Raw genomic sequence first — 286,806 nt, forward strand, 5'->3', positions numbered from 1 at the left:
GAGTTTATAAAATTACTTGGTATCATTAATATATATATATATATATATATATATATATATATTAATGGTTACCAAGTAATTTTATCACCAAATAAGCAAACAGAGTAAAATAACCAAGTGTATAAAATTACTTGGTAATCCTAATATACATTATTGCCAAAATAAAAAACTATTTTCATATACATATATATAAAAAACATCTAACACCTTTTTGTTCCCTTATAGGGAGTAGGCAAGGCTGTTTTAGCCCTATTTAACTTTTGGAGACTGATTGGGCAGTTCAGTTTTCACTGGTAGCCAATCAGAGATAGCTGGCCTAAGGCAATGGTGTAGCTAGAGCTTTTGCCACCTGGGGCGGTCTCTGAGTTTGCCGCCCCTCTCAATACATACCAAAAATACTACAAAAAGTCAAAACGACATATAGGGAAATAAACTAAAACACTATTACTGAAAAAAAAGAGCCAACAGGCTTCGCTTCAGTAAAGTAATCTTATTCAAAATTAAGTGGATATTGAATACCACATTATTTCTTAGCCGAATAAGAAACTCATAATATGGTATTCAATATCCACTTCATTTTCAATAAATTAAAACACTATGTTTATTTTTGAAGTAAAACTTTTATTTCAACATTCTAAAATGTTATTTTTCTTTCTTTTCTGTTAGCAAAATCGTCGATGACGTTGCGAAGTCTATTTCATAATAATGTAGGTAATTCTTAATCTATTTTATTTAGAAAAACTCCTCTCACAACTAGCAAGTCTTACAACAATTGTGAGGAAAATTCGCAGTAGTATTACAATACAGTATTTGAAAATGAGTTCTCGAGACTGCATTTTAGAATTAACTGCGAAAGTTCAAAAAGGTTCAAAGTGCACCCCAGGGCAGACCGCCCCCTCCACCCCTCCCTAGCTATGTCTCTGGCCCAAGGCTATCACTAATTAATCGGTACGCAGTGAAGAAGGCTGCTGCAAATGCCTCCATCTCGTGGTTCTGAATCCCAACACAATATTTTTAATATGAGAAAATAGTGTTCACAGCCGATTTTCTTGAGTTTATGGAACGAAAAACCCGAGATTCCCGGAGAAAAAACCAGCTTGCTCGTGCCAGAGATCGAATAACTCGGGGACCGGTCGAAGATAGGCTTAGAAAAAGTTTCTCCAGTTGGCGAATAGACTTGAACTTAAATCTACCTTCAGACTGCCAAACGCAGAGGATGTAAGCATCACTTCCACTAAGCTATCCCATGAAGATTGTTTCAGAACTCATTTTCAGCCCACTTGCATACTGTTGTTGCTATTAATGGAAAAAAAAGAAAGAAAATTGAATAGAGAAAGAAGTTTTGTTTCAGTCCCATGTATTAGCTCAGTTTCTACCAAGTTATCAAAATATAGTAGTCATTCCTCTAACCAAACGACCTCCCTTGCTGCATTCCATTAAAATAAAAACATTTCTGCTTAAAGTAATCTGTTGTGGCTGTAATTTCTTTCATTATGGAGACAAAACCAAAAAATTGATAGGACTTCGTATGGAAGACCATGTTATCAATATGACTTATTGCAGATCAATGGCTTCAGCTCTGTCCAATCATATTCTAAAGTCTGCTGATCACAACGACAACCAATTCCCCCACTCATCTAGTAAACTGGGAGAGACAGATCGGGGATCCTACATTAGAGTCTATGGAAATTATTCTTAATCCAAACTGTTACTCCACTGCTGTTTAAGTATGACGAACACGAGACCACGACAATGCTTAAGGGTTCATCAATACAGTTAAATTCGGATTACTCCAAATGAAACGATCCGTTTAAATATAGTGAGACAGTATATTCTTGTAACTTTCAGCGTGTATCTCTGTTCCCCTTTCTATGTTATAGATATTATGCATCGGATGGTCCTCTGGAAGGATGAAATCTTTCTAATTAGTCTCTAATTAGACTTTCTATTTAGATAATAAATGCATTATTATATTCTACTTATTATTCTTCTTCCTCAACTTTTATAGTCATAATAAATGGATTCTAACGTCTAATAGGCAAAAATGTCTTTATTATCAAATACAGTTTATAATTGTGTGGCTCAGTGGATGTGGCGTTTGCATACCACGGCGCTTGACCGCACGAAGGAAGACGTCTTGGTTTCGAATCTAGTCGACGACTAGAAGAAATTTTTCTAACCCTTTTTTCGATCGGTTCCCGAATTAGTCGATCTCTGGCACGGGCAAGCTGGTTTTTCGTCCCGTAAACTCAAGAAAATCGACCGTAGAACCCACATTATTTCAGACATTAAATACGAGTTTTAGGGTTAGGGACCACGAGATGGCGGCACTTGTTGAGCTGTCTCTCTTCACTGCGTACCCCTTAATTAGTGATAGCCTTCAGCCAGCTATTTCTGATTGGGTACCAGTGGAGATTGAACTACCCACTCAGTCTCCAAATGCTAGATGGGGCTAAATGGCCTCGCCTACTCCCTATATACGAGAATAAAAAAAAGGCGTTAGCTTATTTTTTTATTATTATTTTCTTTTTGTTTTTTTCAAAATCTGTATTTTAGCGTTTTTTTTTACCGTTTTCTGGGGAGAACACTCTTTGTAGCACAAAAAATAGGTTAAGCTCCGAGTCTACGGCAAATATCATGAAATATATATCTGCTGTCTTCTACCTTCCTAACATGGATTTTAGGCCAGGTGGCAGTTCCGGTCTCATGCCATCGTTGTTAATAAATTAAATATAATGTTGCAAATATCTAATCACACCTGTTTTGAAATAATTTTTATTATTACAATCACTGTGTTAATTCATTGTATTTTTTTTAATTCATTAAAAAAAAAAAGAAAGAAAATAACATTTTACTACATCCTTGAGTACTGTCTTTCAAATACCGTATACCCGTAACATGTCGTTAGGTTACAACATTTGATATTTTGCCAAACGTTGAAATCTGTTGGTCTAAAGTTTGTTAAATGCAATGTTTCGGCTAAATTAAATACGTTGGCTTTCCTCTCAGTATCAGTTAAATTACATATGTATATATATATATATGTACAGAATATTTTCTCGTCCGTGCGTCTTTCGATTGGATATATAAATTTTTTAATACTACTCGATTGTTTTACCGCATACATATCTTAGAATTAGTAATAGTAAAATCAGTGCTATCGATTATGTAGCAGTGCAATTACAGAGAACTGTTTCTTTCCTTTTCTTGCTAAAGATCGTAATCTTAAAAATTGCCCTGAATTTTACTGTTAAATTAATATGTCTCTCCGGGTGTTACCAGTTGTATTCATTAATTTAAGTGGTGAAATGATGTATATTCTTGATCAGAGGTTAAAAGCTCAAAACATTACAGCAGATAAAGCTGAAAAGGGTAATTATTACTGATATTACTAATGATGTGATACTGTGCCATCATCCTTCTTAAAAGGTATTTGTATTATGTTGCTAACAAACGAGTAACAACTTTGGCCTTTTGGTGTAACTCGGTTGTAATACGTTTTGACTGTGGGAGTTATATTTTGTGTGTGTGTTTGATATGGCACATCATTAAAGCTTTAGCGTGTTTCTTATAAGATAATCTGTTTAAAATGCTGACTGTTTCCAAATTAAATAATATATTATAATATAATATTTAATTAATATATTATAATAATAATATATTATTAGACACAAAATATTGAAAACAATGTGACTTCACAAGCACGAAAAATTACAGAACAAAATCAAAAACTAAACATTCATTACTGAAGTTATCTAAATTATTATTTAGACAAATTATCTTAGTAAAGATAGCAAGCTTGTATTATCTTACATATATATTCTTCAGACATTGTCTTAAATTATCTTAAATTTTTACACCTAAAAACTGAATATTAAAACCATCCATGCAGTATCATTGAAGTAGTGATTATTATTAATCGAATTTAGATTGAACAGTTTTATTAAATGAATGAAAACTGATGCATTTACAGCAGTAGTTAGCATTGGTAGAGCCTCTGCTACTAATGGCTCATGCAAAACGTTAAGCAAGTTCGAGTGCAGTTAGTAGTTGGAAGGAGCTCAATCGTTCGATGCTGTTAGCACACTCTCCCTCAATGAGTCTTTGGACTCCCTGGAGGTGTCACATAATAATAATGAGAGCTGTTCAGATATAGGTTGAGTGGGTCAGTTTTGAGGGAGAATGGGTGATGGAAAACTAGTGGTGACATGATAGTGTATTACACTGTCATAGTAATGTATGACTTGAGTTGGGAGGGGGGGCATCAGAGAGTGGCAATGATATCTGATGGAAATGATGAATATAGACCCACTGTAGAGGTTATATAGTATGTGCCCTATCTACCAATAATTGTCCAGACATCCCTGTTATTTGAAGTTGTGGAACATTCCAGGTTTGTTAATAATGTAACAACTGGTGTACAGATAGCTAGTAGGAAGCAGTATTTCATTGTAGCAGTTGAATACAGATGGTATGACAACACAATGTGAACTCAGTGACTTCGAGAGGGGTGTCATCGTGGGCTGTCACATTGGTGGCAAATCCATGCGTGCTATTGCCACTCAACTGGAGCATCCAAAATTAATGGTTGGCAATGCAATCAACGAATGGAGATGTTCTGGCATCACTAATGCAGGAAAACACCTAGGGCTGCTGCCATAAATGACTGACTGACTGGGACAGGAGGCTGTTAAAATGGGTGGCATGCAAAAATTGGCACAGTCCATCTGTGATGAGTGCCAGAGCACCAGTAACACCATGATGAAAGCTAATACTGTATGGAAAGAACGTCACATACTGGGTTTCCATGGTAGATCAGCGGCACACAAGCCGAACATCACAACAACGAACAAGATGGCTCTCCTGGCCATCTTGCCAGGTGGTGCAAAGAATGTGTGAACTGGCCAATTGACTAGTGGAAAACATTCTTGAGCAATGAATCAAGGTTCACCTGTTTCCAGTCTGATGGCAGGATGTGGAGGCAGCCTGGTGAATACTTGTTACCACAGTGTGTGTTGTACCCACAGTAGAATTTGGCGGTGGAGGAATAATGGTGTGGGGTGCATTTAGCTGGTTTGGAGTGTGATCACTGGTCGTTGTCTGAAGGCAGCTCAGTACTTTGATATTCTGGGAACAGAATATCAAAGCTGCAGCTGTTGTGGATTGGTATGAAGAGATGGATGTTAAATGACTTGCCTAGTCTGTACAGAGACCCCCAACCCCCTATCGAACACCTGGGAATGAATTGGATAGTGATTGTGGTCCAGAGCAGCACGTCCTCAATTTGTCACTGAACTCAGTGCTGCTTTGATGGAGGAATTGAGACCAATTCCACCTGTCTGCTGCACATTGATGGAAAGCCTGCCTCAAAAGGTGCAGGAGGTGATCTAAGCCAAAGGTGAACATACGATATTAGGGTTCACCTGTGGCATCAACTGTAAATTACTAAAGTATCTGGACAGTCATTGGTAGATGGTGTATATACATACTCATCTCTATCTCCCTCTCGCAATTTTTGATCTTCAAATAACTAGATCCTTAGTAAACTAATGCTTAAATGGCTTCAGCTGACTTCTGGTACAATACCAAAGTAATTGTACTTTCAATTTACCAGCAGGCAAACCCTAATACAATGAACATTTCATTACTGTTTTTCAAGCTGCTGAATGTAATTTTGCACACATCTTGAGTAATGATAAATTGCTGGATAAAGAGCTATAAATGAGCAGGAGATCTTTGAGGTAATGGAATGGAGGATGTTAAAATTTATTATCATTATTATTATCCCTAGACCCCATGGAGTCAAAGACTCATCTAGGAGGTCCTTTTGTCATATATACAGCTCATTATACCATGCTTGAAACACACTCAAATTCTCTACAGACACCACACTCTCAGGTAAGGTATTCCAATCATTCACAACTCTGCATGCAAAAAAACCTGCTTCTCACTCCCCTGCTCACACCCTTCGTATACAGCTTCCAGGGATGTCCTCTGGTTCTCCCCCTGATCTCCCACCATTTGCTGTAAAAACCTTTCCAACATTAATCCTATAACAACTCCTTACTAACTTGTAGGTTTCTATCATATCATTCCTCTTCCTCCTACACTAGACTCTGTAAATTGCACCTTCTCAACCTTTCCTCATATTCAACATTCCAAACATCTGAAACTACCTTAGTAAATTGTCTCTATACCCTTTCCAAAATCTCTTCATCCTTTTGAAAACCATGTGACCAAATCTGTGCACAGAAGTCCATGTGTGGCCTAATCAAAGCCTTATACAATGGAACAAGAATTTCATTACTTCTACAAGTCAGTGTCCTCTGCATCATTCCCAGAATTCTTTGTGTTCTCCTCACAATTTTGGAAATGTTTCCCCTAAATTTTAGATCTTTATCCACCATCAATCCCCAAGGTCTCTTATTTCCTCCACCTCCAACAATATATCCTCAGCAAGCATAAATCTACATCCCACCTTTGTTTCCCAAATTTTAAAACCTTACATTTTACAACATTGAACTTGTGCCCCATTTCCATGCCCATTCAAGAAAACTTGAATGGGCACGGAAATGGGGATGAAAGATGATGCAATAAATTGCATGGTTCAGTTTATTCAAGTTTTCTTGTAAGGCCACAACATCTTCTCTACTCTTCATAGTTTATCCCAACTTTGCATCATCTGCAAACAACTGAATATCCCCATCCAAATCTTTGTCAATATCATTAACATACAGGCTAAACAGCGATGGCTCTAAAACAGACCCTTGAGACTCACCACTAGTGACTTGCCTCTTCCTAGATATTGCTCCCCCCCTCCACACACACAAACAACTTGCTGACTCCTATTAGATAGCCAGTCTATGATCTAGTGCACTAAGCTAATATCCAGCCCAATTCACTCTAGTTTGACTATCAACTTATCATGCAGTAATCTATCAAAAGCCTTTGCGAAAATCTAAGTATACTACTGCGTATCCCTCTCCTCTGTCACCTTATTGTAATAAGTAAGTAGAGTACTAAAACATGACCTCCCTTTAGCAAATCCATACTGTCCATCAGAGATAATTCCATTGTTGTCAATCCACTTTTGGATCCTAGTTCTCACTAGCTTCTCCAACAACTTAACTACAACACCTGATGCACAGATGGGCCTATAATTTGATGCTTGATTTGTATCACCTCCTTTATAGGCAGTTCAATCTTGCCCTCCTTCCACTCCTTTGGAACTTGACTCAGTACAGGACTCATATTAAAAAAAAATGTCAAGGCAGATGTCAACTCCCTGTCACGTTCCTTCAAATACATGGTGATATTTACTTAAGTATAAAGAGCTAATAAGCTTCATTTCAGCAATGAAAACATTATTTAAATTAAGGGGATATTAAATCCCACATAGTTTTAAAACCGAATAAGAAACTCAAAGATTGGAATCAGAGAGTTTCTTGCCGAATATAGTAAACTATAAAGTATCAGCGACCACTGCTGTGAGCAAATGCAAGTGACCCTAGCACGTAGTGCAATACCGGAAGACTCGCAGCAAAGTCGGTAAATTCTGATCGCTATTCTTAGGTATTTTCCATAATGTAAAAACACATTTCCTAGGAAATGTATGCTGTTATTACATTATGGTAGGGAGGTCACTACCTAGACCGGTTTCAGCCTTTTTTGAGGCTTCATCAGTGAGTAGTTAATATCCCCTTAATTTAAATAATGTTTTCATTGCCGAAATGAAGCTTATTAGCTCTTTATACTTAAGTAACTTAATGGTTGCACCTGTTTGGAAATTCGTATCGCAGAGTATATAAGTTCTTTTCTCTATACACTTTGGTATTAGGTCTAGCTACCTACTCACTGATGAAGCCTCAAAAAAGGCTGAAACTGGTCTGGGTAGTGACCTCCCTATCATAATGTAGTAACAGCATATATTTCCTAGGAAATGTGTTTTTACATTATGGAAAATACCTAAGAATAGCGATCAGAATTTACCGACTTTGCTGCGAGTCTTCCGGTATTGCACTATGTGCTAGGGTCACTTGCATTTGCTCACGCCAGTGGTTGCTGATACTTTATAGTTTACTATATTCGGCAAGAAACTCTCTGATTCCAATCTTTGAGTTTCTTATTCGGTTTTAAAACTATGTGGGATTTAATATCCCCTTAATTTAAATACATGGTGATATATTATCAAGTCCCATAGCTTTATTAACATCAAGTTTGGTCAATTCCTCATACATCTCTTGCTCACTTGAAGTATTCAGATGGAGAATTAAATATTGGAGATAGTAGGTTATGTAGAGTACAGTGAGCCCTTAGAGTCATCATGTAATAATAATAAAACTCATTCATTAGGCAGTGAGGGCTTGATAACACATGACTGCATCTTTTAAGGACATACTGAAGGGAGTTGAAGGTGCCTATTTTAAGAAGAGCTTCTTTGTTAAAGGGTACATTCTTTTTGAATCTTCCCTGTTAAAAAGAGGGATAAAATTGCTTCATGGTAAAAAGGTGGATGATAAAACTGAATCTTCAAATTACAGGCTAGTCTTTGTATCTGGAGTGATAATTATGGTATTAGAGAGGTTGGTGAGGGATGAAGGAGTGGGTTGATAACAGTAAGTTTCTTTATGAGGTCAGAAGGTTTCTTTAAGGGAAGTTGCAATAAGCTTTATATTATGACAGGTTGATACTGGTGGATAGGTATGGTAACAGAGTAACCACAGCAAATGATATAGTGGAATTATTTAATAAACACTTCATCAGTGTATATCATAAGGTTGTGAATGATGTTGTGCAACATGTAGAAGGGAAGCAAGAATTAGGAGAATTAAAGGTGAAATAATCAGAGGTGTATCAAGTGTTGCTTGAGTTAGATGTTAATAAGACTGTGGGAACAGTTGGCATATCACCATATGTATTTTTAAAGAATGTGCAAAAGAGTTAGCGACACCCTTGTCCTGATTATGTAATGAAAGTCTTGCAGTGGGGAAGATTCCCAATGGTGCAAAGAAGGCAAAATAATATACCTCTCCACAAGCATGGTTTGAGAACAGAAGTTTCCAATTATAGACCAATTTGTATATCTGCAGTTTTGATCAAAGTATTGGAAAACTTGATTAGAAATAGAATACAGGATTGGATTAATCGACATAAGATTCTCTGTGATGGTCAGCATGATTTTGTGAAGAGCAGGTCTTGTTTTAGCAATCTGCTTATATTTTATGATAAGGTGATGAATGTGTTGAATAAGGGAGAATCATATACAGTGATATTCTTGGACTTTGCCAAAGCATTTGATAGATTACCACATGATAATCTATCAAAGATTGCAAATACAACTCAAAAGATAATTGCAATGCTCAAACGAATGTTCACATGTAAAGATAAGGATGTTATTTTGCCTCTTTACAAGGCATTGATAAGACCTCACTTGGACTATTGCGTGCAGGTCTGGTCTCCTGGTTTCCGATATGATTCTGATATATTGGAGAGAGAGTACAAAAGCGAGTGTTAAAAATGATATCAGGATTGTGGAATGCTGATTATGAAGACAGGTTGAGAATTTGTAGAAAGTGGGGAAACAGGAGAAAGAGGGGTGATATGATTGGGACTTATAAACTGCTGAAAGGGTCACACAGGATTTCAATTGATGGGATTATTCAATTTATGGAGGGTGGGGAAAGAACGAGAGGGCATCCTTGGAAGCTGAGAATGAAGGGTGCCAAAAAGTGTGTAAGGGCTAGATTTTTCTCTCAGAGGGTGGTGTGTGATTGGAATGGATTGCCATTGGATGTTGTGAGCGCAAGCAGTGTGAATGAATTCAAGAATAAGTATGATAGCTGGCGTGTGTAGTATGTGCCCTCCCCTCGATGAGTCTCTGACTCCCTGGAGGTCTCTCGTAATAATAATAATAATAATAAGTTGATGTACAAGTCCAGAAACTAGGAATAAATAGTATAATGGTTAGATAGATTGGAGATTGGCTTTCTGAATGATACCAGCAAGTTGTATGCGATGGAGCCATGTCTCAGAAAAGCATCGTGACCAGTGGCAAGACTCAGGGCTCTGTTTTTGGGCCCCTACTGTTTAACTTATTTGTTAATAATATTTCATTGTGAATTGATGGAGAGCTTCAAATATTTGCCGATGATGCAAAGTTAGGTAGAGGGTGTGAGAAGTAGATTTTTTACATAGAGAGTTGTTAGTGAGTGGAATGCATTGTCTGAGTATGTTGGGAGTGCAGATAGCATAAATAACTTCATAGCTCATTATGATATATATGTTGCTGGTTGAGTGGGCCTCCCAAGATGAGTCTGTTGACTCCATAGAGGTTATCAAATAATAATAATAATATTGCAGTTGGCAACTGTACTCTATTATAGTCATATATATTGCATGATTGCAATATATTGTAGTGTATATCTAGATTTGCAAATATCCACATGTAATGCAACAATCTTTTTTATACAGGCAGTCCCTGGGTTACGACCAAGATACGTTCCTGAGAACGTCTTTAAGTCGGATTTGTACGTAACTTGGATCCCTGATGAACAGCGCATATGCAGCAATAATAATAATAATAATAATACTATAATGGCTCATATGTGGCAATAATAATACAGTGTAATACTGTAATAATAATATTACCCCTGTACTGTAATAATAAGTTACAGAAACTATTGTGCCCTTTCTTTTAATTCAAACAAACAGAACATTAAAACAAACTCACAAAAAGTTTTGATAGGAGATAGGGGAAATTTCAAAAAAGAATATTAAAGGTTGCATCAATGTCTTGCTTACTGGAAGGGACATTTCTGAGGCAAGAAGATAGGCTAACATTAATCGGAAGATGATGCTGGAGAATCAGGATTTGATTCTGTTTCTGGAAAGAGGGGAGCTTACCACTGAAGTTGGTTTCTTGAAAAAAAAAAAAAAGGTATCTAGGGTTGTTTGTACAGCTTCTTTCTATCTTTCATCATAAATGGCCTTTCAGCAACTGATGTTCTCACTGATTGCATGGTAAACTTTTGTAAACTGCTGAATATTAGGATATTGCTCCTCAAGTTTAGCAGTGAGACAAAAGGCTTCAGCTAATTCTTTTCTCGTAAACTTTCTTGGCTCTGTATCTTCTGATTCTTCATATTCTTGTGTGTCTATCAGCTGCTTCTCTTTCTCCATAAGGTCTTCATTGGTTAATTCTTGTGAATGGGTCTCTAGTAGGATAGTGACATCATTTTCATTGATATCCAATTGCAGGGCATTGGCACTGTCCACTACAGCTTTTCTGGCTTCGGCAATGTCTTCTGTTTACATGTAAAGACACACAGAAATCATCACAGAATTGAGGGCAGCTTGTTCCACACTCCTTTAATTGTTGATTGCGTAACTTCCTCCCAAGAATCAGCAATGTTTTTGATGGCATCATGAACGTTATAATTCTTTCAGAACTCTCTCAAGGCCATCATATCATCTTCCATAGCCCTGACTGCTTGCGGGAATGTACGCCACAAGTAATAAGCTTTAAATGCAGAAATGACTCCCTGGTCCATTGGCTGTAGTAACGATGTAGTGTTGGGTAGTAAAAATACGATCTTTACATTAGGATGAAGGTCATCGAAAGATGTTGGATTTCCAGGAGCATTGTCCAGCACAAGCAGAATTTTAAAGGGAATTTTCTTTTATGAACAATAACATTCCACAGCAGGAATAAAACAGTTCAAGAACCAATCTTCAAGCATGGCAAATGTGACCCAGGCCCTTAAATTTGACTTCCAAATAACAGAAAGAGCTGCTTTTATAATGTGGTGAAGTGCGGGTTTGTTTACATGCATGAAAGAAACTAGTTCCTGAATTATTAATTTAATTATTAATTATTCTTATGGGGAGGCTTGGGAGCCTGTTCATAAGTATGGAACACCGTAAGTTGTCGTCCGTAACCCGGAGACTGCCTGTATTGTCATATAACAAGTGGCTGTTATATGACAGCCACTTGTTATACAATCGGGCTAATGTGGTATAATAAGGGCCTTATGCAATGGAGCCACACATCCTTATAGAAGACTGCTGCAATACTGCAACTTAAAAGATTGTTGCACTACGATCACTGAATTTCATATTTCTATTCAGCATCATACAAAATCCCCTGCATTCCCTGCTTCATCCAGTATCCTTCCACTAATAGAGTATGTAATCTTCCATTCCCAGCTCCTAAAGTTCAGAACCATATGCTCAGTTGCTTTAATGTGACATTTCCATTCATTCATTCACTCTCCTTTTCATCTTATTCAAATTCTCCTGAAGAACCAAACATCATGAGGCTATAGAAGAGATATAAGAAGACAGGTGAAGAGAAGATGCATGAAGAATATCAGACACAGGCCAGAAGAGTGACTAGTGTGGTAAGGAAAGCAAAACTGGAATATGAGAGGAGATTGGCCCTAAGATCCAAAGAAAATCCTAGGGAATTTTTTAGCTATGTGGCCAGTAGGAGAGAAATGACTGTGGAAGAATGATATTGTGGGATAAAAATGGGAATAGAGTGACTGATGCAGAGGACATAGTGGAATTGTTCAATGAACACTTTATTCGAGTATTTCATCCTAGAGGAGTCAGTTTTAATGCTAGAGGGATAGGGCAGGTTCGAGGTTTAGAGGTACAGGAGGAAAGTGTGTTTCAGATACTGAGTACTCTGGATGTCAGTAAAGCTGTGGGACTGGATGGTATTTCACCATGAGTTTTGAGAGAATGTGCTAGGGAACTGACAGTGCCTTTAACCTGGCTTTTCAATGAAAGTCTGGCTTCGGCAAAGGTGCCCAGGGAATGGAAGGAAGGTATGATAGTGCCATTGCATGAGTGGTAACAGACTGGAAGTGTCTAATTATAGGCCAGTGTGTGTGTCATCAGTAGTTGTTAAGATCTTGGAGAAAGTAGTGAGGGACTGTATACAGCATTGGGCAGATGAGGGTAATGTTATCTGTGAGAGTCAACATGGATTTGTGAAAGGGCGCTCTTGTTTTAGCAATATGCTAGCCTTTTATAATAAAGTTACAAGAACATTAGATGAGGGAAAGGCATATACTGCAATTTTCTTAGACTTAGCGAAGGCATTTGACAGGGTGCCACATGATAAGCTGATATTTAAGTTGCAGCACATGGGTCTGGATGTCAGATTGGTCAACTGGATTCAGGATTGGCTGTCTGATAGGTATCAGAGAGTTGTGTATGGTGGAGCAGTTTCAAGGAGGCAGAGGGTTACAAGTGGGCTCAGTACTAGGACCTATATTGTTTAACCTTTATATCAATGACATTGCCAGTGGATTGCAAGGGGATATTCTGTTGTTTGCGGATGATGCGAAGCTGGGAAGGGTTATCAGTAATGGTTCAGACGTGGAAACCCTGCAAGAGGATTTAAATAAGCTAGATAGATGGGCAAATGAATGGGGGTGTCAGTTTAATGCAGCAAAATGTAGGGTCTTGAGGTTTGGGAAACATCGATGGGATGCTGCATACTGTATGGGAGTAGTTATACTGGAGGAAGTAGGGGAGACAAGAGATCTGGGGTTGATGTTTGATAGAAACCTGAAGTTTAGGGGACATATTGCAAAGGTGGTGAAGGTAACACAGAGGATTGCTGCAGTTATGAGAAGGACACTGATCTGCAGAGATAAGAGGGTTATCATTCCGTTGTATAAGTCTCTGATCAGACCACACTTGGACTATTGTTCTCAGATTTGGTCCTCAGGATTTGAAGGGGATAAGTTAACTGTGGAAGGGATACAAAGACGGATGACAAAGATGGTTTTAGGACTGTACAAGCATAGTTATGAGGATCGGCTTAGGGAATATGGACTGCAGAGTTTGGTGGATAGAAGAAGGAGGGGGGGTGATATGATTGAGACTTTTAAACTGTTGAGAGGTGGTTACAGGGTTGACACCGGGGTGTTCTTTCGCTTGGTTGAACAGTGGGAAGGAGTGATGACAAGAGGCCATCCCTGGAAGTTACGAAAGGAAACTGTGAGCAAGAAGGTAAGGAGTGGTTTTTTTTTATGTGGAGGGTGGTTGAACCGTGGAATGCATTACCTGATGTCGTGGTGGGAGTGAGAACGGTCAATGAGTTTAAGGAGTGGTATGATAGACTTTGTTTTTCTTAGGAAGTACTTCCCACGATTAGTCTTTTGACTCCATGGAGGCCTGAATAATAATAATAATAAGGTGAGACAGCTGTTGGACAAGGAAGACAAGGGACACACAAGATATACTTTCATTTTGCAAAGGCTTTTGATAGATTACTACATGATAAGTTGATAATCAAACTAGAGCAGATGGAGTTGGATATTAAACTAGTACATTGGATTGGAGATTGGCTATCAATCATATATCAGCAAGTTGTGTATGGGGGGGGGGGCAATATCCAGGAAGAGGAAAGTTATTAGTGCTGTGTGCTTTGAGGGGGGGGGTCTGTTTTAAGGCCATTGCTGTTTAACCTGTATGTTAATAATATTGGGAAAGATTTGAATGGGGATATTTAGTTGTTTGCAGATGATACAAAATTGTGAAGAACTAGGAATCGAGTAGATGTTGTTTTGCCTTATAAGAAGACTTGAATAGACTAAGTGAATGGGTATGGGAGATTGGGGGGGGATGCCAGTTCAATGTTGTTGAAATGTAAGGTGTTAAAATTTGGACAACAAAGATGTGATGTAGAATTTGCTCTTGGTGGTGATATATTGTTGGAGTTGGAGGAAATAAGAGATCTTTGGGTGATGTTGGATGAGGATCTAAATTTAGAGGACACATTACCAAAATTGTGATTACAACAATGAATTATGGCAATGATGAAAAGGACACTGATTTGTAGAAGTAAGGAGATTTTAGTTCCATTGAATAAGGCCTTGATTATGCCACATATGGATTACTTTGCACAGATTTGGTCAACTGGGAAAACACTGATCATTTGGTCAAACACTCTTGGACATGAACAACAGCAACATCTATGGAAATTTAAACATGGATTTAAATTATGCTTGCTTAGAAATTATATTCTTGTTTAATTCTTTACCCAAATATAAACAAACAAAGTTTGCTTACTAAGTGTATGCATTATGAGTATAGTTGACTTGAAGGCAACAGCCTCTACATATGAGTAACCTTGCCATGAAAACACTTCATGTGCAAACTTTGTTTGCTTACACTTAGATAAAGAATTAAACACTTAGACAAAGAATATAATTTAATTGACAAAAGCATACTCCGTTTTTTCTTTTCATCCAGCAAATCTTCTATTGCTCCAATGAATATCAATCATACATTAAGATCTTCCAGTTTGATGTATTAAACAAGGATTTCCATGATGTTCTCCAGTGGAGTGAAGCTAATCTGGTGAACTACAGTTCCATGAAAACACAATCTGCTTTTTTTTTTCTTTTAAGAATAAGCTCATCTCACTCCCCACACTTTTGATTATATTCACATCCCCTAATCAAGACATCAAATTTTATTATTATTATTATTCAGGCCTCCATGGAGTCAAGAGACTCATCGTGGGAGGTCTTTCTTAGGAAACACAGTCTGTCATACCACTCCTTGAACTCATTGACCGTTCTTGCTCTCACCACTCTCTCTCAGGCAATGCATCCCACGGTTCAACCACCCTCCATGCAAAGAAACCACTCCTCACCCTCTTGCCCACAGCTTACTTTCGTAACTTCCAGGGATGGGCCCCCTTGTCATTGCTAATTCCCACTGTTCCACCAAGCGAAAGAACTCCCCCAATGTCCACCCTATAACTGCCTCTTAACAGTTTAAAAGTCTCTATCATATCACCTCTCCTTTTATTCACCAAATTCTGCAGTCCACATTCCCTCAGCCAATCCTCATAACTAACATTGTACAGTCCTGAAACCATCTTTGTTATCTGCCTCTGTACCCTTTCCATAGGGTACAGAATTTATCCCCCTTCAAATCCTGGAGACCAAATTTGAGAACAATAGTCTAAGTGTGGTCTGATCAGGGTCTTATTCAAGAGAATGATAACTCTTTTATCTCTGCAGGTCAGCGTTCTTCTCAGTATTGCAGCAGTCCTCTGGGTTTCCTTTACCAACTTTGCAATATACTCCCCGAATTTCAGTTTTTCTATCAATCATCACTCCCAAATCTCTTGTCTCCCTTACTTCCTCCAGTACAGCTCCTCCAATCGAGTATGCAGCCTCCCATCGATGGATCCCAAACTTAAAGACTTGACATTTTGCTACAGTAAATTGATATCCCCATTCATTTGCTTCATTTGTCCATCTATCAGTTTATTCAAATCCTCTTGCAGGGTTTCCACATCTGAACCATTACTGATAACCCTTCTCAGCTTCACATCATCTGCAAACAACTGAATATCCCCTTGCAATCCATTGACAATATCATTAATATAAAGGTTGAACAATACAGGTCCCAGTACTGAGCCCTGTGGAACCCCACTTGTAACCTTCTGCCTCCTTGATATTGCTCTACCATACACAACTCTCTGATACCTATCAGACAGCCAATCCTGAATCCAGTTGACTAACCCAACATTTAAACCCATGTGCTGTAACTTAAATATCGGCTTATCATGTGGCACCCTGTCAAATCTTCTTCTTCTTCTTCTGCAGTTGAAAGTTTATTTTTCACTTGGTTAGACTATAATAAATTTAGTTTAATCCTTTATCCAAGTGTGAGCAAACAAAGTTTGCGCCTGAAAGTATCTTCAGGACTGAGGTAAGGTAGTACAACACCAGGCAACTCGTTGCAAAGGTGGAGCAAGCTAACATCATTCCTATCTCAGTATCTCCCATAATGCAAAACACATCTCCTTGCAGATATGTATAATGTTATGCATTAAGGGAAGGGCCGCTACCCAGACTAGTTTCGACCTTTATTGAGGTCTCTTCAGTGGGAGCCAGGCCCAAGTGGAGATACCAGGCAGAAGCATTAGCAAGGTCATCTCCACTTATAGGAGTTGTACTACCTTACCCCAGTCCTGAAGATACTTTCAGGTGGAAACTTTGTTTGCACACACACTTGGATAAAGAATTAAACTAAATTTATTATGGTCTAACCAAGTGAAAAATAAACTTTCAACATCTTTATCTAAATTTTTATTTAAATTTTTATTAAATTATTAAAGTAATTTAATAAAAAGGTGCCACGCTGTTTGGCAACTCCTATAGGTGGAGATGACCTTGCTAATGCTTCTGCCTGGTATCTCCACTTGGGCCTGGCTCCCACTGAAGAGACCTCAATAAAGGTCGAAACTAGTCTGGGTAGCGGCCCTTCCCTTAATGCATAACATTATACATATCCGCAAGGAGATGTGTTTTGCATTATGGGAGATACTGAGATAGGAGTGATGTTAGCTTGTTCCACCTTTGCAACGAGTTGCCTGGTGTTGTACTACCTTACCCTAGTCATGAAGATACTTTCAGGTGCAAACTTTGTTTGCTCACATTTGGATAAAGGATTAAACTAAATTTATTATTATCTTCTTCTGCAGCTTGTCCCACTTAAGTGGGGTCGCTGTTAATGATGAGTCTCCTCCACATCCTCCTATCTTGGGCTGTCACCACATCCAAGTTCTTCATCCTCAAGTGCTCTTCTACCAGCTCCTTCCATCTCTTCTTCAGCCACCCATGCTTTCTCCTTCCTTGCATATCCATCTGCATGACCTTTCTTCCCACATATTCGTCCTCCCTCCTCATCACATGACCAAACCATCTCAACCTTGCCTCCTTGTATCTTCGCTCCTAAGTTCATAACTTTCACTGTTCCCCTCACATAGTCATTCCTCGGGCAATCCTTTCTGGTCACACCGCACAACCAGCTAAGCATTCTCATCTCTGCTACCTCCATCCTCTCGATGTTATTTTTCCTCAGGGCCACAGTTTTCATAGCACATGCCATAGCAGGCCTCACTACTATCCTATAAATTTGGCCTTTTGTCTTCAAATTTCTGTACATCTCCTGCACCAACCTGACATATTTCTCAGGTACCTTCTTCTCTCTCAGACACCTGTAGACTTCTTGCCTTGGCACTCTATCGTATGCTTTTTCCAGATCAATAAACACCAGATATAGCTTTCGTTGTTTCTCTCGAAACTTTTCCATCATCTGCCATAACCCAAAGATAGCATTTGTTGTTGATCTACCAGGCATGAAGCCAAATTGTTCCTTTGCAATCTCCACCTCCTTCCTCAATCTTCCATCAAGAACCCTTTCTAGGTTTTTCATTGTGTGGGACATCAACTCTATTCCTCTGTAATTATTACAGTCTTGTGCGTCCCCTTTACCCTTGTAGATTACAAGAGTACTTTCCCTCCATTCCTCGGGGTATATTTTCCTGTTGGCAAACTTTCATAAACAGGTCCCACAGCAGATCAATTCCCTCTTTCCACTAGTGTCTTCCATGCCTCCACTGGAATCCTGCCTGGGCCCACTGATTTTGCATTCCTCATCCTCTTCATGGCCTCCTTCACTTCCACTCTACTGATGTTCTGCACCATCCCCTCAGAAGGCTGCTCATCTTCTCTGTGAGTCCTTGCATTTTCCTCATTCAAAAGTCCCTCAAAGTCTATTCTCCATCTGTTTCTTATGTCCACATCCCTCCATGATACTCTTCCTTCAGTGTCTTTACCAATTTTAAAAATTTACCAACTAGCAAAACGTAGAAATAAAGCAGCAAAGGACATCTTAGATCTACGTTTTGCTAGTTGGTAAATTTTTCTCTGTCCTTCCTTTGTTTCTAATTGATCATACAAATCATACAAATGCCCTTGCAAAATCAAAAAAAATGGCAGTAAATGCCTTTCCCTCATCAATTGCTCTTGCCATTTTATTATAAAAGGCAGTCATATTACTAAAGCAAGAGCACCCCTAACAAATCCATGTTGATTCTCACAGATAACATTACCCTTATCTGCCCAATGCTGTATATAGTCCCTCACTAATTTCTCCAAGACCTTAACAACTATTGATGACACACAAACTGGCCTATAATTAGATTTTCCAGTCTGCTACTGCCCTTATGCAACAGCACTATCTTACTTTCCTTTCATTCCTTGGGTACCTTTCCTGCACCTAGACTTTTATTGAAAAGCCAGGTCACTCTTCAATATGGTATTCAATACAGTAATTCAATAGATGTTTGCACATCTCTCAAAAGCAATGATGAAATACCATCCAGTCCCACAGCTTTACCAACAGCCAGAGTACTCAGTATTTGGAACACACTCCCCTCTTGCACCTCTAAACTCTGAACCTGCCCTATCCCTCTAGTATTAAAACCTTCTTCTCCAGGATGAAATACTCCAATAAAGTGCTCATTAAACAACTCCACTATGTCCTTTGATCAGTCACTGTATTCCCATTTTTATCCTTCAGTGTCATTCTTCCACAATCATTTCTCCTCCTACTGGCCACATAACTAAGAAATTCTCAGGATTTTCTTTGGATCTTAGTGTCAATCTCTTCTCATATTCCAGTTTTGCCTTCCTCACCATACTAGTCACCTTCCTGGCCTGCGTCTTATATTCTTCATGAATCTGCTCTCTACCCCTGTCCTTATATCTCTTTCATAATCTCTTTTTCAACTGCAGTTCCTGTTTGATATTGTTTGTCATCCATTTTACACCAAATTGTGTTTCCCTTCTTCAGTCATGGAATACAGCTTACTATTGCTGCTAACAAATATTCGTTCACAATTTCCCAAGCACTAATGATATCCTGGCCATCCAATTCCGCCTTCCATGGAACTGCCCCAAGTTGATATCTAAGACTATTATAATCATCTGCCTTATAATTCCACATACGTTCCCTTTTCTTTGATTATTCCTGCATGTCTATTCATCTTACAAGTCAAAAACCACATGGTTTCTCTCTCTCTCCAACTGGTGGGAGAGAGATGTCATCTCAGTTATTATCAGCTCTTCTGATGCTATGACCAAATCCAAAACTCTTGGACCTCTTGTTCCTTCTGTTCCTCAAGAATTCAAGGAATTTCACTCCCTTATTACTACATGCATTTTCCTCTTCCCAGCTTATACTGCTGTAGTTAAAATCTCCCATAACAATTATTCATTTTGCACTTGCCAAGCTCAACTGCCTAAACATCTCCTGTTCGCCATCCTCTGTACTCCTTGGTTTGTAGCAACACCCTATTAAATATCCTGTCTTGGCCACTTTTACCTCTCACCATATGCTTTCAAAACCATTAGTGTCAATGCCTTCCAAAGCCTCTACTATTAGAGGACATAAGTCATCACTTATCATAAGTAGTACTCCGCCACTACGTTTTCCTTTCCTATCCTGCCAAAAAATGCTGAAATATGCTATTTCAATTCCTATTTTTAGTGATGCAAATACATCACATCTATAGCCCTCCAAAAAACTTAGTTTCCTCTTCCATTCAAAATTCTACTTCTCACCTGCACAACTTCTCAATTCCAACTGTATAAATCCCATATCCACCAAGTCTTAGAATATATTCACATATTTTAGGTGGTGCACCTAAAACCTCCTCCAGAATGCTTGATGCTATCCAGAAGAGAAAAATCTGCAAGTCCTTTTAACAGATGATGCCTCTCCCTCTTTCTCACTCACAGTCTCCCTCCTGTCACCTTTTCACACACACACATATATATACAGTGGTGAGCTATGGAAATTTTAACAAAGGGCTCGCATCATCGAGCAAAAAAAAAAAGAGGTATTTCACACAAAAACTTTTATTAATATAGTTTGTATACAAATTCCAATAAAAAATTATGAAAGGACAATCAATCTCTAAAGGCTATCATTTTTAAACAAATATTTCATGATCTAAACATGAAATATTTGCACACAATCAACTGTGTTAATTTATGTTACATAAGAAAAACATTTTTTTGCTCTCAAAGTATAATAAGAATGAAATATTTTATAATCTTTTATAAAACATTTGATTGGCTACCAGAAGGTAGAGGGGTAAAGATAGTGCATGCGCTTATTTTATTTTCAAACTTGGACGCATTCGTTATGGAGGAGTTGAAACAATAATTCCAAATAATCTATACACTGGCAAATAGACCAATTTTTGTTAAGTTACTGTATAAGTTTGTCGCTTAATATGTTTAAAAAAAATTTTTTTTTTTGAAAAAATAAAAAAATAAATAAGAAGAACAAGGGACTCAGGAATTTGAGAAAAAATTAACAAAGGGCTCGTGCAAACCCCTTATAGCTCACCATTGTGTATATATATATATATATATATATAGTTTTATGAAAAAAATTGAATGACTAGAACCGAGATTTAATTAAAAAGGTTTTAATATAAACGCACTACTAGTTTCGGCCTGTAACAGCCTTCTTCAGGTGACATTCTTTTATTATTGATAATAGAAGCCTCGTCATGAAGGTTATAGATGACAGAATGATCATTGACTCGGTTAACATACATAGTTTTATGGGGGGGAAAAAAAAAAAAACCTTTATTAAAACCTTATATTAAAACCTTTTTAATTAAATCTCGGTTCTAGTCATTCAATTTTTTTCATAAAACTATGTATGTTAACCGAGTCAATGATCATTCTGTCATATATATATATATATATATATATATGTTAAAAATACCGAGCAATTTTAAACTTGGTTTTACTCCATTTCCCAAGTAAGCAAACAGACAAACAAGTCAAGTTTGCACTTGCAAGTGATGCAAGTCTAGCTGATCCTACAGGTAGTGCAAGACCAAGGCAACTCGTGGTAAAGGTGGCATAAGCTCCGATCACTAATCTTAATATTTACCCTTAATGCCAAAACACATCTCCAACGAGGAGATGTATGATGTTTTGTATTAAAGGCAAGGGGCCACTACCCAGACCGGTTTCGACCTTTATTGAGGTCTCATCAGTGGGAGCCAGGCTAGAAATACCAAGATTTAGTAATACGGAGCTTATAAGTATTTTACCGGAACAAGTTACCATAAGGTGTTTTAACCTTATTAAATAAAAATCTCTGGAGGAGATATAAAATTAATATAAAATTAAAATTGCTTGGTATTTTTAACATTTATTATACCCAAGGTAAAATACTTTCTACATTTATATCTCCTCCAGAGATTTTTATTTAATAAAAATCTCTGGAGGAGAGGGCACAGATGACTTCAGTGAGTGGGATGCAACACGTTTTCCCGATCATCTTAGTGCCCTGCATGACAGGCCGATAACTGCAGAAGAAATAAAGGCTACATGCAAAACGATGAAAACAAAGACGACCCCAGGGCCAGACGGACTGGGGATAGAATTCTATAGATCTATTTGGGAATTTGCAGTGGCAGCATTAATAAACATCTTTAACGAATTCCTCACTTCGGGAAACATCCCCGAGGAATTCGTTAAGAGCTATACCATATTTATCCCCAAGAAAGACCGAGATCGGACTTTGTCGAATAACTGGCATTCAATCTCCTTAACCAATTTAGACTATAAGATCTTTACAAAAATTATCTGCACACGCCTCAAGGGCGGTATCGAGAATATAATAACAAGCTCACAGGTCTACGGGATCTATGGAACTCAATCTCTTCTTGTTAAGAGACTTGATCAGACTGGCTAAGGAAAAAAAAATACCCCCTGGCACTTCTCTCCACCGACTTGGAGAAAGCGTTTCACAGCGTCAACCACAGGTACTTGCAGAACATCCTCCAAAAAACAGACGTGGGCCCGAGACTTCGGCGTACAATTAAAAACATGTACGCGGAAGCCACGACCCAACTATCTATTAATGGGTTTCTGACAGAACCAATCCGCATAAAGAGAGGGGTTAGGCAAGGCTGCCCGCTAAGCCCCCTCCTCTTCTCCCTAGTATTAGAACCCCTAATCAAAAGAATTGATAACACCCCCGCAATTAATGGTATTCCACTGCTCCAAGTCTCCAGACAATGCAAAATAGTAGCATATGCGGACAATGTAGTTGCCACACTCAGAGATTCTGAGTCCATCTATATCTATCTGCACATGCTGCAAAAGTTCAGCATAGTCAATGGTCTTCGCGTTAACACACAAAAAACTAAAATCAAAAGTTTTGGAAATTTCCATAGCACTGGACTTCCCTACGGTTTAACGCTACAGACACAGCCCCTAACAATACTAGGCGTGCCTTTTTCATACACCCTAGCATTACCAATCCAAAAATTGCAGGAGACAAGCAGGGACAGGATAAGGCTGTTCAAACCAACCTTTTTCTCCTTTTATGGCAGAGCGACAGTAATAAGAACAATCGTCACCCCAATGCTGATGCACACTGTCAACATCACAGGCATCACACTATCACAAGAAAATAAATTATCAAAAGAACTCATTGATTTCTTCTGGAATGGGAGAAAACACGAAGTAAAGAATACCTACAACTCAAACAGGAAGAAGGGGGTTACGCTCTGCCCGATCACAAAAGCTTGCTACAAGCAAACACGTTCAAAACCTTACGGAAGGCCTTAAACTCCAACCACATTTCTGGCCTGCTAATTAGATACTTTATAGGACTTTTCCTCCCCCTCTTTGGGATCATGGACTATGCTGGACCCCGCTCAAGGGGGGGGGGGTGCCCAAGTGGTACCGTTCATTAGTTAAATCGATCACAACACTCAGAGACAGAGGAATAGCAATCCTCACACACAAACCCAAAGCAGTATACTGGGATTTCTTCCAACTTTCCAGGCGTGATACACCCAATCGCAGGACAAATAATGAAATTCTCTTCAGAAATATCAAAAACAGCTGGGGACAGCCTTTTCATCGAGATCTAGCCTGGAGAATAGCCTACGGGCAGCTCCCGGTGAAACAGGTGAAATCCCTGTATGTACCTAGCCCGTGTGACCCCTTCTGCGATGTCTGCCGGGACGTGGAAACGGTGGACCATTTCTTTTATTTTTGCCCACCAGCCCAAAGCATCTGGCGGAGACTCAGCACAGCATTGGGAATCCCCATGCTGACAGTAGAAGAGGTCGTACGGCTACAATTCCCCCCACCAGTCCAAAACACCCAAAAGTTCGCTATCTTCCTAATCAATGTGTTAAAATATCACATTTGGAAGGTACAGAAAAAATCCCAGATACGAGACGGAAATTTAATGTATGCAAGAATAAGGAAAGGTTTCTTTTTCTACCTACCCAAATTTCTTGCACAAGAAAGGCACTTACTAGGAGATTTTAAATTTGTGAATCAATACTGCAAACCACCGACAATATGCTTTCTTATACAGGGAAGCATCAAGCCCTGTATATCTCTTTAGAACCCACAACCCCCCCCCCCCCCCTAGGAAAAAGAATAACCACTCTGTCTTCCCTAGCCACAAAGCTTTCGCTGGCATGGTTTCTTTTACTCCAAATAAGGGGGGGGTAGAGCTGAGAATCCCTGGGCTGCAAAGGCTTACAGCGAGGCGGTGCTGCTCCTCGCGAGCGGCATCTCCCGGGCCAGTCTCTACCCCATTCTAAGTCCCAATGGTACCAGGTCTATAAGTCCCTATTCATTTCAACTCACCGGACCTTAAGTCCTGTTATTTTATTATTTGAATTTTTTTAAATTTAAATAATAAAATTTATATTTTAAATGTATTCAAAAAAAAAAAAAAATCCTAAAAAAAAAAAATCCTTTTTTTTTTTTTTCTCTCCGGACCTTAAGTTCGACCTCTATGATCAATTCATATATTTAGCCCGGACCATAAGTCCTCAGTTTCTCAATAACAGCAGTAAAATTTAATTACCCGGAATACAAATAAGGATATTATATTTAGTAACACAAAAAGATCCTCTAAGCAAATTATTAATTTGGATAAAATCATATGCGAACCCTAGACAAAAGTCTATGTTTAACCTTTTTTTTTTTTTTTTTCTGAACAGATAAATGGAGATTATGTGTTACAGACCAATTAGCCTAATACGGCTAAACAGGTTGATTGAGGCCTCTTTTACCTCCTACTATCATACTCTATCTTACATCATACTCCTCTCTTACTGTCTGCTGACCCTCAGCATGCTTTATTCTCCAAAGGCCAATGATGAGACAATAAAGGTCGAAACCGGTCTGGGTAGTGGCCCCTTGCCTTTAATACAAAACATCATACATCCCCTCCTTGGAGATGTGTTTTGGCATTAAGGGTAAATATTAAGATTAGTGATTGGAGCTTATGCCACCTTTACCGAGTTGCCTTGGTCTTGCACTACCTGTAGGATCAGCTAGACTTGCATCACTTGCAAGTGCAAACTTGACTTGTTTGTCTGTTTGCTTACTTGGGAAATGGAGTAAAACCAGGTTTAAAATTGCTTGGTATTTTTAACATTTATTATACCCAAGGTAAAATACTTTCTACACATATATATATATATATTTTTTTTTCCCGTATAGATATAGATATTTTTATTGGAAGAAAAAGTCAACAAATCTTTTCTTTTTAACAGATTAATTTAGAATTATAATTCTAAATTAATAATATATCTAGATTAATATAGATGTCTCTGTTGAATAAATTTAAGGGAAGGTATTGCATAATGAAAACTAGATATGACTCTCTCAGTAAGTTTTAAAAGCTCTGCGGAGATCAGGTTATAACACTAATAAGAGCACAAGAACAGAAGGTGACTAAAACTGTATATAGCAATTAACAACTGTAGATTTATATGGTAGTCAAGTAAATTTATATTATGGTAATAAAGCAGAATAGTTTATACAGGAAATTAGGAGCACGGTGGAGTAATGAAATATATGTAAACGTGTACTACAGATAATTATGTATTATTATTATTATTATTATTATTATTATTATTATTATTAAACAAGACCTCATGGAGTCAAAGACTCATCTAGGAGGTCCTTTTATCTCACACACATCTCATCATACCGGGTCTTAAACACATTCAAACTCCTTGCAGACACCACACTCTCAGGCAAGGCATTCCAATCATTCACAACTCTGCACGAAAAAAACCTGCCTCTCACTCCCCTACTCACACCCTCTTTATACAGTTTCCAGGGATGACCTCTGGTTCTCCCCTGATCTCCCACTATTCGCTGTAGAACTTCTCCACCATTGATCTTATAGCAACCCCTTACCAACTTGTAGGTCTCTATCATATCTCCCCTCTTCCTTCTCTCCACTAGTCTCTGCAAATTACATCTTTTCAATCTTTCCTCATACTCGACATTCCAGAGGTCAGAAACTACCTTAGTCAGTCGCCTTTGGACCCTTTCCAACATCTCTTCATCCTTCTGAAAACCAGGTGACCAAATCTGGGCACAATAGTCCATGTGTGGCCTAATCAAAGCCTTATACAATGGAACAAGAATCTCCCTACTTCTACACGTCAGTGTCCTCCTCATCATTCCCAGAAGTCTTTGTGTTGTCTTCACAATTTTGGTGATGTGACCCCTAAATTTTAGATCCTTATCCACTATCACTCCCAGATCTCTTATTTCCTCTACTTCCAACAATATATTCTCACCAAGCATAAATTCTGCATCCCATCTTTGTTTTCCAAATTTTAAAACCTTACATTTTGCAACATTGAACTCACACCCCCATTTGCTTGCCCAATCACTCAATTTATTCAAGTCTTCTTGCAAGGCCACAACATCTTCACTACTCTTTATGGTTCGTCCCAACTTTGCATCATCTGCAAACAACTGAATATCTCCATCCAAATCTTCGCCAATATCATTAATATACAAGTTAAATAGTAATGGCCCTAAAACAGATCCCTGAGGCACTCCAGTAGTGACTTTCCTTTTCCTGGATATTGCACCCCCATACACAACTTGTTGATACCTATCAGATAGCCAGTCTCCAATCCAATGCACTAATCTAATATCCAACCCCATCTGCTCTAGTTTGACTGTCAACTTATCATGAGGTACTCTATCAAAAGCTTTTGCGAAATCCAAGTATATTACTGTGTATCCTTCTCCTCTGTCCAAGGAAGCAGTCACTTTATTGTAATAAGTAAGTAGATTACTAAAACACGACCTCCCTTTAGCAAATCCATGCTGTCAATCAAAGATTATACCATTGTTGTCAACCCAACTCTGGATCCTAGTTCTCACAAGCTTCTCCAACAACTTAACCACAACACATGACACACAGATAGGCCTATAGTTTGATGCTTGAGTTCGATCACCTCCTTTATGAAGTGGCACAATCTTGCCCTCCTTCCACTCTTTAGGGACTTGACCAAGTGCAAGACTCGTATTAAAAAAATATGTCAAGGCAGGTGTCAACTCTCTGGCACATTCCTTCAGAATACGCGGTGATATATTATCAAGTCCCACAGCCTTATTTACATCTAGTTTACTCAACTCCCCAAACACCTCTTGCTCACTTACAGTCAGTCTCTCCTCCCCATCATCAACTGCTCTTAATCTCTCCATGAAGTCACATTCACAAGATTGAAAGATCTTTATGAACTGCTCATTAAGTATCTCCACCACACATTCTGCAACAGCTGTCTTTATACCATTTCCTCCAATCAATGTCATCCTTCCATAATCATTCTTTCTTTTGCTGGCTACATATCGAAAGAACTCCCTAGGATTCTTTTTAGCTTCATTAGCTAACTGCTGTTCATACCTCTCTTTAGCTACTCTCACCAACCAAGTCACTCTCCTTGCCTGGTCTTTGTAGAACTCATGAAATTGGTTACTTCCACTTCTCTTATGCTGCCTCCACAATGCCCTTTTTCTCTGTATTGCATGCTTAATCTCTTTATTCATCCATCTCACACCTAACTTATTTAACCTTCTCACCCATGGTATACATTTAGACATTGCATCCACTAAATATTTTTTGAAAATCCCCCAAGCTGCATTGATCTCTTTTCCAGCTAACTCCTCATTCCATGCTACACCTGCAAGCTGTCTCCTGAGCTCTTCATAATCACCCCCCTTGTAGTTCCACATATACCCTTTTTTCACAGGGGTCCTTGCACTGCTGGCAACCACCCAAGTAATCACCTCATGGTCACTTTCACCAATTGGTGGATGATTTGATACCTCATTGATAATTACATCCTCCGATGAGATGACCAAATCCAAGACCCTTAATCCTCTTGTGCCCTCTGTTACATACTGTCTGAGGTAGTTATCCCTCAAAAACTCAAGAAACTCATTTTCTTTACTTCCAGTTGCTATCTCTTCATTCCAGTCTATATTGCCATAATTAAAATCACCCATAATGATCACCCTTTTCTTATTTGCTTGGCTTATTTGACCATACATTTCACTATCACCACCATCCACATTACCAGGTCTATAACAACATCCCACCAAGTATTTGATTCTATTCACCTCTATCTCACACCATACTGCCTCAAAACCACTGGCCCCATTTCCCCCTTGCATCTCTACCTTGTATGGACATAACTCTTTCTCTATCATCAATAGCACTCCCCCTCCCTTTTTACCCCTTCTATCCTCACGAAACACATCATACCTTTCCATCTCTATTCCTGTCAGGATGTCATCCTCATCTAACCATGTCTCACTTATTCCGACAATCTCTGGGTGCACAGACGCAATTAGTGCAACCATTTCATCCGCCTTGTTTCTTATACTTCTAGCATTGGTATACAAACACAACAACTCATTTCTGGATCTACAGCTAGTTCCACTGATACCACTCACTCGATGTGATCTCTCCATGCTGGACTGGGGCCATTTCCCTTTCTGCTTCTTCATTTTAGAACCCTTTGCAATTCCATCTGTTTCCTAATACCCAACTTCTAGGGATGACTGCTGGGAGTTGAGTGAGAGTACAGAAAGCAAGGATGTCAGGAGTAGACTTTTTGCATTTAGAGTGGTGAACAACTGAAATGGTTTAGCCAGTATTATCTGTAAGTGCATTGTCAATGAATGAGTTTAAGGACAGGCATTGTGTAAATAATGGTTAATATAGGTCTCTCCTGCAATGAGACTTCAGACTCCATCAGATGCTATGATGATGATGATGGTAATTATAAAACAATAAGGGAAAGAAAGTCATCATCAAATTCCTGATATGTACCCTCATTAAGGGGGGGGGCATATAAGATAATTACAATAGTACTACATGAAAAAATTACACCATTACTAACTTCCGATTAACAATTTTCCTGCAAATTAATCTGTTATCTGTCAAGACTCCAACATTATTAGATCTTATATTTCTGTCTTTTAAGGCAGTTTTTACTATACCAATCCATCCACATCTTGGTCTATCTATGGGTCTTATTCTTGCCAACCTGGCAAAGAACACTTGTTTTGCTAATCTTTCCTTTTTCATTCTATTTAAGATACCGCCTACTATACCACCTAAGATTAGCTCTATTAGCACATTCCTAATATCCTCATTTTTAATATGATGCTGCCATTGATGTTACCTGTTCATTCCATTAATCTTTCTCAGGACTCATATCTGTGGTCTCCAGGATGCAGGATATATGGCACAGAGGGTGAAGCTTGACACTTTTTATATTCCCTGTTATGAGGTGAGGTTGTTGTCCCATTGTTGAGGGCTGTTTTGTCCTGGGTCGTGTGTTGTGGTATCTTTTTCTTTGTCTGTTTTTTTCCCTTATTAAGTCCATGATTTCTTCCGGGAGACGGTTTTGCTTGTGGGTAATCATGGATACTGTGGCTGCTATTATGGCTTTATTGATTTGATTGGTGAGGTTCTTTATTGCCGTGTCTATTTCTTCCTTGGCTTTTATATGGGGAACCGGACCAATGTGTTCTGGTAGCACTTTCCTAAGTTTCTCCCAGATAATGGAAGTTTGGGAGGGAGGTGACTGGTCTTTGTTCCCTAAGTGAAGTAGGATTGGGTTGTAGTCTGATGATAATTCTTCAGTGCTTGAATGCTGTACTGGTGTTTGATGTTGTGTAGGATGGCAATGTCTAGGATGTCGGCTGTGCCAGTTGGGTTGTGGTGTGTTGGTTCGATGGGTCCTGTTACGACAGCATTGTTTAATCCTGTGTAGCTGAAGAGGATACGGCCATTTTTATTTGTGGTTCTGCTGTTCCAGGAGGGATGTTTGGAGTTTTAGTCCCCAGCGACGATGATGGATTCATTTATGCTCAGTACAGCATCCAAGTCAGAAAATAGCAGGGTCTTAGTGTGGGAGATGTGGGCAGCATAGATTTTAAGTCTTCCAGTTGAGTTTGTGTGGACTTCGACACCGGTGAGTTCTAGGTTGGGGGTTGGGGGGGGGTTTAGTATTCCATTGTGCCTGATGCAGTTCCTAATAAATATGGCTGTACCACCACCACCTCTGTAGTCCAGTCGGTCATTTCTATACAGTGTGTAGCCTCTCAGTTTTGGATTGTCTGCAGGTCTTAGATGAGTTTCATTAATTAGGATGATGTCAGGGTTGTATCTGTGAGAGAATTCTTGAAGCTCCAGTGTCTTGTTTTTTAGGCCATTGGCGTTTCAAGCGGCGATCTGTAGCGAGTCTGGGAGTAATCTAGTTTTGTTCAATAACCAGCATTGATAAGATGGTTTGAGTTTCTTTTAGAAATCTTTTTGTGGAGTTTGGTGAAGGGTTTGATTTACTGAAGTCTAGAAGCATGTTTGCCAATGAGGCTGCCATGATTCTTGTCATGTTTGGAAGAATTTGGTCCTGCTGGATATCTTTGGATGGGCAGGCTACTTCGGCGTATGTCCTGCTTCGACGGTGGCTTTCCAGACTTTTGGTATTTCCCATTTGTGAGAGCTGGTGTTTTGTTGTCTTTTGTTGGGTGTCAGGCAACTGGGGAGCCATCGGGTTGAGAGATCTGTTTCCTTTTGTTGTTTGTTCTTAGGGTAGTGACTGCAGCCTCTGTAGTTTGCTGGGTGGGGGCCCCCCTGCAGTTCGCGCATTTGGCTGATGAGGTCCTGGATTTTGAGCAGGTTGCTGTGGGGTAGTTTTGCCTACTTTTGAGGCATATTCTGCTCTGCAGAATACAAATGCCTCAAAAGTAGGCAAAACTACTTCTGTGCATGTCCGTACTTCTGACATCTGTGGCACTGGCCTGACGAGGCTCTTTTCCTTAGTAGTTCAGTTGTGATTTTCAGACCACAGATCGTTGTTATGTTGTATATGTTCTTGTGTGTGTGTTAGGTATCTCTACGAGTACTAGGGGCATTGGACTATCGGAATGTCATGGGCCAACATCGGACTCTTGTCGGCCCATAACATTCTGCTGACCTTGACAGGTTGGAGATCGTGGAGGCAGAAGTCTTTAGTTATTTCATCTGTGCAGATGTTTTCTGTTACTCCCCTGAGTACAACTTTTAGGTTTTTCTCTGATTTCAGAGAGTAAGTATGATATTTAATATCTAACTCATCCATGGTTTTTGTGAAGTGTCTGTAGTCGCCTACTGTGGCAGGCTGGATTTTAACTCCGTCGTCTATGTTTTTTGCCCATGAATAGGCAATTTGGTGGTTTTTGCATAATAGGCCTGAGGGCCGTCCATCGTTCTTTTTCCCGTAGTACAATTGGGAGGACTTTTTCATTGATGGGCGTGGGGAGGTCAGTGTTGGGGCATCTTCTTTTATCCCCTCATTTACCCGAGTCTCCGCTGTTTTACGCTTTTTTCGAACATGGGTTTCTGTATGGTCTGTGGGAGCAGAGATTATCAGGGTCATCTTCCCTTCTTCCCTTGGTGTTGAGTTGTCCCCTTCTGTGGAGTCATCTGTCGCTGAATATAGGTTTAGAAACCCTGGCCACTCTACCTCAAATTTCTTCAACAGTTTTTTTGAGGAAGTTGAGTGCCAGCTTCTTATCCAGAGTTTGGACAAAGTCACCGGAACTTAAACTGTTCATGTTTAAAAGTATTCAAATATGCTTACCTGAGAAATATATATAATGGCGAAGGGAACGGGCAAGGGCCGGAAAATTGCATCAAAAGTCAAAGTCTTACCTTGTACTCCACTATCGAAGAAGATTCACAAAATCTAAAACTCACTAATCATCACTGAAATCAAAAACATTCTTTGCAACAACAACCATCATGCCGGTCCATTCTATCACACTCGTCCTCTCATTATTCAACTCTGTGGTCTCCAGTATTTGATCAAGTATTTTATTTCTAACCCAGCTCTCAGATCCATAAGTTAAAGTAGGTTTGAACACTGTCTTGTATATAGCTTATTTAATACTTAGACTAATTTCTTTCTTAATCCATATAAATTTATTCAGCTACTATTAATTCTGTTGTCTATTTCTATATTTAATTCTGTCTTCACTAAAAATTGTGGCTAACTAGCTGAAATGTTTTACTTGTTCTATAGTTGATGTGTTCAATGTTTTTGCCTATTTTCATTGTCTTTATCTTTTTATTGCTGATTTTCATACCAAATTTATTATAACAGTTATTCAATTTAGTCAGGGAATCTTCCAGACTTGTACTGGATTAATTCCGAAATATAACATTGTCTGCATAAAGTATTAGAGCTAAGATTTACATCACCAGATTTGATATCAGATTTAATACACTTTCCTTCATAATGTGATCCATATAGATAATGAATAGCAGTGGAGATAATGTACACCCTTTTCTCACATCTGATTTAGCATCAAACCATCTTCCTTACCTTTTTTAATTCTAACTCTGACTTCCAGGTTAGTTAGAGACCGTATTGCTTATAAATATCTCATTTATACCATATAACTGTAGCGTTTTGAAGAGCTTTCCCATTGGCACCTTATTGTGTGCCTTTTCCAGATCAACAAAATTTAAATACAAATCCTTGTTATAATCCCAAGATTTCTCAAATGTTATCTCAAATCTTCAAGTGAAAATTTGATCCTTACAACCTCTATTTGGCCTGAATCCAGCTTGTTCTTCACCAAGCTTTTATTCCACAATTTTTCTTGGTTTCTCAAGTATACGTGCATAAATCTTACCAGGAACACTTAGCAACGAAATGCCTCTGTAATTCTCACATTCAGTTTTATTTCCCTTTTTATAAATGGGTATATTATGAGAGCTCTGCTCCTTCATCCCTCTGACCAGCACTTCTGAATTAGGGAAAGTGTACTTCATAACTGGACCGGAAATAAATACATTTTCAGGACACATGAATTTATTAGATAATTAATTACTATTATTAACACCAGACCTCTGAGGAGTCAAAAGACTCATTGCTTGAAGTACACACTGTTGCACATAAAGCCAATCAAACCATTCTTTAAAGTCATTCAATGTATCCACATTTACCACACTGTCAGGCAATACATTACACTTACAACCATTCTTCACACAAAGGACCTGCTCCTTACATCCTTGCTCACACCTTCCTTATACAATTCCCAAGGATGACACCTTGTTTCATTATTCACTCATATTCTATGAAAAATTTCTTCACATTAAACCATAACAGCCCCTTACTAATTTAAATATCCACATCAGGACTGATTGAGGTCTCAGAACCTTACACTTTGCAACATTGAACTGATAGTTTCCCATACTTGTTTAATCATATAGTCTATTCAAATACTCCTGTAAGAACTCATCTGCCTGATTCCTTATCACTTTCCATATTTTGCATCATCTACAAACAGTTGTATATTCCCCAGTTAAGCCTATCCTAATATCATTATTATACAAGTTAAATAATAATTTATCCAAAATAGACCCTGTGGTACATCAATTATGACTTTCCTTTGGGATACCACATCCCCATACTCAACTTGCTGATACCTATCAGACAGCCAGTCACCTTTTCAACATCCAACTCACATCCAACTTACTAATATAGCATCCAGTTCCATCTGCTCCAATTTAATTATCAACTTGTGGTGTGGTAATCTATCAAAAGTTTATGCAAAATCTAAGTATACCACCGTGTATATATATATATATATAGTGACCAGATTATCCAAGGACCAATGCTGGACACGTTCCACCGGTTGCATAACTTTTGTTTCCTGCTTTGCGGGTTTGCCTTCCCTCCAGGCGTATATTCTAAAATTGCTTTATTTCTTTTTATCCCAACAGAAACATAATCATACCTTTTCAATAAAATATTCTGCTTTTATTCTTGTTATTATTACTAATTAATAATATTGTTACTGCTAAACTATCAAGAAATTTTTATTTAAATTCTCAATAATTGATGCAAAAGTAAATATCCCAAAAAAACTTATATTTATTTTATTTATATTTATATTTATTTTATTTATACAATGAATAGATATTTATTAAAAAGTAACTTTTATTTAAATTCTTAATAATATATGCAAAAATAAATATCACACAAAACTTATTTATCTTATACAATGAATACCTATTAAAACTCTCCAAATGAACAATTTAAACATATTTTTCGGAAGAATGAATTCTTTTCAATAATTCATCATCCTCTGATATTTCACTCATAAAATCTTCACAGGAATCAACCATATTATATTTCACAATAAGAATGGCCTTTATTATTTCAAGTTTTAATTGTGTTTTCTCTGCAGTCCATAATTTATTCACAACTGAAAATACTCTTTAAAAGTTTGGCATATAATCAAAAAATAATTTTACATGAAAAAGTTCCTCAGAATAAACAACTAATGTATGTTCGTATTTTACTCTTTCTGTTAAGGTGAATAAAATATTTCAAATGCTGTACGTTTTGCTGTACACATACTAATGCTGTACAGGACCGGTAAATGCTGTACATCTGGTCACATAATATATATATATATATATATATATATCTTGTCTAATACATTCATCCCCTTGTATATCCTAGCTCTTACCAACCTTTCCAACAACTTAGCTGTTACTCCTATATACAGATCAGCCTATGATTTGTAGCCTTGGTCTTATTACCATCTTTGTGAAGTGAAACAATTTTACCTTCATTTCACTGCTTTGAGAGTTGTGCTGTTAAAAGACGCTTGTTAAACAGGTAAGCCAAGGCTGGTTCTAACTCCCTGGAACATTCCCTTAAGACATATGGTAATGTGTCATCTGGTACTGTTGCCTTATTAACATTGAGTTTATTTAACTACCTGTATTTCTCTTGCTTACTCACCAGACTTTAAGACTACAGTTGAATATTCACACTCCATCTTCATATCTATTTAAATAATGAATTGCTCACTGAATACCTCAATTATGCCCCTTCAGCAATTACCAATCTACTACTTTCATCAATTAACATTATCTTGCCACAATCATTCTTCTTTTTACTTGCCAAAAATTTAAAAACTCCTTAGGATTTTTCTTGGCCTAAATTGCTTATTTCTATTCATACTGCACTTTTTCTCTCCCTACCAACTGAGTTACCTTCCTGGTTAAAAATGTATACTCTTTGTGCAATTGATTATTACCTGCCAATTTATTAGTGACCATCAATATGGATTCTGTCATTTTTGATTCTCAGTGGATCCATCTGACTTTATCCACCTGAAGACTAACCATGGCAAGATTTGGGGAAAAAAATGAAGTTGCTTTTGACATTTTCAGGACATACGAAGGGGGAGGGGTCTGGAAAGTTTTGATAAATGCCTAAAAAATTATATTAAAGAGCAACATCATATAATCACAAGAAAGAACATACGAGGATATAAGAATATAAGAACATAAAGTTACCTTAATAACTCTGCTACTTGTGGTTATATCAGTTGCTTTAATATCATTTTGATCTTTTCCGATACCCCCTCCCTCATATCACCAGATTTATCATAGAGGCATGCTTACCAAACTAATCTTATAGTCTATCCTCCACTATTTGTATTTGGATCACAATTTTCTCTCTGGTGTTTCACTGCATATCATAGGAGGTGAAACACCAGAGAGAAAAACCACTAGTCAGTTGGCCTAGTAGAGAGGTGGATATGCTAACCACTAGGCCAACTGACTAGTGATTAACCACTATGCTAACCACTAGTCAGTTGGCCTAGTGGTTAGCATATCGAGTCTCCAGCCAAAAGGCTGTGGATTCGAATCCCACCGGGGGCATGGATGTTTGTGATTGTCTGTGAAAACCTCCTATGATATGTGTTTCACTGCATATCATAGGAGGTGATTTCTGTTCTTCACATTTTCCTACTAATGCTAGAGTATCCCATAGCCCTATACTTTTTTTCTTACACTCTTCCTCTTACATAAGTAATCTCTCTCTCCCCCCCCCCCCCCCCACTCCCAAACTTTAAATGCTGTTCATGTTTTGCCATGAGTCACAATACACCTCAATTCCTCTTCTTCATTTGGCAAATTTTTAGTGTTCAAACATTACAAACTACAAGTCTTTCCACACCTAATACCCTAAACACTGATTTCCTTGTCATTCTCCAGTAGGGTGGAGACCACCTAGTGAAGTTCATTTCTGCCAAATCACAGTCTTATTTCTTCTTCTTATGAGAAAAGTAGGTCCCACTTCACTTCCCCTGGCCTTTCTTGTAATAGATGCATCATATTATTTATAGCCTAAATCCCCCCCCCCCCCCCCAAATCTGCTTAACATTAGAATTCTTCTCTCACATGAGTGGTGCACTGAAAATCTCCCTAAAGATGTTTAATACTTTCCAGAAAATATCAGTATGTTAATAAATGACTCATCTCTTACAGACTGTTACCCCAACCATCACATTGTGTTTCTGCCTTGAATATATATTTTCATGGATACTGTTCTGCTGAACTAGCTATCAATCATTCCTGCACCCTCTTCAAAACTGCAGTTGAATATTCACAATCCATCTTAATATCTATTTAACTAACTTCTGATCCACCTTCTCGTTTTTCATTTAATCTATCTCTGTTCTTTGGAACAGCTTTCACATTATTTTCTCTGAAACCTCTAACCTTCAATTGTTCAAGAAATATATCAACAGGTTTCATCTAAACTATGTTTCACAATCTCTTGTTTGTGTGTGTGTGTGGGGGGGGAGAATTGATTTAAAAAAACCTTGGTTAAATAAAAGATCCTGTTTCAGATTTTTTTAAGGATTTAATTAACTTGTTTAATCCTTAAGTAAAATTATTGTATATATCCCATTTAAAAGTTGCTTAGCATTAAAAAATTTTTTTATATAAACCACTACCATTTTCCAGAGAAAAGCATGAGTATGTTAAGGAGAGATCTTACTTCAGTAACATAGTAACTTTTTATAATTTGGATAAGAAGAACATTGAACAGGGGAGATGCTTATATGGTGATTTTTCTAGATTTTAGAAAACCATTTAATAGAACATGATAGTTGGCTGATAAGAGTCAGCAAGTTGCATACAAGAGTGCAATGTCTTGAAAGAAGAATATGACAAGTGGGATACTAGAAGGTTCTGTTCTGGTGCTGCTGTTGTTTATATTATGTGTATGTATTGATAATATTGTTCAAGTATGAGAGGTGATATTCATTTCAGTTGATAATATTAAATTGTGGTGAGCAATGTTAGGAATTTCTGATGTGATGGTGTTACATGAGGATTTGAATAGTCTGATGTTTTGTGCAGATAATGGTGATGTTGGTTTAGTATTACTAAGTGTAAAATCATGCACTTTGTCCAGAGTGGGGGGTAGGGAGGGAGGAGAGTTATATTGTATTCTAGAAACTTTGCTCTGGGAGGCAGAAGAGTGTGTTAGTGGTTAAGGAACTGAATTTACAAAGTTTTCAATGTTACACAGAAAATTGCTGTAATGCCATGGACACTGACAAATAACAATAAGGAGGTGATAGTTCTACTATAATAAGACAAATCAGACCACATCAGGATTTCTTTGCACAGATCTAATCACCTGGATATCTTAAGTGATAAGCAAATATTACAGAGAGTACAGAGGTGGGTAACTAAGACTTTTTTCAGGACTCTGGAATGTTGAGTATGAAACTGATTAAGAAAATGTTCTCTGCAAAAGCTAAGAAGAGAATAGGTGATATGATTGAGACATAAGTTGGTGAGAGAAATCTGTCCATAGATAGGGGATAGTATATAGGTGGTTAGAGAACAGGAGTCTCTGGAAACTGTAATATGAGTCTTGGGAGTAAGGATGTGCAAAGTACTTTTTTTTTTTTTGCATTGCAAGTGATCAATGAGCAGACTTATATTGCTGGAGGAGGTTGTGAATGCTCCAGTGCTGAATATTTTCAGTAAGGTACTATGTGTATTGTGGTCTGTAGAGATTTTGGAACTCATGCATTGATTATTCTGACTTTCAGAGGTCAGAGGCCTGTAATTAATACTAATGCAAATATTAATCACTAATCTCACAATTAGCAGTCTTGACATACACCAAAGAATCTAACTACACAAAGTCTGAAGTTGGTGCCAAAATTAGCAATAAAATCAGTTGAAAAATTTTATCTAATACTTCTGTTTAAAAGCGGTGATTTTATTTATTTTGTGTGCTAACTACAGAAAATGTAAGCGCATACATGTAAGTGATTGAACGCATACATTTAAAGAAATAGACCTTAAAAGAATTGGGATCAAAAGCATACATTAAAAGAAAAAAAATGACATTTGCATGAAATATTAAGCAAAAACATTAAGCAAACATATCAAGCAAAAGCAAAAATATTAAATTGTCAAATTTCACTCATCCAGTGACTAATATACTTTAAAGCTGTTTCATTACACTGCATTAAATCTTCTCAGGTACATATAATATTAATGTCTATTAAGCAGCATTGCAGAAGATGATCCATGGTTTGTGTTTCACCACATGAGCAGCTGTCATTGTCTGTGTAGCCCCATCTGGCCATATTCTGCTTTGATCTGCCCATTCTGGAATGAAGTCTATTCAATGTCTTCCATCTTTGCCAGTCAAGATGTAAGCCGGAAGGAAGAGATTCATTTAAGTTCAGTGCCTCTAGAGATTGTTCTTGCCACATTGTTGACCTTGTAGCTTTTATGGAATCAACCAATGGTTCCACTGCGTGAATAAAACTTTTCCTTGATCTTAGCCTCTTATGTACTGCAACATGTCCATACAAAGGATGCCGTTCATCATTTAGTTGTTGTTTCTGCTCATATCTACTCTGTGTAGTCCTTCTGATGTGAGGAGGTGCAATACCAGACACTGAGTATAGATGGTCAATTTTTGTAGGCTTAAGGCAGCTGGTAACGTGCCGACATGTTTCATTAAGAACCTTATCAACAATTTTGACATGTGATGATCTTTCCCAAACAGGGCTAGTATACTCGGCTGTCAAAAAGCAGAGTACCAATGCAGAGGTGCGCAGTACTTGTAGATTTGCACCCCACCGAGATGATGTTAATCAGTACCGAATATTATTACATGTTTGAGTTTTAGCTGCTGGCTTCTTTTTGTGTCGCTTATAATTTAGGGTCCTATCTAGTGTAACACCTAGGTAAGTTGGATTTGGATAACTGACTAGTTTCACACCATTCCATTCTATATTCAAATCTCTCCTCGCCTCCTTATTTTATGAGATGGAAAAGATACATTTGGGTTATTTAAATTAAGGGGATATTAAATCCCACATTGTTTTAAAACCAAATAAGAAACTCAAAGATTGAGTTTCTTATTCGAGTTTCTTTATTTGCTACGAGTTGTCCGGTATTGTACTGCGTACTAGGGTCACTTGCATTGGCTAACGCTAGTGTCGCCGATACTTTATAGTTTTCTATATCGGCATGAAACTCTCTGATTCCAATCTTTGAGTTTCTTATTCGGTTTTAAAACAATGTGGGATTTAATATCCCCTTAATTTAAATAATGTTTATATTGCCAAAATGAAGCTTATTAGCTCTTTATATTTAAGATACATTTGGGTTTTACTGGGATTTGGTTTCAGTTGGTTTTCCTTATGGTAAACTGTAAGGGTTTCTAGCTCTTGAGTGAGCTGCTTCTCAATGTCATCAAAGGATTTTGCTTGATAAGCTATTGCCCGGTCATCTGCATATAAGAAGGTTCTTGACCATAGGTTTATAGGCTGGTCATTACTATATATATATTGAAGAGGAGGGGAGATAGCACAACACTATTGAATAGCATCACTGCTATAGAAAAGCTATGATGTGAGCTATGCTATAATGTATTTTGTTTTTGCTAATAGAACTTTATAAGCAGCAAATAAAAAAAAAATTCACATAATGGGGATTTTTAAGTGTTAGATGAAATTGTCTAATCTAGAACAAAATTGAATTTGGTTGATAAATTTTAGTAAGGATTCCATGTGTTCTATTCATCAAAGTTTGTTTTAGAGAAATTTTCTGTAAATTACTAGGACAAACTTCCGTGTCAGATGTCCTGATTATTACTTCATTGGCAAAGAATGCCTAAAACATCATAGCTATCAGTTGCAATGTCAAGAATATGTATACATATATTTGTATTTACATCTGGATATTTTATTAACTGTAAACTTTACTTTCAGTGATATATGATATTGTTTCAACAATGTTTGATCAGCAGTTTGTGGATGAGCTTTTTAAACCACAAGAATTATATTCAAAAAGAGCCCTGCGGTCACTTTTTGAGAAATTGGCCCATGCCTCAATTATGCGATTAAATGCAGCTAGTATGGATAAGGTAAGTATATTGTTTCCATAATAGTATGAACTGTTTTAAGTGTTTTTTAATTAACACTTAATTTAAATGTTTTAATTTACAAAAGGAAGCTGTGAGCAAGAGGGGTGAGGAGCGGTTTCTTTGCGTGGAGGGTGGTAGAACCGTGGAATGCATTGCCTGATAGAGTGGTGAGAGCAAGAACAGTCAATGAGTTCAAGCAGTGGTATGATAGACTTTGTATTTCTTAGGAAGGAGCTCCTGTGGTGAGTCTCTTGACTCCATGGAGGCCTGAATAATAATAATAATAATAATTTACTGTCTTAATAGTAAAAATAGTCATATCGTTTTCCTTGATTTTTAATACCAGCACCTCTTTCAGTTAGTAATGTTACTACAATTCATTGCTAAGAGAAATCATCAATAAATTATAAAAAAGTATTATATATACAGGGTGTTCGGGATAAATTTGACAGTTTCGTAAGGAAAAAGAAAATCTTCTTTGTATCTATTAAATTTAATGAATTGACAAAAAAACATTACAGGCAGAGTTAATTACAATACTATCAACAAGATTTACTCAAAATAACCACCATTAGCATCGATCAGAGCTTCAATTCTGCTTCGGAACCTCGAACAAGCTGATGCTACAGTCTCCCTGGGAAGGGCCGCAAAAACTGTTTTAATTTTATCCATTAACTGGGCTTTTGTATTACTGGAAGTGCGATTGGTGTCTTTTTCAACTGCGCCCCATACAAAATAATCCATGGGGTTAAGGTCTGGGGAGTTTGGAGGCCAAACATTTGGACTGGTGAAGTCGTAGAAATTTTCAGACAACCATTTTTGACTTTTCCCAGAGGTGTGGCAAGGGGCCGAATCCTGCTGCCATACATACGGCCTACCATTGGCTACCCTTGTTATCCAGGGCTTGACTACAGTTAGCAACTCCACGAACAAAGCCCGAATTCCAATGCCAGGGTTCTTCAACACCTGTTCCTGCAGATTTGCGAGGAATTCTGCTGTACGAACGCAGTCAGATCGTCTGCTAGGGATCTTTCTTCTTGCTACATCCTCGTAGTCACCATTGCAAGTCTCTAGTTCATGCCTGATTGTTTTTACTGTATTCAGGGAGCATTGGGCAGCAGTCGTAATATCCTTATTTTGATGGCGGGCACGAATCATCATGATACAAGTTATTCTCTTCCATGATTCAGGTGGGTTCCAGCTATCCATCCTTTCTGACATCTTGTATATGAATGAAGAAGGGTCCAAACTTTTAAATGAAGAGAAGTGTGTGTTAATACATGTAACTTACGGAAAAATATAATTAATTATAAATATGTCAAATTTATCCCGAACACCCTGTATATATATATATCTACCCTATACATATATAAAATGATAAGCCTTTTTTATGTCACGTTTGTATTGCCACGTTTTTTGAAACGATTTGAAACTCAGGGGCTACCCTGAGTGTCGAGTCATCAGAATTCAAGGAGACCCAGCCCTACCAGTTCAGAACTCTGGGGAGTTGGGTGGCATAGGCACTGGGGGGGGGGGACCCTCTTTCGAGTCATCAGAATTCAAGGAACACCGGCCTACCAGTCTGAAACTCGGGGGGGAGGGAGGAACCCCCCTTTCGAGTCTTTAAAATTTGAGTCATCAGAATTCAAGGAGAACCGGTCTACCAGTCCGGAACTCGGGGGGGGGGGCACGTAGGCACTGGGGGCTGTAGTTTTTGGGGATGCACTTTTGAAATCGAGTCATCAAAATTCAACGAGAACCGGCCTACCAGTCCGGAACACAGGGGGTTGGGCACCGTAGGTGCCGGGGGGGGAGCGCACCCCCCAGTGTGTGTGTGTGTGTGTGTGTGTGTGTGTGTGTGTGTGTGTGTGTGTGTGTGTGTATAAATCATGAATTCTATAAATTTAAGAGTGACTATTGATTTAGAATTGCTCTGAGAGTTCATACATTGCAAAATCCTATTATACTGACATTTTCTAGCTATGCTAAAATCATACAAACTAAGGGAATCATTTCTGTTTTGTATGCCAAATTTAGAGAAGGGGGGGGAAATACACACACATACACACCTTCTTTCTCTTACTCAGACATAGAGCCTCAGTACCTCAGTCAGTATCCACGATGGCCTTTGGTTGGAAAGGCTTAGGTTCAAATTCTGTCTAGAATGTGAAAACCTTTATCCTGGCTTTTCAAGTGCGTTAGTTTTCATATGGAGGTGGCAGGGTTTTCCTCCTGAAAACTTTTGAGTTTTTTAATCCTGCAAAACAAAGTGAGCCAAGCGCTGTGGATGTGTCTAAGAAGAGCTCCTGATTGAGATTTCTAGGAATAATTAAGTATATATGTGTAATTGTTTGAGTAAGAGCGGCTGTAAACATTATGCGCCACTGGTATTATTAGTGTGGGGGATTTTTCTTGCCTAAACTGAATTACGAAATCATTATTATTAAACCTAGTAACCTGCAGGGAGAAAAATAAAAATGGCGGCGGCATTGTCATTCCATGATTTTAATTTAGATTTCAGTCGTTTCATTAAGTGTGAGGTCTGTTATATGTATTCTTCGATTACATAAATGATTTGTGGATGTTTAGCATGGATGGAGAAGGGTGTGTGTGTGTGTGTGCGAAGTGTGACCTGAATGAGGAACTGTTGAATGCAAATATGAAATTGATGACAGAAAGTGTTAGTAGTGAGAATGTCGTGGGGAAAATGTGCGCACATTTGAAAGAGAAGGATGGTGAGAAAGAGAGGCGAAAAAATGTTAAAAAATCAGTAAAAAAGAAAAAGAACAATTTGAAAACCATAACGGATGTTAAAAGGGACAAAAGTGAGGCGAGAGTGGCGGAAGGAAACGAAATTGAGAGAACGAATGAAACTAGAAATGGCGTGACGCAGAAATCGAAAGTGAAAAAAATCGAAAGAATGAATGATAGCGAAAAAAGAATGAATGATGGCGAAAGTTGGACGCATGTTGGACTGAAAGTACGGAAACAAAGAAAGATGAATGAGAGTGAAAGTGAGAAGAATGATAGCGAAAGTGAGAAGAATGATAGCGAAAGTTGGATGTATGTTGGACCGAAAGTATGGAAACAAAGAAGGATGAATGAGAGTGAAAGTGAGAAGAGGGGGGTTGAGAGTTAGGAAGTTAGAAAGATTGAATGATAGAGAGAATGTGTTGTGAGATTAAGAAGTTGAATTGGATTGGATGAGGCAAGAAATGAAATAGATGCGGAATGAAATTAAGAGAATTCAGGTCAAAACTGTTAAAATAAATCATGATGGCATGAAAGAGTTAACAAAAGATGAGCAAGTGGCATTGTATGGCGACTCCATTATTAAAGGTGTGCTAGAGGATAGAATGCACAAGGTATGTTTTCCAGGTGGTAAAATGAGTAGAGTGATTGAGGCATTAGGCAGGAGCGAGCAAAAGAGTTAATAGTATTAATTGGTACAAATGATTTGAGAGAGGACAAAGAGCATGTCGGAATGGATATCAGGAGGCTGCTTGGAAGGATAAAAGAGAATAGTGTGACAGGAAGGGTAGTCAGTGTGTTGCCTAGGTATGACTGTGGTGAAATGAGGCAGAGAGCAAGGATTATGAATGATATCCTGGCTGAAATGTGTGAGGAGATGGGAGTACAGTTTGTTAATGCGTGGAATGAGTTTGAGGGATGAACTGAGCTGTATGGGAGCGATGGACTGCATTTGATTGGTTATGGTGTGAGTTGCTTGGAGAGACTGCTGCTGGAAGGTAGAGAAGTGAATAGAGAGAATGAATCGGATCAAGAGGGGAGTGATGTGGAAGAGCAGGAGAGTAAGACAGGAGAGATTGAAGAAGTGGATATGAATGGGGAAGTGAGTGGTATGAGTATAGAAAATGAGAGAATGGGTGTGCAAGAGGAGCAGGGAAACGGGGAGGCTCAGGGTGGACAGGGGTACACAGCGTGAGAAAGATGGATACTCCAAGAGGAGGTGAGAGCATGTGTAGGCAGGAAAGGAATGGGATGAACAGGGATCAAGAGGAAACAGTTGGAATTGAAAAGGTTCTAAAATGAAGAAGCAGAAAAGGAAATGGGCCCCAGTCGAGCATGGGGAGACCACATCGAGTGAGTGGTATCAGTGGAACTAGCTGTAGATCCAGAAATGAGCTGTTGTGTTTGTATACCAATGCTAGAAGTATAAGAAACAAGGCAGATGAAATGGTTACACTAATTGCATCTGTTCACCCAGAGATTGTCAGAATAAGTGAGACATGGTTGGAAGAGGATGACATCCTGACAGGAATAGAGATGGAAGGGTATGATGTGTTTCGTGATGATAGAAGGGGTAAAAAGGGAGGGGATGTGCAATTGATGATAGAGAAAAAGTTATGTCCATACAAAGTAGAGATGCAAGACGGAAATAGTGCCAGTGGTTTTGAGGCAGTATGGTGTGAGATAGAGGTGAATGGAATCAAATACTTGGTGTGGTGATGTGTTGTTATAGACCAGGTAATGTGGATGGTGGTGATAGTGAAATGTATAGTCATATTAGCCAAGCAAATAAGAAAAGGATGATCATTATGGGTGATTTTAATTATGGCAATATAGACTTGAATGATGAGATAGCAACTGGAAGTAAAGAAAATGAGTTTCTTGAGTTTTTGAGAGATAACTACCTCAGACAGTATGTAACAGAGGGCACACAAGGATTAAGGGTCTTGAATTTGGTCATCTCATCAGAGGATGTAATTATAAATGAAGTGTCAAATCATCCATCAATTGGTGAGAGTGACCATGAGGTGATTACCTGGGTGGTTGCCAGCAGTGCGAGGACCCCTGTGAGAAAAGGGTATATGTGGAACTACAGGGGGGGGGAGTGATTATGAAGAACTCAGGAGACAGCTTGCGGGTGTAGCGTGGAATGAGGAGTTAGCTGGGAAAGAGATCAATGCAGCTTGGGGGATTTTCAAAAACTATCTAGTAGATGCAATGTCTAAATGTATTCCAAGGGTGAGAAGGTTAAATAAGGTAAGTTTGAGATGGATGAATAAAGAGATTAAGCATGTGATACAGAGAAAGAGGGCATTGTAGAGGCAGCATAAGAGAAGTGGAAATAACCAATTTCATGAGGTCTACAAAGACCAGGCAAGGAGGGTGACTTGGTTGGTGAGAGTAGCTAAAGAGAGGTATGAACAGCAGTTAGCTAATGAAGCCAAAAAGAATCTTAGGGAGTTCTTTAGATATGTAGCCAGCAAAAGAAAGAATGATTATGAAAGGATGGCATTGATTGGAGAAAATGGTATAAAGACATCTGTTGCAGAATGTGTGGTGGAGATACTTAATGAGCAGTTCATAAAGATCTTTCAATCTTGTGCATGTGACTTCTTGGGGAGATTGAGAGCAGTTGATGATGGGAGGAGAGACTGACTGTAAGTGAGCAAGAGGTGTTTGGGGAGTTGAGTAAACCAGATGTAAATAAGGCTGTGGGACTTGATAATATATCACCGCATATTCTGAAGGAATGTGCCAGATAGTTGAAACCTGCCTTGACATATTTTTTTAATATGAGTCTTGCACTAGGTCAAGTTCCCAAGGAGTGGAAGGAGGGCAAGATTGTGCCACTTTATAAAGGAATATAAAGTATAGGCCTATCTGTGTGTCAAGTGTTGTGGTTAATGTGGTTAAGTTGTTGAAGCTTGTGAGAACTAGGATCCAGAGTTGGGTTGACAACAATGGTATTATCTTTGATGGACAGCATGGATTTGCTAAAGGGAGGTCGTGTTTTAGTAATCTACTTACTTATTACAATAAAGTGACTGCTTCCTTGAACAGAGGAGAAGGATACACAGTAATATACTTGGATTTCGCAAAGGCTTTTGATAGAGTACCTCATGATAAGTTGATAGTCAAACTAGAGCAGATGGGGTTGGATATTAGATTAGTGCATTGGATTGGAGACTGGCTATCTGATAGGTATCAACAAGCTGTGTATGGGGGGGCGAAATATCCAGGAAAAGGAAAGTCACTGGTGGAGTGCCTCAGGGGTCTGTTTTAGGGCCATTACTGTTTAACTTGTATATTAATGATATTGGCGAAGATTTGGATAGAGATATTCAGTTGTTTGCAGATGATGCAAAGTTGGGACAAACCATAAAGAGTAGTGAAGATGTTGTGGCCTTGCAAGAAGACTTGAATAAATTGAGTGATTGGGCACAGAAATGGGGATGTGAGTGCAATGTTGCAAAATGTAAGGTTTTAAAATTTGGAAAACAAAAATGGGATGCAGAATTTATGCTTGGTGGGAATATATTGTTGGAGGTAGAGGAAATAAATGATCTGGGGATGATAGTGGATAAGGATCTAAAATTTAGGGGATACATCGCCAAAATTGTGAAGACAACACAAAGGCTTCTGGGAATGATGCAGAGGACACTGACGTGTAGAAGTAGGGAGATTCTTGTTCTGTTGTATAAGGCTTTGATTAGGCCACACGTGGACTATTGTGCCCAGATTGGGTCACCAGGTTTTCAGAAGGATGAAGAGATGTTGGAAAGGGTCCAAAGGCAACTGACTAAGGTAGTTTCTGACCTCTGGAATGTCGAGTATGAGGAAAGATTGAGATTATGTAATTTGCAGAGTCTGGTGGACAGGAGGAAGAGGTGAGATATGATAGAGACCTCCAAGTTGGTAAGGGATTGTTATAGGCTCAATGGGGGAGAAGTTCTACAGAGAATAGTGGGATATCAGGGGAGAACCAGAGGTCATCCCTGGAAACTGTATAAAGAGGGTGTGTAGGAGGGGCGAGAGGCAGGTTTTTTTTGTGCAGAGTTGTGAATGATTGGAATGCCTTGCCTGAGCGTGTGGTGTCTGCAAGGAGTTTGAGTGTGTGTAAAACATGGTATGATGAGATGTGTGTGTGTGATAAAAGGACCTTCCAGATGAGTCTTTGACTCCATGAGGTCTTGGGGCAGTAGTAATAATAATAATAATAATAGAAGAACAAATGCATTTGAATAGACCTAGCAGACAATGCAGTTAGATTAATCTGTTCTGTGTAAGCAGTGACAGGTTTCTAAGAAGCCAACTTACTTGGATGTGACAGGCCACTAAAGCAAAACACAAAAGGGAAGATAGTAGATAGGATATATATATATATTAGCTGCTGAGATAAATCATATTTGTTTGATGTTTGTATGTTTAATGTGTACATGTGTGTGTGTGTGTGTGTGTGTGATCAGTTTAGATGTTTCTTTATATACAAATGTTCTTTTATCTGAAAGCACTGAATTACTTCTTCTTCTGCAGCTTTTCCCACTTAATTAGGGTCGCTGTTTGTGGTGAATCTCCTCCACAACTTCCTGTCTTGGACTGTAGCCACATGCGAGTTTTTCATCCTCAAGTCCTCCTCCACCATCTCCCTCCATCTCTTTTTTGGCCATCTGCGCTTCCTCTTCCCCTGCACATCCATCTGCATGACCTTTCTTCCCACATACTCTTCCTCCCTCCTCATCACATGACCAAACGATCTCCACCTTGCCTCCTGTATCTTTGCTCCCAAGTTCATAACTTTCACTGTTCTCCTTGTATAGTCATTTCTCAGATGATCCTTTCTGATCACTCTGCGCATCCACCTAAGCATTCTCATCTTCACCACCTCCATCCTGCTGATGTTATTTTTCCTCAGGGCCACAGTTTCCAAAGCATATGTCATAGCTGGTCTCACTACTGTCCTGTAGATTTTGCCTTTTAGTTTGATCGGCACCCTCTTATCACATAGCACTCCAGCCATCTCTCTCCAGTTCATCCATCCTGCTTGTATCCTGCATCCCACTTCCTTCTCAGCCTCACCATCCTCTTTCATTGTTGAACTTAAGTATCTAAAGTCACTGACCTTCCTGATGGCATTTCCTTCCAGCTCCAGATCTGTCTCCTGGTGCCATCCACTTTGCAACACATATACTCTGTCTTACTTCTTCTCAGTCTCATACCTCTCTCTTCCAGTACTTTCCTCCAACTGTCCAGTTTGGCTGCCACTTCTTCTCTTGATTCTGCACACAGCACGATGTCATCTGCATATAACATAGTCCAAGGCGCGTTTTTTCTCACCTCTTCCGTCACCACCTCCATCACAATATTAAACAGGAACGGACTTAATGCTAACCCTTGATGCAAGCAACTGTCACTGGAAAACTTTCTGTCTGTCCCAGACAGGTCTGAACTCTTGTCTTCACATTTCTGTACATCTCCTGCACCAACCTGACATATTTCTCTGGTACCTTCTTCTCCCTCAGACACCTCCAGACTTCTTGCCTTGGCACTCTATCGTATGCTTTTTCCAGATCAATAAATACCAGATATAGCTTTCATTGTTTCTCTCGAAACTTTTCCATCATCTGCCATAACCCAAAGATAGCATCTGTTGTTGATCTACTAGGCATGAAGCCAAATTGCTCTTTTGCAATCTCTACCTCCTTCCTCATTCTTTCATCAAGAATCCTCTCTAAGATTTTCATTGTGTGGGACATCAACTTTATTCCTCTGTAATTCTTACAGTCTTGTGCATCCCCTTTACCCTTGTAGATGGGGACAAGAGTACTTTCCCTCCATTTCTCAGGTATATTTTCCTGTTGACAAACTTTTATGAACAGGTCCCACAGCATGTCAGTTTCTTCTTCTTCCCCCTTCCATGCATCCAATGGGATCCTCTCAGGGCCCACCGATTTTCCATTCTTCATGCTCTTTATAGCTTCCTTCACTTCCACTCTACTAATGTTCTGCACCATCCCCTCATAAGGCTCCCCATCTTCTCTGTGATTCCTTGTATTTTCTTCATTCAAAAGCCCTTCAAAATATATTCTCCATCTGTTTCTTATATCCACATCCCTGCTTAATACCTTCCTCCAGAGTCTTTGATCTGCCTCACATGTACGATGTCCTTTGATGCCTTATTTCTGCACTTTGCCAATTGATAAATCTTTCTCTGTCGTTCCTTTGTTTCTAATTTATCATAAAGGTCTTGATATACCATGGCTTTCGCCTGTGCAACAACTCTCTTGACTTCTCGCTTTTTCTCTTTGTATTCCTCTCAGTCCTCTTCCACTCTTGACTCATCCCACTTCTGCTTTGCCTTCCTCTTAGCTGTCACTGCTTCTTGTACATCATTATTCCACCACCAACCCTTCTTCTGCTCTCTAATCTTTCCGGATGTTTCACCAAGCACCTCAATTGCACAGCTTAGATTACTTTTGAATTATGTCTCCACCAGTCTTGTACACTTTCTAATCCATCCGAAATCCTCTCTAACACTTTCTCCCTAAAATGGTTCCTCACAATTACTGCAACAGGAATTTCTTTCAGACATTGTAAAATTATTTGATTTTGTAATACATTCTGGTTATTTTTCCTTTAAAAATAAGTTGTATCAACAAATTGAAGGAACAGCAATGGTCAATCCACTTTCTTCTGCTATCTCCAACTTCTTTATGGAACATTTTGAACAACGTATCTTTGACAACATTTCTCCCAGACCTACTCATTGGTTCAGATATGTTGATGACATTTTTGCTGTATGGAATGGCTCTTCTGATGAACTTCAACAGTTTCTCACTATAAATGCACTTCATCCAAGGATCCAGTTTACTCTAGAAGTAGAATCAAATAAGCAGTTAGCCTTTTTAGATCTTTTAATTCTTCACCAACCAGATGATAACCTACATTTCTCAGTCTATAGAAAGAAGACTCATACAGGCCATTATATCCATGCTGAATCTCATCACATCCCAGTCAAAAGGCAGGAACTATTAAAACATTGGTTCATCAGGCCCACGCCTTTTGTTCTTCAGACGATCTATTACAGAAAGAACTGCAATATATTACTTCTTCCTTTCTATCTAATGGATATAAGAATTCCTTCATCAAAAGAGCTTTGAGTTGTTTTAATATGTCTTCCTCTTCAAATACAGAAGAAATAATGCGCATTCCTATACCTTATGTACAAGGCATTAGTGAACGTATAGCAAAAGTTTTAAAACCACTGAATATTTTTGTTGCCTTTCGACCGTTCAGAAAAATCTCTACCTTTCTCACTTCTCCTAAGGACAAGCTTCCACATTTTAATTATCCAGGTGTCTACCAGATTCCTTGCTCTTGTGGATTATGTTATTTCGGACAAACAGGAAGATCTGCTTCTATTCAGCTAGAAGAACACCAGTCTTATATTCAATAACTTGAACCTCAACAGTCTGGACTTGCAGAACATGCCATCATCACTAGACATAGAGTTCATTGGAAAAAGACAACAATTCTTCACAAAAGTCGGTTCCTTATGGAACGTCTTTATAAAGAAACATGTGAAACTTTACTTCACTCTCCTATATATCCCATAATCGCAAATGACATTATGCGCAGGTGCTTCAGACAGTGTGGTGTGGAATTCGTGGACGTGTGGAATGAGTTTGAAGGGCGAAAGGACTTATACAAGATGGATGGCCTGCATTTGAATGGACTTGGGGTGTGGAGACTGGAAAGAGTGTTGCTGAATGAAGTGAAAATGGATGTGCAAAACCAGGGAAACTAGAACTACCAAGGAGGGGGGGGATGGATATGCAGACATCAGTGAGACAGATGAGTGTAAGAATGTATATAATGTACCCGAGCCATTATATACTGCTGGACCTGGCAAAGGCGTTTGACAGGATACCACATGGAATACTAATCCGTAAACTACAACATATGGGAATGGATATAGGGTTGGTGAGATGGATAGGTGGTTGGTTGATGGAGAGATATCAAAGAGTAGTTTATTCAGGAGTAGAGTCCAAAAGACGGCCTGTGACTAGTGGTGTGCCGCAGGGTTCTGTTCTTGGACCACTGCTGTTTAATCTGTTCATTAACGATATAGGGAAGGATCTAAGTGGAACAATTCATTTGTTCGCTGATGATGCAAAGTTCGGTAGGGCAATAGTGAATGCAGAAGATGTCAGAGTCTTGCAGGATGACTTAGATAGATTGGAGTTCTGGGCTAAGGAGAATGGATGTCAATTTAATGTGACAAAATGTAAGGTTATGCATTTTGGGGTGAAAAGATTAGCAGCAGTATACCACATTGGTGGAACTGTACTCCAAGAGATTGATGAGGCCAGGGACTTGGGAGTGTTGGTGGATAGGGAGATGAAGTTTAGGGGCACATTGCAAAAGTAGCTAAATCAGCTCATCAACTCACTTGGTTATTGAAAAATACCTTGACGAGCAGAGACAAGCAAGTTATTATACCTCTGTACCGAGCCTTGATAAGACCTCATCTCGACTACTGTGCCCAGATTTGGTCACCTCGGTTCCTTCTTGATGGGGAGGAGGTGGAGAGGATCCAGAGGCGAGTGACTAAAATGATTACAGGTCTATGGAATGAACCATATGAGAACAGTTGAAGATTTGTGGGTTGCAGAAACTAGTTGATAGGCAGAAAAGGGGAGATATGATTGAGACATTCAAATTGCTAAAGGGATTCTATAGGATTAATTCAGAGGATATTTTTGAGATCGGGACTGGTGGTGGGAGAACTAGGGGACACCTATGGAAGCTGGGCAAGAGTGTGTTTAGCAGGGGTGTTAGAGCTGGGTTCTTTACTTTTAGAATGGTAAATGAGTGGAATAAGCTGCCAGAGTCTGTTGTGGGTGCTATGACGGTGAACGAGTTCAAGGCAAGGTATGATAGATTCTGTGAGAATGTAATCGCATAGTTGTGTGAACATGATGTTTAGGGCCTCCCTCGGTGAGGCTAGGAACTCCTGGAGTCGCCCGAAATAATAATAATAATAATAATAATAATAATAATAGGAGATAGTACTTTATAAATCAGCTAATCTTTCCTAACTTTTTATTGTATATATAATTTTTTTTTTTTTTTTTTTCTGTTTGGAAATTTATTGACCTTTTTAGTTATTTTACACTAGCTACTTAGGTAGTGCTTTTTAGAATTGTCAGTTATTGTTTAATTTGAGCTTAAAATGTACTGAAGATGCCTGTGACACATAGGCAAAAATTATGCTATTAAATAATCTTTTTATGTGAGTTTTTCTGTTATTAATTTTGTATTTATTCCCAATACCCATATTTGTTATTCTCACTTTTCTTGATTTTGCTAACATTATCCTGAAAACTTTTATTTCTGTTGTTTTTCTTCTACTTATGTCTCTTTTATTTAATCTTCTTGTCTGCTGTATAAGCCAGATCATTCATTAATCAAAAGCTTACTCTTGAACGAGTCCTCACTGTCCCAACACTTGGCCCACTGAAATCCTCAATATCTCCTGATCTATTCTTCTATTACTTCTGTCAAGTTTTCAGTACTCTTCAAGACTTTTCCAGTCTAACACACTACTAACCTGTATACAGGAACTCATACAGAAAGGCTCCCAGCCAACTGTTCATAACTACTATGAGAACATAGATTATCTGAGACAGCATGTGATGGAATATACTAGGGGTTTGAGAGTACTTGATTCTGGTAATTGCATCTGAGAATTTGTCTATAACCAATATGATTATATTGCCACCAATTGGTGAGCGTGATTGTATGGTCTTGACCTGGGAGGTGGATGTGGAACTTTCAGTTAAGCCCATATGATCACTCTCACCAATTGGTAGCAACGTAGTCATATTGGTTATAGACAAATTCTCAGATGTAATTGAAATGGGGATGGATATAGAGTTGGTGAGATGAATAGGAGGGTGGTTGAAGGAGAGATATCAGAGAGTAGTTTATTCAGGAGTAGTCTAAAAGAAAGCCTGTTTTTGGACCTCTACTATTTAATTTGTACATTAATGATTTATGGGAACTGAGATAAATGAAATGGAAGTGCATGCCATTTTACAGAATATTAATGGGATTGGATGGTATACCAGCTCAAGCTTTATGTGAAGGCTAGGGAATTGTCAGTGTCCTTGACCATATTGTTTACTCTAAGTCTCAGCTCTGGGTTAGTCACAAGGGGAGTGGAAAGAGGGGGCAAAATAGTTCCATTGCATAAAGGAGGCTTCAAGTCTGATGTAGCAAATTACTGACCAATCAGCATATCAGTTGTTGTCACAGTACTGGAGAAGTTGGTCAAGACCAAATACAGGAATGGATAGATGGAAATGGGATACTCTATGGGGGTTAACATGATTTTGTGAAGGGTAAGTCATGCCTCAGTAACTTGCTCACTTTTCATAATACAGTGCAGCTGAGTTGGATAAAGGTAATAGGCTTACAGTGTTACTGCTGGACTTTGCAGAAGCTTTGACAGGATACCACATGAAATTCTAATCAGTAAACTGCAGCATGTGGGGATGGATATAGAGTTGGTGAGATTGATAGGAGGGTGGTTGATGGAGAGATATCAGAGAGTAGTTTATTCAGAAGTAGAGTCTAGAAGAAGGCTTGTGACTAGTGGTGTGCTGCAGGGCTCTGTTTTTGGACCTCAACTGTTTAATTTGTACATTAATGATAGAGGAACTGTTCAGTTGTTTGCTGATGATGCAAAGTTAGGTAAAGAAGTAATTAATACTGTTGATGTTACCATATTGCAGGATATTTTGGATAGACAGTCTGGACAAAAGAGAATGGATGCCAGTTTGATGTCTCTAAGTGTAAGGTTATGCATTTTGGGGTGAAAAGATTACCAGCTGCATACCACATTGATGGAACTGTACCCCAGGAAATTGAAGAATCCAGAGATTTGGGAGTAGTGGATAGGGAGCGGGGCGGCTCGTGCATAGGCACTGCGGAACTGCAGCACCCCAATTTTTCTCGATATATAAATATATTTATTAATTTATTTATATTTGCTTGTAATATTTAATTTTATCATCAACAGTCCTATACAATTATCTTATTTTGTATAAAAAATAATAAAATCCATTTTGTAGCACTTAGGAGGGCGAAGCATGCTAGCAGCACTGTGTTTAACCACAGTGTCATATTGCTACGCGTGCAAGCATATGCACGTCATAGTGAGATGCGAGCTATTAGCATAATGCAGCACTGTCCGTCATACAGTTCCACTGTTGTTTATATGCAGTTTGTGTCAGTAGTGGAGTGTTCGTAGTGCTTATCATCTCTGTCTCTTTAAATATTTGGACATTACAATTAAAGACATAACATTTGTTATAGTTTTTATTTTAGAACATTATTCGGTTTATGATAATGGATTTTATTTTTAAGTAATTTTGAATTATACTAAACTGTATAATTTTATCGATAATAAACAATATTTTTTCATGAAACAAAACAAGAAGAATATATTTTATTTTTAAGTAATTTTGAATTATACCAAACTGTATAATTTTATCAATAATAAACAATATTTTTTCATGTTTATTTTTTTAAAAATTTTTCCCGTTATTTTGATATTTTATCCAAACACATATACACTGTACTTGCGGTGTGTATACACTATGTATATTTTGAAAGTATAGTGTAAACACATATACACTATACTTTCAAAATATACGTACATTTCAAAATGTATGTATATTTTGAAAGTTGCAGTACCCCCCCCCCCCATGCTTTCAAGCCACGAGCCGCCTATGATAGGGAGTTAAAGTTTAGAGGGCACATAGCAAAAGTAGCTAAAGCAGCTACTTTTGCTATGTGCCCTCTAAAAGTAGCTAAAGCAGCTCATCAGATTACTTGGTTACTGAAGAATACTTTGATGAGCAGGTTATTATTCCTCTTTATCGAGTCTCGATAAGACCTCGTCTTGACTACTGTGCACAGATCTTTGCACCAGGGTTTCTTGGCGATGAGGAGGAGGTGGAGAGAATCCTGAAGCAAGTGACCAAGATGGTAGTAGGTCTATGGAATGAACCTTATGAGTACAGGATGAAGATTTGTGGGTCACAGAAACTGGTTGGAGGAAAGATATGATGTGATTGAGACATACAAATTACTGAAGAGTTTTTACAAGATTAATTCAGAAGAAATTTTTCAAAACAGGTCTGGTGGTCTAAGAATTAGGGGCCATCCTTGGAAACTGAATAAGAGTGTAGTTAGCAAGAGTGTTAGAACTAGGTTTTTTGCTTGGAGAGTGGTGAATGAGTGGAATAGTTTGCCAGGATCTGTTGTGGGTGCCATGACTGTGATTGAGCTCAAAGAAAAGTTACTATGGTAGATACTGTGCAAATATTGTATAGTTCTTGACATGATGTTTAGGCCTTCCAATATGATACATAGCTTTACTTTTTTGAGATCCAAAATGCAAAATCTTACATTTACTCGTGTTAAATTGACATCCCCACTTATTAGCCCACATAGCCACTTTATCCAAATCGCTCTGAAGCACCAGTTCATGTATATCATTCCTAGTAACTTTGCCCAGCTTAGCATAATCTGCAAACAATTGAATATCAGCTTGCAGACCATTCACAATATCATTAACTAACAAATTAAACAGCAGTGGTCCTAGAACAGAACCCTGTGGGACTCCACTGATAACTCTCCTCCTGAGAGACATGGCACCTCTGTACACCACTGTTTGATATTGATTAGAAAGCCAGTTTACTATCCAATCAACCAATTGATTTTCCAATCCCATTTGCCATATCTTATACACTAGTTTATTATATGGTAGAATGTCATGTGTGCCTTTGTAAAATCCAGAAGTAACACTGTATATGAATGTGCCCTATCCAGAACTGTAGTCACTTTATTATAAATGTAAGTAAATTTGTAAAACAAGACCTTCCTTTAACGAATCTATGTTGACCTCTATACAGAATCTTTTCCTTTTCCATTCAATCCAGTATTCTATTCCTAACCGATCTCTCCAAGACCTTAACAACCACTCCAGAAATGCAAACTAGTCTGTAATTTGAAACATCTGTTTTGTTTCCACCTTTATGCAATGGAACAATCCTGCCCACTTTCCATCAGGAATTGTTGAGGACACTAGACTCTCGTTAAACAACCGAGTCAGTGGAAGTGTCAGTTCCTTAGTGCATCCTTTCATAACACGTGGTGAAATTCCATCCAGTCCAATAGCCTTATTCACATCAAAATGACTTAAACAATCATAGACTTTTACCTCATTCACCTGCAAGGAACTAGGTTGAATATTGATTCCTCAACTTCCTGTTTCCTTAGAATAGTATCATTACAATCAGTATGAAAAACCTTAGCAAAATGATCACTGAACAACTCCACAGTAACTTCTTGCTTGGTCACTCTTGTGCCATCTCTATCCAGCAGAGTTATCTTCCCATAATCATTCTTTCTCTTCTAGTTGCTTAACAGAAAAACTCCCTGTGATTTTTTTCTTAGCCTGTTTCACTAGTCTCCTCTCATAATCTAATCCAGCAAACCAGCAGATGATAAAGTAGCAGAAGTCACATCACTAGCATCGTCTTCAACATGTCATGAATCCAATTCATGACATGTTGAAGACGATGTCATGAATCATAAGGACAATCAAATTTCATGTGTAATGAAATTTGATTGTCCTTACAGCCTTGCCAATTTATGCTGATGACTTGTGCAAGGCTGTTTATCTTAAGCGTTTTAGCAGTTTTCAGAAGTTCAGATAAACGATCATGGGATACACTAACTTCACTACTATACATAAAAATCTACAACCTCTTTTAAATCTGCATATCCTATATCTTTCATAATTACTATGGGATGTTTACATGGATTTCCCACAAAGTACTACACACTGCACGCACTATTTTATGAGCTTTTAAACTTAAAATTCTTCACATCTAAAGTTACATCAATAAGTGATTCACTAGAAAGCATGCACTTATATACATTGAACATAGTGGCCCGATGATTATTCTGCTTCAAAAGCAATTTTATCTCCATTTTCACCTTCTCATAAAAACTAATTTATAATGTAATTAAACTACTGTTGCATAACCAATAAGTAAATGCACAAAATGAGAGAGAGAGATAGCAAGGTTATGCTTAACAACAACCATGTAATACAGGTAACCCTCTTATAACGTGGTACTTATACAATGTGGTTTCGATATAACGCGGTCTACAAATTGTAGTAACCCTTGTTCAATGCGGTTTCGATAAAATCACGGTCTACAAATTGTAGTAACCCTTTATCTTTTCATAAGTTTTTCACCTTGCGACTTGAAAATCAAATTTTATGTTTGTTAAATTTGCGTCTGCCCGTATCGCACATGTAGTTATAAGTAGCGAATTTATATTTGGAGAAATACCCTTTAGCATTCATGTACGTCAGTTGTTTACCGTATTAAGTGTTTTTTTGTTGAAAATTGTCTTCATTTTCTTCCAGGAAAGTGCATTAAAAATCATAAGCATGTTAATCTCAAGCTGAGCACTTTATTTTCTGGTGAGTTACATAATTAATATGTAATGCATTTTTTATGTAAAACATTTATTTTTATAGTAATGGCCACAAACTGCAACGAAAGGGGAAAACCAACATTGAAAAGAAAATTCTTTTCTCTCGAAGAAAAAAACGAAAATCATGGATCGGCTGAAAATTGGAGAAAAAGCAGGAGTTGCTGCAAGGACTTTGAATTTAAATGAATCAACAGTTCGAACAATCAAACAAAATTAACATAAAATGCAAGAAAGTGTTATTGCTGGGTCAACGATAAGTGCAAAGCACGTTGCTCGTGTACACGATATTCTAATGGTAAAAATAGAGAAATCTCTAATGATTTGGATAGAAGATTGCACTCAAAAGAAAATTCCTTTGAATGGAAATCTTATTAAACAAAAAGCTCTCAAAGTTTATAAGCATTATAGTGCAGACCAGGTGTTCAATGCGGATGAATCCGGGTCATATTGGAAAAAAATGCAAAAACACACCTATATTTTAAAAAATGGAAGATCAGCTCCTGGATTCAAAGTTTTCAAAGATAGAATTACTCTACTGTTTAGTAGTAATGCACAAGGTGACATGACAAAAACCAATGTTTATTAACTGATCCTCAAATCCTCGTGCTATGAAAGATTAAAATATGCACTTTATTTTTTTTTGCCTAAAACATTTATGCATTATGTGCAATGAAGTTTACGTACAATTTGTAATTTTTATAATTTTATGCTATGTATTTGTTTCATAGTTTATATGTTTTCTTAACTTACATGAATTACTTGAATTAAATAAAAATATTTTTTTGTTGGATATGTCATTGTTGTTTATATAATTTTAAAAAAGAACAATTTCGGAACATAACCCTACTTTTTCTGTGTGATCTGAGTCTCGCATAACGCGATTTATATAACGCACCATTTCTGTGGAACCTAACATCCACGTTATACGAGGGTTACCTGTACTTACACAATCTGATAATATACCAAATACAAATCAACAAGCAATCCAAAAATACCTAACACAAAAATTTACACATGCAACTTCAAAGAGGTATCTAAATGGGTATCACACTCTATAAAATAATATTTTTTGATTTAAAAGGAAATACACTAAAACCACATATACCCACTACACACTTATCACAATAGTGAGATTAGGCTTAACAAGAATGATTCTATACTCACAAATCTGATACTATACTAAATATAAAACTATCCACATACCAAAAAAATCCACACTCACTTAGCTTCAAAGTAGCATCACTGTGAATTATACCTTATAATAGAACATCTTTCAGTTTTTTCACGATTCCTCTGAAGTTCCATAATCCCTCTCAAGTAGGCCACTACCCCAGGGCTAGTTGTTGAAAGTTTTTTTTACTTGGTTATAAATTAAATTAAAAATACCAAGAAATTAATTTATAACCAAGTGAAAAAACTTTCTTCAATTAGCTCTAATCCAGAGTCATTTATAACAAAGTGTTGTACCTTTTTACTACGTGTATATGCGAAATATATGACTTCTGCATTGCTTCAACCTTGTTATCTTTTCTGGGTCTGGCTCTGATTGATGAGACTTCAGTAAAGGTTAAAACTGGTCTGGATAGTGACCTTTCCCAAATACATAGTATTTAGTGCGGATGGAAGAAGGGTGTGTGCGAAATATGACCTGAACGAGGAATTGATGAATGCGAATATGAAGTTGATGACAGAAAGTGCTAGTACCGATTGTGTCGTGAGTGCACGTTTGAAAGAGAATGGCGAGAAAGACAGGCGAAAAAATGTTAAAAAATCAGGAAAAAAGAAAAAGAGCGATTTGACAACCGTAACGGATGTTAAAAGGGACGAAAGTGAGGCGGAAAGAAACGAAATTGAGAGAACGAATGAAAGTAGAAATGGCGTGGTGCAGAAACCGCAAGTAAAAAAAATCGAAAGAATGAATGATAGCGAAAAAAGAATAACTGATGGCGAAAGTTGGACGCATGTTGGAACGAAAGTACTGAACCAAAGAAAGATGAATGACAGTAAAAGTGAGAAGAATGATAGCGAAAGTTGGACGCATGTTAGTCCGAAAGTACGGAAACAAAGAAAGATATGTGAGAGTGAAAGTGAGAAGAATGACAGTGAAAGTTGGACGTATGTTGGACCGAAAGTACGGAAACAAAGAAGGATGAATGAGAGGGAAAGTGAGAAGAGAGGGTCGAGAGTTAGAAAGTTAGAAAGATTTAATGATAGAGTGAATGTGTCGCGAGGTTCAGAAGGTGTGGATTGGATGAAGCAAGAAATGAAATGGATGCGGAATGAAATTAAGAGAATGCAGGTCAAAACTATTAAAATAAATCATGATGGCATGAAAGAGTTAACAAAAGATGAGCGAGTGGCGTTGTATGGCGACTCCATTATTAAAGGTGTGCTAGAGGATAAAATGCACAAGGTATGTTTTCCAGGCGGTAAAATGAGTAGAGTGATTGAGGCATTGAACATGAGGCGGGAACGAGCAAAAGAGTTAATTGTATTAATTGGAACAAATGATTTGAGAGAGAACAAAGAGCATGTCAAAATGAATGTCAGGAGACTGCTTGGAAAGATAAAGGAGAATAGTGTGACAGGAAGGGTGGTCAGTGTGTTGCCTAGGTATGATTGTGGTGAAATGAGGCGGAGAGCAAGGATTATGAATGATATTCTGGCTGAAATGTGTGAGGAGATGGGAGTACAGTTTGTTAATGTGTGGAATGAGTTTGAGGGACGAAGTGAGCTGTATGGGAGCGATGAGTGGTTATGGTGTGAGTCGCTTGGAGAGAAGAGACTGCTGCTGGAAGGTAGAGAAGTGAATAGAGAGAATGAATCAGATCAAGAGGGGAGTGATGTGGAAGAGCAGGAGAGTAAGACAGGAGAGATTGAAGGAGTGGAAATGAATGTGGAAGTGAGTGGTATGAGTATAGATAATGAGAGAATGGGTGTGCAAGAGGAGCAGGGAAACGGGGAGGCTCAGGGTGGACAGGGATACACAGCGTGAGAAAGGTGGATGCTCCAAGAGGAGGTGAGAGAATGTGCAGGCAGGAAAGTAATGGGATGATCAGGGATCAAAAGGAAACAGATGGAATTGCAAAGGGTTCTAAAATGAAGAAGCAGAAAGGGAAATGGCCCCAGTCCAGCATGGAGAGATCACATCGAGTGAGTGGTATCAGTGGAACTAGCTGTAGATCCAGAAATGAGTTGTTGTGTTTGTATACCAATGCTAGAAGTATAAGAAACAAGGCGGATGAAATGGTTGCACTAATTGCGTCTGTGCACCCAGAGATTGTCGGAATAAGTGAGACATGGTTAGATGAGGATGACATCCTGACAGGAATAGAGATGGAAAGGTATGATGTGTTTCGTGAGGATAGAAGGGGTAAAAAGGGAGGGGGAGTGCTATTGATGATAGAGAAAGAGTTATGTCCATACAAGGTAGAGATGCAAGGGGGAAATGGGGCCAGTGGTTTTGAGGCAGTATGGTGTGAGATAGAGGTGAATAGAATCAAATACTTGGTGGGATGTTGTTATAGACCTGGTAATGTGGATGGTGGTGATAGTGAAATGTATGGTCAAATAAGCCAAGCAAATAAGAAAAGGGTGATCATTATGGGTGATTTTAATTATGGCAATATAGACTGGAATGAAGAGATAGCAACTGGAAGTAAAGAAAATGAGTTTCTTGAGTTTTTGAGGGATAACTACCTCAGACAGTATGTAACAGAGGGCACAAGAGGATTAAGGGTCTTGGATTTGGTCATCTCATCGGAGGATGTAATTATCAATGAGGTATCAAATCATCCACCAATTGGTGAAAGTGACCATGAGGTGATTACTTGGGTGGTTGCCAGCAGTGCAAGGACCCCTGTGAAAAAAGGGTATATGTGGAACTACAAGGGGGGTGATTATGAAGAGCTCAGGAGACAGCTTGCAGGTGTAGCATGGAATGAGGAGTTAGCTGGAAAAGAGATCAATGCAGCTTGGGGGATTTTCAAAAAATATTTAGTGGATGCAATGTCTAAATGTATACCACGGGTGAGAAGGTTAAATAAGTTAGGTGTGAGCTGGATGAATAAAGAGATTAAGCATGCAATACAGAGAAAAAGGGCATTGTGGAGGCAGCATAAGAGAAGTGGAAGTAACCAATTTCATGAGTTCTACAAAGACCAGGCAAGGAGAGTGACTTGGTTGGTGAGAGTAGCTAAAGAGAGGTATGAACAGCAGTTAGCTAATGAAGCTAAAAAGAATCCTAGGGAGTTCTTTCGATATGTAGCCAGCAAAAGAAAGAATGATTATGGAAGGATGACATTGATTGGAGGAAATGGTGTAAAGACAGCTGTTGCAGAATGTGTGGTGGAGATACTTAATGAGCAGTTCATAAAGATCTTTCAATCTTGTGAATGTGACTTCATGGAGAGATTAAGAGCAGTTGATGATGGGGAGGAGAGACTGACTGTAAGTGAGCAAGAGGTGTTTGGGGAGTTGAGTAAACTAGATGTAAATAAGGCTGTGGGACATGATAATATATCACCGCATATTCTGAAGGAATGTGCCAGAGAGTTGACACCTGCCTTGACATATTTTTTTAATACGAGTCTTGCACTTGGTCAAGTCCCTAAAGAGTGGAAGGAGGGCAAGATTGTGCCACTTCATAAAGGAGGTGATCGAACTTAAGCATCAAACTATAGGCCTATCTGTGTGTCGGGTGTTGTGGTTAAGTTGTTGGAGAAGCTTGTGAGAACTAGAATCCAGAGTTGGGTTGACAACAATGGTATAATCTTTGATGGACAGCATGGATTTGCTAAAGGGAGGTCGTGTTTTAGTAATCTACTTACTTATTACAATAAAGTGACTGCTTCCTTGGACAGAGGAGAAGGATACACAGTAATATACTTGGATTTCGCAAAGGCTTTTGATAGAGTACCTCATGATAAGTTGACAGTCAAACTAGAGCAGATGGGGGTTGGATATTAGATTAGTGCATTGGATTGGAGACTGGCTATCTGATAGGTATCAACAAGTTGTGTATGGGGGTGCAATATCCAGGAAAAGGAAAGTCACTAGTGGAGTGCCTCAGGGATCTGTTTTAGGGCCATTACTATTTAACTTGTATATTAATGATATTGGCGAAGATTTGGATGGAGATATTCAGTTGTTTGCAGATGATGCAAAGTTGGGATGAACCATAAAGAGTAGTGAAGATGTTGTGGCCTTGCAAGAAGACTTGAATAAATTGAGTGATTGGGCAAGCAAATGGGGGTGTGAGTTCAATGTTGCAAAATGTAAGGTTTTAAAATTTGGAAAACAAAGATGGGATGCAGAATTTATGCTTGGTAAGAATATATTGTTGGAAGTAGAGGAAATAAGAGATCTGGGAGTGATAGTGGATAAGGATCTAAAATTTAGGGGTCACATCGCCAAAATTGTGAAGACAACACAAAGACTTCTGGGAATGATGAGGAGGACACTGACGTGTAGAAGTAGGGAGATTCTTGTTCCATTGTATAAGGCTTTGATTAGGCCACACATGGACTATTGTGCCCAGATTTGGTCACCTGGTTTTCAGAAGGATGAAGAGATGTTGGAAAGGGTCCAAAGGCGACTGACTAAGGTAGTTTCTGACCTCTGGAATGTCGAGTATGAGGAAAGATTGAAAAGATGTAATTTGCAGAGACTAGTGGAGAGAAGGAAGAGGGGAGATATGATAGAGACCTACAAGTTGGTAAGGGGTTGCTATAGGATCAATGGTGGAGAAGTTCTACAGCGAATAGTGGGAGATCAGGGGAGAACCAGAGGTCATCCCTGGAAACTGTATAAAGAGGGTGTGAGTAGGGGAGTGAGAGGCAGGTTTTTTTCGTGCAGAGTTGTGAATGATTGGAATGCCTTGCCTGAGAGTGTGGTGTCTGCAAGGAGTTTGAATGTGTTTAAGACCTGGTATGATGAGATGTGTGTGAGATAAAAGGACCTCCTAGATGAGTCTTTGACTCCATGAGGTCTTGTTTAATAATAATAATAATAATAATATACACATCTGAAGGGGTGTGATCTGCATTATGGGATACTAAGACAATGAATGTGACATCATTAGCCAAGAATATAATTTCATGACATCTGTATAATTTATAACAGTGAAAAAACTTTGACTAACTAGCTGTAATCCAGAGTCAGTTATGCTCATTTATTTAATCATTTATGCAGATTCAAATTGTGCCGCATTTTTTTCAGTAGTGTCCTTCAGTGGTGGTGGTGTTGAAATTTTTTGTTGTTGTTTATATTGTATTTTGCTACTTGTTTGTTGTACTGCTTCAGCTTCTGAAGATGGCATCCATAAAGAAACGTACGTCAGTGGCATGGAAGGCTTCTGTATGAAAGTTCGGCTCTGCCATGGATTTTTTGCAATAGATGCATTGTGAAAACTGCTATATGTATGTTTTTAAAAAATGCGAAAGATTTGTAGACTGTTTAGTTAAACAAGAAGAAGGAAAGTGTTAATGTGTGTGAAAAGTGTCTGGATAGATTAGAATGGTTAGAAATGGGAGCAAACTTCAGGATTGTAATAGAAGAGCTTCGGCAAGAGTTAGTGAAAGTGAAGTCTGCGCGGTTAGCCTAGTGGCTGTGCACTTCGCAACCATATGACTGGGGAAGGAGTGTCCAAGGTTCGATTCCCGTCGAAGACATGAGGAATTTGAGGATCTTCCTCAGGCATAGCCAAGTTAGCCGGTCTTAGGTGCAGGTAGTAGGGTTTTTTCCACCAGTTTATCTGGCGTTTTTCATCCCGTAAGCAGGCAAACTGGCCCGTGAACACACACACACACGGATCTACAGCCATAAATACTTAACCCCCCATGAGGGGCTCAACTCACCCCAATAGGGATGGGGGAGAAAAAGGGAGGATACTCCATACGAATAAATAAATAAAAGTGAAAGTGAAATGAAACATCTGGAAGAGGATATTAAACAACTAAAGGAGAGATTGGCTGATGATAAGGAGAAGGAAGAAGTTAATGTTATAAAGAAAGAATCAAAGGATAGTCATATATCAGTGTATGAGGACTTGATCATTAGAGGTGTAATTACTAATAAGGTGTGCAAAACATGCTTTCCTGGCAGAACGATGAAGCAAATAACATGCATTACAGAAAAGTAAATACTGGGTGTCAAAATTAGTGGTAGTCGTAGGTACAAATGACTTAGTTGGGAAGAAAAAAATGTTTAGAAACTTGAGGAAGTTGTTACAGCAGGTAAAGAAGAATAGTGTTGTTGGGAAAGTCATAAGCATGTTGCCCAGATATGATAACAGTGAATTGAGGAGGAGAGCAGAGATAATGAATAGTAAGATGGCTAAGTTGTGTGAGGCAAAGGGGGGCAGTTCAATTTGTAAATCTGTGGAGTGAATTTGAAGGGAAGTAGAAATGGTATAAAGCTGATGGATTACATTTGAATGGGTTTGGTATTGGACATTTAGAAAGGCTATTGTTTCTGAGAAGGCACAGAGTCAAGAAGTTAATGTAGCAAATGATCTGAGTCTACCTGTGAAACAGGATAGCACAAATCAACAAGATTGTATGGCAGGAGAAAGATGGATATGAAGTTGAAGATGTGGTTGCAGCAGCACAAGATGATGGAATGCATAAAGGTGAGGATAAGACAGGGAGGAATGGAAATCACAGTCAGGATCAGGGAAATGGGAGTGGTCAGACCAAAGAGAGAGAGAGAGAGAGAGGTATAGTATAGCAACTAGAATAGAGAATGTTGGTGCTGGTAGAATGGCCTCAAACACACACAGTGATTGTTATGTTTATACACAAATGTAAGGAGTATTTGAAACAAAAGAGCTGAGTTTGTTGCATTGATTGAGATGGTATGCCCAAAAATAATTGGAATAAGTGAAACTTGGTGGTTTCACTGAACATCACACTGAAAATCTGGTCACTTGATTTTCAGTGTGATGTGGAGACATTGGAGAGGGTTTAGAGGCAAATGACTAAGACAATGTCAGGAATGCTGACTATATAGAGAGACTTTGGAATGCTGGCTATATATATATAGAGAGAGAGAGGTTGAAGAAATGTGGATAATAATAATAATAATAATAATAATAATAATAATAATAATATAACAATAATAATAATAATATATTGGAAATAAGACTTCTGCATTACTTCAACATTGATATCTCTTTTGGATCTTCCACTCACTGATGTGGGTTTCCATGGATGTGGGACCTGATGAAGTGGTCCCAATCACTGCATTCCATTAGATACTTGCCTATGCTACAGCTTTTGCTGATGACCTTTAACAGGGCCCTTTGATGAATTTCTCTTCACTAAGAATCCATTAGTGACGGGCAATTAGTGATGTCACTAAAAATCCATTAGTGATCGAGAGTTAATGAGTTAAAATGATCCTTCAAGTTATTCATTGAGGTTACGGTGATCTGAGGATCACCCTTTACTTATACAAAGGTTGAAACTTGTCTGCATGGTGACCCTTCCCATAATGCATAGCATTATGGGATACTAAGGCAATTAATATGAAGTCGAGTAGCCTTGGTTTTTTGCTTAATTTGGGTAAAGGATTAAATGAATATAATTTCTTAACATCTTTAATTTAATTTATTATTATTATTATTAAATGACACCTCCAGGGAGTCCAAAGACTCATCGAGGGAGGGTTACCTACTCCAAACTCTCCATCTCCATCACTCATTCCACCCAATTGCAGTGAACCTCAACTGCTTTCATCATCTACACCACTACCGCCGACCACCACCACCAGTATTTTCACAGACAATTACAAACATCCATGCCCATGGTGAGATTCGAACCTGCAGCCTTTTGGCTGGAGAGCAGATATTGTTATTATTATTATTACGGGTATCTCCATAGAGTCAGTTGACTCATTGTGGGAAACCAAACTATCAAAACAATATCTATCATATCTCTTCTTGAATTCATTTACAGACAAAGAACTCACAACTGAGTCAGGCAATGCATTCCACTCATTCACCACCCTCCAGGCAAAAAACCTTGTTCTCACACCCTTGTTAACCACACCTTCCTTAATTTCCAGGGATGACTTCTTGTTCTTCCATCACTATCACACAGCTGAAACATTTCACCTGCATCAGTCTTATAAAAACTTTTTAGTAATTTAAATGTTTCTATCATATCCCCCTATCAACCAACCTCTGCAATCCACAAGCTCTCAATCTATCAATGTAGGGAGCATTTTTTACATCACTCACCAACTTAGTCATTCTCCTCTGAACCCTCTCTACAACCTCATCTCGAAGAAATCCAGGTGACCAGACCTGAGCACAGTAATCCAAATGTGGAAGTATCAACGCTTTATAAAGGGGAATAATAACCTCTTTATCTCTGGATGTTAGTGTGTTCCTCAATAACCACGTAATCCTATGTGTAATCTTGGACACCTTAGCAATGTGTCCCCTGAACTTCATCTCCCTGTCCATCAACACCCTAAGTCCCTAGCATCATCAATCTCTTGGAGTATCGTTTCATCATAGGATGAGTTTAAGGAGCAGTATGATAGACTCCGTGTTGATCTCCCGTGATGAATCTTTGTGTCATTGGAGGTCAGGAAAATAATTTTGTTTTCTGATCTCTTTCTGGTGAAAGGTCAGAGGAACATTGAGTATTGGATGTTCAGAATGATTGGGGACATTCTGAACATCTGTGGATGATGAAGCAATAGCACTATCTGGGTGTAGTAGGTGGTTGGATTAGTTGAACAGAAGTTATGGCCAATTAATTGCTTTAGCTTGAGACCAGAAGACATGACTGCCATTTGGATATGATGCAAGTTTCTTGCTCTTTGCTCTTTCAAAATTAGTTTCTGATTTGTTGATGTTTTTCTTTGCAGCTGTTTCTGGCTTTTAAGGGAAGATAGAATTCTTGAAGATAACCAGTTGCACTGTATACAGTTTTGGTATACATTTTGGAGAATCCAAGTCTTTGATTCTCCAAAATGTATTTCTGATGACCAGAATTTAGGGAATATGTGAAATATATGTTTCCATGCATCATTGAAGTATATGTTACTTCAATGATGCATTCAATGTATTTGCCTGCCTGGTTGGCCAAGCAGTTAGTCACAAACATCCATGACATGGGCATGGATATATGTAATTGTCTGTGGAAATACTAGTGGTGGTAGTGGGTGGTAGATAGTGTTAGTGTAGTTGTAGTTGGTGGATTGAGTGGTGGAGACAGAGTTGTAGAGTAAGTGCCCTCCCTCGATGAGTCATTGGACTCCCAGGAGACATCATGTAATAATAATAATAATAATAATCAATGTAGTACACAGCTGGTAATCTTTTAATCCCAAAATGCATAACCTTACACTTTTCCACATTGAACTGACATTCATTACCTTGCTCATTTTGCCAGCTTATTTAAATCATTCTGCAAATTCTCAACATCAACTAGATTTTTTATTGTGCTACCCAACTTTGCATCATCAGTAAACTGAATATTTCCCTTTAAGCCATTTCCTGTATCATTTATGTACAAATTAAACAACAATGGCTCAAGCACAGAGCCCTGAAGTACACCACTGGTCACCTGCCTCATCCTGGACTCTGCTCCTCCATCCACCACCTTCTGGTATCTCTCCCTGAGCCATTCTCCTATCCATATCACCAGTTTAGTATCCATCCCCATCTGCTCCAATTTGTGCAACAGTATTCCATGGGTTATTTTTATTATTATTATTATTATTTTACACCTCCAGGGAGTCCAAAGACTCATCGAGGGAGGACTCATCTACAACTCTGTCTCCACCACTGAATCCACCAACATACCGCAACTACACCAATGCCACCTGGAATATGAGGACAGATTGGCCCTTAGATCCAAGGAAAATCCTATGGAATTTTTTAGCTGTGGCCAGTAGGAGGAGAAATGACTGTGGAAGAATGACATTGTGGGATAAAAATGGGAATAGAGTGACTGATGCAGAGGACATAGTGGAATTGTTCAATGAACACTTTATTGGAGTATGTCATCCTGGAGGAGTCAATTTCAATACTAGAGGGATAAAGCAGGTTCGAGGTTTAGAGGTGCAGGAGGAGAGTGTGTTCTACATACTGAGTACTCTGGATGTTAGTAAAGCTGTGGAACTTGATAGTATTTCACCACGAGTTTTGAGAGAATGTGCTAAGGAACTGACAGTGCCCTTGACCTGGCTTTTCAATGAAAGTCTGGCTGTGGGAAAGGTGCCCATGGAATGGAAGGAAGGTAAGATAGTGCCATTGCATAAGAGTGGTAACAGACTGGAAGTGTCTAATTATAGGCCAGTCTGTGTGTCATCAGTAGTTGTTAAGATCAATGCTGTATACAGTATTGGGCAGATGAGGGTAATGTTATCTGTGAGAGTCAATGGATTTGTGAAAGGGCGCTCTTGTTTTAGCAATATGCTAGCCTTTTATAATAAAGTTACAAGCACATTAGATGAGGGAAGGGCATATACTGCCATTTTCCTAGACTTAGCAAAGGCATTTGACAGGGCACCACATGATAAGCTGATATTCAAGTTGCAGCACATGGGTCTGGATGTCAGATTGGTCAACTGGATTCAGGATTGGCTGTCTGATAGGTATCAGAGAGTTGTGTATGGTGGAGCAATATCAAAGAGGCAGAAGGTTACAAGTGAGTTCCACAGGGCTCAGTACTGGGACCTATATTGTTTAACCTTTATATCAATGACATTGTCAGTGAATTGCAAGGGGATATTTGGTTGTTTGAGGATTATATGAAGCTGGGAAGTGTTATTAGTAATAGTGCAGATGTGGTAGTCCTGCAAGAGGATTTGAATAAGCTAGATAGATGGGCAAATGAATGGCGGCGGGGTCAGTTTATTGCAGCAAAATGTAAGGTCTTGAGGTTTGGGACACATCGATGGGACTCTGCATACTCTATGGGAGGAGTTAAGCTGGAGGAGGTAGGAGAGACAAGAGATCTGGGTTTGATGATTGATAGAAACCTGAAATTTAGGGGACATATTGCAAAGGTAGTGAAGAAAAGTAACACAGAGGATTGCCACAATAATGAGAAGGACATTGACCTGCAGAGATAAAATGGTTATCATTCCGTTGTATAAGACTCTGATCAGACCACACTTAGACTATTGTTCTCAGATCTGGTCCCCAGGATTTGAAGGGGATAAATTAACTGTGTAAAGGGTACAAAGGCAGATAAAAAGATGGTGTCGGGACTGTACAATGTTAGTTATGAGGATCGGCTGAGGGAGTGTGGACTGCAGAGTTTGGTGGATAGAAGAAGGAGAGGGGGGGGGTTGTGATTGAGACTTTTAAACGGTTGAGAGGTGGTTACAGGGTTGACACTGGGAAGTTCTTTCGCTTGGTTGAACAGCGGGAAGGAGTCATGACAAGGTGCCATCCCTGGAAGTTACGAAAGGAAACTGTGAGAAAGAGGGTGAAGAGTGGTTTCTTTGCATGGAGGGTGGTTAACCATAGAATGCATTGCCTGATGGAGCGGTGAGAGCGAGAATGGTCAATGCATTTAAGGAGTGGTATGATAGACTTTGTGTTTCCTAGGAGGGACTCCCACGATGAGTCTTTTGACTCCATGGAGGCCTGAATAATAATAATAATAATAATAATCTACCGCCAACCACCACCACTAATATTTCCACAGACAATCACAAACATCTATGCCCATGGTTGGATTCAAACCCGCAGCCTTTTGACTGGAGAGCGGATATACTAACCACTCGGCCAGCCAGGCTGGCAAAAGCCTTGCATCCTGTCAAAAGCCTTAGCAAAATCCACTGTGCATCCATTTCCTTTGTCCAACTAAGATGTCATTCTATTATAAAAAGTTAATAAATTGCTAAGGCAGGATCGACCTTTAACAAAACCATGTTGGCCCCTATAGCGTATCATATCCTGATTCACCCATTCTTGAATCTTGTCTTTAACCGACTTTTCCAATACTTTTACCACCACTCCCGAGATGGTGATTGGCCTGTAATTAACTACTGCAGTTTTAGAGCCACCTTTATGCAAAGAACTACTTTGACTTCCTTCCACTTGCTAGGGACCATAATAATAATATACATGTCTGAAAAGAAGCATGTGTTTCATTATGAGATGTAAAAGCAGTTGATGTGAAGTCAGCAGCTTCTATATACAAGTAGCCTAGTGATGAAGATACTTCACATGAAGAATTTGTTTGCTTATGCTTGGATATAGGATTAAAACAAGAATATAATTTCTGGATATGCTAACCACTTGGCCAACCAGGCTGGCAATTTATAACCAAGTGAAAAAACTTTCAGCAAGTAACTTAACTTAATCCATCCAACATACTAATGTACTCTAGGTTTACAACCTTTTGTGGATGGGACTGACATTAAAAAAAGTATTTGAGTTATTACTAAACAAAGTAATAAACATCAATGACATTATTATTAACAATATAATCTTTCAAATCAATTCTTGAACCAAACAAACTTAATTTCACAAATTTTTTTATTGATACATCTACAAAGCAGTAGATGTATCCATAAAAATGAATGAAAAAAAATGTATCCATAAATGAGAATGAAAGGGGAAAAAACTCTCAAAGCATTATTTCCTCAATTATTTACTGGAAACATTCAAGAAATTCATTCAGATGGAATGAATATATCCTTAAACTAAGAATAAAAAAAAATTAATTCATTTGGTTAGTTGTATTTAGTTTTTCATCAATCATTTTGTTTTTCTGCATGCATTATAAACTAATGTTGTTATTTTAATGGGATCTGTGAGGCAACCAAGAGCATTACTATTGTGAAAGCAAAATTATATATCTGAATTCACATGCTTATGGATCACAAAAGATTGTCATTCTAGGGGCCTTTAGTATGCAGAAAAATCCACTATCTGAAGATGCCTTTGAAAATTGATTAAAATGAAGTGAACTTTATGAGAGAGGACTTGAAAGTATTGTTAAAGGTAGCAAAAGAAAAGAGTGACAGAGTTAGAATGGTGAGTCTGTTGCCGCAGTATGACAGAGAGGAGTTTAGGAGGACCATAATCACAAATGACATTATGCACAGTTTATGACGGTGTGGTATGGAATTCGTGGACGTGTGGAATGAGTTTGATGGGCAAAAGGACTTATACAAGATGGATGGCCTGCATTTGAATGGACTTGGTGTGCAGAGACTGGAAAAAGTGTTGCTGAATGAAGTGAAAATGGATGTGCAGAACCAGGGAAACTAGAACTACCAAGGAGGGGGGGGAGTGGATATGCAGACATCAGTGAGACAGTTGAGTGTAAGAATGTATATAATGTACCCGAGCCAGCACTGAGGACAAAAAATGGGAATGGGACATTTAGAATAATGCATCAAAATAGGAGTAGGACAAAGGGATCACTGCATTTCATGTATACTAATGCCAGGAGTATTAGGAACAAGAAGGAAGAATTTTTGGCCTTGATTGGCTCTTCCTGGCCACAGGTTATTGGCATTAGTGAAACATGGCTGACAGAAGATGATATAGTTAGTGGAATAGAATGTGTAGGTTATAGTGTGTTTAGGAGTGACAGAGAGAATAAAAAGGGGGAGGGGTGTTGTTGATGATAGCTGATGAACTGCAGCCAAGGAGAATTGAAGTTGTGTCGCAGGATAGTGAAAAGAGCTCATTTGAGGCTATTTGGTGTGAGATTGAGACTGGCAGAATAAAATATACAGTTGGGTGCAGCTATAGACCAGGTGATGGAATAGATAGTGGAGATAGTATGTATAAACAAATTGATGGGGGATTTCAACTATGGTAACATTGATTGGAAGGAGAAGAGGACACATGTGAGGAACGAAATGGATTTTATTCAATTATTAAGGGATAACTATCTGAGACAGCATGTAATTGAAAATACTAGGTGTATGAGAGTGCTTGACCTGGTAATAGCATCTCAGAATTTGACTGTAACGAATATGACCATGTTGCCACCTATTGGTGGGGGTGATCATAAGGTCTTGACCTGGGAGGTGGCTAAAGGTGTGGAATTTTCGATTAAGACAGGGTATATGTGGAATTACTGTGCTGGCAAGTATGACAAGCTTAGGAGATTGCTTGGATCAGTGCCATGGCATGTACAACTGCAAGGGCTGGATGTCGATAGAGCATGGGAAGTGGTCAAGGAGCATTTACAGGAGGTTATGGCTGATTGTATACCTAGGGTCCGAATAGTAAAACAAGTGGGGGTTAAATGGATGAATAACACCATTAAGCTTGAGCTGCAAAAAAATAAACAACTGTGGAGGGAATTTAAAGAAAGGGGTACTTAAATATAAAGAGCTAATAAGCTTCATTTCGGCGATATAAACATTATTTAAATTAAGGGGATATTAAATCTCACATTGTTTTAAAACTGAATAAGAAACTCAAAGATTGGAATCAGAGAGTTTCATGCCGAATATAGTAAACTATAAAGTATCGGCGACCACTAGCGTGAGCTAATGCAAGTGACCCCTAGTACGTAGTACAATACCGGAGAACTCGCAGCAAAGTCGGTAAAGTTCTGCTCGCTATTCTTAGGTATTTTCCATAATGTAAAAACACATTTTGTAGGAAATGTATGCTGTTATTACATTATGGTGGGAGGTCACTACCCAGACCGGTTTCAGCCTTTTTTGAGTAGCTAGACCAAATTAATACCAAAGTGTATAGCAAAAAGAACTTATATACTCTGTTATACGAGTTTCCAAACAGGTGCAACTATTAAGTTACTTAAATATAAAGAGCTAATAATTATATTTAAGTAACTTAATTGTTGCACCTGTTTGGAAACTCGTATAACAGAGTACATAAGTTCTTTTCGCTATACACTTTGGTATTAATTTGGTCTAGCTACTCACTGATGAAGCCTCAAAAAAGGCTGAAACCGGTCTGGGTAGTGACCTCTCACCATAATGTAATAACAGCATACATTTCCTAGGAAATGTGTTTTTACATTATGGAAAATACCTAAGAATAGCGAGCAGAACTTTACCGACTTTGCTGCGAGTTCTTCGGTATTGTACTACGTACTAGGGTCACTTGCATTATCTCATGCTAGTGGTCACCGATACTTTATAGTTTACTATATTCGGCATGAAACTCTCTGATTCCAATCTTTGAGTTTCTTATTCGGTTTTAAAGCAATGTGGGATTTAATATCCCCTTAATTTAAATTAAAGAAAGGGGTGACCTGCAGGCACACGAACTGTATAAAGTGCAGGCCAGAAGGGTGACGAGTGTGGTAAAAACAGCAAAAGCCGATTATGAAAGGAAACTAGCTATGCAAGCAAAAGAGAATCCCAAACAGTTCTTTCAATATGCTGCAATCAAGAAAAAAACTGTACATGGCAAAATGATTTTAAGGAATGATGATGGTAAGGAGGTTACTGAATCCGTCGATATAGTGGAGTTACTGAGCGCACACTTTGCAAAAGTATATCATCCAGGTGGTGACATTGAAAAAATGAAGGAACCATTAGTTTATACGGGAATTGTGATGAATGAAGTGGAGGTGAATAGTCTATTACAGAACCTTAATGTGAATACATCTGTGGGATTGGATGGTATACCGGCATGGTATATGAGTCTTGCATGAAGCGGCTAAGGAATTATCAGTGCCCTTGACCATGTTGTTTAATCTGAGTCTCGTGTCTGGTTTAGTCCCGAAGGTGTGGAAAGAGGGGAAAATAGTTTCACTGCATAAAGGAGGATCCAAGACTATGGTTGCAAATTACCGACCGATCAGCATATCAGGAGTCGTTGTCAAGGTCTTGGAGAAAGTAGTCAAGGGAAAAATACAGGAATGGATTGATGAAAATGAGATACTGTACAGAGGACAGCTTGGCTTTGTGAAGGGTAGATCATGCCTCAGTAACTTGCTCAAGTTTTATAACAAGGTGATGGCTGAACTGGATAAGGGAAATGGGTTTACAGTGATACTGCTGGACCTGGAAAAGGCGTTTGACAGGATACCACATGGAATTCTAATCCGTAAACTACAACATATGGGAATGGATATAGGGTTGGTGAGATGATAGGTGGGTGATTGATGGAGAGATATCAAAGAGTAGTTTATTCAGGAGTAAAGTCCAAAAGACGGCCCGTGACTAGTGGTGTGCTGCAGGGTTCTGTTCTTTGACCACTGCTGTTTAATCTGTTCATTAATGATATAGGGAAGGATCTAAGTGGAACAGTTCATTTGTTCGCTGATAATGCAAAGTTGGGTACAGCAATTGTGAGTGCACAGGATGTCAAAATTTTACAGGATGATTTGGATAGTTTGGAGGACTGGGCTAGGAAAAATGGATATTAATTTAATGTGGCAAAGTGTAAGGTTATGCACGTTGGGGTGAAAAGATTAGCAGCAGCATACCACATTGGTGGAACTGTACTCCAGGAGATTGATGAGACCAGGGACTTGGGAGTGTTGGTGGATAGGGAGATGAAGTTTAGGGGGCACATTGCAAAAGTAGCTAAATCAGCTCATCAACTCACTTGGTTGTTGAAAAATACCTTGACGAGCAGAGACAAGCAAGTTATTGTACCTCTGTACCGAGCCTTGATAAGACCTCATCTCGACTACTGTGCCCAGATTTGGTCACCTCGGTTCCTTCTTGATGGGGAGGAGGTGGAGAGGATCCAGAGGCGAGCGACTAAGATGATAGCAGGTCTATGGAATGAACCATATGAGAACAGGTTGAAGATTTGTGGGTTTCAGAAACTAGTTGATTGGCGGAAAAGATGAGACATTCAGATTGCTAAAGGGATTCTATAGGATTAATTCAGAGGATATTTTTGAGATCAGGACTGGTGGTGGGAGAACTAGGGGACACCTATGGAAGCTGGGCAAGAGTGTGGTTAGCAGGGGGTGTTAGAGCTGCGTTCTTTACTTTTAGAGTGGTAAATGAGTAGAATAAGCTGCCAGAGTCTGTTGTGGGTGCTATGACGGTGAGCGAGTTCAAGGCAAGGTATGATAGATACTGTGAGAATGTCGTATAGTTGTGTGGACATGATGTTTAGGGCCTCCCTCGATGAGTCTAAGGACTCCCTGGAGTCGCCCGAAATAATAATAATAATAATAATGACTCTGTTCACTTGAGTTCATTTTATTTTAGTCCATGATCTTATAATATTTTTAGTATTTATTTTGTATTGATAATGAATTGAAATTTTCTAAAGTATTTTCTCATTTTCAGCTGTATGACTTAATGACTATGGTTTTCAAATATCAGACTTACATGTGTTCACATCCTCAGGATCTGTTTCTTGTCACTTTGAATCATCTAGATGCCATCCGTAACTTTGTAAGCTCATCAAATGCTATTGTTACTCAAGTGGACTATGTCTGTTCTCTTCTTTTAAAGGTACAGTTATTTTTTTGGTGTCACAATTTTTTGGTCGCAATCTTACAGACTTTTATAAATTAATTCATTGTCAAACAAGTACTTTTGTAGAAAATATTTTTATAAAAAGTAAAATTAGCTTTGTTTGTTTTAGCTTCATAAAAGTATGACATTTGCTGAAATGCAGCTACTTAGGCAAACAGTTCTGGGATTCTTTCAAGATTTACAAGTTAGAGTAAGTATAATCTAGTGTATATATGTATTCATATTTATTAAAACTTACAAATTTTTATTCTTCTTATTAGTAGAACCGGAAGAAGATTAGAAGACTTGTACACATTCTGCTCACTGAATTAGAAATCTTTATGCATATGTATGTAAATGTCACTTATGCAGTGTATATGCAAAATACAGGTAACAAGGGTTATCTGTATTTTGCATATAAACACTTTCAACAATAAACACTTATACGATAAACATCAATTGTTTATCGTATAAAGTGTTTATTGTTGAAAATTGTCTTCATTTGCTTCCAGAAAAGCACATTAAAAATCATAAGTGTGTTAATTTCAAGCTGAAATCTTTATTTTCTGTTGAGTTACATACAATATGTAATGCTTTTTTATGTAAAAAAATTATTTTTATAGTATTGGCCACTCTACTTAGAGAGCTTTTGCAATATGATTGAAAATGAAATTAGTGAATTAATTGATGGAGAAATAAATTTAAATTAGGAGGAACTGGTACAATTAATAGATGACTTTGAACCAAATGGCGGGGAAAGTTCTGCTGATGAATCTGTTAAAGAATTCAATTTAAAGAAATTAGCAGAAAGATTGGACTCGGCAAGAAAGGTTAGGAAGTTATTTTACGTATAACGATCCCTCAATGGAGCGCTCTGGAAAATTCACGAGACAATTGGATATTTGTTTAGCTCCATATTATGAACGTAATAATAAAAAATTGCAGCATAGTGGTAAGCAAGTCTTATTACTGACTTCTTGATAACTAAACCAGCCACAGTATGCAATGAGAATTATATAAATGATGTCCAAGATATATCGAGTGATGACGATGCCCGACCACTCATAAATAAAGAACATCTATGAAAAGTTCGTTTTGAAAGCAGTGATGACGATTAAAATATGCACTTTATTTTATAAGTGGCACTTCACTTCTAACCTTCTTATTCTTTGATGCTGCTATCCCATATACAACACTTGGATGTCTATCAGAAAGCCAGTTACCAATATCTGCTAACCAGATATCAAAATTGGAGGCGAGACTGACAGTGAATGAGCAGGAGGTATGTGAGGAATTAAGCAAACTTGATGTTAATAAGGCAATAGGACTTGACAGTATATCACCACATGTCTTGAGAGAATGCTCTTTGGAATTAATATCCGCGCAGTTAGCCTAGTGGCTGTGCGCTTCGCAACCATATGACTGGGGAAGGAGTGTCCCAGGTTCGATTCCCGTTGAAGACGTGAGGAATTTGAGGATCTTGGATCTTCCTCAGCCATAGCCAAGTTAGCCAGTCTTGGGTGCAGGCAGTAGGGTTTTTTCCCACCAGTTTATCTGGTGTTTTTCATCCCACAAGCAGGCAAACCAGCCCCATGAACACACATGGATCTACAGCCATAAATACTTAAACTCACCCCAATAGGGGTGAGTTTAAGTATTTATGATAGGGGGCTCAACTCACACCATATTTATAATAGGGGGCTCAACTCACCCCAATAGGGACAGGGGAGAAAAAGGGAGGGAAACTCCATATGAATAAATAAATAAATGGAATTAATGACACCATTAGCACAACTGTCAATGCTAATGTGCTAATGACACCATTAGCACAACATGAGTCTTGCAACAGGGTGAGTCTGAGTCCCAAAGGAATGGAAAGTAGGAAAAATTGTTCCACTTCACAAAGTGGGGGGGGGGGAATAAGACTGAGGCTGCAAATTATAGGCCAGTCTTTGTGCCTGGAGTTGTTGTTAAGGTGTTAGAGAAGTAATGAGGACTAGGATTTAGAAGTGGGGTTGATAATAGCAGTATTCTTTATGATGGTCAGCATAAGTTTGAATGCTGACCATCATGACCACCATCAACTGGGATCATGATCTGAAGCAGATTGCTGAAGATCATGCTTCAGCAATCTGCTTGCATATTACGACAAGGTGACAAACTTACTCGATAAAGGAGATGCATGTACAGTAGTGTACCTGGATTTTTCAAAGGCCTTTGATAGACTGTCACATGACAAGCTGGTAGCTAAACTGAAACAGATGAGATTATATACAGACTAGTAAGTTAGATAGCTGACTGGCTTTAGATAGGTATCAGCAGATTGTGATGAAGGAGTGGTATCCCAAAAGAGGAAGGTCACTAGTGGAGTGCCACAGGGACCTGTTTTGGGACCATTATTGTTTAACTTGTACATTAATGGCATTGGGATCAGCTTAACTGGAGATGTGCAGCTATTTGCTGATGATGCAAAGTTGGGAAAAGGTATGAGAAGTAAAGCAGATCTTGTGGCCTTGTAGGAGGATCTAGATTATATGAGTGAGTGGGCAAATGTGCAGAGCTATCAATTTAATGTTGCAAAGTGCAAGGTCTTGAAATTTGCTAGGCAAGTTTGGGATGCAGAGTACAGTGGAACCTCAGTTGTCGAATATAATTCGTCCCTAAAGGCTGTTCAGAAACCAATTTGTTTGAAAACTGAAACCATTTTCCCATAAGAATTAATGTTAAATGGATTAATCCATTCCCGACCCCCAGATGATCGCTTATTTAAACCTTTATAGCAGTACTTCGTGCATAAAATCATATACAAAAACAATGAAAATGCATAAAATCTCACACAAAAAAGCATAAACACAATAAATAGATAAAATATAGATGAAAATTTAACTTCCCTTTACTTGTATAGAGGAGAGTTGATGGTGTAAGTGGAAGGTGGTGAGGAAGGGGAGTCCTCTTCCATAGAAAAGCATCAGGTAACTGTCTTTCTGGAGTTTTTTCTCTTTTTCTGTCTCTTGGCACCACTCAACTCTGCTTGAGACACACTGGGTCCCCTTTCTCAATAAAAACCTGTCCAATGAGATTTCTTTTTGCTTGCATTTTAAAATGTTTCTGAAGTGAGACATGGCATTATCATTGAAAAGGTTTATGATGCAGTTTGCTACATTCGTCAAGGTGATATCTTTCCATAAAACTTTGCACCTCATCCCATTTCGCACACATTTTGTTGATCAAAGAACTAGGAACATCCTCCCTTCCTTCCTCTGTCTCTGAAGACATTTCCTACACCACTGTCTTTTGCTGCTCCTTCTGAAGGTGTTCCAGTTCTTTTGTCGTGAGCTCATTCCTGTGGTAATCCACTAACTCCTCCACATCAGCATTGTCAACTTCCAAGCCCATGCTTTTGCCCAGAGATACAATATCAGCAACATACTCAGCCTCAAAGCCTTCGATGTCTCTGTTTGCTACAGTCTGGTCATAATTTCCTCCAGGCCGAGTTCATGGTCCTGTAAGTCACTTGCACCCAGGCTTTGTCAAGGATACTTAAACAATGGAGAATGTTGAAGTGATTCTTCCAGAATTCTCTGAGTGTTAATTCTGTATCAGAGGTCACTTCAAAACATCTTTGAAACAGTGCTTTGGTGTAGAGTTTCTTAAAGTTCGAAATGACCTGCTGGTCCATGGGCTGTATTAGAGGAGTCATGTTATGGGTACAGGAACTTCACTGTGATAAAATCAAACTCCTCCACCATCTCGTCTTCTAAGCCTGGAGGGTGAGCAGGAGCATTGTCCATCACAAGAAGGCATTTTATTAGCAATTTTTTTTCTTGAAGGTATTTTCTCACACTTGGGGCAAAGACTTCATGGATCCATTCAATAAAAAATTACCTGATTACCCAAGGCTTACTATTAGTCCTCCACATAACAGACAATTTACTTTTCATCATTTTATTTTTCTTAAACATTCTCAGAGTGGTACACAAGCAATGGCTTGACCTTGAAGTTTGTTTCCACATAGCAAAAGAGTCAGCCTGTCCTTTGTTGGCTTCGTTGAAAAAGCATTGCCTGTGCCCTGGCAATGCTTTTTCCTCCTGAGTAATGTAGGTCCTCCTTGGCAATTTTTTTCCAAAATAGGTCGAGTTCATCACAGTTGAACACTTGTTGGGGAAGAAAACCCTCAGCCTTTACATAGTCACTAAATTCTTGTACTTATTTCTCAGCAGCTTCTTGGTTCGAACTTGCAGTCTCTTCATGCTTAACCATACTATGTATGCCATTTCTCGAACCACCCTCTACTAACTTTGAACACATCGGTATCGCCACTTGTACCAGTGTTTTTCTTTAACAGGTCAGCATGTAATCGCCTTGCTTTTTCACAAATTACAGCCTCAAAAACATTATCACCAGTTAATTGTTTCTCATTTATCAAATCATTAACAATTTTTCCACTTCTTCAATTGTCTGTGATCTTTGTTTAGTAAGAACTTTCATTCCTTTTGCAACATCACCTCCCTTGATCGCCTCTTTATTTTTCAGTATTGTACAAATCGTTGATTTCGCCATACCAAACTGCATAGCAAGATCTGAGGTACGAATGCCATTTTCATATTTGGATGCGATTTCTTTTTTCACCTTGATCATGGTTCTAACAACTTTTCTTTTAGCTTGGCTGCTATCACTATCCTTCTTTGGCCCCATGGTAGCTTATTTAATAATAATTTATAAAAAAACAACAAAACACAAAGAAAATCAAGAAAAGGCACTGCAAATTTGAGCATGGGTCTGCACTGAGCAGAGACTGTGGCTTAACTGACACTCTCCCACTGTACATCTCAGCCTGCAGACCACAGGCTGAGATGTACAGTGGGAGAGTGTCAGTTAAGCCAGTTTGTCTGTCAAGGAACTGAGATTCTGTTTGGAAACCAGTGTATTTTTTGTTCAGAAAATATGTTCGGGAATTAATTTGTTCGAGATGAAAGTCGTTCGACAAATGAGGTTCCACTGTATACAATTAATAGAGAAATTTCAAAGGAGGTGGAGATGAGAAATCCAGGAGTGATGGTGGACAGAGATTTTAAGTTTAGGAGTCACATTGCTAAAATTGTGAGAACATCCTAACACATTATGGCAATAGTGAGGAGATTGACATGCAGAAGCAAATAGGTTATGGTTCCTTGTATGAGGCTTTGATCAGATGCCATATGGACTGTGCACAGATTTGGTCATGCAGGGGAATGATAGAGAGGATCTAGAGAAGGTTTACTAAGTTAGTGTGAGGTCTATGGGATGTCAGATACAAGGAGAGATTGAGGAAATGCAACTTACAGAGTCTTGTCAATAGAAGAAGATGGGATATGATTGAGGCATATAAGTTATTAATGTGGAGGAATTTTTTTTACAGAGTAGAGTAGAGGAAATCGAGGGTAGAACTAGAGGTCATCCTCAGAAGCTGTATAATGGAGAGTGATCAGTGAGTGGAATGCATTGCCTAGAAGTGTGGTGAGTGCGAAAACTGTGAATTTGGTTTAAGGCATGGTTCAGTGATTCCTGCAATGAGGCCTTTGACTCCATGGAGATCAGATAATAATAATAATAATAATAATAATAATAATAATAATCCATGTATTCCAACTTAAATACTGGGTTGTGATGTGGCACCTTATCAAATGCAATTGCAAAATCCAAAAACATTACAGTGAATACCTTACCTTCATCCACTGCTCTTGTTATTCCATTATAAAAGGCAACCACATTACTAAAAGAAGAGTTTCCCCTTAACAAATCAATGCCAGCCTGCATAAAGTCTGCCCAATTCTGTATATAAGTTTTTATCAATATTTCCAAAATCTGAACCACAGAAGAATTTACAAATTGGTCTTTAGGTTGATACTCCCATTCTACCTCCACCACCACCACCACCACTCTGAGGAATGGCACTATCTTGCCCTCTTTCCATTCCTCAGGAACTTGTTAAATTGCAAGAAATTTTTGTTAGACAAAATGGTGTATGATCAATTCCTTGACACATTTCTTTAACACACATAGTAAAATCCAATCTAACTCCCCCCCCTTACCTGATATTTAGAGTGCTCAGTATTTGGAATACATCCTCTACTTTCATTTCTAATTCTTCACCCTTCCTTATTCATCAAAGAGTGTAAAAACCTTATTTACCAGGACAGAACACACTAATAAAATGATCATTAAATAGTTCAGGTATGCTATCTTCCTTGGTCACCTGATTACCATCTCCATCCAGCAATCTAATCTGTCACAATAATCCTCCCCCCCCCTACTAGTCACATAGCAAAAAAACTTGGGGATTCTCCTTCGATTGCATTGCTAGTCTTGTTTATTATTCTAATTTTTCTCCCCTGCATATACTAGTTGCCTTCTTAGTCTGAGCCTTATATTTCTCTTGCAGCCCCTCTCTTTATATGTCTCCAATAATCTCTTTTTTCATCTATAATCAATTTCTCTAGTCATCCATTTGATTCCAAATCACTTCACTTGTGGTATATAATCTGCTATTGCTGTAAACAATTTTCTCTTAAGTATTTCCTATCCACTACTGACCTCCCTTCCTTCACATTCTTTCAATGTACTGCTCCAAACAGGTTTCCAAGTCTATTATACTTGCCTGCCTTATAATTTAACAAAAATTTCTTCTGCCTTGATATTTCTACATGCCTAATCACTCTCCAAGTCAAGACTACATGGTCATTTCACCAACTGGAAACAAGTATGATATCTCAGTCACCATCATATCCTCTGATGCTGTCGCAAAGTTCAGAAATCTCGATCCTCATATTCCCTTCACCACATGCTGCCTAAGACGGTTATCCCTCAAGAAACCCAAAATTCATCTCTCTTAGACTGCAGACTACTTCCTCTGCCCAGTTCATGTTGCTATAGTTGAAGTCCTCCATAATGATCACTTGCTTTGCACTTGCCAAACTAATTTGCCTAAACATTTCATGCTTATCACTATCTGTATTTCGTGGTCTATAGCAGTATCTCACTAAATATCTTGTCTTGTAAACTTTTATCTCGTGCCATTTACTCCCAAAGTCTTTAATGTCATTTCCCCCTCTGATTCTCTACCCTGAGTGGGCACAATTCATCTTTTACCATGAGAACACTCCGCCACCCACTGGAATGTTCTCATGGTAACTGAATCTATCACTATCAGAAATTTTTAGCCTCTTCTCAAGTATGCTTACATAAATCTCACCTGGAACTCTTAGTAGAGAACCTCTGTAATTCTCACATTCAGTTTTATTATGCTTTTTTATAGATGGAAACTATGAGAGCTCTACTCCAATCATCTGGAATTTGACCAGGCTGTCTGAATTATGCAGTGCAGCACAGGCTCTGTAAATCTTTTATACCTCCATATTTGGTTGATCATCTACACCAGCTGCCTTTCCACATGTCAGGTTGTTGATGGTCAGAGAAATGATCATACTCAATTATTGATACGTATATTTTTGAATGTTTTCTACCACTATGACTCATTGCTTGTTTCATTTAGTGATCTTTAAAAGTAATTATATCGAATATCTTTATTTTCTGTTTTCACATCACCTTTATTATCTCTGATTACTTTTACCATACTCTTTCCTCCATTTTCTCAGCTTTTTCAAGAGTCTTCCAAATATTTTGCCATCCTCCTGATATTTATTTTCTGTCTTCTTACCAAACTCTTAGAACAACTTGTGTTTAGCTGATTTTTGTTTATTTTACACACTGCTTTCCTTTCTTGCATATTTCTTGTATATATTCAGAGCACATGCTGACTTTCTTACCAGGAACTGTTGATATGCTTCCTTCTTACGTTCACTGCCTCTTACACTTCCTGAGTTCCTCATGGAGTTCTGATTTTTCTATCCTTGCAGACAATCTACAACATGCCTCTGGCTGAATTAAGGTAAAGAGGAGGCAGGAGAATATTGTTGAACAGAGGCATGGATATATCTGTAGAACATGCAGGCAGTCGAAATTTTATTATTATTATGGTACAATCACCTCCATGGAGTCTGAAGACTCATCACGGGAGACGCAAACTATCCACATGAACTATCATACCTCTCCTAGAACCCATTAATAGACAAAGCATTCACGACTGAGTCTGGCAACCCATTCCACTCATTCACAACTCTCCAAGCAAAATTATAGTACTCACATCCCTACTAACCCCACCTTTATTCAACTTTCAGAGATGACCCTTTGTTCTGGATGCTCTAACCAAGCGCTGAAACAATTCCCCTGCATCAGCCCTATAAAACCCTTTAAGCAACTTAAATGTTTCTATCATATTCCCTCTTTTTCTCCTATCAACCAACTTCTGCAATCCAGATAATCTCAATCTGTCCTCATAGGGAAACATTCCACAGACCACTTACCATCTTTGTTGCTTGTCTCTGAATCTTCACTCTTCCTCATCCCTCAAGAAATCCAGGAGACCAAACCTAAGCACAGTAATCCAGATGAGGACGTATCAAGGCCTTATAAAGATAAATAACAACTTCCTTATCTCTACTTGTAAATGTGTTCTTTCAATAGCCAAGTAATCTTTTGGACTACCTTAGCAACCTTAGCAATATGTCCTCTAAACTTTAACTCTCTGTCTACCATCACCCCTAAATCTCTAGCTTCATCTATTTCCTGGAGTACAGTTCCATCAATGTGGTACGCAGCTTGTAATCTATTTATCCCAAAGTGCATAACTTTACATTTCTCCTTGTATTGCTCTCTGAGAGAGGGAGAGAGAGAGAAAAAAAACAACACTGTGTTGTGATGTTATATATGTAATGATGGGTATAGAACACTGACAATGTGTTGATTAATCATTTGGTTATTGCTAGTTTGTGAGAGTGATCTGGATGTACTTTTTTGGGAAGTGATGAAACAAGAAAAGGTCGCTGTCAAAAATGGATACATGTGGAAGTGTGAAAGTATAAAGCAGCTGATTATAGGAAGCTCTGTAGCCAGTTAGCATTAGTACGTTGGGTAGTGAACTGAGTGGCAAGGATGTTGACAGTGCATGGAAACTCATAAGGCAGTATATCTGACAAAAGCAATGTATGACTGCATACCAAGGGTTAAGCGAGTAAACTGAACAACGAAATCAAGCAAGCTATGCTGGAAAAGCAAATGTTATGGAGGAGGTACAAGATGGTTGCTGGTGATCAGATCCACGAAGAGTATAAGGTGCAGGATAGAAAGCTGACGAGCATGGTAAAGAAAGAAAAGGTGCAGTATGAGAGAAGATTTACTGGTCAGGACAAGGTTAACTCAAGGGAATTTTTTCATTACATGGCAAGCAGGAGGAAGAATAATTATGGCAGACTAACATTGGTGGATAGTCATAGCAGCAGACTAACAGCTGCAAAGGATATAGTGGAATTATTGAATGAGCACTTTATCAGCATATATCATACTGGTATAAATGATCCTGTACAATAGAAGAGAGGCAAGTATTAGGAGAATTGGAAGTGAAAGAATCAGAAGTGTATGAGATGTTAGTTGGGTTAGATGTGAATAAGGCTGTGGGAATGGATGACATATCACCACGTATGCTTAAGGAATGTGCACCATAGTTGGTTATACACTTGACCTGATTATTTAATGAAAGTCTTGCAGTGGGTAGGGTTCCTAAGGAGCGGAAAGAGGGCAAAATAGTACCACTCCACAAGCATGGTTCTAAGACAGAAGTCTCCAACTATAGGCCAGTCTGTATAACTGCAGTTGTGGTCAAGGTATTGGATAGATTGGTAAGGAATAGAGTACAGAATTGAGTTGATGGCCAATGCATTCTTTATGAAGGTCAGCATGGATTTTTCAAGGGTAGGTCCTGTTTCAGTAATTTACTTGCATTTTATGATAAGGTGACGAGTGGGTTAGATAATGGAGAATCATATACAGTGATATTCTTAGACTTTACAAAAGCATTTGATAGATTACCACATGATAAGTTGGTGTACAAGCTGCACAGGATGGGAATAGACAGTATGCTGGTTAGATGGATCAGAGATTGGCTACCTGAACGATACCAGCAGGTTGTGTATGATGGAGCAGATGTCTCAAAAAAGAAGAGTAACCAGTGACGTGTCCCAGGGTTCTGTTCTTGGCCCCCCTGCTGTTTAACTTGTTTGTAAATGATATATCATGTGGACTGACTGGGGATCTTCAGTTATTTGCTGATGATGCAAAGTTGGGAAGAATTATAAGTTGCACTGCTGATGCTGAATCCCTTCAGGAAGATTTGAATAGACTTTTTACTTGGACAAAAGAGTTGGGTTGTAGTTTTAATATCAATAAGTGCAAGGTGTTGCATTTTAGAATGCAGAAATATAAGGCTGTGTACTATATTGATGGTGCCGTACTGCAGGAAGTGGATGAGATTAGAAATTTGGTAGTGATGGTTGACAGTAGACTGAAGTTTAGAGAGCATATTGCTAGGACTGCAAAGGTTGCACATCGTAGTGCTGCTATGATAAGAAGTACTCTAACATGTAAGGATAAGGAAGTGGTTGTGCTACTGTATAAGGCACTGGTCAGACCACACTTGGACTATTGTGCTCAGATCTGGTCACCTGGTTTTCAATGTAGACATTGGAGAGGGTCCAGAGGTGAGTGACTAATACAATATTTGGTCTTTGGAATCCCGACTATTGAGAGAGAGGTTGAAGAGATGTGGATTGCAGAGTTTGGTGGATAGGAGGAAGAGAGGTGATATGATAGAGACATTTAAGTTAGTGAGAGGATTTTATCAGATTAATCCAGAGGGGATTATAAAAGGAGTAGAAGGTGAGAGGGGAAGAACCAGAGGTCATTCCTGGAAGTTATGTAAAAGTGTGGTGAAGAAGGGTGTGAGGAATAGATTTTTTATATGAAGAATTATCAGTGAATGGAATTTATTACCAGAATGTGTTGTTAATGCAAGGAGTATTAAGCACTTTAAGATTCTATATGATAACAGGAGAAAGGGGTGATATGATAACAGGTTACGAGGAGAAAGGGGGGGGGGAGTGATATGATAGAGGTCTATAAACTTTTGAATGGGTGTTATAGCATTTCAACTGATGAAATTTTTCATTATATGGAAGGCGGGGAGAGAACACAGGAGCATCCATGGAAGTTAAATTTGTTCACAGTCAAGAAAGGGGTTAGAGCTAGGTTTTCTCACAGAGAGCAGTGAGTGAGTGTAATAATTTGCCCTTAGGGGTAGTGAGTACATCTAGTGTAAATGAATTTAAGGGAAGGTATGATAGGTGATCTATAGCCTCCCTCGATGAGTCCTTGATCCCTGGAGGTCTCAGATAATAATAATAATAATAATATGTTATCAGTTGAATGAACCTCCCACGATGAGTCTGTTGACTCCATGGAGGGGATAATAATAAAAATAATAATTATAATAATGCCAGTAGTATCCAGAATGAAGGAGATGAATTGGTGGTAGTGATAGTCTCAGCCTGTCCAAAGATTATTGGGATCAGTGATACATGATTGATGGAAGATAATATACTGACCAGAATAGAAGTAGCAGTGTATAGCATGTTTCTGCTGGATAGGAAGGGCAAATGCAGTGCGTTTTGCTTACGATAACTGATGAGTCAGAGTGGAAGATTTGGAGGGTAATGGCTAATGGTTTTTGCAAACATATATGGCATGAGGCAGAGGTGAGCATAAAGAATATTTAGTGGAGTGTTGTGTTGCCAGGGAGCATAGAAGGTAAAGAGCAGGAGATGTTTATGCAGTTGAGCTTGATGAGTGTGAAAAGAATGATTGTTATTGGAGATTTTAATACAGCAGTATAAATTCTATTCCCTTACTACTACATGCAGTATTAAACTGCATGTAGTAGTAAGGGAATAGAATTATATAAATAGCAAGATATAATCATATATATTATTATATATGATTATATAAACAAATATAGAATTAATAAATAGCAAGATATAATCAGTGCTTGGGAACTGGTGAAGAAATAGTTATTGGCAGCAATGGCAGGTCATATACCTCAAGTAAAAAAAGGTTCACTTTACACCACAATTTGGTGTAAAGTGAACCTTTTTCACTTGAGAAGAGGAGAAGGTGGAGAGCAGATACATGAACAATACAAGACTCATGCCAGGAAAATGACTAGTTATGGTAAGGAAGGCAAAATGAGAAGAGATATTGGTCCTAAGATCCAAAGAAAATCCTAAAGAATTCTTTCGTTATGCGGCCAGTAAGAGGAGGAACGATTGTGAAACATATTGCAAAGGAGGTGAAGATAACCCAGAAGGATGCTGACCAGTAGAGATAAAGAGTTGTGATTCCATTATATAAAACTCTGATCACACTACACTTGAACTATTGTGCTCAGATTTGGTTCCCCAGCATTTGAAAGGAAAAAAGGATTAACCTTGGAAAGAGTACATAGGTGGATAACAAAAATGATATCAAGACTGTACAATGTTGGTTATAGGGAATGTGGAAAATTTGGTAGATGGGAGAGTTGATATGATTGAGACATTTAAACTGTTGAGAGGTAGCAACAGAGTTGATACTGGGGAGTGGTTTCATATGGTAGAAGGGTAAAGGAGTGAAGACAAGTAGCCAACCCTGGAAGTTGCCAAGGAAAGACATGAGCAAGAGAGTGAGGAGTGACTTTTTTGCATGGAGGGTGGTTGAACTGTGGAATGCATTGCCTGATAGGGTGGTGTGAGCATGGACATTGAATGAGTTCAAGAAGTGGTATGATAGACTTTGTTTGAGTGAGCCTCCCACTATGAGTCTCGTGACTTCACGGAGGTTCTGAATCATAATAATAATGTTATTTGCCTAGAGAACAAATAGCATCCAAAATATATCAGAATAATCATTGGTGAAGAAGAGATCAAAAACATTTATTGAGTGGTTAAGTAGTGGGTTGCAGAGTTTATCTGACAGATAGAGGACAGGGGATATGGTAGAAACTTATACGTTACTAAAGGGATTCTATAAGATTGACACAAAACAAATTTTTCAATATGTGGGGAGTAGAGGGAAAACAAGGGTCACACTATGGAAGTTGTCTAAGAGTGTGGTTTGTAAGGATGTGTGGACTAGGTTGTTTACTTGAAGAGTGGTGAATGAATGGATTGCCAAAGGTTGTTGTGAGTGCCACAACAGTGAATAAGTTTAAAGAGATGTGTAATAGTTATTGCATTAATGGATAGTGTGGGTCTCTTGCAATGAGTCTTTTGATTCCATAGAATACCTGTATAAATAATAATAATAATAAGTAGGCATATGCAGAATAATTTATGTGAGATGCCTTAGCATCTCTGTCTGATGGGATCAGTGCAGTTAGAGTTATTAACATTGAAATCTCCAGGAAAGATTATTTCATTATTAGGAAAATTATTTTATTTCATTTAAATTTATTTCATTATTAGGAGAAAAAAAAATTCAGGATCCCAACTAAGAGAATCAGAGCATTCTGAGTAATGTTGGTGGCATTAGGATAGTGATAGAAACAAGTTGACATAAGTTGAAATTGTGAAGGAAACAGAATATGTAGCATTGAAGTGTTATCTTAGAGACTTTCACACAACTCCTCTGCAAATTGAATTTGCTGTGTCTCCTGCCTCGAACTCAGTTTAAACTTAACAGATATTGGCAACAAGATTATTCGCTAGCTGAACTGATGTAGAAATCTCCTAAAGTATTACCCATTAGATTTGGTTATGTATTTTGGTTAGTCTTGCTTTCAATAGTTAATTGGTCTTCCTTTCAAAAGTCTGCAACAGTACCTTTGAAAGGAAGAAATGCTGGGATCCTTCATGATTTTTGATGTTATTCTGAAAATATTCATACTGCATGCTAGAAAAAATTGGGAAAGGACTTTGCTCTAGAGTCCAAAAATGAATTGGTCCAAAAAAGTGGTAATGTTACACTGGGTGATGAAATTCACTTATCACTTTGTAACTCCTAATATTACAGTGGCTTGGCCTTTCCTCTTTGGAATCTGGAAACTTCATCTTGATCCCTGCTTGCATTGGTTCTCTTTAATGTTTGCCCTTTATAATGTTTAATCTTTAATGATCATGGAATATATATATATATCCATGGATACATTGTAAAAGTGTAGATGCATGATTTGTTGCTGCATACTGACCAAAGTTCAGAATACACCCAAGGTGTTATCTGGACATATTCTTAACATTGTCAGTTCCTTCATCATTTTACCCTTGCAGGATCTAGATTGGCAAAGCCAGTTTTTGGCTTTCTCAAAAAATGCATTTTTAGGCCTAGAGCAGGCCTAAGAGGTGAATTAAACTTTAACTTTGAGAAGTGAATTAAATTAAAAGAATGATTTCTTTTTAGTGAAATGTTGTGTGCTGAATTACTCCCAAAAATAAATGAAGCTTTCCATCTCTGTCAGCAATGCCATAATAATTATAGTGCTGTTAAGTCTTAAGTTTCATATTCATCTCCAATGGCTTTAACATCTTTTATTTAGGTTTCCAAGTGACATTTTATATTTACTCTATTTGAAAGCTCTTCATGATTGTATTCCCTGTATATTTTCTCTTAGTGTTTTATCATTGGTTACTTTATTTAAGTTATTTAAGAATATTTCAAAATCACTCTGTGCACCCAGAACAACCTTATCATTGATTTTATGTTATCTTTATCATCTTTGATAAAGATAACATAATTTTGCCTTCTTTTTAATACAGGATCATTCCATGTAAAATTATCAAATTAAAAATTGAAGCTGCATAATTTTGTATTTTGATGAAAGTGAGTTATTTGATTACTCTGTCCATTTAAAGATTGAAGAAAAAAAATTTTTTTTAAAGATTTTTCCTAGCATCCTATTAATTATAGCAGCATTTTTATTTGACAGATCCACAGAATTTTTATGGTTTCAGAGATGATAGAAGCAGTGCTGCACATGGCTTATGGCACATATCTTTTATTTTAGTGAATGTTAATAATTTTAGTTAATTTTGGTAGGATTTTACTTACTCTAGACTACAGTTTGTGTTATTGAGTGAAATCAATATGTGATCCATTCGAGTGCTATCTCCTATCTAGGAGATTGACTACCATGGTTAACGTCCGTAGTTAACCATGCATCGAATCATGGCATGGTTAACTACGGACGTTACGACATGCGGTGCCCTATCTCTTATACATATTGTCGTAAGTATTCATGGCTGTAAATCTGTGTGTTCATTCGGCTAGTTTGCCTGTTCTGGGTGACAAAAAGCCTGAGTTTCCAGGTGAAAAAAAAACCCTACCTCCATATGAGACCAACAAACTCACTTTTAGTTGAAAGAGACCAGATAAAGGTTCATCACGTCATGGACGGGAATCGAACCTGGGTCTTTCCAACCAAAGGGTTTAGTCTATACTGAGCTATGGATGCTCAGTATAGTATAGAACTATACTGAATGATATATGATATCATTCAGTAAAAGTTTTTCATGGTATGCATAGAGAAAACTTGTGGCCAAGTCTTCCTTGTTCACTGAGTTTAGCATGAGAGATATTGTATGGTGGAGTGTATATTCTGTGTACTCATTGCCAAAAGTAAATGGTTTATAGTAAACAGGAGTGGAGAGAGAGAGAGAGAGAGAGAGAGAGAGAGAGAGAGAGAGTGCGTGTGTCAGAAATGTTTCTTGTGCAAGTACAAGATATGCAAGTTGTGTAGAAAGAGGAAGAATTAAGTAACTAACATTAATGAGGTAAAATAAGATAACAAAAATGTAGAGAATGTGAAAGCAGTGAATGATACTATGTGAAATATGAATGAGAGCATGAAAGAAGTGGCTGTAGGTAATGTGGATGATGAGATAACATTAAGGAGTAAAATAGCATGCTTATGTGCACTCAGCATCCTTCAGAAGATAAAGCATGAGCTAGAGCAACTAGTAAAATGAGTGTTATGTGGTACATGAGGAGAGAGAGAGAATGAAAAAAAAAATGAATGGGAAAAGTATGAAAGTGCGAGAAACTGGGAGTAAGGAGAAGGTATTGTATGGAGATTCAATGATAAGAGGGATACATAATGAAAAAAGTGACAAAAGTATGTTTCCCAGGTGAAAGATCAAGCATGTTAGTGAAGCTGTTAGTTATTAGAAGAGAGAAGTGAAAGAATTGATTATTTTGGCTGGTAGAAATTTGAAAGGTGAGAAATGTGCAATGAGAGATGATATGAAAGAGTTGCTGATAGAAGTAAAAAAGAAGAGTGAGTCTGCTGCCTTGGTGTGATAGGACTGAATTGGGAAGGGCCATGATCGCTAATGAGTCAATGAGAAGACTGTGCAGCATGAATAGTGTGCAGCCTATAGATTCAGAGAGGGAATTTGATGGACTTTATTTGAATGGTTTGGAGAGAGTGTTATTCATTGAGAGCTCAAGGGTGGTCGAACCCTTGACCTCTCAACCCACACTTGATTGTATCCCCCCCCCCCCCCAATATGTCTAGTTTCCCTGATTTTGCACTTCTAACCGCTTAATGAATAACACATTGAATGATATAATCACGTAATCATAAGAAAGATATTTATTTAACCAAATATTTCTGTCTGGAAATAGCAGACCATCTTCAGTGGTATTACAAGAACAGTTTAAAAAATGCAAGCTAGAATACTAACAATAGATCGTTAAAATTAGAACACGCCACGTGATGTTATATCACTAAGTATGAAACGGAATGTTTTGAAGTAGAAACATGATTGAATTTGCTATTTAAAAAAAAAAAAAATTAATTAATGAGTAATCTTGATTAGACTTTCCCAGATTTTTGATATAGATATACAGTCATTGCGATTCAGGTTGGGGCGATGGAGCAAGGCCTCCACACTTTCCTTGAACAAACTTTCGAACCTATAATGGGATCTATGTAAGAGGCAAGTCCTGGACCAAAGGATGCTGTGGTCAGTTTCAATCCCGTGTTGAGCCAATCCAGACTTTTCAGGTTTGTTGTGAAGAATGGATGATTGATGTTCTTGGATTCTTTTTTCAAGAGAACGTCCAGTCTGTCCAAAATAAGAGAGATCACAGTTGCACGGAATTTGATAAACTCCAGGAAGAGATAAAGTTGAGCGTTTGTCTTTAGGAGAAGGAAAATGAGAAGACAATTTGTTAATAGGTGAATACATAGTTGTTAAATCATATTTCTTTAAAATTCTTGTGATAGGTTCTGAAATACTGGAGATATAAGGAATAGGCACTCGACGTATTGAAACTTTGTTGTTTTGTGGAGGATTATAAGAATTGAGAAGACGTTGAGTACTTTTTTCAGAAAAGCCATTGAGTTTCATGTGTTGTTGGATAGTCTACAGAATTCTTTGATTATCTACTTTTGATTATCTATAGAAAGAACTTTTGTAGATAATCAAAAAACTTTTGATTGTATTTTTTAAACTGTTCTTGTAATACCACTGAAGATGGTCTGCTATTTCCAGACCGAAATATTTGGTTAAATAAATATCTTTCTTGTGATTACGTGATTATATCATTCGGTCTTATGTCACAAGTATCCTTGAAACAGCAAATTCTTATCCTTCACGGGGAAAATGCTACCAAAATAACTGGTAAATTAGGAAAACTTTCAGTTATGCAAGGTAGGTTATGAGCAAAGATTAATTTCTTAAAAAAGTGCCGCGACAACAAGATTATTCCCAATTTCGCTAAGGTTAAAGAAACAATAAAATCTCCTGCCGCTCATAATATTTACCGGAACACTAGTTTATCTCTAATCCGTAATCAACTTAAAGCTGCTAAACGTGATCTTGCTATTCACAGTCATCAGATTTCTGATCTGCGCACCTATATATCCACAAATTTGGATCCACATCTTTCTCGCATAGTTCTAAATGTGGCTAAACGTTCTACTCAACATGCTTATAATAAACTAAGTCAACATCTTAACCATAAATATGAAGCTCTTTCGTCTAGACAATCCAAGCCATTCATAACTCCAGATAATTGGATTGTAAATATATCCGGACGTCCTTTGACTAAAAGCGAAACCCTCATCCTGTCAAAAGGACATGATTTTTCTATTGTTCCAAATAAGATACCATATCTAGATTTCCTAGTTAACATTGAAAGGAATCTTAATCATCTAACCAGTGATAAAGCTAATGCTCTTCGCCTAGAAGTCGCTTCGTCTCTACTTAAGGCTAAACTTCCTCCTTCCAACATATCTCCTTCTGAAACGAAATCTTTACAGTCCTTGAGAAAAAATAATCACTTCATTATCACTAAAGCTGACAAGGGAAAAGCAATAGTAGTTATGGACTCAGCAAATTACAGAAGAAAACTTTCTCTTTTGCTTCGAGATCGCTCCACATATCAAGAAATTGATTATAATCCAACCAACAGACAACTAAAGAAATTAAATTCTCTCTTAGATGAAGTCATCAGTTTGGATAAAGACACAATTGAAAGACTTAAAACTCATTTTGCAAGACCTCCTAGATTTTATGGCCTTCCAAAAATCCATAAGATTGACTCTCCTCTTCGTCCGATAGTAGATTGTATTGATTCTCCTACTTACCGTGTAGCCAAATATCTAGCTAAATTATTGAAATCTTACATTGGCAACTCTAATTCTTTTTTAAAAAACTCCTCAGATTTCTTAGAAAAATTAAAAAATGTGTCATTACAACCTACAGATCTTATGGTTAGCTTTGATATAGAATCTTTATATACCAATGTACCTTTCAAGGAAACTTTAAAATTACTGGCTGACATCTTTCCTCAAGATATTATAAAACTATTCGATTTCGTAATACATTCTGGATATTTCGTATGTCAAAACAAATTTTATAACCAAGTAGAAGGAACGGCCATGGGAAGTCCTCTTTCTCCGGCTTTAGCCAACTTTTATTTAGAACATTTAGAAAAAGTCCTCTTCGCATCTATTTTCCCTCAACCATCTTTTTGGGTAAGATATATAGATGACATCTTTATTATTTGGCCTCACAGCAAAAACTATTTACCTTCTTTTTTAAACAGTATTAATTCTTTGCATCATCGCTTAAATTTTACTATGGAATTAGAAGAAAACAACCAGTTATCTTTTTTAGACGTTCTCCTCATCCAGTCACCTTCAAATATTCTTACAACTACATCATCATCATCATACGTATCAAGGATTTAGGCCTAGCATGGCCTGTTCCGGCTTTAGAAGTCATCGCTGAATCATTTAAGAGGACGTCCTGGTTTTCTTTTTCCTAATGGCTTGTACTTTAAACCTTGTTTTGGTAATCTTTCTGTTTTCATTCTTTGAACGTGTTCCATCCATTTATGTTTATATTTTTTAATTTTTTATTTTACTGGTTCTTGGTTTAATTCTTTCATAATATCTTTGTTTCTTTTCTGATCAAATAGGGTATACTTTGCAGTTTTTCTCATAAACTTCATTTCTGCAGTTGTTAATCTTTGTTTGTCTTTTTGTTTTATTGTCCAGATTTCGCTTCTATACATTAAGACCGGTAGGGATAATGTATTGTATACTTTTAGCCTTTTTTGTTTTTGAACTAGGTTTAGTTTAAATATAGAGTTAATTACACCTGTTATTTTTAAATATTTTGCAATTTTTACATTTAGATCTTTTTCATTTTCATATGTGATCATACATCCTAGGTAGTTAAATGAATTCACCTGTTCTAAGATCTTGTTACCTATTACTATTTTAGTTCTTGCTGGATCTTGTCCTTTAAAGGCCATAATTTTTGATTTTTCCATAGATTTTGATTTTTGATTTTGATATTATCATACCATAATCTTTGGATATCTCATTTAGATTTAAAATAGCTTTCTGTAAGTTATCTTCAGAATTTGTAATTATTATTTGGTCGTCTGCAAAGAGGAGAGTGTTTAAGTTAACTGTAGGTGAAAGTTTAATTCCTTGATGTAAATTTTTACTCTATTTTATTATTATTTCATTTAAGTAGATATTAAAAAGAGTTGCTGAGAGGGGACATCCCTGTTGGACCCTTTGGTTTATCTCTCTTGTATATGATAGTTCGTGATTTAATCGTATTTGTATTTGATTATTTTCATATATACTTGTGATAGCTTTTAGGATATTATTTGGTAATTGTCTTTCTTTTAATATGTTAAATAATATGTTTCTTTTAACTTTGTCAAATGCTTTTTCAAAGTCCACTTACAACTACAGTTCTTACAACTACAGTATACAGGAAACCAACATTCACAGGTTGTTATATTCTTAAAGAATCAGCCCATCATCCATGTCAAAAAACAGGAATTATAAAATGCCTCATCAGAAGAGCCAAAACTAATTGTTCTACTTTTGATTATCTACAGAAAGAACTTTCTACTATCCAACAACACATGAAACTCAATGGCTTTTCTGAAAAAAGTACTCAACGTCTTCTCAGTTCTTATAATCCTCCACAAAACAACAAAGTTTCAATACGTCGAGTGCCTATTCCTTATATCTCCAGTATTTCAGAACCTATCACAAGAATTTTAAAGAAATATGATTTAACAACTATGTATTCACCTATTAACAAATTGTCTTCTCATTTTCCTTCTCCTAAAGACAAACGCTCAACTTTATCTCTTCCTGGAGTTTATCAAATTCCGTGCAACTGTGATCTCTCTTATTTTGGACAGACTGGACGTTCTCTTGAAAAAAGAATCCAAGAACATCAATCATCCATTCTTCACAACAAACCTGAAAAGTCTGGATTGGCTCAACACGGGATTGAAACTGACCACAGCATCCTTTGGTCCAGGACTCGCCTCTTGCATAGATCCCGTTATAGGTTCGAAAGTTTGTTCAAGGAAAGTGTGGAGGCCTTGCTCCATCGCCCCAACCTAAATCGTAATGACTGTATATCTATATCAAAAATCTGGGAAAGTCTAATCAAGATTACTCATTAATTATTATTATTTTTTTTTTTAATAGCAAATTCAATCATGTTTCTACTTCAAAACATTCCGTTTCATACTTAGTGATATAACATCACGTGGCGTGTTCTAATTTTAATGATCTATTGTTAGTATTCTAGCTTGTATTTTTTAAACTGTTCTTGTAATACCACTGAAAATGGTCTGCTATTTCCAGACCGAAATATTTGGTTAAATAAATATCTTTCTTGTGATTACGTGATTATATCATTCAGTCTTATTTCACAAGTATCCTTGAAACAACGAATAACACATTCTCTCTCCAAACATCTAGCTCCAAAACCATTCAAATAAAGTTCATCAAATTCCCTCTACTGAGACAAATGAGAGTCTCTGTACAGAAATGAGCATGCAATACTGAATGCAGTTTCATAGGTTCAAATTTGAAGGAGTTGGTAATGACATTACATAAGGGGAACTGAGTCCAAGAGGATGTTGAAATGCAGATACACGAATGCTAGAAGCATTAGAAATAAGAAGATAAGCTTTTGGCATTGTTCAGCTTGACATATAGCCATCACTGAGACCTGGTTGACAGAAAATGATATATGCTTTTGTGTCTGGCAAATACCACATGCAACTTTTATTAAGAAATTATTATTTAATTACTAGTTTCATACACCATTTTTATGTAGTTCCTTATTAAAAAACAAATGGGTGGGGGAAGATATACACATAGAGAGATTTCTGAATTAACAACTGTTGAAAATTGTAGTGAGATTATTATTATTATTATTATTCATAACACCTCCAAGGAGTCCGAAGACTCATTGCGGGAGGACACCTATTGTACAACTCTCTGTCTCCACCGAACCTCTACTACCAATCATCTACATCAGCGCCATCTACTACGCACCACCACCACAGCTAGTATTTTTTGCCTGTAAATTGCGTGTGTTCTGAAGGGCCGATTTGTCTGTATGCGGAATGAAAAACCCGAGTTTCCGGGAAAAAAACCCTGCTACCTCCATATGAGATCGGCTAACTCACCTTTGATTGAAAAAGTGCATATAAAGATTCCTCCTGTCATGACGAGACTTGAACTTAGGCCTTTTCCAATTGAAGGGCACAACGTACCATCGTGCTTCCAATTGCGCTACAGAGGCGCTTAGATACAGAGATGTTAGATACATAGTTCATTGTTGCAGTATGCTATATAAGTTCTCTCATAGCCTAATTCATTAATATGCTGGTCTGCCCATAGTTGATTTAAGATGAAACCTTGGTTTTTACATTAAGTAGAACATCGTATAATTTCACTCATTTCTTTAAATCTGTGTTAAATTCTATGTATGCCAGTTTACTTGATGTTTTTTTTTTTAGTTGTGTGTGTGTGTGTGAGGGAATTTAACTATGGGGATATAGATTGGAGGGAGGAAAGGGGGAGATGGCAAGATAGATGTGGAATTTATACCATTACTAAGGGATAATTACCTGAAACATCATGTCATGAAGGAGATCAGAGGTTTGAGAGAGTGCTGGATCTGATAATAGCATGAGAAGATGTATTCCATAACCAAGGTACACATGCTGCCCCCAATTGGAGAGAGAGAATAGCCATGCAGTCTTTTTCCTAGGAGGTTGCTAAACATATAATTCTCTGTCAGCAACTTTATATTGAACTATAAAGCTAGTTATTATGACAGCCTTAGGAGGTATCTTGGAGCAGTGCCATAACTTGAGAAGCTACAAGGAAAGAATGTCATTAGTGCATGGGAAGTGGTCAGGGATTGTTTGAGAGAAGCAGTTTCAGAATGCATGCCCCTGGTCAGGAGGATAAACTAAGTAGAGATTAAGTGGATGAGTAGAGATATGAAGCAAACATGTAAAAAAAAGAAAAAGAAGAAAACGTTGTGGAGGGAATATAAAGAAAAAAAAGGTGATCAACATATTAATGAGCAGTACAAAGTGCAAGCAAGAAGGGATGACTAGTATGGTAAGAAAGGTCAAATCAGATATAAGAGAAAATTAGTTAAGCAGATCAAAATAAATCCAAAAGTATTTTTTTCGTTATGTTACAAGTAAGATCAAGAAGTAAGATCAATGGCTGCTGATGATACTACATTGACAGAAGCAAAAGAAATAGTTGAGTTGCTGAGTGATAACTTTCCAAAGGTATATCATTCAGGTGGAGATTTTGCAGTTGCTGTGACAGTGTCTGATGTCAGAATTAGGATAGATGAAAATCAGTATAAAGATACAAAAAAAAAAAAAATCAGTATATAGACAGCTGCTGGTCTGGATTGCATATCGGCCCAAGTGCTATACAAACGTGCCAGAGAATTGGCAGTGCCTCTGATGAAATTATTCAATTAAAATCTTAGCTCTGGCAAGGTAGTTTGGAGTAGAAAGATGGTAACATAGTTCCATTACATAAAGGTGGCTTCAAGATAGAAGTAGCAAATTGCAGACTAATTCATTTCAGGAGTGGTGGTTAAAGTATTGGAAAAGTTGGTGAAAGGTAAAATTCATGAATGTGTAGATATGAATATGATTCCCTATGGTGGGCAGCATAACTTTATAAAAGGTAGGTTGCACCATAGCAATTTATTCACATTTTATAATAAAGTGACAGTGGATATGGATAAAGGAAATGGCTATATCATGATACTGCTGGACTTTGTAAAGGCATTTCATAGAATACTACATGTTACAAATTACTAATTACTATTATTGCAAAAGTTGGAGCAAATGGGAATGGAAGGGAAAGTGCCTCCATAGTGCAATTGGAAGAACGACGGTACATTGCGCCCTTCGATTGGAAAAGGGCCTAAGATCGATTCTCGTCATGACGGGAGGAATCTTTATATATGGACTTTTTCAATTGAAGGTAAGTTAGCTGATCTCATATGGAGGTAGCAGGGTTTTTTCGCCCAGAAACTCGGGTTTTTCATCCTGCATACAGACAAATCAGCCCTTCAGAACACATTCAATTTACAGACAAAAAATACTAGTGTGGTGGTGGTGGTTGTGGGCAGTAGATGGCATTGATGTAGGTAGTAGAGGTTCTGTGTAGTAGTGGAGACGGAGAGTTGTATAGTGGGTGTCCTCCCGCGATGAGTCTTCAGACTCCTTGGAGGTGTCACGAATAATAATAATAATAATAATATGATGCTGGTAGCACGGATAAGGGAGGGGGCGCTGACAGACACCTGAGAGTAGTGCATGGTGGAGTGGAATCTAGGAAAATGAGGGTAAACTAGTGGAGTGCCTCAGGCTTCTGTACTAGGGTTACTACTCTTTAATTTGTATATTAATGATATAGAGAAAGAATTAAGGAGGGGTATTCAGTTTGCTAATGGTATAAAACTGGGGAGGGCAATAGTTGATAAAGATGTGATAGTAGATGTAGATAGCCCTGCTGGATGATTTAAATAAATTGGCATTATGGACAAAAGATAACGATTATCAGTTTTATGCTTCAAAATGTAGGGTTATGCATTTGTGGTTGAAAAGTTTACATACTGTGTATCACAATGACGATACCAGATTGATGGTATTGAATAATGGTGTATGGAGAGATGATATTCAGAGGGCATATTGCAAAATTTGGTAAAATAGTTTAAAAGATTACTTGGATATTGAAAAACACACACCTAACAAGTAAAGATAGAGAGGTTATTATCCCTTTATATAATATTGCCCTCTATATTGCCGGCTGGGTTGGCCAAGTGGTTAGCATATCTGCTCTCCAGCCAAAAGGCTGTGGGTTTGAATCCCGCTGTGGGCATGGATGTTTGTGATTGTCTGAGAAAATACTAGTGGTGGTCGGTGGTAGATGCCGTTGGTGTAGATGATGAAAGTAGTTGCAGTTCGTTGTAGATGGAGAGTTGTGGAGAATAACCCTCAATGAGTCTTTGGACTCCCTGGAGGTGTCATGTAATAATAATAATAATAATAATAAGGCCACATTTTGACTACTGTGCATAAATTTGATTACCTAGGTTTCAGGAGGTAGCAGAGAGGATTCAGAGACATGATTGAGCTGGTGACAGGTCTGTTGAATACTCCCAATAAGGATAGGTTTGAGGATGTGTGGGTTGCAGGGTTTAGTTGATAGGCAGAAAAAAGGAGACATGATAGAAGTTTAAATTATTAAAGGATTTTGTATAAGATTGACATAAAGGAAATTTTTCAATACGTGATGAATATATATAGAGAGAAAGAACTAGAGGTAACCCTTGGAAGTTGTGTAAGAGTGCAGTAGTTAGTATGGGTGTGCATACTAGATTTTTTACTTAGTGAGTGGAATGGATTGCCAGAATTAGGCACGAGTGTCCTGATAGTGAATGAGTTAAAGGAGAAATAGGATAGGTATAGCGTGTATAACTGTTGGTGTGGGTCTCCCATGATGAATTTTCTGACACCCTGGAGATACCAGTATTATAATAATGTAATTATTATTATTTCCAGATTATCTAATTTGAGGTTTTTTATTATTTTTTTCTTTTCTTTTTCTTTTTTCAATACTTAAGTATGTGTGTACGTGTACCTTTCAATTTCTTATTTGCACTTTCAGAGAAATTAATTTTTTTTCAGGTGGTAGCCATTTACTTTAGGTATTTCAGGTGCTCCTTTCCCTATTTTGCACTATCCTGAAGGCCCTAAACTGTATTCATAAATGACTTTTTTGTGTTTTTCATTTATACATGTAATAGGATATGTATGCTTTGAATCACTATAACTGAAATCTTTTTTCTATCCAAATATATTGCCTCAAAGTTTGCAAAAAAATTAAAAATGACCTGACTTTGAAGCCCAAAAAAAGTTATGTTGGGGGGAACCAAAAAATGCGAAATTTTTACAAGAGATACTCTTGGACTATAAAGTGACTATAAAGCAAAACTGGTCTCATTGTATTATTTCTATCCCTTTGGCTCAGCCGGACTTAAACACCACCCATGATCTTTTTTTAAGATCATAGGTGGTGTGTGCTATGTGACAATGGCAAACAAAAGAATAAAAAATAAATGAATGAACGAATGCTTAAAAAATTAACTTTGTATCTTGGTATATAGAGCAACAGCTGCCTAATTGGAGGAATTCTAATTTATTTAGATTTTTGATTCACAGAGTAGCACTTTTTTGCCACATCACATGGCAGAACCTATGTAATGGTGATGGGAAAGGGGGGGGGGGGAACCACTAAATAGTTGGTCACAAAAGCACACTTGCAAAGGACTATTGAAAACTACATATTGTTACTGCAAACCATGTTTGACTTAGCAACATTGCTGTTATAAATTTTTTGCTGTATTCAGTGAAAACACTGAACCTGAGGGCAAGCTGCTTAAAGAAAGATTTGAAAATGCAGAGAAAATTGACAGCATAACAATATATAACAGCCATGTCCCAGTTGATGAGAAAAATATGTTGAGAGAGATATATATTGTTGAGAGGTAGTTACAGGGTTGACACCACTGGGGAGTTCTTTCGCTTGGTGGAACAGCAGGAAGTGGCGATGACAAGGGGGGGGGGGCATCACTGGAAGTTAAGTGGTTTCTTTGCATGGAGGGTGGTTGAACTGTGGAATGCATTGCCTGATAGAGTGTTGAGAGCATGAATGGTCAATGAGTTCAAGGAGTGTTTCCTAGGAAGGACCTCTCATGATGAGTCTTTTGACTCCATGGAGACCTGAATAATAATAATATTGCTGTCCACCACTGTTCTGTTTCAGACAGCTTTGAAGTTGTTGCAGTCACTCAAGCATCTTCAAAGATTATTTCAACATGACTGAATGATTATGTCTGCTCTATTTACAATAGTAACTATCAAAATTAAAATTGGCTTATTATAGAATTGTTATTAAAATTGACAACAAAATCATATCCTTTGGAAAAATAGTGTTAAGTGGTAATTACCAGTTATTTTTATTACCTAGCTAAGTAAAATTGGTTAAAATAGAACAAAATTTTATAAGTATTGCAAAACTCAACTCTTGCAATATGAAATTACATAGCTAATTTACTGACATAAAAGTAAAAAAAAAAAGTTTTGTTTAATGTTTTATTCTACTTTTACATTAATGCTAGTGACATGTAGAAACTCCAAACTTTAATTTGCTTACTTCACACCACTTAGGAGGAGCTAAAAATTATGTCTTGAGAAGTGGAAGTACTAAATACTCTGAAAGATGCAACAAAAAGATTGTGGGTTTCTTTATTTTCAGAAGGCTAAGCTGAGGGGATGAAAATAACAGATTGTACAATTTTTCTATATAGCCACCTTTCAAGAGTATCTCTCATAAAAATGTTAAATTTTTATTAGTCCTCCACATAACTTTTTTTGGGGATTCAAAATCAGCCAGTTTTAATTTTTTTGCAAATTTCAAAACAGTTATTTTTCAATAAAGAAAGACTTCAATCAGCGTGATTTTAAGCCTATAGGATAGAGTACAAAATGGAGAAAAAAAGCTTTCAGAACACTTAAAGCAAGTGACTGTCATCATAAAAAAATTGGTTTGCCTGAAAATGCAATACAAAAATCAAAATGAGTACATTTCAAACATTAAAATGATGCTAAAAAACAATGATTGGATAATGTGGAAATAAGCTGTGATTGATTTTAAAACCCACTGAAATAAATTGGGAAAATTCTGTGGATCCTCAGAATAAAAATGGCCACTAATTCATAATTAATAGGAAGTGAGAAAAAATCTAAAGATAAGATTTTCTTCCATCTAAAAGGATAGGATGACATAATAATTTACTTTTATCCAACAGCAGCTTCAGCTCCCTGATGATTTCACTTAGGATGACCTTCTGTGGTAGTAAAGATATTTTTATTATGTCAAATAATTTACCATCAAACTGTTGGTATTTTTCAGGTGTCTGTATTCCTTAAAAATGGTTGGCAAAATGCCAATGGTAGATTTGTACATCATACTGGAGGTCATGTGCCATATGGCTTTGAAGTTCCAGGAAGTATCAGGTAAAAATTCAAAAGTAGTTTTGTGTTTATATTAAAAATCTTGTGTATACCTGTCATTCACAACATAATAAATACATACATATTGAATTTTCTTGTTTCTTCTTTTTTTTTTTTCTTTTAGATGTAGTGCCTATAATTCTGTGAGGAATTTGAATTTAAAATATTTTTATTTTAATTTCAATGGCCATCGTAAGAGTAATCTTTGTATTCCTGTTGTTATCCTAATTTTAGTGGCCATGGATGATTTCTGTAGTCCTATACATACAGACATACATACATTATTATTATTTCAGTCAGTTAACAGAGGTTTACAGTCAGAGAGTAACAAGAAATATGAAACAGCATAATGAAATCTAGCAAATAAGTTCAATTCAGGCCTTATCCAAAAAAAAAAAAAAAAAAAAAGCCTGGCAATTAGCTAGATATCATCGAAAAATGTGAGATGTCCCAAAAGTGCTATTTTCTGGAGTTGAGATGATGTTATAACTGGGAGGCTCAGCTTTTCCAGATGTTTCATAAATGCTCTTGGTATTATTCCTAGTACTCATACGACAATAGGAAAACTGTTGCTTTCTTGTTCCAAAGTCGTTGAATTTCAATCTCCAAATCCCTATATTTGGTCAGTTTTTCACGCATATCCCACAGTATTGCCACATCAATAAACCACACATGTTGTTCGACTATAGTGATTTCTGGCATATTATGTTCCACACAAAGTCCCATAATATCCTTGCATCATTTTCATTTTTGATAACTTTTCAACTGTTTGTTCCTAAGGTTCTTGTAAATTGGAAATCCATATTTCTTACACAAGCTCCAGTGTACAACTTTTGCTACCCAATCATGCCTTTGTTTATAGTTTGTATTATTATTATTATTACGAATAACACACTTTATGAAGTCAGTTGACTCGTGATGGAAGGTAATCACTCAGCAAAGTAATTTTGCATCATATCGAACCTTAAATTCATTCACACACTTGTAGCATTCACTCATTCACTTGCCACATAAAAAATGTTTCCCTCACTCCCTCTTTGCCATGCCATTACACAACTTTCAGGAATGGCCTCCCATTCTCCACCACTCACTTTCCACTCTGTGTATAATCCCTTCTCGTATTAATCTGGGAAAATTTCATTACCTTAAACATTTCTGTCATATCACTTCCTTTCCACCTATTCATTAAACTCTACAGTTGACATTCCCTCAACCTCTCCCCATAACCACTATTCTAAGGTTCTGATATAGTCTTTATATAATTACTTGTGTCTGACCCCCTTTTAGTGTTTTCACACTAAAGGCTCAGGAGTGGTGGTCACAGTATTGGAGAAGTAGGTTAAGGGAAAACTTTTACATTAATGACATAAAAACGATCTGAGAGGAAACATTGAGTTGTTTTCCAATGATGCAATAGTTAACGAAGATGTTAATAGTTTTTAGGATAATTTAGATGGAGGGGGGGGATACGGACAAAGGAGAATGAAAGTTTAATGTGGTAGATTGTAAAGTTATGAATTTTGGAGTGAAAAGATTACCAGCTGTGTACCATATTGATGGAACTGTACTCTAGGAAATTGATGAATCCAGTGATTTAGGAGGGGTTGGTGGACAGGTGTTGAAGTTTAGAAGACATATTGCAAAAGTGACTAAAACAGTTCATTGGATTACTTGGTTACTGAAGAACATCCTGATGAATAGCGATAAGGAGGTTATTACACCTCTTTATAAGGCCTTGATAAGAATCCTATCTTACTGTGCACAGATCTAGTCACCTGGGTTTCTTGGGGATAAGGAAGAGGTGGAGAGGAATCCTGGAAGCAAGTGACTAAGATGGTGGCAGGTCTATGGAATGCATCTTATGAGGATAGGTTGAAGATTTGTGGATTATAGAAATTGATTGATAGACAGAAAAGGGATGATATGATTGAGATATACAAATTTCTTTTAAAAAGAAATGCAGTAAAAAAAAAAAAAGAAAAAAAAAGATTTTTACAAGATTGTCATCTAGGAAAATTTTCAGAACAAGTCTAATGGTGGGAGAACTAGAAGGCATCCTTGGAAATGGAGCAAGAGTGTGAGGACTGGATTTTTTGCTTGGAGAGTAGTAAACGAGCAAAAGTTTCTTAGAGTATGTTGTATGTGCCATGACTGGAAATGAGTTCAACGCAAAGTATGATGGGTATTGCTCAAATATTGGATAGTGGTTGGCATAAGGTTCAGGGCCTCTCTTGATGAGTCTGCAGACTGATCTGCAGACTCCAAGGAGTCTGTGTAATAATAAATTTGCTTATGTAATAATAATAATAATAATAAATTTGAGCAGTTGACCACGTGTGGTCTCGCCAGTACTTTATACAGTGCTATGACCACCTTGTACAACACTTGTTGCATGCTGTGTGGTCTTTACAATACTTGCAATGTGCCAACTGAATTTGTGACTGTCAGCCATCACTCCAGGTCTTGAATGTCATCCACTTCCTGAAGTACAGTTTCCTCTCCCCCTCCCTTCCCCAATACAGTGCATACATACTTCTCTCATTTAAGTGTAACACTCTGCGCTCATTAACATTAAACTGAAACACGATTCATTCATCAATGCCGAAAGTCTGTTTGAATCTTTCTGAAGGAAGTTAATGTAAATATCAGCATTTGCTCCTTATAACTCTCCTCAGCTTTGCACCATCAGTAAACAACTGAGAATATCTATCAGTCCGCATGAAGGGAGTTATCACAAATAAGTTTAAAAAATAGTTATTATTATTATTATTATTATTTATTATTATTACGGGTACCTCCATAGAGTCGGTAGACTCATCGCAGGAGATCCCAACTATCAAAACAATATCTATCATATCTCTACTTGAATTCATTTACAGATGAAGAACTCACAACTGAGTCAGGCAATGCATTCCACTGCATTATTATTAAACATTGAATGCAGTTTTGTTGTGTTAAATCTCTTCATAGCTAAAGAGATGTATATATAGAGTATAAGTCAAAGGAGATAGTTCAGCAAAACTTAAGAAAACATTAAATACTATTTTAACCCTTAGTTAGTCACACTTTTTTTTGTTACATAATTAGTCGCATGGGACCTATTTGACCTTAAAATTAAAGTTATTATATTTATTTAATTTCTCAATATTTCTCATGAAATATTTTTATTTATTATAAGGTTTATTATGGTGAGTAAAATGAAATAAACAAATCATTAATATTGCTTTATTTTTATATTAATTATTAACATTTTTATTTGGTCTTCATTTTCTGTACAATTATTGCATCTTACTGAAGAATGCTCATTGCAGCAAAAGCTCAGACGTTTTTCACATTTTTTATGATCCTTTGATCTTGGACATATTACGCAGCGACCCTGGGAATATCCAGAAGTTCTGGTTGTGGAGGATCTTCTGGAATAAGCAAGTTTTCTCGTAGATTTTTCTGGACATCCTTTGGTACTTGTGGAATATCTAAACACTTGTTTTGAAATTACCTACTCAATTCCACAGATAATTTCTTTAGAAAGTCCCTTATGCTCATTTTAGAAAACTCTTGGTTAGTCCAAAATTATACAGAACATATGCATTTATTGCAGATACATTCAATTAATGAAAGAACAGTGTCATTGGCCATCTTTTAGTGCATCTTCCAAAGTTATATGCCGTATACATTTTATTGCATGCATCAACACCCCCCCCCCTTTTGTGGTATTATAAAATTTTATTATTCAAGCTTATTTTCAGGACATTCTTCATCAATTTCAGGGGCATTGTTCATGAGAAAAATAATAATTACAGCTTTGGATTTTGTGGTTTCGTATCACTCACTTCTTGCTCAGTCTCACTCTCATGAATGCTCAATATTTCACCATCCGATTTATCCTCTGAATTTCCTCCTACCAAATCCTCTTCTTTGCATTCCATTTTTCATTTTGCATACCGCAACAAATAATATCACAAATACCCACCAAGAATCCATAAAAAATAGACATAAAGCACAATATTATAAATAAAATAGCTCATAGCTAAAATGCTTTGATTTACTTTGGTAATGGCAGACTCACTGTCAACAAATGTAATCATTGCGATTAGAACAAGAAAATATGCATAAAAGTACAAAATTGAAAAAAAATATCACTAGAAAAACACTCATGTAAGTAGTTACATGGGATCAGAATGTCAGAAATCACTCCTTACTCCACAACTGATTGTGCCGACAACCAGCTCACGATGCAGTCGGCTCGGGGCAGCAAGAAACTCAGCTACTCAAAATTGCAACAAAAATCCATCATTGGTTTTGTCAGAAATTGAACTTGGATGATGGCTGGAGTCAAATGAACCCTATGCGACTAATTAAAGGTTAATAATATACACATTTTGATATTTCTGTGACTAATACAAATACAAAAGTTTTTTTTTGATTAATGATTAAAAAGATGGTGCCAACTCAGCAACCATTCACAAATTAAGCCATCAAATAATTTAATACATGGACTCCCCCCCCCCCCACCACCAAGTTCACACTTCCACACTGCATTCTTCCAGAGTTATGCATTACTGACTGCAGTATTTCTTTAATTCAGTTGTTTCTTAGAAGTGCTCACAAATAAACATAATATTATCTTTGTTGCCTGCCTTCTTTGCATTCCATTTATCACATGCAGTCATGTGATAAATGAATAATCTTGCTTCGTCTTCAGTTAGTTCTTTAAGTGTCGTGAGATGTCTCCTGCCTTAATTGCTGGCTGCTGTCATCTTGCTATATTCTACTATATCTTCTTTTTGCTGCAAATAAAGCTAACAGATTTATTTGTTTTTTTTCAACTGCGCCAGTTAGACTATGTATTGAGTGTGAGGCTATAAGATTCTAAACTGAAGACAAAGCCGATATTTTCATTATTATCTGCTAAAGTTAATTTTTATTTTAAATCTGTCATGACTTGACCTTAATCACTTAATCCAAGATAGATATTCAACTTTTCATTACTCAATAACATGAAGGTTCAAATTTTTGGGGATAGTGTATTGACAAAATCAATCCAATGTGTTGTTCACAAACCATTTAATTAAATCAAGAATTCTTATTATACAGCTCAATCCACATTAGCATATTTGCACAAATGAATTGCACTTCATAGTTATTTACTAATGTTTTAAATTTAGGTTTAGTTCTCCCACATTTTTACTCTTAAAACCTAAATATGAGTTAATATATCCAACTAATAGGTGTAACTGAAACAAAAAAGGCAAAAACTGGTGAGATCTTTCTGAGCAATAAATACAAAATGTTATATTCAGGCAATGACAATCAAGGAAAAGAAGGAGTAGCCATAGTATTCAACACTAAATATGAGGCTAATCTTCTTGAATGGCAGGCGGTCTCAAGTTGAGTGATAAGGGGAACTGAACAATGAGACTTATTTGTGCCTGTGGTCCCACAGAAAGATCTAAGGTAGAAGTGGAGGAATTTTTTGAGGCTTTAGAGAAAGCAACTGACACAATGAAAAGGAAAAAGTTGGTCCTTGTTGGTGATCTAAATAGCAGAGTAGGAAATGATTGTCAGACATACCAAAATATATTGGTAAAATTTGGAGAAAAGAGCAAAGCTAATAATAATGGCAAATACCTGTTGGATTTCTGCTCAGGACATGGACTGTTTATTACTAACACAATGTTCCAACATAAAAATGTGCACAAATTCACATGGAGAGAAGAGGCAAGAAATAAGAAAAGTCTCATTGACTATGTTATTGTTGATAGTGATGTTTTCCTACTGGTGCATGACACCAGAGTGTACAGAGGATTTGAAATTGAAAGTGATCACTATTTAGTCTTGAGCAGGATAAAATTGAATTTCATATTGAAAAGAATAACATGTAAGAAAGTTTTAAAGCTAATAAAAGTTGAGCAGCTCTCAGATGTGAACTGTAGACTAAAATACGCAAAGATTATTGAAGAAAAAATGAAAGAGTTTGAGAACAGGAACCAAACCTTGGAGATTCATTGGCAAGCCCTGAAGAAAACAGTGATTGATTCAGCCAGAGAGGTATGTGGTGAGGTTGTCTGCAAGAATAGAAAAATCAGAACTCCATGGTGGACACAGGAAGTTATAGAGGCAGTGAAGGAAAAGAAGAAAGCATATCAAAAGTTCCCAGCATATAAGTCAGCTTGTGCTCTCTTAGAGAATACAGAGACAAATATAAGAAAGCTAAACCCTGTGTAAACTAGCTAAACAAAAGTCATGGGAGGACTTTGGTAAGAACATAGAAAATAAATATCAAGAAGGTGGCAAGATATTCTGGAGGTTGTTGAAGAAGCTCAGAAAAAGAGGAAAGAGTACTGTAAAAGGAATTAGAGATGATAAAGGTGACATGAAAACAGGAGAAAAATATGTTTTTATATAATGAAAGCTGTTGAATTCTTCACTAAAAACACATGCATAACCACATGTAAAACTGATCACTGTGGTTATGTGTGTGTTTTTAGTGAGGAGAAAAAGATATCCTTGAAGTATGGAGTAATTACATCGAAAAACTGCTAAATGAAATAAGCAGTGATAGCACAGTGGTAAAAAAACACTCAACAGGCATACAATCAGGAATACATATCCATGCTTGAAGTAGAAAAAGCCATCAAAGGCTTGAAATGTGGAAAGGCAGCAGGAGTAAATGATATTTGACCAGAAATGCTGAAGTATGGTGGTCTTACAGTGGCTGCACTGCATAGTTCAAAAGGCCTGGACAGAGGGATGAATTCCAGATGATTGAAGTAGAGTTCTCATAGTACCCATATATAGTACCCATAAAACTGAATGTGAGAATTACAGTGGTATTTCTCTACTGAGTGTTCCTGGTTAGATTTATGCCAGTATACTTGAAAAACGGTTCAGAAGGATTGTGGAAGAAAAGCTTGGTGAAGAATAAGCTGGATTCAGGCCAAATAGAGGCTGTCAGAATCAGATTTTCACTTTAGGACAAATAGTTGAGAAGTCATGAGAATATAACAAAGATTTGTATTTAAGTTTTGTAAATCTGGAAAAAGCATATTACAAGGTGCCAAGAAAGAGAGAGAAGCTATTCAAAACATTACAGTTGTATGGTGTCAGAGGAGCATTATATCAAGCAATACTTAGTCTTTATTTGAGTTGTAAGTCAGCATTTAGAATTGAAGGAGGAACAGGAAGGTGGTTTGATGTTAAATCTGGTGTACTTTATCTCCTCTGTTATTCATTATCTATATGAAGGAAAAACGGTATTAAACCTGATATCAAATTTGGAGATGTTAATGTCAGCTCCTAACTTTATGCAGATGATGCTTTACTCCTAAATAAATCTGCTACAAGTCTGCAAGATTCCCTGAATAAAGTGAATAACTGTTGTAATAGATATGGTATGAAGGTCAGCATTAAAAAGATAAAAACAATGAAAATAGGCAGAAACATTGAAAATATGAACTGCATTGTGAATGGAGCACCTATAGAACAAGTAAAACATTTCAGCTACTTAGGCATGATTTTTAGTAAAGATGGTAAATTAAATATGAAAATAGACAATAGAATCAACAAAGTATGGTAGGAAGTCAAACAAATATATTTATATGGAATAAGAAAGAAATTATCCAAAACACTAAATTAGCTGTACAAGACAGTATTCAAGCCAGTTTTAACTTATGGATCTGAGACCTGGGTCAGAAGTAAAACACTTCACCAAAGACTATAGACCACAGATATGAGAGTCCTGAGGAAGATTAGGGGCATGAACAGATGGCATCAATGGCAATATCATATTAAAAATTAGGATATCAGGAAAGAACTTGACATTGTCAGCATATAGGAATGCGTTAGCAGAGCTAATCTCTGATGGTATGGTCACTTAAACAGAATGGGAGAGGAAAGATTAGCCAAACAAGTTTTTTCACTGCCAGGTTGGCAGGAAAAAGACCCAGAGAAAGACCAAGATATAGGTGGATTGATACAGTAAAAATTGTCTTAGAAGATAGAAATATAAGATCTGATAATGTTGGAGTCGTAACCGGTAAAAGACCGATGCAAAGCACACCTTGAGTGAGCTTAACTCAATATTAACTTATGCTACTTATACAGTACTCTTATGTTAACTTCCACAATCAAATTGTAATTATTTACATTGTCACAATTGACTACGAACAGAGACACGCTTGATGTGAATTGTTCAGAATTATTACATATCTATGTACTTTCAATGTATTGCATTTTTTATAATACTCATTCAGCATATTCCATTACACAAATCTTTTGTCCTCTTGCTTTCTACTGACTTGCTCCTGATTTCCCACGAAACTTCTTTGTCTGAGTCATCAATAATTCTGCACCCTCTTGAACCCTTAATTCAACAACGTGGCAGCAATGACTATACAAGTGGTTCCTATACTGGCGCTCTACAGCAGACGTCTCATGGTAGTGGACCCAGAGAAAAGACAGCAATGCAAGATAATTACTTGAAACAGCACATAACTGAAGGGACACATGGTGTGAGAGTGTTGGACCCGGAAATTGGTTCAGAGGATATATGCATAAGTAAGGTGTCCTCGTTAATTCCAGTTGGTGAGAGCGATCATGTGGTATTGACTTGGGAGGTTGCATTGTGGATTTTTCTGTTAAGAAGGAGTATATACGGAATTACGGGTTAGGCAATTATAACAAGCTTCGGAGTGAGCTTGCAGCCATCCCACGGCAGAACATATTGCAGGGGAAAAGATGTTAGCAGTGCATGGGATAAAATCAGCGGGTAATATCAGATTGTGTCCCCAGGGTCAGGAAGACAAACAAGGTAGGCGTTAGATGGATGAGTAGTGGTATCAAGCTTGATCTGTAAAAAAAAAAAAAATTTATGGAGAATGTACAAGGAGAAAGGCGATCCGTACACCCATGAGCAGTACAAGGCTCAAGCTAGGAAGGTTACCAGCATAGTAAGAAAAGCTAAATCAGATTATGAGAAGACCTTAGCCAATGAGATCAAGGGTAATCCCAAAGAGTGCTTCTGCTATGTGGCAAGTAAAAGGAAGAATGACTTCGGAAGGATAACTTTAGTGGGTGCAGATGGTATTGAGGTGACAAATTCAGATGTAATAATCGAGTTACCGAGTGATCACTTTTCAAAAGTCTAGCACCCAAGTGAGGATATCTCTGTACCTGTAGCAATAACTAATGTGAGAATTGAAGTTAAGAAATCAGAGGTATTTAATATATTGCAAAATTTAAATGCAAACACTGCTGTAGGTTTAGATGGAATATCAGCTCGGGTGTTGCGTGAATGTGCAAAGGAATTGTCAAACGGCTCATACTTGGTTATTTAACTTAAGGTTGAACTCTGGTATTGTCCCTAGAGTGGAAGGACACAAAGTAGTTCCTTTGCATAAAGCTGGCTCTACAACTGCGGTAGTTAATTACAGACCAATCATCATCTCGGGAGTGCTGGTAAAAGTGTTGGAAAAGTTGATTAAAGACAAAATTCAAGAATGGGTAGATCACGATATGATACTCTATAGGGGTCAACATGGTTTTGTTAAAGGTAGATCCTGCCTTAGCAATCTATTAACGTTTTATAATAGAATGACATCTGAGTTGGACAAAGGAAATGGCTACACAGTGCCATTTTTGCTAAGGCTTTTGACAGGATACCCCCATGGAACACTGTTATGCAAATTGGAGCAGATGGGAATGGATACTAAACTGGTGATATGGATAGGAGAATGGCTCAGGGAGAGATACCAGAAGGTGGTGTATGGAGGAGCAGAGTCCAGGATGAGGCAGGTGACCAGTGGTGTGCCTCAGGATTCTGTGCTTGGGCCATTGTTGTTTAATTTGTACATAAATGATATAGGAAATGGCTTGAGAGAAGATATTCAGTTGTTTACTGATAATGCAAAGTTGGGTAGCACAATAAAAAATCAAGCTGATGTTGAGAGTTTGCAGGATGATTTAAATAAGCTGGTAAAATGGGCAAAAGGTATGTGGAAAAGTGTAAGGTTATGCATTTTGGGATTAAAAGATTATCGGCTGTGTACTACATTGATGGAATGGTACTCCAAGAGGTTCATGAGGCTAGGGACTTAGGGGTGTTGATGGATAGGGAGATGAAGTTCAGGGGACACATTGCTAAGGTGTCCAAGATTACACATTGGATTACGTGGTTATTGAGGAACACACTAACATCCAGAGATAAAGAGGTTATTATTCCCCTTTATAAAGCATTGATACTTCCACATTTGGATTACTGTGCTCAGGTCTGGTCGCCTGGATTCCTTGAAGATGAGGAGGTTGTGGAGAGGATTCAGAGGAGAGTGAATAGGTTGGTGAGTGATGTAAAAAATGCTCCCTACATTGATAGATTGAGAGCTTGTGGATTATAGAGGTTGGTTGATAGGGGGAGAAGAAGGGGATATGATAGAGACATTTAAATTACTTAAAGGTTATTATAAGATTGATGCAGGGGAAATGTTTTAGCTGTGTGATAGTAATGGAAGAACAAGAGGTCATCCCTGGAAATTAAAGAAAAGTTTGGTTAGCAAGGGTGTGAGAACAAGGTTTTCGCCTGGAGGGTGGTGAATGAGTGGAATTCATTGCCAGACTCAGTTGTGAGTTCTTCATCTGTAAACGAATTCAAAACGAGATATGATAGATGTTGTTTTGCTAGTTTGGGTCTCCCACGATGAGTCTAATGACTCCATGGAGATACCCGTAATAATAATAATAATAATAAAAAACTTCAAGACACTTCTCTTTCGATGACCAAAGTGGATTTCACGTGGTGGTGGACCCAGGTAAGAGAAGGCTACGAAACCAAAGACGAAATCCTTCATGGCACTGGAGCTTTTAAAAGCCCAGACTTCACTTGCCGAAACTACCATATATGATCACGGGTCAACATCTGGACATGATGATGTCACACTTCACATATCTTTCAAAATTTCCATATATGGATGTGGATATACATCGTTACATAGTGATGTCATATTTCATGCCAAACAATAGTTCAACCAGGTCTTGTGATTAAGTTATTACATACAAGAGGATTTATTTTAAGAATACAAACAATGACATTTCTTTATGCGTAAGTTCTTTAGAAGAAAAAAAACGTAAAAACGAACATGATAAATTATTTATCATGTGAGATTTTACGGTCAGTCCTTCTTACCCAAATCGCTTTCTTTGGAATTAACTACTGCTTTTTTTTTTTTTTTTAAGTTTCCTACCTATTTAAAAAAAAAAAATTACAGACTCTAACCCTAAATTAAATTCAGCACCACGTAACAAGTTCACTCTGAAGTAATCCTTCTTTATGTGTAATTTCTAAGTTGAATAACATAATGTAATGTAATATAATTTTGTTTGATAACATATTTAAACATATCTTCAGGTATAGTAAAAATTTAAAAAAAAATAACTCTCAAATTGCAAAAATATAGTTCTGAAAGAATGCAATAATTGTTTTCTAAATTATGCTATTTTTTTAAACCAGAGTGTATGATACAGGATCGAATATTATATGTAAGAGTGAGTTCCATCTAGAAGCCAACTACCTTCCATCACTTCTTCCAGGATCATTACAACTAAATGGTGATAGAAAGACAAAACTTGGTACAAATATGTAGGTATAGTAATAAATAAAATGGTCACATGTTACTTTTTGAAACTATAATTGACAATTTTTGCCAAATGCTGTATTTTTTCATCATCATCATCCAATTCCTGACATATACTCTCAAGGGGTGTACAGGATATGATAGCATTATATGAAAAATTTACATCATTACCAACTTCCTATCTACAATTTTCCTCCAAATCAATCTGTTACATGTCAAGACATCAATATTATCAGATCTTAATTTCTATCTTCTAAGGCAATTTTTTACTGTATCAATCCACCTATATCTTGGTCTTCCTCTGGGTCTTTTTCCTGCCAACCTGGTAAAGAACACTTGTTTTGCTAATCTTTCCTCTCCCATTCTGTTTAAGTGACCGTACCACCTGAGATTAGCTCTGCTAACACATTCCTGGATGCTAACAAGGGCAAGTTCTTTCCTAATATCCTCGTTTTTAATATGATATTGCCATTGATTCCATCTGTTCACGTCCCTGAAGTCTCCAGTCTTTGGTCAAGTGTTTTATTTCTAACTCAAATCTCAGATCCATAAGTTAAAATTGGTTTGAACATTGTCTTGTATACAGCTAATTTAGTGTTTTGACCAATTTCTCTCTTATTCTGTATAAATTTATGCAGATGACTTCCCACAATACCGGCCTTGTTAATTCTGTTGTCTATTTCCATATTTAATTTCTGCAACAAACTGCAACAAAATTTCAGCTTTTTGTGTAGGAATTTCTACCCAAAACCAGCAGCAAGATTATTTCTGTATTCTCCTTACTCTTAAGATCTGGCATCCTGTAACTTTTTTTTTTTTTTCCAAAATCCAAGTTGACATTAAAGGGAAGATTTGGTAAATCACAGTTCCAAATTCAGTCCGAAGATATACTTGAAAAGTTCCAAACAAAACTTCTACAAGTTTTTGATAATAGCATGAATGTGGACTTTCTGTATAACAGGAAAAGTAGATAAACTGTTATTTTTGAAAAATATAATGTCAGAACTCTTTGCTTATATGTGATATATTTTATGCTTAAACTTTATTATTTTGAAAACTTTTTATCTTTTTCAGCTTAATATCTGAAGTAGACTCATTTTATGTGCTCAAAAAATTTAATACAAAAGAGAACATGTCAATAAGATTTAAAAAATGGTTTAAAATAATATTAGGTGAAGTAATATTATGTAATTAATCAAAATAAGGTTCTTGCAGAATTGATGCATTCTGATAAGATTAATTCAACTAGTATTAATAGCTTTGAATTATAAAATATAATGTAAATAATCTAGTCTGTATATTCTTAAGTGTTTCTCATCCAGGGGTAAAGAATGGTAAAGGTCTTTCCTGTCTGGAAACGTGGGTGTTTATCCTTGTCATAGCAGACAAATCAGCAAGAGAAACACACGCACACGTTAAGAGATACACATTGAGAGATTGCTTTCTCAGAAGAGGATGATCTCATTCCTGACAGACTGTCTTAGGATCGCAGTTATGCCTCTTAGACAGGCAGAGTGGGTTATATTTCCACTGATTAAACAACTGGGATATCTCACCTTTTGAGAAACCAGTCAACTTTGCTGTTTTCAAAATCATGGCTCTAGACCAGTGTTTCTCAAACTTTTTTCGACTACGGAACACTTCACAAATCCTGAAATTTTCATGGAACACCTTGGTTATTTTGTAATGTATAAATTAATAATTAATTGGTAATTTAGCTGATTTTTTTATTATCAATCAATAATTGATAATTCATTCTTGATTAATAATTAATTAACATCAATTAAACCATCATTAAATTAATTTGTGCTGACAAATTAATTTAAAAATGGCAAATTCCAGACCTTCTCGCAGAACACCTATTCATCTCCGCAGAACTCCAGTGTTCCGGAGAACACCGGTTGAGAACTACTGCTCTAGACAGATGGGCACCCATAATATTCTCTTTATCGAACTCCAAAAGATCCTTTATTTTTCTCATTGTGATCGACATTATTGATGATTACTGACCAGCAGCATTCTTAAGCAATTGCCTAGAACACGCATTCTTGGTCACATGTTGCCTAGAACACATGACCAAGTATTTTGCATATATGCTGCATAATTGACATTTATGTATGTCTGCATAAAGGTTTCTAATTCAGTGGCAAGTATGTGTAGTTAACTGGCATTCCTTAACTTTTCTCTCCAAGCCTATATCTATTTATAGTCCAACTTCAAAGTAACTTTTCCCCTTCTTTTGAATTTTATTTATTTATTTTTGAAACAGAATGCAAATTAGAACTGACCTAAGGTATATTTATATGGAGCTATGCTATTTTTAATGAAATTATTAATTTAATTAACCCACCTGCGATAGCCCTGTGATTTCCAATCTTTGGAGGAAGATTGTAATTAAAAAACTCATCCCAATGCAAGTACACACTAAGCTTCATCCAGTAGCTTCTTTTGGTTGAACTAAGCAGTTGTGTCCAAATGTTAATAAAGTCTAGTTATAATTATACAATTGTTATGTTGGAAAAAAAACATGTGAAATTAAAACTTTGCAAATCTAGTAACGCAATTGCTGAAATGGCAGAATGTGAGCAAGTTTCAAAATTTCAGTTTCCAAATCTAATGTAGAGAAACTATACTTTTGAATAAACAATTAGCTAAGTGATGCTTTCTTAGCATAATACGAGTCAAATCAATTTCAAAAACTAATTAAATACTTGAGTTCAGTTGAAGTACTGTTATCTTCTATTTTTTTTTTAAATTAAATATTTAATAACTATTAAACATGAGTGCACAACACCCGTGTAACTGAAATAATTCTTTAAGAATGGCCTAAATTTATCTTGTTGTATTGCTGTTGTTTGATATTGTGATTAGGCAACAAAATCCACAAGCAAGCAATGCACGTGTTTGTATAGACAAACAGAACTTTCTGTGTGCAACAATTGACCGAAGCGCTTAATTAAGGCTGTTCCTGACCCATACTTGCCAAACTATGTGCAGGGAATTGAAGAGGATCGGTATTGGCACTCAGCTGCCTATATGGAAACCACTGATTTCTGGGAAGAACCGGAAAGTTCGTCTACAGTGGCATCAGGAGCATTGCGACTGGACACTGGAAGACTGAAAAAGAGTCATGTGGTCCATTGTCACTGTACACCTGGTTCTGTACCGACGGTAGGCAGAGAGTTTGGTAGAAGCCCCATGAAGCAATGAAACCAGCCTGCCTTGTAAACACAACTCAGGGTTCTGGAGGTAGTATCATGGTTTGTGGCATGCTCTGTTGGTACAGAATGGCTCCCCTGATATTGCTGGAAGGTCAGGTATCCTCCAAGAAATATATGAACATTGTTGTCAATCAAGTCCATCCTGCAATGTTGACCTTTTTTATCCAGCAGGTGACAGTTGTTTCATGAATGACAATGTGCTATTGTGCAAGAATTTTTCAGCAGTGGTCCAGCGAGTATGACAATGGCTTCCACCATCTTCCATAGCCACTAGAAAGCCCAACCTCATTGAGAATATATTGGACATGTTAGAAAAAATAAATCCGGGAAGTAAAGTCCTTTTCTCAAATATGAGCCGGTAAAAAGATTGTCATGAATGTCTGGTATGTTATATATGTAGATGCAATCCAACATCTTGTGGAATCTATGCCAAATCATATATGTAATTCGGGCTAAAGGAGTTTCAGCACAGTATTAAATAAAAGTTTCTAATTCAGTGTCTTGTATGTGTAGAAAAGTATCTGTGGAAAGACCTGTAAAAATGACATAAGGCAGAAACAGATTGCCTGTGAGTAATTGCTTTTGTCTTTGGGTGATGGTACGGTGGTATCATTTTGTGTGTGTGTGTGTGTGTGTGTGTGTGTGTGTGTGTGTGTGTGTGTGTGTGTGTGTGTGTGTGTGTGAGAGAGAGAGATAAAAGTTAAAAGAATCCATTTCAGCATGAATTTATGTAATGCAAAGGATTTGGATAAGGAGAATAGAAGCAATAATATTTGTGAGAAAGAAGAAGAATCCTGCTTGGCAGTAGTACTAAAGGTGCCAGGCATGATAAGGGTAGGATTGGCTGAATGACAGGCATTCTTTTGAAAAAAGAGGTCTAGATGAGGTTATGATCTGTGATATCAAGAGGAGAGTTAACACTTGGAAGGAGAACTGGTTAAGAAAAGATCAGGAATGTTGGGAGGATCATGAACCGTATCTATTGGGTAACTAAATGATTTGCATTTTAGGTCATTACTAACAGCAGGGCCGTACTTATGCACAGGCACACAAGCTCTAGCTGGGCACCCCCAAAAATTAGGACCAATTTAAGGGACCCAAAACAGGAAGAGGGGTCCTGTAGCACTCTAGAGCCTTGGGCCCTGCCCACCTTGAGAAAAGTGTAAGTACAGCTTGGTCAGTGAAATTGGAAAAGGAAAACCAGTTGGAGTTGTAAGCCAAGGAAGATGATTGTTTGGATAGTTGGTTTGCAGAACATCATGTCTCGTGCATTAAAATATCAAAATTTGGAGAATGGTGAGAATGCTGACTAAAATTTCCTTGCCTTTAATGCAATGAAATTTTAGCCAGTAGAGATAAAAAAAAAATGTGGGAGTTATAGATTTGACAGTCTCAGGCATGGGATGTCAGAACACATGAATGTACAAGTACATGCTTTTGGCAGAAGGAGTTAAAGTTGGACAACTGGGATAAACAGTAGTTGTTATTACTGCAAGTCATGAACTAAAGAAGAATAAGTGGTTAGGATTGAGTCTATAAGTGGAGGTACATAATTTATTATTATTACATAGCACCTTAATGCAGTTCTAGGACTCATCACAGAAGGGCCACCTCGCTCTACACCAATCTGTTTTGTCTGACTACTACATGCATTGATCCACCTCATATGGTCACTACACTTAATACAGCTGCTCAACACTCATTTTGCTTTACAACTGCATTTTTATTTCTTAATTGCATGTATTTTCTGGCTGTTTTTTTGGGGGGAGGGGGGACCCTATAATCAAATTCCATGGCACTAGGTAACTCCAGTTGAGCAGCCCATATAAAGATTCTTTATTTCCTAAACTCAGTTCTTTCTAACTAAAGGACATTGTTATCGACTGACTTCTCTACAGAGGTTCTATATTTAGGCCACAAATGTTACTGAAATGCTTTATTTTTTGTCTAATTTTTTTTTTTTTTTTGTGTGTATGCGTATGTGTTATTGTAGGAAGATTTTTTTCATTTTACGGTACTACTGTAATTATTCATACTGTTTTCTTGATGTTGGAGAAAAGTTATATAGTACTTGCACTGCAGAGTGATAGAATCACAGACTTGGCACATATCAAGAGTACCCAGTTTCCTGGACACAGCATGACCTCATGGTTTCTTTGCATATCTTTATACTTAGATTCCTTTCAGATAGAAGGATCAAATAGAGTAAATGGAGCAATCACATGCTAGCTAGTTGGGAACCCTCTTGGTTACTATCAGGTTTGGTCCCATGTATTAACAGCCAAATTACAGAACAGGCAATATACCTTCAAATAGGGACATTCTGAGTATGATTAGCTTGTCCTGGAGGTCAAGTCTGACATTTGTCACTTCAAGCCTCCAGTAATCAAGACTGTGTTGCTTCACTAGGAAATAAAAATAATTTATTACCTCTGGAGGTAAGTTTGCATTTCCTCCAACTATTCAGGCATGCTTTTGTGGTAGCAATATTCACCAGATCTCATTTGTGGAAATAGGCTGCACCTGCAGGCAGGTTGAATTCATTGCGAAATTGATTGAATTGTTGAGAAAAACCTGTATGTTACACATCACCATCTCCTTAGTAGTCCATATTAATGGTCACAAATGGGATGGGATATAATGACTATAGCTCAGTTGCCTGTGACACCAAGCATTTAGGTTATCTAACTGCTTTTGTGTGTGTGTGGGGGGTTCACATAAATAAAGTAACTTGGTTGTACATAAATCTAATTAATACTATATAGAGAGCAATTAATCCTGTCTGCTTATTCTACTACCTATTAGTTTGAGTGTTTTGCAAAAAGAAAAAAAAGTAAAATCTCTTCCCCATCCCACCAGATGTTGGAAAAAGCCCTTTAAAAGTTTCTTCATAATTTGATCTAAAAAGCATCATACTAACTGAATTACATGAGTACTGAAATAGGAATATTAATAATCAAATTACAGGTATTTATCATACAAGAATTGCAGTTAAGCATTAAAAGTTTTATCGAGTAACAATTTGAGCAAGTAAAGGTTTCTTGACTTCGGTAAATAGTTAAGTCATTAGTATATATGAATCTATCATTAGAAATCCATTTACTAAGTGTAGCAATCAGAAGATTGCATTAAGATCAAAACAGAAGGTTTATGTGAATGTCATAGTTAGCTATTAGTTTAGAACCAGTAGCAATCTTCAATACACAGTTATCTCAGTCAGACTGTTAGAATAGAAAAACATGATTTTTGAGTGAGATCTACAGGTCATCTATTATAGTTCACTGTCTAGATGGTCAATTCAGATTAGTTTAGATCCTCATTGGTTGTTAGGTTGAAATGATTGAAAAACATTTTTATGTGACTGTTATCAATCATCTGTTGATGATTGATAACAGTCACAAGGTATTTACAGTCTGTTCCATTTAAAAAGCTTTTACAGTTGGCTCTGGCTCTCACTATAGCAAACTCATATAGACAACAGGAGTAGTTTATTTTATTATTCTCTTTTTTTATGTGACTCCCACCCACAAAAAGTGTAAACCTTTTTTTCTAAAGATTTTTCTGATTTTATTGATTTTTAAATTAAAAAAAATTTTTTTAATGTCTTTTTATTCATTTTTTACATGGTCTGGAAACCATGCTCTAGAGACCAAAACATGGAACTTTTTTCAAGTCACTTCAGGTCTCAAATAACAAGACAGTGGTCTCACTTCAGGTAATGCAATTCATCTCCCACATAAGGACAGTTGTAAACATCCATGCCCATGACAGGATTCGATCCACAGCCTGTTGGTGAAAGAGCAGATACCTGGCCAACTAGGATGGCAGTTATATTGGATAGTTTGCTATAGTGAATTTCATTTGAGGTAGCATTGTGCTTCTAGGGTTTTGGACAGGACTTTTTAGTTGTTTATTACATAATTATTCTTAACAAAAAGTTAGATTCTTATTTTTATCCTTTACACAAACACGAGCAAAGAAGTTCATAAAGTAACGTCATGACTAGGTTACTTGTATATAGTTGCAGATTACTTCTTATCAAATTGTACCAGTATTCTGTACACTTCCTTTTGAACATGTTACCATGCATTATTGGAAATGGTCACCACCAAACCTGTTTTGACCTTTATTGAGGTGAAAAAAGTAAATTGGTGTTTATCATAGGCCTAGAGTAGTCTAGGGGTGCAGAGCCCTATAGTATTAGGAGAAAGAAAAATATAGTAGGAGAGAGAGAAAAAGAAAAATAGATAAAGAAGCTGAGGCCTTTTTTTTTTTCTAAAAGGCCTCAGCTTCTTTATATCATCATATAGCCAAGGGCTATCTTTTTTTTTCCCTTTTTCACCAGTCTCATGCAGCTGAATAATCAAAAGACTGGAACTAAAATCAACTGGCCCAGTTTATTTGTTGTTAGCCTTTCCTAAGTTGATTTCCTTGAATTGGCCTACTCTGTCTAGAATTGCTACCAATCATCTATGGAGTTGAAGAAGTAAGCACACACTGAACTATGTGGATGGAGCAATGTGAAAAATCTCTCATAATACACAGAATTTTATCTTCCCTTGGTGAATATTGCATTAGTCTACACCACCTAACTAAAAATTTGATATCTCCAAGAGTGCTTCTTTCTAAATAATATCATCATACTGAATAATAAAATTTTCACAATACAATATTGTAAAGCATTTGTATGTCATATTGCTGGTTTTCAAAGTCATGCTTATTTCCTGAATTTCCATAAATGATATTTTATTTATTATTATTTTTATTATTATTATTATCCTAAGATCCCATGCATGGAGTCACAGACTTATCTAGGAGGTCACTTTCGTCATACACACACACACACACACACACACACACACACACACACACACACACACACACACACACACAGCTCATCATACCATACCTTTAACACATTCAAATTCTCTGCAGACACCACTTTCAGGCAATGCATTCCAATTATTCACAACTCTCCATGCAGAAAACCTGCTTCTCACTTGCTTACTCCCTTTCTTGCACCCTCCTTATACAGCTTCCAGGGAATGACCTCTTGTTCTCCCCAACTCTCCCACCATTTTATGAAAAACCTCTTCAACGTTAATCCTATAACAACCCCCCTTACCTACTTGTATGTCTCTATCATATCACCCCCTCTTCCTCCTATCCATTAGACACTGCAAATTGCATGGTCTCAACCTTTCTTCATATTCAACATTCCAGAGATCAGAAGCTATTTTGGTTGCCTATGGACCTCTCCAGCATCTCTTCATCCTTTTGAAAACCAGGTCACTAAATCTGTGCACAGCAGTCCATATGTGGCCTAATCAGAGTCGTATGCAATGGAACCAGAATCTCCTTACTTCTACAAGTCACTGTCCTCAGCATCATTACCAGAATTTGTTGTTGTCCTCACCATTTTGGTAATATGTCCCCAATTTTAGATCCTTATCCACCATCACTCCCCAGATCTCTTTCCTCCACCTCCAACAATATATTCCCACTAAAAGTAAATTCTACATTCCATCTTTGTTTCCAAATTTTAAAACCTTACATTTTGCATCATTGAACTGGTATCCCCACGCCCACGTCCATTCACTCAGTCTATTCAAGTCTTCTTGTAAGACCACAATATTTGCTCTATTCCTCATAGTTCATCCCAACTTTGCATCATCTGCAAACAACTGCATATCCCCACTTAAATGGATGATTTCATGTCCATTGTTGAAGGTGACCAGAAAATTGGTTGGGATTTTCACTTGAGATACTCTTTCTTATGTTATTCATATTACCCCATTTTGTGATTATCTGGATAGGGATTTCATTGCTGCTTTTTATATATTCCATTAGACATCTCTTGCTTTTCACTGTTCTAATTTTGCTTCCTACCATTACAGGAATTAATGTGCTATCTTGAAATGTAAAACCCTGGTTTCCATATCTTTAACTACAACTAAATATTTCCCCTCTGCTGTATGGTATGAAGGAATATATCTTATTTGCTCCTGCTACTCATTTTAAACCTTAGTTAATTCTTAAGTTTGCACCCTTCGAGGAACTGGTACCATTATCTCAGAAAAAAAAATGAAAACTCTGCATTTAGCTATAGAAAACCTATGAGTCACATGACTGAAGGTAAAAAAAAATCCTTTTAAGACTATTGCACTAGCAATACTGTAGCTGGATACTGTAATATTATGACCATGATGTAGCTAAAATACTGTAGTGCAGATCAATATTTTTAATGTTTATTTGAATAATTCACTGCGAGTGGTGAGGGCAACCACTAGCACCAGCAAAGTAAAATTAAAATATCAGAATAAAAAACAAAAGAAAAACTAAGTACTTATCTTGATAGAATTCTAAGGTGTCGTCAGTAGGAGCAAGACCTGTGGTGATACTGACAGTTAAATCAATGCATAAATCACATTTTCTGTATACAAGTAGAGCTATCTGGGTGTGACAGGGATGGGAACAATATTTGACAAAAGTTATGGCTGATTGCTTTGGCAAACACTCTTGCCCAAGTATTAAACTTGCAATGCAAGTCTACTGCTTTTGGCTCTTTTGAAATTACTTTTGGATGGACTGATAGTTCTTCTTGCAGCTGTTTTGGACTTTGGTACAAGCAGTAAAAGAAGATGGATTTCTTGATGAAAGTTTGTGTTATACTCAGTTTTTCGTTTGTACATTCTTAGATGAACCAAAGCTTTGATAGGGGGATTGCAGTTTACGGTGGAATGGGATATTTGACTCGTCTGACCTCTATCTCTGGTACTGGATTTGTGTGTGTGCTCACATGTAAATCCATAAGGAGACTTCAGTATATATATATATATATATATATATATGAAATATGTTGTGAATGGAGTGTCTGAAACTGCTGTAATAACTTAATGGCGCACTAGGAAATCAGTTTGTCAGTCAGATAATTAAAGGGTTAATTTACTGAAGGCACTACCCAGTACTGTACTAGAATTCAGTTGGCACACAAATCTACTTCTATCTTGTCTTGTCAGGTGTCATCTCCTTTCAAGAGGTTGACTGACTACCATGAGCTTCCACCATGTATGGTTTTGTGCTTCTCTCTCTCTTACATTCTTCATGAGACAAATAGGTCCAGTCCTTGATATTTCCCATCTAGTCTGTTCTTTGTCTTCTTCCTTTTCCTTGTCATTCCTTCTAAAAGGTTTTTAGTAGGGATTCATGCCTTAATATGTGACTAAGATAAGTGGTTTTCCTTTGCTTAATGGTTTTCAACAGAGCCCTTTCTTCTCCAGTCATCTCTAATATCTCTAAAATGGTTTTTTTTGGCAGTCCATGGGAATCTAAGGATTTTTCTGAGAATCCACAATTCAAAGGCTTTTAGTTTATTTTCACAATATTTTGATATTATGAAAATAAACATGAAAATTTGAACAGCCTAATTCTTGTTTTTGTGTGAATTTCCCTTGAGGTCAGAATGTTTTTCATGCTAATGAAAGTTAATCTAGCAATTTCTATCCTCCTTAATATTTCCTTATCTCACTTTCCATTCTCGGTAATTAGTTGACCCAAATATATATAACTCTGTACTTGATCTAAAGTATTTCCTCTGATATTTATATTGGGTATTTTCCCTTTTTTCACTTATTTTTAGTGTCTCTTTTAGTAGGTTTTGAAGATCTTTTTTGTTTTCAGCCAGCAGTACCACATCATCTGCATATCTTAAGTTGTTTATATTTCTGCCTCCTATGTGGACTCCTTTAAATTCTGCTAATTCTTGGAAAATATTTTCAGTATAGAGGTTGAACAATATAGGAGAAAGAACACAGCCTTGTCTGACACCCTTCTTTACTGGGAATTCCACCAGTGTTTCTCCTGCAATTTTTATTGAGGCTGTTTGCTCCTAATATACCATCATTTTGTATTTTGGTTTAAGCCAATAAGAATACAATTAATGTTAGTAATGATGTAAATACCCCCTTTAGAGTACATGGCAGGAATTTGATGATGATGATGATGATGATGATGCTCCTAATATAGATTTATGAGTAATCTGGTATCTTCGCCATCTACTTCTAATTTTTTTATATATTCTATCAGTTGTTCATGTTATATATTGTCAGAGGCCTTTATATAGTGAATAAAACATAAGTAGACTTCTTTCTGCTTCTCCAGATATCTTTCTATAATAGTTCTAACATTGAATCTACTTCAAGGGTTGATTAATTGAAGGTTATGTTATTTGAAGGTTAGATAATTGAGAGATCACTCTATTGAAGTTTAGGGTGGAATGAGATAGTTAACTTGTCTGACCTGTATCTCTGGTATTGGATTTGTGTGTGTGTGTGTGTGTGTGTGTGTGTGTGTGTGTGTGTGTGTGTGTGTGTGTGTGTGTGTGTGTGTGTGTGTGTGTGTGTGTGTGTGTGCGCGCGCGCGCACGGATGTGCTCACGCTCACATGTAAATCCATAAGAAGGCTTCAGTATATATGTGAAACATGTTGTGAATGGATGTCTGAAACTGCTGTAATTACTTAATTATCTGACTGCACTAGAAAATCAGTTTCAAGCCAGATAATTAAAGGTTAATATACTGAAGGCACAGTTTCACAGTGCTGTACTAGAAGTCAGTTGGCACACTAATCTACTTCAAAGGTTGGTTAATTGAAGATTCTGTTATTTGAAGGTTAGATAATTGAGAGATCACTCTATCTTAGCTAATGAATTTATTATTTGATTAATAAAAAATTTCCTTTTTATTTGATACACCTCCTGTTTGCTTATTGAGGATTACATTTCAGATACCAATCTAGTAAAAATGATTTGACCACCCATGAAGAAATTGCAGCTTCACCATTTATGCCACATACTTTTCATGACCAGTGTGAACATTTTGTAAGTAGCATTTCTGTAATGTAAAGACAATGAAATATTGAAATTAGTTATTCAGGATTTTATAACAGTTGATTAAGAAACAGAAATATTTTGCATTTTCAAATAAGTTACTGTAATACAATGAACATTCACAATGTCCTGTAGTCCCTGTGTTATCAAAGCTGTACCAGTGTTATATGTATTATATACCATGAATATGTATGTATTTATTAGATGATAAGACATATCTGAAGTTTTATTAACATTAAAGGAATATTTAATATTTAATTAGTGTTTAATTAAATAAAATAAATAAATATTTATAAAGATAAATTTACAAAAATTTTCATTAGTACAGTTTTATTTACTTCATAATATGCTCTCTAAAAAGTCATCATCATCGATTTCCTAATATGTATCCCAAGGAATATTCAGGTGACTATTATAGCACTACATGATTAAGGTTACATTATTATTAATCTCCTATCAACAGCTTTCCTCCAAATCAATCTATTACTTGTGAGCATTCCAATATTGTCATATCTAACATTTCACGCTTCTAAGACATTTCTGACTGAATCAATCCACCTAGATCGTGGTCTTTCTCTGGGTCTCTTTCCTGTCATCTTGTCATCAAATAGCTATTATGCTAACCTTTTCTTACCCATTCTATTTAAGTGGCCATACCAGATTACCTCTGCTGACACATTCTTAAATGCTAATAATGTCAAGTTCCTTTCTAATATCTTCATTTTTAATATGATTCTGCCATTGATGCCATCAGTTCACTCATCTAATTTTTCTCAGAACCCTCATATCTGTGGTCTCTAGTCTTCGATTAAGTTCTTTATTTCTAACCCAACTCTCAGAACCATAACTTAAAACTTGTTTGAAAACTGTCTTGTATACTGCTAGCTTGGTGTTTTGGCTGATTGCTCTCTTATTCCATATTATTTCCTGTGACTGCTTCCTGCAAGCTATCTCCTGAAGAGCTCAGGAGACAGCTTTCAGGTGTAGCATGGAATAAGGAGTTAGCTGAAAAAGAGATCAATGCAGCTTGGGGGATTTTCAAAAACTTTTCAATAACAAAAGTGTATTTCAATGTCTAAGTGTATTCCAATTCTCCTGAAGAGCTCAGGAGACAGCTTGTGGGTGTAGCATGGAATGAGGAGTTAGCTGGAAAAGAGATCATTGCAGCTTGGGGGATTTTCAAAAACTATCTAGTAGATGCAATGTCTAAATGTATTCCAAGGGTGAGAAGGTTAAATAAGGTAGGTGTGAGATGGATGAATAAAGAGATTAAGCATGTATATCTAAGTGCATTCCAAGGGTGAGAAGGTTAAATAAGGTAGGTTGAGATGGATGAATAAAGAGATTAAGCATGTGATACAGAGAAAGAGGGCATTGTGGAGGCAGCATAAGAGAAGTGGAAATATCCAATTCCATGAGGTCTACAAAGATCAGGCAAGGAGGGTGACTTGGTTGGTGAGGGTAGCTAAAGAGAGAGGCATGAACAGCAGTTAGCTAATGAAGCCAAAAAGAATCCTAAGGAATTATTTTGATATATAGCCAGCAAAAGAAAGAATGATTATGGAAGGATGACAGTGATAGGAGAAAATGGTATAAAGACAGCTGTTGCAGAATGTGTGGTGGAGGTACTTAATGAGCAATTCATAAAGGTCTTTCAATCTTGTGAATATGACTTCATGAAGAGACTGACTGTAAGTGAGCAAGAGGTGTATGGGGAGTTGAGTAAACTAGATGTTAATAAAGCTGTGGGACTTGATAATATATCACCATGTATTCTGAAGGAATGTGTCAAAGAGTTGACACCTGTCTTGACATATTTTTTTAATATGAGTCTTGCACTCAGTCAAGTCCCTAAGGAGTGGAAAGAGGGCAAGATTGTGCCACTTCATAAAGGAGGTGATCGAACTCAAGCATCAAACTATAGGCCTAATCTGTGTGTGTGTGTCAGGTGTTGTTGGTTAAGTTGTTGGAGAAACTTGTGAGAACTAGGATCCAGAGTTGGGTTGACAACAATGGTATTATCTTTGATGGACAGCATGGATTTGCTAAAGGGAGGTCATGTTTTAGTAATCTACTTACTTATTACAATAAAGTGACTGCTTCCTTGGACAGAGGAGAAGGATACACAGTAATATACTTGGATTTCTCAAAGGCTTTTGATAGAGTACCTCATGATAAATTGATAATCAAAGTAGAGCAGATGGGGGTTGGATATTAGATTAGTGCATTGGATTGGAGACTGGCTATCTGATAGGTATCAACAAGTTGTGTATGGGGGGGGAGCGATATCCAGGAAAAGGAGTCACTAGTGGAGCGCCTCAGGGGTCTGTTTTGGGGCCATTACTATTTAACTTGTATATTAACGATATAGGCGAAGATTTGGATGGAGATATTCAGTTGTTTGCAGATGATGCAAAGTTGAGATGAACCATGAAGAGTAGTGAAGATGTTGTGGCCTTGTAAGAAGACTTGAATAAGTTGAATGATTGGGCACAGAAATGGAGATGTGAGTTCAATGTTGCCAAATGTAAGGTTTTAAAATTTGGAAAAGAAAGATGGGATGTATAATTTATGCTTGGTGAGGATATATTGTTGGAGGTGGAGGAAATAAGAGATCTGGGGGTGATAGTGGATAAGGATCTGAAATTTAGGAGACACATATCCAAAATTGTGAAGACAACACAAAGGCTTCTGGGAATGATGCGAAGGACACTGACTTGTAGAAGTAGGGAGATTCTTGTTCCATTGTATAAGGCTTTGGTTAGGCCACACATGGACTATTGTGCCCAGATTTGGTCACCTGGTTTTCAGAAGGATGAAGAGATGTTGGAAAGGGTCCAAAGGCGATTGACTAAAGTAGTTTCTGACCTCTGGAATGTCGAATATGAGGAAAGATTGAGATGTAATTTGCAGTGTCTGGTGGACAGGAAGAAGAGGGGAGATATGATAGAGACCTACAAGTTCATAAGGGGTTGTTATAGGATCAATACTGGAGAAGTTCTACAGAAAATAGTGGGAGATCAAGGGAGAACCAGAGGTCATCCCTGGAAACTGTATAAAGAGGGTGTGAGTAGGGGAGCGAGGGGCAGGGTTTTTTGTGCAGAGTTGTGAATGATTGGAATGCCTTGCCTGAGAGTGTAGTGTCTGCAAGGAGTTTGAATGTGTTCAAGGCATGGTATGATGAGCTGTGTGTGTGTGTGTGTGTGTGTGTGATAAAAGGACCTCCCAGATGAGGCTTTGACTCCATGAGGTCTTAAGGTAATAATAATAATAATAATAATAATAATAATAATTTATTCAGCTGGCTACTCAACACACCAACAATGCTCATTCTGTTATCTATTTTCAGATTCAACTTGCCATCTTCACTAAAAACTATGCTTAAATAGCTGAAATATTTACTTGTTCTCTAGGATTTCCATTCAGAATGCAGCTGAAGTTTTCTATGATCTTGCCTATTTTCATAGTTTTGGTCTTTTTATTGCTGGTTTTACTCCTTGGTATAAAGAGGGTGTGAGTAGGGGATATATTGTTTGCAGATTTTTTTTTTCATTTATTTTTATTTTTCTTTCATTATCCTTGTATACATTCAATATTGCATGTAGTAAAATATTAGGTATATTTATTCTTTGTAATGTATCAAACAGTATATATATTTTTAATTTGTCAAATGCATTTTCATAATCTATAAACAAAAGATGAGTTTCTGAATTAAATCCTCTTCTTTTCTCTATAACTAGTTTTTTTTTAAAAAAAGAAAAAAACTGCACCCATTGTAGAGCATCCTTTTCTAAATACATTTTGACATTCTAATAATATTTTTTTCACTGTATCTTTTCAATTTTTCATTAAATATCTACTATTAAATTAAATTCTACTATCCATTTTGTAACATTATTCAATAAACTAATACCTTTGTAATTAGCTGGTTTTCTTTTATTCCCTTTTTTTTTTAATATAGATATTACTATACTTGTATTCTATTTTATTGGTATTTATCCATTTGTATATATTTTATTTAAATGAGTCTTTGGACTCCCTGGAGATGTCAAGTAATAATAATAATAATAATTTCTGATGAAATTTTTTCACACACACAGCAACTAATGAATGCCAGCTAGTGTATTCCTGTATGCTTTCTGGTGAGTTTTACGAATCTTTCATAGATTATACATTCGACTTTGAAATAATGCTGGATTTAATATCCACTTGATTTATATAAATATGCATCACCGAACTGAAGCCTTTTGTCTCTTTATTTTAGTAAATACAGTTCAGAGTTTATCCCATCTTCTCCATCTGATTTACCATTTGTTATTTTACTTAGTTTGTTTTTGTTTACCTAGGTTGTCCAGTAATTCTTTCATTGCTATTATATCATTTAGAGTATTTTGTAAGTTTCTGATGCAAATGCGCAGTCATGGCTGAGTGGTTAAAGTGATGGACTTGAAAACCATTGGGGTTTCCTCGCGTAGGTTTGAATCCTACTGACTGTATACAGTTTTTTTTTTTGGAGGGCAGTGACACTAATGGTTTTGAAAGCATATGGTGTGAGGCAGAGGTGGGCAAGACAGGATATTTAGTGGGTGGGGGGGGGGGTTGCTACAAGCCAAGGAGCACAGAGGTTGAGGAGCAGGAGATGTTTAGGCAGTTGTGCTCGGCATGTGCAAGAAGAATGATTGCTATGCGAGATTTTAACTATGGTAGTATAAATTGGGAAGAGGAAAATGCATGTAGTAATAAGGGAATGGAATTTCTAGAAGGGAAGAGGAAAATGCATGTAGTAATAAGGGAATGGAATTTCTAGAATTCCTGAAGGGACAAGTGTTTTAGGCAACATGTAATAGAAGGAACATGAAGTTCAAGAGTTTTGGATTTGGTCATAGCATCAGAAGAGCTGATTATAATTGAGAGGGCATCTCTTCCCCTAGTTGGAGAGAGTGACCATGTGGTTTTGACTTGGAAGATGGATAGACATGCAGGAGTATCAAAGAGAAGGATATATATATATATGGAATTATAAAGTGGGTGATTATAATAGTCTTCAATATCAACTTGGGGCAGTTCCATGGAGGGAGGAATTGGAAGAGCGAGATATTATTAGTCTTGGGAAATTATGAAGGAATATTTGTTAGCAGCCATAGTAAGCCAAGAGTGAAGAAGAGGGCACAATGAGGAGAAATGATTCTGGAAGAATGGCATTATTGGATAAAAATGGGAATAGAGTGACTGATGCAGAAGACATAGTGGAGTTTTTCAATGAGCACTTTATTGGAGTATTTCATCCTGGAGAAGTAGGTTTTAATACTAGAGGGATAGGGCAGGTTTGAGATTTAGAGGTGCAAGAGGTGAGTGTGTCTGAAATTCTGAGTAGTCTGGATGTCAATAAAGTTGTGGGATTGGATGGAAAATTTCACCACAGGTTTTGAGAGAATATGCTAAAGAACTGACAGCTCTGTTGACCTGGGTTTTCAATGAAAGTCTTGCTACAGGAATAGAAGGAAGGTAAGATAGTGACATTGCATAAGGGTGGTTTCAGACTGTAAGTGTCAAATTATAGACCAGATGTGTTTAATTTCATCAGTAGTTGTTAAGATCTTGGAGAAATTAGTGAGGAACCATAACCAGCATTGGGCAGATGAGGGTAATGTTATTGTGAGAGTCAACATGGATTTGTTAAGGGGTGCTCTTGCTTGAGTAATATGATTGCCTTTTATAATAATGAGACAAGAGTGGTTGATGAGGAAAAGGCATATACTGCCATTTTTTTTTTGGATTTTGAAAAGGCATTTGACAGGGTGCCACATGATAAGCTGATATTTAAGTTGTAGCACATGGGTTTAGATGTCAGGTTAGTCAACTGGATTCAGGATTGGCTATCTGATATGTATCAGAGAGTTGCGTATGGTGGGGCAATACAAGGAGGCAGAAGGTTGCAAGTGGGGTAACCACAGGGCTCAATAGTCTTCGTAGCTCATTCGGTATAGACAAAGATCATTGGTTGGAAAGACTTGGGTTTAGTTCCTTTATCTGGTCTCTTTCTACTAAAGGCGAGTTAGCTGTTCGCATAAGGAGGTAAAGGGTTTTTCACCTGGAAATTTGGGTGTTTTTTGTCCCTTAGAACAGGCAAACCGGCCTGTGAACACACATGGATCTACAGTCATAAAAATACATACTTAATTCCTCATAAGGAGGGCTCGACCAGTCCTAAGGGATAGTTGAGTTAAGGGGGGGGGGAGAACCACACGAATAAAATAAAAAAAACAGGGCTCAGTTCTGAGACCTGTTTTTTTTTTTTTTTTGTTGTTTTTTTCTCTGTTGAAGGAGCTGTAGTGGAGGAAGTAGGGGAGACAAGAGATCTGAGGGTGATTGATAGAAACCTGAAATTCAGGGAATATATAGCAAAGGTGATGAAGGTAACTCAGAGGATTGCTGCAATACTGAGAAGCACACTGACCTGCAGGGATAAAAGAGTTGTCATTCCATTGTATAAAGCCCTGATCAGACCATACTTGGACTATTGTTCTCAGATTTGGTCCCCAGGATTTGAAGGGGATAAATTAACTCTGGAAAGGATACAGAGGCAGATAACAATGATGGTTTCAGGACTTTACGATGTTGGTATGAGGATCAGCTGAGGGAATTTGGACTGCAGAGTTTGGTAGATAGAAGAAGGAAAGGTGATATGATTGAGACTTTTAAACTGTTGAGAGGTAGTTGCAGGGTTGATGCTGGGGAGGTCCTTTGCTTAGCGGGACAAGGGGGCCATCCCTGAAAGTTACAAGGAGAAGCTGTGAGCGGGAGGGTGAGGAGTGGTTTTTTTGCATGGAGGGTGGTTGAACCATGGAATGCATTTGCCTGATAGAGTGGTGAGAGCATGAATGGTAAATGACTTCAGCAAGTGGTATGATAGACTTTGTGTTTTCTAGACTTACCAATATTATAATAATAATAATATTTTTTTTATGTTAACATTATCTGGGGGCATCTTGTCATAGGCCTTTTCAGATTTACAAAATTTAATTACAGATCCTTGTTATATTCCCATGATTTCTCAACTATTTGTCTTAAAGTGAAAATCTGATCCTGACAACCTGTTTGACCTGAACCCAGCTTGTTCTTCTCCAAGTTTCTTTTTTACAATTTTTCTCAGCCTCTTTTCAAGTAGGCTTGCATAAATCTTACCTGGAATGCTCAGTAACAAAATTCCTCTGTAATTCTCATATTCAGATTTATTCCATTTTTTATAGATGGGTACTATGAGCACTACTCTAGTCAACTGGAATTCTACCCTCTTACCAGTCCTTCTGAATTATGCAGTGTAGTCAATGTATAACTTTTATACCTCCATATTTTAGCAGTTCTGGTTGAATATCTTTTACTCCAGCTGCCTTTCCATATTTCAGGTTTGTGATAGCTTTTTCTACTTCAAGTACAGATATTTATATTCCTGTTGAGTGTCTTCTACCACCCTGCTATTATTGCTCATTTCATTTAGCAATCTTTCAAAGTAATTACTCCATACATCAAGAATATCTTTATCCTCTGTTTTCATGTTCCCTTTATTATCTCTAATTTCTTTTTCAGTACTGAGCATTTTCAATAATCTCCAGAATATTATACTACCTTCCTGGTATTTATTGTCTATGCTCTTACCAAAGTCTTTCCATTACTTGTTTAGCAAATTTTACTCAATGCTTTGCTTTCTTACATGTTTCTTGGTTTCTGTAAGAGCACAAGGTGACTTACTTGCCAGGAACTTTCGATATTCTTTCTTCTTTCCTTGACTTCCTCTTTAAATTCCTGAGTCCATAACGGAGTTCTGATTTTTCTATCCTTGCAGATTACTTCACCACATGCCTCTCTGGCTGAATCACTCAAAGTTTTCTTTAGGGTTTGCCACTGAATCTCCAAGGTTAGGTCTTGTTTTCAAATTCTTTCAGTTTTTCTTAAATAATATGTGTGTATTTGAGTCTAGAATTCACGTTTGATAGCTGTTCAACTTTGATTAGTTTCAAAACTTTCTTACACATCCTTCTTTTCAATATGAAGTTCAATTTTATTTTGCTTAACACTAAATGGTGATCACTTCCTATTTCAAATCCTCTGTGCACTCTTGTTCTGAACTAGTGGGAAAATATCACTGTCAACAATAATATAGTCAACGAGACTTTTTTTATTCCTTGCATCTTCACTCCATGTGGATTTGTGTGCATTTTTATGTTGGAGTAATAACTAGTCCATGTCCTCAGCAGAAATATAGCAGGTACTTACCATCATCATTATTAGCATTCCTCTTTTCTCTATGTTTTTTTCCCAAACATTCTTATATGTCTGGTAATAATTTCCTACTCTGTTTGGATCTCCAACAAGGACGAACTTTTCCTTTTTCATTGTGTCAACTGCCTTGTGTAATGTCTCAAAAAATTCCTCCATTTCTTTCTTATTAGAACTTTTTGTGGCACCATAAGCACAAATAAGTTTCACTGTCCAGTTTACCATTTTGATATTAGTCCACATAACTATACTTGATATTGTCTGCCATTCAAGAAGAATTCTCAGATTTAGTGTTTAATATTATAGCAACTCCTTCTTTTCCATGATTGTTATTTCCTGAATATAACATCTCATATTTGTTGCTTAGAAAGATCTTACCTGTTTTTTTGTCTTCTTTGTTTCGGTAACACCTATTATGTCGATCTCATACTTATTCAATTCTTCTGCTAGTTCCATTTCTTTTCCATTGATGCTTCTTATGTTGATGTTGCCAATCTTGGACTCTGCCAATGTTGAGTTGGAGTTTGGGTTTATTCCAGTAGCTGACTTTTCGTTGTTTGCCCTGGTTCCCTGGTGAAAACAGTGGGGAGGCCTTGTTTAACCAGGTGATACCTCAGCCAGCATGAGATTCTGTCATGTTGTACCATCATTTTGAGTATGGTTTAAGCCAATAAGAATATAATTTGGTTGGCTAAATCTCAAAAATTGCCAGCCTATCCTCATTAATTCATATCTAGGTAGATAGTAAACAGGTTGCACCACGAGAAAGTGAGGATTGGACATCAGGTTGGAAGCCCTGGTCACTTCTCTGCATTCCCCAAAAGATTCTCAGTTATCCTTCCTTGACTTTTAAGCACCTCACTTCCTTGCCTGAAAATAACATCCTATACTTAATATTTAGTAAGATCTCAACTCAGTAATGTCAATTATTTCCATGTGGTACTTTACCAATTCTTCTGCAAGTTCGATTTCCTTTCCATTAATACTCCTTATATTGATGATTTCTATCTTCTGATGTTGAGTTTACTCTTCTTCTTCTTCTTCTAGATGTTGAGTTAGAACTTGTTCCAGTAGTTGAATTTTCATCGATCGCACCAGGTGAGGATTAGACATTAGGTCAGAAGCACCAGTTGGTTCTCTGCATTCCTGAAAGGCAATGTTGAGGTCTCCTCCCAGTTATTTGGCTTTGACCTTTAAGCAACCTCTCTAGAAAAAGTCACACAAAAAAGACCCCACCTAATCTCCACCCTCATGGCAATTAAACAAATAAATTACTCCCAATTCCTCTCAAGACAGCCAGCTTTATTACATTTATCTGTTAAATGAATCTGCTATTTATCAGCACACACATAACAATGTTTTCATTTTCTGCCATCTGATAACAATTTCTTCAAAATAATCAACACAATATCATTTGCACTCTTGATTTGTAATGTATATTGCATGTTTTTTAGCTTTCTTTTTTATTTCTTATTTTTTTCTTAAATTTTTGATTAATTCATTTTGTTTATTTATATTTCATTCTTGCCATTTCATATTTTTACTTGTTGGTTCTTTATGTTTAACAATTTTCTAATTACATACTTATTTTTTGGCACAATTTTAAACTCAACACTATATACCAAAATCATCCTAACTTCCAAGATAGCCAGCATGGGCGAATATTCCAGGTGTGCTAGGTGTGCAGTAATCATCCACGAAATATCAATATTACTGATATTATATTTTTGCATTTATTTCCGTTAAAGACTTCCCTAATTGTTTCCTGGCTTTGCATGATTCCTAAAATTAAACACAATATACTAATGCTTCATGAAGAAGGCACTTTTTAATGCATAAATATTGCATCACATTCGCATTAAGAGCCCAGGTGAGCTTTCAAAGTACATACTCCTTTGAGCCCTTTGAAAAGATGTAAAGAGGGTGCAGCAGGTCAAATTCTTAGCAGTCTAGTAGTTTTAAACTGCTGAGAAGGCAAGGTTGGGTCACCTCTGAGATAATAGCACCTAGAGGCTGTGATTAGTTATTATGCCATCCAATCCAATTGAACAATGTCATTTGTCATGAGTTGCTGTTTTACATGTGTGAATGTGAACTGACATGGTAGGCAAGCTTTTATATATAATATAGACAAGTTTTTAATATATAATTTTCCATAAATTTATAAATTTTTTGCTCATATTTACAATCAGAAACAGTGTGACGATCTACTGAATGTCCCGTTTTCTACCAGAACTTTTGTGGATTGTGTGACTGTACTCAAAGGAGGTAGGCCTTGTCCTCCTCTGCCAAATTTACAGAGCATGCACAAAAATGCAAAAACTGAGTATATGAGACACTTCTCGATTTCATGATACAGTACAGTAGAATGATTAACTGGATGGGAAGTGTAGTGAAGACTTTTTTTTTGTTGGCCTTGTTTATTATTTGCCAGAAAGCAAGGTATTTGGAATAAGCATGGATATTCTGACCTTAACCATTTAACCCCCCAACCGGCCGGTGTGGATGAAATATTCAACACTCTCTAGCTTTTTTCATGGATCAAAATTTCGTCGGCATTCTACCTTTTATCATGCCATTACCTTCCTCCACCGTTAATCTCGTTACGGCTATTCTATAGCATTAGTGGATTAACTGTTGCTGAGTGACCTTTGTGTCCCCTCCCCCTGTCTTTACGTCTATTGTGTTGCTTAGAATTTCATTTACTGTCCTAAGTTATTTGACCTTTCTTGCCTCTAAAATGATTTATTGTGTCTCTTCCCAAAAATTGAAACCAATTTCACATATGCGAAAAAAAAAATCAATCCTGAAATGCCCACTGATCAGCTTTTGCAATGAATCTATTTAGTGGCTATTCTATAGCATTAGTGGATTAACTGTTGCTGAGTGACCTTTGTGTCCCCTCCCCCTGTCTTTACGTCTATTGTGTTGCTTAGAATTTCATTTACTGTCCTAAGTTATTTGACCTTTCTTGCCTCTAAAATGATTTATTGTGTCTCTTCCCAAAAATTGAAACCAATTTCACATATGCGAAAAAAAAAATCAATCCTGAAATGCCCACTGATCAGCTTTTGCAATGAATCTATTTAGTGATAGTGAATTTGGTGTATTTTATTCTACAAATCAGTTCACCGGAAGAGATGCACTGATTGTTCTTTCACTTTACGTATAATAATTGAATAATTTTTTTTCGAATTTTAAAATTTTCAAATGTTTGCTTTGAAAATATTATGTCAAATATTTATATTTTTAAATAATATTTATCGAAATAAATATGTCCTTTTTCTTTCGTTTCTAGCGAAATAGCATTATACGGATCATCACATTTCAGATTTAGAAACGATTTTTTGTTATTCATAAAGACAAAATAAAAAAAAATGTTAAAATGCTAAATTACCTTACTCGGTTTCCGATTGTGTCTTTTTGGTATCAAAAATTTATATCCAATGATATTTTAGCAGTGATTCTTCCCCTTCATCATTTATTTATTTATTTGTATTATGCATATTACGATAATATGTAGTGCATAACCTCGTAGATATGTTGAAATTATAATGTGAAAAATATCATATACGGAATGATTCAACATTTTTGCTCATTTTGAAGATTTTCTAATGCTTCCCCCCCTCCTTATTCTCTCCTGGAACTGAATTGCATAACTACTCTAAATTTCTATACAGGTTTGAAAGCTTTTCTAGACAGCATTCAAAATCAATTACTTAATTTTACCATTTTGACAAAAGATATACGGCAATCAGATTGTATCGTGAAGCTTCTAAATCTGTTCTATTTATTTGCAATCTAAAACCAGCTGTTCTACTGCCCGCTGAAATTATGTGAAATTTTAGAAATAATAAGCTATATTTTCACCATGCAAAATTGTTTATATGCATACCACACAAAAGAAAGTTCAGTAGTATTATTTGTGTTTGTTTTTCTTTTAAAAAAATCTAAATATTACTTCTTCTGCTGCTGGAAGCTATTTCTGAAATAATCTACGTCTTATAAATACTTGGTAATTCTACAAATCAGTGCACCGGAAGAGTTGCACTGATTTGTAGAATTACCAAGTTCTTTCACTTTACGTATAATAATTGAATAATTTTTTTGTTCTTTCACTTTACGTATAATAATTGAATAATTTTTTTTCGAATTTCAGAATTTTCAAATGTTTGCTATGAAAATATTATGTCAAATATTTATATTTTTAAACAATATTTATTGAAATAAATACGTCCTTTTTCTTTCGTTTCTAGCGAAATAGCATTATATGGATCATCACATATCAGTTTTAGAAACGATTTTTTGTTATTCATAAAGACAAAATAAAAAAAAAATTTTAAAATGCTACATTGCATTACTTGGTTTCCGATTGTGTGTCTTTTTGGTATCAAAAATTTATATCCAATGATATTTTAGCAGTGATTCTTCGCCTTCGTCATTTATTTATTTATTTATTTGTATTATGCATATTACGATAATATCTAGTGCACATCCTCGTAGATATGTTGAAAATATAATGGGAAAAATATCATATACGGAATGATTCAAAATTCTTTTTCATTTTGAAGATTTTCTAATGCTTCCCCCCCCCCCTCCTTATCCTCTCCTAGAACTCACAGGTTTGAAAGCTTTTCTAGAGAGCATTCAAAATCAATTACTTCATTTTACCATTTTGACAAAAGATATACGGCAATCAGATTGTATTGTGAAACTTCTAATTCTGTTCTATTTATTTGCAATCTAAAACCAGCTGTTCTACTGCCCGCTGAAATTACGTGAAATTTTAGAAATAATATGCTATATTTTCACCATGCAAAATTGTTTATATGCATACCACACAAAAGAAAGTCCAGTAGTATTATTTTTGTTTGTTTTTCTTTAAAAAAATCTAAATATTACTTCTTATGCTGCTGGAAGCTATTTCTGAAATAATCTAGTCTTGTAAATACTTGGTTATATCCTCTTAGCTGGAGGAAAAGCTGAAGGCTTATTACTCTCAGTGCTATTGTGAAGAAAGGGGAGAACACTAAAGTGCCCCAGGCTGTAGTGCAGAATATGTCAAGAATGTCTTGTTTCCTTTTCGATTGTTGATTACCTATATTCTAACAGAAATACTGATATTTCGTTTACATGCTTATACATTATTTATGCCAAAATAATTGCTTAATTTATAATGATCAGTTTCACTTTTATTATCAAAAATTAGAAATTAAATCATACAATTATCTTGAAAAAGAGGATTTGAATTATTTTCAAAGAAAAGGTGCATATGCGTTTCATAATCTTCTTTTTTTTGGGGGGGGGGATATAGACCTAAGCAATCTGCGGATATTTCAGATAATTTATTTCATAAATCGTTTGCAAGACAGCTGTTACAAACGTAAATCACTTGGGGAACATACCCATTCATTTTAGTGTAAAATAGTAGCAAAGGTTCAGTTACTTTAGATATCTAATCTAGAAGAAAATGTTATGTCTGCTGAGATTAGAATCATACGTGAATAATTTTTCTGACATGATTTCTCTATTCGTTATAATGTAACCAATTTCCATATTTTTTTCCCTCCTGCAGACTTCATGTAGTGTCTATATGCAGTGATTTCTTCTTTGAACTATAAGAAAAAAAATCAGATAACAGGAGAAAAATATGTAGTCTTTTCTTTTCCACTGGCTGAATTTACAATGTTCTTTCTTTGTGTTTTGAAGAGAAACTGCAAATGACTTTTTTCTTACTATTTTTGCCATTATAACATCTCATATAATTATAAGAGTGACATTTTACCATTTTTCTCCCACACGAGAAACAGAAATAAGGTGGTAATAATATTGTTGATTCTGCCAAACTTCATTCTAGCAGAAATTTTTATTACAAAACTGTAATATATATATATATATCTCCGAAACAAGAAATTTGGAACCCATATCACATCAATGTTGAGTGTTGGCAAGGTGAAAATGTTCCCGTTATTATTTATATATTTCATTTATTAACTAGGGGGGCTATGCCCAACCCCCCCGTGTTCCGGTATGGTAGACCAGTTCTCCTTCAATTGTGATAACTCGAAAGGGGGTTCAGCCCCTGAATTCTGATGACTCGAATTTTGAAGACTCGACACTCAGGGTAGCCCCTGAGTTTCAAAACGTTTCGATAAACATGACATAAAAAAGCTTATCATTTTATATATATATAGGGTAGATTTTATTTCATTATTTTTTATTGTTTTGCTGAAATACTTTACCTGGAATACTCTTTCCAGTTTCTCTGTATTATAAAGAGAACTTAAAAATTAGCCTTCAAGATGAAAAAGAAACAGTGCATTCGGGTATCCCTCTATCAATATTTGTAGTCCTGAAAAGGACTGTTTTGATGGCTTTGAAAACAAACATTTTTTATTTCATACTGTTCAGAATTTAAAATTCTTGAACAGCGTGGAACACCTTGAAGCAAGGATAAACATACAAAGCAGTTTTACACTCAGGGCACCAGATTTTTGTTTCCTTTCTGATATTTTTTTTATTACATACATAATATTTGCGTGGAGGTTTTTTTTTTTTATTAGCCGTTGGTGGTAGATTTTCGGGATAATGGTTGGAGTTAGCAGCGTTCAACCTCAGATGTCTGATAGGATTTCCTGTTTTTCTGCTTGCTGAAGAAGGTGCATGTGCATGCAGCAATGCTTTCACAATTTCTATTCTGTATTCTAGATATGTTATGGTAGACAAACATTTTTTCTTGTACAGGAGGAAACTGTTCCAAATAACAAAATCCAAACACTTCAAAATTCAAATAACATGTCCGAACACTTTTTTGTAATATTTTTTATGCTGTTTCCTCATTACAGAGTAGAATGATAGCTGCTGATCGCACCTGTCGACTCAACCCATAGTGTCGTTGTATGCACACACAGCAATGGGTTTTTCTTTCTTCAAACCATGCTTCTCCACAGATTCCGCTGATGGATTGTACAGGGAAGATAGCAGAAAAACATCTTTTTTGTCTTTCCAACGTAGTGCAAAGACTTTCCCTCGCTGATAAGTTCGGATTTCCCCCTTCAATAGCTTTCCTGAAGCCAGATCTGGAGGCATATCTCGCCTTTTTGCATTTACAGTACCATAATTATCTGTAAGATGCTGTAAAAGCAAATCAGCGAGTTCAGGACACATATATAGTAATTATCCATTATAATGCAGTAACCTTTCCCCAGTAAAGAGTCTAGTAACTGCATTACTGCACGCATCGACAAGGGGAGATCCGAATATTTATCGTGCTCGATTACAGTTTGCTTTCCCGTATAAGGTTTGAAATCCCAAAGATATCCACTTTCCGATTCACAAAGCATAAAAAATTTTACTCCATACTTCGCTTTCTTTTTGGGAATATACTGCTTACATTTCAGTCCACCTTCATTTTTGACGGATTTTCATCAGAAAATCATAAATTTTGTTGAGGACTGGGCAAGGATGTGTTGCCTGATCGTATTCTTCATTATTCTGAAAATGCAAATACTTCATGATGAGATTGAATTGTTTTTCAGTCATAACATCACGAAACATTAGCGTGTTCAGAATCCAGTCTGTAGACCAATACATTTAGAGAGCTGGCTTTCGAAATGTATTTCGAAACTTCGGTTTTTTCACTTTCTTTATTCTGATATTGCATTTGAAGGATGACAGTGATTTTAAATATTAATTTCACCTGTATCCGAATATCACATAATTTCCTGATTTATAATAATCAGGAAATATGTATATTGTCTGATTTATAATTTGCTAATTTATAATAATCACCACATAGTTTCAGTATCGAAAAATTAAAGTCATGTGGAACAATTACTAGAGAAAAATAACGAATTAAATAAAAACTGTACCTATGTTTCATAACAGTTTTCGGGTGTGTGATAGTAATGCAACGGGGGGGGGGGGGTGTTAAACTATCAGAGGCGAAATAAAGTTCAATTCAATTGTAAAAATATGGAAATGAAATTTCACATTTGATATACATATTTTGAATGATAAAAATAAGCAAATGTATCGCTTACTTTAAAAATTGGAGAATAAAATATCTGAATTATGCAGAAAATATAAATTTAAATCATAACTGTTAATTTCATTTTGTAATGACCAATTATACAAGGAAACCAAGAAAGTAAAAGTACAGATTATTATACAACATGAAGAAAAAATTTAATAATATGATTAAAGAATTTCATGTTATTCTCTATAAAGCAAAGTTGCTCAAGCGTGTCCTAAAGGAAATCTGTTAAGTAATATTCGATTTCGATGGTTTTGTACAAAAATAAAATTAATATAACCTGGAACGTCGGCAGCCGGTTTTCTTTTCTTTTTTTAAAAGAATATTCCAAATAATTATCGTGAATTAATTTCTTCGAGAACAAAGAAAAATCTTTTGTCTAGTAGCGATTAAAAAATTAGTGCAAAAAAATAAAAAATTAAATTGGTTAAGTGAAGAAATTATGCAAGACCTTTATTTTGTCCAGAAATTAAAATTGTATTGTACAATAAAAAGAGAAAACAAAAATATAAATAATTTCTCTATTTTTATTCTATCATATATAACTAAAATTCAGTTCACCAGCATGGAACAAGAAAGTCCGTTTCTTGTTATAGGCAACTGAGAGGCAGCTACGAACGGGAGATAATCCGATTAACCTTTCTCTTCAGCGTGAGGGTTTATCACACCTTCTAATGGACATGACAGTCAAATTGCACTTCTTATCCAGGTTCTTTAAACAGGTGGGCTGAATCTTATCCAGATTTAGTTGGACGTCTATAGACGTCCTAGCCGGTAGGAAGGTTAACAGCAGCAGCGCAAAAACATGAGCACACCCAGTCACATGTTCAGTCATTTTTAAATCTGAGGATGTTTCGAAAACAAAGAATTGACACTCTCATTGACAAAGAAAAATTGAAGTTACCCAACATAATGAAAACAGGTAAAGAAAAATAGAGACATTTTAAAAGAAAGATAATTGATTCTGTATGCTATTTGGCTAAGCAAGGGCTTTCTTTGAAAGGGCATGATAAGTTCTGAAGATTCAACTAATCAAGAAAATTATATCAGCAAAATCAAATCAAATCAGCTAACACCTTTTTATTCCCGTATATACAGGGAGTAGGTGAGGCCGTTTATAGCCCTATCTAACTTATTGGAGACTGAATGGGCAGTTCAATTTCCACTGGTACCAATCAGAGATAGCTAGCCCAAGGCTATCCCTAATTAATCGGCATGCAGTGAAGTGAGATGGCTCTACAGGTGCCGCCATCTTGTGTGCCTAACCTTAACACTCGTATTTAATGTCTGAAATAATGTGGGTTCTACGGTCGATTTTCTTAAGTTTACGGGACAAAAAAACCGAGTTTCCAGGAGAAAAAAACCTGCTTGCCCATGCCAGAGATCGACTAATTCGGGAACTGGTTGAAAAAAGGCTTAGAAAAATTTCCTCTAGTCTCCAACTAGACTCGAAACCAAGTCTTCCTTTGTGCGACCAAGCGCCGTGGTATGCAAACGCCACAACCACTGAGCTACACAGGAAATTTTATAGAATTTTTAAATGTCCTCTGTGAGTATGATCCTCTTTTAGACAGTCATTTAAAGGATGCGACTGTATTTCAAGAAACTTCTTCCACAGTACAAAATGTTATTATTAGTGCTATATCTGATGTGGTTAACTAAATTCAAAACGTGGGCATAGCAATATTTACATATTGCTATGCCCACGTTTTGAATTTAGTTCTGAAACAAAGCCTGGCCTCTCAAATATCAAGGAATGTAGATTGTTTTTCCAAATGATCAGTGCATTGGTGGCATATTTTTCTAAATCATCAAAAAGAATAAATGCTTTGCAAGATTTTGTTGCTAAAAAATTACCCTCCACTGCACCAACCAGATGGAACTTTACTTCCTGTTTAACAAGCACAGTAAAACCCCACAGACATTAACTCACTGAATTTTTTTGAACACATAGTTGAGAATTCTAGGGAATGGGACGTGGTTGCTGTAATCAAAAGCTCATGGTTTTTTTGCATTTCTTGCAAGATTTTCAAACAATTTTGTTGCTAGAAATTTTTTTTTGTTTTATTTGACTATACTGATGTCTTGAATAATATACTCCAAACTTCATCCTATGATATATTGTACTGTTGTAAAAAAGTGCATGACACTATGAAGCAACTTAGGAATGACGGGGAACATGGATTTGATGATATTTGGGTTCCTGTATCAAAGGAGAAGCATACAGTTGATGAGTCAAGACCTAAGAGATGAAAAGGACTGGAAAAGATGGAGAAGAGCATGGGCCTTCGATTTTATACCAGGGAATAGTCGGCTGCACTTGCCTGGAGATGGAAGAAAGATACTCCTCACTTTCAAAACTTGAATTTTTTTCAACTCCTTTGTAGTGAAAGATATGGTCAGTATGTGAGGATGTTTCCTGATGGTATTTTATAAAACTTAAAGGATTTCTATGGCCCAGTTTTTGACTACATTTGCGTGAAAAATGAACTGAAAGTACTATTTTCTTCTGAAGATTTGCCAGGAAACCAGTGCATCACCTATTAAAATTCATGCAAGAAAATCTGCATTCAAGGAAATTTGTAAGTTAGCAGAACTTATCATGTTCATTTCGAGCTCTACTGCTCTACTGCTACAGTTGAGTGTTCTTTTTCAGCTATGAAGAGAATATACATGTGTTATAGAGGAACACAAACACAGGAAAGACTTTGCAGCCTAAGCTTAATCTCTATTGAAAAGACATTGATGATGGAACTGAAGGAAAAATCTTCATTTTATGATGATGTGCTAACACAATTCCTAACGAAAAACAGAAGATTGGAACTTGTGTATAAATAAAATAAGTAAGTAAAACAAGTTATTTCAGCCTTTCTTTGATTCAGTCTGGAAAAACAATCAATGGAAAAGTAATCAATTTCCCAAGTGATTACTTTTCCGATTTCTGTGTGAATTATATATGGCTGTATTTAAAAATCATATCAAAATTCAAATTATCCATGGCTCACTCCATTATTTCTGCCAATGATAATCTAACCTCACTAAGAAGCGTAAACCCTTTGTTTCTCAGAAAAAAAGGCATGCATGAAGCATAGCTATTGCTCATTTGACCTTTATGTTTTCCATATTTAAAATTTTATTAACACATTGTCATATTCGCACCTAGGTGTCTGTCGTTCCTTTATTCCCCGGGAGGTACTAGCTTTTAGCGCATGTATGCCACTTCTGCGTCGAGCGGTCACATTTTCACAAAGTTTATATGGCATGTTAGTTAGAATTTTAGAAATAAAATTCTCTCACTTCCATGATAGAATTTTATTTCTAAAATTAACATTTGTTAAGTGTCTGGATGATATCGAATGTCTCAAATGCAATTCAAACTAATTTCAAGTTTTATATATATATATATATATATATATATTCATTTTGCTTTTCATAAATTGAGCCCTTTCTGTATCCAATGGCTGTATTATAAACAGCTGTTACACATATTTTCTGGAGCATAAAATTTGAAAGCGAATGTTAGGACAAATGAGTTTAATTAGGTTAACACCTAATTAAACATATTTGTCCTAACATCTGCTTTCAAAAATCTGTTCTGTTCACATGCATGCAGCATAGTCTGCAGGAGCACAGTGTTTTTCCATTAAGTGTCGTTCAAGTTGTCTTACACTAATTGTTCTTAAATATAGTACACAAATGTTAAATATCTCTTTGATGTATTTAGTGATAAACAAAGCTAATCGTTTTTCTTGCTTGTGCAGTATAGTATTGAGGTTGAAAAGTTTTTTAACAGTATAGGGACATTTTTATTCCATTTAGTCTTCGGAAACAAACACTAAAAATTTATCTATTCCTGAATAAAAATGAATACATTTGTGTATTATAAGAAGTTGTTGATCTACAACAAAATATCAGCATATGTGAGATTGATAAGACAGAAGAGCTGCTGACACTAAAAAAAAAAACTAAAAAAAAAACTAATTAATGTAAGATTCCTGATAATGATTGGATATTATGTATCCTATGATTACATAAAATGTATATTGAGTCTCAGTAAACAAAATAAAATTCTTAGAAAATGGAGCAAAATGTACATAAACCAGAGAAATACACATAACATACACAACAAATTTTACGAGATGATTTGCTACTCCGTCAAACCACACCCAAATCACCCAATCAACAACATTATTAGTTCATTGGATTAGCCTCTCCCTATAGTTTTTAACTGAACTACTAAATGTATTAGTGGCTGTTGATTATTGGTTAGTTATTTATACTTTGCAAACAAATCTCTTTTCCTCTCCTCGTTTTTTTTTTTTAATTATGCTATCATAAATTCACTTATTCATGTCTAGACTTTATAGGATTACATGCTATTCGCTCTACCCAGCCACTTATGGGACACATCACAAATGTTTATTATTTATAATTCGTTTGCCATTAATGAAAGTATTTCTACTCACACTTATTCTTTCCTTTCATTTTCCATTCTCACGTCTTATAAATGATGGTTCACATATAATCACCTTTGAGTAATTCAAATATACCAACCAAATAGAGCATTCTCCTTCATTGTTGTTTGTAATAAATCCTAAAACAAACAGATTGTTCCCCCATTCTATGCAGATTTGGTACAATTAATTGATAAATTAAAGTATTCAAATTATCCAACAATTAATTGCATTGGACCAATTAAGATGAGTGCTAATGCACTATGCACTCTTAAAACTTTCATACATCAATAAAAATGCAGTCTTAGTCAAATTGACGTGAATTTTGTAGTGCAGGTTGCATAACCCACACAACAGCACACCCAACCAAAACGGGCACGCGACGCCACTGATAGCCAGGTATGTTTAAATTTGTACTCTTTGTAATTCGTTTAAAATTTTGATTAATGATAACTTAATTAACCAATAAAACATTAATTACATATCCACTATTGACAGTTTAAGGGAAGCTGGTGGTAAGGTTTATGCATGGGCTGTTCATAGTTGTATTTATTAAGGAAATTGCAATGTAGACTAATATATTAACTAAAATATATTTAATTAACAATTCCAGTATTTTGGCAAAGTCAAATTGTCATAATCAGGGAACAAAATATAAGATATGAGCATGCAGGCACTACATTAAGTATTGAAACTAAAGCATGTCAACTGAGAGTAGGCCTAAAATCCTAAATAGTTCTCTCTCTCTCCATGGAACTTGATCATATTCGCAAAACCTTCTTACCCAATGGCTACAATTCTTAACATATCCAAACAATATTAAAACTCCAACCCCCCCCCCTCGTCTTTCCAGAATAGAGACTACACCATTGCTGTCACTATTCCATATATCCAAGGCACATATGAAAAGCTAACAAAAAATCTTTAAAAAATGAAATACAATTTTATACATGTTTAAAAAATACAATTTTTCAACCACTAACAGACCATATAAAAATATAGCATCCTTTATCTGCTCCACCAAAGACCAGCCACAGTCCCTAGATCTGCCAGGTGTTTACCAGGTCCCTTGTAATTGTAAACTATCCTACTATGGCCAAACAAGCAGGACAGCCAACATCAGAATTGCTGAACATAAGAACTATATCCATTTCTAACACTACAGCCACATAGGACCTGCTGACCATGCCTTGGACACCTGTCATTGAATATGCTGGTAGAAGGCCACTTTACCGCATTGCATCAAATATAAATGGAAAAGACTCTTCTATGAATCTGCCTTCGGAAACTACACCTAATAATAAGATATGTGCAACAAATTTGGTTGCATGAAACTGCCCCAAATTTGGAAAGCTCTCATCCTCTGTACTTCAGCCTAACAGCCAAGGATGTCCAATATAGCCCACTAGGGGAGGGGGGGGGGATGCTATTTAGGACACTTGAGGCCTACTCTCAGTTGACATGCTTCAGCTTCATTACTTAGCATAGTGCCTTCATGCACATATCTTATTATATTTTGTTCCTTGATTATGGCAATTTGACTTGCCATATTGGAAGTATTAATTAAATTTATTTTAGTTAACATATTAGTCTATGTTGTAATTGACTTAAAAATACAGTTAAAGAAAGCTCTATTCCAGTTTAAAAGATTAACAAGTTATACTTTACTCCCTAACTTTTGGAACTACATGAAATATTTTCAGAAATTTTTTTATTTGAATTTTTGGTTTCTTTGTAGTTTCTGTATTCCTTCCCTATAAAGTACTTTACAAAATGTGTATACCTTATGTACTATTCTTGCAAAATAGAATATGAGAGTTGTGGATGGTGAGTGGAAAGTTGCCTGGAAATACATACAACATGAAGGAAAGGATTGCCTGGAAATGTTGTGGAGACAGTGAATGCATTCACTGTCATGGTACAGTGAGCTAAGTGTGTGATGGAGGACCTACTGCAATGAGTCATTGACTCCATGAAAGTCTGATGATAATAATAATCCCCCCCCACACACACACACTGTTTGCTTTAATCAGTATACACAACAATATTCAAATATGGTTCTAAAATAGTACAAGCAGAAACTACATATACAACTTTTGAAACAGCACCTTTTGTATAACATTCTTCTGAAATTTGCTATGACGCATCTAGATGTCTCATAAAACAGTCACTAAGTCAGTTGATATCATATACGAACACAGACAGTTGGACTCCTTGGAGGTGTCACTAAATAATAATAAATATACTTCTTCTTCTTTGAGGCCAAGATTTTTTTTCGTCCTCCTTGTCCTCTGCTTCAATTTATCTTCCCTTTAATAATCAATTGAAGTATCTTATATTTTTTATTACAAAGTGGGTGACTAAGATATGCAGTTTTTCTTCTTTTTATGGTATCTAAAAGTTCACATGATTTCATCATTTGTTCCAGTACTTCTTGATTGGATATTTTTGCTGTCCATGGGATTTTTAACATTCGTCTATATAACCACATCTCAAGGCTTCGAGTTTTTTTTTATCGATGTTGTCTTTAAAGTCCAAGCTTCTGCACCGTACAGCACCATGCATACTAAGCTTTAAATTTAAATTGTGGTTTCACAGTGTTGATTTCATCAGGAGAAAATTTTTTCTTGCCATTTCAATTAGAATTGAATTTATTTTCATTTCTGGATTGCATTCTTCATTTAACCAGCCAGCATCTAAGATATTTAAATTTTGTTACTCTTTCTATTTGTTTCCCATTTAAAGAAACTGCTGAATTTAGAATTGTTTTTTTTTTGCTTATGATCATGAATTTAGTTTTGGTGATACTTATTCGTAATCCCATTTTTTCATTCTCTTCTCTCTTCATACACTAGTTCCAGAAGATTTTGAAGATCCTGAATAGTTTCAGCCAGGAGAGCTGTGTCATTAGCATATCGGATCTTATTGATGATTTCACCATTTTTATTAATCCTTTCCTCTCTTCCTTTTTAAGATTTTTTGAAATATGGCTTCTGAGTATATGTTAAAAAGGAGAGGCAACAGCACACATCCTTGCCTTACTCCTCATTTGATGTTAATGGAGTCTGTAATAACGGCATCAACTTGAACAGATGCCTTTTGGTTCCAATACAAGTTTTCAATGATCCTGATGTCTTTACCATCTAATCCAATTCTTTTTAATAATTCAATCATTTTAATATGTTGGACTTTGTCAAATGCTTTTTTGAAGTCGATGAAGCAAATAAATACTTCCTGTTTTGGTCACTACATTTTTGGAATAAGATTTGAAAACAGAAAAGAGCCTCTCTCATTCCCAAGCTGTTTCTAAAGCTGAATTGGGTATCACTGATGGTATCTTCACATTTTCTATATATTCTTTTTTGAATTATTTCAGAAAAATTTTTAAGAACAGGACTCATTAGACTGATCATTCTATAGTCATTACAAGTTTTCACATTTGCTTTTTTAGGTAGCATGATGAAGGTCAACCATAACCAGTCTTGAGGGATTATACCTGCATCATAGATCTTATTAAATAGCTTTAATAATATAGTAATGTTGTCACCGTCTAATAATTTTACTATTTCTGCTGGTATTCTATCAGGGCCTAAGGCTTTACCACTTTTAATTGAGTTCAGCGCACATTCTACCTCTGATCTTAGAATAAATGGACCTTTCATCTGTTCATAAATAATTTCTGGGTTTTGTCTGTTATCAGTAAAGTTCTGCATATTTCACCCATTCTTTTATTTTATCATCCTTTTTGGATATTCTCTTTTTGTTTCGATGCATAGTTGTTTTTTCTTAAATATACCTGAGGTTTCTTTCAGCTTTTTGTGTAGATTAAAACTGTTTTGCTTTTGCCTACAAATTCTAATTCTTTACATTTTTCATTCATCCATATTTCTTTTGTGTCTTTGATCTTGTCTATAATAATTTCCTGAACCTCTTTATATTTTGCTGGGCTATGATTTTTATATGATCTGCATTGATCCATAAGAGAAAGAATTTTGTCAGTTATCCAATCTTTCTTTTTTCTGCTCTATCAGGAGACACAAAGTATTAGTACATTTCTTAGTGAAGACAGATTTTAATTTGTCCCATGATTCATTAACCCTCATGACATCATCATTCTTGATAAGTGATATTATCTCTTGATTCAGATCTTGACTCGGTTTTGTTTTTATCTCTGGGTTTTTTAACTTTCCCAGATCAAACCTTTTTTGTTGATAATTCTTTAGTGCAGTTTTCAGTCTAAGTTTAAACTCTCTCACAAGTAGATTATGATCAGAAGCAATATCTGCACTAGGATAGGTTTTTGTACTCTTTATGAAACTTTGAAATCGTTGATTAATCAGCAAGTAATCAATTTGGTTTCTGACTATATTTGCATTATTATCCTGTGGTGATATACACCAAGTATATAGCCTTCAGGATGGTAGCTTAAACCATGTGTTTGTGATTATTAGTTTTTGATTATTAATGAATATACACATGTGCTAATCTTGAATGGCAGGCAATATCAAGTTAGAGTGATGTAGGCAAATATCAGAATGGGGAAACTGGACATCGAGACTTATTTGTACCTGTGGTCCCACAGAAGGTTCTACTAAGTTAGAAGTGGAGGAATTTTTTGAGGCTTTAGAGAAAGCAACTGACATAATGAAAAAGGAAAAGGTTCTAATTGGATATCTAAATAGCAGAGTAGGAAATTATTGTCAGATATATAGAAATATTTTGGAAAAAATTTGAAGAAAAGAGCAAAGCTAATAATAATGGCAAATACCTGTTGGATTTCTGCTCAGGACATGGACTTATTACTAACACAATGTTCCAACATAAAAAAATATGCACAAATTCACATGGAGAAAAGAGGCAAGGAATAAGAAATGTCTCATTGACTATGTTATTGTTTATAGTGATATTTTCCCACTGGTGCAGGACACTAGAGTGTACAGAGGATTCAAAATTGGAGAAATTGGAAGCAATCACCATTTAGTTTTGAGCAGGGTAAAATTGAATTTCATATTGAAAAGAAGAACGTGTAAGAAAGTTTTAAAGTAAATAAAAGTTGAGCAGCTCTCAGATGTGAACTGTAGACTAAAATACACAAACATCATTAGAAAAAATGAAAGAATTTGAGAACAGGAACCAAACCTTGGTGATTCAATGGCAAGCACTGAAGAAAACATTGAATGATATAGCCAAAGAAGCATGTGATGAGGTTGTCTGCAAGGATATAAAAATCAGAACTCCATGGTGGACACAGGAAGTTAAAAAGGTAGTGAAGAAAAAGAAGAAAGTATATTGACAGTTCCTGGCAAATAAATCAGATTGTGCTCTTAGAAAATACAGAGACAAATGTAAGAAAGCTAACCACTATATAAAACTAGCTAAACAAAAGTCATGGGATGTCTTTGTTAAGAACATAGAAACTAAATACCCATAAGGTGAAAAAATATTCTGGAGGCTGTTGAAAAAGCTCAGAAGTGGAGGAAAGAGTGGTGTAAAAAGAATTAGAGATGATAAAGGTGACATGAAACCCGGAGAAAGAGATATTCTCGATGTTTGGAGTAATTACTTTGCAAAATTGCTAAAAGAAACAATCAATGACAGCACAGTGGTAAAAAAACACTCAACAGGCATGCAATCAGGAATACATATCCATACTTGAAGAAGGAAACGTCATCAAAAGTCTGAAATGTGGAAAGGCAGTGGGAGTATATGATATTCGGCCAGAAATGCGCAAGTATGGAGGTATAAAAGTTATGCAGTGGTTGCACTGCATAGTTCAGAAGGCCTGAACAGAGAGATGAATTTCAGATGATTGGAGTAGAGCTCTGTAGTGTACCCCATATACAAAAAAAGGAAAGTAAAATGAATGTGAGAATTACAGAGGTATTTCTCTACTGAGTGTTCCTGTAAGATTTATGCAAGTATACTTGAAAAACGGTTCAGAAGGATTGTGGAAGAAGTTAAGCTTGGCAAAGAACAATCTGGATTCAGACTAAATAGAGACTGTCAGGATCAGATTTTCATTTTACGACAAATAGTTGAGAAATCATGGGAATATAACAAAGATCTGTATTTAAGTTTTGTATATTTGGAAAAGGAATATGACAAGGTGCCAAGAGAAAAGCTATTCCAAACGCTGCAGTTATATGGTGTCAATGAGGCATTATATCAAGCAATACTTAATCTTTATTTGAGTTGTAAGTCAGCAGTTAGAATTGAAGGAAGTACAGGAAGATGGTTTGATGTTAAATCTGGTGTCAGACAAGGATGTACATTATCCTTTCTGTTATTCATTATCTATATGGATCACATTATGAAGGAAAATGGTATTAAACCTGATATCAAAATTGGAGATGTTAATCTCAGCTCTCCACTTTATGCAGATGATATTATACTTTTAAATAAATCCAGTACAAGTCTGCAAGATTCCCTCATTGAATTGAATAACTGTTGTAATAAATTTGGTATGAAAATCAGCAATAACAAGACAAAGACAATGAAAATAGGCAGAAGCATTGAACACATCAACTCTCCTGAGAACCTATAGAACAATAAAACATTTCGGCTACTTTGGCACAATTTTTAGTGAAGATAGTAAATTAAATATGGAAATAGACAACAGAATCAGCAAAGCCGATATGGAAGGAAGTCAGTTGAATACATTTATATGGAATAAGAGAGAAATTAGTCAAAATACTAAATTAGCTGTATACAAGACAGTGTTCAGACCAATTTTAAGTTATTGGCTGGCTGGGTTAGAAATAAAACGCTTGACCAAAGACTAGAGATCACAGGTATGAGAATCCTGGCATCAATGGAAATATCATATTAAAAACAAGGATATTAGGAAAGTACTTAACATTGTTAGCATCCAGGAATGTGTTTGCAGAGCTAATCTAATCTCAGGTGGTATGGTCACTTAAACAGAAATGGGAGAGGAGATATTAGCGAAACAAGCGTTTTCTGCCAGGTTGGCAGGAAAAAGACCAAGATATAGGTGGATTGATACTGTAAAAACTGCTTTAGTAGACAGAAATATAATTATTATTATTATTATTCAGGCCTCCAAGGAGTCAAAAGACTCTTCGAGGGAGGTCCTTCCTAAGACATAAAGTCTGTCAAGACTCACTGAGGGGAGGTCCCCCCCTGAGAAACACAAAGTCCATCATACCACTCTTTAAACTCACTGACCGTTCTCGCTCCCACCATTCCATCAGGCAATGCATTCCACGGCTCAACCACCCTCCACACAAAGAAACCACTCCTTACCCTCTTGCTCACAGTTTCCTTTCGTAACTTCCAGGGATGGCCTCTTGTCATCACTCCTTCCCGCTGATCAACCAAGCGAAAGAACTCCCCAGTGTCAACCCTGTAACCACCTCTCAACAGTTTAAAAGTCTCAATCATATCACCTCTCCTTCTTCTATCCACCAAACTCTGCAGTCCACATTCTCTCAGCCGATCCTCATAACTATCCTTGTACAGTCCTGAAACCATCTTTGTCATCCGTCTTTGTATCCTTTCCACAGTTAATTTATCCCCTTCAAATCCTGGGGACCAAATCTGAGAACAATAGTCCAAGTGTGGTCTGATCAGAGACTTATACAACGGAATGATAACCCACTTATCTCTGCAGGTCAGTGTCCTTCTCATAATAGCAGCAATCCTCTGTGTTACCTTCACCACCTTTGCAATATGTCCCCTAAACTTCAGGTTTCTATCAATCATCAACCCCAGATCTCTTGTCTCCCCTACTTCCTCCAGTATAACTCCTCCCATAGAGTATGCAGCATCCCATCGATGTTTCCCAAACCTCAAGACCTTACATTTTGCTGCATTAAACTGACATCCCCATTCATTTGCCCATCTATCTAGCTTATTTAAATCCTCTTGCAGGGCTACCACATCTGCACTATTACTAATAATCCTTCCCAGCTTCGCATCATCTGCAAACAACTGAATATCCCCCTGCAATCCACTGGCTATGTCATTGATATAAAGGTTAAACAATATAGGTCCTAGTACTGAGCCCTGTGGGACCCCACTTGTAACCCTCTGCCTCCTGGAAACTGCTCCACCATACACAACTCTCTGATACCTATCAGACAGCCAATCCTGAATCCAGTTGACCAATCTGACATCCAGACCCATGTGCTGCAACTTAAATATCAGCTTATCATGTGGCACCCTGTCAAATGCCTTCGCCAAGTCTAAGAAAATTGCAGTATATGCGTTTCCCTCATCTAATGTTCTTGTAACTTTATTATAAAAGGCTAGCATATTGCTAAAACAAGAGCGTCCTTTCACAAATCCATGTTGATTCTCACAGATAACATTACCCTCATCTGCCCAATGCTGTACACGGTCCCTCACTACTTTCTCCAAGATCTTAACAACTACTGATGACACACAGACTGGTCTATAATTAGACACTTCCAGTCTGTTACCACCCTTATGCAATGGCACTATCTTACCTTCGTTCCATTCCCTGGGCACCTTTGCCAAAGCCAGACTTTCATTGAAAAGCCACGTTAAAGGTACTGTCAATTCCCTAGCACATTCTCTCAAAACTCGTGGCGAAATACCATCCAGTCCCACAGCTTTACTGACATCCAGAGTACTCAGTATCTGAAACACACTCTCCTCCTGTACCTCCAGACCTCGTACCAGTCCTATCCCTCTAGCATTAAAACTAACTCCTCTAGGATGAAATACTCCAATAAAGTGTTCATTGAACAATTCCACTATGTCCTCTGCATCAGTCACTCTATTCCCATTTTTATCCCACAATATCATTCTTCCACAGTCATTTCTCCTCCTACTGGCCACATAGCTAAAAAATTCCCTAGGATTTTCTTTGGATCTTAGGGCCAATCTCCTCTCATATTCCAGTTTCGCTTTCCTTACCACACTAGTCACTCTTCTGGCCTGTGTCTTATATTCCTCATGCATCTCTTCACCTATCTCCTTATATCTCTTCCATAGCCTCTTTTTCGCATGCAATTCCTGTTTAATATTGTTTGTCATCCACTTTACTCCAAATTGCGTCCTCTTCTTCACTCGTGGTATGCAACTTACCATTGCTGATAACAAATATTCTTTCACAATTTCCCACGCACTGGTGATATCCCGGCCTTCCAATTCCTCCCTCCATGAAACTTCCCGAAGTCGACGTCTAAGACTATTATAATCACCTGCCTTATAATTCCACATAAGTTCCCGTCTCTTTGATACTCCTGCATGTCTATTCATTTTCCAAGTCAACACCATATGGTCACTCTCTCCAACTGGTGGGAGAGACGTCAACTCAGTTATTATCAACTCTTCTGATGCTATAACCAAATCCAAAACTCTTGAACCTCTTGTTCCCTCTGTTACATGTTGCCTAAGACATTTGGCCCTCAAGAATTCTAGAAATTCCATTCCCCTATTGCTACATGCATCTTCCTCTCTCCAATTTATACTACTGAAGTTGAAATCTCCCGTAACAATCATTCTTCTTGCACTTGCCAAACTTAGCTGTCTAAACATCTCCTGGTCCCCATCCTCTGTGCTCCTGGGTCTGTAGCAATACCCCACTAAATATCCTGTCTTGCCTACCTCTACCTCACACCATACGCTCTCAAAATCATTTGTCTCACTTCCTTCCAAATTCTCCACTCTTAGAGGACATAGGTCATCACTTATCATAAGCAGTACCCCACCACCACGCTTTCCCCTCCTATCCTGACGAAAAATGCTATACCCAGCGACTTCTATTCCTGTTGTTATATCCCCTTCTGTCAACCACGTCTCAGTGATCGCAATAATTTTTGGCCAAGAGTGATAAAGTTGGAGTCTTGTTAGATAACAGATTAATTTGGAGGAAAATGGTTGATCAGAAGTTAGTAATAGTGTAACTTTTTCATGTAATACTATCATAATTATCTTGTATCTCCCCTGAGGGTAATATCAGGAATTTGATGATGATGACGAAAGAGATATTCTCAAGTATGGAGTAATAACTTTGAGAAATTACTAAAGGAAACAATCAGTGACAGCACAGTGGTAAAAAAACATTCAACAGGCATGCAATTAGGAATATATATCCATACTTGATTGCCAGCAAAGGTTGGTCAATTAGTAGAGCCTCTGCTACTAATGGCTCACGCAAAAAGTTAAGCAAGTTTGAGCGCAGTTAGTAGTTGGAAGGGAATCAATCGTTTGATGCTGTTGGCACACTCTCCCTCGATGAGTCTTTGGACTCCCTGGAGGTGTCACATAATAATAATAATAATAATAATAATATCCTGTACACCCCTTGAGGGTACATGTCAGAAATTTGATGATGATGATTGCATACTTATTTTCATAGAAATAAAAATCACCTAAAATGTCACCTCGCTTAATAAAACTACAGTCACACTCTCTATTGTTCCTCCAGGCAAGCACTTTTTCAACATTCTAGTCTGCATGCCACAAATCATTGAGACTCCATACATCACTCTCTCTCTCTCTCTCCTTTAATACATTCATCTTCTTTTCTCTCTTATCATCTGTCTTCCTTCCATTTATATCACTTTTTCTGCACTCTCTTGACTTTCATTCCCTCTTTTTCCCTTATTGTCTCATTCTCTCTCATTTCAATAGCTTTCTCTCACACTGCTCTTATTCATCTCTCATCAATTAGCCTTTAATATTTCACAGCCTCTCCCTTCATATGAATCAACTTATATTTCATACCTTCCACATCCTCTCTCAGTACTTCCCTCTCCAAGCATCCGTCCCTCAAATTCCCTTACACAGTTGACACCATCCTTTTCCCAATTTCAAGTCTCATACTACTCATATCTCTCTCCCTGAACTCACTTGTTTCCATTGCACTATTATTGCTGCTGCTGAAACCATAAACAATGATATCAAAGTCACTCAGCTTTTCCAATTGTCTACATTTCATGCACTCTCTACCCATTTCTGTACATTTCTGAGACTCTTAAGATCATTTTATTTTGCGGTTTACAAGTACAGAAAACCCCAGTAGATGCATGCATAGGTGGTGAAACAATTGCTAGGATTCAAATAGTTCAACAGAATGGTTTGAACGATTTGAATTTATACTTTTAATGCAAACAGTTTGTGAACCATGTGGTTGGAAGGCTGTTGTGCTGTCAATTTGACACAGCCCTAACAGAGGTCATTTGATAGATGCTAAGAGGCACATTTTGTTTAAAAATTCCTTTAGAATTTTTAAACAAAATTAATTAGACTATTCTAATTAATCAAATTAGTATATTCTAATTAAAATTAATTAGAATAGATCCATAGCAATATGCTGACAAAAATATAGATTTAAAAAAGTATTCAAAATTTATTAGGGTATAAAAAGCACAAAAAGTGCCTCTTACACCCTAAAGACCTTTCATGTATCCCTTCTCATCAGTGATATGTATACTACATGTTGGAATGAGACTCCCAACACTTATCTAGGATGAGAGTCAAAGTTTTTTTTTTTTTCTGATATGAACTTTGCAGTTCATATTAGATTCACTTACACAGAAACTCATAAAAGTATGAGTTTCTCATTAATGCTTACATTTATAATAAAAATCAAATCCTGTCTGGGAGGTGGGGGGGAAGAAGCACATAACTCATTATTTTGAAGGTTTTTTTTTTTTTTTTTTCAGACAGAATTCAGTTTATATTATAAATTTAAGCATTAATGACAAATTGACACTTTTATTATTACTATTATTATTATACAAGGGTGGTGTGAAAAGTTCTCGGCCTATACATAGCAACACTATCGGCAAGAAATTTTTTTTTCCAAGTTGGTACATCTGTCATAAGCATCCATGTGAAATTGCAAATCATTCTATCAAGTAGTTTGTTTTATACAGCTGTCTGAAGCAAAAGTGTTGTCTGTTTCCCTTGAAATGGATAAAATTGAGTATCATGTGGTTATAAAATTCTTTGTAAAAGAATTTAACATCAAAAGAAATTCATTTGAAGTTCATAAAAGTTTATGGGCACTCTTCTCCTTCGTTTTTGACAATTAAGAAATGGGCTGCCGAGTTTAAATGTGGCCGTACCAGACTTGAAGATGATCCACATGAAGGATATCCAAAAAGTGTAACAACACCAGAAATTATTGATCAAGTGCACCATATGGTATTGAATGACCAGTGAGTCAAAGTGTGTGAAATTGTTAAGACTATAGGCATTTTAAAAGAACATGTAGGATATATTTTGCATGAAGAATTGCATATGAAAAAGCTTTGCGCAAGATGGGTGCCATCCTCGATCACAGTAGATCAAAAACGCACTCTCATGAAAATCTCTGAACAGTGTGCTTGGAACGTTTTAACAAGAATAAAACTGATTTTGTGCATCAATTTATTACTATGGATGAGACTTGGAACACCATTACCCACCAGAATCCAAACAGCAGTCCAAACAGTGGAGAAGCTGGTTTTTCATTGTAAAAGAAGACAAAGTTAGTTCCATCAACAGGAAAGGTCATGGCATTGGTGTTTTGGGATGCTGAAGACATTTTGTTTATTAATTATCTTGAAAAGGGTAAAACAATAATGGGAATATTATTCCGATCTTTTATCCATACTAGACAAAAAAATTCGTGAGAAAAGACTCAGTTTGCAGAAGAAAAAAATCATCTTTCATCAGGACAATGCACTGCCCTCAAAAGTGTTTTGGCAATGGGAAAATTAAGGGATCTACACTATGAATTGGAACATCCACCCTATTCCCCAGATTTGGCTCCCTCTGACGTCTATCTCTTCCCAGAACTAAAACTCGCTGGTCAGTATTTTTCTTCAAATCAAGAGGTGATTGCTGCTGCTGTAGAGGGTTATTTTGGAGATCTTACTGAGAACCACTACAGGGATGGGATAATGGCTCTGGAGCATCACTGGAATAAATGTATTAGTCTTAAAGGAGATTATGTTGAAAAATAAAAATAATTTAAAATTATAAATTTGTATTTCATTGTTAGGCTGAGAACTTTTCAGACTACACTCGTATAGGTATTTACATGGAGTCAAAAGGTTTATTGCATGAGATCCATGCTAACAATCATTCACACAATACCTATCATAGCTCTCCTTAACTCTGGCAGTCTATTCCATTCCTCCACTACTCTCCAAGTAAAAATATAGTTCACACACCCTCACTAACCATAATCTTACACAACTTCACGGGGGTTCCCCCCCCCCCCCCCCCGCCTTGATCTATCTCTACTTGTCATGTATTGAAAAATTTCTTTTTTGAAAATTTTTTCACCCATCCATCCATTTTCAAGGCCCACCTTTCCTAACTGGGCTCTGGGAGCAGCAGCTGCAAAAGGGACTTCCAGTTGTCACGATTCTCCACCACCAAGCTCAGGTGTTCTGGTGGGACTCCCTGACATGTCCACCCAAGGTTTTGGATATAATCTATCCAGCAAGTCCTTGGCCTTCCACGTTCTCCATGTCTTCCACGTTGGCCTCTCACCTTCTGGCTTAGCAAAGAGGGCTTGCTGGAGGAGCCTCTCTTGTGGCATTCTGACCAGGTGCCCGTACCATCGTAACTGTGATCTCGCAACACGGAGAAGCAGCGGTTGAGTATTGAGGGTTTCCTGAATTACAGAGCTTCTGACTCTGTTGAGTCTTGTCAGCCCCGCAACTCCTCAAAGGAACCTCATTTCAGCCGCTTGGATTTGTGTGCACATTCTTTCAGTCATTACCCAGATCTCATGACCATAGGCGAGGATGGTGACATAAACTGTATTGAAGACAGCCAGCTTTGCCTTCTGGCTTGACTCCCGCTTCCATACTACCGAATGGCCAAGCTCCCGCAATATTGTGCTTGCTCAGCCAATTTGAGTATCTAGCTCTACGTCCATCACTCGTGAATGACCCCAAGGTATTTAAACTTCTCCGCCTGCCTCAGTAGGACTCCGTTTACATGTAGAGTGCACTGGGATGGTTATCTTGAGACCACAAATGTTTCCATTTTGGCCACACCGATCTTCATCCTGGCTTCTGCACAAACAGCTACAAACCAATCCAGGGTCTGCTGGAAGAGCTAAGCAGAACTAGGTCATCTGCAAAAAAAGCAGACATCCAATGCTACATCTTCCAATTCTGACACACTCACTGCTTCGGCTATATCTATCAATCCAATACATAAATATTATGAAAAGGAGGGGCGACAGAACACACCCTTGGCAGAGACCAACGGAGACTGTGAAAGGTTCAGACTTTGCGCTGTTTACCCTGACACAAAGCTCCAAGCATTCATACAGGGGATTTGATGGCAGTTAATAGTTGGCCATGCACTCCATACTCCTGTATTACTTGCCAAAGCTTTTTCCAAGAAACCTGGTCATATGCCTTCTCCAAGTCCACAAAACATGTGTAGACATTATTGGCATATTCCCAAGATTTCTCAAAGACTAGTTTGAAAGTGAAGATTTGGTCAGTTGTGCTTCTACCAAAACGAAAGCCACATTGTTCTTCTTGGAACTTTGACTCGACTATGTTCCTGCATCTTCTTTTCAAGCACCTAGCATATACTTTTCCTGGCAGGCTGAGCAGAGAGATACCACGATAATTGCTGCAATCTCTCTGGTCCCCCTTCTTGAAGACTGGTATTATTATGCCTTTCTGCCATTGCTGTGGTGCTCGCCCAGATATCTAAGCAGCCTGACACACCCAAGTCAGCCAGAGAACACCGTCTTGATTTAAGTCTTTTAGCATTTTGAGCCGAATTTCATCATAACCAGCAACCCTGCCTGATTTTAGTGATTTTATTGCTAAATGGACCTCTTCTGCTGTAAGACTAGTCATCGCCCCGATCTGCACATCTTGGATGTCCACAGCTGCCAGGCCATCCGGGTAAGAAGGCTCTCAAAATATTCCCTCCATCTGTGGAGGATATCCTTCTCGGTTGTTAAAAGTGCACCATCAGAGGCTTAATTGCCTTTGCTGTGTACGATATCTTCCCTTGAAGGAGGCAGATGGTCTGCCAGAATACTTTGTTTGCATTTGCATAGGATGAGTCTGATCTTTCTCCAAAGGATTCCCAAGCCTTCTGCTTTGTTGTCTTTACTGCCTCAGCAGCAGCTTTTCGTGCCTCAGGTCACCAGAAACCTCAGGTGACCTGACCCTAAGCCATGTTAGGTAGGCCTCTTTTTTTGGACCTCTTGGTTCCACCAAGGTGTCCTTTTCTCACTGCCTGTTGCCATGCCGGGCTGCTTTCTGCCACAGCATGAGAGTGCAGAGGCAGTGACAGCTGTTCTGAACAGCTCCCACTCCTCCTCAACATCTGCAGTATGTCTGGGAATCTCTTTGAACCTGGAGGAGATGTTATCTGTAAATTTCTTCCTCACAGCCTCATTTTCCAATGCCTCCCATTTCACACAGTATAGCTGCTTAGGTCTACCAGCATTGATGATAGCATTTGGTTTCTGTAGCCATAGAGTGCAGATAACAAGGTGGTGGTCAGTTGACAGTTCTGCCCCCTCTCCACACATGAACGTCCAGCACTGAGGAAAATAGGTCTGTCGAGACTATAAAGAAGTCAATCAGAGATCTTTGTCCAAGTGTATCCTTGTACCAGGTATACTTATGGACTGCTCAGTGCTGGAAGAAGGTATTTATTATGGACAAGCAGAAGTTCAATAATTTCAACCCATTCGCACACACCTCCATGTCTGATCATCTGTTCCAACATGTGCATTGAAGTCACCCATTAGCAGGACTGATTCCATGTCTGCTACCCTGTTAAAAGCAGCATCCACTTCCTCTAAGAAGGCAGAGTATTCTGACTCCAGATTAGGTGCATAGGCTTGCACCACAGCCAAGTTGTGGTTTTTCATCTGGAGCCTTAACACACATACCAGATTCCCCCCCCCCCCCCCCCAATGGGATCTGCTCAGCAACACAGTCTGGCAGCCGGGGGGCTTGTGAGTATCTCCCACACCTACCTGAGCAGACATTGTCGGGCTCACACCAGAGTAGTAGAGCTTCCACCCCTCATCCAGGTCGACAGTTCCAGAGCCTCTCCTCTTGGTCGAAGAAAGCCCGACTAAATCTAGTTGGTAGTGCTTGGCTTCCTCGACCAGTTCCTTTTCCTTCCCTGTCAAAGAAAAGACATTCCAGTTGCTTAAAGCCATAGTCTGGTGCTGTTGTCATTGCCATTTCCATCCTTTTGCAGAACCATTTCTTTTTGCTTCCCCCCCCCCCCACCAAACAGGTAGCAGGCCCATCGGTGAAGTTTCCTCTAGTATAGTGCTGAGAAATGGTGTCTAAGGGAGAATGTTTCATATTTTTCAAAGGGGTCCCTCTGCCTAAAACCCAGACACGTCCCTTGGTAACCTGCGCAATGGACAATGTGATATAACCAAGTTTTTTCACTTGGTTATAAATTAAATTAAAGATGAAAATAAATTATATTCTTGCTTAATCCTTTATCCAAATGTAAGCAAACAAAGTTTGCATGTGAAGTATCTTCACAACTAGGCTACTTGTATATATAGAGGCTAGTGACTTCACTAGCCTCTATATATCATATATCACAAATGGATATATGTGATATATGATATATATATGATATGTATCTTCACAACTAGATGGCTTGTATATAGAGACTGGTGAAGTCACTAGATCTATATACAGAAATATATATATCTTTGTGTATATATATATATACAGGGTGTTCGGGATAAATTTGACAGTTTCGTAAGGAAAAAGAAAATCTTCTTTGTATCTATTAAATTTAATGAATTGACAAAAAAACATTACAGGCAGAGTTAATTACAATACTATCAACAAGATTTACTCAAAATAACCACCATTAGCATCGATCACAGCTTCAATTCTGCTTCGGAACCTCGAACAAGCTGATGCTACAGTCTCCCTGGGAAGGGCCGCAAAAACTGTTTTAATTTTATCCATTAACTGGGCTTTTGTATTACTGGAAGTGCGATTGGTGTCTTTTTCAACTGCGCCCCATACAAAATAATCCATGGGGTTAAGGTCTGGTGAGTTTGGAGGCCAAACATTTGGACTGGTGAAGTCGTAGAAATTTTCAGACAACCATTTTTGACTTTTCCCAGAGGTGTGGCAAGGGGCCGAATCCTGCTGCCATACATACGGCCTACCATTGGCTACCCTTGTTATCCAGGGCTTGACTACAGTTAGCAACTCGACGAACAAAGCCCGAATTCCAATGCCAGGGTTCTTCAACACCTGTTCCTGCAGATTTGCGAGGAATTCTGCTGTACGAACGCAATCAGATCGTCTGCTAGGGATCTTTCTTCTTGCTACATCCTCGTAGTCACCATTGCAAGTCTCTAGTTCATGCCTGATTGTTTTTACTGTATTCAGGGAGCATTGGGCAGCAGTCGTAATATCCTTATTTTGATGGCGGGCACGAATCATCATGATACAAGTTATTCTCTTCCATGATTCAGGTGGGTTCCAGCTATCCATCCTTTCTGACATCTTGTATATGAATGAAGAAGGGTCCAAACTTTTAAATGAAGAGAAGTGTGTGTTAATACATGTAATTTACGGAAAAATATAATTAATTATAAATATGTCAAATTTATCCCGAACACCCTGTATATATATATATATATATATATACACACATAGAGATGTGCATCTTTGTATATGCTAGTGACTTCAGTAGCCTCTATATAGAGGCTAGTGAAGTCACTTGCCTCTATATATACAAGTAGCCTAGTTGTGAAGATACTGAAGTATCTGCAGACTGGACAAAATAGGATAATTGCTCATCTATTCACTATTGACAAGTAAATCAAAAATAATTTTTTGCTTATGCTAGTGACTTACCAGCCTCTGTATACAAGTAACCTAGTTGTGAAGATACTTTATATATCTTCCATAATCATTTTTTTCTCTTACTTGCTACATAAGCAAAAAAATTATTTTTGATTTCTTTTATCCTGTTTAGCTAATTTGCTCTTATGATTTGATTTAGTCTTCCTTTCCATATTAATTATCCTTCTTGCCTGATCTTCATATTGCTCATGAGCATGCCATTCACTAGGATTTGATAGATATGTTTACTACTTGTCAATAGCAAATAGATGAGCAATTATCCAATTTTGTCCACTGAGCTACTTACTAGTTGGCTGGTGAGTAGCTGCAGACCGGACAAAATAGAACATTTTTTATTTAATAAAAAATAAGTAACTGAATCTTCTTGACTTTAAGAAAATCACTTTATGGAACTTCTGTTGGAAAATCACAAATAGGATAATTGCTCATCTATTCACTATTGACAAGTAAATCAAAAATAATTTTTTGCTTATGCTAGTGACTTACCAGCCTCTGTATACAAGTAACCTAGTTGTGAAGATACTTTATATATCTTCCATAATCATTTTTTTCTCTTACTTGCTACATAAGCAAAAAAATTATTTTTGATTTCTTTTATCCTGTTTAGCTAATTTGCTCTTATGATTTGATTTAGTCTTCCTTTCCATATTAATTATCCTTCTTGCCTGATCTTCATATTGCTCATGAGCATGCCATTCACTAGGATTTGATAGATATGTTTACTACTTGTCAATAGCAAATAGATGAGCAATTATCCAATTTTGTCCACTGAGCTACTTACTAGTTGGCTGGTGAGTAGCTGCAGACCGGACAAAATAGAACATTTTTTATTTAATAAAAAATAAGTAACTGAATCTTCTTGACTTTAAGAAAATCACTTTATGGAACTTCTGTTGACTTATTGGAGAATAAGGACATATCATTTAAAAAATTGCAGTGTTTCGAGCAAGTACTTTTTTTTTTGGCAAGTAAGGTGTTTTACACATTTTGTCAGTTCCTTTTGAGCACCTTTTTCTTTATATTCCCTCTGAAGTGTTTTGTTTTCTTTTTTTTTTCTTTCACCTCCTGCTTTATATTGCTGCTCATCCATTTAATCCCTATTTGGTTTATTCTTTTGACCCTGATCAATCTTTCTACCAACATTCTTTCCTTGTAGCTAGTGCTATGTGGTAAACACCATAGCATTACTCCAAGCTACCTCCTGAGTTTGTCATAATCACCAGCTTTGTAGTTCCACATAAACTCTTTCTTGACTGACAATTCCACATGTTAAGCAACCTCTTAGAGAAGTTGTTACCATGGTTATGGATAGATGTTCTATCTGCTGTTACCAGATCCAGCACTTTCAAACCCCCCTGGTCCCCCCCTCCCCACATGCTGTTTTAGGCAAATTACCTCTTAGTAACTGTATAAATTCCATTCCATCTTGCTATGTGCCCTCTCTTTCCATTGTAATATCATCATAGAAATAATATTGTTCTGAAATAATATTTTTTTTAAATATCAAGCAAGATTTGTACTTGATATTTGTGGTAAATTTTGAAAAAAAACTGTCTATCAAAAAGACAATTCACAATATGCACAACTGTGACTGACTTTATTATTAATGTTATTCAGAGAAATGCTCATACTCAAAGCCTGTATGACTTGAATTTTATCAGTAATGTGAAGGAAGAACCATTCGAGGACCCTTATTAGGACCCTAATTACATACAAATATTAACTCGACTTTAGCTTTTATAATACCTGCAGCCTGTGAATTTTCTGTATTAAGAGTTCTTAAAAAATCAGCTATGCTCTTCAACTTAGTAATTGACTTTCTTGCTACTGTCTTTCATCTTTATGCAGATAATCTCTTAAACTGCTTGATAATTAACACTATAGAAAAATGACTGCACAGATTGCCCATCTTTCAGTTTGTTCTAAAAAAAACCATTTTCCATAGATGTGAGCATTACTTATTGCTGTGTACAGGATAATACAATTCTGACCATCCATGCACAAATATCCTTAGTTTGTTTAATTTGAAATAAAAAAAATAAATCTTCTAATGCCTTTTATTTCCCAAAGGGAGTAGGCAGAGATCCTTTAGTCCTAACTAACTTTTTGAAGACAGATGGGTTAGCCAGTCTCCATCTTTTAAGCCTTCATGAATATTGTGCCCAAGTTATTGATGAATCAAGGCTTTTCAAGAGGTGGGGATGAAGAGAGAGAGAGAGAGAAAAAGAATAACAGACAACAGCTTTCATCTCATGGCCCTACATCCTAATGCTCATATTATTGTCTGTAATAGTCTGAATTATGTAGAAGATTTTTTGAAACGTGGGTTAAAGCCAAACGTGCAGATAGAAAGCCATATTTTCCCCATGTAAGCTGTATAACTTAGTGTCCTATATTTTTTATGCACCAAAAAAAAATAAAAAGAGTGTTTTTTATGTGTGTGCCCAAGGGAGCACTTGAATATAGTGAGGTTTTTTTTTTTTTTTTTTTGTTGTTGTTGTTGCTACCATCCATGTACAGCTGTTCACAGGTTGTTTATATTGATGTGCCCTGTATTTTTCAGGTACCAAAAGAAAAACAAGGAAGTAATGCCCAAGGGGAACTGTCATTGTTAGCACATTTGATTGGAAGAAAGGAAGGTACCCAACATCAGGAGTTTTCACTTAGCATGTTTTCTAGCACCAAAGATGAGTAAGTATATATATTCCTTAAATATTCCTTTTGGTTATTGAAAGTATACACCTCCAAAGTAAAAAAATTAAAATAATCAAAGAAAATGTGTTGAATGATTTGCAGTTCTAATTTATTGCTTAGAAAATAATTATTACCAAATATGAATTAGCATAATCTAAATCTACATACTTTGTAGCTTATATAACTGTAAACACATAAAAATGTAATATAAATTATAGGAAAACTGTTATTTGAAAACATTCACAAAATTAGAATAATTTTTAACGTGGTTCAAAATATTAGAAATATGAAAAAATAAATGCACAAAAATTACAGTCAAAGGGGAACAACATGATAATTAGTACCTTGTTGCATCCCCCTTAGCTTTTATGATCATTCATAAACAGTTGGGCATATGATTTACTAGTGGTTAGCAGTATTTTTTTGTCAAAACATGCCCATGACTAGAAACAAGTTCATTTTTGTCTCTTGGGACAACTTGAAGATGTTTCTTCATAATTCCCCACAAATTCTTAATGCGGTTTAAATTTGGTGAATTTGCTGGCCAGAGAATTACATTGATTTGCCTTTTTTTGAACCATCTAGTAGTGGTCTTGGAAATGTGAAAGAAGCTGACTCTTTCTGAAAAAGGAAATCACCATCACATAAATCTTCTGATGCCAGTAACATAAAGTGCTCAAGAATGTCTTGGTACACTTTGGAATTGACTCTTTCATACATAATACACAGCCTACCTGGATTCTTTGCGGCCATAAAAGCTTACACCATGACAGTGGTTGCAAATTTCACCAAATGTTTCATACATTCTTTATCAAATACTTCTTGCTTAAGATGCTAAACACATATCCCTTGATAACCATGGGACACACACAAAACATACTTCAATTGCTAAAAAGTACCTTTTTCCAGTCCTCTTGACCCCACAACAGTCTTTGCTTACATCATCACACTCTAGCTGCCTTTTGCTTGGAAGTCATAAGTGGCTTTGTCTTATAAAACTCAATTTGTGAAGTCGTCTCAGCATCATAGGTTTAGACACATTCACACCTAGTTCTTTCCATCTAATGTGAAAATACCTTACACTTCAGAAGTGGTTTTTCTTCAGGATATTCTTCAATCTCCTCTCATCTCTTATTGTAGTTATTACCTTTCAATTGCTATTGCAGCAATTATTTTGAAAACTCAAGTTATTAGAATACTGTCTCAATACTCTACTCACACTCACTTGAGAACATTTCAATTCCTTAGCTATAAACTGTTGAATTTATATCTGTATTGACCTTCTTTGTGTAGAGACACCATACAAAACTTCTTAGCTTCTGATATGTCACTCGTTCGACCCATGTGTACAAGTGATTAACTGAAATTCACATGCAGACAATTTCTCACACATAATTCAGTCCTGCAGCTACTGAAATATATGCTCTTTCTATGCTCTTCTCAAAACCAATTGGAAAAAATTTGGAATATTCTAATAATTTAAACCATGTTAAAAATTATTCTAATTTTGTGAATATTTTCACAAAATTAGAATAATTTTGTGAAAATAGTTTTCTTATAATTTATGTTACATTTTTATGTGTCTGCATGATTATATAATCTACAAAATACGTAGATTTAGATTATGCTAATTCATATTTGATAATAATTATTTTTTATGCAATAAATTAGAATGGCAAATCATTCAACACATTTTCTTTGATTATTCTAATTTTTTTGATTCGGAGGTGTATATAGTCAAAAGTGAGAAGGTGCACTCACTGGTTAAGAGAGTTCATTCAATGATACACTTATCTAGGTAATTGCTGAAGCTTTCCACTTTTAGTAGAAAGAATTGGCCAAGGCACCAGTTTCACTTGAGTATTTGTGAAAAGGGAAAGAGAATTTGACTTTTCATGCTTTATACTTCAGCTACATGATGAATATGAATTTAATTCTGGAATTAAATTCATATTCATCATTCTGGAAGGTTTGGGGGATGGGGGGAGTGTAATTTTCAAATTATTTTATAAGTAATTAATCTTCATAGAGCAGTAGATTGTTTCCAAATACTTCAATCTAAAGATGCTGCTATTTAATAAATTTGACTGTATTAATTACAACAAGTTATTGGCATTACTCATTAATTTTTTTTTTTAAATAACAACAAATTAACAACAAGCCTGACAGTCCACTCAATAGAACATATGGAAGAACAATATTTCCTTTAATGGATCTGAATCTTGGTAAGGATTTTCAAGTGAAGAAAAATTCACCAGTCTCATGACAGTCCTCTCCCTCCCCAACCTCTTGGAGACTAGGAGGTGGGAGGGGGAATTCTTCATCCTACAACAGACAAAAATCACTTGTATTACACAACTCATGCTTTAAATGGCCTTGGCTAATTTTATTCCAGCCAAATGAAAGTGAATGTTTTGGGTTGAAAACACATGTGTTTGAATCCTGTCTTGCATTCATAAGGCTTTTTTAACCAAAGATAAATTCCCCCATTTCTCTGACAGATAAACTGAGTATTTGGGCTATATGGAAAATGTTAATTATTTTTTTAAAATCTAATTTGCTTACTTTAAATGTTGTTAACTGTTAATAATTAATCTGATTCATTAAAATTGAACACGTTTATTTGAATTCTAAATACGCTTTTTCAATTGTTCCAGTGAGAATGAAAAACATTTTGAAGATGAAGAAGAAGGAGAAATTATTACAATAAATGTTCAGAAGGTATAATTTTAATTATTTAATTATATATATATGTACACATGTTTAATAAACATGTTTTTGTTTTGTAATTACCTGGTTCTCATTCCTTAGCCAATGCACTATCCCAAAAATATTAATGAGCCTGCGGGAATAGAATACAGTAACAAGCCACAATTGCATATAAAGAATTTGTATAGAAGTGTTAAATTAATTTTGTCATCTTCTCACTCTGACTTACAAACATAAAAAGATCAATTAAGTGGCACAGTGATTAAGATCAAATAAATTTCTTAATTGATATTGTGCGATTGCTCAGGGACTGTTACGTTAGATAGACTTATTACATGAGGTCTAACTAGCTACAGAAAAAAAGGGGGGGGGCAAGAATAAATTTAGGTAAGGAAGTAGATAGACAGATAAAAGAGAAAAGTAAAAGAAGATAAATATTTTACAAAGGGTCAGCCGACAAGGATTTAATAAAACTAATATATTATAAAAAAATAATATAATAAATAAGAAGAGAGGATTAAATAAAATTTACAGAGGGTACAGACAGCCCTAATTATCACCTAGCCAGGAAATTAGCTTTGATACTCAAGGAATTAGTAGGTCATTTCCCCCTCCTATATATAAAGAACACACAACACTTCATAAACAAAATTAAAAACATAATACTTGGCAAAGATGATTTATTAGTTACTTTTGACGTTTCTGTCCTTTTCAGAAATGTCCCAATCAGTGACACAATTCTTCTCTTACAGAACAAATTTCTGCCTGACATTATGGCTCTCTTTGCCCATGTACTACATTACAGTTACTTCATATGGCAAAATAATTTTTATCTACAAAAAGAAGGTACCGCAATGGACTCACAATTATCTCCCCTCCCCCAATTGCTAACTTTTATATGGAAGCTTTTGAGCAACGTGCTCTAGATTCCTTTACTTTAAAATCTACAGTTTGGCTTAGATACATTGATGATGTTTTTGTTATCTGGTCACACGGCCACCAAATGTTAAACACATTCCTTAGCCACTCGAACAAATAACACGAGTGCATACCATTTACTGTGGAAATTGACCTTTTAACACCCTCAAAAACAGAGCTATAACAATTTGCTATAATGAACAAGCTCTTAAACAAGAGCTGCAATGGCAGAAGAACTTTATTAATAGCAGAAATACTATTAATAAAGTTCTTCATAAAACTTCATCAAAAAATAATCTATATTATAGTAAAACTATAGCTATCCCATACATTGAAGGGTTATCAGAAAAAATTAATAGAATTTTATACCATTATAATCTTAATGCAACTTTTAAACTACCTATAAAATTAAAAAACATATTCAACTCCTCTAAAGATCCTCTCCACCCCCCCCCCATTTGCTCCAGGGTGAGCCAATGGGGGCGGGGGGGATCCTTATTCCTATCCATAAAAAAGAACACAAACGACACATTAAATTTAACAATTTTGGTGAAGCAGATCTCTCAGAATGTACTCTTAACATCCTACACCAAATTGATTCGAAAAGTACTTTTTCTTTACATCATACAAAAACCTGGTATGAATAGAAATTTAAAGCCTATGAAATTTTGATTAACCACCCTAATTTTAACAATAATGGTGGCATAAAAATCCCAAGAATTTGGATGACACACATTCAGCCCACTTAGTTGTTCAAGTTTTCCAGCAAACCCTTACTTTAGGACTCTAAGCAATTTTCAGCTTTTATTGGCCACCATTCATACTGGTTTGTTTTAATTTATATGTATACTTATATGAGTAACTTTTTCTGTGAACATATTGCTCTCTAGCTTAATTTAATTTTGTAACCTAATAGATAATAATAATAAACAGGACTCTAGCTTTGATATAGTAAGGGTTTTTTTTCCTTCCCACCAGAGGTCAGGCCAATAGTTTTAATGGTTGATTAGTTACTTTAGCATACTATGTAGATTATAGTGCCGGTTGTTTCTTTGTATATATATATATATATATATATATATATATATATACTCCAGATGATGGCCTTAATGTGAAGGTCGAATCGTCAAGTGTAGTTTATATTAAAATGAAGTTTTACTCTAACACAGTAGTTGTTTCAATAATTTTTAAGATGTATTCTGATCACCATGTAAGCATGAAAGAAAGGATATCAAGACTGTATTATGTTTTTGGAATCTGACAAGTCTGGCCTTACTTCTCACGCTATTGACACTAGGTACAGAATTCTTTGGAACCAGACAAAACATTTTCATTCCAGCAAGTTCAATTGTCTTTTTCTTGAAACATGTGAAACGCTAAAAATCATCCAAACATTAACTGATCAAGCTGTGTGCCAGTATCCAAGTTTTGTGAAGTGATCGCTATTAACTGTTCATAAGTTTTTTTGTTTTCTTTTAATTGATTATTTTTTTATCTAGGTAACTTTCTACAATTTTTCGTTTGAACTCTAATAGTGTAATATCATATACTTCAGCTGCAACTGAACTAACATACACATGATTTATGTCTTATTATTGTGATTCATGTTTTGAATGTAATTAACGGTCTGTCTTCCTGATGATGTCCACATAACATTGGATGAAATATATTGGAGCTTTTGAATAAAATTCCATGTAATTTTTGTTTCATGTGTAAGCTGTGAAAATTATTTAAATATGTTCAGTGCACATGTTCCATTAAAACTATTTATTTATGAAGTCTTTCATATAGAAAGAAAAACATTTAAAAGTTATAAATTGTTATGTTATAGCAATGACTACAGAACAACTGTTGGGGAGGGGGGGGGGGAATTATCATGTTGAGTTTTTAATTACTATGAAAAAACACACAGTCTTTCATATAAAAAGTAAAATAAAGTTCTGAATCTTAAAGGAGATAAAAGGAGGGAAGAAAGTGAATATGATTGGCATATGTTATGACTTTTAGAGAAAATAGTAAATAAAATGGCAAATGTTTTTGCACTTCTTTAAAAGGGAATGCTGTACTGTTCAAATTGAGGATTTCCAGAGAAGGAAATAAGCGTTATTTCCTTCTCTGGAAATAAAACTTCTTTAATAAATTCACTAGCAGCCACCCATAATAAGACAGCTTGACACTGAATGAGCTGTTTAAAAAAAACGTAAATTATGCAAAAAAATAATATATTTTGAATGCATTTAGCATGAAGTTGAAAATTCACTTGCCACTTATCTGTCTTGTGATAGCAAAATTCTTGGATATGGCTGTAAGACATCATTTAACTGATGAATTGAAGTGGTGAGCACCTCCACCTGACTGGCCAAAGTCAGGTGGAGGTGCTAGATGGTTGCATGCAAGTTGTTCTGTGGTTCAGAGACTATGGATCCAATTCTAACAGTCATAAACAGCATCCCAGAAATGCAGTGAAGGAAGGCCACATGCTACAACCCATTTGATATCATATCATCTATAAGAACATTGGTAAATGCTTCACACTGTGTGCAGAAGGCTTTACAAAGGTGATTTGTGTGCTAGGTGACTGGTAGTCACTATCCCCATGCCACAGGAGAAAATGTTTGAAATGGACCAAACTCTACTTCAACTGGACCCAAGACTACTGGAGGTTGGTATTGTTTACAGATGAGTTCTAATTTTCTCTACTAAGTGATACTAGGTGTGCTGTGATCTGGAGAGAACCAGGAACATGTTATTAACCTTATAATATCCATGAAAGGGACACTTATAATGGAGGTAGCATGAGAGTTTGGGGAGGCATCTCATTGGGTGGATGCACTGACCTATATGCACTTCCTAGTCAACCATGAATGCTGCAACTTGTAAAGACGAGGTCCTAGGTCTCTATTTTGTCCACATTCAGGTGACAAGAGATATTCTACAAGATGATAATGATCAGCCTTATCGAGCAAAGGTTGTGAACCAATATCTTCAAGAAGAGACTATCTTATATATATGGACTGGCCAGCTCAGTCTCCTGACCTTAATCCTATTGAGCATGTCTGGGATACTCTAGGTAGGTTGCTGCTCTCAACTCCCTTCCCAAACCATGAGAACTTTGCATGAGCAGTGGTTGTTATTACCAATTGAGCTACTGGACACCATTATAAACAGTACAAAACCTTGTGAGCACCGTGTTGCCAAGGGGTGACCACATTCCTTATTGAGATTATCATTCCTTATTGGCAATCTCATTTTGACCATTGTCATGCTATTCAATTTGTTACTGAATTAAATTATTTATTTGCAATTTTTGTAGGTGTTTATTTCAGATCTCATATCATACTGTTTTTCACTGAATTGCATAAAAATTCATCATCCAGTTTTTTTTTTTTTTTTGAGTTATCGTGATTTTTCTCTTTGTTCCTTAATTTATGGAAACCAGTGTATTAACTGAAATTGAGTGTGAAGGGTATAGTATTTTTAGGAAGGACAGAAGAGATAATAGAGGGGAGGGGATACTGCTGATGATATCAAATCATCGAGTCTGTTTAGGGTAGAAACTCATGAAAATAAGAATAGTAATAATGTCCCATGTAGCAGTGAGTTTGAGGCTATCTAGTGTGAAGCAGAATCTAACAGGATGAAACATATATGATAGGGTATTGCTTCAGACCTGGGGATGAAGTGATACATCACTATATTTAGTACCTGATGGGTACTAAACTACTAATCATCATGGGTGACTTAAAACATTCGTGTCAAGGCAATCAGGACCCTCTTGCTGCAACCCTAACCATCTAGCAAAGCAAATGAAAAAACACTGTGCCTAGTGGCATTTTCATGCTTGCATATTGACAGACATGCCACATATCATAACGGTTCTAGGATTGTAACCAATTTTTTTTGGGGGGGGGGGGACTAATGTGTTTGTTTTAGGATATATTAGGAAACAATAATTTAAAAAAATGCTATATTTGGTTGGTATATTTGAATTACTAAAAGGTTTAAATATGTGAACTGTCAGTAATAAGCTATGTGAGAATGGGAAATATAAGGGAGAGAAAGAATAGTTGCGAATAGAAATACTTTCATTACTGGAAACGAATTATTAATAATTAATATTTGTAATATATGTGTGGCCTATAAGTTGCTGAGTGGAGCAAATCATGCGCGATCCTGTTACCTCTAGACATAATTTAAAAAAAAAAAAAGAAAAAAAAACTAATGAAGAGAGTGGAAAAGAGATTTGTTTGCAAAATATAAATAACTAACCAATAATAAATGGTGGCTGTATATATTTGGTTGTTCAGCAGTTAACTACAGGGAAGGGGTAATCCAGTAATCAGGTTATATATCCAGGCATGGCAGCAATACATGTGGGTTGATGGAGTACCAAATCATCTTGTAAAATTTGTTATGTGTATTTATTTCACTTGGTTTTTTAAGAAATTTCTTTTATTCACTGATGATTACTATACACTTTTTACATAATATGTACATAAACAATTTCTGATCATTGTCGGAATTATCCATTTGGAACTGTCAAGTAATCAGTAACCACCAACACTGAAACTGCATTCAGTGCAGCTCCAGCATTGCATATAATAACCAGCTGATACTAGTCCTAGTCCACACAGCATATTGACTATTGCAAAATACAACTATTGCTACAAAATGAATTACATAAAATACTATCAAGTGGTATTGTATTACAAACAAGAATTTTAGATAAATATGCAAAAATTTAAGAATGGTGATAATAAAACAGGAACTTTCATTTTATACTGGAGAGGCTGCAGCCTTTATACAAGCCACCACTGGTAACCACCATTATGAATTTTGCTATTCTCATCTTCATCATCCACTTCTGGGCATAGGACATGGAAAGGTTTGGAGAAACCTGTACTATTGCACTTTAAAATTTCTAAGATATTTAATTGGGTTTGGTACCAAGGACTTCTCAGCAAATTGCCATCTTATTGTCTGCCTTCCTTCCCCCTTTGCAGTTGGATTTTCAGTTTTTCTCTCAGGTTGTTCACTATGTAATGGTGGAAGATGTTCTTACTTCAGATTTTTCCTATTAATTAAAGTAGGTGCTCCTCATGGGTCTGCCATTTCACTCTCCTTTTTCTCATATACATAAACAACCTGCACTCACTGACCTCAAACCCTATGAAGAGTTTTGCTGATAATAAATTTTTTATTTATTGTTACATTGTTGTCTTTTGGTTTTAGTCAATACAGTGTACAATTTGATCAGCTATTCTACAGACTGCTAGCCCATGTTTGTTTATTCAATATTCAGGTAGCTCTCTATTTAACAGCTACCTGAATATTGAAAATTTGAGAAAAATCACTAACAGTTCACCACATTCCTTAAAAGGCTATGTGGCTATCTTTTCTCCCAGCTATCTATATTGCTTTGACTGTTAAGCAATCTCTCTCTCTGAGCAGACAACGTGTTAAAGCACAATGTCACTTGTCAAAGGATCACACACTTCTTGTGAAGTTGTTTTACCAAAATAACAGCTGTGCCTTGACAGCATTGCAAAAGTTCAGAACATTAAAGGGATTAAAAATGGGTCCTACGAATGCAAGTGGTTTACACAAAATGATCCAGAAATTTGAAGAGACAGGTTTCATAGATGTCAAACTGGAAAAGGACGGAAACCCATTGAACAGTAGATAGTGGAGAAAATAGCCACGGCGTTAGAGGAAGAAAGGATGGCAAGTGTTGTAGGAAGCAGCAGCGCATGGCATCTTGCGCTGTCTTTTAGATAAACCAGTAAGCATGGTTTACAAAATCCTCAGGCAAATTCAGTGCCGTTATCCTTACAAGATTTCTCACATTCAGTAATTGCTTAATCCTGACCAGAGTGCATGAGAAGCATTTGCCCAGCAGTTTCTTGCTCAAACTGAACTGGACAATGACTGGCCATGGAACATTTTCTGGACTGATGAAGCCCATTTCCATCTGGACGGTGCTGTGAATACACACAACTGCAGAATTTATGCAACCAAAAATCCACACATCATGCAACAGATTCCACTTCATTCCCCAAAGATCACCATTTGGTGTGGTTTTATAGTGGAATTCATTATTGGACCTTTCTTTTTCATGGAGCTCAGTCCTGCTGGTCTCATTACCTGCACTGTTAATGGCAAGATATGCATCTCTCTCTCAACAAGTCTTAATTCCAACACTTCAACAATATCATTGCCTGGATTCAACAGTTTTTATGCAGGTGGTGCCCTTCTCGCATCGCCATCCCTTTCAAGTGGTTGCTTCAGACACATTTTACCAAGGACATCTCAAAGATGTCTATTCTGGACACAGCCAACATAGTGGACCTGAAGACCAGCATTACATGCCACATCCATAACATTTTGAGTGAAAATGCTCTGTGGTTCAGCATATTGAACATGTTGTTGTGTAACCACACAATGTGTACACTACATTTTGTAACGTTTTGAATTACCCATTACAGTATTGCAGAGACAAGCAACTTATTGTACCTCTGCACCGAGCCTTAATAAGACCTCATCTCGACTACTGTGCCCATATTTGGTCACCTAGGTTCCTTCTTGATGGGGAGGAGGTGGAGAGGATCCAGAGGTGAGTGACTAAGATGATAGCAGGTCTATGGAATGAACCATATGAGAACAGGTTGAAGATTTGTGGGTTGCAGAAATTAGTTGATAGGCAGAAAAGGGGAGATATGATTGAGACATTCAAATTGCTAAAGGGTTTCTATAGGATTAATTCAGAGGATATTTTTGAGATCAGGACTGGTGGTGGGAGAACTAGGGGACACACCTATGGAAGCTGGGCAAGAGTGTGGTTAGCAAGGATGTTAGAGCTGGGTTCTTTACTTTTAGAGTGGTAAATGAGTAGAATAAGCTGCCAGAGTCTGTTGTGGGTGCTATGACGGTGAGTGAGTTCAAGGCAAGGTATGATAGATACTGTGAGAATGTCATATAGTCGTGTGGACATGATGTTTAGGGCCTCCCTCGATGAGTCTATGGACTCCCTGGAGTCACCCGTAATAATAATAATAATAATTGCAGTAATCACCCTAGTGGCAACTTTTAGAACTAATTGGTTTTTGCACATAATAAAATTCCATTGCTGCACACATCATGTTAAATAAATTTTAATTTAACATCAGCCTTTCGAAATGTGAACTGTAATTATAATCACCCTGTATATATATGTGTGTGTTTTTCTCTGAGATATCAAGAAAGCAGCAGCTTATGTTTTGTTTTCTTTCATTAGCATAGATATAAATATTTTGTTCATATCCTCATATTACTATAAAAATGAGGATATGAACAAAAACAATTCCCTTCATCTCATGTTGTTTCCATTAATTGTTATGGACAAATTATTTCTATGTTTGTTGATATTTTTCTGTACCTATATGTGATGGACAGTAGAATGAATGAATTTAAGTAATTTTTACTTCTTTAAGTAACAACATACTTTCATGATTTAGTATACTAGATAATGAAAACTTTTTTTTAAAAAAAAAAAAATAGGTATCCCAGCAAGAACTAAGTAAAGCTATCTTTGATCTCCCTGTTGAAGAAAGTGAGAACCAACCAGAAGATCTTCTTGATCTCTTAGATGCAGCTTCAGCTTAAATTGCCTTACATATCTTTGGAATAATGTAGTAATGTAAAATATCAAAAATCTTTTATATATATATATATATATATATATATGTAATATACATATATATATAGGGTCATGTGCATGTTTTGCAATACACAATAAAAAAAGTTCTGATGATAGTTATGCTAACACACAATACAACACAAAACCACTATGAAGAATTTGACTTTGAACTAATTGCTAGTTACTAGTAGTGACTTGATGCTATAGAAAAGCTGTTTAGCATTCCATAATCAAGATGCTTCCATACTGGCTGTGTATATTGGCTTCAAGCATAAAATGTACAATTTAGCAATTAAAAATTGAGTGTTTATGTGTAATACAGTGGACGCCGCTTATTGTGATCACTTTGGGACAGTCGCTTTTCAATAACAATAACCGGGTGATAACATTAAGCAAAGGATATAAAAAATTAAAATTGCATTATTTAATTTATTTATGAACATTATTTAATTTAATTTATTTTAAAGACTTATCTAGTATTGTTTGTCGTGTCTTTGAATATAGTGCTAAATAAATTGCTCATACTCATAATGCCTTTTGAAGTTTGTCACTCTATGTTGCACACCGTGACTAAGTATTCGTACAGCTTCTTGCATCTGGGCATTGGCTTGAGGAGCTTCTAAAATTTGTTCTTCTATACTTGTATTAGGTTCACTTTCTTCTATTTGTTTAAAGTTCTCATCGGAAGCAACTTGACATATTTCCGACACTGTCATTGTAGCCACCACATCAATATCCAACCAATTTTCAAATTCTTTTGACATATCACCTGGGGTTTTATCAAAAATTTCATTTGTAAGATATTCAAATTCTTTGGAAGGAGTTTCAGAGCTTGACTTAAAAAATCCACCTTTTTGGAAGTAGTTTTCAATAGTTTTTTCTGAGACTTGCTTTCATGACATTGCTACCAAATGCAATGCATCAAGAAGGGAAATCTTTTTTGCAATTGCACCAGATTGGTCTTTTATATAATCAAGTTCAGCTATAATTCTTGCACGAACTCCCCTGCGATAATAAGCTTTAAAAGCTCGTATGATGCCTTGGTCACATGGTTTGAATTAACGATTGAAGGCAAGAAAATTACTTTGATGTTCTTTAACGATAAATTGTTTATGTGCGCAGTGCAGTTGTCTACTAACAAGACAATTTTTTGCTTTAATTTAAAATCTCATTTAATTAACCAATTGTTGAAAATGTCATTAGTCATCCAAGCATTTGCACTAGAACAGTAGACAACAGGCAAACTTTTGATACCTTTAAAACACCGAGGATTTTTACTTTTCCCAATTACTAGGAGCTCTCGTTTCTCATCTTTCATATTAGCACAACAAAGAACTGTCGCTCGCTCTTTTGAAGATTTAAATCCTTTAGTATTTTCAATTTTAGACAAATGAGTATGCTCAGGTATTGCACGAAAATAGTCCTATTTCGTCTGCATTGTAAATATCCTTGGGTGAATATTCAGCAATAGTTTTTGGCCACTCGGTCTTAATCCACACATCAGCTAATAAAAAATCAGCACTTTTTCTTCACAATGAATACACTTGTACAAAATATTCTCTCGCTTTTTCCACCTGTTAAACACATCCATCAGTTACAGTGAAATTTTCTTTGTCCCTTGTTTTTGTAAGTTATTCTTTTTGATGCATCAAAGGCCCATTGATCAAAGCATTCTTTTCACGAACATTGCTAAACCAAATTTTTAATGCTGATTCAACTTGAGTATCCTTACCAGATCGGGCTCTCTTCCGATCCATGTTCTCATTAGTAAGATCTGAAGTTTCAATGTTTGATCTGTTTTTTAAGATCTTACACAAGAGTGGTTGTGAAATTTTTAAATGTACTACGCCGACTCATTTTGGGCAACTTATCATAGCACTCCAAAATTCTTTGCTTTTCTTGAAAAGATAAATCTTTACGTTTTTTACTTGCTTCTGCCATAATGCTACGGGCTGTTTTAATGAGCACTTAGAGTCAAATTCACTTACTGAAAGGGAGCATGAAAATAAACTCCATAAATCACAATTAGACTGTATTTATGTTTCCCTGCATCCTTGCCTTGGAAGACTTAAGATTAAAGGAAGATTAACAAAAAAAAAAGTCAGGTTTCGACAAATGTTCTCCTGATTAACCCTTATTTCTTAAAATTCTGAGACACAAAAGGCTAAACATTTGAGGATTTTGATAACAATAACCAGAACTTTATGATAGACAGGTTATTTTTAAATGGTGTGTTTTGGGACTGACTGATTTTGATAACAATAGCTGATTGATAATATTATCTGCGATCACAATAAACAGATTCTACTGTATTTTATTTCAAAACCTTCCTTTTAAATGTTATGAAGGCTTATAGCATACACAATAAAGTAATTTTTATGAGTTTGTTAACTGCTATTTAGAAAAAACTAGTTTTCATTTTATTAACTTTTAAGACATTTGAGATCACCTATAAGCAAAGCACCAAGCAATAAAGATCATTTAACAAGTGCAACTTTTTCATCTTGGTGCTTTACTGAACAGTGGTGATTTTATTTAATATTGAGACATACCAAAAACATTTCTAATATGTGATCAGAGCTCATTACCTAGGCTTCTGTGGAGAGAGGGAGGGAGGGAACATATTAGAAATGTTTTGCCAGTATTCTTCCACATGAAATAGATGGGATAGAATAACTTATTGACCAGTCTACTAGTTCTACGAAAATTCTTGTTTCACATCATCAGGAGAAATACACACAATCAACTACAAAACAGGTTATAACAGATAACGTACTGTTCGACCACAGATGTGAGACCCATCCACACTTCTGCGCATGGCAAGAGGTAAATCCATTCCGATAATAGGGTAGTCAATACATTTCGTGGGATGGGTATTTATTACACATCAGAAAATTAGCTTTTCTTTTATGAAAAGTTTAATTTTCAAAGTGGTAACTATTTAGCTTGTATAATAGATGGAAAATTTTACATATGAGCATGTGATTTCATGTGTTGGTGACGAATTCGTATACATTGCTTTATTCTTTTCTCTAATTCAACATGAATTGACTCTTCTTGGCACACTTCCAGCCATGGTTCTCTGAACTGTGGGTGTACATTAGTAGTTTTATCATTTTGGCAAATTTATGTCTTATTGTATATGATTTTCAGCTGGTGTAAGGATCTGTATTTACATTTTCTAGATCTTAAAAGGCTTATGACAAAGTGCAAAGAGGAAAGCTCTTCAAAACACTAGTTATATTGGTGTAAATGGGACATTATATCGAGCAATACATAGTCTCTATTTAAGCTTTGAGTCAGCAGTTAGAATTGAAGGATGTACAAAAAAAGATGGTCTGATGTTAAATTAGGGGTGTGATAAGGGTGCACATCATCTCCACTATTATTCATACCTTAATAATATTTTGCTCTTGTATCAAATTCAATTCACTGTTAAATTGGAAAGTGGTATTAAGCCTGATATTTATACGGATAATGTTATACTTCTAAATAAATCCAGTACAAGTCTGCAAGATTCCTTGACTAAATTGAATAACTGTTGTAATAAATTTGATATGAAAATCAAAAATAAAAAGAGAAAGGTAATGAAAATGGAAAGAAACATTTAAAATATCAACTGTATCCTCAATGGAGAACCTATAAAATAAGTCAAGTATTTCAACTATTTAGGCACAATTTTTGATAAGTATAACATTTACTATGAAGTTGGTTGCTAGTTCATGGTCTACTTTGAACTCCTGGTAACGGCATGTGTGTTGTGTTGAATTAGAGAAGACCATACTTGTAAAATCATTCCTTGTTTTCTGTTAAGGATGTTTCATCATTTTAGCTGATTCCTTGAATGCTCTTGAGAAAAAACGAATATATATTTGGAGCATTTTGGTTTGTTGCCATAATACTTGATGTTTGATTTCAGTTGTATGTGCAGCTAGTCCTGATTTGTGTTTCCTTTCATTCTCTACATCCTTGATGAATTCAGACTGGTGTACTTCTTCCAACTCCTGTGTCTCTTCTATGTAGTGCAAACCAGGTACTGTTGGTCTGGAAACTTTTTTTTTTTTGAGAGGTTTCAGGAGATCAGAGATCTTATTGAGGGGAACAGAAGTTTATGTTTTGCTGATGTAGTCTCCCAGTATTTTATCTGTGACTGACTATATATAGGAGAGAATCACTGATCTTCTCAAGTATTGTTTTTTTCAGGTTGATGTAGAATTTTGTTAACTGAATGTTTTATTGTAACCATTCTTTGGTAGGATGGTGCTGAAGGTATTTGAGCTTTTGGTCTGAAATTGATTATGTACACAGTATACCTTTCACAGTACACCTTGAAACTCACAGAACATCCCTGCTACTGCTGTACTGAACAGTCTTTCTTCCCCCCCACCACCACCACCAACATATTTCCCAAGGAATATAGGCTTTTAAATCAAATGTAAACAAGTTTCTCCTTTCCCAATCTGCACTTCTATTCAAAATACTCTTCTTAGAATATGAAGAACTATTAATGCAATGTTTGGAGAGATCTACAGTATCCAGTAAAAATATGCTTTGTGGTAGTTGTCAGGTTTTTCCAGTGTGGAAAAAAGTCTTCAAAGAGTTCCTACAAATGTTGCAGATTTTCTTTGTATCTAAACAGCCACTGTATTTCTACAAGCAAAACCACCTAGACCTAGTAATAATATTACAAAAATGGATCGACTGGCTCTACAAAATGTTAAACAGGATATGAGCATTATTGTACAGAAAGCGAAAAAGGCAACACAACAGTTTTGATGAATTCCATAGAATACATACCAAAAATGCAATCTCCACTAAATGATGCAAATGCTTATATATAAAACTGGATCACAACACAATGGGTCATTTCTTTAATAAGCCCAATAATTTGGTTAAAAAAAAAAAAAAACATGCTGAATTTATCTGAAGAGACCAAAAGACATCTCATGTCAGGACCCCCCCACCCCCGGTACCATGAATTTATGGAATTCCAAAAGTACACAAGTAGGGCTTGCCACTAAGACCCATCATTGATGCAAGGTTGCTATCCAGATATCTAGCAAACCTGCTAAGCCCCCACATCAGCAAACAAACCTCTTTTATAAAGAGCACGACACACTTAATAGAATGTACCAAGAATAGAATCTTACTACTACTCCAGACACGTAGATCATGGGGGCCAACCTTTTACATTCCATGCACCAATTTTTTCACGTATGAATTCAGATGCACCATACAACTCTTGTACCATTAAAAACTCTCAGTAAAAATATGTTAATTATAGACATGATATATTGATTTAATATAAAAACAAGATATTCTCTCTTTCTGTAACTCAGACCCAAACACTTAGCTTCAGTTTTCCTTCTATTTCAGTCTGATGTGTTTTATAGTGTCTATCAAAATCATATCTTATATTATGTGAGAAAGTGTTTTCACAAACAATGCATAATGCTATAAATAAGAGCTCATTTTCCCACTGTTCATTGAATTCACACTTACTATTATTTGTTTTTCTTTTGCACTGTGATAGGTTACTAAATGTAAAAATAAGCCTTAATTTATGAAAAAGTTCAAAACTGCAAATGTTCACAAAGGATGAAGAAAGCACAACTCTATAGCGCACAAGTATCAATTGTAAACTCACTGACGAAAACCTGCGACACACCAACGCTGTTGCCAATGCTTGGTGCCTCAGGATCAAACAAGTGAATGTGCAAAAGATGTGCACAAAACAACAAAATTGCTAAAAATAATTATTAACTTTTTGCATAAATAGGCTTACTTTTTTTTTTTTAATTATTACCATTGGGGTCCATTTCACCATAAGTTGGTTATCCCTGCTGTAGATCTTTTCAAATTAATATTAATAGAACTATTTTTTTTCATATCCAAGAAGAATATTTTGAACAAAAAGAAGGGTTAGCAACAAGCTCTTCCCTTTCTCCCTTATTAGCAAATTTGTTAATGGAGTGTTTTGAAGAGAAAGCCATTCAGTACCTGTGTGTAAAATCTTACTCTTATTTTAATTTTATTTATTTTACTCTATATATTGAGTCTATATTCTCCTATCTTTACCTCTTGATTTTTCTTAATTATACTAAAACTTTATCTTCAATCTTAATTCTCTTAACTTCAATTTCTCTCTTGGCCAATCTATACTTACAAGAACGATGCTAGTGGTTTGTGGGACAAAGGAATTACTAATGGCGGATACCTATTCCTTTGTCTCACACTGGTTCTGATTCCTTTTTCGGATTCAGGGAAAATTTATTTTTCACTGCACCACCCGAATCCTAGATTAACAGATAGCGTAGAATCAGAACACAGATTAGCATACAATCTTATGATACTAAGAGCTACGTTTGCAGTCGTAGCCTCTCTATAATTTAATCTCCCGCTGTGGTCCGTAATTTATGAGCAAGTACAACAGAGAAGAAAATCAGGCAAGTCATCAGTTAAACAAAAGAAACAAAACATTTAATTCAATTGAAACATTGTACATACTATGAATTCACTCTTAATATTCAATCTGCATTTGCTAATGAATGAGCACTAATTTACTTAGATTCTCAATATCTATGTTAGCCTGCATGACAAAGAACTTTAGTTAATGCTTACAATTTCCACCTGAAAAATCACACTTATTCTGTAATACTAAGGACAATTATTAGCTGAATAACTAGACTAGCTTCATGCACTCTTATACAATTTCTTCTCACAACATTCTCATAACCTTTTCTATCATTAAAAGACAATTCTAAGGCACCACGTGCTCTCAATTAATTCACTTAACAAAATACTCAAAATTCTCATTATTACTTTATCATTTAAAGAAAACTTTCTCTAAAGTCCTTCCTTAAGTTTACATACATTCTTCTATTACACACATACATAATAAAACATGGATTGTACGTTATACCAATTGCTGGGGACTTATCTGGGCACTTTACATATCTCGTCCGGACAATTTCTTTTGACACACGTTCCTTCATGCCTTCTCTGAGGTATTCTTTAAGGTTTCAGTCTGCACTTACTTCTGCTGCCAAAAATAGGAAGACATTGTTCCATGGTGAACTCGTTCAACATCATAACAACATCTCCGTAAGCATTGATGAATACCTTCTGCTGGGCAGGTTGCCGACCGATAATTTGTTGGGAAATCTCTGGCAAAGTTCCTCTGTCCTTGTCTCGAATCCACGAGGAGCTACATACACATCAGTAAGACCGCCCGAAAACTCTGGAGCACAACTCTACACAAGAGTGCAAGAGAGCTTCCTCGGCACTGCACGACTTTTTAAATTGTGCACCCCACGTTCACTCCATGTCATCGATTACTCCTCCCATTTTCTCAGCGTCACTTCATGTCACCAGTACTGCACGCCACACACGGAAATCTTAGCCTACTTTTCTGCACATGAGTGTGTGTGTGTGGGGGGGAGAACTTATTTGCTTACGAAAAGGTGCACCTGTACTCTTTGATGCACGCGTTTCGATTCTGGCCATTTCTATTTGATTGGATTATCTCTTTCACCTAGCAATTTATAAGTTACTTACACTTAAGTAGTTTAGCAACTCTCAATACTTTATAATATCACATATTAAATGAAGGATTTTCAGCTTAGTAACATTTTAGTGAAATTTACAAGTCTAGTACATTCTGGTACATCAATAATTGATTGCAAACCCATGTTAAGTCTGAAGGAAACGTTGTTTAATTCAGAACTTAACATGTGTACATGACCTAAAGTTTGGCTCAAGATATGTTGCCAACATATTCATCATTTGGCCTGACTGTTACCCAATTAGAAGAATTTCTCATGTATCTTAATAATATTCACCCTTGGACTAAATTCACTGTTGAATTGGAGGTAAACAAGTCTACCATTCAGAAAACACTCAATTTCTCATTGCATAGGAAGCTAACAAACAGATGTCATTTGCATGCCACATCTAATCACCATCTGGTGCAATAAAAAAAAAAAGCCATTATTCATTCATTATGTGATAGAGCTTACAGAATCTCCACTAATATAGATAAAAGAAACCAAAAGCTTGACTATCTCAGCACCACCCTACCAAAGAATAATTACAATAGACATTAGTCAACAAAATTCTATATCAACCAAGACAATCGGATGAATATTAAAAAACAAGACTTCGGAAGAACGGTTATTCTCTCATATATATATAGCCAGTCACGTACATCAAGTATACTACATCAGCAAAACATAAAGCTTGTCTTCTACTCCTCAACAAGATCTCTGATCTGAAACCTCCAAAACCTAGTGTCAAGATTAACTGTACCTATGGTTTGTACTACATAGGACAGACAGGTTGGGAGAGTGCACAATCAAAACACATCAAGGATGTAGAAATGCAAATCAGGACTGGCAGACCGTACAACTGAAACCAAATATCAAGTATTATGGCAACAAACTAAAATGCTCTGCATAGTTTATTTTTTTCTCAAGAGCATTCAAGGAATCAGCTGAAATGATCAAACAGCCTCAACAATGCAACAAAAAAAACAAAGGATGATTTTACATCGAGTCTAATCATCAGTTTTTCTCTCATTCAACATGATAACAATCATGGTTACCAGTAGTTCACAGTAGACCACAAACAACTTCGTTCCAGATGCATGCTTTCTGTTGTTATTCCTGTTTTTCATTGTATATGTTACCTGTTATGTTTTTTAGTTTATTCAATATTTCTCCACTCAAGAATTTTCAGGGGACTAGTAGTTTCATGAAAATTCTTGTAGTAATAAATTATTCTATTCTGTTTTTTTTTAATAACTCCTAATAACGCTAGCAAAAACATTTCTAGTACGTGTCTCAATTGACTGAATTCAGCATTCTTATTTCTGGACTAATATTACTGAACAGAATTGCAAAGAAAATTAACAAGCTGATCATAAATTATTCAAAATTATGTTTAATAGGCAATTTGGGATATCTCATTAAATGGGAAAATGTGATGTTCTTTGTGTGTTAAGTGTCTTCATGTGCCTTTTGGTTAGAATGGGATTTGAATTAGGAATTTAAATTTTACTAGGAGCCAGCATGGTAAGTATATCTGCTTTCCAGCCGAGACTGCAGGTTCAAATTCTGCCAAGAGCATGGATGTTTGTGATTATCCTACTAACCATTTACCATATGTACTGCTGTAACCTGTATCCCGTGCAGTATGATCTTTGATGTCTTTCGCCATCAAAATCTAACTAGGATGTGAGGACTGTATGAGATTAACTTGCTCGTCTTTTCAACTGAAGGTGAACTAATTAGTCTCATTTTTGAGGGACAGGGCCGGCTCTACTGATGGTGCAAGACATGCATTTGCACTGGACAACTAGTTTTTTTGGGGCGGCAAAATTGGCATAAACTATACGAAAAATAACGTGGAAGGGGCAGCAAAGCATGCTACTGCACGGGGCAGCAAAATTCCCAGGGGTGGCCCTGTTGAGGGAAGAAGGTTTTTCTTCCTGGAACCTTGATTTTACTTGATACAAAACAACCAAGAACAAATTCAATTATACTAGCATCATGTTCTTGGCTGTAACTTCACCTCGCTCCGAATGCTTTATATGTATATTCATGTCATGTGTATATGAATAATTCTGAATTATTATCATGTGTGTATGAATGATATATATAATAAATATATATTTTTTAAATCATAATTTTACTGAATAGGAACACCAAGATAAGGTAAAATAAAAACTTTAATTAAAACACAACGAGTTTCATCAGAAAGCCGACTTCTTCAGGTGTACAAATTATCACAAACTAGAAAATAGCAAGATAAAACATGGAGTTCTCATAAAAGAATTACTGCGCTGTGGAGTCAAGTAAGTTATAACTTACATTGTTGTTCATATGTGAGGAGTCCAGAACTATTTCTTTTGATTCTAAGATGCGCCTTTCTAGTTCAGCTTCTAATTCAGTTCTGGTGCTCTTGAGATAGTTCCCACTCACTAATGCCTCACGCTAGACCTGCCACGCGAACACCAGTTCAAATTTGAATGTTGTTATTCCTAACTTTTTTTTATGAGAACTCCATGTTTTACTTGCTTTTTTCCAGTTTGTGATAATTTGTACACCTGAAGAAGTCTGCTTTCCGACAAAACTAGTTGTGTTTACATTAATAAATATATATATACATATATATATATATGCGTGTATGAAGAATCCTGACTGAACGAATATGAATGATTATGTGTATGATATGTTTGTGTGTATGAATGATATATAGGCAAACTGGCCAGAGAACACATGCAAATAACAGAAAATGTGGGCAGTAGATGGCACAGTCTGTAATGATGTAATGTGTTGATGGAGGATGATTAGATAGTAATGTAGTGTGATGAATGTGTGTGTATATACACTATATATATATATATGATGGTGGTCTGAAAAATTCTCAGCCTAACAATGAAAAAACGAATTTATAATTTCAAAATTTTTATTTTTCAACATAATCTCCCTTAAGACTAATATGTTTATTCCAGTGCCATTATCCCATCCCTGTAGTGGTTCTCAGTAAGATCTGCAGAATACCCCCCCCCCCAGCTGCAATCACCTCTTGATTCAAAGAAAAATGCTGAGGAAGAGTTTTAGTTTTGGGAAGATATAGAAGTCAGAGGGAGCCAAATCTGCTGGGAAATATGGTGGATGTTCTAACAATTCATAGTGCAGATCCCTTAATTTTCCCATTGCCAAAACACTTTTGTGGGCAGGTGCATTGTCCTGATGAAAGATGATTTTTTTCTTCTGCAAACCGGGTCTTTTCTCACGAATTTTTTTGTCTAGTCTGGTTAAAAGATCAGAATAATATTCCCCAATTATTGTTTTACCCTTTTCAAGATAATTAATAAACAAAATGCCTTTAGCATCCCAAAACACTGACGCCATGACCTTTCCTGCTGGTGGAACCACCTTTCTCTTCTTTGGCAATGAACAACTGGCTTCTGTCCACTGTTTAGACTACTGTTTGGATTCTGGTGTGTAATGGTGAATCCAAGTCTCATCCATAGTAATAAATCGATGCACAAAATTAGTTTTATTCTTGTTAAAATGCTCCAAGCACTGTTCAGAGATTTTTCATGCGAGTGTGTTTTTGATCTGCTGTGAGCAAGGGTGGCACCTGTGCTGTGCAAAGCTTTCTCATATGCAATTCTTCATGCAAAATATATCCTATAGGCGTTTTATAATATATAATAAAATATAGACTATAGGCATTTCAAAAGAACATGCCTATAGTCTCGGCAATTTCATGCACTTTGACTCGCCGGTCATCCAATATCATATGGTGCACTTGATCAATGATTTCTGGCATTGTTACACTTTCTGGATGCCCTTCATGTGGATTATCTTCAAGGCTGGTACAGTCCATGTTTAAAGTCGGCAGCCCATTTCTTAATTGCCGAAAATGAAGAAGAGTGCCGATAAACTTTTATGATCTTCGAATGAATTTCTTTTGGCATTAAGCCTTCTTTTACCAAAGAATTTTATAACTGCACGATACTCAATTTTATCCATTTCAAGGGATACAGACTACACTTTTGCTTCAGACAGCTGTATAAAACAAGCTACTTGATAGAATGACTTGAAATTCACATGGATGCTTATCTCCAGCTATTCTATGAAAAATCTCATCCATGTTAATCTGGTAATTACCCCTTACCAACTTATACGTCTCAATCATGTCTACCCTCTTCCTTCTACCCACTAGGAGCTGCAGTTTGCATTCTCTCAATCTGTCCTCATACTCACATTCCAGACACCAACTTAGTCAATAATTGTGACAGTCTATTGAGCCTAACACAAGAGGCATATGAGAAGATAAACTTTTAATCTTTATATCTTATTTCTCTGAATCCTTTCTATTCTGCTTTCACGGAAGTCCTTTAGTAACACTGCTACTCTCATCATTCTCTCAAAGCAGCAGTTGATAAATCAATTAGCAATGTAAATAAAAATCCACATGCATATATATGAAACAAAATTTATATTTAACATGATTATAACTGGTTATAATCATGTTAATTTCTTGAGAGACATCTATCTTAGGCAGTATGCAAAGAATGGCAAACGAGGATCGAGAGGCTTAAATCTGATCATTTCATCAGACAATGTGATTGTGAGTGTGTGTGTAAGGGGGGGGGTCACACTTCCATTTGGGGAGTGATCATCTGGGTTATGGCTAGCCACATGAAAACATCTGAAAGGAAAGGATGTTTGGAACTACAAGGCCAGTGATTATGGAAAGTTCAGGAGACATGGAATGAGTAATAAGGAAGAAGATACTGCTAGGACTCTGACAATGATATATTTCAAAAGTCAAAAGACTGAATAAGATAGGAATGAAGAGATTAAGCATGGAATCTGGAAGAACAGGCCACTGGAGGCAGCACAAGATTAATAATGGTAATAATTGCATGAAGAGTATAAAGAGCAGGACAGGAAGGTGACTCACTTGATAAGGACAGCAAAAGTGTAGTATGAGCAGAAATTAGGCCAAGAAAAATCCTAGGGAGTGTTTTTGATATGTGGCAAGTAGAAAGAAGAATGATTATGGCAGTATGAAGTCATGAGAAGCTCAAGTGTAGAGCAATTAAAGGATGGTGAGTGAGCAAGAGTTATATGAGGAGTTAAGTAAACTTGATGTCAAGAAAGCAATAGGATGATGATATATATCATTGTTATGTCTAAAAGGAATGTTCCAGAGAGTTAGCAACAGCATAAGTGCCAAAGAAGCGGAAAGAAGATAAAATTGTTCTGCTTGAAAGAGTCCGTGTCATCAGCACTAAACAATATGGGCTAGGTAAATATATGGCTAGACATTTGTTTAAAAATCAAATAGCCATTCCATATGTAAATTGCACGCAAAAATTACATTAAAAAAAAATATATACTCAACGTCATTTCTACAAACTCTTTTCTTCCATCTCTAGCCTTTCGTGGTACAGAATTCCTTGCTGATGCAGTCCAGTTACCCTAGGACAAATCAGTTAATCTGCTAAGTGAAAATATGAAAAACATGGATTGAATGTCAGGACTACCATATTAAAAATATTCAAATGTTTCTTAACTAATCCTGATGCACTACTGATTTCTTTCCCACTCCATGGTATTACTTGGTAATATTTCATGAGTCTTTTATAATCACATACTCCACAGTTCTAACCAGTAAATCTGATCTCCACACTGCAAGAATCAACCCACATCGTTACACCCTACCCCTTCCAAACTTCACCATAAGGAAACATCTTCAAGAAAAACAGCGTTCATTCTATAGGTATCTCCATACCCAAGGAAGAGCAAGTAGTGCAACTCATCACTCCATTCCAGGTAAATGCCTTGGCCAAATGAAATGCTTGTAACTACCTGCAACTTTACATCCAGATTATCTTGGGTAACAGCCCCACTCAGAGTCTCAGCTCTTATCGGTCAGCATTTTAAGCTTACCTGATTGTAATCTTTGGATCAGTGTCACATGTGTGGACTTCCATTTATTCAGTGCCTTGTCAACAAGAATGCTAATTACTGTAAAATAGCAAACAGACACATCCTCTTAATGTAATATTTCTATGTGTGTTCAAAATAGCAGATCAAATCACTGCTTCGTTATCATAAAATATGCATATTTCATAGTTGCATACATTTTCTTGCAGTCATAGCAGTGTCTCATGACCTTCATTATTATTATTAAGGCAAGTGATGCTAACCAATAGCCACTGATCACAATTACCAAAATTCACTGCAAAGAAAAGTCATAACAACTTGCTGTGTTTTGGAAAGCACAATGTTCAGAACACAAAATTCATATCATCATCAGTGAAGAGGTAAGATGTTTGAATTTTTACACGGAATTTTTTTGTTTGTGTCTCCCACAATGTCTTCTAGTTTGCTTTATGCTAATGTACTACAGTACATTAGCATAAAGCAAACTAGAAGACAATGGCGGATATTCCTGTCTAAATTTCTAAATGTAACATTTATAGGAAGTAGCATAATCTTCCTATAAATGAATACAAGAATGTTAGTTACCTCAATAGCTTTACTGTGCTGTTCATTATAGCACAGAGCAAGTTTGAACTATGCAAACATATAGTCATTTGACTATTTCTAAACTTGTAATAATTGCTGATGTATACATATAGTACTTTAATACTTAGAATACTGCTATTATGTACAGTTTTGAGAATATTCAATTGTGGATTGTATTTTTCCTAAAGAACTATAAATAATCTATAGTTGAATATGATAGGCTACAGACCATTGAAAACGTTGCTAATATATTTTAATTACCAATTGGATCAAGTATCCAATATTAGTGATTCAAGTTATATAATAATACTGAAATCACAGAAATATATTAAAATACTTTTTTGGTCATATGTATAAATTACTTTTTCTTGTTTGTCTAATTGCATACTTAAAAATAAATCTGTGCACCATGAAGAAAAAAATTTTCATTGATTATTTTTATCTCTAACACATCAGTTCCACAGGGCTGAATGATTTAATTAGCAATAGTGTAACTCCTTATAAACATGTATGATAAGTTATAAAGAACATACAGTTTGTTTTTCCTTACTCTTTCAGCCTTAAGTTTAAATAGCTCTTCAAAGAAAGATATGAGACCCTACTACATCAGCTTAATTTCAATTAGAATTTCCTCTTTTCAAAGGTTTGGGATATTCTCATCCTATGTAAATATCAGAAACGATTTATTATAAATTCAATATGATCCCTCTAGTACAGTGCTTCCCAAACTTCTGGATGTCAGGGCCCCCTTTGCAAAAATTAAAATATTTCACAGCCGTCCTCGAAAAAAAAATCGTAATAGAGAGATATATTATTATAATATTTATTGTATTTATATTCAATACAAAACATACACAGCGAATACTGCAAAAATCAAATGCATATATTACATTTTTTGCCTCTTACCGTTTGGTTCTGAAGACGATGCGGGCTGTTCTGGTAAAATATGAAATACTGTCCTTTTTTTTGAGTCTGTTTCTGCTTCTTCTGATTGTTCACGGGAATTTTTTTTTATTTTTTATCTGCCACTTATCCATCTCAGGATTAAATTTTTTAACATAGAATAGATCAAATAATATCACCACTTACCGATACTGGCACACCACAGACTGATAACATGAAATTAGTGAATATTACCTGAATAAAGGAATCCCCGGACCAGGAAAATTTTTTTCTTTTGCGACTTTTTTCCCTTTACGGTAATTAAGCCCAACACGAAACAGACAGCAAAGGCAGGTTATTAAAACGTGCATATGATTGGTGCGGTATTAACAAAAGATCGCACAACCGAAAGATAAAAGCATAGCTGACAATTGAGTTGAAATGTTAACTCTCTTCAACCGAATTCCATATGCGAAACTGCCATAACATTCATTATATATATATACAGGGTGTTCGGGATAAATTTGACATATTTATAATTAATTATATTTTTCCGTAAGTTACATGTATTAACACACACTTCTCTTCATTTAAAAGGTTGGACCCTTCTTCATTCATATACAAGATGTCAGAAAGGATGGATAGCTGGAACCCACCTGAATCATGGAAGAGAATAACTTGTATCATGATGATTCGTGCCGGCCATCAAAATAAGGATATTTCGACTGCTGCCCAATGCTCCCTGAATACGGTAAAAACAATCAGGCATGAACTAGAGACTTGCAATGGTGACTACGAGGATGTAGCAAGAAGAAAGATCCCTAGCAGATGATCTGATTGCGTTCGTACAGCAGAATTCCTCGCAAATCTGCAGGAACAGGTGTTGAAGATCCCTGGCATTGGAATTCGGGCTTTGTCACGTGAAATGAATGTTGCAGCCTCTACTATGAAGCTTGCACTCAATGAAGACCTCCGCTACTACTCATACAAGCGCCGCAAAGGTCAGCTGCTTACAGAAAAGGCCCGTGAAAAACGTTTGATAAACGCGAAGAAACTTCTAAGCAAAGTGAAACATCCTGCGGAACCACAAACAATCTGGTTCTTTTCCGATGAGAAAAACTTTTGCCAGGATCAAAAACACAACACGCAGAATAACAGATGGCTTGCATACAGTACAAAGGACATTCCTCATGTAATGCAGACTAAATTTCCCCAAACTGTGATGGTTTTCGGATGTGTATCCTCTGAAGGCAATGTGATGCCTCCGCATTTTTTCCAAGAGGGCCTCAGGTTGACTTCAGATGGCTACGTGGAGTTGCTAAACACTGTAGTCAAGCCCTGGATAACAAGGGTAGCCAATGGTAGGCCGTATGTATGGCAGCAGGATTCGGCCCCTTGCCACACCTCTGGGAAAAGTCAAAAATGGTTGTCTGAAAATTTCTACGACTTCACCAGTCCAAATGTTTGGCCTCCAAACTCCCCAGACCTTAACCCCATGGATTATTTTGTATGGGGCGCAGTTGAAAAAGACACCAATCACACTTCCAGTAATACAAAAGCCCAGTTAATGGATAAAATTAAAACAGTTTTTGCGGCCCTTCCCAGGGAGACTGTAGCATCAGCTTGTTCGAGGTTCCGAAGCAGGATTGAAGCTGTGATCGATGCTAATGGTGGTTATTTTGAGTAAATCTTGTTGATAGTATTGTAATTAACTCTGCCTGTAATGTTTTTTGTCAATTCATTAAATTTAATAGATACAAAGAAGATTTTCTTTTTCCTTATGAAACTGTCAAATTTATCCCGAACACCCTGTATATATATATATTACTTGGGTTTAACACTTTTACGAATTTTAACACGTTCGGTTGAATTTTATTGCTGCCCCTTGGGAAATCAAACTAACATCTAATTAATAACAATAGTTTTTAGTTAGATACTGTGTTTGCCCATGCAACATATGGTTTTGTTTCAGTCTATACAGCATAGTTTCTGTATGAGGGGACATGTCATTCATTAATTAGTGTTTTTATCCCAGTTGTCTCTAATTGCAATTTGTTGAGAAATATATTACACAGACTCCTCATACCTTATTCACTGGCATAATAAAAGTACTTGTTTTTATTGCCTCTGCAGTATAGTGGCTGTTAGGGAGTGTTGTTTACTACTGCAAGCGAGTTACTATCTCCCCACATGAACTTGTTTAAGCTTATTTTTCATGTGTGAAGTATATGCGAAACTTTTATTGGTAAGAGAAAACTAGCTCGGATGACAGTGATAATATAAAACGAGTTTTGATATGTATATAAAGTCAATATCAACAGTCCCTGATTACGTAATGAAAGGGACAGGAAGATTTAGAGCTTCCCTGGAGAGCATTCGAAGTAAATACAATTAACCACTGCTTTGAAATGAAACATATGAATAAGCAATATTTACTAATATTCATTAAACGCCGAAATACGCAGGAAGCAAAGTTTGTGACCCAACACCAATGTGTGAATTTTTCCATTAAAATATAAAAAAATAACAAAAAAGAAATAATAAATAATAAAAGTTAAATACGTTTCTTTTAAAATAAAAAATCTACTTAGTCTTAAAACATTTTAAATGTTTTCATTATTTCACGGCCCCCCCCAAGGGGGGGCCACAGCCCACAGTTTGGGAAGCGCTGCTCTAGTACACTTCTTACTGAAACTAACGGTGATGATGAACCGTTAGTTTGGATATGAAATACTAGTGTTAATTTTATTACAGTTCTATACTCTGTAATGTGTTTCCTCTCTTGATTACTTTCAGCACCCCCCTCCAATTATACAGCATCTTAATGTTTATCAAATATAACCTGTTGCACTGTTAAATTTATTCATTTATATAAGAATTCTAAATAAAAATATAGCTGAACATCTTAAGCAGCATCTTAATATAAAAGATATAAAATTAAATTTTATCCTGCTCAAGACTAAATAGTGATCACTTCCAATTCAAATCCTCTGTACACTCTAGCATCCTGCACCAGAGAGAAAACATCACTATCAACAATAGGTTCAACAATGAGACTTTTCTTATTCCTTGCCTCTTCGCACCATGTGAATTTGTGCACATTTTTATGTTGAAACATGGTGTTAGTAATAACCAATCCACATCCTGAACAGAAATCCAGCAAGCACTTATCATTATTATTAGCTTTGCTCTTTTCTCCAGATTTTCCCAAAACATTTTTATCATCATCATCATCATCATCAAATTCATGCCATGTACCCTCAAGGGGTGTACAGGATATGACAGTACTACATGAAAAAATTACATCATTACTAATTTCCTATCTACAATTTTCCTCCAAATCAGTCTGTTACTTGTCAAGACTCCAACATTATCAGATCTTATATTTCTATCGTCTAAGGCACTTTGTACCGTATCAATCCAATTATATCTTGGTCTTCCTCTGGGTCGTTTTCCTGCCAACCTGGCAGAGAACACTTGTTTTGCTAATCTTTCCTCTCCCATTCTATTTAAGTGACCATACCATCTGAGATTAGCTCTGCTAGTGCATTCCTGGATGCTGACAATGTCAAGTTCTTTCCTAATATCCTCATTTTTAATATGATATTGCCATTGATGCCATCTGTTCACGCCTCTAATCTTTCTCAGGACTCTCATATCTGCGGTTTCTAGTCTTTGGTCAAGTGTTTTACTTCTGACCCAGCTCTCAGATCCATAAGTTAAAATTGGTTTGAACACAGTCTTGTATACAGCTAATTTAGTGTTCCGACTAATTTCTTTCTTATTCCATATGAATTTATTCAATTGACTTCCCACGATACCAGCTTTGCTGATTCTGTTGTCTATTTCTATATTTAGTTTACCATCTTCAGTAAAAATTGTGCCTAAGTAGCTGAAATGTTTTACTTGTTCCACAGGTTCTCCTTTCACAACACAGTTGACATTTTCAATGATTCTGCCTATTTTCATTGTCTTTGTCTTTTTATTGCTGACCTTCATACCATATCTATTACAACAGCTATTCAATTTAGTCAGAGAATCTTGCAGACTTATAACGGATTTATTTAGAAGTATAACATCATCCGCATAAAGCAAAGAGCTGACATTAACATCTCCAATTTTGATATCAGGTTTAATACCACATTCCTTCATAATGTGATCCATATAGATAATGAATAACAGAGGGGATAATGTACATCCTTGTCTCACACCAGATTTAACATTAAACCATCTTCCTGTACTTCCTTCAATTCTAACTGCTGACTCACAACTCAAATAAAGACTAAGTATTGCTTGATATAATGCCCCATTGACACCATATAACTGCAGCGTATTGAATAGCTTCTCTCTTGGCACCTTGTCATATGCCTTTTCCAAATCGACAAAACTTAAATACAGATCTTTGTTATATTCCCATGCTTTCTCGACTATTTGTCGTAAAGTGAAGATCTGATCCTGACAGCCTCTATTTGGCCTGAATCCAGCTTGTTCTTCACCAAGCTTTTCTTCCACAATTCTTCTCAACCGTTTCTCAAGTATACTTGCATAGATCTTGCCAGGAACACTCAGTACTGAAATACCTCTGTAATTCTCACATTCAGTTTTATTTCCCTTTTTATATATGGGTACTATGAGAGCTCTACTCCAATCATCGGGAATTCGTCCCTCTGTCCAGGCTTTCTGAACTATGCAGTGCAGCCACTGTAAGACTCTTATACCACCATACTTCAGCATTTCTGGCCGAATATCATCTACTTCTGCTGCCTTTCCACATTTCAAGCCTTTGATGGCTTTTTCTACTTCAAGTATGGATATGTATTCCTGACTGCATGCCTGGTCAGTGTTTTTTTATCACTGTGCTGTCATCACTGCTTGTTTCATTTAGCAGTTTTTCAAAGTAATTACTCCATACTTCAAGGATATCTTTTTCTCCTGTTTTCATTTCACCTTTATCATCTCTAATTCCTTTTACAGCACTCTTTCCTCCATTCCTAAGCTTCTTCAACAAGCTCCAGAATATTTTGCCACCTTCTTGATATTTATTTTCTATATTCTTGCCAAAGTCCTCCCATGACTTTTGTTTAGCTAGTTTTACACACTGTTTAGCTTTCTTACATTTGTCTCTGTATTCTGTAAGAGTAAAAGCTGACTTATTTGCCAGGAACTTTTGATATGCTTTCTTCTTTTCCTTCACTGCCTCTTTAACTTCCTGTGTCCACCAGGGAGTTCTGATTTTTTTATCTTTGCACACAACCTCACCACATGCCTCTCTGGCAGAATCAATCAATGTTTCCTTCAGAGTTTGCCACTGAATCTCCAAGGTTTGATTCCTGTTCTCAAACTCTTTCATTTTCTTTTCAATAAAATTTCTGTATTTTAGTCTACAGTTTACATCTGAGAGCTGCTCAACTTTTATTCGCTTTAAAACTTTCTTACATGTTATTCTTTTCAATATGAAATTCAATTTTATCCTGCTCAAGACTAAATAGTGATCACTTCCAATTTCAAATCCTCTGTACACTCTGGTGTCCTGCACCAGGGAGGAAACATCACTATCAACAATAACATAGTCAATGAGACTTTTCTTATTCCTAGCCTCTTCTCTCCATGTGAATTTGTGCACATTTTTATGTTGGAACATGGTGTTAGTAATAACCAGTCCATGTCCTGAGCAGAAATCCAACAGATATTTGCCATTATTATTAGCTTTGCTCTTTTCTCCAAATTTTCCCAAAATATTTTTGTATGTCTCACAATCATTTCCTACTCTACTATTTAGATCCCCAACAAGGACCAACTTTTCCTTTTTCATTGTGTCAGTTGCTTTTTCTAAAGCCTCAAAAAATTCCTCCACTTCTACCTTAGTAGAACCTTCTGTGGGACCATAGGCACAAATAAGTCTCATTGTCCAGTTCCCCATTCTCATATTTGCCCACATTACTCTACTTGAGACTGACTGCCATTCAAGAAGATTAGCCTCGTATTTTGTGTTGAATACTATGGCTACTCCTTCTTTTCCTTGATTGTTATTGCCTGAATATAACATTTTGTATTTATTGCTCAGAAAGATCTCACCAGTTTTGGTCTTTTTTGTTTCAGTCACCCCTATTATGTCGATCTGGTACTTATCTAATTCCTCAGCTAGCTCCATTTCTTTGCCATTCAGGCTTCTTACGTTGATAGTACCGATCTTTAACTCTGGTGATGTTGAGTTGGGGTTTGTTTTCAGATTTGTTCCAGTAGCTGACTTTTCGCTGTTCGCCCTGGTTCCCTGGCGAAAACAACGGGGGCCTTGTTTAACCGGGCGACGCCCCAGCCGGCATGAAATTTTGTCATGTTGTACCATCATTTTTTATTTTGGTTTAACCAATAAGAATACAATTTGGTCGGCTAAATCCCAAATTGCCAGCCCATCCTCGTTCGTTCAGTATCAAAGTAGATACCCAACAGGGTGCACCATGTCTGGTAATCAATTCCTACTCTTCTGGTTAAATCTCTGATTAGCACCAACTTTCTATTTTTCATTGTGTCAACTGCCTTCTCTGATGCCTCAAAAAATTTCTCAACTTCTTCCTTAGTAGAACCTTTCTATGGGACCATAGGTACACATAAGTCTCAATGTGCAGTTCCCCATTCTGATATTTGCCCACATCACATTATCTGCCATTCAAGATTATCCTCTTATTTAGTGTTGAATACTATAGCTACACCTTTTCTCTCATTGTTATTGCCAATTCTCGTAGAAAGGCTTAGCCGTCGGTTAAACATGCTTATTAATTAAATGATTTAAGGAATTTACAACGTACAACAGAATATAAATTAAATTGAACCTAATAAATATTTCCAATATTTCGGCAACGTCACATTGCCATCTTCACAGGAACTTAAAATAAAGACTTGCACGCAGGCACTACACACAGTAAATGAGGAAGAAGCGAGGAAGCTATTGTTTCTCCTAAAAGTCCTGATTGTGCCCCTAGTGGGCTATGTAGGTATTCTTGGCCATTGGGCTGAAGGTCTTCTGATGTAAGACACACCACAGAATACGGCGGGAGAAAGCCACAGTAATGCACCGTAGTAAATTCAAATTTGAAAGGCTATTCATGGAATCAACCTCAGCCCTAAGCAACAGTCCAAACCACAACAAATTTAGTTGCACAAGTCTCCCCAAATCTGGGAGGCTTACATCAGAAGACCTTCAGCCCAACGGCCAAGAATACCTACATAGCCCCGCTAGGGGGCACCATTAGGACTTTTAGGAGAAACATTAGCTTCCTGCTTCATCCTCATTTACTGTATATAGTGTCTGCGTGCATGTGTCTTTATTTTAAGTTCCTGTGAAGATGGCAATGTGACGTTACCAAAATATTGGAAATATAGATTAAAGTTTAATTTCATTTATATCCTGTGTATGTTGTAAATTCCTTAAATTAGCATTTAATAAGTATGTTATTGTCAAAACTTAACATTTTGTATTTGTTGCTTAAAACAATCTCACCTGTTTTTGCCCTTTTTGTTTCAGTCACATATGTTGATCTAGTACTTATCCAATTATTCTGCTAGTTCCATTTTTTTTTTTTTTATTGCTACTTCTTATGTTGATAGTACTAATCATAAACTCTTTTGATGTTGAATTAGGATGTGTTCCAAAATTTGTTCCAATAGCTGACTTTGCACTGTTTGTCTTAGTTTCCTGGTGAAAACAATGGGGGAAGCCCTGTTTAGCCAGGCAATGCCCTAGCCAGCATGAAATTCTCTCATGCTGTACCATCATTTTTTCATTATGGTTTAAGCCAATAAGAATACAATTTTGTTGGCTAAATTCCAAATTGCCAGTAAATTCTCCTTCAGGTAGATATCTAACAGGGTGCACCATGAGGAAGTGAGGATTGGACATATGGTCAGAAGTCCTGGTCAGTTCTCCACATTCCTGAAAAGGTTATATGAAGGTCTCCTCCCAATTATACAGCTTAATTAAACCTGAACTTTCAGCACTATAAGAGGAATCAGAAATTATAAATGTGACATGCAAAGTGGAGGAGAGAAAGAAATCCTTGATGTATGAAGTAATTACTTCAAAAGATTGCTAATTGCAATCTTTCTTTGCTAAGAAAAGCTGATATGTAGCTGAATCGCTTGAATAAATTTATGTGAAATGAGAGAGAAATTAGTCAGGACACTATAACTGGTGTTATATACAAGACAGAGTTCAAACCAATAAACCAATTTTAACTTAAGGATCTGAGAGATGGGTTATAAATAAAGCAGTTGATCAAAGACTGGAGACCAGATATAATTCTGAAAAACAAAAAAAAATAGCAGAATGAACAGATATCAGTGGCAGAATCATATTAAAAATGAAGATATTGGGAACTCACCATTGTTAGCATTCAAGAATGTTGAGCAGGTGGTATGTCATTTAACCCTTTGACTGTTAGGTTCCAGTTTCAGCTACTTTACCCCAAGGTTTCCCCACCCCCTCCCGAATTTCAAGACTACGTGATTAACTAAGTAAAAAAAGTATTTATTTACGTATATTATTTCTGGGAAAACTCCCAGAGTTTTCCCAATGTGTTCAGATGACGACCACGAATAGTCGAAACGGTCCACACTCCGTCAACCACCTTTCCCCTTCCCCCTCCCTAAATTAAAAAAAAAAAAAAAAAAAATTTAACCCTTTCATTTTTTCCCCACCCTATATAAAAGTATATGTTTCTATATGTTACGAAAAAAACCCGGGTTTTTCTAACTTATCCTACCATACTGCCTACACCCCCCCCCACACACACTCTCTGCAGTTTTCGACATCGCAGACTGAGGAAAAGCCACAACACCCAGAAAAAGGTATGTGCAATTTTCTATTCCTTAGGCTACATATACTTTTTAGTACATCTACACTCATAATGCCCTAAGAATCCATGAGTAAATAGCCAATGACATTTAAACAGGGGTACTCCTAAACTGAAGCAGGCAAAATAGCTGTAATCATAATAATAAGTATTTATTTACAATTTTTATATAAAAACTGTCAACGATTTACTAAAAAAGAATATTTAAGCTAATAAATGATTTTTATACGTGGCAATAACCTACATACAGTGACATTTCTTCAGAGTTTCGAACAATATGGTAGATTTTGCAGCTTGGTGAAGCACACAACCCTACATAGCAACTGGAGCACCACATGTGTTTCTTTGCAAACCTTCTTTCCTAAAACTGATCTTGTGCAACAAACGGCACATTTTCTTCTTGGCTCTGCTTACTTTGTAGTACGGGATACATATTCTGTAAAGTGCCTTCTTGTCAGTCTGATTGTGTTTCTTGCTTTAGCCAGTCTTCCACCTTTCTTATTAGTCCTCAGGGTGTGATAGGTTTCAATGATCTTTTCTATAAGATCCAGCCTAAAAGTTATGTGATCAAGCTTACCACCTAACTTTGTGTGTAGTACAAAAGCATTGTACACAGAGATATGCAAAAGGTGTCTGAATATTTTTACATAGCATCTCTGTTCCAGGTAGCAGGATAATACGAAAGAATTTGATCTAAACGATCAACACCTCCCATGGTGGTGTTGTACTGTAATTTCACAGCTCCTTTCCTTGTCTCTACATCCTCCATTTCATTCCCGTGGATGATGCTCAGCATAGTAACATCTTTATTGTCTTTCCATTTCAAGGCAATGATCTTCCCACACTGAAAGACACCGGTTTCTCCTTTCTTCAACTTTGAGGTCTTTAGGCATTTCTTTTTTAGTCACCTTAACAGTCCCATACACATCAGTTTTCTTGGTAACTAAGTAGTCTTCACACTTGAGACTGTTGAAATAATTATCTAAGGTAATATAGTACCCTTTATTCAGCAGCAGAGATGCAAAGGTAACAATTGATGTACCCAAAGCAGCATTAGGCAGCAAATTGCATACCTGAGTGAGTGCCTTTACCTGCATAAATTATCAGTTCATATACGTAACCACTAGATGATTCACAAAGTTCAAATCATCTCAAACCAAAACAAGAGCACTTCGTGGTGGCACAACTGTTTCCAACCAAGTCAGCCCTTGTATAAAATAAGGAACTTCTTTTTGAGAGAGTCGAAAAAAGTTTTTTTTTTTTTTTTTTTTTTTTTTTTTTTTTTTTTTTTTTTTTTTTTTTTTTGGATTGCGATAATCAGAATCCTTGTTGGCAAAGTGTAAAAATTTCATTCAGACATCACTTCTGAAAAAAATGGCGTCTCAATCGTCCTTTTTTTTTAGACCAATACCATTTTACTTCTGATTTCTGAACTATGCATTGAAGCAGTAATAACACTAAACACACATTCAGTTCACTGCTGTGTGTCTTTCCAACAAAAACAACAAGAAAAACTTTTGAAGGTTGTAGCATCAACAAACTGTATAGCTTTGTTGTTCATTTCCTCAACCAACATGTTCATTATATCTTCATCAAAATATAATTCAAACAGTTCCAATAAGCAATTACTTACAGAAATATCTTGAGAAATACCATGTTCCCATAAAAAAAAGTGAAGACGACGTAAACATACTGATCTAACTGGTATACAGCACCATCTCCTAGCTTGGGACAAACCACAACTGTCTTCATCACTATCAGAACTCTCCAACAATGAGACATCAACATTGCTGTCATCACTTATATCTAAAAAGAATTCTTCAACATATCCACCTGATTCACTATCAGAATCTCTTGCAAATAACACAGCAGATGTCTTGTGCTTCTACAAACCCTATGTCGAAGCCATTTTTTACACTGCATGCATCCTTCAACATACATTAGTCTCTAGCAAAGTAAATAAATTTCTTTTCTCACACAGAACTATTGGCATCTATGTGTAAGCAAGAAAACTAAATCATAAATGTATCTAGCATGGTCATAACGATCATAAAACAAAAAAACGTATGGCAACATGCTCAGGGCATTAGTAACACTACCAATGAATTATGGAAATATGCTCAGGGTGTTAGTAATGCTAAAAAAAAACAATACCAACAAATGAGCTCAGTGCATTTGTATTGATCAAAGGATTAAAAAAATTGGAAGAGGAAAGGTTGACAAAACATGTGTTTGATACCAAGATCTAGTTGATGTAGTGTTGATGCAGTCAAGAATGCTCTAGAAGACAAATATCAGACAATATTGGAGTGCTGACAAGTGACAGTAATTTGGAGGAAAATTGTAGTAACTATCATAGTATCCTTTACATTCTTTGAGTACATATTAGAAATTTGATGATGAGATCACCGTCGTTAATCTATTGCCAAGAAGCAATAGCCAGGTTAAATTCCTCCCCTCATTCAAGTTTAGTAAAGCCATTCAAATTTTCCAACCCTTTTAACAGTGAGGTCCAAAATAGTCTCAAGATCTGAACATTCCAGGTCTTGAAAGTAATGCAAGTGAACTTTCTTCATGATTTGATCCCCCTCAACACTAGAACTTTACCATTAAAGCATTTATATTTTATATTGCATCTTATTGTTTTTGTTACTGAAGACAGAAGATTTTTTTTTTTTTTTGGAACTATTAAATATGTGAAAAATAGCAAAAGCTCCCTAAAAATAAAGCCAACTATGTAGTTGAAAAGTTTTATATTAACATGGATGGCATATACATATATTAGGCTAACAAATTAATCACAATTGGTCATTACAAGTTGTAAAAAAAAACTTTACAAAGCCAGTGAGGCAAGATAATTTTAAAATAATGGTATGTATCTCATTACATTACCATCATGATGGTAATGGTGTATATATATATATATACATTAAGTACAATGTTATCAGGTTTTACATAAAAAAATATATTTATACTTGTCTACAAAGACTTTTAGATATATTTACATATAATTTTCAAAACAAACACAACATAAGAACTGAGATACACTTCAGAAAAAGATCCCTCCATGATTCATTAAATGAAACTAAATAAGCAAATAGACATTATCTTAAAATTAAACCTATACCAATCTTGTTAACTGGCAAATGTTATCATCACAAAACAAAAAAAGCAAAGCAGAACATTATAAACAAACACTGAAGAGAGGAGGGGAAAGGCTAGTACCACATTGAAGTTAATAAATTTTATATATAAAGGTGGGAGATTTACTCATTGTACATACAGTGCATTTTTGAAAATTGTACCGGGCTCTGCAAACATAAGAGTTCATGAATTATTTATTGCACGTGCACACTGTGAAATATTCACTCCCCAAAACTTACAATATTAGACAATTACACAAATTCTCATGTGATCTTAAAAATATCTGAAATATCTATTTAATCTAAGTCCCATGCAGTTTTAGCAATACAGGCTATAAAAATAACATTTATCATTTCTAATAGAGAAAAGTTTGCCATATAAAAACACTGCTTATGAGAAGTGACAAGTTTTGCTTTGCTGAGTTCATGTAGACTCAGAGAATTTTTTTTTTTTCAGTATCAGTATATATTAAAATTTTTTTAGAAGCTTATAAATTTCAGGTTTGAAATTTATAAGTTTCAAACTTATAAATTTGAAAGTTTCAGAAATGTTTTGCTCATTATGAAAAGGAATGTTTTCCAGCTATTCTTAAAGCTACCCCCCATTATATTTTTAGTTTCATAGTTAAACAGAATTGTATGATTATGTTTGCTATAGTTAATTCACTATAGCAAACCCATAGTGACCAAAGAAATAATTTGTTAGAATTAAAACTTTCATATAGTGAATTTAGTTTTTACAATTGCATTGATACTATATGGTGGTGATGCTGCTACGTTTTGGCAGCGAGTTTATTGTTTTCTCTAGTAAACATGGCTGTGTTTCTGATGTAAATAGGACTAGATGCAAAATATAGGAATGTATATAATCCATAATAGTCCTCTATATACTGAATAAACAAATTTTAAATGTATGATGCACATGTATACACAAAACAAAGGATCCCCTGCTGTATATATCATTGAGTGGTATAAATATATAAAAATGAAAAGAATTTCTCACCAGCCAGCAATATGTAATTTATAATGATCTCAAAACCAAATTACTAAACTATGCAAACCACTGTGCATTGCAAGGAAAATTTAATAGGAATGTTTAAAGGAACTTGAAAAAATTAAACTTTTTTTTTTCTAAATAGCATAGGTGCAGAAAACATATCCCAGTGACTGTCATACCAGCTGATAAATTTTGAAATATTCAACAGTTGTAATATTCAGAATATAAGAATTAAATTAGCAGTAGCTTCTGTTCAGTTTAGTTCTTAGATTAACCATTAAAACATAAAAATAATAACTTATGATTTATTGGCATCATGTGATATTTTGTGCTCATGCACATAATATCAAAAACATTATTTTAAGGCACATATTACTTTGCAAAAACAAGTTAACAGTGGCATTTGTAAACACCTATATAAATTACATCTGAATTCAATGGCAAACTTTTTATAGGCACAATTTCACCTGCATGCATTGAAAACCCGAATTCATAATATATAAAATAGTGTTTCTCAATATCAAATCCTTTAAAAATATTTTCACAGGGCAGTAGTCCACAAAAATGATTCACTAAGCACTTCACTGAATTCAAAGAACACTAACATTGTTTTCAAGCAATAGTTCATCCTAAACAACCTTGAAAGAACTTCAAAACTGCATCCCTGTAAATAATGAAATAAACAAAAATCAAACAATCCAGTCATATTTTACACTTTTGTTTAAAAAAAATTTAATTTCTAAAGGTGTGACAATGTAATTCTCAGAATGCACATGTAAAAAACCTACATTTGGAACTATACATTAGTGGCTACTGTTGCCTTCAAAGTAATCCCCTTGTGCATTTATACACTGGTTTAAATGGTGTTCCCATTTTTGGAAACAGACCTGGAACTCTTTTTCTGGAATACTCTCGAGTTTCTTTATCACGTTATGCTGAATATCAACGATGTCAGAAAATTGGAAACAGCCAGAAATCACAGGGAGCTGAGTCAGGTGAATAAGCAGAATGACGTAATTTGTTAATAGATTTTTCGGCCAGAAACGTTCTCACAATGAGCGCACCATGGCTTGGTGCAGTGTCGTGATGGATGATCCACTTGTCAGGCCACAATTCAGTTCTTTTTCTTCAAACAGAATCTCATAATCTTTACAGCACCTCTAAATAGCATTGTTGGTCGACCATTTGTCCCTGTTCAATGAATTCATAGTGGACTATCTTCTTCTGATCAAAGAAACACACCAGCATGGTCTTGAACCGTGAACATGACATGCGCAGTTTTTTCGGACATGGCGAACTCAGGGGGAGGGGGGGGTTCCACTGCATGCTCTCGTGTTTTGTTTTGGGATCATACTGGAAGTACCAGGTTTCGTCACCCATAATTACTCTTGGAAACACGTGCTTATTTGCAGAAAGATCAGTTGCAACTTGAATATGCTGCTACTTCTGTTCGTCTGCAGAAATCTTTCGCATACCCAATTCTTCTGTTAAAATTACCACTGTTTCTCGATTCATTTGCAATTCAGCAGCCATTAATCGCACACTTAATTGTCTGTCAGACCATACCAAATCTCACACTTTGTTCACATTTACATCTGTCATTTTTGTTTTTGGCTGCCCGCTTCTGGGGTCATCGTTCACATCTTCTCTCCCACCTTTGAATATCTTATGCCACCCAAAGACACTGACTTTTTCAGAGCATCCACACCATATGCCGATTTTCACACAAAATTTGATGCTAGCACACTGCTCCAAATTTCAATCACACATCTTTATGCCAAAGTTTACACCAAGATCTCTATTGTTTTTGCAATAGCCAACTAACAAATGGCTTTATCGGCTGAAGGTTTATGCACGCATTAGTTAAAATGTATAAACACGATTACTTACGTGACTCCAACCAAATCAACACATGGACATTCCAGGAATTAATTGTCACACCTCGTATTCAATGTTAATAAAAACTAGAATAATAAATAGCTGATGTTTTAAAACTTGAATGAAATATGAACATTACTGTAATTTTTGCATATTGTTTTCTTGTGAATATCATATTTTGTTGAATACAAGGTAAAATTTTGCTTAATGAAAGCTGACTATAAGAAAGACAAACAGATATCTGAAATAAGTTTTCTATTGCTAAATATCGAATATTAAATTTATTTTAATTAAGAGTTAGATTTAATTTTTTATGGCATAAAGACATTAAAGGTCATAATAAGCCAGGACAGTTATATAGAGGTTACAGTAGTACATATGGTAAATGGTTAGTAGGACAATGACAAACATCCATGCCCTTGGTGGGATTCAAACCCACAGCCTCTTAGCTGGAAAGCAGATATACTAACCACTGAGCCAACCAGTCCAGCTAAGAGTTAGATTTATCTCCATTAGCAAGAGAATTTTAGAAATCATAACCAACCTTTAATATGAAAGTTATATTCAAAAAAACAGCTAAGAAATGCAAAACATACCACCATGAAAAGACATTTAGTTTAAAACCCAATAATTGCTCAGTTGGTTTGCAAAGTAGGCGGCTTCTTTGTTCTCCAACCTACAGGTTGTCTGTGGCATGGAATTCTCTAGGCCAGTATTTCTCAAACTTCAGATATCTGCATACCCCTTCTTAAATTTTCATTATTACCAAGTACCCCTTATCAAATAATAAATAAATAAAAGTATATTTCATTGTAAATGACTATTTTATTTGAATTCATATGTCCATGTAAACAAAAAATATGATTCACTTTTAATAGAACAAAATTTGGAATAGGTTCCTCTTCATTTCCTGTCCATGAAAATCCATATTTCAAGTAATTCATATCATACTTAGGAAGATTTTTCATCTTCTTCCTATATGGTTCTCTAGAGATGTCAGATGACATACCCTTATCAATTTCATTTGATCCAGATGCAATATCAATGTTTTCTTGTTGCTTACAGCTACTTGTATTTGCTATATTGCTCTCTTTTGTGCATTTTATAAATCCAATCTTTAACCAATGATCCAAACTTAAGAATTTGAAAGCTAAAAAAATTATCATATTTACTCTCACTCCCCCCCCAATTAAAACTAAAAAATCGTGGGGCGAAATATATGCGGAGGTTTTCAGGAAAAAAAATGCAAATGGTATGACTTACCAAGAAGCTCCTACTCACTATCACTACTTTAGGCATCGAGAACAGTTTCCTTGTGTGCATCGTCAAAGTCATCTACGCAAAGAGCTTCATTTTTTTTCCCATTATTTGAAGCAAAAATTACAAGTAATTTACAAGACTTGAGATACGTAGAGAAGCTATGAAGAGGTGCATATGATTCATGCGGTATTAACAAAAGATCGTGCGAACCAAAGACAAATTAGCATTTCAACAGTTGAGTTGAAATGCTAATTCTCTTCAACCAAATTCCATATCTGAAACACATTCACTATATATTTCTTAGTTTTAAGATGTTTACGAAGGGGTGGTGTCAAGCAAAACCATATGTTGCACCAGCAACATATGGTTTTGCTTGAGTCTATACAGCAGTTTCTGTTGGAGGGGAGATGCGATTCATTAGTTAGTGCCGTTTTTATCCCAGTTGTCTCTAATTGCACTATTTGTTGAGAAATATAACGATTCCATGCGTTAATGATGCATAGCTGAAAATTGCCACGTACCCCCCCTGAAGACCTTTCGTGTACCCTGGGGGGGGGTACGCATACCACACTTTGAGAAACACTGCTCTAGGCAGGAGAGGACTTATGATGTAATGTGATACCACCCTACTTATTGGAAGACTAAAGCAGCATGAAAAAGTTATGTTTATTTTATAAAGCAGAGTTTCTGGATTTTTCAATCCCACTCAAGCTACTATCATCATCAAATTCCTGCCATGTACCCTCAAGGGGTGTACAGGATATGATAGTACTACATGAAAAAAAATTACATCATTACTAACTTCCTATCTACAATTTTCCTCCAAATCAGTCTGTTACTTGTCAAGACTCCAACATTATCCGATCTTATATTTCTATCGTCTAAGGCACTTTGTACCGCATCAATCCACCTATATCTTGGTCTTCCTCTGGGTCGTTTTGCTGCCAACCTGGCAGAGAACACTTGTTTTGCTAATCTTTCTTTGCCCATTCTGTTTAAGTGACCATACCACCTGAGATTAGCTCTGCTAACGCATTCCTGGATTTTGACAATGTCAAGTTCTTTCCTAATATCCTCGTTTTTAATATGATATTGCCATTGATGCCATCTGTTCACACCTATAATCTTTCTCAGAACTCTCATATCTGCGGTCTCTAGTCTTTGGTCAAGTGTTTTACTTCTGACCCAGCTCTCAGATCCATAAGTTAAAACTGGTTTGAACACTGTCCTGTATACAGCTAATTTAGTATTCCGACTAATTTCTCTCTTATTCCATATGAATTTATTCAGTTGACTTCCCACGATACCAGCTTTGCTGATTCTGTTGTCTATTTCTATATTTAATTTACCATTTTCAGTAAAAATCGTGCCTAAGTAGCCGAAATGTTTCACTTGTTCCACAGGTTCTCCATTCACAACACAGTTGACATTTTCAATGATTCTGCCTATTTTCATTGTCTTTGTCTTTTTATTGCTGACCTTCATACCATATCTATTACAACAGCTATTCAATTTAGTCAGAGAATCTCGCAGACTTGTAGCGGATTTATTTAGAAGTATAACATCGTCCGCATAAAGCAAAGAGCTGACATTAACATCTCCAATTTTGATATCATGTTTAATACCACTTTCCTTCATAATGTGATCTGTATAGATAATGAATAACAGAGGGGATAATGTACATCCTTGTCTCACACCAGATTCAACATTAAACCATCTTCCTGTACTTCCTTCAATTCTAACTGCTGACTTACAACTCAAATAAAGACTAAGTATTGCTTGATATAATGAATAGGCTTCTCTCTTGGCACCTCAATCTACTATGATTGTCATAATAGCAAGGTTGCAAATCCTGTTTGTGATTTGGAAGGGCTAACCTATATAGACTTAAAATGATTTTTCCTCCTGCAAGCAGAACAAACCAGCCTATCTGGTTGACTAATGCACGTGTATTGACACTAATAACCTTGGCCTGTAGTTAGCAAAATAAATAGGTCAAAAATTACAACTGACCACGTAAGTATAAAAATATAGTCGTTGTATCACTGTCTAATACTCTAAATTATGGCTATTTGTTCAATAATTGGATATGGTGAATTTTAGTGCATTCAAATGATACTGATAATTAAGCTGTTTGTGATTAGTCTACCACAGAGAACCAACCAAAACTAAAATCAGTCCATCACCGCTGTTCATAATCTGACATGCCATTATTTTTTTTTTTTATCAATATACTAATGAAGATGGAAGGTCAATCTTGATTAATTGGTTGATAAATATGAGGAACACACACACACACACACACACAAAACATATTGATTCCAGCATCCCAACTGTCACAGAAATGAAAACAACATGATAAAAGATGGAATGTATATTTTGGGATGTGTTGGTTTCTCATTTATGTATATCAATCAACCAAAGGCTGAAGTTCCATTTTCACTGGCATATTTGTAAAAAAATTTCACAATATCCAATCTGGGGATGGTATCGCCAGCATTAATTCTGAAATCTCTAAGGTGAGAGTGAGAATAAAAGATGCAGTGATCTTTCCATACACAACACCACCTGAAATTAAAAGCTCTACCTACTCTTAAGAGAAACAAGACCAATCTTTAAATTGCATAAGTGCAATTTAAAGATTGGTCTTGCAACAATAGTGACAAATACAATATAAACAGAAAGTTTTTGTATGTTCCTCATTCATCATATGTATCAAATCCAACTGAAATTATCCAATGTATTTCCCAAGATTCAAACTAGAGGCATCACTTTTTTTTTTTTTTTGGACAAACTTTCAAAACATCCATCAAAAATGCTGAAATGCATTAAATAAAACAACATCTTCCACAAAGAAATCCGGTCATCTTGTGAATAAACTCAGAGTTCAAAGTCAAGGGCAAAGATATTGATGTTTCTGGACACCAAGTTTAAAACAAATATAAAATCACAGATTCCAGAAAATCTTTCTTCCAAATGTAGTCAGCTTGTTCAGCCAATGTTGAACAAGAATTGAAAGATCAGGTGATCTATGGATTGATCATTATCACCTTTCCACTCCAAAACATAATAATAGATTATATAGGATGGTGACATTTTATTGGTGCAGGAAAGCAGACAGATATAGCTAACTACTTTCATGTAATACCTTAACACACATAGCACAATAAGATTTACATCATTAGGGAGGAGAAAAAATGTTCATATTCCACTTCTGATTATGCTACAGTCAACTCTCACAAAGTAAACTCATAGGGATTAGAAGAATAGTATGTTATAACATTTATTTACTCTTTTTTTTTCTTTTTCTTAGAAATAGACTGATACTAACTTTTAAAGATACCTATTGTTCATACAGTATAGAAAACAACTAAGTCTAGAAAAAACTATGTTGAAGAAGTTTTAACTAGTAATGAAATTATTAATAAGAGACACCTCCAGGGAGTTAAGGACTCATCACCAACTGTCATACCTATTCTTGAATTCATTCCAATCACATACCACTCTATGAAAGAAAAACCTAGCTCTCACTCCTTTTTTGACCACATTCATTCTCACCTTCCAAGGATGCTCTCTCATCCTTTCCCAATCCTCCAAATAAAAATCATTCACAAAACACCTAGTTAGAATGGCTATGACATTGAACATTCTCCGGACCAGGATTACAGAAGAGTCCTGGCCTGAGTCCATGGAACCAATGCTATTTTAAGCTCACTATTACAAACAGTAAAAGCGGAAAACCTTGACTACAACAAACAGATTTCTCAGTAAATGACATTACAGTCAGAAGAGAGGAAATTGTGGCAAATACAGTAAAAACTAGACTTCTGGGCAAATCCAAAAGTCCGTTATATAATAAAGTAGATTTTCCGAATGTGTATGTTAAAAAATTGACAAATTAGCTAATTAACATATTTTTACTTAAGTAGAAACTTTTATGTAATTAAAATTAAGTAAATAAAAATAATAAAATGTATCTATGAAAAGTTTAATTTCACAGAAAAGATTTTATTTTGTCTTTGTTATTTTTAATGTACGATACAGTTTGCTTTTTTTATGCCATATTGCTCACATATATGAGACACAGACACTGCCGAATCCAACTTTTGTATGACTTCTAATTTTTGATTTAACGTTAAATTAACTCTTTTCCGTTTGTCCATATTTTAAGGTTAGGGTTACAAAGATGTGTTTTACCATTCATACATATCTAATTTTACATTTATATTGAATAGGTCTATAAAATGCATACGTACATGAACCATTCACCAGGAGTAAACAAATGCACACTACTGGGCGTAGCTTAGCACACATCGGAACATCGTCTGGCATACATTAAAACTGCTGCAGAAAGTCCCGCCACGCGACATAGAAACAAGCAAATCAAAGAAACAGGAGTACAAGGTATTTTTAACTGGTAAACCATCAACTGTTATAATGTAACAGTTGGTGGTTTACCAACCATTTCTTTGATTTGCTTGTTTCTATGCACTGATGATGTACTGTTATTTTCAGTACAAAATATCTATACTTCATTTCATTCAAGTTAATTACTGTGGTTAACGTGTAATTTATTGTTTATAGTCATGCCACAGGTACCTTTAAAGATTATGTTCTGGTTTACACCAACAATGAGTACAGTTTTGTCAGCTAAGTCCCAAATTGCCAACCCATCCCAGTTCATTTAGTACCAATGTATACTTACTAACAGAATGCACCACATGAAGATGAGGATTGGACGTGTAAGCAAACAAAATTGTTTGCTTACACTTGGATAAAGGATTAAACTAAGAATATAATTTCTTGGCATCTTCAATTTGTAATATAACCTAGTGAAAAAAAAACTTTCCATATCTATCTCTAATCCAGAGTTTAATAAGGGATGGCACTTTTTTGACCTTGGTCAAAGTAATACAGAATCTCTTCTGGGTCTGGCTCCCACTGATGACATTTGATAATTTTCATCTTTGGGTCTACTTGCTTCCTGTGATGTAGAGGGGCTCTGCCTGGAGCTGCTACTCAGTTTCCTATCCTGGAGTCATGAGTTTAGTAGAGATCCTTTAGGATTACTCAGTGAGATTTAGAGTGATCTTGTAGATCATTCAGAGTTTAATAATACCTCAATAAGGTTGAAACTAGTTTGGGTAGTTGCCCTTCCCATAATGCATAGCATTATACACACCCAAAAGGGTGTTTGCTTTGCATTAGGGGATACTAAGGCAAATGATGTGAAGTAATTAACCTCTATACATAAGTAGCCCAGTCGTGAAGATACTTCATGCATAAACATTGTTTACACTTGGATAAAGGATTAAACCAAGAATATAATTCCTTGGCATCTTTAATTTATTTTAAATTGCAACAGAAGAATATTATAATTCTTAATGTAACTAAGCATAATAAAAATCTGTCATGCCTGATTACTATATATCACTAGAACATTTAAACTATATAAATAATGAAGCTAAACCTTAGTGTTAACACCATCACTAATTATCTCGAGCATATATTCAGTAGGTGGGTAAAGGTTGCTATGATGATCTAATATATGTGATTTCATCCTAATTTCCTAAATGAAGTCATGTATTCGCCTATCATAGCAATTTTCTTAAAAATTACTTCTTGCTCTTTCCATCTGAAGTATAGCTTATAAAATGACACCCTGAATGAAAATGAATTTTAATCAGATACAGAAAGGTGCATATACTCTTAACAAAGTATGTCGTTTTCATAGGAAGAAGAAAATTTATAGGATCAGCTCCTGTAAATTTTCTGAATGAAATCATTAATAAAAATAGTCTTGGTACTTACTTTTAAATATATTACTTACCTTGCATATGGAATGTATGACAATGAATACCAAGTCATGGCAAGGAACTGAAGTATACAAAACAGAATAACCAAACCTTTGATTTTCCACTAAAATAGAAAGATAATTAATTTAAATTTAAAAAACACTCTAACATTTAAAAAGAATTCAACATTGCAACAAAATGTGTTTCTAATAGCACACTGTAAAACCATTACCTATGCAGTAATATCACAAGAGTAGCAAACATTTATTTGTTGTAAATGTCATATTGGAAAAGCTAACTAAAAATTAAGAAAAAGAAAGTTTTATCTATAGTTATAAGAAAAGAAATTCTGCATGCCTGACAAAAGTTTTTGTATATGCAGTCTTTTAAGCAACACAGTTTGTGGATAGGACAAATTATTTCTAAACTTTCTAAAACAGTTTTTACACGATACTTTAGTTAAAGGAAATTTTTCTGTGCAGCTCTCTCTCACACATCGTCACTAAACTTGGATTTTATACATACAGGGTGCCCCCATAATTCTCAGTGCAGTTTTGATCTTTAACTGCTTCAAAGGTATCACAGTTACAAAGTTGCAATAAATATCACTTGAAAGTATAACTATTAGAATTTGTGATCCAAGAATATTATTATTTCATTACATTTTTCTTATTTTTTAGACTGGTGGATTAAGATGGCAAATGTTGAAGAAAAAGTCAACTGTGTCCTGTGGCTTGCTGAACTCAAGTCCATAACAGCAGTAAGAAAATTCTCTGACCATTATAACAAGAAGGCTCTCCACTGAAAATTAATTAATAACCGAATGGAAAAATTCAAAGGCAACTGGATCAATTCATGACAAACCCAGATCAGGGAGGCATTCATCAAGGGAAGCGAATGTGGTTGAAATTGAAAGGGCATTTGATAAGAGTCTCAAGAAATCAGTGTGACATGCTGCGGCTGAGTTAAATGTACCAAAAACCACAGTGCACAGAATTCTAACCAGACAACTCCGTAAACATGCTTACAAAATTAAGACTAATTATTGGACCATTCTTTTTCAATGAGCCCACTGTCAGGGGTGAATCTCATTTAGCAATGTTTCAGAATTGTTTTATTCCTGAATTAAAGAGATAAATCTTATGAATAAAACCATTTCCCAACAGGATGGGGCACCCTGTCACTATGCGACACAGGTACGAATGTTTCTGGATGACACTTTCACAGACAGGTGGATCAGTAGAAGAGGTGCTCTTGTGTGGCTACCTCGATCACCTAACCTGATTCTGTTAGACTTTTTCTTATGGGGTCACACCAAAACAGTCACGTATGCTTTAAAATCTGCTTCTCTCGATGACCTTAAGACTAAAATTACAAATCCAATCAATGTAGTCACTGTTCAGCAACTACTAAACATTTTCCAGAACTTCGAAAATCACCTAGTTACATGTATTGTACAATATGGTGGTTATATGAGATAATAATATATAAGAAACAAATCATTTAGATAAAACTTAATTACATACTCTTTAAACTATTAAAGTTAAAACTGCACTAAGATTTTATTTATTTATTTAGCATATGGCATAATAAAGACACATGACATCAGAATATATAAATACATATTTGTGCAGACAATAAAAATGATACAAGTAATGCACATATACAAATATCAGGTAAAAAAAAAAAAAGTAAAATTTTAAGTCAAGTTCAGATAGCCAATCAAGAGCTGAAGGATCTGCCTCAAAAAAGTCTCTCAGGTCACCAAGGTAGGCTCTTATGCTGCAGTCCTCCACAATGTGCCGGGGTTTGGTTTATGGTCCCACAGTCGTATTGGGGTGGAGGTGATCTTCCCCACTTGTGTAAGCTGTCTGCATAGATACCATGTCCTGTGCATATCCTATTTAAGCTTTTCCATAGATGACGTGGAAGCTCAATCCCTTTCGGATTTTGGTTGGGAAGGATATACTTGTTTAAGTCTAGTGGCGATTTTTCTTTCCAAGTTTCTAGCCATTTCGAATTAACATTGAAATTGCTATTTACTAGTTCTTCAGCCAGTATTAGTGGAGGCCGTCGGGATTTAAGGCGATTCATATTTATATATGGGAGGTCTTCATATATCGGCAACAGGGGATTGCTGTTTATTTTTTTGTATTCTTTTACCAGAGCATTTTGTCTGCACAGGTTCGGTGGTGCAATATTGCTCAAAGTTGGAAGCCAGTAGAGAAGAGTGGATTTGACACAACCTGTTATTGTCCTCATCGATGCATTTATTTGCGTGTCAGTTTTCTTGATATGAGGACTGTTTAGCCATACCTGGTGAACAATATTCTGCCGCAGAGTAGACTAAGGCCAACGGGGAGTATCGCGGTGTAATAGCAGAAGAACCCCATGTAGAACCACACAGTTTTTGTATGATGTTATTATGGGTTCTTATCTTGAAAGAGAGATTCTCCAGATGTCTTTTGAAAGATAGTGTTCTATCCAGGGTAACATCCAGATATTTAGGGAAATCTTGGTGCTGCAGCATTGTGTTGTTAAAGCTGACCCGAAGTTTCCTATTTGCCAATTTGGTGTTATGTGAAAAGAGCTAACCTCGGTCTTATTGAGGTTTGGTGTTAGTCTCCATTTATGAAAGTATTCCCCAGTGGTTTTCTAAGGTCATTTGTGAGAATATCTTCAGCTACTTCAATGCTCTTGTGTTGGATGGCAAGGGCTATGTCATCAACATAAGCAAATTTTTTTCGACCTAGTTTTCGGTAGATCAGATGTATATAAATTGAACAAGATTGGTGCTAATACTGAGCCCGTTGTTCAGCTTTCTCAATTTGCTCATTTTGTTTCCCAGCACCACATGGAAGAACCTGTCAGAAAGCATGTTACCAATAAGTCTTATGATGGATTGGCATGATATGATTTGTATCAGCTTATATAGCATCCCCTCTTTCCATACCGTGTCGTATGCAGCAGTAAGGTCAATAAACACAACAAAGGTTTTCAAACATCTCTGGAAGCCTGCTTCGATATGGGTAGTAAGGCTTTGTACTTGGTCCATACAACTACATTGAATCCTAAAGCCTGCTTGCTCAACAGGGATAACTTCAGATATTTTTGGTCCAATTCTGTTAAGGAGGAGTCACTCATATATAACTGCAACTGAGCAGCATAATTGGCGATAGCCCTCTGCTTGATCTTGAGGCTTGTTGGGTTTTAATATGGCTATTATTTTGGTTCTCTTAACACTTTCATTGCCAAGCTGACAATTGGAATTTCGTGTGGTGGCCAAATTTTTTTTATTTTTTTATTTAGTTAACGACGTCCACGCGATAACGCGTGATCGGCCGTTTGGTGAGGGCTCACGTCGCGTGATCGCGCGATATCGTTCATCGTCAAGCTGAAAAGTGGAATTTCGTGCGGTGGCCAAATTTTTTTTTTAGTTTTTTACTTAGTTAGCGACGTCCATGCGATAACGCGCAATCGACCAAAAAGATGCGAGCTCGCATCACGCGATATCGCGTGGTTGGCAATGGACGTTTTGAAGGCTGTTGGAAGGTTTCCTGTCCTTAAAATGTAAGAAAAGAATATGAGGACTGCACTAAGAATTATAGGGCATCCTGTGTATAAGAGCCTCTGTAGCTCAGTCAGTTAAAGCTCTTTGGCTGGAAAGACCTGGGTTCAATTCCCGTTCAAGACATGAGGAACCTTTATCTGGTCTCTTTCGACTAAAAGGTGCAATAGCCGGTCTCGTACAGAGAAAGGGGTTTTTTTCACCTGGAAACTCAAGTTTTTCATCCCCCCCCCTAGAACAGGAAAACTGGCCCTGTAAAAACATGCATCTACAGTCATAAAAATTGTCCCCTCCCCCAACACCACTCTGCAACAAGCTGGTTGGTTTTCCAACTAGTCACATAATCGGAGCGGATCCTGCATCAAGTAGGATAAATTATTATAAAAAAGAAATAAGATATATATATAAATATAAAAAGCGTTACACACACACACACACACACACACAATATATCTACCCTATATATATAAAATGATAAGTCTTTTTATGTAACGTTTTTTGAAACTCAGGGGCTCTCCTGAATGTCGAGTCTTCAAAATTCGAGTCATCAGAATTCAAGTAGAACCGGCCTACCAGTCCTGAACTCGGGGGGGGGACGCCCAGTTTTGAGTTTTCAAAATTTGAGTCATCAGAATTCGAGGAGAACTAAGGGGGGGGGGGTTCAGCCTCTTTTGGTTCTTCTTTGACAGGTTAAACTTAATTGTAATCTCTTTGACCATTTAATAAACATGTTTTTATATGTAAGCCTGAGTTTTATCTGAGCACGAGACTGATTTTACCACTCATGAAACCACGCATAAGGGGAATATAAAGGAAGCTAAGAGCATTTAGGCCATGCCTGTATGCTAAGATTACTTTAAGCTACTAATTCTTTTAATAAGGTTAGGTAACACTTGACCTCCGGGAAGGTTTCTTTGGACAAGAATTTTCTGTCCTAAAGCTCTGACTGGCACAGCTAAAACAAACAATATCCTAAGAGCTTGAAAAGGGAAACTGGTCCCAGAGAGATAGTTTAGAGATTTATTCTTAGTTTTTCACAGGAAGGATAATAGCAACAAATTTATGGAAAACCAACACCATAACACAAGTAAATATGGTAGCTGGACTGATACAGTAAAAAGCACCTTAGAACATAAGATCTGATAATATTGGAATCTTGACAGATAAAAGATCAATTTGAAGGAAAATTGTTTTATAATTATAATAATCATCATTATCATATATACCAGGAATTTGATGGAATTTCTTTTTCTGAAATATCCTTTATCTTCCTAAATTCCAAATTATTACTTTCCCAACTTTGCAGTTAATTTTATAACACCATTCCTTGTTCAAGTCTTCTTGGCCAATGTTTTCTTTGGATGTTGCCATTCATTTGTGTCTGTTCACACACATGTGATGAAAATTATTCAATTTTTGGCACAGGCAAAGCAGTCGACTAATTTTGTGCAGGATAAAAATGAGTACCACATAAAATACAAATCTGTACGAAAGTTTTAAAAGAATCAAAGCTGACATAAATCTTGGACAAGTCTGAAATCCTGGACTATGAATAATAATGCAATCAAAAATCCAGGAATTACGAATCATTATCATACCGTTCTTTTTTATCTTCAAATTATCTTCAAAACATTTTAGTGGGATTCATTTTCTTTTCAATCATTTTAATGTCATTTTGTGAATTCTCCTTTATCTGCTTTAAGTACACAAAGAATTCTCCACTTCTACTTTACTAGCATGACACATTTGTTCAATTTCTTATTTTAAAATTTCTCCGACTACTCTCTTTGGAAAAGTTTGTCAGTATGTCTGGTATTAAATGTTGCAGCTATTCCAATCTTTTCTCTTCCAGCAATTATTTAGAGTGACCTTATATGTTTTGTCTCAGTAACATCAATTGTATCAACATGATATTTCTGTAATTCCTCTTATAGCTGTAGCTAATCAGTTGATTCTTCCACTGATGCATACCATCAGTTTTGTCGATAAATCTTTGAAAAAAAAAACACTACAATTTTTTTTAAAGACGAATTCTCTCTCTGTCTGATTTTTCATCTCTCCCAACTCCCACAAGCAAGTGGAACCCTTGGAAATTAGCAGGCAGCTGATCTCCACCTTAGTCATCATCATGTAGCTCACTTAACACGTTTGAGATATGCAACTTCTATGGTTGATTTTCCAGAGGACAGGTTGTTTAAAAATATGAAATAAAATGCTATTTGCTTGCATCAAAGATCATAACTTGGCAACTTAGAAAAAAAAAACTCCTCTCGTCCAAACCTAAAATGATTTTTCTGCTGCTGGTCTGGGATTATAGAAATTTCTACAAAGTTATATATACATTGAATTCTTTTCATGCAATTCCCACTGGTGAAAGGTTGTAAAAAACCTTTAACACTTTAGTGAATTTAGTACATTAGTAATGTGAATAGGTAAGGATTTTTTATTTTATTTTTTTTTTATTAATTTTATATATATATATATATATATATTTTTTTTTTTTTTTTTTGCATTTTTACATATTTTTATATAGTTCAGAAATTCCACTCTAGAGACCTAACATGGAACTTTCTCAAACCATTTCAAGCCTCCAATAAGCAGATCAGTGGTCTCAACCAGGCAATTAAATTCATCTCCCACCTAAAGACAATCACAAATATCAGTGCCCACAGCAATGGGATTCAAACCCACAGCCTGTTCATTGGACAGCAGATAGGCTAGCCACTTGGCCAACTAGAATGACATACTAAAATCCTTTGAGATGCGATTCAAACACTTAATTCTTCTGATAAATAAGAAAAACAAAAAAATTATACACAATAAATTTGTCAATCCTCAACAACAACAATAAAAAGCTAACTGTAAAACACTACCATAAAATCTCAATTTTAAACAACAAACAAATGTTTGCAGTTCACAAATTTGTCTATTTATCAAAAGATGTAATAAAAAAAAAGGTCTTAACACCTATATAAATATATATAACAACATTAAATTCCTTATAAAATTTTCTCAACTTCCATGCTTGATTCCAAGAATATGTAACACTGTTCTTAATCAATATGCAACTTGATGAATAGAAAGAACAGCAATCTCTCAATTATCCAGTTACAACTGGTTGGTCAATTAACTGGGGGGGGGGGGGTAACTGAATTTATAAATACACAGAATCTGTACACGAGTCAGGTAATATGCTAATCTATTCAAGGACTAATTAACTAAGGTTTTTACTATCTGACAGAAAACTGAGAGGTCACTGTAATAAACTGAAACTTATATTTAAAATCTCTAATAAATGAATATTAGCTCTTACCCAAAAAGCAGCAAACAGAGCTAAAACAATGAAACCCTGCAAAAACAAAAATAAACATGTAAGCATAATAAAAAAAAATCATATGTGAACAACATACTTAAATCCATACTTTCATATGAAATTCAAAATACTTTTTAATTCTTCTGACAAATAAGAAAACAAAAAAAATATATATTTTTTGCTTTCATATATATATATATATATATATGTATATATATATATATGATGATATTCAGCCTGTTTTTCTACCCATTGCAGGGTGATCCCCCGTTGCAGGAGGGTTGGGTCTACTTCCCCCATGGTGATCCCAGTCCATCTTGGGAGAGTGTTTTTATTCACTTGTGTGAAGTATGAAGGTGAAAGACAATCACAAACAACCGTGCCTAGGTGGGATTCGTACCTACAGCCTCTTGGCTGGAGAGCAGACACACTAACCACTTAACCAACCAGGCCAGCACATGTGTGTGTGTCTGTCTGCGTGCATGCATGCACGCACGCGCGCACACAAACAAACAACAAAATAATACATTTTTCAAACTTAATAATAACAACACTACCATAAAATCAAAATTCTAAAATGCAAACAAATGCTTGGCATTTTACTATTTTATTATTTACCAGACAACAAAAAAAAGTTCACAATGTTTTTTTTTTTTTTAATTTTTGTCAGATAATAATGCCAAAAGTGTTCAATTTGTCATTTTTTTTTATACTGGTTTAAGATTAATTTCATTTTATTTTTATATGTCGTCTGTGTAGCCCTATGGAAAAAGCATTTGTTTCCACAGCACTAGGTTGGCAAAAGAAAGACATAGGTCCAATTCTCATGAACTTGTGTAAAATCTTGTATAGACAGAAATTTAAATTAGATTCTTTCTATACCAATTTTACTTAGGAATTCAAATTAATTTAACTTCCTTGTAATTTTGGTTAATATTTAACTAATGACTTGCTGTACAACAACAAAGGACAAAAAAAAAATGTCTGAATGAATTGTAACAATAGATTGTTAAAAAAAAAAATATCCCAGACGGGATTAAGAATAAGACCTATGGCCATCGCACACAAGAAGGTCAAGAATGTACGGGGTTTCCTGCCTTTACGCAGCGACCTAAAAGGTGGGGAGACCTCTATGAATACCCAGGGGAATAAAAAGTAGCAAGAGCCAAGGTCAATTGAGCAGTATAAAAAGGGAGAGACATCGAAAAGGAAGGGAAGACAGGAATTTTTTTCAAGGAAGGTCAGTCATCATGAAGAGAGTTCATTTCGGAGAAGGTGAGTCGAGTTAGCTAGAAGACCACTTAGGAGGAGAGGTCGTTTCGATGGTCGTCGCTGGATAAGTTCGTTTTCGCCCAGTTTCTGTCCTGGCTCCCAGTTCGAGTATGTCCTGCCGATTCTAGGTCAAGGGACCCCGTTCCAGCCAACAGATGCTAGATGGGTCGTTTATGCAGTGTAGAAAGTAAATTCCGGATTTCCAGCCATCTAGGTGCCTGATGATCTCTGCCTGTGGAAGTGCCCTCGTCGATGTCGGAAACGGTGCCGGTGCATGTAAGCAAGAATCAGAAGAATATGATAACGATCTAGAGATTCTACTGATATGGACTAGATGACTAAATACCAAGTAAGGTCTATTATATGTGATTTAACTAGAGGCAGAGATTGCTCTAAGCTGTTTTTTTTTTTGTTAGTATTACTTCAGGACTGAAGGCAATTAGCTAACCATTAAGTAATAACTTGCTTATTTGTGTGAAATAAGATAGTGAAAGTTAATGTGCGTAATGTCATTTATTGTCTAAGCTTGCCTGTGGAATAGCATGTGTAGGTCTGTTATGTTGTATGACTTAAGTATAGGCACAAATCTTACCTTAGCCTTTTTACTTTAAAGAGAATTGTTGAACTAGATTGGATAATTTAAGATCTAAGTTAATATTGCTGAAAAGTATTGAGTTGGAAAAAAGATTGTGTACTTAGTGTTAACTTTATTGTACTCTAATTAGCATGAATAAATTGTTTTGTTCATCAAATAACTTGCCTGATTCCTATATGCCGATACACTTCTCATAAAAAGACTGATCCTGTGTGACCTAGGGAGATAAGTAGCCACGACTGAAGAATAGAGTATTGCGTTGCTTGATACAGTGATAAGTGTAAGAGATATTTCCGTGCCTTGCTGAGTTTTTCTTTTTGGAAGGATTTTTAAGTCTTATCTGCGATTTCTGATGGCACAGTCGTAATAAATAAATAAATTTTTCAGAAATCAATAAAGAAGAACTCTTACTGTTTAGACAAAGGGATTGTCTCCAGCCAGAGGCAATTCCTATGTTTTAGAAAGTCGTGCACATGAATAAGCATAGTTACGACATTGAGAATAGGGGCGGGATCTAATTGACAGAAAGGATTAACTGTAGTAGATTAAATCAAGCAATGGATTAAGAACGACGGAGTCCCGACTGCTAAGTATATTAAGTTAAGTGGGAAATAAAAAAGATAAATAAATATATATTTCGAAGAAGGTATAGAATCAAAATTTAACAAAATTAAGTATCAGCATATATATTACAAATACATAAGATACATCAAATTTTACACTTGTTCTAGAACTTTCTTCAACAAGGGCAAGTAAGGTTATTCCCTGGAAACTCGTGGTTTTTATTATTATTATTAAGAGAGACATCCAGGGAGTAAGGAACTCACCAAGGGAGGCCATACTATTTGCACCAGCTATCATACCTGTTCTTGAATTCATTCACGCTACTTGCACACACAACATCCAACAGCAATTCATTCCGATCACGCACTACTCTATGATGGAAAAATCTAGCCCTAGCCTCTTTCTGACAGCATTCATTCCCAACTTCCATGGATGCCCTCACATCCATTCCTCATCTTTCATAAAATGAAAAATTCCATCTACTGAAATTCTGTATAACTCTTTCAGAAGTTAAGTCTCAATCGTATCACCCCTCTTGCTCCTGTTTGCTAGTGTCTGTAGCCTACAAATTCTCAATCTGTCTTCATAATCTATATTCCACAATCCTGATATAATTTTTGACACTCTCCTTTGCACTCTCTCTGTCTCTCCACTGTATCAGAATCACTACAGAAAAAACCTGCATGCAATCGCCCAAATGAGGTCTTATCAAGGTCCTGTAAAGAAGCAAAATGACCTTCCTTATCTTTATATGTCAAGGTTTGTTTCAGTGTTGCCATTATTCACTGAGTAGTATTTACAATTTTTGCTATATGACCCTTGAACTTCAACTTCTTGTGTACTAAAACTCCAAGATCGCTATCCTTATGAGTTTCTTCAAACGTAATCCCACCAATATAATAAGACAATGGATATCTAATCACACCACAGTGCATGACCTTACATTTAACATTGAAATGACAGCCATTTTCAGATGCCTACAATTCCAGCCTATCCAAATCATTCTGCAAGTACTGTATATCAGCAGCACTTCTGATTACCCTACCATCTTTGCATCATCAGCAAATAGCAGTATGTCACATGTCAAATCCTTCCCAATATCGTTAATGTACAAATTAAATAACAATGGACTTAGGACTGATCCTCGAGGCACACCACCGGTTAACTTGAATCTTGCAGATTCAATTCTCCCCCCCCCATATATCACTTTTTGTTATTTGTCAGTCAGCCATCCACATGCCAATAATTTATAATCCAATCCCATATTCTTCAATTTATGCAACAGTTTTTCATGCTGTATTTTGTCAAAAGCTTTAGCAAAATCCAAAAGTATCATGATGTATCCATTCCCCTCATCAAACTCAGTGGTAATATTATAGAATGTGAGCAAGTCACTAAAACATGACCTTCTCTTAGTAAACCCATGTTTTTCATTGCAAAGTACAGATTCTCTGTTAACCCAATTCTGAATGCAAGCTCTCACCAACTTTTCCAAAATCTTCACCACCACTCCTGAGATACTGATTGGTCAATAGTTACACATCGGTCTTTGCACCACCTTTGTGCAATGGTATTACCATACATTCTTTCCACTCCTATGGATCTTCCCTGTTCTGAGACTCAAATTAGATAACCAGGTCAAAGGAATAGCCAATTCTTCTGAACACTTTTAGCATCCATGTTGATATCCCATCAGTTTCTATTGCAGAATTCTTATTCAGTTTGTGCAACAGCTCTAGTTCTTCCTCCTCATTTATGAGTTTCCTCATACGGTGAAGAGTAGCAGGAAGTTCAATGTTGCATATCAGGTTGATATCTTTTAGCAATTTGACTGCTCATTAGATGAACAATCACTTCTGCATTCAGTAGAGTTAGTCTTTCAAATTCATTCTTTCTTTTACTTGCATTGTAATGGTAAAATTCTTTTGGGTTGTCTTTAACTTGCAGAGCAATATTTGTTCCACATCATCTTTTTCTTACAAATCCCCTGCACATTCATTTCAATTCTACACTATTTATTCTACAAACTCCAGTGACACATTCTGATATTGCTTCATTTAAGTATTTTTTAAACACATCCCACACACTATCGATATCCTTCCCATCCAATAACTGATACCATGGCATACCTCTCAGGTGGTCATAATTTCCTGCTTTGCATGAAAGCAGGAAATTACGATCATGTAACCTTGGGCATGACCATTCATAAAAGGTTACATTATCAGCATGTAACCTTTTCTGAATGGAACATTCATAAACTTAGCCACTTCCCAAGTTTGTGCTACATGATCACTGAATAGTTGCATCTTTAACTGAAACCTCCTCTGACACTATAAATCAGATCTAACACTCTTTGACCACGAGTTCCTTCTGCCACATGCTTTTTAGAAGAAGCTGTCTCACAATAGCTCAATAAATTCAGTTTCATTCTTCTCATGTGATTTCATATGAGAAGAAGCTACCCAATCAATGTTCCTCATTATGATTACTCTTTTTGCACCCACCATATTTATTTGGTGATACATTTCTTCATCGCTAGCAATTGATCCACCACATCTGTAACAACACTGTATTTAATGTTGTTAGACATCACCTCACTCCAGATGGCTTCAAACTCACTGCCACATGAAAAACTATTACTTGTATTGCAGTCATAGGTCTGAACTCTAACTGGATTCAAGTTATCTAATATCATTAGCAGCACCCCCCCCTCCCTCCTTTCCTATATTCTCTCTCTCTCTCTATCCTTCCTAAAAATACTGTATCCTTTGCACTTGATACTAGTTAGTACATCTGCTTCTGATAGCCAGGTCTCACTAATGCCTACAATATGAGGTCCCAATATATTAACCAAGGCAACAAACTCTACTCCTTTGTTTCTGATACTCCTAGCATTCATGTACAAGCATAATAAATTACCCGCATGCTCTTTTGTATACACTTGTCTGTGATTTGCATGATACAGGTCGACAACTTGCATATTTCTGTTCTTATCTAGTTCCTTACTTATGCTGACATCATTACACATGCAACATTACATAGTTTAATCCTATAACTTCCATAATCCTATTCCTATTTTGTTATAGGAAATAACCTGAAAGGAAATATTCAATTGTTTGCTGATGATGCAAAATTAGGTAGAGTAATAGTTAATCAAGGCGATTTGGAGCATTTGCAAGATGATTTAAATAGGCTGTTAGTATGGGCAAAAGATAATGGGTATCAGCTTAATGTCAAGAATGTAAAGTTATGCACTTTGGGATAAATAGATTACAAGCCGTTTATCACATTGATGGCACTGTACTCCAGGAAATAGATGAAGCTAGAGATTTAGGGGTGGGATAGACAGAGAGTTAAAGTTTAGAGGACATATTGCTAAGGTAGCACATAAGATTCCTTGGCTAGTGAAAAACACATTAACAAATAGAGATAAGAAAGTTGTAATTCCTCTTTTAAGGCCTTGATATGCCCACATCTGATTATTGTGCTCAAGTCTGGTCCCCTGGGAATGTGCCCTATGAGGATAGATTGAAGGTGTGGATTGCAGAAGTTGGTTGATAGAAGAAAAAAAGGGGGAGATATGCTAGAAACATTTAAGTTACTTAAAGGATTTTATAGGATAGGTGCAGGAAAAATGTTTCAGCCTTTGGCCAGAGGGACCAGAACAAGGGGTCATCCCTGGAAGTTGAATAAAGGTGTGGTGAGCAGAGGTGTGAGGACTAGATTTTTTGCTTGGAGAGTGGTGAATGAGTGGAATGGGTTGCCAGAGTCAGTTGTGAGTGCTTTATCTGTTAATGGGTTCAAGGAGAGGTATAATAGATTGTGTAGATAGATTGGGTCTCCTGCTGGAACTGCCTGTATATTTCAGAAATATACAGGCAGTTCCAAGCTTAAGTAAATTCAGACTTATACAAATTATTCTGAAAGGGCTATGAGGAAAATATGAGTTATGAAAATGTGATTCACTGTTAGGTGGTATGCAAATAACAGACAGTACTGCAAACCATCAAATTATAGTCACCTGCAAGGTTGCTATATAATATATGTGCATCTTACTTACTACTGAATATGGATGTGCTGTATATTTCTATTCATACTCTTTGATAATTTTTAGTCTTTATGTGCACTGAAGTAAATACAATCGTGAATGATTCAATAATGTAACAGGTACTATGAAAGCTGTACTTTGATCATCTGGAATTTAACTTTCTGACTTATGAATTATGAACCTCTGAATTATGCAGTTTAGGTCAATGCAAAATATTTATACCTCCATACTTGTTCATTTCTTGTCAAATATCATCTATACAAACTTTCTAACTTGAGATTCCTGATAGCTTTTTTTCTACCTCCAACATTGAAATATATTCACAACTATATTCCTCCTGGACATTTTTTGATATATTTTTTTCGAGATATTTATTGAGATATTATTGCTATCTCAAATGATATTATCACCTGATTGATATTGTCACCTCATAACAAAACACAAAATAAATATATTGACATATAAACTAATAATGCACAAAGCATGCAAAATCATATCAATAATGAATACTGAATTACAAAGAAAGTGAACTTATATTCCTACCAGCTTGTCAATAAGTAACAGAAAGCATATATGTTAACTTACCAAAACAGCAATAGTAGCAATTATTCGAGTAGGTGCAAACATTTTTTTTAGTTGATTCAGAGGTCCCATTAAGAAACATGTACTGAAAATAAATAAATAAATAATATTAAATTAAAGGTTTAATCTACATACTAAATATGTAGATTATGGTCACACACACACACACACAAAGAAAAGCATGTTTGATGTAATGATGTCAAATGCAAATTCCATGACCTAATCCCATAATACAGTAAAAATTTTAGATCAGATTTTTTTTTTTTTAAGCAATTGAATATTTTTGACATTTGTGTTAAAATAACTGATTAATTAGTGACATATACAACTTAACACACACACACACACACACACACACACACACACACACACACACACACACACACACACACACACACAATACTGATTTTGCTATAGGTTTAAAATCTTTCATTTGGGGGACTGATATATATCTTCTAATTATTGTACATAATATCTTCATAACAAGCACTTGCATTCATCTGTCCCTCAATGTACAAATGTGAAATTCAAATTTCTCTGATGCACACAAAAAAGTTGGAAATTTATAAATCAATGATGCGTACATAAAAACCTTAGCATCTTGTGAGAAGAACATGCAAATGATATCAAATCAAATAAGCTTACACAAAATCACAACTTAGGCCCAATCCTTGCAACTGCTATTACTGTAGACCTGGTGACAGCTAACAATATAAAGGTCTCCTCTTTGTAAGGACTTCAAAATTAAAGAGTACTAAACACATTATTCTAGTTATCAATAAAGCGACAATAAGGAATGTGTAGAGCATGTTGTTATATTGTACAGCTAGTATTAGTCTTATTATGTTGGAGGTTTAATGGATTTTTTACAACACTCAAAAAGAATTAAATTAGAATTTAATACTATCTATATATTTCGTCCTAGTCACTAGGACATCTACGGGGATTACAAAAACAATTAATATAACATGCACACAAAAACTTACAATACTAAGCCCAACCACGTGGGTGACACTAAAGTCCTATCTAGGTGGAGCGCCCTCTAAGGGCGGTAGTAGGTAGCCTGGAATGTAAGGTGGGACCTCTGGTGATGAGTGTTTCCCAAATCTTCGGAAGCTTAATACAACCGTATTTGTTAAGATTTGGTTGGTTTCTGAGAGCTGCTGCTGCTTCTAAGAAAAGTCTCTCTTTCTTGAATTTGCTGTGGTGGAGCATGGTGGTTTTCTTCCATGATACTCTGTGGGTGGTGTCCAAAACATGGTCAGCCAAGCCTAAATGGCCATAGTTGTGTTTAACAATGTACGACTTGTGTTCCTCCAGGCGGATGGATGCTGATCTGCTGTCTGTCCAAAGTACGCAAGCTTACAGGAACAGGGTACTTTGTAAACTCCAGGCAGAGAGAGAGGGGGGAGCTGATCTTTCGTAGAACGGATAAGGGTAGCAAGTTTGCAGTAGGGCTTATATGCTGTGTGTAGGTTATACTTTTTTAGTATCTTGGCTATTTTTTCCGATGTGCCTCGGATGTAGGGTATGGTGATGGCGTTTTTAAAATCTTGTTGACGAGAGGGATGGGGAATGGGGGAGGAATTGATTATTTTTTTGATACTGTGTTCGCTGTAGCCATTGGAGAGGAAAGTTCTGTGTATGTGGTTAAGCTCAGTAGTGAGGGCGGTTCCAGTGGAACAAAGATTGTGGTCTCTCTTGGTAAGGGTTTTAATGATGCCATATTGTTGTGAGGGGTGGTGGTGGTGGGAGAGTTTGTGAATGTATCTGCCTGTGTGTGTGTGGGTTTTCTGTATACAGTGAAGGATAGTGTATCACTAGGCAGGGGCGTGACTAAATTTTAACCACAAATTCAACCGCTCCAGACAGCAATAAACCTCTCTTCCAAAAGGCTCAACGAGGATGCCGTCAGCGCCCTTGGCCTCGACCGTAATTTTGCCGTCGCCCCGAAAGAAGTGCCGGTGCTTGATGTAATGGTTAACATCGAACGGGAGATCGGTCGCTTACCGTCGGAGGTAGACAACATCAGACTCGACGTAGCCAACATCCTTGCTCACTCTTCGCCTCCAAAAAGTAACTTATCTTATGCCCAATGCATGGCTCTCCAAAAACTACGCAAAGAAAAAAGTATCGTCATCACCAGAACGGATAAGGGTAATGCCACAGTTGTTCTTAATACCAGCGAATACAATCGTAAAATGAACATTATCCTCCGCGATCGCGCTACCTACATCCCGCTAGAACACGACCCCACAAAAACACAAGTTAAGAAATTAAAAATCTTACTTAAAAAAGTAACCTCCTGGCCCCCGGACGTCACGAAACAACTTAAACCTTTCCGCTCCCGACCCCCCCGAATATACGGTTTACCAAAAATCCACAAACCCAATTCCCCACTCAGACCTATAGTAGATGCCACCAATGCACCTTGTTACAGACTGTCTAAACAGCTGGCCAACTCTTTGTCCCCCCTCACCGGAAATTCAGCTTCCTATATAAAAAACTCGACCCACTTTAAAGCCCTCATAGAAAATTTAACCTTGAACAATACAGATATATTAGTAAGCTTTGATATCTCCTCTTTGTTTACCAATATTCCCTTAACTGACACTTTATCTCTCTTAGAAAACGTTTTCCCCTCTGATATCTTAGATCTCTTTTCCTTTGCCATCAACTCTGGATATTTCTCTTGGAATAACAAAATCTACAAGCAGATAGAAGGAACCGCCATGGGTTCCCCACTCTCACCCCCCCCCCTTGCCAATTTCTATATGGAAGATTTCGAAAAACGAGCCATAGACTCAGCCCCACTCAAACCTTCTATCTGGCTAAGATATGTAGATGATGTGTTCTCCATTTGGCCTCATGGCCCAGACACGTTAGACTCCTTCCTCGGTCATCTCAATAGCCTACATCCAAGAATCCAGTTTACTATGGACAAGGAAAAGAACAATTGTTTACCCTTCCTAGACACCTTAATCACGTGCCTGCCTAATGATACACTATCCTTCGCTGTATACAGAAAACCCACACACACAGGCAGATACATTCACAAACTCTCCCACCACCACCCCTCACAACAATATGGCATCATTAAAACCCTTACCAAGAGAGACCACAATCTTTGTTCCAGTGGAACCGCCCTCACTACTGAGCTTAACCACATACACAGAACTTTCCTCTCCAATGGCTACAGCGAACACAGTATCAAAAAAATAATCAATTCCTCCCCCATTCCCCGTCCCTCTCGTCAACAAGATTTTAAAAATGCCATCACCATACCCTACATCCGAGGCACATCGGAAAAAATAGCCAAGATACTAAAAAAGTATAACCTACACACAGCATATAAGCCATACCGCAAACTTGCTACCCTTATCCGTTCTACGAAAGATCAGCTCCCCCCCTCTCTCTCTCTGCCTGGAGTTTACAAAGTACCCTGTTCCTGTAAGCTTGCATACTTTGGACACACAGCAGATCAGCAAACATCCGCCTGGAGGAACACAAGTCGTACATTGTTAAACACAACTATGGCCATTCAGGCTTGGCTGACCATGTTTTGGACACCACCCACAGAGTATTATGGAAGAAAACCACCATGCTCCACCACAGCAAATTCAAGAAAGAGAGACTTTTCTTAGAAGCAGCAGCAGCTCTCAGAAACCAACCAAATCTTAACAAATACGGTTGTATTAAGCTTCCGAAGATTTGGGAAACACTCATCACCAGAGGTCCCACCTTGCATTCCAGGCCACCTACTACCGCCCTTAGAGGGCGCTCCACCTAGATAGGACTTTAGTGTCACCCACGTGGTTGGGCTTAGTATTGTAAGTTTTTGTGTGCATGTTACATTAATTGTTTTTGTAATCCCCGTAGATGTCCTAGTGACTAGGACGAAATATAGGAAGTATTAAATTCTAATTTAATTCTTTTTGAGTGTTGTAAAAAATCCATTAAAACTCCAACATAATGTCCTCACAGCACTTAAGCCTCTACACAAGTATTAGTCTTAGTATGAACAAATATTCCTTGACAAAAAATATTTCGAGAATTAGGAAATTAATGCAATATAATCTAAACTTTCATAGAAATATTGCAGAACTAATTTTTCAACTACAGCAGGGAAGAATGTTAACTTCAAACCTGCAAAATCAGAACTGCCAGAACTGCTAGAAAAGAGTATATTAATTTCTAAAATTTAGATTTCTCCCCCCTCCCCTATTTATCTGTGAGTAATATGGAATCAAACAAATAGACTACCTGGAAATATAATTTTTAACAAGGATGTATACAAAAATACTTTTGTTAATTAGAGGTTAATCCACAATAATATCAAGCCAAGGTATTCCAACCTGAAGAATACAAAGAAATGGAAAATAACAGCTAACAATTAATCCCTCTTCTAGATTACTATCCTATGCTCCACTAAAAATTCATCCATATATATATATGTTCATTTTCGAAATTATGGATTTTACAACCGTGTTATAACTAACTCTTTTTATTATCCTGACGTTTTGATCTTCATATCAAGATTCATATCTGGAGCATACACAAATATACAATACAAGCTGAGTTACATTATAAACCATAAGCTAGAGAAACAATGATTTGATCACATGTTATTCTATTGGCATGACCTCTAGTGGGAAAAAAAAATGTATAAATTACCAAGCTAGATTTAATTTAAGATAACATGAATAAGCATTTTTTCTTATTTTTATTATTTTCTTATTTTTTATTTTTGTAGTACTCTGTTTATTTTGTCTGATGTCCCTTTAATGTAAGGAATGGTTATAGTTTTCTTGTAGTCTGGTTTGTCTTTGTTTTTTATTGAGGTATTGTAGAGAATTTTGTTAATAGTGTTTTGGCTATACCCATTTTTTTGGAAAATATTGCTGATCACTTTAAATTCATCTTTCAGTGCCTGTTCACTGGAGGCAGATTTTCAGAGCCCTGTTTTTTAGAGTATTGATGACACCTAGTTTTTGTGTTGGGTGGTGGTAGGAGTTTATGTGTATATATTGGCCAGTATGTGTCGGTTTTCGGTAAACTGTGAAGGAAAGATTGCCAGAAGGAAGACGTGTGACAAGTGTATTTAGAAACAGAAGTGTGTTCCATTTTTCAATCTCAATTGTGAACTGTGTGTGTTTGTCTTGTTTGTTTAGGTGGCTAAGGAATGTCTAGTGCCTGGCGACCATGGGACCAGATTGCGAAAACATCATCAATGTATCTAAGCCAGACTTTGGGATTTAAAGGGGAAGAACCTAAAGCAAGTTGCTCAAAATGTTCCATATAAAAGTTAGCAATAGGGGATAATGGAAAGCCCATGGCTGTGCCTTCTTTTTGTAGGTAGAAAGCATTTTGCCATACAAAATAACCAGAACATAATACATGCGCAAAGAGAGAGCCGTGATATCTGGATGGAATTTGTTCTGTAAAAGATGGATTGTGTCATTGATTAGGACATTCGTAAAGAGGACAGAGACGTCAAAACTGACTAATAAATCATCTTTTTTCTAATGTAATGTCTTTGATGATGTTTATGAAGTGTTGTATGTTTTTGATATAGAAAGGGGAATGACCTACCAACTCCTTGAGTGTTGCCGCTAATTTTTTGGCTAAGTGATAAGTCGGGCTATCTATCCCTTCAACTATAGACCTTACTTTGTGAATTTTCGGTAGTCCGTAAATTCTTGGGGAATGAGCATAGTGCAAAAATAGTTTTTTGACCGTATCTTCGGGCCATGTGATAATTGACTTAAGTAGTTTCTCTGTTTTATTTTTTATTCTATTGATTGGGTTGTAGTTAACTAATTGGTATGTGTTATTGTCCAAGACCAGCAGATTCATTTTTTCTACATAAGCGGTTCGGTTTAAAATAACAGTGGCACTTCCTTTATCTGCTCTAGTTATTATGATGTTCGGATTTGACTAGTGATTTCATTGCTGTTACTTTGCGTTTGGTCAGATTGCTTGTTATTGTTTTGTTATGATTTAAAATGTTGGCAGTTTCCAAACATATTTTTTCTGCTATGTTATTTGGGATGAATCTTAGGCCTCTTTCAATACTACAAATAAATTCAAGTTTGTTTATCGATCTGGGTGCTACAGCATAATTTAAGCCTCCGTTTAGTATCGAGATTTCGTCTTTGTTTAAAGCATGGTTGGATAGGTTAACGATGTTATTACTGTTACCTGTAGGCAATTGGTGGCTCCTGTTGTTACTTGCTTCTGGTTGGTTGCTATTGTTCACTGTGGAGAAATTTGAATATCGATGCTTGTTCGGTCAATCTTTTAGTCTTTGGAATTTGGAAATTAGGTTTTCTTTCTTCGTTTGGAGGATGTGGTTCGCTGTGTTTTCCATAATCTTTTCTAGGATCATCCAGATATCTGTGTTTATGTAGCTTGAAAGTTCCGTTTTTTTCCCTTTTGTAGCTGGTTTTGTGTAGCAGCTAAGTTCTTTCTGGTGGCTTCAATCTGTTCTCTTAGTAGTGCTTTTTCCATGCAGAGGTATATTCATCGCGCCTTTGTTGAGGTGAATTTTCTCTTTAGTCTGATGCAATTTGGAATGATACTGCTGTCCCCACACTGTTTTAAAAAGCCAGTCGATTGATCAAATTAGAAACATGAATCGTCAGCTTACCGTATTGATTGCATCGCTTGTGGGTCGGATCTCCATGAATTATCATAATCCTTTCTTTTAGTGTTACATGGTGATTAGCATTCATTTTCTGAATTATAACTAACTCAGCTTGTCTTGTATATTTGTGTATGGTCCAGCTGATGATCTTGATATGAGAATCGAAACGTCAGGATAATAAAAAGAGTAAATTATAACACGGTTGTAAAATCCATAATTTCAAAAATGAATGCTGATCACCATGTAACACTAAAAGAAAGGATTATGATAATTCATGGAGATTCGACCCACAATTATCTGCACTGCGTTGCCGACCTCTGACTTAAGGAATTCACAACGTACAATAGAATATAAATTAAATTAAACTAATAAATATTTCCAATATCTCGGCAACGTCACGTTGCCATCTTCACAGGAACTCAAAATAAAGACACGTGCACACAGGCACTACATACAGTAAATGAGGAAGCAGCGAAGAAGCTATTATTTCTCCTAAAAAGTCTTGATGGTTCCCCCCACTAGCAGCCTATGTAGGTATTCTTGGCCATTGGGCTGAAGGTCTTCTGATGTATGTCTCCCAAATTTGGGGTAGTCTCATGCAACCAAATTTGTTGAGGTTTGGCATGTTTCTTAGGGATGAGGCTGATTCCATGAAAAGTCTTTCAAATTTGAATTTGCTACGGTCTATTACTGTAGCTTTCTTCCACTGTATTCTGTGGAGTGTATCCAGAACATGGTCTGCAAGACCAGAGTGGCTGTACTGATTTCACCAGTACAGCCACTTTGGTCAGCCATGGGTTCACCACTCTCTCTCTCCCCTCCCTTGGCCAACTTCTTTATGGAGACTTTTGAAGAGAAAGCCTTAAATCACTCTACTCTGCCCCACAAAAACCAACCATATCACTTCGCTACATTGATTATGTGTTTGCTATTTGGCCACATGGCTCTGACATACTTAAACAACCAACACCCCCAGAATCAAGTTCACCCTGGAAAAAGAGGAAAACAATTAGCCTCCCTTTCCTAGACATATACTAGTCACCTGCCAACCTGATGGAACCTTGGTTTTCTCAGTTTATAGAAAACCCACCAATTCACCAACAATTCCCCCCCTTACAACAATATTATTAAGACAGTATACAACAGGGCTAAACTAATCTGTTCAAATGACAATGCCCTAACCACTGAACTAAACCACATCCTCAACACTTTCTCAGCCAATGGCTACCCCCCCCCAAAAAAAAAAATTGAAACCAATAAACCACAACCCCCTTTCACAACAAGGATTATAATAAATTTAGTTTAATCCTTTATCCAAGTGTAAGCAAACAAAGTTTGCACCTGAAAATATCTTCAGGACTGAGGTAAGGTGGTGCAACACCAGGCAACTCCGAGCAAAAGTGGACCAAGCTCTCACCACGCCTTGTCTCAGTATCTCCCATAATGCAAAGCACATCTCCTTGCAGACATGTATACTGCTATGCATTAGTATCTCCGCATTTGGATTTGCCTCCCACTGACGAGACCTCAATAAAGGTCGAAACCAATCTGGGTAGTGGCACTTCCCTTAATGCATAGCAGCATACACATCCGCAAGATGTGCTTTGCATTATGGAAGATACTGAGACAAGGAGTGGTGAGAGCTTGGTCCACCTTTGCTCGGAGTTGCCTGGTGTTGCACCACCTTACCTCAGTCCTGAAGATATTTTCAGGAGCAAACTTTGTTTGCTTACACGTGGATAAAGGATTAAAATAAATTTATTATAGTCTAACCAAGTGCAAAATAAACTTCCAACAAGGATTACTCTAAATCCATCACCATTCTCTACATTTGAGGCACTTCTGAAAACCAAAATCTTAAAAAAACATGACTTGACCTCTTGTTACAGACCATATAGAAAATTGGCATCCCTTATCCACTCCACTAAAGCCCAACCACTTTCCCTAGGCCTACCTAGTGTATACCAGGTCCATTGCAGCTAAGCTGTCATACTTTGGCCAAACAGGCAGGACAGCGAATATCAGAATTTCAGAAACAAGGACTACATCCGTTTTCACCAGTACAGCCACTCTTTTCTTGCAGACCATGCTCTGGATGCACGTCACAAAATATGGTGGATGAAAGCTACAGTAATACACCATAGAAAATTCAAATTTGAAAGACTTTTCATGGAATCAGCCTAAGAAACATGCCTAACCTCAACAAATTTGGTTGCATGAGACTGCCCCAAATTTGGAAGACATACATCATTATACCTTCAGCCCAACAGCCAAGATTACCTACATAGCCCGCTAGGGGTCACCATCAGGACTTTTAGGAGAAATAATAGCTTCCTTGCTTCTTTCTCATTTACTGTGTGTAGTGTCTGAGTGCACGTGTCTTTATTTTAAGTTCCTGTGAAGATGACAACGTGACGTTGCCGAAATATTTATTAAAGTTCAATTTAATTTATATTCTATTGTACGTTGTGAATTCCTTAAGTTATTTAGTAAGCAAGTATATAACCAGAATCCAATTAATTGACATATATTCTGTAGTGCCACTTCATACTATTTTTCATAGCATGTGATGAAGAAAGCTGGTATATATAATGGCAAAACACACTTCATATAACAACTGATGTGTGCTGATTAAATTCCAGCATAACAGAAAATGTTAACAATCTTACAACTTTATTAACAGAGCACAAGTTGCAAATATTAATAAAACAATACATGACAGCCATGCTACAGATTTGACAGAATGTATATTTATTTAGGATTTATGATTATACTTCTAATTACATAAAAGAACTGCATCTTTTGAATTAATATAAACAATACTCTTACAACTATAACAATATACCATGCTCTAATTGAACCTAAAAGCAGGGTTTGAAAAATATCCATCTGCTCATCCATGACGAGTGAAATTTTTTAGTTTATGAGTAATAAAAAAAACCTTTTGGTTTAATCATCAGTTTTATTCATAATGCCAATTCTGTTTCGTGTTCTAAATAGTTCTTTTTGCATGGCACGTATAGTTTACTTATTGCATCTATTGGGGAATAATGGTCATTACAAATACCTGTTTTATCATAATGGAATACTACTAATGAGAGGATAGTATTTGCACATATTTTATTTTTACAGAGCACTCAGTACAGTGAGGTAACCACAAAATGGCAACCTAAAATAGATACACAGAGACAATTGTAATTAGCTTATTTTTTAAATTTAAATTTTTCGAGCCTTGCCTAATAAGCAAGTGAACCATGGAAAATAACAGATATATAAAGATAACAATATAAGAGTTTCGAATATTAAAAGAATAATATTGGCATAAACATGGAAATACATAATAATTAAAAATGTTTACTGATTATACAAATCAGATATTTTGGTTAGAAAATAGCCATCCATCATAAGTGATAAATTAGGCAAACTGCAGGCCTGGTTGGCCAAGCAATTAGGCTATCTGTTCTCCAACAGGTCATGGGTTCGAATCCCAGCATGGGTATGGATGTTTACAATTTTCTTTAGGTGAGATGAATTACATTACCCAGTGCCATGCTTAATAGAGGCCTGAAGTGGACCAAAAACATTCCATCTCTAGAGCAGAGTTTCTGTACTATGTAAAAATATAGATAAAATATGCAATATATATATATATATCATCATTAAATTCCTTCCATGTACCCTCAAGGGGAGGGGGTGTATAGGATATGATAGTACTACACGAAAAAATTTACATCATTACTAACTTCCTATCTACAATTTTCCTCCAAATCAGTCTGTTACTTGTCAAGACTCCAACATTATTAGATCTTATATATTTCTATCACCTGAGGCACATTGCACCGTATCAATCCACCTATAATCTTGGTGTTCTAAAAGGTCGTTTTCCTGCCAACCTGGCAGAGAACACTTGTTTTGCTAATCTTTCCTCGCCCATTCTGTTTAAGTGACCATACCACCTGAGATCAGCTCTGCTAAAGCATTCCTGGATGCTAACAATGTCAAGTTCTTTCCTAATATCCTTATTTTTAATATAATATATGCAATCTGTTCATGCCTCTAATCTTTCTGGACCCTCATATCTGCAGTCTCTAGTCTTTGGTCAAGTGTTTTACTTGTGACCTAGCTCTCAGAACCATAAGTTAAAATTGGTTTGGGCACTGTCTTGTATACAGCTAATTTAGTGTTCTCACTAATTTCTCTCTTATTCCATGAATTTATTCAATTGACTTCCTACCATACCGGCTTTGTTGATTCTGCTGTCTATTTCCATATTTAATTTACCATCTTCACTAAAAATCGTGCCTAAGTTGCTGAAATGTTTTACCTGTTCCACAGGTTCTCCGTTCACAACGCAGTTGACATTCTCAACGATTCTGCCTATTTTTATTGTCTTTGTCTTTTTATTGCTGATCTTCATACCAGATCTATTACAACAGTTATTCAATTTAGTCAGGGAATCATGCAGACTTGTAGCAGATTTATTTAGAAGTATAACATGTCTGCATAAAGCAAAGAGATGACATTAATATCTCCAATTTTGATATCATGTTTAATAACACTTTCCTTCATAATGTGATCCATATAGATAATGTACATCCTTGTCTCACACCAGATTTAACATTAAACCATTTTCCTGTACTTCCTTCAATTCTAACTGCTGACTTACAACTCAAATAAAGACTAAGTATTACTTGATATAATGCCCCATTCACACCATATAACTGTCGCATATTGAATAGCTTTTCTCTTGGCATCTTGTCATATGCCTTTTCCAGATCAACAAAACTTAAATACAGATCTTTGTTATATTCCCATGCTTTATCGACTATTTGTTGTAAAGTGAAGATCTGATCCTGACAGCCTCTTTATGGCCTGAATCCAGCTTGTTCTTCAAGCTTTTCTTCCACAATTCTATCAACCGTTTCTCAAGTATACTTGTATAAATCTTACTAGGAACACTCAGTAGGGAAATACCTCTGTAATTCTCACAATCAGTTTTATATCCCATTTTATATATGGGTACTATGAGAGCTACTCCAATCATTGGGAATTCGTCCCTCTTTCCAAGCCTGCTGAACTATGCAGTGCAGCAACTGTAAGACTTTTATACCACCATACTTCAGCATTTCAGGTCGAATATCATCTACTTCTGCTGCCTTTCTACATTTCAAGCCTTTGATGGCTTTTTCTACTCTGAGTATGGATATGTATTCCTGACTGTATGCCTGTTGAATGTTTTTTTACCACTGTACTATCGCTGCTTGTTTCATTTAGCAATTTTTTCAAAGTAATTACTCCATACTTCAAGGATATCTTTTTCTCCCATTTTCATGTCACCTTTATCATCTTTAACTCCTTTTACAGCACTCTTTTCTCCATTTCTAAGCTTCTTCAACAACCTCCAGAATATTTTGCCACCTTCTTGATATTTATTTTCTATGTTCTTGCCAAAGTCCTCCCATGACTTTTGTTCAGCTAGTTTTACAAAGTGTTTAACTTCCTTACATTTGTCTTTTATTCTCTAAGAGCACAAGCTGATTTATTTGCCAGGAACTTTTGATATGCTTTCTTCTTTTCCTTCACCGCCTCTTTAACTTCCTGTGTCCAACCATGGGGTTCTGATTTTTCTATTATCCTTGAAGACAACCTCACCACATGCCTCTCTAGCTGAATCAGGGCTTTCTTCAAGGCTTGCCACTGAATTTCCAAGGTTTGGTTCCTGTTCTCAAACTCTTTCATTTTTTCTTCAATAATCTTTGTGTATTTTAGTCTACAGCTCACATCTGAGAGCTGCTCAACTTTTATTTGCTTTAAAACTTTCTTACATGTTTTTCTTTTCAATATGAAATTCAATTTTATCCTGCTCAAGACTAAATAGTGATCACTTCCAATTTCAAATCCTCTGTAAACTTTGGTGTTCTGCACCAGGGAGAAAACATCACTATCAACAATAACATAGTAAATGAGACTTTTCTTATTCCTCACCTTTCTCTCCATGCGAATTTATGCATATTTTTATGTTGGAACATGGTGTTAGTAATAACCAGTCCATGTCCTGAGCAGAAATCCAACAGGTATTTGCCATTATTATTAGCTTTGCTCTCTTCTCCAAATTTTCCCAAAATATTTTTGTATGTCTGACAATCATTTCCTACTCTGCTATTTAGATCCCCAACAAGGGCCAACTTTTCCTTTTTCATTGTGTCAGTTGCTTTCTCTAAAACATTAAAAAAATTCCTCCATTTCTACCTTAATAGAACCTTCTGTGAGACCATAGGCACAAATAAGTCTCATTGTCCAGTTCCCCATTCTCATATTTGTCCACATCACTCTACTTGAGACTGCTTGTCATTCAAGAAGATTAGCCTCGCATTTACTGTTGAATAATATGGCTACACCTTCTTTTCCTTGATTGTCATTGCCTGAATATAACATTTTGTATTTATTGCTCAAAAAGATCTCACCAGTTTTTATCTTTTTTGTTTCAGTCACTCCTATTATGTTGATCTGGTACTTATTTAATTCCCCAGCTAGTTCCATTTCTTTGCCATTCAGGCTTCTTATGTTGATAGTACCAATCTTTAACTCTGGTGATGTTGAGTTGAGGTGTGTTTTCAGATTTGTTCCAGTAGCTGACTTTTCGCTGTTAGCCCTGGTTCCCTGGCCAAAACAACGGGGGCCTTGTTGCTTCTAGTCAGTTAAATTTTATTCTTATAAATGTATACATCCTGAGTCAATCCTAATTACAATATATATATATATATATATATATATATATATATATATATAATTATTAAGAACACAAAAAAATGCTTTAATCTATGAGTGCTATAGGTTCACTACACCAGAATGTGTTATAGGTTCACAAAATCTTTTCATAAATAGGAGCCACATAAATAATTCAAAATAAGGCTGAATTTGCAATCAGCTAACCATTTAAGGTAATTTACATTATAAGGATGATGACATCTAAGTAATTAAACCTAAATAATAATATTAAAGATATAATGTTTCAACACAAAAAAATGCTTTAATCTATGAGTGCTATAGGTTCACTACACCAGAATGTGCTATAGGTTCACAAAATCTTTTCATAAATAGGAGCCACATAAATAATTCAAAATAAGGCTGAATTTGCAATCAGCTAACCATTTAAGGTAATTTACATTATAAGGATGATGACATCTAAGTAATTAAACCTAAATAATAATATTAAAGATATAATGTTTCAACACAAAAAAAATGATTTAATCTATGAGTGCTATAGGTTCACTACACCAGAATGTGCTATAGGTTCACAAAATCTTTTCATAAATAGGAGCCACATAAATAATTCAAAATAAGGCTGAATTTGCAATCAGCTAACCATTTAAGGTAATTTACATTATAAGGATGATGACATCTAAGTAATTAAACCTAAATAATAATATTAAAGATATTATGTTTCAAAAATTAATTATAGTTCTAAGGATTAGAATTTTCTAAACCTTTAGGAAAGGGTAGATCATCATCATTCCAATTTAAACAGGAATTTAAAGCAGCTTATTCTATGGTATCAGGAATGCTTTCTCACAGTACTCTGTATTCCATATTGAATCTATGCTGTGCAAGAAGAGACCTATGTGACTTCCAGTAGTAGATAAGGTACACTCACCAAATCGGATATTCAAACTCTGTTTGAATATCCTATTTGGCCAAAATACAAAAAATTGGATGTATGGGGCTTGGCAAATGCTGGATAGACATAAACGAGAATTTATCCTTGATGATAAGGAAAAACTGGATAGACAGCGTGTGTATTTTGAATTTTCCTCCCAATAATAACCCTACCAGGAAGTAATTTATTCCTACATGCCCCATTGCTTATATTACATGTAGCTTACAAATACTGATTAACATTTATATATCAATATTTATATATCCATATATTAACACCATATAATTCACACAATATCAGTAATTTATGTTACATTACAAGCACTGGAAGTTGATCTTATTGGCAAATTTAATTAATTCTGAGTAATACTTTTCGATAAGTCTTTGTTTTGATACTGGTCGCTTGTCTCCGGAAGTGATGACATGTTGTATTAGGGGCATCCAGATGGATTCCAGCAGCTGACAGTCAGAGAGTATGTGGTCAACACAGTCTGTTGAAGGAGTGGATTACAAGTGCATGATGGTGATTCCAGGATGTGGAGTCTGTGTAAGTAGTGTTGTCTTAGTTTTCCATGTCCCGTTAGTAGCGTGGTTAAATCTGGAGAAATGACGTCTTTTCAGCTGGAGTCTGCTTCTAATGCTTGGCAAGAATTCTTTTGTTGTTGATCCATTTTTGATGTCTTCCATTCTTTTCCCACAAGCCTAGGCTTTTCTCTTCTGCAAGTGTTTTTATTGCAGATTTTGAGAACTTTTGGTAACTTGTTTCTAGCCGTTCATTTCTAGCTGCTTCTTTAGCTGGCTGATCTCCTCTCTCGTTTCCTGCTGCCCCAGTGTGCGCGTTTACCCAGCAGAACTTGATTTTCCATTCATCTAGAGTGAGATTTCCGAACCAGATTTCTTTTCTGTTCTATTAATGCTATATGGTTGTTTTGGATTTTAATGCAGTCTAGAGGCTATCACTGTAAATTGTTGCTGTCTTTTGACGAGAGGTGTTGAGTTCTAATTCCTGGAGATATGTAAGTGACTGAACTATAGGAAGTTGTTCTGCTTGGTTGTTGGAACAGAGAGGATGCAGCCTATAGCAGCATTCTTGTATAATGGACTGTGTTGTATGCAATGAAAGAACAACCAATGTTCCCTTCAGTTTTGCTTCCATCAGTGTATATTTGAAAATCGTCACTTTCAGAGCTTTCCTTCTCCTTAATATATGTTCTCTTTGCTGGGTGAGGCTACCTACTGTAGTGAAGCGGACATTCGTAGTAATTTGGATCGATGTTGTAACTTTCATTATATCTTCCAGAAGTGACGTCATATACAAGAGATAATTCTTGTATTTCATAAGGCATATTCTGGTAATTGGACCACATTTTCTTTTTATTAAGCTAAAAGCACGATAAAGAAATAAAACCCGACAAGTTACATAAGTCGTTTGACTTACATCTTCAGAGGTAAAAGGTAACTGAAAGTTAAAACAACAAAAAAGAGAAATTAATAGTTCATACTATACAGTTGTAGCCATCTGACTGTTTATAAAATTAAAAATCAGAATGCAGATTCAAGGCAGTGCTAAGTTTAAACAATGCTGGATGATGCCACGTTCTGTTGTTCATGATCATAATGTCCGAGGTCTGACTGAGGTATATTTTTTTTATCAAAACTGACCAAACTTAGTGTAGAATTAAGCCTTGGTTTTTATTGCATTGTGTTGGAATTCTAAGCAAGCATGTTTGCAGCTTCTTTAAATTTCCTTATGTAACAGTTTTTTTTCTATATAAGACATGTTTGTTTTCTGCCAGAGTACATTGTGGCTGGTGGAAGTGGTATGGAAAGATAGACCTGATTTGTGTTCTCTTCTGTTTTGTACATCCTTTTGGTGTTCGTTTATGTGTATTTCCCCAGATCTTCCTGTCTGTCCTAAGTAGCAGATGCCTCAAGAACAATATTATTTATAAATGCCGCAATAACAATAATTTTATAAACACCTGGTTTTTTTAAAGGATGATGTGGAGGTTTCAGGGGATATAGAAATCTTCAAATTTTTTCCAGAAGCAGAAAGGCTACTTTGATGTTATGTTTATTTAGTAATTTAGCCATCTTGTCTGTAACATTCTTGATATATGGAAGCGTGATGGCGTTTTTGAAATCTTATTTCTGTGGGATGCTAGTAGGAGGTGTGTGGAGGTTTTTTTTGATAGTCTTGGGTTCGTAACCATTTTTTTTTGAGGATCTGTGTTAAATATTCCAATTCTTAATTTCTCTGTTTTTCTGTTGGAAATATTATAAGCTTTGTCCCTCAGGGTTTTTTATTAGATCTATTTTTTGTGAAGGGTGGTGGTGGTGGTGTGAGGCAGCATTAAGAAATCTTCCTGTGTTGGTGGGTTTTCTATATATTGAGAAACAAAGTTTATTATCTTTTTCATTGCTTTCTAATAGGATGTCAAGAAAAGGAAGTTTTCTAAGTTCTTCTTGTTCTAAAGTAAATTTTATATTCTTATGTAAATTATTCAGGTAATCTTTGAAAGCAATGAGTTCATCTGTTGTTCCTGGCAAAATGATGAAAATATCGTCTACATAGCGTAGCCTAATTTTTGTTTTTTTATGATAATTGATTAAAGCATTATTTTCAAAATTTTCCATAAATAGGTTAGCTAAAGCCAGAGAGGGGGGAGAGCTCATAGCCAATCCTTTTTTGTTCCAAAAATTTGTCTTGATACATGAAAAAAAGTATTCTTTATACAATGTTTATAAAGATCTACAATGTCTGGAGGAAAGAGGTATTCAAGGAGATTCACAGTTTCGTTTCTTGGAACATTTGTAAATAGGTTGATAAACGTTTAAACTTGCTAAGAGGTCTGAAGGTTCAATGTAAATATCTTTTACCTTCTCAATAAAATGTGCACTTTTCTTGATGAAAGAAGATGTTTTTCCTGAGTGAGGTAAAATCATGTTAGTGAGATGTTTTGCTAAATTACCTATCTTATGTATTTTTGGTACACCATAAATTCTTGGAACTAATGGGTGTTTTGATTGTAGAGTTCTTTCAAGTTCTTTAGTCCAAGAAAAGTGTACATTTTATTGAGAAGGTAAAAGATATTTTAAAAGGTAATTTGCTTTGCAATAGTAAAGCTGTGGTCTGTATGCAGATGAGATCTGACATATCACCAGGTAAATTTCTTATTCCTTTTCTATTTGAGCGATTATGTAAATTTTTGGTAGGAAACGTGGCGTTAAGGCAAAGTTGAAACCTTTCTTGAGTAGATTTTTTTCAGTTCTTGAAGGCCTCTTGAGGACAGGTTAATAACTACTTTGGAATAATCTAGGTGTTTTCTTTGTTTCTCACGAAGAAGTTAAATTTTTTGATTAAAGTATGCTTCTTCCGATCAGAAATTGCTGCAGCTTTGTTATATATGATATAACAAAGCTGCAGCATAAATAAAACCAATGATCTAATTAAAAAAGATGCCTAATTGGACTGAAGAACTTGAAAGAACTCTACAATCAAAACACCTATTAGTTCCAAGAATTTATGGTGTACCAAAAATACACAGGATAGGTATTCCCTTAAGACCGATAGTGGATGGAAGAGACTATCCGACCTCTAACTTAGCAAAACATCTCACTAACATGATTTTACCTTACACAGGAAAAACATCTTTCATCAAGAACAGTACACATTTTATTGAGAAGGTAAAAGATATTTACATTGGACCTTCAGATATCTTAGCAAGTTTGGACATTATCAGCCTATTTACAAATGTTCCAAGAAACGAAACTGTGAATCTCCTTGAAGACCTCTTTCCTCCAGACATCGTAGATCTTTATAAACATTGTATAAATAATACTTTTTTCATGTATCAAGACAAATTTTTGGAACAAAAAGAAGGATTGGCTATGGGCTCTTCCCTCTCTCTGGCTTTAGCTAACCTAGTTATGGAAAATTTTGAAAATAATGCTTTAACCTCTCTACTGGACAATGTGGATGAAATAGTGACACCAAATTGCACTTCTTATCCATGTTATTCAATGGGTTTTAGAGCTTCGTATCCAGATTTATCTCAACGTCTATAGACGTCATGGCTGGTTGGGGGGTTAATCAATTATCATAAAAAAACAAAAATTTGGCTAAGGTATGTAGATGATATTTTCATCATTTTGCCAGGAACAACAGATGAACTCATTGCTTTCAAAGATTACCTGAATAATTTACATAATATAAAATTTACTTTAGAACAAGAAGAACTTAGAAAACTTCCTTTTCTTGGCATCCTATTAGAAGTCAATGAAAAAGATAATAAACTTTCTTTCTCAATATATAGAAAACCCACCAACACAGGAAGATTTCTTAGTGCGGCCTCACACCACCACCCTTCGCAAAAAATAGGTCTAATAAAAACCCTGAGGGACAGAGCTTATAATATTTCCAGCACAGAAAAACAGAGAAATGAAGAATTGGAATATTTAACACAGATCCTCAAAAAAAAAATGGTTATGAACCCAAGACTATCAAAAAAATCCTCCACACACACCTCCTACAAGCATCCCACAGAAATAAGATTTCAAAAATGCCATCACGCTTCCATATATCAAGAATGTTACAGACAAGATGGCTAAATTACTAAATAAACATAACATCAAAGTAGCCTTTCTGCCACTGGAAAAAATTTCAAGATTTCTATATCCCCTGAAACCTCCACATCATCCTTTAAAAAAACTAGGTGTTTATAAAATTTATTGTTCTTGCGGCATCTGCTATGTAGGACAGACAGGAAGATCTGGGGAAATATGCATGAACGAAGACCAAAGGATGTACAAAACAGAAGAGAACACAAATCAGGTCTAACTTTCCATACCACTTCCACCAGCCACAATTGTACTCTGGCAGAAAACAAACATGTCTTATATAGAAAAAAAACTGTTACATAAGGAAATTTAAAGAAGCTGCAAACATGCTTAGAATTCCAACACAATGCAATAAAAACCAAGGCTTAATTCTATACCAAGTTTGGTCAGCTTTGAAAAAAAATATATCTCAGTCAGACCTCAGACATTATGATCATGAACAATAGAATGTGGCATCATCCAGCTGTTGTGTCCTGAATAAACTAAGAAATGCTTTATAACGAATTATTCAGGACACAACTTTAATTTAACTTAGGCAGAGAATGTGGAATGTTGGCAATAGAATAAAAAGATAACTTTATGAATACAAATCAATTTAAGAACAAGGAATTGTATAAAATGTTTGTAAGATATAATCTGTAATGCATGTGGGCAAGGTATAGACATCAATGTAAGCTGTTAAATCTATTTAAGAGCCCCATTTCATGTACTAAAGTAGCAAAGCCTGTGAGCCAGAGTTCAAGGGTCACTGTTAACCGTCCTGTGTTATGCATACAAAAAGGGGGGGGGAAGGTAGTTACTGGAAAGAGAAACTAAAGCGCTTTCCAAGAAGAGCAAATCAAGTGCATGTGCAATGAAATAGAGGAAGCTGAATCGAATGACGAAATCCACGTGACCACGTTAGCGAGCATCACAATGGCCGAGAAATACCGAGAAGAGAAAAATAACAAAAGGGCCATGCAAACCCCATTCAAGGCTTTTTTTGGGTTCCAGGTTCCTAACCTCTCTCAGACATAGGTCCGCTCCGCCAAAAAAGTTCCTGGCTGGTCGTGGAAGGCATTGGTTCATCTGTCGCAGCGTTTGGAATGGGCCAAGTTATTTCCTTGGACAAGGATAGCTGTGCGTTGTTGTGCGACGGAGGAACCAAGCAGATGCCATCCATTTCAGGCGATGTTCTCATGCCACCTCCTTTCTTTCCCGTTGAGATTCCATTTGTATGGCCGATCGAAGGTAATCAAATAGTAAGCTGAGCGAGAAGGCCTTGATGACCAGACAAGGCAAGAAGAAAGATATAGCATCCAATCAGGGACGGTAAAGTAGACTTCTGTTTTTGTGAATTCCAGTCATAAAAGGATGTGATCCCCTAAGAGAATTTGTGAAATGGACCAACATTATGGGACTCTAAGAATTATCTAAGATTTGGCTCAGGCCCTTTTAATTAAGAATTGTCTGCCCAACAAGGACAGGTATATCTGTATATGAGTAATGTGTAAAGTAGTATAACTAATGACCACATGTGTATAGAAGGAATGGCAGTTGCCTAAGAAATAATGTTAAATTGCTCATAGTAGTGGTCCAAGCAAGTTAATTTGTGTGTTTAGTAGAATTAGTATTGAACCTATGACTTTACTTGAGAATATTTCAGAAATTATACAGCTAATAGTAACGTGTAAAGTAATATAACTAATGACCATGTGTGTATAGAAGGAATGGCAGTTGCCTATGAAATAATGTTAAATTGCTCATAGTAGTGGTCTAAGCAAGTTAATTTGAGTGTTTAGTAGAATTAGTATTGAACCTATGACTTTACTTGAGAATATTTCAGATATTATGTTAGTAATGTATACTTGTATAATCTCTCAAGTTTATTAAAATGTTTCCTTTAAGTACTTGCTTGACCTGTTTTTTATCTTATGAATTCAAACAGTCGATCATAAAACATTGACGAAACTTAGCGGGGTGAACCCGCGTGTATGAATAAATAAAGCGAGCCATGACTGTATGAAAGAGATTAGTGAACAGAAATATAAAGTTTATTTTAGTCTAGTCATCATGTATCAATCTGAGAGAGCCATCCTGGGTAAGAGTCCCATCTATCCTAGGTATTAGCTGGTGTAGTTATAATATAAATTTTGTTAATGCTTATCGGGTGAACTCTATCAGAATGTTGTGTGATTAAGCTATAGGGAGGCCAATAGGACTGCTTATTAATAAGGGGAAAAGAATTTAGTAGAGAATAAACAGCATACAGAGCATGTAAGGAAAAAAAGTAAATGAAATAAATAAAATAAAATAAGGATAAAATAATAAAAGAGAGAAAGAGTAACAAAATATAACACAGCATTGTTTAAACTTAGCACTGCTTTGAATCTGCATTCTGATTTTTCATTTTATAAACAGTCAGATGGCTACAACTGTATAGTATGAACTATTAATTTCTCTGTTTTGTTGTTTTAACTTTCAGTTACCTTTTACCCCTGAAGAAGTAAGTCAAACAACTTACGAAATTTGTCAGGTTTTATTTCTTTATTGTGCTTTTAGGTTAATAAAAAAATGTGGTCCAATTACTGGAATATGCCTCATGAACTTCTAAACCACAGAAACCTCCACTTACAATTCTTGTATTTTCAGGCAGATTGGTGTTAGAGCTGAAATAACGCAAGCTGCCTCCAAAGATATTGTCCTGTATCCATTAATTATACGTATGGCTGTCGGTTTATCTTTGATTTTAGTGTATGTTTCCAGGCAGGTGCAGCATAAGATATCAGTGGTAGTATAGCACCGGTATATGTTGATTTCAGTGCTTGTTGGCGTAATCCCCACTTAATCCTTGCCGACTTAGCTAGGAGGTTTACTATTTGTAAGTTATTTTCGGCAACATATGAGATGTGCTTATTGAAGGTAAATTTTTCTTCTGTTATCATTCTTAGGTATTTTAACTCACTGGCTATCTCAAGAACTGCTCCGTTTAGGAACACTGTTACAGGTTGTTTTGATATTTTGCGCGAGATGTGGAGCACTTTAGACTTGGTGCTATTGAAGGTAACTTTTTTCTCGTGTGCCCACTCTGCAATTTTAAAGAGTTCTTCGTTGGCCGTTACTTCTAACTGCAAGCCGTCGCGTCCCCGAATCATTATCATCACCGAAGGCTATGACTTTTGTTTCAGTAGTGAAAGGAAGTTTAAAAGTGAGTCGTATTGGATGTTCCAGAAACCTGGCCCACAGCAGGATCCTTGCAGGCAGCCTTGTTTGACTTCTTTCACTACGATCGTGATTTTTAATGTCATGGTTGCCCTTCTGTCTGTAAAATAATTTTTTGTAAGGTAGAGCAAGTTTTTTGGGCATTTTAAATCTATTAACTGATCGATTATGGCTGGCCACCACGTAGCATCGAAGGCTCCTTGCACATTGAGTGAGATCAGTAGTATGTCTTTTTTTTTTTTGCTGAAAACTGTCTTCTGTGAACTCTTTAACCTCCATAATTGAGTCTACTGTGTTGGACTGAGGTCTAAATGCGTATTGATTGCTGCTTAATAGGTTTCTTGAGTAGACACAGTGCATTATTCGGTTTATTAGGAGTTTTTCTAGTACCTTACCAGCAACGTTTATGAGACTGACTGGTCTGTATTTTGCCAATTTCGTTGGATGTTTCTTTTCCTGGTTTGATTATGGGTATACTTTTTGAGTGTTTTCATATTGAAGAAAATCGACCTGTTTTTAAGCATTCATTGTAAACTGTTGTTATGAATTAGGGGAATTCGAGAAACGCTCTTAGGAGTATATTGCTGGTTATTCCGTCTTCTCCAGGAGTTTTTTTTTTTTTTTTTTTTTTTTTGGATCCATTGATCTTAATAGTGACTCAATTTCATTAGATGTAAATAACTCATCATCAGGAGTGCCTATGTCTATTTTCATTAATTGTATGCAAGTTTTATGGATTTCTTCATCTGTTGATTCATCGTTATCGGGAATGAAATTCTTTATCATAAGAGCTGCAGTTTCTGCTAAGTTTTTAGTGTAGATGCCGTCTGTTTTCTTCATCATCATCATCAAATTCCTGCCATGTACCCTCAAGGGGTGTACAGGATATGATAGTACTACATGAAAAAAATTACATCATTATTAATTTCCTATCTACAATTTTCCTCCAAATCAGTCTGTTACTTGTCAACACTCCAATATTATCAGATCTTATATTTCTATAGTCTAAAGCACTTTGTACCGTATCAATCCACCTATATCTTGGTCTTCCTCTGGGTCGTTTTCCTGCCAACCTGGCAGAGAACACTTGTTTTGCTAATCTTTCCTCTCCCATTCTATTTAAGTGACCATACCATCTGAGATTAGCTCTGCTAGTGCATTCCTGGATGCTGACAATGTCAAGTTCTTTCCTAATATCCTCATTTTTAATATGATACTGCCATTGATGCCATCTGTTCACACCTGTAATCTTTCTTAGGAATCTCATATTTGCGGTCCTTAGTCTTTGGTCATGTGTTTTACTTCTGGCCCAGCTCTCAGATCCATAAGTTAAAACTGGTTTGAACACTGTCTTGTATACAGCTAATTTAGTGTTCCGACTAATTTCTCTCTTATTCCATATGAATTTATTCAATTGACTTCCCACCATACCAGCTTTGCTGATTCTGTTGTCTATTTCTATATTTAATTTACCATCTTCAGTAAAAATCGTGCCTAAATAGCTGAAATGTTTTACTTGTTCCACAGGTTCTCCATTCACAACACAGTTGACATTTTCAATGATTCTGCCTATTTTCATTGTCTTTGTCTTTTTATTGCTGACCTTCATACCATATCTATTACAACAGCTATTCAATTTAGTCAGAGAATCTTGCAGACTTGTAGCGGATTTATTTAGAAGTATAACATCATCCGCATAAAGCAAAGAGCTGACATTAACATCTCCAATTTTGATATTAGGTTTAATACCACATTCCTTCATAATGTGATCCATATAGATAATGAATAACAGAGGGGATAATGTACATCCTTGTCTCACACCAGATTTAACATTAAACCATCTTCCTGTACTTCCTTCAATTCTAACTGCTGACTCACAACTCAAATAAAGACTAAGTATTGCTTGATATAATGCCCCATTGACACCATATAACTGCAGCGTATTGAATAGCTTCTCTCTTGGCACCTTGTCATATGCCCTTTCCAAATCGACAAAACTTAAATACAGATCTTTGTTATATTCACATGCTTTCTCGACTATTTGTCGTAAAGTGAAGATCTGATCCTGACAGCCTCTATTTGGCCTGAATCCAGCTTGTTCTTCACCAAGCTTTTCTTCCACAATTCTTCTCAACCGTTTCTCAAGTATACTTGCATAGATCTTGCCAGGAACACTCAGTAGGGAAATACCTCTGTAATTCTCACATTCAGTTTTATTTCCCTTTTTATATATGGGTACTATGAGAGCTCTACTCCAATCATCGGGAATTCGTCCCTCTGTCCAGGCTTTCTGAACTATGCAGTGCAGCCACTGTAAGAATCTTATACCACCATACTTCAGCATTTCTGATCGAATATCATCTACTCCTGCTGCCTTTCCACATTTCAAGCCTTTGATGGCTTTTTCTACTTCAAGTATGGATATGTATTCCTGACTGCATGCCTGGTCAGTGTTTTTTTATCACTGTGCTGTCATCACTGCTTGTTTCATTTAGCAGTTTTTCAAAGTAATTACTCCATACTTCAAGGATATCTTTTTCTCCTGTTATCATTTCACCTTTATCATCTCTAATTCCTTTTACAGCACTCCTTCCTCCATTCCTAAGCTTCTTCAACAACCTCCAGAATATTTTGCCACCTTCTTGATATTTATTTTCTATATTCTTGCCAAAGTCCTCCCATGACTTTTGTTTAGCTAGTTTTACATACTGTTTAGCTTTCTTACATTTGTCTCTGTATTCTGTAAGAGTAAAAGCTGACTTATTTGCCAGGAACTTTTGATATGCTTTCTTCTTTTCCTTCACTGCCTCTTTAACTTCCTGTGTCCACCAGGGAGTTCTGATTTTTTTATCCTTGCACACAACCTAACCACATGCCTCTCTGGCAGAATCAATCAATGTTTCCTTCAGAGTTTGCCACTGAATCTCCAAGGTTTGATTCCTGTTCTCAAACTCTTTCATTTTCTTTTCAATAATATTTCTGTATTTTAGTCTACAGTTCACATCTGAGAGCCGCTCAACTTTTATTCGCTTTAAAACTTTCTTACATGTTATTCTTTTCAATATGAAATTCAATTTTATCCTGCTCAAGACTAAATAGTGATCACTTCCAATTTCAAATCCTCTGTACACTCTGGTGTCCTGCACCAGGGAGAAAACATCACTATCAACAATAACATAGTCAATGAGACTTTTCTTATTCCTAGCCTCTTCTCTCCATGTGAATTTGTGCACATTTTTATGTTGGAAAATGGTGTTAGTAATAACCAGTCCATGTCCTGAGCAGAAATCCAACAGATATATGCCATTATTATTAGCTTTGCTCTTTTCTCCAAATTTTCCCAAAATATTTTTGTATGTCTCACAATCATTTCCTACTCTACTATTTAGATCCCCAACAAGGACCAACTTTTCCTTTTTCATTGTGTCAGTTGCTTTTTCTAAAGCTCAAAAAATTCCTCCACTTCTACCTTAGTAGAACCTTCTGTGGGACCATAGGCACAAATAAGTCTCATTGTCCAGTTCCCCATTCTCATATTTGCCCACATTACTCTACTTGAGACTGACTGCCATTCAAGAAGATTAGCCTCGTATTTTGTGTTGAATACTATGGCTACTCCTTCTTTTCCTTGATTGTCATTGCCTGAATATAACATTTTGTATTTATTGCTCAGAAAGATCTCACCAGTTTTTTTCTTTTTTGTTTCAGTCACCCCTATTATGTCGATCTGGTACTTATCTAATTCCTCAGCTAGCTCCATTTCTTTGCCATTCAGGCTTCTTACGTTGATAGTACCGATCTTTAACGCTGGTGATGTTGAGTTGGGGTTTGTTTTCAGATTTGTTCCAGTAGCTGACTTTTCGCTGTTCGCCCTGGTTCCCTGGCGAAAACAACGGGGACCTTGTTTAACCGGGCGACGCCCCAGCCGGCATGAAATTTTGTCATGTTGTACCATCATTTTTTATTTTGGTTTAACCAATAAGAATACAATTTGGTCGGCTAAATCCCAAATTGCCAGCCCATCCTCGTTCGTTCAGTATCAAAGTAGATACCCAACAGGGTGCACCACGAGAAGGTGAGGATTGGACATTAGGTCAGAAGCCCTGGTCGGTTCTCCGCATTCCTTTAAAGGCTATGTGGAGGTCTCCTCTCAGTTATACAGCTTTGACCCTTAAGCACCCCTAGCTTTATTATTGCTTTCCATAATCTGTGTTTTGAATTTTGAGCTGTCTGTAGTAGTTGTATGTTGGGAAGTTTTTGTTTAGTGACATATGTTTGCAGTCGTTTTTGGTTTTGGCAATTTGTGCAGTTCATCTCGGGCTTATTTCGTAGGCACTCGCTGAACTTGTGTTCTTTAGAGCAGAATGGGCAGGTGGTTTCTCCCCTCTCCCTATAGTCTTGCGTGTGATGGTGGAATTTATTGCAGTTAAAGCACCTCAGAACGTTTACACAGTGTGCACAATGGCAAATTCTCCACAGCATTTTGACTCCAGTTTTTATTAATTCGGTCCTCACCATTGGTTCAACTTCAATAATAAAGTTTCTCTTGTTTGTTTTTTTATTTTTTTTATTTAATAAATTTCTGTGTCAGCTTTGTATCGGTTCTGAAAAGTTCTTCATTATGCATGCAGATTGAGTCGATTGCGTTGTTCATATCAATTTCACTGGGAATATCATATATAATTAGTCTTGGAAGATATTTCTTGCTGGGATTTACTACTAACGTGTCTTTGCATTTCTTTGTGATTTTGTTATGTAGCAAGTCTATGTCAGTCTTTTCTTTGGATTCAATTAAGACTCCTCCGTTATTAATACTTTTCATTTTTGTTATTCTGCTTTTGATTTTTCTTGGATATATTTTTTCTTTGATGATATTTTTAGTTTCCTCACTGTTTAGTTGAGCTATCAGTTTCACTATTAGTTTATAGCATGGATTGTTTTCAAATTTGTCTTTGTTTTTATCATTGTTTTTAATGACTTGCAAGTATAGCTGAGTAGGCTGAGCTAAGTTAACCTGTTCCTGGTTGTTTGTAGCTGCCTGTAGTTCTATTGCTACTTTAGTTTCATTTTCATTTTATTGAAAATCTTCATTACTAATTAAAAAGGGACATACTGGTAAGTATGCCCCTTTTTAAATCGTTTCTCAAATTACCACTTACTTTGGCAACGTTACGCAGCAAATCTAGGGCTTTTTCGAATTCTAATTCATCCTGTGCCGCCATCTTAATGTTATTTAAAGTTGTGTGTTATAGCCTTCCTATTGAACTGCTACACTTTCTAAGATACAAAGTTTAAGATAGTGTACTTACAGTTTTCCTGCTTGTTCCTAGAAGTGACGATGTGTGCGTAATATATAATTTTTTTGTAAAGTGAATGTATACAGACATACACAGGATTACTTTAAAAGGATGACACATCACCCATGTCACAAATGATTCGTTACATCCTAACATCTTCAAAGCGAGAGGAAAAAAAAGCTGTTATGTGAAACTAATAGTGTTTAAGTATTAGATACACCAAAATCTTTCTATAGCAGGTAATTAAAGGCTTCACTAATATTAGGATACAACTGCTAGCAAAAAATGGCCAAAATGTATGTTCGTGCAAACTGAGAATAACAAATGAAATTATATACATTATAGATCAACTTCAGTCTGAGCAACTGCAGAGATATTCATAAATTGTTGACTATGATTCAATAACGACAATGATGCACTTGGGTTGAAAAGAAGTAATCCTTCCTAGAATGCAAATAACCTTATTATTTTTTTAAATATCAAACCTGAAAAGATGCAAAACCTATACATCAGTGCCATGTGTAAAAAAGATGTTAAGAAGGAAGGAAAAAAGAACGATCTGCTAATGTGTTTCTTGAAGAACTCTGGAGAAAATAAAGTGAAGAAAGTTGTTCCAAGCAACAGACATGCAGTAGATGAAATGAGAGGAGGAGAAGGAGGAAGAGAATTAGTGTTCAGTAGGCCAAAAAATCTTTATGAAGGCTTTTTGAGTGAAAATCAACCAGTCCTATTCTAAAGTAACAGGGTTTTTCTTCTGAAAGCTGTGTTTTTATCCCACAAGACAAACTGGCCAAAGAATACATAATACTATGCAAACAGGATTAACAGCTTTACCAGAAAATTAATTTTGTTTATATGAAGCCAAGATACTTATCTATGACAAGACAGTGAGACTAATACATTAGGAGAAAATCAGACTAAGAGTTAAATAACTTGGGACCTCTGCACAGACCAAACAAGATTGTTCATCATCTAGTCTCCAATGAGATCATTAAATTCATTTACTATCTTATTTAGAAATTAACTTCTGAATGACGAATGAGCCCTTAGTGTGTCCAACACACACACACATGCATTGCAGCCAAAATATCAGACACATCAAGTTAAACAGAATACACCAATAACATACAACTAACACCACATGGCAGATATCGGCTATAAACAGATAATAGACTGCTTCAGTATCTGCATTCAAGTCATAACTGTATGATTCTAAATGGCAAAGGGACTAATAACAGGAGTGTAATGACATACTTTATAAATTAAAATGTATTATAGTTCGTCCACCGATTAGAGATCCTTCAACACTTCTGCGCATCTCAGAAAAAGGAAAATCCATTCCGATAATCAGTCCGTATTGTGGGATGAGTTGTTTATTACCGGTCGGAAAATTAACTTCTCTTTTATGATTATTGTAGTTAACTATGTTGCTTGTATAACAGTTGGAAAATTTTACCTATAAAGCACATGATTTTGCGTGTTGGCGACCAATTCAGACATCCTTCATTTCTTTCTCCTCTTCAGCATGAATCGACTATTCTTGGAAAGATGCAAAGCAAGGACCTACAAACGGTGAGCGAACTATAGCAACTTAATTTTTTGTGCAAACCTGAATTTTTGGTTTGTATAAAGAACGTCTTGTACTAGGTTAAATCAGTAAAATGAACAAAGTGAACATAAGTATAACACCAGGATGCATGCTGTGATTCACTGTAGGCTGTTAGTCAACTGTATAAGCATGTGTTCACTGGCTCAAGTGTCTGGAAGAGAAACTCAACTATACTCCAGCTGAGACTGGTTCATTTATATTTTCCAGGCCTTCTGCAACTGTAGTTAAAAGGCCTAGAATATGTCCTTTAACCTGAAAGGATTCAACACATAACTCTTCCAAATAAATGCCATGGGTAGTTCCTCTGGGACACAGAGAAACTGGCTCCACCTGCAGATTGGGCAGTCAAATGACTTGCTGTATCACAACTCATTCTACAGGTCATTCTAATGCTTCATTCAAGCAAGAATGTTATGACAGACAAGTATACTATAAATACAACATAGTCCTTGTACTTTAGAAGACAGTTTTCAAAGCATTTTCTGATGGGAATTATATCTCATTACCACAAAATTCAAAAGTTTTAATGTATTATGTATTTATCAATAATTTTAGTTTTGAGGAATGAAAATAGGGAATTTGATCAAGGTAAAAATTTATCTTATGAACATTTCTGTTATAGAAAGATGCTCCTCTGCAATCCAAAATTTTCCATTATTTTATATAATTTGCTGCAATCATATATGCTACCCCAGAGTTCCATAGTTCCTCTCCATCTAACTACACAAAAACCAAATGACAAGTTTGGACCTAAATTTCCATCCCCACCAAGTTTATTACATTGTTAAAGATGCTTATTTTATGCAGTTTTTGAATTACATCACCAGAACACCGAACAACTTCCAAAATAAGTTTTTTAAATTTTTAGGATGGATCACTGCATAATTTTAACAAAATAAGACATTTGTGGAATTTCAAAAATGAAGTGAGAAATTACTTCAAAAATTTTCAGACTTGAAAAAATAATTAAGTATTCGGCAATATTGGATATTTCTGCTAGTTGCATCCAAATGCACAACACTGCAATGTAAAATGACTTTATTACTATTCTACATTATATGATTGTCAGGTACATTACTTAGCATGCAATATGATACAGTTTGATATCATACCTCAGCTTTGTAATACCTGGAATGCTTTATTTATTTATATTTCTGCCATCCTCCAATACCTCCATATCTACTGATTCACTTCTGAGTAAAGCACATAAGTCATGTAACTCACTGTATTTCAGACTATATACTTACCTGGCTAATGCTGTGATATTTCCAAGGGTATAAAATACACCAAATAAGACTGTTCCTCTAGGGAGAAACAAACATGCTGATCCCTAAAAATATATAACTTATGTTAATATTTCAATATATAACAATAACATAACGTAATATTTCATAGATTTATAGTAGTACACCTATTACTAGAAATGCGCCTCCCGCTATAAATGATTTTGCGGTTTTTTTTTATTTATCTATGCCAGCTTTAAACATCAAAAATTTAATAAAGAAAATTATTATGATAATTGTTTAAATCATAAAAGAATAATGAAAATGATCGGAAACAATCCTCAAAACAATGTGTTTCGCATCTTTTTAACGGCTTTGACTTAACAGAATTCTTGTATAGTGGCACATCTAACCAGAGAAGATTTCTTACAAATGTACAAATGATGTAAATCTCCACAGGCATTTACACATTTGAAATATTCTCTTGCATCAGCACTAAAATCACTAGTGCTGATTTTAAACAGCACTAGTGATTTTAGTGGATAAAGTTTTGGATAAATCTCATAATCAGCTCACTAAGCACTATTGCAGTGGCATTATTACAGCAACTGTATGCCATCTTTTAGTTTGGTTTAAGAATATAGAACAATTTCTTATCATTCTGTACTATTTTGCATGATTGCAAATTGAAATGGCTGAATCAATTCTAATAATTTCAAATATCAGATATCACATTGTAATGCAAGTTTTGTGGAGAAATTAAATAAGAGTTGAAATATCAGTATATATATTATGGGTGCCATAATACAGGGTGGCCAATAAGTCACAGCAGGATTTAAACATTTAATGATGTTTTTTATTTATTAATTATTTTAATTCTTGTTTTTTTTGTTGTTTTGTTTTGTTATAATGAAATGGAGAACCTGGAGATTTTTGTTTATCAGTCATGAAAAATCACATCACATAAATGCCTTCCATTGTTGGCTTCACAAAGATGGATCCTTTCTACGGCATGTTCCATGACACTGTTAATGTTTCTGCATGAATGTTCTTCTTCAGCTGTTGGATTGTCTAGATCTTGCTCACATACACCTTTTCCTTCAGGTAACTCTATAGAAACTACAGAGTTATAGTCTTCAGATCTGATGACTATAACTCTATAGTCATCAGATATGAAGAAAGTATGATCAATTAATTGCCAATCATGATGGCCAATTGAATGCTGATTTTCAAAATAAAATTGCATGAATTTGGTTAATTATTGGGTTGTAAACTTTTCCATGATTAATTTCCCAAATGTTCCTTCGAATTTCTGAAAAAAATAAAATGTAAAAAGTAATAATCAAAAATAGTTATTTACATTTTAAATCCTTTTGTGACTTATAAGCCACCTTGTATAAACAATATTATGGCACCCATATCTGTGCAGTGAGTGAAGGAATGGAAGAATGAGGATTTTGGCTTGAGCTCAAAGTCAGGAGTACAAAAATACAGTAACAAATAAATAACAGTATTATTATTATGATTTGGCCTCAATGGAGTCAAAAGACTCATTGTGTGAGGGCCCACCCTAGAAAATGCAGTCTATCATATCACTCAAACTCAATGACCATTCATACTCTCATCACTCTATTATGCAATGCATCCCACAGTTCAACCATCCTCCATGCAAAGAAACCACTCCTCATCCTCTTGCATTTTGTAACTTCCAGAGATGATCCCTTGTCCTTGCTCCTTCCCTCTGTTCCACTAAGTGAAAGAATTCTCCAGTGTCAACCCTACCTCTCAACAGTTTAAAAGTCTCAGCCTCTCCTTCTATCCACCAAACTCTGTAGTCGACATTCCCTCAGCCTGTCTGATACAAGTGTCCTTCAATACTGTTGTTATTGGGGTTTTGTTGTTTATATTGTGTTTTGCTGTTGGTATATTTTTCCAAGAGGGCAAAGTCAGAGTTGGAAGCATTTAGAGGCAGCAGAGAAGAAAAAGATAAGTTTTTGTATTTTTATTAGTTTTCTACTTTAAATAAGTTTTTTTTTTTTTTTTTTGGTAATTTTTCATATTAATGTTTAGTAATGGGTTGCTTAAGGGTCAAAGCTGTATAACAGAGAGGAGACCTCCACATAGCCTTTAAAAGATTGTGAAGAACCGACCAGGGCTTCCGAACCTAATGTCCAATCCTCACCTTCTCGTGGTGCACCCTGTTGGGTATCTACCTGAATACTGAACGAACGAGGATGGGCTGGCAATTTGGGATTTAGCCAACCAAATTGTATTCTTATTGGCTTAAACCAATATACAAAATGACAACACAACATGACAAAATTTCATGCCAGCTGGGGCGTCGCCCGGTTAAACAAGCTCCCCCCCCCGTTGTTTTTGCCACGGAACAGGGCGAACAGCGAAAAGTCAGATACTGGAACAAATCTGAAAGCACACCCCAACTCAACATCACCAGAGTTAAAGACCGGTACTATCAACATAAGAAGCCTGAATGGCAAAGAAATCAAGCTAGCTGAGGAATTAGATAAGTACCAGATCGACATAATAGCAGTGACTGAAACAAAAAAGACAAAATCTGGTGAGATCTTTCTGAACAATAAATACAAAATGTTATATTCAGGCAATGACAATCAAGGAAAAGAAGGAGTAGCCATAGTATTCAACACTAAATATGAGGCTAATCTTCTTGAATAGCAGTCAGTCTCAAGCATAGTAATGTGGGCAAATATGAGAATGGGGAATTGGACAATGAGACTTATTTGTGCCTATGGTCCCACAGAAGGTTCTACTAAGGTAGAAGTGGAGGAATTTTTTCATGCTTTAGAAAAAGCAACTGACACAATGAAAAAGGAAAAGTTGGTACTTGTTGGTGATCTGAATAGCAGAGTAGGAAATGATTGTGAGACATATAAAAATATTTTGGGAAAATTTGGAGAAAAGAGCAAAGCTAATAATAATGGCAAATATCTGTTGGATTTCTGCTCAGGACATGGACTGGTTATTACTAACACCATGTACCAACATAAAAATGTGCATAAATTCACATGGAGAGAAAGGCAAGGAATAAGAAAAGTCTCATTTACTATGTTATCGTTGATAGTGATGTTTTCTCCCTGCTGCAGGACACCAAATTTTACAGAGGATTTGAAATTGGAAGTGATCACTATTTAGTCTTGAGCAGGATAAAATTGAATTTCATATTGAAAAGAAAAACTTGTAAGAAAGTTTTAAAGCGAATAAAAGTTCAGCAGCTCTCAGATGTGAACTGTAGACTAAAATACACAAAGATTATTGAAGAAAAAATGAAAGAGTTTGAGAACAGGAATCAAACCTTGAAGATTCAGTGGCAAGCCTTGAAGAAAGCTCTGACTGATTCAGCCAGAGAGGCATGTGGTGAAGTTGTCTTCAAGGATAGAAAAATCAGAACTCCATGGTGGACACAGGAAGTTAAAGAGGCAGTGAAGGAAAAGAAGAAAGCATATCAAAAGTTCCTAGCAAATAAGTCAGCTAGTGCTCTTAGAGAATACAGAGACAAATGTAAGAAAGAGAAACATTGTGTAAAACTAGCTAAACAAAAGTCATGGGAAGACTTTGGTAAGAACATAGAAAATAAGTATCAAGAAGGTGGCAAGATATTCTGGAGGTTGTTGAAGAAGCTCAGACATGGAGGAAAGACCATTGTAAAAGGAATTAGAGATGATAAAGGTGACATGAAAACTGGAGAAAAAGATATCCTTGAAGTATGGAGTAATTACTTCGAAAAATTGTTAAATGAAACAAGCGGTGCCTTTCCACATTTCAAGCCTTTCATGGCTTGAAATGTGGAAAGGCAGCAGGAATAGAAGATATTAGACCAGAAATGCTGAAGTATGGAGGTATAAAAGTCTTACAGTGGCTACACTGCACAGTTCAGAAAGCCTGGACAAGAGGGACGAATCCTTGATGATTGGAGTAGCTCTCGTAGTACCCATATATAAAAAGGAATATAAAATTGATTGTGAGAATTACAGAGGTATTTCCCTACTGAGTGTTCCTAGTAAAATTTATGCAAGTATACTTGAGAAACGGTTGAGAAAAATTGTGGAAGAAAAGCTTGAAGAACAAGCTGGATTGAGGCCATAAAGAGGCTGTCAGGATCAGATCTTCACTTTACGACAAATAGTCGAGAAAGCATGTGAATATAACAAAGATCTGTATTTAAGTTTTGTCGATTTGGAAAGGGCATATGACAAGGTGCCAAGAGAGAAGCTATTCAATACGCTGCAGTTATATGGTGTCAATGGGGCATTATATCAAGCAATACTTAGTCTTTATTTGAGTTGTGAGTCAGCAGTTAGAATTGAAGGAAGTACAGGAAGATGGTTTAATGTTAAATCTGGTGTGAGACAAGGATGTACATTATCCCCTCTGTTATTCATTATCTATATGGATCACATTATGAAGGAATGTGGTATTAAACCTGATATCAAAATTGGAGATGTTAACGTCAGCTCTTTGCTTTATGCGGATGATGTTATACTTCTAAATAAATCCGCTACAAGTCTGCAAGATTCTCTGACTAAATTGAATAGCTGTTGTAATAGATATGGTATGAAGGTCAGCAATAAAAAGACAAAGACAATGAAAATAGGCAGAATCATTGAAAATGTCAACTGTGTTGTGAACAGAGAACCTGTGGAACAAGTAAAACATTTCAGCTACTTAGGCACGATTTTTACTGAAAATTTTAAATTAAATATAGAAATAGACAACAGAATCAGCAAAGCTGGTATCGTTGGAAGTCAACTGAATAAATTCATATGGAATAAGTAGGAACACTAAATTAGCTGTATACAAGATAGTGTTCTAACCAGTTTTAACTTATGAATCTGAGAGCTGGGTCAGAAGTAAAACACTTGACCAAAGACTAGAGACCTCAGATATGAGTCCTGAGAAAGATTATAGGCGTGAACAGATGGCATCAATGGCAATATCATATTAAAAATGAGGATATTAGGAAAGAACTTGACATCGTCAACATCCAGGAATGCTTTAGCAGAGGCTAATCTCAGGTGATATGGTCACTTAAACAGAATGAGCAAGGAAAGATTAGCAAAACAAGTGTTCTCTGCCAGGTTGGCAGGAAAACGACCCATAGGAAGACTAAGATATAGGTTGATTGATATGGTAAAAAGTGCTGTAGAAGATGAAAATATAAGATCTGATTCAGTTGGAGTTTAGACAAGTAACAGATTGATTTGGAGAAAAATTGTAGATAGGAAGTTAGTAATGTTGTAAATTTTTCATGTAGTACTATCATAACCTGTACACCCCCTTGAGGATATATGTCAGGAATTTGGTGATGATGATGTACTAGTACTGCAGGTACATATTAAAAATACTTTGCACACTGTGATTACCTCATTTTTGATGCGAATGCACTTAGATTTTGCTATTCCACAATTTCAAAGAGAGAGATCAAATCCTATCAGGCTCTTATTATTCATTGTGTTGTGAAGATACTTTTTGTGCTTTTGCATACACTTGGATAAAGGATTAAACAAGAATATAATTTCTCATCAAACATATATACTCAGCACTCTGTGCGTTTTTTTAATCATACTTTCAAATGATCTTTGTCTTAGCTTGCATTTCAGATTACCTTACATGTAAACTAGTTACCTCATGCTTGAGCAAAGAATAAAAGCAAGAAAATAACTTGTTAAATTTATTTATCTTGCATCTATGCTTTTACCACTTTCCTCGAAAACAGTAATTTTTTTTTAATCACTTGTACCTACAAAAGCTTGTAAACGTACAGTATATTAGTACTGTGGATTGAGGATTTCTCCAATTTTGTTTTTATTTATTATTTTACAATCTGGAAACACCACTCTAGAGACAAAACATGGGACACTAAAGTTTTTTTCAAGCCACTTTAGGCCTCCAATAAATGAGGAAGAATAGCCTTACTGGGTGATGGAATTCATCTCTTCCATCACCCAGTGAGGCTATTCTAAGTGTCCATCTAAGGACAATCAAGCATCCATTGGTCGATTGGTAGAGTCTCCGCTATTAATAGCTCACAAAAAAAGTTAAGCAAGTTTGAGCACGGTTAGTAGTTGGAAGGAGTTCAATCATTCGATGCTGTTGGCAGATTCTCCCTCGATGAGTTTTTGGACTCCCTGGAGGTGTCACATAATAATAATAATATAAGTTTCTTAAGAATATAAACATTTGCTGTATTGATCCATACCAATGGTGGGATTTTGACTTACGGCTAGTTGGTTGGAGAATGGTACATAAACTATCTACTTAGCAAACCACACTGTTATGAGCTAAACCCATCATCATCATATATTTACAATCTATGTTCGGACCCCTACACTTAACTATTCTTCTGCTGCATTCATTCCTTCTGGCTTGTAAAACTGGTTACCTGCTTCAGTATCAACAATTAAAATCTGAAATCAATTAAGAACAAATAAATTTCTACTATATACCTAACTTCTGCTTTTCAACCTTCTATGAGATGGGGTCACTATTTAAAACTACTTTACATCGCCTAGAAAATTATATGTCAAGTTTTCTTTTCTAGTACTGTGCACAGATATGATCACCTGGTTTTCAAAAGGATGAACAGATACTGGAATGCAATGCCCGAGAGTATGATGAGTGCATCATTACATCATTAAAGATGATGAATGTATTTATGGCAGTATGATGAGTTGTGTGTGTAACAGTGGGACCTCCTGTGATGAGTGTTTTGACTCCATGGAGGTCTAATAATAATAATAAAATAATATGCATACATTATTAGTGTATGCATTAATTATAATTATCCAAAAATTTATATTCATTCTCTTTCTCTCTGAAATATTCCCTCCAAAAAAAAACTATCCTCCACACACTATATATAAGTGTTTATATAGATAAATAGCATACATTTTATTCAAGAAATTATATAAAATAATAAAACTAAACAAAAGGCTATTAATTTATATGACATCTTACCAAAAGAGAAAATGCAAAGCCTAGAACAAAACAGATCACAAAACCTTTAATACGAGTTGCCCAACTCAGAGAAGAAGCATCTAATACCTAAGCATAAAATCATAAAAGAAAAAAAAAAAAATTAACTTAACAGAAAAAAATAATGATTTAAAATAAGGTAATTCTGACTGACATTATGATGCAAACCATATAATGTACAATGGAATGAATTTCCATCTCAGTGCAAGAAACTGATTATTAGTGAGTTTTATATTCTAAAAATCAGCATTTGAATTTTAAAATAGACTTTGAGATTCTATATGATAAATATGTTGTCAGTTGAATGAACCTCTCATGATGAGTCTGTCAACTCCGTGGAGGGTGTAATAATAATATAAAATATAAAATTTTATATTATTATAAAATAAAATTTTATAATAATATAAAATATTATATAAAATATATAATAATATAAAATTATAATGTAATAATAATAATAATATAAAATATAATATAAAATAATATAATGGAATACAAATTATGTATTCCATTCCGTTGAACTGTTTGTTCTACTGATGATGTACTGTTAATTTCAGTACGAAATATTTGTACATTTATTTCATTAAAGTTAATTACTGTGGTTATCGTTTAATTATTATTTATAGTTATGCCACAGTTACCTTTAAAGATTATTCTCCATTCACATAAGCCACCAGAAATCCTATTATCTTTGCCAATACAAAGAAAACTGCATAATCAGACTTTTTGCATCTCATTATTTATGCTTTTCTCCCTCCTGCTTCTAATTCATATATAGAGAAATCATTCTGTTCTTTAAGAGAAATTCTGTCTTCAAAAAATCAAATAAATCCTTATTGGGACTTTTTTTTTCAGTTGATGGTGAGTTAGTCGATCTCATACAGTGGTAGTGGGAGTTTCTCCCAGAAACTTGGGTTTTTCATCTCGCATACAGACAAATTGGCCTTCAGAACACACGCAATTTACAGACAAAAAATACTGTTGTTGGTGGTGATGATGATGGGTGATAGATGGCACTGATGGTAGTAGTGTCGTAGTTGGAGAATTGAATAGTGGTGAGGTGTATTTAGCGAAGTAGAGTAGTGTGTGTCCTCCCACGAAGAGTCATTGGACTCCCTGGAGGTGTCACATAATAATAATAATAAACTGAATAAAAGGAAATAAGTATACTAATAAGATGTCTTATGGAAAGCGTCATGCCTTGCCTTAAAAACATTTAGTTGTTAGCAACAGCCAAGCATTCACAGATCATTTGTTAACTTTGCACTACCCATGAAGTCAGAATAACGTACTTCTTACAGATTATTAAAAAAATTTTATATACGCCACTCTAACATGCTATTGATACATTCCCTAACAAGAAAAATTTTAACATGATACTCCCCCCCCCCCCACTCAGAACTATACCTTAAATCATCCTTTCACATCTTTAATTAATCTAAATGGAAATCCTTTCCTTCATAGTTACATTGTCTACATGTGGTGAATGAGTGGAATAAGCTGCCAGAGTCTGTTGTGGGTGCTATGACCGTGAATGAGTTGAAGGCGAGATATGATAGATACTGTGTGAATGTCGAATAGTTGTTCTTGACATGAAGTCTGTCGACTCCTTGGAGTTGTCCAGAATAATGACAATAATAATAATTGTCTACCGCAAGCCTACGCATATCGGCCAATATATATATATATATATATATATATATACACACATGCTGACTCTTATCATCACCCTTCACAAAAACTTGGAGTCATTGCTCTAATGAACAAGCTCTTAAAACAAGAATTACAAATTATTAGCAATACATTTATAAATAATGGCTTTATAAATAATAAATATTCAAAGTTCTTCACCACCCTAGTATTTCCGCAGACATGCAGAAATACTAGTGGTGGTGGTGGGCGGTAGATGGCGTCGGTGTAGTTGTAGTTAGAATGACATGTAGAGTAGACAGAGTTGTCAGACTTTTTGATTATGCTGTTGTATCTCGTGTTTTGCATCTCATTATTTATGCTTTTCTCCCTCCTGCTTCTAATTCACATATTAGAGAAATCATTCTGTTCTTCAAGAGAAATTCTGTCTTCAAAAAATCAAATAAATCCTTATATGGGCTTTTTCAGTTGAAGGTTTCTAATAATTAAGAAACTGAAACATATAAAGCAACAGTTGACCAAATAAATGTAACCTGCTCATACCATGTGGATTGTAATGTAGCTTGTTTCTTTGTGTATATGTGTATAGTCCAGATGATGACTTTAATGTGAAGGTCGAAACATGCAGTGATTATTTTGATTTTTATTAAACTGAAGTTGTACTATAACACAGTAGTTATTTCCATAATTTTTAATTAATGAATCAAAATGAAAAATTAGAATGGAAGTGGTGGAGGTGGGCGGTAGATGGCGTTGATAGAGATGATTCGTAGTAGAGGTTCGGTGTAGTGGTTGAGACAGTTGTAGGTGTCCTCCCGTGATGAGTCTTCGGACTCCTTGGAGGTGTCACGAATAATAATAATAATAATAATAAAATCTAAACTCTGCAATCCACACTGCTTCAATCCTTTTTGGCTGCTGTAAGGGATATTCCCTAAATTTGAAACATATAAAGCAACAGTAGTGAAAAGGAAGCAAAAAGTAGATTTCTTGCACACATGTGATAGATGTGCAGTATAACCAGAAAAGAGTGCACAAAAAGGGGAGTGAATTTCAGGCATAACTAGAGACCGTGTGTTGAGGCTTAAGTGCTGTGAAGAATTCATGTTAGAGGTTTAATGGAATATTATCAGCACTGAGAGGATTAAAACTAATTTTAATGCTTCCAATATTTCGTCTCAGTCACAGAGATATCTTCAGGGATTACAAATAACTGTTTTGTAACAACACACATATACAATACAGTGATAAGTAAAACAAGTGAGAGTAAACTTACTACCCTTATCCGTTCCACCAAAGATCAGCTCCCTCCTCTCTCAGTGCCTGGAGTATATAGAGTACCTTGTTCCTGTAAGCTGGCTTACTTCGGACACACAGGCAGATCAGCAGCCATATGGTTAGAAGAACTCAAGTCATAATCTGCAATGCGATTATGGTCAACCTTGCAGACCATGTTTTTGATACAACCCACAGGATCTCCTGGAAAAAACCCACCATGCTCCACCATAGCAAATTCAAAAAAGAAAGACCGTTTTTTGAATCTGCAGGAATCAACCTAATTTAAACAAATACAGTTGCATAAAACTTCCCAAAATTTGAGAAACAAATTATCAGCGATCCCTCTTTACATCCTAGGCCACCTGCAAACGCCCACAGAGGGTGCATCAGATAGATAGGACTTTAGTTTCACTCACTTGTTTTACTTATCATAGTATTGTATTTGTGTGTGTGTATGTCATTACAAAAAAGTTATTGGAAATCCCTGAAAATGTCTCTGTGACTGAGATGAAATATTGGAAGCATTAAAATGAGTTTTAATCCTTTCTCAGTGCTGATAATATTCCATTAAACCTCCAACATGAAGCATGACTGAAGAGTTAGACTGAATATTCCACAGTGAGTGTTTTGACTAATAGGTGTTTGAAGTTAATAATTAAGTTAAGAATTCTTAACTTACTGCACAGCCTGACTGATTGACATGGAATAAAATGCCGAAAGATTATTTTAGCATTAAATGAAAAAAACAGATTCTCTAAAATAGATAATTTTAGAGAATCTGTCCAGAGATACATTTCTTAATTTTTTTACTACATTTTTAAGATTATTTTTACAAAGCTGTTGTTCAAAGGCAATCATAGAAAAAGTACAATTGACAATAATGATGATTATAAAAGTAGAGGATACTTCTAACATTTTTGCATGCAATTTAGATCTATGCAATAAATTCTTGCAAAAATTATTTCAGAAACGTGTTCCTGAACATAGCAATACTGCTGCATTTCTAAATATAATATATATATATATATATATTTTTTTTTTTTTTTATCATAACACAACACTAATAAAAAATGATTGCCACAAAAAGTTTCGATTTCTTAAAATTAGCTTTACCTCTCTAAAATGAAAACTTATTAGAAAATTATTATCATTATTATTATGTGATACTTCCAAGGAGTTCAAGGACTCATTGAGGGAGGGCACCTACTTCAATTCTCTGTCTCCAGCACGATTACCAACCATACCAAACCCATATTATCAACATCAATACCATTAATTTTGAAAAATATTAGCAGAGACCTACATATTAATGCATAAAAGGCTGAGTGTTCAATTGACCATGCTATACTGCAGGAAGTGGATAAGATTCGAGATAGAGATGGTTGACGGTAGACCGAAGTTTAGAGGGCATATTGCAAATGTTGCAAAGCCTGCATATCATAGTGCTGCTATGATAAGAAGTACTCTAACATGTAGGGATAAGGAAATGGTTGTGCCACTGTATAAAGCACTGGTCAGAGACCACACTTGGATTATTGTGTTCAATTTGGTAACCTGGTTTTTCAGTGTGATGTAGAACCACTGGAGAGGGTCCAGAGATGAGTAAATATGACAATATTATGACTTGGGAATGCTGGCTATGGAGAAAGGTGGAAGAAACATGGATTGCAGAGTTTGGCAGATAGGTAGAAAAAAGGTGATATAATAGACATTTTAGTTAGGGATTTTATTGGATTAATCCAGAGGGGGTAATAAAATGAATAGGAGAGTAAAAAAAACAGGAGGCCATCCCTGGAAGTTGTGCAAGAGTGTGGTGAAGAAGGGGGGTGTGAAGAGTAGATTTTTACATGGAGAATTGTCAGCAAATAAATGGAATGCATTACGTTGTTAATGCAAGGAGTGCTAAGGATTTTAAGATTGGTAAGATAAATATGTTGTCAGTCGAATGAACCTCCCACACTTGATCTGCCAATTCCATGGAGGATGCAATAAATAATAATAATACTTTTCTATTGTTTACATATTCTTCATGTGTTTGTTAATAATATTTTTTTATTAATAATGAACTATGAAAGGAGTCCATACCACATAAAATTATACCAAGATTTTTACAGTTTTTCCAAGTTTAAATGACAATTCAGAATAATGGGCCATCATTCTTTGCTTACCTTAAAATGTTTTTTTATTTGTTTCTTATGTTAGTTTCCCCTCCCCGCATCGAAAAGCCGAATTGTGGAAGATTTCGTTTTAAGAAAAAAAAGAAAAAAAAAACCGCATGCCAATAAATAAGAAAACACTCTGGCAAAAATATTCCACTTTTGACAATACAAAACAAAACTGTATTTATATTTATATATACAACCTGAGTAACAATCCCCTGTTCTTCGTCTTCATCTTGTCCTCTCAACGCTCGCTTTAATTTGTCCATACTCATTAAATTAAATGTATATACAATGTATAAAAATAAAAAAAAAAATTATGAAAACAAATTAAGTAATAAGAAAACTGCACGAGTTACTAACACTTCAGGCCTAGTGTGTCATAGTACTATATCAAGTGTAATCAATAAAAAATAAATAAATAAAGTATGAACGAGCCCAATGGAAAACATCAAATTCGCCACCATAGTTTCGGCAGTAAAACGTACTCACTACATGTAATCAAATATCATTTTATTTGCTTTTTGGAAATTGATCCAAAAAGTGTAAATTTTATATGGGTGAATATCAAAGATATTAACTGATGCAACTAAAATCAAATTACATTCATAATTTAATTTTTAATAATAAAATTAAGTTCCTTAATTTTATTAAGGAAATTTTTAATTTCTTTGACGCAGAATTTTATTTATTTATTTGAGGGACATTTGAGTCACAACCCCTTGACCTTTTCGCCACGTGTGGCTTGTGGCAATGTGCTTGGATACTAATAAAAAAAATCAGCTAACGCCTTTTCATTCCCGTATATAGGGAGGAGGCGAGACCGTTTAGCCCTATTTAACTATTGGAGACTGAGTGGGCAGTTCTCTTATCTCCACTGGTACCCCATCAGAGATAGCTGACCCAAGGCTATCACTAATTAAGCGGCACTTAGTGAAGAGAGACAGCTCAACAAGTGCGCCATCTCGTGGTTCCAACCCTAAAACTCGTATTTAATGTCTGAAATAATGTGGGTTCTACGGTCGATTTTCTTGAGTTTACGTGACGAAAAACCCGAGTTTCCGGGAGGAAAAAGCCGCTTGCCCGTGCCAGAGATCGACTAAGATTCGAAACCGAATGTCTCCCTTCGTGCGGTTAAGCGCCGTTGTGCGCAAACGCCGCATCCACTGAGCTACATAGGCTGTTTGGATACTAGGGTTTTATAAAATGAATACTTAATTGAATGGTATGTTGACTGAAATTATATTGTTGAAATAAGTGATGTTTTCTTTCACAAAACTGCCATGGATAAGTTATGAATTTCACTATTAATTGGGGAACAAAACATAAGTCAGCCAGGAAGCACTTAGCAGATTCCATTTTAATTGTTAAAGTGTTACACACACACACACACACACACACACACACACACACACACACACACACACACACACACACACACACACACACACACACACACACACACACACACACACACACACACACACACACACACACACACACACACACAGAATTCATGTATTGTGGTTGTGAAACATATGTTAGGGTCAATATATAAAATATGTTATCAGGTCCGATTTTTGGATCATTTTTTTGACTGATATACTATCTTGATACACAGCATATTCATATTAATACTACTGTTAACAATAAATATCTATGCTACTGTAGTGAACAAATTCTTATTCCTCATATTATTATTATTATTCTCTCTACGACATATTAGGCCTACTGGCCTGTTACAGAGCTGACTTGAGCTCTAATTTAATAATTCAAAAGTTGAAGAAGTCTTACAAACGGAAAAAGACATTAAAACCAGCATTAACGCACTAACTGACATGCAGCACAAATTGATAAAAGACACATCGGAACTCCGTCAAGAATTTAATTCCCTGAAACTACAATACGAAGTTTTAAACCAACAACAACATGAAGACCTTGTCATAAACGGTCTTCCAGAAACTGAATACACCGAAAATCTCAGAGACGTAGTTTTAAAGTTAGGCAATGAATTGACATTCCCCTGCAGCATAATAATATTCAGACCATAAATCGGATTCCCAGGAAGAACAAAAAAACAAGGCTTGCCACGACCTGCACCAGTAATAATCTGTCTGACAATCAAGGCCACAAGAGACAATCTCATAAAAGCCAGCAGAATGAAAAAAAAAAAACAGTAGTCAAGGATTTAAATGCATCGCAAGACAATATGCCAATCTTTCTATCTGAGTATTTAACACCTGTCAATCAGAATCTTTTGAACCAAGCAAGAAAAGAAAAAACAGAAAAAAAGTATCAATTTTTATGGATCAAAGACGGCAAAATATTCTTGAGAAAATCACAGACTTCAAAGTCTATACAAATAAAAAGCTCGGAAGATGTAGATAGGTTGCCAGAGTGAAACAAAAAACTCCAACTTAGTTCAATAAAAAGATCTCAACACAACAAAAATGAATGTGAACCAACAGATAGATGTAATTACACCAGAATACATCAGTAATTGTACTTTCGAATCGCTTGATGGATGGAAACAACACACAGTACAAGCGAGAGGTCTCTCAATCTTGCATATTAACATCAGAAGCATCCGAAAACATTGGTTATTGTTACAGGTTTATCTGAGGAATTACACTGATATTATTGATATATTGATTCTAACAGAAGTTTCCATAACTAATGACGAAGTGACTCCTTTCCAAATTCCAGGCTTCCAACAACATAGATCATGCCGTCAAACAAAAAGAGGGGGGGAGGGGGGAATATTAATATTTATCAAACAAAAATTTATTTAAGTTAAGGGATATTACATGCCATTTCATCTCATCCCATTATATCTAAAACATTACATCTACAACAAAAATTAATAGCAAAAGAAACAGCCTATCAGTTTGAGCATGCTGAAACCCTTTGCCTCGAAATCACTAATACCACCAATAGACAGCATCACATAATACTAAATGCTATTTACAGGCCACCAAACCTAAACATGATAAAATTCTTGCACGAACTTAATTGTTGGCTTTCACGCCAAGAAATATTCTCAACCGAATACCTGATGATAATTGGTGACATAAACATAAATATTGCAAACGAAAACCAGAACAACACTGTACAATACCTGGACACGCTATCCATGTATAATCTAATACCAACAATAACATCATGTACTAGAGAAGAAATATTCGGAAATACTATCACTGCCTCCTGTCTAGATCATATAAACGTCCGAGCACCACCAAACAGTTACACTGCATCAGTCATAAAGTGCAAAGTAGCAGACCATTACTTCACCACGCTCAACCTGCACACCAAGACAATATCCATGCAATGTCCCACAGAAGAAAAGCGACAGAAAACAATAATAGACGAAGAAATAGTAAGAAAACCAGACTGGGAACACCTGGCATCAGATTCAGCAGATATCTTATACAACAACATTAAACTCACACTGGAGGAAAGATATAAGAAAGCTACAAAGAAAGTCAGAATTCGTTCAAACACAACACAAATCCTTGGATAACACAAAACTTAATCCTAGAAATACAAAGAAATGACTTTTATGGAAAGAATTAAAGCAATATCCAAATAACACAGCTTTAAAAACTGAATATAAGATAACAAGGAATCGCCTTACAACACAAATCAGAAATGCAAAAAGAAGCTACTACAGAGACAAACGAACCTCTCACAAAACAACATGAAACAAACCTGCCATCTAATCAATGAGATGATAGATTGTGTTCCCAACACCACCGTCTCCGAAACCATAAAACACAGCTTCATGAAAGACGCAAAACCTATCCAACAATTAGCAAATGACCTTAACCAATACTTTGCAGACTCCATCCAAGAACTGCACAGAAATATTCTCCCAATCAAAAAACGGACCCTCCACTTGGACCACAATCAAAACAGACATTATGGTTCCCAACCATAAAAGAAGCAGAACTTCTCTCAGCAATACATCAAATCAAACCAAACAAAGAACCAAGAATTGATGGTATAAGACCTAAAGATATAAAGCAACATGTAACTAGTTTAAGTCCTATCTTACTAAAATTACTAAATAAAATATTTAAAACAGGACAGATACCAAGTATGCTAAAGACCGCCATAGTCGCACCCATATACAAACATGGAAAAATAAATTTAATCAGCAATTACACCCGCATAGCGACATTACCAATTATCAATCAAATTATGGAGCAGATCATACTGAAGAAACTCACAGCATACACAGAGACCTTTCATATTATCCTCAAAACACAATATGGTTTTCAGAAAAATAAGGGAACAACATCTCTCTTGAAAGACTTTAGAGACATAATTAATACCGCCTTAGACAAAATAAAATTGCCATGGTAGTCTTTATTGATCTAACTAAAGCATTCGATGCACTCACACATCCAACCTTGCTAGAAAAGCTGAGGCATGTTGGAATAGACAGGGAGCTGTACTCTCTCGCCAACTCTATTCAACATTTACATGCACGATATTAATCAGCTACCATTCAAAGGTAAGATGTTCCAATATGCAGACGATACAGCAACAATATCCATCCATAATAACGCAAGCATAGTCCAAACAAATATCCAACATGACATAAATCTGATCATAGACTGGCTCACGAAAAACTCCATACACCTAGACAAAAGACAAAATTAATGATATTCAGAAATCCACTGACTCGAGCAGTTGATAACAAATATATAACCATTCAACCTCCACTTTCCAACATAAAACACACACAGAACAGCAATACCACTACAATCACTCAGGTTTAAACACTTCGATACCTTGGAATTTACTTCGATGCAGATATGAACTTGAATAGCCACATAAACCATCTACATACAAACTCCGAACAATAAGTGGCAAACTCTACAGGTTAAAAGACATAGTTCCCATACACCTAAAACCCTAATATACAAAGCACTATGCCAAAATATACTAAGATACGTTATAACAACGTGTGCTTTCTGTGCACCCTACAAATTAAATAGATTAATGTCGCTACAGTACAAAATGACAAAACTGATCTTTTGGTAACAAAGAGAAAATCACGACCTTATAAACATTGCAATGTCAGAACACAAAATACTGACAACAAAACATTTATGTCACTATGCAGCCTTGCTAAAACATTATTTCGATGCCAACTACAGGACAGTCAGAAATACATACCGTATAACAAGGCCTCAGACAACTAATTATATCCCATATAAATACAATAATCACTACGGAAAGGCCACGAGAATCTTACATCCCAGAAATGATAAACAAATTACCTTTTGAATACAGAAACCTTACATACTACAATAGCCTGAAAAGAGCTCTAAGGATATACTACGAACAAGAAACACGCACCCAAAATACCATACAAACTTAATGAAATACAATATATTCGTTCAGGCTTCCAGTTCAGCGACGCATCAATACATTCCAAGTTCGTACGTACGTGCGTGCGTGCGTGCGTGCGTGCGTGCGTGCGTGCGTGCGTGCGTGCGTGTGTGTGTGTGTGTGTGTGTGTGTGTGTGTGTGTGTGTGTGTGTGTGTGTGTGTGTGTGTGTGTGTGTGTGTGTGTGTGTGTGTGTGTGTGTGTGTGTGTGTGTGTGTGTGTGTGTGTGTGTGTGTGTGTGTGTGTGTGTGTGTGTGTGTGTGTGTGTGTGTGTGTGTGTGTGTGTGTGTGTGTGTGTGTGTGTGTGTGTGTGTGTGCGCGCTCGAATTTCTCAATCACAGATTTCGTAGCTTCCCAACACAGCAAAAAAACCCAATAAATAATAACCAACTGGTGTCATCCTCAGATAAGCTTACATATAAGCTTCGAGGATGAAAGCAGAGAAATTAATTCTTATCCAAGATGTATAATATGTAACCAAATGCATGTAATGTATGTATCACATGTAAACCAATGTATGTAATGTAAGTATCATATGTAAAACAAATGTATGTAATACATGTAGTAACTGTAACAAAAGTATGCAATATAGAGTGATTATATCCATTGATAATATATATATATATAGAGTGTAAAATTGCAAAGAAACATCTGTAATAATCATCATTATGAATATTAGAATAATATACGTTGTAAACAGTTATTGTTATTATTATTATTTAGAAAAACTTAACAGTTATTGTTATTATTATTTAAAAATTAAAAAAAAACTTTATGTACGAGAAAGTATTTGTTATGAATAATTGTGTTCATATAATGTATGTAATTTATCTGAGAAATAATAAAATGGTAAAAAAAATTTTTAAATTATCATTATTATTATTATTATTGTTCTTGTTGTTATTATTATTATTGAAAACGTAAGGAGACCTTCTAGGTGCAATGATTTCTAGAATGTTGAGAATGAATTTCGGAGATGTCTATGATTTTCCATGACTCATAATCCAGATATCAAAAGAATAGCAAAATCCATATTACTGGTCACTAATTAACTGGTGGATCCCCGACTGGTGAAAAAGTTAGCTGTTAATGACTTTCTTCATGGTATTTAAGAGAACTTAAGGAAGAAAGAATTGGAAAGTGGTTTACTAGATGACTGTTTTATCACCCTATTTATTGAAAAATAGGAATGGACTATATGCTTCTTGTTTGTATGATGCCACTCGAGTGGGAAGAAACGAAGAAGCGAACATCGATTCGGCACCACGGTGCCGAATTGATGTTCCTGGACTCTCAGCAACACTCTCACGAACTGCTTTGATGTTTTTTGTTGAACGAATTGTTGAAGGATGGCCAGAGTGCATAAGATCACTAATTGATCCAGTTTCGTTGAATTTTTTAATTAATCTTTTCACAGTTGATGAAGCTAAATCACTATTCCGACCATATTTTGTACGAAAATTGCGAACTGTAGCTGCCAAACCTTCATTATTTTTAAAATATTGCTCAACAATGAAAATGCGTTGTTTTTTTTCGTGTAGCGCTCCATTTTTAATAACCCTGAACTGAACTGTCATCACGCTGTCTTTTTTTTTCTCGTTGGCAACACTTTACCGCACAAATGGCACTAAATTTAATTCTTGCGTGAATTTTGGGACACCGTTCAGGTACACACGGTTTTACATTAGAAACAAATTCCTTCTTAATATTCTAGTTATTCAAAGCTCTGACGATTTCTTTCTGGCAGAAGAATGCGGAGGTACATCTCTTGCAAAAGCGGAAAGATTCCTTTCTTTGGTCATCATTGAAACAATTGGGAGAGATGGATGATGATCGGAATGTCTGATCAGTGGTGACATGAAGAAACACAAGTTATGAACCTAATGGAAATTAATTATTTTTTTTATGATCTCTCGCCTAGGCGAATGGAGGAGTTGTGGCCCTTTCAAAATTGCATTCACATTTTTAAATTATTATTTTGCATGCATGCTGCTATACAGACTGTTATACTGGACTTTTGGTGTCAACTTACTTGTGATATGCTGAATTGTTTACTTCGACAGCCTGGGCACCTGCTGGATAACCAAGGCTTGGACAGTAATCAGGAATTTTGGATTTTCCAAAATTCCTGATTACTGTCCAAGATTACATTACATTACAAGATTTTGTAATGAAGTACCTTCATTACAAAATGTCCTTTGTAATGAAGGCCTTCATTACAATGAGAAAGTATTTGGTCTGGGGTGTTCAGATGAGGAGTGCAGAAGCAATAATTAAACCATGGTTTCTGTAGAAGTCACAGTTCATCCAAGTAGTAACCCTAATAGTTCCAAAGGACACAAATGAGGCTGAAAACGTTGGAAAAATGCCACATAGTAAAGGAAATATGGACAAGGCTGGTCTAAGTTATCAACAAGAAACTGGTATTTGGAAAGGTCAAGGGTGTTGGTAAATGGATGAAGTTCATGTCTGGTATTCTGAAAGATAGACTATCTGTATTAGATATTATTAATAATTACTTGGCATACCTGCCCTTCTTGATAAATGTAATTAGAACAAGCCAGTTTGAGTTGTGGATGAAGAATTCTCAAAAGGAAGATTTAAGGTTGCTGTGGCTTTAAGCTACAGCTTTTAAGAGGCCTTGTAAATTTTAGGTTATCTATACTGAGGCCGAGACTCCTTGTAATCTGAGGAGGTATGCTTCTCTTCTCTAGTTTTCTGCGTAAATCTGCCCCAGATTTCGCTGTTTTGGTATTTCTACTGTAGATGGAGCCCTTAGAGATAGGCAGTCAAAATGTCCAGAGCACTTATCAGAATCTGGAGAGTGAATGAGACAGTATATGGATGCAAGATGGCTCTCAAATTAAACTTTAAGCCAAACGCAATAAGGGAAAAGATTCGAAGGTTTGCATTGTTTTAATATGAAATACAGATCTCCTGAATGCATATGTGTTCGACATGTGGCAGAAGGAATTACGTAAACTGTACATAGGAACTGAGATACACGGAAATTTGTTGAATTCGTTAGTTGAAGTACCTCATCGGAATAATGATATTTTTTTATTTTATCACTGTCGGCGGTAGTGAACATCTTATATATTATTGTAAAGGTGAGGAAAATGTTGGTGAATGGTCGTATTTAGCGTTAGAAACATAAAACTAATGATTATTATGTTTTTGGTTTCTTAGAAAAATATTACTTTATAGTATATTAGTTGTGATTTTCGGGTATATACAGCATTTGGTGTTATCATATAATTTTTTTTTTAGGTATTGCAACAATAGGGTCGTAGAAGAGTGCAAAAAACAACACAAGAAACGGAACACTAACAAGAAAGAGTAAAGTTGAGAAGAGGAAAGCTGGATTAGCCCGATGAAGAAAATGTTGAGGATACTGAAACTGAATTCCCTCCGAAATCATAAAATTAACATAGATTATTAGACAGACAACGAGGATTTCCAAAAAGTTGAGAGACATTTAAGGAAACACAAGAAGGACAAGAAACATAACCAGAAAAATCAGATCAGAGCACAGTATCAAGTAAGGTATTGCGTGACGAAAATTAAGTAGGTAAAGTCGAATATAAAAAGGATATTATTTGGTATGGCGATTCAATCATAAAACATGAAAACACAAAGTTATAACTTCGAATTTTCGGCAAAAATCAAAAATATAGCAAAGTGATAAAAAAAAAGAAAAGAAAACTAAAAGAAATGTTAATTCTAGTAGAGAAAAGATTTGACTAGAGATAAATTTAGTATGAGACAGGATATCAAAGATTATCGGAAAAATTCCTGGTGAAAAGAGAGAAAGTGAAAATTGTTACTATAGTACTTAGATGCGACAGCAATTAATTAATTGCTATTGTATTAATTAATTAATACGATAGCAAATAATTAATTAAAAGGACGTTCTATAATTACAAAGAATTCAATGCGGAGGTTGGTTATAAAATCGATCGGACTTTTTGGATGCTTGGAGTGAGTTTGCAGGAAAATGAATTTGCAAAAGAAGAATGGCTATCCTTGAATGCGTTTGGCATCAGACCTAATCAGGGAAAGAAACTAGTTAATGATGGAATGCATGGCGAGAATCTCTGCGTAAGATACGTTATTTAACTGCGCTATTAATAAGAATATGCATTACCATTGAAATGATTATGAAGAAAGAACAATTGTGTGTTGTCCGACTTATTAAATATACTATTTTTAAGAGTTCTCCAAGGGGTCAGGTACTGATCGAAGGAGGCTACATAAAATAAGAACTAGCTGTAATACCTGTTCTTGTATTCACACTGACTGCACAAGCAAATTCCAAAGGCAATTCATTCCAGTCAGACATCACTTTATAAGAGAAAAATCTAGCTCTCATCACCATATTGGCGGCATTCATTCTCATCCTCAAAGGATTCCTCTTGTCCTTTCCCCATCGTCCATAAAATGAAAAAATACAACCAACCGAAATTTTTTGGCCATTTCAGAAGTTTGTGTCTCAATCATATCACCCCCTCTTTCTCCTGTTTGATAATGTTTACAGTATACAAATTCCCACTCTGTCTTCATAATCAGTATTCCACAATCCTGATATCATTTACATCACACTCCTTTGCACTTTCTCCACTATCAGAATCATAACGGAAACCAGGAGATCAGCACAATAGTCCAAGTGAGGTCTTTTTAAGGCCTTGTAAAGAGGCAAAATGACATCCTCATCTTTACATATCAAAGTTCGTTTCAGCATTGCAACTATCCCTTTGAGTTGTATTTCCAATCTTCACTACATGGCTCCTGAATTTCATCTTCCTATCCACTAACACTTCAAGATCTCTAACCTCATCAGTTTCTTCTAGAACGATCCTGTCAATATAATACGACAATGGATATAATGCCAAAACGAATAAATTTATGTTTACTGACATTGAACTGATGTCCATTTATTCACACACACAATTCCAACGTATTCAAATCATTTGATAAGTGTTTCATATCACATACAGTGTGCAACATGCAGCTGTGTACTGCATGTGGTACATCACTGGTACCTTAAATCTTGCTGACTCACATCCCCAATATACTACTTTTGATATCTGTCAGTCACCATTATCCACACTAATATTTTATAATCCAATCCCTTATTCTCCAATTTATGCAATATGCTTCCATGCTGTATTCTGTCAAAAGCCTTTGCAAATTTGCAAAATTCAAAACTATCATGGTGTATCCATTCTCCTTGTCCGGCTCAATGGTAGCATTATTATAGAAAGTGAGAAAGTTGCTAAACCATGACCTTCCCTTAGTATATCAACGCTGTCATTGGAAAGTATAGATTCTCTGCCAACCCATTTCTAAATGTGATCCCTGGACAACTTTTCCAAAATCTTCACCACGACTTCTGAGATACTGATTGGTTGCTGGTCGGATACATTGATCTTTGCACCACATTTGTGCAATGGGATTATCATACATTCATTCCACTCCTGCAGAATTTTCCCTGTTTTAAGGTTTAAATTATACAACTTGGCAAAGGAATAGCATGTTCAGCTGAACACTCTTTTAGCATCCTTGCTGATATCCTATCCGTCGCTATTGCCGAATTTTTATTCAGTTTATGCAACGGTTCTAATAACTTTTCTTTATACACCTGTGTTTCTTCATCCAGTGAAGAGGAAGCAATGGACTCAATGTTGATACATCAGTTTGATAGCATACTGATAGAATTATTTCGGATTGACTTTGGCTTGCAGAGCCAGTTTCTTTTCATACTCAAACAGCTTTCCGTATAATAGTTGAGACTCTTCTGGTATGTTGCTTATAATTTTCACTATGGACATCATCCTTATGCACACAATATTTCCCCATCATTTTTTCCTTAGGAATTTCTTGATAATATTACACAGCCATTTCACTCATACCCTATGTATTTTTCTAACTCTCCGGACACATTCTGATACTTCATGATTGAAGTATTTTTAAGTGCTTCCTATGCATTGTCAATATTCCACCCATGAAGCGATCGATACCATTGCCCTAAACGCAGTATACTTCTCAATTGGTCCTAATTTCCTGTTTTGTATTCAGCATATAACCTTTTCCGAATGGAACATTCATAAACTTTGCCACTTTCCAAGTGAATACTGCAGATCACTGTCCCCCAAATGGAGGCACAATAGTTAGGTCTTTAACTGAAACACCCTCTGACACTATAATCAAATCTAATTCTCTTTGACCTCCAGTTCCTTTTGTTACATGCTAGTTGAGGAATTTGTCTCGCAACAGCTCAATCAATTTGGTTTCATTCTTCTCATGAGATTTTACTGCTATCCAATGAATGTTTAGATAATTTAAATCCCCCTCTTGTGATTGCTCTTTTTGCACGCATCGTCGTTATTTCGTGATACATTTTTTTTGTCTCCAGCAACCGATCCACCAGGTTTATAACAACTCCCCACTATGTATTTGATTTAGTTAGATTCCACCCCACACTAGACAGCTTCAAACTTACTGCAATATGAAAAACTTTTACTAGTACTACAATTATGGGTCTCAACATTAAGTAGATTCAAGTCATCTGATATCATGAGCAGCATGCCCCCCTCATCTTCTATTGTGTCTATCCTACCTAAAAATATTGTACCCTCTACACTCGATACCAGTTGCTATGTCTAATTCTAATAGCCATATCTCACTAATGCTCACAGCCTGAGGTCCCAAGATATTAACCAAGGCAACAAACTCTACCCCCCCCCCTTATTTCTAATACTCCTGGCAGACATAATAAGCTTCCTGCATGCTCTTTTGTATACTCTTGTCTGTAGTCTGAGTAACACAGTTGGGCAACTTGCAGATCTCTGTTCTGCTTTATATATGCAGCCATCTTTGTACACGTTTGATGGGTCCAAATCGAATGAATATAAAATTGAAATTGTTCTCTCCTCGTAATCATTTTCATGATAATGCTCATTCATAACTCAGTTACATAACATTGTTCCTCTTACACAGAGATTCTCGCCATTCCGCCTATTATAATGTAGTTTCCCCGATTATTATTATTATTATTATTATTATTATTATTATTATTATTATTATTATTATTATTAGTTTTTTCAAGACTTCTGATGCCCAACCCCTTCAAATGTAAGTCGTTCCTCTTATACAAATCCAATCTTCCCTCAAACTCACTCAACACTTCCAAAAACTAGCACCCATTCCTTCTACACAGTCTACGCATCGAATTCTTTGCCATCATAGCCCTTCGTAATTCATTTTTATCATATCGAGATCATACTTACAATTCTCACTTTCTCACTGTTAACTGTCGCGTCTTCCAACAACCTTTTCACATTCTCTCTCATACCGAACTTGTCGCTAGTACCTACTACTATCTCATTTACATTTCTTTTCTGTTTTCAATGGCATGTGCTATCAGTGCCGTAACGAGGGCGTGGCGAAAGAGGCGCCCGCCATTGGCGCAACTAGGTTTGGGGACGCAAAACGTAAAAAATAAAAATAAATATATAGATATAAAAGTCCGCTATTTTATATTGTATTTTTTCATTTCGGCAATACGCTGCTTAAGACATACAAATTTTGCAACACACTGCAACTCATTTTGATGGGGTTAATAGCAAGTATTTAACATATTGCAATTAGTAAAATTTAACTTGTTACATTTAAATTTTACGAAATTATTGTAATTTTTGGGTTAGGGGGGGCGCAAGTCAGACACTTGCCACAGGCGCTTCATACCCTCGTTACTGTACTGTGTGCTATATTTTTAATTTTTGTTCCATGAAAAATCGAAGTACTGTATAACCCGTTCGTTAACAGCATGTTTTATGATACTCCAT

The 286,806-nt window shown here is 36.2% G+C and overlaps 2 protein-coding genes and 1 non-coding gene across 4 annotated transcripts; 2 read left to right on the forward strand and 1 right to left on the reverse strand.

Moving 5' to 3' along the window:
• Positions 1 to 2,941: 2,941 nt before the first annotated feature.
• Positions 2,942 to 182,805, forward strand: OSCP1 (Organic solute carrier partner 1). Of its 2 annotated transcripts, XM_090402712.1 has the most exons (10): positions 2,942 to 3,372; positions 40,329 to 40,483; positions 76,043 to 76,210; positions 76,344 to 76,424; positions 103,977 to 104,080; positions 115,578 to 115,706; positions 127,707 to 127,800; positions 168,979 to 169,106; positions 171,767 to 171,830; positions 180,273 to 182,805. In XM_090402712.1, the coding sequence occupies exons 1-10, from the start codon at positions 3,261 to 3,263 to the stop codon at positions 180,375 to 180,377; spliced, it is 1,140 nt and encodes a 379-aa protein (XP_090258838.1). In that variant the 5' UTR covers positions 2,942 to 3,260; the 3' UTR covers positions 180,378 to 182,805. The 2 variants fall into 2 exon arrangements, with proteins under 2 accessions (XP_090258838.1, XP_090258839.1); XM_090402713.1 differs by lacking the exon at positions 115,578 to 115,706.
• Positions 132,224 to 132,305, forward strand: TRNAS-UGA (transfer RNA serine (anticodon UGA)). The gene has a single exon. It is a non-coding gene; the product is annotated as a tRNA-Ser (tRNA).
• Positions 182,806 to 206,934: 24,129 nt separating the features above from the next.
• LOC150100084 (vesicle transport protein SFT2A) lies at positions 206,935 to 273,977 on the reverse strand. The gene is made up of 7 exons (XM_090402577.1): positions 273,765 to 273,977; positions 268,457 to 268,543; positions 261,488 to 261,570; positions 231,215 to 231,296; positions 224,151 to 224,186; positions 217,305 to 217,393; positions 206,935 to 209,000 (listed from the first exon to the last, which is right to left on the reverse strand). The coding sequence occupies exons 1-7, from the start codon at positions 273,834 to 273,836 to the stop codon at positions 208,961 to 208,963; spliced, it is 489 nt and encodes a 162-aa protein (XP_090258703.1). The 5' UTR covers positions 273,837 to 273,977; the 3' UTR covers positions 206,935 to 208,960.
• Positions 273,978 to 286,806: the final 12,829 nt, after the last annotated feature.

Source organism: Typopeltis vanoorti, chromosome 13 (genome assembly GCF_054136105.1).
Source record: "Typopeltis vanoorti isolate ZY-2024b chromosome 13, IOZ_Tvanoo_1.0, whole genome shotgun sequence".
Lineage (NCBI taxonomy): Eukaryota > Metazoa > Arthropoda > Arachnida > Uropygi > Thelyphonidae > Typopeltis > Typopeltis vanoorti.

What these genes read in the sequence shown, in the direction of transcription:
- OSCP1 (XM_090402712.1), top strand. Translation starts at nt 3,261, where the DNA reads ATGTCTCTCCGGGTGTTACCAGTTGTATTCATTAATTTAAGTGGTGAA. An exon ending in AGCAGATAAAGCTGAAAAGG is followed by an intron (nt 3,373 to 40,328) that starts GTAATTATTACT and finishes CTTTACTTTCAG; the next exon opens with TGATATATGATATTGTTTCA. An exon ending in TTTTCTAGCACCAAAGATGA is followed by an intron (nt 169,107 to 171,766) that starts GTAAGTATATAT and finishes CAATTGTTCCAG; the next exon opens with TGAGAATGAAAAACATTTTG.
- LOC150100084 (XM_090402577.1), bottom strand. Translation starts at nt 273,836, where the DNA reads ATGAGTATGGACAAATTAAAGCGAGCGTTGAGAGGACAAGATGAAGAC. An exon ending in AACAGGGGATTGTTACTCAG is followed by an intron (nt 268,544 to 273,764) that starts GTTGTATATATA and finishes TTTTATGCTTAG; the next exon opens with GTATTAGATGCTTCTTCTCT. An exon ending in TTGCTACTATTGCTGTTTTG is followed by an intron (nt 224,187 to 231,214) that starts GTAAGTTAACAT and finishes TTGTTTTTGCAG; the next exon opens with GGTTTCATTGTTTTAGCTCT.